Below are 288,358 nucleotides of genomic sequence, written 5' to 3' on the forward strand. Positions count from 1 at the left end.
ACCCATTGTGCACATATGAATCAATATCCAATGAAAACCCTTAACGCCATCAAGTTTGCAATTATTCTGGATTTTCTCAGGAAAGGAGCGGAGTCATCTCGATAAGTTCATACAGTTCTGCCAAAAATATAACACACAATTATCAGTTAAAACTTTCCAATTCTTTCCCAGGGTACACAAGATGATTCCAACATTTAATAAGGCTTCTTGTCTTGTTCAACAGCCAGAACAAATACTGTTACATTTGTTAACAAAACTATGGATTCTGACATTAATATATTCTCTAACACATCAGCAGACTAGGAAATGATTCAAGTCAAAGGAAACAGAATGATTTACACTTTTCCTCTACTGCTGCAGAAAGCCTCAATACATAGTTCAATGAAATTACTACATATAAATTCTATTCCACACCTCACAATTTAAAATCAAATATGCAAAGAAAATTATTTAATTGCAATCATTTTCTATGCATAATATTAGAAGCAGTTTAAAAGCTCAATTATTTTTCTGCACACACCTAATTTATGGTAATAAATTCATTTCAATAAAGTATGATTAATCCATGTTTGTTTAATACTCATAATATATACTTTTCATCTGTGTTGTTTCTCTAAAAATAATACTTTTAATATTTAATTAATGTCAGAAATTCATTAAAATGTAAATATTTAATGTTAACATTTCATGTTAAAGATCTCTGTTATGCTTTAAATGCAGACTTGTAAGTCACCATATGCTAATTTATATGCCACTGATGTATTAGTAAAATTTGATCTATATCAGAAGTCATAGGTGGTAGGTGACTGCTAGAGATATTAACTGTGCTAAGGCCTACATTTCATAGAAGGAACCGTGTTCTCAGAGTTCTGCTGTCCTCTGTGGGAAGTGTTTTTGAATGCTGGATGATCTTGGTATTTTGATGTGCTTTCCTTTCAGGAAAACCATCAGTTGTGGATTACTTATTTTTGCAGAGTTACAGATGTAGATAGCATTGACTCATGCTGGCATGTGCCAGTAGGAAAGTTCACTTGTTCTGGTGCGGGTGTGAAATGGCTGACGGTGCATTCTCTGTCTGTTCTGGTTACCCATCTGATTAGGTCTTGAATTACAGATGCAGGTGTGTGGAAGTCTAGCACAGAGGAAAACCTTTGCTGATGTTCTGATTGTGTTCATATGTGGAATACTGAATGGTAAGGGACCATGTTTTATGACCTTTTAGGAGTGCTTTCTTAATCACTTGTGTTGGTGATGAAGGCTGTGATGATGTGTACTGCAAGTAATTAGCACAAATTCTTAACACACTATTTAAACTGCCTATAGTGTAGTATCCTGTAGACGTTGTGGGGTATTGTGATTGTTATAGATAGATAGAAGTACTGGTTTACTTTCTATGATGACTGACTGGCTGGAGCATTGGTATTAGAATGTATTGTGGCTCATTCCAAGTAACATGTTGCATGGGAAATAGTGGTTTGTGTGGGGTGGTGTCTTATTTCTCTCTTCGGTGACATAGTGCTTTTTTTCTTACGTGGTCCTTTAGTGTGTGTTTTTCGTGCCCCGAAATTTGGGGGAACATGATTGCTTTTTTTTAATCCTGTGGTGTGTGCTTTATGTGCCCAGGAGGTTGGGGCTGGAGCACCAAGGGAGATTAATCCATTTTTTAATTGGATATCTGTTCAATGTTTCCTTAATAACTGCTTCTGTTGCATTCTGTGTAGTGTGTGCACTAATGTTGTCTTGTCCTTGACTCCCCAGCCAAGCCTAGGAAACAATTCTCGTTAAAGCAGAATTTTGGGCATGTGTTCATTTCTGTTTAGGGGTGAGGTTAGATGTGAGCCGCAATTTAGCCTGTGTAGTGTTCTGCTTTTAACTGTTCAGGTACATATGTGCACATCTGCTCGTATCATGTTGTCTTTTGTAGTTAAGTTATGACTAGATATGACTCCTTGGTGAGCCATTGCCCACACAGTATGATCTGGATGCGGGTGTGGTTTGGTTTTGTACTTTGAAAGGTGGGATTGAGGGCATATCATGGAGTGGTAATTGCTTTGATTTGTTTTTTAAACCTTTTGATGTACTTTCTACATATTCTGTCATCCAACTCACTGCATGAGTGGCACACACAAGCTTTTGGAATTGTATTTCTACTTGGCAAAGAATATAGGTGTAACTGCTGGACCTTATCTGACAGTTTTTCTTGTTTAATCAGATTCATGGATAAATTACAAAATCCAACTGAAGGCCACGTCTGAACTATTTAATCGTTAACTGAGAAGAAATAATGTCCTCATTACTTTACAGCTTTACTGAAGTAGTTCATGAGATAGTTTATGTGGAATATCAATGATTTGTTTTTTCTTGATTGTATTGGTGGTTAGATCATCTCACCGATTTAGCATTGTAAAGCAATTCTTTGCTGCATGGTTTGTTGCATCCATTGCAGTGCCGCGACCACGTGAAGTAGAACAGTTTAATTTAACATCATTTAATTGTCAGCTCTAAACTCATACGTAAGGCACCAAATCTGCTTTTTTTTACATCAGGCCATGAGCTATCGAAGACATACAATAAGAAGATACCAAAAGGAGGCTGGTGCTGCTATCCTTCATCTGAGAAATGCATCATTGACTTAATTAATGGACTTTTAAAGGTATCACTTTTGGTTTCTCTATTTTTATGCATTCTTGTCAAGTATTCCAATATGGTGTTTCAAGGCTGACTTTAACAGTTGTTTTATTGAGGACTGAGCTTGTGAGAGGAGCTCAACAATGCCTAATCTAAATCTTAATCTACTTCTTTTTCTTCTTGATGTTTGATGTGAAGTGGCCAACATCTATCTCTGGTTTTTTTATTCATTCTGTCTGCATTTTGACACGTAATAGTGGCGTAATTCTGCGTCCATTGTCCCACTGCATGTACTTCTTTTCACATACCTTAGGTGTTCCGTCCAATATTTTCTTTCAGGGCAGAGCTAGCTCTATAGGATTGCAAGATGTCACTATCCAGCTGTTGACTTCCAAAAATATAACAGATTCTAGAAGCCTTGACCAAATGCGTTCCCTCAATTAGAAACCAAAGTAAGCTCACATTATCAAATATGTTCTCTTGTACATTTGTTGTGATTGAAAATAGAAATTTATGCTAATAGACACTTCACTGGATTTCCCAAGTCTAGCTTTACATGTTGCTCTGTCCAGTTAGCTGCTTTATTGGCTACAAAAGTAACACTGTCACTGTTCCCTTTGTCTATCTTTTGAAAACAAGTTTACTTTGTTGCTGTGTAAATCAGTTTACATCCTTGAGGCGGGAGTTTGTCTTACATAGCATCACTACTCCTAGTCAGAGTACATCAGATACACCCTTTAAATTAACCTGTGTTCACTCTTTGGTAGCTTGGCATGGGAACAGCCAGGCTTAACTTAAGAGGCAATGTTTAAAGTATTTGTGCAACAACAACAAAAAGACTCCACACCTGTTTAGAAAAATAGAGGATATTTATCTGAGTAAAATAAGACCAAAACAACACAAATTAAGAGGGAAATACACCAGTTACACCACTTTATAAGTAGATGCAAGTACAGTGCTAAAACAATGCAGGAGCTCCCCTTAGGGAGTTTAGGCTTATACTTTATAGGCTAGTGCTAGGACAGCACTCAAGGTTCTGAGCTTCGGCACATTTTTTCCGATTGATCGGTGAGTACAAATCCAGCAGAAGAAGTCACACAGGGCAGGATGGGCTGCCACTCAGTGCATCGACAGACACTAGTGTACAGCTGGGAAATGCACAAGTGACAATGATAACAAGATGCACAAGTGCCGATGATAGAAAAATGCACAAGTGACGACAATGGAAAACTGCACCAGTGACGATGATAGCAAAATGCACAAGTGATGATGATAGCATAGTGCACCAGCAATGATGTTAGCAAAATGCCCAAGTGACGGTGATAGCAAAATGCACAAGTGATGATGAGGCCGCTGTCTGTGGCCAAGCAATCATAGCAGGCCTCACAAGTCCCAGTGCAATGGCACAGTACCTTTGCGATCAACTGCAGTCACACTGATCTTTGTCCTGCAGCAGTAGCACAGCATCCGTAGCCGCATGGCAGAAGGAAGCGGGGTTGCTATGGTAACGAGGGTGCAGCATCAGGGAGAGCTTCCTTCAATTCAGGGGCAACTTCTCATCAGCAAATATGGCGCTGGGGCACACACGCTGAATTTGGCAAAAAGAGGGAGCCCTCAACACATGCTGGGTTGGAAGGTACAAGGCCAGGGGTGCTCGTTCATGGCTCTTGGCCCAAATACACTACTGCTGAACTCGTAGGTAGCTGAGTCCCATAGCAGAGGCATTAGGTGCAACCTTTGATGGCCTTGAGATAGCAAAAACAGAGGTCAAGCCAACAAGCCCTTGGAAAATGCTTTGGAGAAGGTAGAGTTCAGATCTCCTTCAGCAGAGTCACAGAGCAGCAGGCATCAGGGCAACAAGCAGAAAAGTAGACTTCCAGAAAAGCAGTCCAGTTGAGTCATTCAAGCAGCGCAACAGTTCCTCTGACAGAGGTCCAGTTCAAGGGCCTGATTTGTTAGGGTCAGATTCCCAGTACCTATACCAAAAAGTGCCTTGGAGTGCAAAGGTTCCCCTTTTATCTCAGTTCTGGGTCCAGACTATTAATTGGGTTAATCAGCCTTTTATGTGGGCTCAGGCCACTACCCTTTGAATTGTAAGTGTGAGCCCTTCCCATCCTCCCTGCAAAGTGGTAGTGAAACTGCATCCACACACAATAGCAGGCCTGAGACATGTTTAAGTTCTACTGAAGTGGGTGGCACAATCAGTGCTGCAGTCCCACTAGTAGCATTCAATTTACAGGCCCTGGGCATAGAGTATACCACTTTACAAAGGACTTACAAGTAAATTAAATATGGTATTTGTGGATAAACCAATGTTACCATGTTTAGGGTGAATCACATGCACTTTAGCACTGGTTAGCAGTGGTAAAGTGCTCCGAGTCCTAAGGCCAACAAAAAGATACAGCGAAAAACAGGAGGTGAAAGGCAGAAAGTCTGGAGTAAGACCACCATAAGGATTCCAGGACTAACAGTAAATATAAACTATCATTTGGTGTATAGTTTTTCATTTTATGGTACAGTTTACAATCTGTTACAAGTGATCTAAAACATCCAAAATATGTGAACGATATGAGTAAAAGAAAGTGTCCCTGGAAGAGCGCCTACTTCCAGTTTAGCATATATTATTAATTTATGTTATGTACATGCCTAGAAACCATGTTTGTGGGGGTAATTGACCATGTTTGCTATTGTTTGTGGCCTGTGAAAATATACAGGCAAATTGCGACAGATTCTAGGTTTGTGGATGTTTATCACCATGAAAACATCATGCTGACTTGGCCTTACATGCAGACTCACAAGTAAGCTTTCTGCCTTTATCACCCCTGTTTTCTGAATTCATTTTCTTCGCATTAGTACTCTCTGCACTTTACCAGTGCGAACCAGCGCTAAAGTGCTTACACTCTCTCTCTAAAACAAGGTAAAGTTGGTCTCCACCTGCTTGACACATTTAATTTACATGTAAACCCTTAGCATATGGTACTACGTGGTACCCAGGACCTGCAAATGAAATACTACCAGTGGGCCTAAACCACTTTTTGTGCTATGCACCAAAGTAGCACTTTAAAAGTTGCCTCAGGTCTACCTCTACAAACTGTTGTGCAGCTATAATTTGACATTTCCACCTGGCAAAATAAAACTTTGTGTACTGTGCGTACATACCTGCTTTTAGTTATCCCCAAATGTGGGTTATAACAAGCATTATGTGTTCGGGGATCATATATTTTGTTGCATTTTATTTAAGGAACAATGTCAGGTAATGTATAGCAATAAATCAAATAAGTGTGTACATACAGGCTTTTTTGTCCGCTGACATATTCATTAAGTCTCAGTCTATCCTTCATTTGCTCGTATCAATGGTTTGCATTTGTGTACTTTCACAAAAAATGTAACTGCCATGTTATGTCGTGGGCACTAGGCACACATGCTGTGATAAAGAACGATACAGACACCCGGGTGTTGGTTACTTAACTGGCCGTGAGCACGTGCACTCCATCCCCTTCATTAGCAGGGTCACCTCACTATTGACGCATGTGTTGGATGGGTGTGGGGTGGGTATACCGTAGAACCCTCAAGGAGTGGCTGTGTAGCAAACACTAGACTGTGTCCCGCAGGACACTACATTCCTCCCAAACTTTATTGAAAAACAAAAAACCAAGTCCAACCTGCAAAAAACAAAATAACTAAAACACCAACATCAGTCTCTCGGCCTCGAGAGGCAGGCCGCCAGATGGCAGTGGACAGGTGCAGCTGGGAGCATCGGGTATCTCCGCACGAGTCCATGGTTTAACCAACTACTGCTGGGCACAAATACTGGTTGGACAGAGTCTGGACTCGGTGACAGCCAGTTGGTTGGCTCAATGTCAACTCACGCACTGTGCGTCAGTCCAGCGGGCACTCATGGTGAGGCTGTTGGTGTAAACAGTTCAAATGTGCCCCAACTTGGTGCATCAGGAGGATTGAAGTCCACTGCAAAGATACTGCATGAGACATCTTGACTTCATGAAGGCCAATTCCTTGAAGAATGGGAAAGACATCTGCAGTGAGATGATGCCCTCCTCTGAAGTCCTGGTGCTTCCTGGTACCCTGTCAGTGGAGCAGTTTCCAGACCACCTCTTGTTTATGGATTCCTCATGCGGGAATGTCCTTAAGGCCCTTTTGATGGGTCGCCACTGGACCGGCATAGACTGTGCTGGACTTCGTGTGGGCCATCTGCGGGCAGCTGCAAGCTCTCCGACATGTGCCACGGTCAAGGCATTCCTGCAACGGCAAGGGTGGATAATGCGTGGTCAGTGCGCTTGCCAATATGAACCAGATGCGAGTGAGCTCTCAGATAGTCTCTGGGTAAATGGTCTCACAAGTTGCCAGGAATGCCTTGTTGGTCTTTTGATATTTTGTGGAGTTACAATTCCAGTTTGATGTTTAGATGCTTCTTCGTTGGATAAAGTGATACACATGGCAATGATGGTGTTTGCCAGTAGGTGACCTGGACAACAGGTGTTGATGTTGCTGGAGTGAGGATGACTTGAAGGACTTCAGCATAGCTTGTGCAGTCCTTCTTTTCCTCATGTGCTGATGCTAGAAGTGATGCCATCTGCCGAATATACGATGGAACAATGAATGCTGCAACCACACATGCCTGCCCGCCCCTAAAACTGAAATTAGCCTGACCACCCACCCCGCCCCTAAAAACTAAAACTACCTCCACCGCTAAAAGTAACCCCAACCCTATCCCAGCCCCACTTACCTCACTGCCTCCTCTCCCGATCCCAACCCCCCCACCCCAACCCTAAAACTAAAACTGTCTGACCCCTACCCCTAAAACTACAGTGACCCCCCCACTCCCCATAAAACTTACACTACAACAACCCCCACGCCACCCCCAAAAACTGAAATTACCCTGACCACCCACCCAGCCCCTAAAAACTAAAACTACCCTACCCCGCCCCTAAAACTTAAACTACCCTGACCCCCCACCCCACCCCTAAAACTACAGCGACACCCCAAACCCCACAAACTGAAATTACCCTGACCCCACAACCTGGCCCCTAAAACTACTGTGACCCCCAGCCCGAAAAACTGAAATAACCCTGACCCCCCACCCTGCCCTTAAAAAACTAACACTACCCCGTCCTCTGAGCCCCCAGCCCCACCCCTAAAAACTAAAACTACCCCACCCCTAAAACTATCCCCCAACCCTGCCCCACTTACCTGACCGCATCCTCTCCCAATCCTGAGTCTGTTCTCCTCTGCCTTAACCATGCATATTCGTTGTTCAGGACATGCGTGGTTAAGGCAGAGAAAAAGGTTCCTGGACAATGCACCTCGTTGTTCAGGAGCCGTTGTTTAGGCTGTTTCCCCATCTGCCTCTAGCAGCCGGTGACAGATCGGTACTCCCATTGAGCTGTCTCCAGTGACATCACTGCACCCCAGTGGCTAGCTTGTCGGTAGGTGCACTCTCCAGTGTTGGGACTAGTCCTCCATCTCTCCACTCTGGGATCTTTTGGTCTTGTGCATCCGTGGTCGGCAGGGCTTCCAAAGTGACAGGTGTTGTCACAGAGGTTCTCCCTTCTCTTTGTGACATGGCATCGTGCCATGGTTACATATTGTTTGCTGTGGTGTGGCGTCCGGCCACATGGCTTTCCTTTGTGCAGACCTTCTAAAGGTCCAGTCCTGTGCAATGACTATGATTATTCTCTGTGTTTCGGTGGTGGCAGCTTGCCACTCGGGGTGTGTGCGACTCTTCTTGCCTGTTGTGAGTCACTGCCAACTCCATCTTGAGACAGTCTGGGGAAAGACACTCCTTGATCAGTCTCTGGCCCACTGCGGGCTGTGATGGCGAGTCACTTCCCTTTCCGCCTTTTCTTTGTTTGAGGGCACAGTGCTTGCACCCCAAAGTGGTGCTGTTGCGGCGCTAGTTATGCTGCGGTCCGTGCAGTGTTGGTCACTTCTTGTGACATTCCTGACAGGCCAGTGGTGGCCATCAAGTACTGCGGGTGGAGGGCAGATGCTATGGTCTCTTTCATACAATGGTGCACTGCTCATGCACCCTCTTTGCATTGTCTCTGTTCTGGCAATGAAGTGCTACAGTGTACTTGGATCAGCTGTTTTTCTTCCTTCTTTCTCTGACAGGGATTGTTGGGGGTTGGTGCCTCTCAGTGCTGTAACAGAAGATGGCAGGTATTCCCACTCTGCTTTGCAGTGGTTTATCTGGGATCCATGGGCATACTGTGGTCCTCAGCACTTGTATGCACTGGTGCATATGGCAGTTCTTTTCACTCTTGTGTTGTGCAGCACTGGTGAATATCTGTTGCCAGCACCTTATTTTTCTGATGCTGGCTTTACAGGACTCTAGTCAACTTTCTTAGCTGGGCAGCTTCTTGCTCTTTGGGACACACTGTGAGGGTTTTACAGTTTATCCCCTCCTTGTGGCGCTCTCTTGGCCTCTCCTACTTACTGACAGTCTGTTTTATTGGGGCCTCCTCTGAATCAGTTGCTCTTTTCTAGTGCTGGTCACAGAGTCACTGCTAGGTGGTGCTGCAGCACCTCTATTTTATTGGCTGCAGAAGTCTTCCCCGGTTTGCAGGCCATATAGAGCTTGAGATGCTGGTGCAGGCTTGAGAGGCAGTTGTAGTGCAGGTTATGTGCTGCAAGTCTGGCAGGGCTTCGTCTGTGCTGCAAGTGAGATCCCTTTCTTTGCCCCAGCGTCCTTTTCCCAGTAAGTGCAGAGGCTGGCGCTGAAGGGGTGGCAGTCAGAGCGGATGCAGCCAAAAGCCCAGCTGTATGAAAAAAGTGCAGAATGCTACCTGGAGGCACACAGCCTCTGTTGTGAGTGTTGATCGCCACGGGGTTACCGGTCAGCAGGTAGGGACATGCAAGACACACTCTCCTCTGTATGCTTTCTAATGGAGAGCGTGCACTTGCAGTCGCTCTGTTTTCTCAAGCACAATCTGTCTTACATGTGCGTCCTCGGTCTTCATTCTTGCTGACAGGGTGCTGCGCTCAACCATCTCTGCTGGCCAGGCTGTCTTCTTTGCTCTGGCGCTCCATGAACAGATGGACCAACTGCTGGCAGTTCTAAAACTGTCCTGCTATTGTGAGAGCGTAGAGTTCGTCAGCTGAGTTTGAGCTCATTTCAGCGCAGGCGGTGGTGAGAATGTAGAGGACGGGGGCACTCATTCTGGACGTGGACGCTGGCAGCTCCACGTTCCTCTCTCCATTGGGGCACGTCAGCCGGTGTAGTGATGGTGAGGTCTCTTTGTGGGAGGGCTCTCCTCCCTCATTTTCTTGCCGGGAGCAGATGGCAGCAGACGGGCAGTAGATGGGATTCTCCACAGGAAGGGGATCCTTCAGGTGTGGTGGGTCTCATTCTGTGTGTCAGCACAGTGTGCCTCAAACATTGAGGGCACCTCGGTGACTCTTGCAGCGCTCCACCTGTTCTCATGGCTCAATCCTCCGCCCGGTTTTAAACAGCTCACAAGCCACAGGCACTCCTCATGTGTGGCGGGTAGATGGCCACTGCTACCGCTCCACCCCCGCCTTGCTGAAGTCTGCAGTAGGCCACGAGGCCTGTTCCTCCTTGTTCCTTGCTTCCTGGTTTCTGAAGGCAGTGCCGGTCAGCGAGTTCACGCACAGCAGGCTGGCAGCTGCAGGAAGTTACCGATGGAAGGTGGTGTAGTCACTAGGTGACCTTCTTCACCCCCTGTTCTGCCCCTGTCACTATCATGCTGGCAGTAGCTGTAGGGTACCTTCCATTAGGGTACACTTCCTTCCCCACAAGGAACAGCGAAATGGCTGCTAGCACACGTGCGGGGTCGGACCCGCTAGTCGCCAATGCTATGTCATGGGCCCTGACACAGACACCGGGGTGTAGGTTACTTAGGGTACAGCCCTTAAGGAGTGGCTTTGTAGCAAACACTAGACTGTGTCCAGCAGGACACTACAGGCCATTTTTATATAAAATGTAACCTTGAATTATTTAATTGTGGTGCAGGTTGTTTTGATTCCCCAGTTGGGGGTTTCAGTGATTTTTATTTGAATTCGTAAAGGCATACTATTAGGGTACCACAAAACAATCCTACTGTCAGTAGTTACAGTCACAATTATATATTTTTTCCATTTATATTCTCATTACCCACTGTGTCGCTGTTAAAGGCATGTATGTGGTGAAACAAAGGTTATTTCGCCGGAATCGGAAGGAGACTCTTTTGGGGAAACATTTTAGACAGATAGGAAGGACTTTCGTGTAGGCTTCTGTTGAGATACTGCTCAGAGACTCAAATCCAGCCAAACGTAGTTTAATTAATTATCGCAGTGAATTAAATCAGTTCACTCAGTACAACCAACCAAAGCAGGACACAGGTTCTCCCAGCTTCCCCAACTGACAAGGAACTCACACCACAGTCAATCTCACCACATTCCAAGAGAACCTTGTGGTTGACAGTGTTCTCCAAGAACTAGCCAGGACTCTGTTAACATCTGCAAAGTGGTAAACACAACAGCTTCTTTTTCATTGTTATCTGTGCACGATTGTTTGTAATCAGTATGTTTACACATTAGGTATGCCTGGGAGTATCGGCGTGTTTTAGTTAGGGATGACGTTGCAGCCCCGTTGGATTATTTACTCAGTGCCTGAGGGAGGCATTCTTATGAGGTTGCCAGTGAATTACATTGCGTACCAATATGGATATGACCCGTTTTTTTAAATTAAAACATAAGGGTTTTAATATCGTTCTCGCATGTTCAATATTATAGCCAGTGCTTAATTTGTAGATAACAATGTGCCGGTGCCCAAAGCCCTCCTCTTAAACACGCGGCTGCTGCAATTAAATCTGAGAGCACTGAATACTGAGACAGCATAATCCTGAAGCCATCTCGGGCCTCTTCAATACATTTACAACCATTCCCTCCCCCTTCAGCTCACTCTAGCAGCTTTCTACTTTCTCCCTTTGTGACACTTTTTCGTTTTTCCCTTCCTCCGCCTTTCCCATATGTGTCTTTTGCTCGCAGCAAATGCTTGAGGCAGAAGAATAAGCTCCGGCCCTCAAAAATAAGTGCCGGTGCTCAGCATTGGAAACAACAAGCACAAATTAAGCACTGATTATATCACTTCCTTTTTTTCTGTCTCTGGCTCGCGGCATACGTTGGAGTCATTACAGCAATGCACAATAAGGAAAATGATGCATGCTGGGTGGTGTAGTCACTGTAGTTTAATACTAGGCAGTATCTTGCTCACAGGTGTTGTCTAAAACTAACGTTTTGAGTTTCAGAGTCACGTAGTACAGCATGTTTCTGTTGGATTATCACAAGGGTTGTGGCCACACTGAGGTTTTGCTCGCACTCGCTAGATAGCTGAACACTATTGTTTAGGACTTGACAGTCTCTAGAAGAGCATGTTCTAGCTGAACCATCACAAGAGGGGGTAATGGTCATGGGGAACGGTTGATTTTTATTGTGTGCACCACTAGTATGGTTTGCCTATTTGGTTGTGTTTATTGGCTTGTATGGAAGGTTGGAGAACCGTTTCCTGCTATGGAAGCATGGGAATCTCAGATATCGGCACCTTCAACTGTTAACTTGTTTTTATGCCTAGAATGTTTGTCTTCAAGTTTATTGCAGCAACATACTGTTAGTTAAGATTACATTTTATTTGTTCATTTCAGTTACCCCTGATAAAGGGGATGCTGCCCGAAATGCATAGAGTTTCTTCAAAAGGATGCTGACTGTTCATGTTTAGTTGCTTATTGCTGTTAAATTACATGTGCAGTAACATTTTGTACAGAATGTTCGATGTTAACCAGTGGAACGCTGGCAATGACTGTTTATAATGTAAAAATAAGTTATATTTAATGGCAGATAAACATTCTTAAACTGTTTAAAAAAACTGATTTGTAACATTTGTACTGTTAGCGCGCCTGGTCCTTAGTAATTAAACTTAGAAGGGGACGCGTATAGGTCGATTAACCTTTTGATTCGCATGGAGTATGCTAACTAGGCTAATAGCAGTCACACTAATGATTAATACGCAATTCAATAAACATTAGTCATCATCAACAATGAATCAGAACATAACACCACATTCATGACCCTCCAGTCATGAATAACCACAACTCAGTATGCGTTTTAGTAGTTTTATTACCTATCAAAATTAGCTCAAACTTTATTAAAGTCTACAAATCCGTATCAATTCATTAAAAGTCACCAAAAACACAGCCTAATCAAAACTTGCATCAGAGTACATTCTAAAGCAGTAGCATAAGTCAATAATCGAATCAGGAATGAATAATTTAACATAGGTAGCAGAGTTCAGCAAATGAGTTTGTCAACCATTTGTCTCTGTGTTTGTCAATGTCATAAGGTAGGAACCTCACTTAACCCAGATTAGCATCAGCATGTAGGGCGTCATGCAAAAACAGTTTAGAACATAAATTTGGAAAACATCTCGCTAAGGAAAAACTATTTAAACAACGCAGTTGGTACTAGAAAGGAAAGGCACAAAATTAATTCAGTCACATTGTCATATCTACCTATCCTCGGTATGGATCAGCAACAAGTCAGTCTTCGTCCTCAGGTCATCAGTCGAACAGCATCACATCAGGCTCTCAAATGCATGAGCCCAATGACAGAATCTCGAATCTTCTTCGATCTCGCAGTCTCTCCCCTAACATCTGCACCTCTCATCTGTCTCCATCCATTCTATAGTTTTCCCCCTTTGTCACGGCATTATATCAAAGTCACCCAGACTATCCCCCAAATCCTAATTGGTCAGTTAATCACCAGTTATGACTCTATCCAATAGTAATTTTATTCCAAATCTATGAATTTTAATATTGTACAGTTCTCATGTAGGTGATTGGTTCACTTTGCAATGTCCTCATCATTCGGCTCGTCAGGTATCGAAAATGTTGCATCTTCTTCTCCAGTCAGTGTCTCTATTGTTCGAGTCATGGGAAAGTTTGCTCTGAGCGCTTTACACAGTAGTTGATACATTCTATTTCTATTGTCTCCTGTCTGTCGGTTCATACAAAGGTTTCAGCTAAGCAAATTATATTAAACAATAAGCAGTTCACGGTTAGTCTGCTTTGTCAGCATCTTTTCATTGAACATTAATATTCAGCTTCTGCACGAGGCCTGGCAAAACTAGGCCACGACTTTGGCTAAGTTAAGCTCTACAATATAACGCAAAACATAAGTTATATCTCTCAATATGACATACTACTACGTTACTCTAATACATTTTCAATATTCCACACATGTTAGTCATTCTTTTAATATAATTTGTGAATCTTGGCGACCACTCTCCGAGGTCACAATTTCAATTGTGCACATTATTGTTCTACATTAACTATTTTTTACATTTTTCATTATTCAGAATACGTAATCATTCATTAATAATTTGTAATTAAGACATCTGTGTTAACAGTACATATGGGCTAGTAGCAGTGCACCTTGGTTCTAGTCTACCGTTTGGTTTTCTAGTAGTTTTATAACAATAAAACTTATGCCAGACCTAAACCATGTTATTAGTAGATATGTCATCCTCAAGGTAGGCCCTAAACACCCATAGGGCTCAGTGCATTTTACTTGAAAAGTAGGACATATGGGTTTAAGATTTACATGTCCTGGTAGTGAAAACACTCCTCAAACCATTTTTCACTACTATAAAGACTATGGGGGTTATTACAACTTTGGAGGAGGTGTTAATCCGTCCCAAAAGTGACGGTAAAGTGACGGATATGCCACCAGCCGTATTACGAGTTCCATAGGATATAATAGACTCGTAATACGGCTGGTGGTATATCCGTCACTTTACCGTCACTTTTGGGACAGATTAACACCTCCTCCAAAGTTGTAATAACCCCCTATATTTCCCATTGGATAACAGTGGGTAACCTCATTACACTTATTAAGTGCTACATGTGATTGGGAGCAGGTAGAAATGTCATCTGTTGACCCAAATCAAATGTATTTTAAAATTCTCTAAAAGTCAGATTTGAAATCACAAACCTGAAAATGACATTTTTAGAAAGTTGGCATTTTCCTTCTCTAACCATTTTTGTACCCCTTGCAGTGTCGTGTGGCACATAGCTTCGAATGGCTCTGCTGTTACGGTTTACGTATTCTTGCCAGACTATGAGAAAAAGGACACTTGGTATGAGCAGGATGGATCATACTGTTTGGATTGCTGGGAGCGGAGCTGTTCCCTCCCCCACTTCTATTTCAAAGGTTTTCCTCTAGCACACACACAAAGAAACCTGACACTAGTCTTTTGTCATCACAGACTTCTTGAAGCCTTGCTAAAGAAAGGAAAGAACTTTCCAGAACCAGATGTGTGGGTAGCCTAGAGGATTCCCCACTTCAAAGGTTGGCACCAGGTATATATACTGGACCTCTGCAAATCAAAAGGAAATAGAATCAGGATAATATCTCACCTGATCCGGGAATCTTTTATAGTTTCAAAAATAACTCTCACCCACTTGAATACTCTAGTAGCATGCTTCACCATCTTGTCCATACCCAAACCTCCTAGTGGGTCTGGGTAGGCTCAATCTTAATAGGGAGGAAGATTTAAACGTTTTTTGGGATCTATAGAAGGATATAAATTACATCAAGTATCCAAAAAAAAGAATCTCGGTTTATCTCATATTACATGGACACATGATCATGTAGAAGAAGACTGTTGTAGGACCGCTATAGCACCTAGGTTAGTCACCCTTATTTTACGATTAAGCCTGTGCCTTTTACAGTTGATATCCATTCCAGTACATTCCAGGATGACTTTGAAGTAATACCTCAGCCATTCACTCACTTTTTTTTGAGTGTTTTTGAAGTTTTCCGATTGTCTTGACTTTAATTGGCAGTGCCTTGCTGTTGTTATTTTTGATTTGCAATGGCTGCCCCATCTCAACCAAGAGGAGTGATGGAGCTCTCACCAGCCCAACTGTGTCGTGACCACATGATGCAATACTTTGGAGCATCACTATTGGGAAAACTTGAAGGACTGGTCATTGTCATTTCGACCAGTATTCTGCTGTGTGCAGCCTGTTTTCCATTGCTTCTGGTACTCTATTGAACAAGTACTGGAAGTGTGTCTTGTCTAGCAGCAAGTACTTTGGTTGGTCATAAATCTGATGGTGTTCTCGATGAGGGTTAATTGTCAGAGTTGTCCCATGAGATTGTTGTTGCTTCGTGATGCCTTCTAGGTACTAGCCTTAATGGCTCAGGTCACTTTGGCTCCTGGTGGTCCGACGTTCGGCACAGCATGGGTCTCTGTCTTCTTGGCCATGGTTATGACTGAGACTACGGATCATGTGTGCACCTTTACCCTTTTAAATTATGATTTTATTTCCTGCCAAAGTGGGATCTATCCTGAATTCCATCTCTACTACTATGTTTAATGACCTCATGTGGGATTCCGATTACTTTTAATCGGTAATCTTTTTTCTTTAAACGATGAACTGGTTTAATTCAGCCTTATGCCTTGGCTTGTTCTGCTTGTTGACATGGACTTACTTTTTCATTTTTGTTTTTAGATTTATAGTTTATACTGTTTTTATTTAGCTGAAAGTTTTAAAATATTCTTAAAGCTTTTATACATCTTATGCTAGTATTTTTAGGTATTAAACCCTGCACTCCTTTTCCAGCAAGGGAAGGAAGTCCTAGGACCCCTTTAGCACCTAGGTTGGTTACCTTTATTTTAGTATTAGTCCAATAGCCTGTGTATTTTACTGTTCACATGCATTTCATTCATTTTCATATTTTTTAACACAGTCTGCTTTTAGCTTGTTGTTTTTATATTTTAATCAGCTGCCTCTTTCCAGGAAGACAGAGTTGTTTATAGTGTACATTTTATCAGCCATTTGTACAACATGCACTCTGTTCCCTGCTCAAGGCTGTCATGTACGGTACATGATATCCCAACTTGCATTGGCAGTCCAGCAGCCCAGGAACCATTCCCTATTTTCTAGACACATCATGTTCTTAGAACCCTATATGGGTTATTATATAAACGACACATAGGTGTATAGGGGGCAGAGCACATTCCAGCCTAGGATGCACTCCATACCAGAGACAGCTTTGCTGATCCTGGCACTGCCTCTTCAGCTTCCCGAGAAGTTTGCCATCCAGACAACAGGCAGACCCCTGCTATCTCTTCTGGTAAGGGGTTGGGGTTACTCTTTTACATTTTAAACTGGGACAGGCAGAAGGCTTACTACCTCTATGCTCTCTGATCAAGATATAGGGTGTAGGCAGGAATCTCTAGGCTTTCTAGAATCATACAAAATGATAGGGTTATTTATCCCCTTTACACTGGTTGTAATGATGATTAATATACTATGGGGGTCATTCTGACCCTGGTGGTCCATGACCGCCAGGGCCGGGGACCGCGGAAGCACCGCCATCAGGCTGGCGGTGCTTCCATGGGCATTCTGTCAGAAACGGGAAACCGGCGGTGTCCCGCCGGTTTCCCGCTGCCCCAGGGAATCCTCCACGGCGGCACTGCTTGCAGTGCCGCCATGGGGATTCCGACCCCCTTACCGCCATCCTGTTCCTGGCGGTTTTCACCGCCAGGAACAGGATGGCGGTAACGGGTGTCGTGGGGCCCCTGGGGGCCCCTGCAGTGCCCATGCCAATGGTATGGGCACTGCAGGGGCCCCCTAACAGGGCCCCACATTGATTTTCAGTGTCTGCCAAGCAGACACTGAAAATCGCGACGGGTGCCACTGCACCCGTCGCACGCCTTCAACTCCGCCGGCTCCATTCGGAGCCGGCTTCCTCGTTGAAGGCGCTTTCCCGCTGGGCTGGCGGGCGGCCTTCTGGCGGTCGCCCGCCAGCCCAGCAGGAAAGCCAGAATGGCCGCCGCGGTCATTTGACCGTGGTGCGGTCATTCGGCGGCTCCCGCCAGGCGGGCGGTTACCGCCGCCGGCGGGAGTCAGAATGACCCCCTATGTTTCCTATTCCTTATTATTGTAGCTCATGCTTTTTATACTAGGATGCAATTTCTTCAATAAAGGCGTTGAAATCCTCTTTGCATCGTGTGCCCTGCCTTGGGATGTGTGAGTCACTGAGTACCTAAGCGAAAGGGGTTTGATCTGATTCTGCAACTTCCCTGAGGAGTCAGAGTGTCAGGTTTAGATTGACACAGATCACCTTCTCCTTTAAAGGGTTGGGTGAGGTACTGTGGGCTAACCAGGAGTTAGGCCGACAGTTTCCATAGTGGCGTGGAGTTGACTCAGTCTCACACCCTAAGCACACATTCTTATTACCATAATAGGAACCGCAAGACAAGACGTGATGTATTGCAATTTGTATGTTTTCCCAATATCCCTGGTTTTTCCTGACCCAGATTTAAGGCCTTTGTAGAGATGGCTAGGTGATATATTCTGCATTCTGTTATTGGTTCAAGACCGCACAGTGTTGACACTGCTGTTATTTTCTTAGGGGTAACCCAAGCTCGGGTATGCACTAGGTAATCACACAGGTTATGTCCCCTCTTACGGAAGGACCTAGGTTGGTCAAAATGAAGCTTTCCAGAATTAATGATGTGCCAGTTCCTTCTGATCATGAGTGGTCCTTTAAGACTTATGTTTTGTATTCTTTCATCATCACTGTGAGGGTGACAAACTGGTATTAAAATCTGAGTGACACTGTTACCATATCGATTGACCATGCTTTCAAATTTGTCTTTACAAGTTTTTAATAAAATGTCATTATGTTTGAATTCTCGTCGGTTGATAGGTCCCTATTTTAGGACCCGACTATATTCCTTGATGGTCATGTTGGAATTCCTTACCGCTTTACTATAACAATTTGACACTGTCACCATATTGATCAATTGCTCAAGCTTCGGATTTGTCCTAGGGTTCGTGTCTTATTTAATTTTTTTTTTTTTATAAAAGATCATTATGTTTAAATTCCTATTGGCCATCTTAACCTCTTTATGATCAAAGTTTTTAGAGCAGTTTCACTTTTCTGATCTTTTATGCCACCATTACACCTAACAATGTAGTTAGGCCCCTAGCAGGCTGCTTACGTTCATCGTACATACAAGGGTCAGAGACAATATACCGCACATACGTATGGGGGACAGTGCTTCTTGCCAATGCCACATATATAGAGGAGGAGTCTCCAGCAAACACACTGTACTGGTATTCAAGATCCCACCAGTATACATGGACCTCCGTTTGCAGGGATTGGAGGTCCTGTTAGGTACCATTGCAGGACAAAACCCTTAACGAAGTAAGGGTAAGACATTTGATTTTTGGGATAACTCCTCTCCAGACTTTTTTGCCAGTCTGTTTTATTTGCATTGCATGACTACAGGGTTTTCCTCCTCCAATATTCCCTGTGGGGCCTTTGAGAGCCCCCTGGGAGGTAAATCTTTCCCTCACTTTACCTTAAGTACCTTTCCATTTGCGTGTGATTCACTTAGGTTCTGCACAAGTTATATACATAATTTCATGATGTAATATCAGTCCTTTGTACATGATTAGCTAGTTCTTGGCCATATTAAGATTCACATGACCAAGAGCCTGATTAAGAGATTTGCGGTCTTAGGATCTCCAGTGCTGCAGTGGCGGTTGGACCGTCTCACTCCAGGTGGTCCGACCACCACATTATGACCCTGGTGGTCGGACTTCCAGGGGACCGCCATGCCTGCCAGGAACATGGGGCCAGATGTAGCAAAATTTTGCAAGTCGCAAATGGCCCGAATCGCTATTTGCGACCCCGCAAAATCGGAGATGGGATGCAAAAACCCCATTTCCGAATCGCAAATTGCGCCGCAAGCCATTACCGACTCGCAAAAATTGCGACCCCATTGTGCGACCCGCAAATAGGAAGTCGCAATTTCCGAGTCGCGAACCATATGAAATAGCGACTAGTCGCAAAAAGCCCATTTTGCACTTCCAATTTACCACTAATTCAGAGCAGGTGGTAACCAGAACCAAAGTTTAAAAGGAGACCCAGAAGGCACCTGAGTTACTCAAGATGGCGGAGATATATGTGATAGCAAGGAGGAGGAGAGCCAACGCCGCACAGCAGATGAGGAGGAGGAGCCAGAGACAGGAGAAGATATACAGAACCAGACAGACACTTTTCCAAAAAACTGAGGAGGAGATCTATAGATAAATACAGACTCAGCAGTGCAGCAATATTAGAATTAATAGATCTACTCAATCCGCAGCTTCAACGCCAGACTGTGCTTGGCAGCGCCATCCCCACACATGTGCAAGTGCTATGCTCACTGCACCTCTTGGCCTCGGGTAGCTATCAGGGGGTCATTGCTGTGGCAGGTGGGGTATCTCAAAGTGCACTCTCACGGTTCTTCAGAGCATTCCTAGATGCCATACTCACACACATGTCCAGATACATATACCTACCCAGGAATGAGGCAGAAATCAACAGCACCAAGTTGGAATTCTACAGGATTGCCAACTTCCCACATGTAATAGGGTGTGTAGACGGGACACATATACAAATATGCCCTCCTGCAAATCTGGAATATCTGTTCCGCAACCGAAAGTGTACCCACTCACTGAACATCCAGGTGGTATGTGACGCCCATTATGGTATAACTGACATGGTAGCCAAATTTCCAGGGAGTACACATGACTCTTACATTTTCAGGCACAGTGGGATACACCAACGCCTAGAACGTGGGGAGTTTGGAGACGGATATCTCCTAAGTATAGCTGAGAACACCTTGCAGACATACACACAGGTCAATGTGGAACCCATCCATGCCCAGCTAACATTGTACATTTTTGCCATACAGGTGACAGTGCATATGCACTATGACCATGGATACTTACCCCGTACTTAACACCCAGCAATGAGACAGAAAGGCGATACAACAGTGCACATAGGAGGACCCGAAATGTAATGGAGAGGACCTTTGGACTGTTGAAGGCAAAATTCCGATGCCTCCACAGAAGTGGAGGTGCCATCCAGTATGCCCCAATAACAGCATTCAAGATCGTTGGCGCATGCGCTATACTGCACTACATTGCCACCAGACGTGGGCTACATCTCGCCCCTGAAGACCCAGATTCGGAGGATGACGAGCAAGAGCTACCACATCGCCATCATGGGGATAGAAGCATTGCAAATCAAGGCAGACAGAGACGGGACCACATTGCAAACCAATACTTTGGAAGGTACGTGGTAACTGTCAGCAAACACACACGAATGTCACACACAAAGAGCCCAGGTGTGAAGTGGAACAAACAAGAACTTTAATGAAGTGAACCAAAAAACTATTGAAATGAACTATTGATCAGGGGCTGTAAAAGTCCACCTGCTATGAGGACACATTAACCTCATGTGCCTCCATTGTTTGTTAGTGCGTAGCTCACATCCTACGCCTGGGACGCCCAGCATGGCTGGTGCCTGGAGCGTCTGCAGATCCCTGCCGTGCACTTCCACTACGCAAGACCCTGGTGTTTGTGGCACATGCACTACTGATAGTAGAGCCCTCCTCACTGTCTTGCGGCATGTCTGCTGCGCCCCTAGCCACCTGTCGTGCCTCCATCAAGTCCACAGCATGGCTTATCCGTCCCAGGCCGCGAGCCACATCGCTGGCAAAGTGGCCCATGTCGACCTGTAGGCTGACTGTGCGGCGTGACAGCCCTGTGGTATTCACAGCCAGGCGGACGATGGAGGCAGCCATGCGGTCTAGTCGGTAGATTAGTTGGCGGTCACGGCGCCTTGCACTCTCTTTCTCTGTAACAAGTTCAGCCACTAGTTGCCTGATGGAGAGCGCGAAGGTCACCTACATTACTGCTCAGGTTTTGTAGCTCTGTGTGGACCTGTGCCAGCCCTGTTGTCTGATTCCTCTCCATTCGCCGCATGGCCCCTGAAATCAGTCTCATTTGCCTTGTCTGCAGGTGCTGACCTTCGATGAGTGCTGCCTCGGCGGCGGACATGGAGGAGTCCCCTACATCTCCCTGTGACACTGCAGGGACATGGACACGTCGCCTGCGACGCGGTGGAGCATCTGTGCCCTGTTGGCTGGCACTGTGGCTGGGACCGGGTGCTGGGTCTCTCTCCACTATGGCCACTGGTGCATCTGGAGGGGACTGTGGTCGGGTGGTGCAGGTCCCTGTGGTGGCTGCTCCTGGGTCCTGTGCTGCCTGGTGGCTGACCTCTGCACCCTGGATGGTGTGGCTGGTGGTGGTGTCTTGTGGGAGACCTGTGGGACATAGGGAACACACTGTCAGTATCTACCATCTGTTGTATGCTTCCTAATAAACTGTTGCCTATCAGATGCCTACTGGACTACATTGCCCATAATGCACCGTTCTGGTGGTTGCTACTCTGAAATGGAGCTATTTTGGTTGTGCATGCAGCTGTGTACTAGGTGGGTGGGGGTATGGCAGATATGGGTGTACATGCATGTTTCATGGTACTCACTGGTTGATGGTCCTGGCGCTGACGTGTCCAGCGCTCCTATTCCAGACACTGCCTCTGGCTCCAGGGTCTCTTGCACTCTTTCCTCCATGGGTGTGGGTGGTGGGACGGTAGATGGGCCTCCTCCAGTGCCCCTCATCTCCTGGAGGCGCTCTGCCACCCTCTCCTTGGTCCTGGAGCGCAGGTCATACCATCTTTTTTTAAGTTCATCTATGCTCCTGTGGCTCACCCCCATTAAATTCACCTTCTCCTGGATTTCCGTCCAAATCCTCCTTTTCTCCAGCTCAGGCACACTGAGGGCTGCTCTTCCAAAGAGTTGATCATGGTGCTGGCAGCATTCATCCGTCAGCACCTCCAGTTCCTTTCCAGAAAATGTGATCTTCCTCTTTCTGGCTGATTCCTCCATTGTTGCTGCTGTTCCTCCTGTTGGCTGTTCAGCAGTTGGAAATGGGTGTGGTCCTCCCTCCTCCCAGGTGTATTTGTAAACTTCCTGGCTGTGATGTCATTATCAAGAGCCAGGAAGTGTTTTCCAGAGTGTTCTGCTGCACCTGCATGCAATTTGCGGCACAGTCGCAATTTTCGACACCCACTCGCAATTTGCGTATTCGTTTTTAGCGAGGTCTTAAAAAGCAACCTCGCAAACAGCGGACTCGCAATCTGCGGTGCGACTTCATTTGCGAGCCGCAAAATGAAGTCGCTTTTTCTTTCGGGATACCTGTTTGCGAGTCAGAAATTGCGAGTCGCAAAGACTCGCAATTTTTTTCCTACCTACATCTGGCCCATGCTTACTTACTGGCTGAGTCCAGTTTCCGCCAGCTTTTACCATGGAGGGAATTCCGCCATGAAAAGGCTGGCGGAAACACAGAGCTGGGGGCCACAGAGGTGCCCACACTGCCCACAACCATGTTGTGCTGGTGTACTACGGTATCGGCCTCAGCTTCCTTAAGGGAATAGAGACCGATACCATAGCACTGTTGTCACCGGGCTGATTGGAGGCAACATCATAATACGATGTTCCCGCAGGCCAGCCCGGTGGAAACATCATAATATAGGGGGGGAAGGGGCGAGGGCAGGGTGAAGCAGTTGTGTTGATGGCTGCTTCATTGCCACGAGTTTGGTTCTCGGCTCGTCGGACCGCCCATTCGTAATGAGTCCCAAAGTCTTTCATGTGTCCACAACATTCATGAGTGGTGAAACAGTGTCCTGGTTTCTAGATCAATGAACCTAGAAACTACAAGTTTCTTTCTCTCGTGTTTTGTGATTAAATGTTTCATTTATTTTTTATTTTGTTTCTGGCAAATATACAGGGACTGGGCAAATTAAACCCAAAATGTATGTAACTTTGTGATATGCATGAGTGAATGCTGTATATGATTGATACCACAGTCTTCATATGTATTACAAAAACTGTGAGTGTATTAGTGATATTTGCGGGATAGTATTCCTATTTTTGTTTTATTTTTAAGGGCTCTGTAGCAGGGTCCTGAAGAAAACCAACAGACCTGATCTTGCGGACAAGTGACTTAAACATGTCAACCTTTTCTTGGAAGCAGGGGCCTTCCAACTCATATCCGTTAATCATCCCTCCTGTTTCTAATGTTACCCAAGCACCCACAAACTCAATAAAGAGTTTTTGTGGGATACTTAAGGTAATGCTTATCTTTCCACAGATCCCCAAAAATGTTTTTAGAAGAGCTTCCTTACTTGTGAGGTTGAGCCCACCCTGACTGCGTTTGTGAACTACCAGAGGATTAAGTACATGATAATTTAATTACTTTTGAGGCTCACCCTGACCAGGATTGTGGCATGAGTTGGGCTCCTATTCATTCCCCTCAATGAATAACCCAATTTCGTAGACACATCACTATACTTATTATATTTCTAAAAACGTGCAAAATAACTTTCTCCAACGAAACATGGTGTGCTCTTGACTTTTTGTTATCGATTTACATTTCTTCTAAGGGTGCATTTACATCAGTGAGGTGTGGGGCTATGCCTACTGTTATTGGTTGTCATTTCTTCTAGTAATCAAATAATGTTTTAGCATGACGCATTTGCGGTTGAAAGTAATGGCGCCCTTAGTCGTATTGTATGGGTTAATTAACCTTAACAAAAGCATTTAAAAAATATTTTACGTAATAAATAAACCAACATTCTGGCAGTCCTATCGATTTCTAAAGAGAACTGCCTGAGGGAATAATTACTAGGTGTCAGCAGATATACCTTCGCCTAATCTGAACTGGCATTTATTTTTCTATTTGAATACGACTAAAACTGTCGACTCTGTATGGTTTGTCAGTAAACTTAAGTTCAAAACCTACCTAGCTATCATAGGGATAATGTTCTAAATATTCTAGTCATTTTAATCAAAACAAAATGTCTTCTACCTATGTTTAGAAAGGAATGGTATGCAGATGTTAGTCACTTTGATTTTTAAAGAGAGATTTTCAAATTTAATAAATATTAATATTAATTTTCAATTAGGTTCGATGTCCCTTCAGCTGCTCCCGTGGGCATGGAATGCAATTTAGTCATGCACAAAAATCAGGCCGTGTTCCAGTGAGTAATGATGACCTCAGAACTTTATTTTTAGCTCGGAGTTTGCATGTGATTTTTTTTCGTCAAGCAATGGAATATGGAGCATGATAACAAGCTGCTCAGCGAGCAGTATTGGTTTATTTAGCGGACCATTTTATCCAGAAAGAAACCCCTGCCTCAAGTATCTGAATTGCATTTGTAAGAATTCACGACTTTAAGAGGCCAATAACTATGTTTTGAAAGAAATCAATATAGCTCACACATTCACTCATTGTCAAATAAAGAAAAAAAAGTTAATGACACAGCCAATAGGTGGTATATGAGCACAGAGGCACACAACACAAGGAAACATTTGCACACATAGACCAAGACACATTTTCACAGTCACCCACACACAAAGACAAAAAAGCATAGCTGGGTCAATGCATACATGCCTACAGTAAGCTGATGCATATGTCCCTTTGCAGCAAGGTCCATGGGTGACACGTGTGTCGGTAGAAAGCAGTGTGATGTGCATGAAGTGGCACAAAGTGAATTGCAACAGGGTAATGGAAGGTGATGAGCACCAGTGGAACTATAGTGATATGCCTTGGATCAGTGGGTGATATGCCTTGAATTAGTAATTGGTGATGTGCATCAGAGGATCATTGGATGTTGGACAACGGATGATCAGTGGTTATTGGGCAGCAGGTTACCACTGGGTAACGTATGGTTCATGGGCATCAGATTGCATGCGTTATAGTGCCAAAGGGCAATGTAAAGCAGAATGTGTCTAATTCAGCCAGTGCTCACTTTTTGGCCAACTGCATTATTCATGCTGGGTGGTAGATCTGACACCCTTAGATGGTACTCCCCCAAATTATTTTCCTTCATCCAGCCGTTTTGCTGAGTTTGTTTTGTTGGCTTTAGGTCTCTGTGCACTTTACCACTCTAAGAAGTGATAATGTGCTTTTGCTCTCTCCTTAAAACATGATATAAGTGGCTAACACCTGGTTGGCATCTTCAATTTACTTTGCCTAGTATTGGCATCTTTAACTTACCTAGCTTAGCATGTAGTACAGCGTGTACCCAGGGTCTGTAAATGTAATGCTTCTAATATCTCAGGCCTGCCATTGCAGTATGTCATGCAGTTTCAAAACTGCCAAGTCGACCTGGCTAAATGAACCTTTTGCCAGGCCCACACTTTTCATTTCAAAGCATATAAGGCATCCCAGGGTAGTCCCTAAACAGCCCACAGGACACGGTGCATTGAATTTAGAAATTAGGACATGTGCTTTCAAGTTTTACATGTCCTGGTAGTGAAAAACACCTAAGTGTATTTTTTTTACTGGGTCAAGACCTAGCTCTCCCTTTGGATAATATTAGGTTACCTTATTACATTAATAAGTGCTAACCTTTGATTAGGAACATTTAGGAATGCCAAGTTTGGACTCAAATTAATTGTAATTTAAAATCCTCTCTAACGGTAAAGTCAGTTTTTAAGTTACAATTCTGAAAATGCTACTTTTAGAAAGAATGTGAATAGCTGAGCAGCTGGCTTTTGTGTAATCCTCCTGGACAGTGAAACAAAGGGGGACTAAGTTTTGGCAGGATGGGCCATCCTGGAAGGATGGTATGAGCAGAGCTGCTCCCTGTCCCACTTAAATTACAAAGGACTGCCTCCAGCACTCTTACAAAGGAACCTGACACCAGTCTTTTGTCAACCCAGACTACTTTTAGCCTTGGCAGGGGAAAGAAAGGACTTTCTAGAACCAGATGTGGTGGTAGTTTAGGGAATTGCCCCCCCCCCTTACTTCAAAGGCTGGCACCATCTACAAATATTGAACCTCCTAAGCCATTCATCAGATAACTTCTGGTCCTGTGGAAAACAATGAAGTGGGACTGTTCTGCTGCCCTGCTGCTGGATGGACTTCCCTCCTGCCCCACTGCTAGAAGGACTGTCCTGCTGCCTGTGGAAGGAAGCTTGGACCTGCCATTTAAACCCAGGACTGTCAGAGTGCTAGCTGGCTGTCCTCTTGCCTGAGCTACAGGGACATAACAAGCTCCAGAAACCTGTCTTGAATCTGCTCAGCTGACCAGACCGAACTGAAGTTGCCTGTGCTCCGCTGTTGACCTCTAATGGAGTTAGTCCTGATCCCCAAGAAATACCTCCAGGTCCTGGACCCGTGAATGACATCAGAGTGTACTCCTTGTCCAGCTGAGAGTTCCCCTCAAAACAGATGCACCGCAAGGCAACTCAAAGCCTGTCCTAGGATCGCAGCAGCCCCTGATCGGTGGCTTCATCGGAACCAATGCAGCTTGACATAACTCGATGTAGCACTTTGCAGCTCCTGATGGACGACCTCATTGGAGCCGAAGCAACTTGACGCAATGTGACACAGGTTCTCACATCTCACCCCAAGTACAACCAAGTACTATGTCCAGTGGGCTTAACTCTGTCCTGTTCCTGGCTCGCACTCCATTACAGTCAGCCAGAAGTTGTGACACTGTTTCAGTTCAGCATGACCAGATAACCGCAGTTGGTGCTTTGCCCTTTTTGGAGATACTTTTACTTTTGACTTTTGAATTGCATGTCTCCAGTTCTGCTGATTAAATTTTTGTTAATCTGGCATCATCTTGTTTATTAAAATGTACTTTATTTTTCTTTTGTGCCAAGCTGCCACAGAGGTAAGGACAGGTTAACTGAGGTGTGTTTATTGTTCACCCTGACAAGGATTGTGGTTGTTGATTTAGAAGGGTTTTCACCTCCCCCTTCAATCAACAATGCAATTTCATACATTGGTGCTGTGATGCGATATAGTGCTTGTCTTTTTCAGTGCCACTCAGTAATTTTGTGTAAAACTAAACTCCCTTATAAACCCCAGATTTGACCTCTTTTTATATTCTCATTGATGTGCCCATTTGACTTTTCCAAATTCACTTTCATCCTGCCTTACTTTGTGAGCCTGTGACTCTGCTTGCACGCATAGAGTTTGAATTCAACAACCTGGGGGACTATACTGTGGCTCAGCTCAAAGGAGTGATAGAGTGTAAATTTTAGCTCTGACCCTCATGTCACTGAAGCCATTAGACTGTGACAAGTTTAAGTTCATAAACGTAAAAGAGAAACACTAAAGGCAGCTGCACTCACATACATTATAAATGCGCTATTTGCTTGTATTTCACAGTTCGAAATAGGTGCCTTTTTAAATACATCACATGCTAGAAGTTTAAAGTTGTTGTTAAAATGTAATGTGGACCCTAAACTAATAGCCAATATAGAAAATAATTTAGATTTCCTGTGTTTTATAAAAGATGAATGACTTTGAAAATATGTGCAAGTGAGAAAATGCAGTTCTGTTATATTTAATATAATGCTACAACAAAGCTTTTCCAATTTAAAATTAAATGTTTTACTTATACTGATAAAATATTATTAATGCTGACTTTATAAGTTTGCATATTATGTGTGTTTTATTAACAAGTATAAATCAATTGCATTTTATATTTTTCTATTGTTGGCATAACTGAGGCCTACAGAGCTTGCATTCAGCAGTCATGTTAAAGTATTTAATTGTTTTTTCACAACATGAAGCATACTTTTAAGAATTATTTTCCCATGAGAAGCAAAGCCCTATTTGTAAAAAGTCTATTGTTTAACTGTAGAAGAACTGTACCCCTTTAGCGTTGAGAGTTTTGTAATGAGGGAACATGAACTGAAATCACGTACATGTTACAAACGTTTGGAGTCGCATGGAAAAGGAGAGGCTCCCATGGCACACCTGGGAGAATGTCGAACTGTTGCAATTTGAAGTTCGGCAATAATTTATAAGTGGATGGACGCTTTTTAGGATAGCATGAGCTGACACTGATAACCAAGTAGAACATTTCATGTGGATTCATTTATCATTGGATGATCAAACTATGCTCAGATGCAGAGCAGCCAGAGAAGCAGAAGCAGTCTTGTCTTGATCTGAGACACACTCTTCTGATGCTTGCAGATGCCTTGCTGACCAGATGCTTTGCTGACTAAGATTCCCTGAATGTTGTATCCCTTGGAGAGGTATATTTCTATCTGCCATTTGCCCTTGCCAAATGAAATGTCTTTTTAGGTTAAAAACTCCATTATGCTGACGCTTCTTATTTTATTTTTCCTTTGAGTTAGTGTCCTGCTGCTCGAGTTATTCTTTTCCAAATTATTTGTGTCCCTTTTTGTATTTTGCTCGCATATGTCTCTCCCCACACATGTATTTTCTTAATTTGGTTAGTTGTAGAATTGACCTATGCCAAGCCAAAGATTATTGACTTGATGGATTTGAATTGAATGAATGATTATGAAATCTGAGCAGCGCTTGATTTCTGTGTCTCAGATATTTCTATTGACTTTCTGTATCATTCTGCTTGAATGCTTAATTTTACTGATGTTAGTACGCCTGAATTTATTTTGTTGCCTTGGGCACTCCTTGGTGATTATGTATCTCTATAACTTGGTTTGGCGCATAGTCGACGTGACTTTAAACTTGTGTTTGACCAAAGATCTGTCAACTTTGTTGTGCATTTGATTCCTGCGAAGGATGAAAAATGTGTCCATAGTCCATAGAGCAGAGTCATGGTTTCGTCCCATAAGCGGGTAAACCATATTTTTGTTTAGTGTTGGGGAGTTTGGAAAAATTCCATATCATTGCCCAATCCCAAATTTGCCTACCCCTTAACTCGTCCCAAGGTCCGTTCCAGAGATTGATGAAATTACAGCGTTGTGACTACAAGTGACATGTTGCATGAGTATAAATAGGGATTAGTACTTGTGATGCTTTTTGCTTGAAGACTGTGGTCAAGTGTAATGTTGTGAAGTGTTTTGTGGAGTTGTCGTACTTTAGGTGATTGTGGGGCTTTGTGCTAAAAAATGTCTTCAGTTGTTGTTGACGGGACCGTCAATGCCTAAGATCCCAGGATAATGCACAAGTGTAGAAGAAACTTGGGTAATGTGTGGCCTGCAGTGAGGTATGTGCCATGAGGCACCATTGGCAGTGCCAATAGTATTCCTGGAGTACACATCGAGGATCTACATCAACTGGAGTGAGAAATGCTGGCCAAGTTTTACTTGTTGCGTAATTGTGAAAGCCATTGTCAGAAGTGTAGCCTGTACAGCTTTCAGAGTATTTGAGTTCCTACCTGTAGTGTGCAGACCGGTTGTTGGTTTTTACTCGCAATATTTTGCACTAGGTGTGAGTGAGCAATTTTGTGAGAGACAATTGAGAAGTGATTGCAGCTGCTGAGAGAAGTGACTATGATGTCATTCTGTGCCGCGCTTTTATAGGTGGGTTAGTGTAAAGCTGCGCTGGTATTGGTGGAGAACAGTTTGCGAAAAGGGTTGTGGGATTAAATTTACTTCGTGATTTGATTGAAAATCCTTGTGGTTAATTGAATTTGAGCAAAAATGAATTTATTCAAAGCTTTAGAAAGTGCACTAAGAGGAGATGTGTTCATTCCAGTAAGGCAGGGTGAAAAGATAGCACCCAAAGGAACACCAGCTTATGAAGTGTCAGAAATGAGGAGTTTCAGCAGGCCTACGGCCTAAACAACGGTGTAACATAACTAAGAATGAGGGTTCATTAGTTTTTCCTTGTTATGGATCATTTAATTGGAGAATTTTAGAAAATTTGAGGAGAATAATGTGCGAATTAAAGATCCCTCATAGACCTGCACGATTGGAAACCCTTGCTATTTGGGAACTTGTTGCAAGACCGAAAGAAACAACAATATTTGAGACTGGAATGTGGAAAGCAGTTATGACATTAGCGGAAGCTAGATGGGATGCAGAAAAAAAGGTGAAGAGCAGAGATATTAGCTGGAGTACCAATTTTTCCAGCTATCACTGAAGAGGGTGATGGGAGTGCAAAACCTAAGATAAGAAGGAAACAGACCACCTAGGCAGATCAGACAGCAGAACATGAGGGAAAAAAACAGTCACATATGAAAGTGATTGAGAAGATGAGTTCCTAAATCAGCCTGTGATGAATCATTACCCACTGTATGATTCAGTTGAGGAAGCAGTACAGAACGTTGTCCCAAATGTGCCAACTGCTTCAGTTACACAGACCGTGAGTCAGACAGTTCCAGGTACACCTGCAAATTCATTGACACAAGTGCCCATGGCTTATCCACCAGTTCTGACTGTTAATATAGCACAGCCCATTACAAGTCCAGTTGAGAATCAGGTAATACCAGGTCCTAATGTGAATCAGACACATTCACCTGTGCAGAACTGTATTCAGAATCAGACTATGCTCATGTACACACCAGTGCAGACAATGTCAAATGTTACCCTGAATAAAACAGGACATTCTTACAGAACTGTTTGAACAGGTCAAAGTATCAGAATGATGATTCCACAGAGTCAGACAAATTTGATGGGTCCTCATGCACTAACAGTTCCAATGACTATGGGTGAAGTTGTTCTCTTGTAAGCTCCAGGTAACCACAGAAGTATTTCTTAGTCAATGAAAGTTTCAGCAGTTCCTGAAACACCAGCAGCATCTGCAGGGATATTACCGATTAGTATGCAGAGATCGGTATAGTCAAACAATTCGGAGATGGAGAGAATAGCTTCTTTTGTCCCAACTTTGACCCCTACACAAATTGCAAAACCTAACCAGATGTTAAAACAAGCAGGACTAGTTCTTGATGAAAAGTTTCCTCAGGGAACCCCACTTCCTTACAGGCCCACACTAGATCAGATTAAAAGTGCACATTGCAGTACCCCGCAAAATGTGCCCCGGAGAAATATCAGTTTGCAAGGTCTTTCAGTGCAACAGTTAACAATCTGAAATAGTGATGTTAGATCAGAAGAGACACCAGAGAGACAGAAAGGTGAATACACCCAGATTGAAATTAGAATTAAATGAATTGATTATGGGAATGCTTGAGATACAGCAATTGGAAACATACACAGAAGAATTGCAATTAATGTCTGAAGATGTTACCAAACGTGCAGGGCAGACTTATGAGACGTTAGCAGAATTGGCCGAGAAATATGAAGTCGATTTAAAAACATCTAAACCTTTGAAAAGAAGCTAAAGATTAGAGTTCGGTAACAAAACTATTCCTAATATGAGATCCCCTGGAATGAGTATGTACATTAAGAAATTAATGACATATTCAAACACAGGAAGCCTTAGATAAATGGGAAGGGAGATGGACAAAGAAAAGAGATTAGAAGAAAGCAAAGTGGAATTTGTCTCTGGCAGGAGCAAATCAGGCAGAAGACAATGTAAAAATGATGCCTATGAAAGAAATTCCAGGTGGAGGTTATGCACATGTACCTAGGAGTAGTAGTGATATACTGTCATTCACAAATGACTACCCGAGATTGAGAGAGAAACCAGTGGAGTGGTAAATGCAGACAGAGATTTGTGAAACTTTCAAAATGCCTGTGAGAAGATTTGAATACGCTGTTTGACACTGTGGTTCCAGTTGATTTATGGACTGAGTGCAAAAAATGTGTTGATTGGCCAGAGCGTGAACCTCCAAGAGATTCAGTAACAAGTGCGCAGTCTGAAGAGTTGATGAAAAAGTATTATAACGTAATTGAATTCTTCAAGAACAAAGTGTCCCCAAAAGATATTGACTGGTAGAAAATTGACAGGACAACACAGGAAACAAGAGTTGATTCATGCATAATATGAGAGATTGTTGCAAGCTTTCAAACAGCACAGTGGTACTGAAAACATTGAGCCGAAAGATATGGGTCATTTTGTGTTTCAATTTGTGCAGAGATTGAAGCCCAAGATTAGTGCAATGATTCAACAACATTTAATTTGTTGGCAGAACAAACCTATTGATGAGATCATGCAGTATGCAAGGTACTGTAGTGATGAAATTTAATTGAAGCAGGAGAAGTTGAGAGACAAGCTAATGGTGATGCAATTGAAAGCTGCTAATAGAGGAAGATGGAGCTCACTGATGATGGTGAATACAAGTGAAATGCAAAGAGTGCAACAGCAAGTTAGGAATGTGGTCCAGTCTGGCAATAGAGGACATGGTGTTATTGTAGAGCAGAGTGGAAATTAGGTCGGCGTTCAGTCATTAAAGAAAATAAGTCCATGTCATGATTGTGGAAATTATGGTCATTGAAGGAGGAAATGTCCCTATAATAATGTGAATAATTTGGTACAGATTACTAGAGTTGCCCAGACTCAAGGTGACAATCAGGTTCAAATTTAGAGTCCAAAGACCCTGAATTCCAAATGTACAAATGTCACCAGTACTGCAAATATAGGTTCCACAAGCCCCCGTGACAAAGCAGCAGGTGATTGTTCCTCAGCAAAACATGAATCAGATGGCAAAAGTTAACACAAATCAATTGGCAAATGGAAACGTGAATCAGATAGCGGCACAATTCCTAGGAACATTCCACAGTGATAGTTCTGATTATGAAGATTGGCTGTTAGCTGTATCTTTAGATGTAGATCAATGTGGTCCCTATGTAAATGCAAGTGTTATAGGACACAATTTGCCATTTTTGATTCACACTGGAACTATACGTTCCACTGTCAGAACAGCAGAAGTGTTAGACTTGCCCCTGTAAGGAAGAATAATTGAGGTTATAGAAGTAGCACATAAGCAATTGACAAATTTTGTGACTGAACATGTCCCAGTAAAAATAGGTTAATCTGTCGACAAACACCAATTTGTGTTTTGTGATTCAATGCCAGTAAATCTATTAGGGCGTGGCCTGTTGTGTTAGCTAAATTGTTCCATTAGCTCCACACCCAAAGGTAGCAAAATACAAACAAATGAGGAAGAGGCTTCCCCTTGTATAACAGTACCCACTTGTCACTCTGTATCCAGTGATGACATGTAATGATTTGCCGAAAGAACTGCAAGAAACAGTCATCCCTGAAGTTTGGGATTATTCAGGGCAGGATATTGATCTCATAAAAAGAGTTGAGCCAGTCAAAATAACAGTGAAGCCAAATGCAGTGTATGTGAGAATACCACCATACAACACGACACCCGAGATAGTTGCAGGAATAACCCCCTAGATTGAGAGTCTGATTGAGCAAGGTGTTCTGGTAGAAATTTTGGGAAGTCCTATTTTAGGATTGCGGAAGCCCAATGGAAAATACGGCCTAGTTCAGGATTGGCAAAAAGTGAAAGAGATTGTTGTTCCATCTTGTCCTATGGTACAGAATCCAGCAGTCATTTTATTTCAGACTCCTTGTGAAGTGTAGTGGTTCATGGTCATTGACTTGTGTCAGGCCTTCTTTTCCATTCCCCTCCATGAGGACAGACAGTTTGTTTTTGCATTTAGATTCAGTTGTGTTTTAACATGGTGGCATACTCCTCAGGGATATTTGGAATCACATCAATCTTTAATCATATATTTTTTTTTAAACTTAGAGTCCCTTTAAGTGCGCTACCATTCAGTCTTAGTGCAGTACATTGATGACCTGTTGAGGTGTCAAATACTCGAGAAGCATGCAAGAGATAACCTAGCTCTCTTGAAACGTTTAGGAGAAAATTAACAGAAAGTTTTCCCAGCAAAGGTACAGTATTGTAAAAAGGAAGTCTGATACATAGGTCACCATATAGAGAAAGGTGCAAGAAAGGTGTGCCAAAAGAGTATTTCAGCTGTCATGCAGATGAATCCCCCAGTTACCCAGAGGGGAGTCAGAATGTTGCTGGGAACGGTTGGCTACCTCTGCCTATTGATTCTGAATTTTTCCCTGTTAAAGAAGCCCTTACAGAGATTTACACACAAGGAGGTGTCTTATCCGGTACCATTCGATGACGAATGCGTGAAAGCCTTCACTGAGCTGAGAGGAAGCTTGTGCTGAGCCCCAGCTCTGGAAATGCCTGATTACAACAAATGTCTTTCTTTGTTTTGCTGTGAAAGGAATGGGTATGCTCTTTCAGTTTTGAAACACTTACATAGAAATGTCAACAAGCCTGTGACATATTTTTCAGGCACACTTGATCCCATAGCTACGGCGCTCCCTGGCTGCTTAAGAGCCATCACTGCATTAAATGTCAGTATTTAGCAGTGCAAAGGCATTGTAATGGGGCACACTCTGAACATTTTTATTCCCCATTTAGTGGAGATTTTGCTTACCCATACTAAGACCCAGTTTCTCACAAGTACTCATCCGACCCACTACAAGGAGGTGATCCTTGTTTTCCTAATGTAAGCCTAAAAAGATTAAGGGGGTCATTCTGACCTCGGCGGTAAAAGGCCCTTACCGCCGGTCAGAAGTCTGCCATTCTACCGCCGCGGTTAACCGCCACGGTCATTCTGACCACCAACTGTGAAACCGCCAAAAATCCGACATCCAAGGAAGGCCGCCACATCAGCGGGCCGCGGAAAACTGGAGATGACCAAACCTCCACCGTCACGCCAACACAAACACGCCCATGCCATTCTGACCCACGAATCCACGCGGCGGTCTTTCAACTGCGGTATTCCATTGGCGGTACACCCCGCCGCGCTCAAAATACACACCCAGCTCCAAAACACTGCCACATTGGACATTTTGAAATACGCACACCTGAGACACATACAAACAACACTCCCACACATCCAATCAACTATAAAACACACACCCACATCACCCACAAACCCCCACTAGTTGGAAATCGGAGCGAAGGCGAGAGCGAGAGAGATAGAGATAGAGAGAGCGAGCACAGCAATAGAAAACCCCAACACACACAGGAACCCAACTTCATCACCCACACCACATCTACGCACACATCACCACATATCACCACGCACATCACCACAAACACCACCCCACACCTCATCCACACCACCCCATGGCACCCCAAAGACACCCAAGGTTTTTGGACCAAGAACTCCGGGACATGGTGGAGGAAATCATGAGGGTTGAGCCCCAGCTCTTCGGCACACAGGTGCAGCACACCACCATAGCAAGGAAGGCTGAGCTATGGCAAAGGATCGTAGACAGGGTCAACGCTGTGGGACAGCATCCCAGAAATCGAGAGGATATCAGAAAGCGATGGAACGACCTACGGGGGAAGGTGCGCTCGATGATCTCCAGGCACAACATTGCTGTGCAGAAGACTGGCGGCGGACCCCCACCCACTCCACCCCAATTCACAGCATGGGAGCAAGAGGTGGTAAACATCCTGCATCCTGATGGCCTCGCTGGAGTACACGGAGGAATGGACTCTGGTAAGTCGAATCTCAACTACTTCACCCCCCCAACCACCAGCATGCCAACCCCCCCCTCACCCCCAATATCACCCCCTAGCACATAACCTCCCTGCCAATGTCTCACCAGCGCAACCCACCCTAAACAACACCAACCCCTGAATGCCAACACAAACCATAGACAGCCACCACCAAAGCATGACCATTGCACATACCCATACACCCCCCCCCCCAAACCCTCACAACACCTCCCACAAGGGAATGCCAGCACTGGGGGACAAGGGCACTCAAAATGCACGCCATGGCCCACACAGAAACAATAACCATACTCCTTTACCCCTGCAGGGCCCGAACGCCAACACACCGCCACGGAGGGTCCAGATTTGTCCATCCCACCCCCAGAACAGGCCTCCAGCGAGGACAGCAGCTCTGTCGACCTAGAACCTGACGACCAGCCCGGACCATCGGGGACCTCTGGACAGTCGGTTCCCCACACACAGACACAGGCGACAGCAGACCCAAACCCCTCTGGGAACACCAGCACAGCTCCCACCCAGCGGGCCCATGCCTCTGTCTCGCGGACGCGTCAATCAGCGGTGTGTCCGCCACTACAGGGCACCCAGGCTGACCCAACACCCCAACAACAACAGGGACCTGGGGGCAGTGGTAGTGGGCACACCGTCCAGGGGACAGTGGCGCGGGGAAACAGGGCAACTGGGAGGGCTGCTGTGCGACAGGGGGGGGAGGACAGGCCCAGGGAACCGACTCTCCAAGAGGCCCTCACCACCATCATGGGAGCATATCATCACTCCCAGGAGACGATGGCGACGGTACTGGCCAGGTTCACCGAGATCCAGGCACAGCAGGAGGAACGGTACATGGGGTTCAGCAATGAACTCCGGGACATCGCAACCGCTATGGGGACCATAGTCCAGGCCCTCAACCGGATAGAAACCACATTACGGGACCATGTGGCACCGCAAAGGGCCCCTGTCACTAGCCAGGAACAGCCTACCACCTCCGCCGGCGCTAGTGGTCAGGAGGCCCCCACAGAACAACGGGCCACCAGAACCCCACCTCCTGCTGAAGAACAACCACCCCGCAAGAGGAACCTGAGATCTCAAAGGAAGACAGAGTAGGATGCCAAGACCCCCGCCAGCCTAAGATCCCCCCGGATGTCATTCCACTGTCCCACAGTGTCACCCTGTCCAACTTTGAACTGCCCCTGCTCCATCCTTCCACAGCCATATGAACAATGCACCTGTGCGACCGAGAACTGGACTCTGCCATGGACATAACTCCACCCTCACCCATCACCGTTTTAATATCATGTACCAATATATAGCACTAAAAATAAATCACTCATTGCACATAAATCATTCTGGAGTCAGCCTGTATTAATTACAAATGTATAACACATTACTTATCAATAATGTTCTGTTATTTATGTGTGGACAACATACCGATGTCAATAAGCATTAGTCCATGGGCTAACCAAGCAGAAGTCACGCAGTGGGTCATACAGCACTGAAAAGGGAAGGGAAAAGTAAACTTCAGTTTAAAAGAACTGGGGGGAAATACACAAAGTAAAGATGCAGGGGGCATTCAGTAAATGTTAAATGGCGTGGGTGATTCCTACCTGTGTGCTACTGAAAATACTGTTGGATAACTCTGTCCCTGTTGTCTGGGTCGTCCTCTTCGTCTTCCTCCTCTTCACTCTCCGCAGGCTCCACAGCTGCTTCAACACCACCATCTGGACCATCCTCCTGCAGGAAGGGCACCTGACGTCGCAATGCCAGATTGTGAAGCATACAGCAGGCCACGATGATCTGGCACACCTTCTTTGGTGAGTACATCAGGGATCCCCCTGTCATATGTAGGCACCTAAACCTGGCCTTCAGGAGGCCAAAGGTTCTTTCTATGATCCTCCTAGTTCGCCCATGGGCCTCATTGTACCGTTCCTCTGCCCTGGTCCGGGGATTCCTCACTGGGGTCAATAGCCAAGGCAGGTTGGGGTAACCAGAGTCACCAATTAGCCACACACGGTGTCTCTGTAGCTGTTCCATCACATAAGGGATGCTGCTATTTCGCATCACATACGCGTCATGCACTGACCCAGGGAACATGGCATTCACATGGGAGATGTACTGGTCAGCAAAACAGACCACCTGAACGTTCATCGAATGGTAACTTTTTCTGTTTCTGTACACCTGCTCATCGTCTTTTGGGGGTACTAAAGCCACATGGGTCCCATCAATGGCACCAATTATGTTGGGGATATGTCCAAGGGCATAAAAATCACCCTTCACAGTGGCCAAATCAACCTCCTCAGGGAATACAATGTAGCGCCGCATGTGTTTCGTCAGGGCAGACAACACTCTAGACAAGATTTTTGAAACCATAGGCTGAGACATTCCAGATGACATGGCCACTGTTGTCTGGAATGAGCCACTTGCCAAAAAATGGAGGACTGACAGAACCTGCACTAGAGGGGGAATTCCTGTGGGTTGGCGGATGGGGGACATCAGGGCTGGCTCCAGCTGGGCACACAGTTCATGTATAGTGGCTCGGTCAAGTCGGTATCGTAGTATGATGTGGCGTTCTTCCATTGTCGACAGGTCCACCAGCGGTCGGTACACGCGAGGATTCATCCTTCTCCTCGCAAGTCCCAGCGGACGGTGCCTAGGAAGGACAACATGGAGCACAGAGTCAAGCAAGTCACAGGTACGTTCACCACTGCATGCATAGCACACGATTATCTATGTATTGAAAGGCGTGTATGTGTGGCAATGCAAGGCCTAGGCCTGTGTGACGCAGTACAAATAATGCCATGTGGGCCCTTGAAATGGCGGCTGCCTGACCTGTGAAGTGGGACAATGGGATGTGAGGTCAATGCACTGGCGTGGCACACCGTGGCGGTAGGCGGTCGAAGACCGCTATACGAAGCCGCATTGGCTAACATTGAGGCCTATGGGTTTCAGGAGCCAATGACGAGGTGCGCCGGCGGTCGCGGTACGCACCGCCGCGGTACGCACCGCCGCGGGCGTGACCGCCATTTTCTATCTGCTTAATCACTCGAGACCTGATCATCCACAGGAGAGGACCTATACTGCAAGTGCTGCTGTGACCTCGGTCTGGAAGTGACAATGGCTGCTGCGACTGGGGAAAGGGCCCCTGCCTTCACGTCTGAGGAGTTGGACAAACTTGTGGATGGGGTCCTCCCCCAGTATGCGTTACTCTACGGTCCTCCAGACCAACAGGTAAGTACACTGGGTGCACATTGAATGGGCTATGCCTGTGTGGAGTGGGGTGGATGCTAAGTTGGTGGGGTGGGGGGCGAATGAGGAGTGCAACGCACGACAGATGAGAGCATGTGCCATATGGCAAGGTTGGGGAGGGGGGGCCAATCGCATCTAACATGCAGAAATATGATGATTTTTCCTTCCCACCCTGTACATGTCAAATAGGTCAGCGCCCATCAGAAAGTGGACATTTGGCGTGCCATCGCCAAGGAAGTCCGGGCCCTGGGGTTCCACGTCAGACGGGACACCCACTGCCGCAAGAGGTGGCAGGACATCCGCCGCGGGACCAGGAAGACCCCTGAGTCACTGCTGGGGATGGCCTCCCAACCTAGGAGGGGTGCCAGTCGTACCCTGACCCCCCTGATGTCCCGGATCCTGGCGGTGGCCTACCCTGATTTGGATGGGCGCTTGAGGACATCACAGCAGACACAAGGGGGTGAGTATCAGCACATTCTGCAATCTCTCTGCACAGTGGAGGCGTCTGGGTGGGGGAGGAGGGTTGGGGGTGATATTAGGCCAGGGCGCTTTCTGTAGTGTAGTCCTCTCCTTTAGGCATGGCCCTGTGCTCCCGGCCCCCACCTCTGTAGGGTGACAAGTACAGCTATCGATGGTCCAGCATCACACATGTGCGCCTTTGTCGTCTCTAGACCTGTTGTCCTAGTCAGAAGTACTGAGTAGTGTACCCCGAATGCGCGGCTTAGTGCATGAGGCTCCTGTGTCTGTCCTCTCCGCCAACGGTGTTGACATTGCATGCACTCAACCTGGTCTTCGTTTTTCTCCCCCCACCCTTCTTCTTCGTCTTCTTGTGCATCTGTGCATTAGCATCATCAGGCGGAGGAGAATTGGCATCGGAGCACGAGGGAGCTGCAAGTCACAAGGCCCCGGTGGGACCAGGAACAGACACCGAGGGCACCAGTGATCCGGAGGGCGAGGGGAGCACCACAACGGGGACCGGTGGTGACACCAGCGACAGCGACACGTCCTCGGATGGGAGCTCCCTAGCGGTGGCGGCAACATCCGGGCCCCCCGCCTCTACAGGTACAGCCACCACCCAGCGCACCAGCCCCGCCCTCCCAGCAGCCCCTCAGCCTACGCTCCGTGCCCGCTCGCCCAGGAAGGCGGGCGTCTCCTTCGCCCCAGGCACCTCAGCCCCTGCCCCTGTTACCCCTGCTGCCCTCAGTGAGGAGGTCATTGACCTCCTGCGGACCATCATTGTTGGGCAGACTACCCTTTTGAATGCCATCCAGGGGGTAGAAAGGGAGGTGCATCGGAGCAGTGCCTACCTGGAGGGCATTCATTCGGGTCAGGCTGCCCATCAACGATCGTTCAATGCTCTGGCCTCAGCACTGACGGCAGCCATTGTCCCTGTCTCCAGCCTCCCTCTTCTGACTGCCTCCAGCCTGTCTCTGTCTCCTGTTCCTCAGCCTATCCCATCCACACCATCAGACCAGCCTGCACACACCTCAACACCCAAGGGCAGCTCATCCAGACACAAGCACCACAGAACCCACAAGCATTCACGCAAGCAACACCCAGATGCAGACATTCCAACAGTCACTACCACCTCTGTGTCCCCCTCCTCCTCGTCTCCCTCCTCCCTCCCTGTGACGTCTACACTCACACCTGCATGCACACCACCATCAGCCAGTGCTTCCATCACCAGCACACCCTCCAGTCCAGTCCGCACACGTGCAGTCACCACCCCCACTACCATTTACACGTCCCCTGTGTCCTCTCCCACTGTGTCTGTCACCCCCTCTTCCAAGACACACAAACGCAGGCAGACACCCACCCAACAGCCATCCACCTCACGACAGCCTCCAGCACATGCAGCTGCACCCAAAGACAGCACACCTGACTCTCCTACAACCACATCCTCTTCCTCCACTTCCATCACCACTTCTCCTACCTTTTACCTTGGTCCTAAGAAAGTTTTCCTTGCTAATCTTGACCTCTTTCCCTCCACTGACCCACCCCCTCCATCTGCAAAGAGTCCCAAGAGCACCTCAGCCACCACCAGCCCAGCTTCGAGTGTCACTGTGGTGCATGGGTTCTGGAGCCCACCCTTTGCCAGCAGTGACACTTCAATCAGCAGCAAGGGGACAGCCAGCCCCCCACCAGGCAAGAAGACCAGGAAGCTAAAGGGCCGCCGTGAGAGGACTGACACGGCTGCCCCCAAGGAGCAAAGTTCGCCCACTTCACCAGCCACAACATCTAGGGGAGGCAAGGGCCCGAGAGCCCCATCTAAGGAGCGAAAGGGCAGCAGGGCGGAAAAGTCAGCCAGCAGGAGCGCGGAGCAGGAGGGGCCCACAAGCCCCATCCCGGGTGTTAGAAAGGACACCAAAGGGCCCAGGACTCCGTCAACGAAGGGTCCAGCAACAGCACGGTCGGAGGGCGACTGAGCAGGGAGTCCAGGCCAGGTCTGGCTCCCTTGACCTACTGGACGAGCACCGCTGAACAGGGCCCCGCCGTGGAGAGGAGCACCGCTGAACAGGGCCCCGCCGTGGCGAGGAGCACCGCTGAACAGGGCCCCGCCGTGCAGAAGAGCACCGCTGAACAGGGCCCCGCCGTGGCGAGGAGCACCGCTGAACAGGGCCCCGCCGTGCAGAAGAGCACCGCTGAACAGGGCCCCGCTGTGGCGAGGAGCACCGCTGAACAGGGCCCCGCCGTGCAGAAGAGCACCGCTGAACAGGGCCCCGCCGTGGAGAGGAGCACCGCTGAACAGGGCCCCGCTGTGGCGAGGAGCACCGCTGAACAGGGCCCCGCCGTGGAGAGGAGCACCACTGAACAGGGCCCCGCCGTGCAGAAGAGCACCGCTGAACAGGGCCCCGCCGTGGCGAGGAGCACCGCTGAACAGGGCCCGCCGTGCAGAAGAGCACCGCTGAACAGGGTCCCGCCGTGGAGAGGAGCACCGCTGAACAGGGCCCCGCCGTGGCGAGGAGCACCGCTGAACAGGGCCCCGCCGTGGCGAGGAGTACCGCTGAACAGGGCCCCGCCGTCTCAAGCACCGCTCCGCTGGGCCCCGCCGTCTCAAGCACCGCTCCGCTGGGCCCCGCCGTTTTAAGCACCACTCCGCTGGGCCCCGCCGTCTCAAGCACCGCTCCGCTGGGCCCTTCATCTCAAGCACCGCTCCGCTGGGCCCCGCCGTCTCAAGCACCGCTCCGCTGGGCCCTTCATCTCAAGCACCGCTCCGCTGGGCCCCGCCGTCTCAAGCACCGCTCCGCTGGGCCCCGCCGTCTCAAGCACCGCTCCGCTGTGCCCCGCCGTCTCAAGCACCGCTCCGCTGGGCCCTTCATCTCAAGCACCACTCCGCTGGGCCCCGCCGTCTCAAGCACCGCTCCGCTGGGCCCAGCCGTCTCAAGCACCGCTCCGCTGGGCCCCGCCGTCTCAAGCACCGCTCCGCTGGGCCCTTCATCTCAAGCACCGCTCCGCTGGGCCCCGCCATCTCAGGCACCGCTCCGCTGGGCCCTTCATCTCAAGCACCGCTCCGCTGGGCCCCGCCGTCTCAAGCACCGCTCTGCTGGGCCCTGCCGTCTCAAGCACCGCTCCGCTGGGCCCCGCCGTCTCAAGCACCGCTCCGCTGGGCCCTTCATCTCAAGCACCGCTCCGCTGGGCCCCGCCGTCTCAAGCACCGCTCCGCTGGGCCCTTCATCTCAAGCATCGCTCCGCTGGGCCCCGCCGTCTCAAGCACCGCTCCGCTGGGCCCCGCCGTCTCAAGCACCGCTCCGCTGGGCCCCGCCGTCTCAAGCACCGCTCCGCTGGGCCCCGCCGTCTCATGCACCGCTCCGCTGGGCCCCGCCGTCTCAAGCACCGCTCCGCTGGGCCCTTCATCTCAAGCACCGTTCCGCTGGGCCCGCCGTCTCAAGCACCGCTCCGCTGGGCCCCGCCGTCTCAAGCACCGCTCCGCTGGGCCCTTCATCTCAAGCACCGCTCCGCTGGGCCCCGCCGTCTCAAGCACTGCTCCGCTGGGCCCCGCCGTCTCAAGCACCGCTCCGCTGGGCCCCGCCGTCTCATGCACCGCTCCGCTGGGCCCCGCCGTCTCAAGCACCACTGGCACAATGACAGTGCTGGATCTGTCTCGAGCTACTGTTCACGGTTCACTGTGCCCACCATGCCTCCTCCTTGACCGGTGGAGACTGTTATCCACCTGATGGACTGTGGCTTTGCAATCCCCAGGATGGTCGAGTGGCCAACCCACCCACTGTAGAGACTTGAGAGACTGTGGCTTTGCACTCCCCAGGATGGCCGAGTGGGCAACCCACCCACTGTAGAGACTTGAGAGACTGTGGCTTTGCACTCCCCAGGATGGCCGAGTGGCCAAGCCACCCACTGTAGAGACTTGAGAGACTGTGGCTTTGCACTCCCCAGGATGGCCGAGTGGGCATGGTGGCCCCTTCGTGGATCTGGCGTCGTGGAATCATGTGGCTGTGGTGCCCCCCCCTTCCCTTCCCCCTGAGGTGCCTGTGGTATTTTCATCAGATGCCCCTGCAGTGTTCTCTCCAAAGGACTCAGGTCTCCTGTGTGGGCTTTGCCCTTGTGTTGCTACACTTTGGACCACGGACACTTGGAATCTCGTTAGATGTGCAGGACTTATTGCCTCGGTTTATCGTATGCACTGGATATTGATTTTGGATTTTTGATTTGTTATTGCTATTTGACTGTGACTTATCAGTGGTTTTTCTTTCACATAAATTTCGAGTCACTATTTAATTATGTCCTTGTTTTTTTTACAGGGGTTTGGGTGGTTTCACTGTGACTTGTTGCTCTGCATTGGTGTGTACATGGTTTGGGGGGGTGTGTGTATCGCGTATGTGTGTGCACGTAACCTTTCTTCCTCCCCCCTCCCCTGTGTCATAGGTGCAGTACTCACCGTTGTCGTCTGCGCCGGCGTTCGTACTCGTGGTAGATGAGCAGGTAGACGAGAGCAGGTAGGATGTTTAATTCGGGTTCCATGCTGTCCTCCTTCCTCGTGGAGTGCGTAGAGGTGCGCGTTTTCCCGTTCGTAGTCTGTTTCCGCCGTGTTTTTATCGGCGGTGCTCCCGCCCCGGAAAAGGTGGCGGATTGGCCGGTCATGATAGTGTGGGCGGTACATTGTCTGCCGCCTGGCTGTTGGCGGTGACCGCTGCGCTGTTTGTCGGTCCCGCCGTGGCGGTCGGAGTGTTAATGTGGCGGGCTGTGTTGGCGGTTCCCGCCAGGGTCAGAATTCCATTTTTTGGACCGCCGGCCTGTTGGCGGGTTGGCCGCCGCTTTATCACCGACCGCCAGGGTTAGAATCACCCCCTAAATGTTTTGTATGTTGCAACTCTTTTGACTGATCCTGTTGAAAATGCAAGCAAAGGTGAGGATGAGGTTGAGCATGTCTTAATCTGACTGAACTATGCACCAAACCGTCTCCAATGTTCAAGATGTCCCCTTGGACGAAAATGATTATGTTCTTTTTGTTGATGGCACCTGATTGAGATCCTGAAGGTTCCCTGACAGTTGGGTTTGCAGTTTGCACAGACTCAGGTGTGACAGAAGCGTCTTGGCTTTAAGGTGTCTTTTCTGTCCAAGTTGCTGAATTGATTGCTCTTGGCAGAGCATGCTGTATTTCTGAACAGCTCAAAGTGACCATATTCACTGATAGCCAATATGGGTTTGGTGTTGTTCACGACTTTGGACAGTTGTGTTCCCAGCGGTGCTTCATGACCTCTTCTGGATCACCTATTTGAAACTGTGATAAAGTTTACCAATTGCTGAAAGCATTACATTTACCTGTGAAAATTGCAGTTGTAAAAGGTGCAGCTCACCAGAAGTCAAATGATTACATGTCATTGGGAAATACCTATGCTGACAGAGTAGTGAGGTATTGTGCCTTGCATTGCACTTCATTTAATGAAGAACTGAGTTATGGAAGTGGTGATGAGACAAGTCAAAATTACTTTGACAGCTATTGATATTTGGGAAGAAGTCAAAAGTTTGCAGGATGAAGTGACAGGAAAAGAAGCCGGGTTGGAGCAGGATGTGTCAAGAGGAATTAGGATCATGTTTAGGTTTCGAGTGATGGAAAAGCAGTATTGCCAAATACCTTATTGTACCTGATTGCAAGATATTGACATGGACAAGCTAACATTGGTAGAGATGCAATGATTAGAACATTCAGACAAACAAGGAACAATCCTAGATTCAGATCGGTTGCAGAAACAGTGTGTCACAGATAGGTTACATGTCAGCAGATGAATGTAGGGAAGCGCACAGTTGTTACAATGTGTCACAAAGGCAGATTAGGAAGACCTTTCAACCAAATGCAACTTGATTTAAATGCATTGGCATTGTGCAATGGGCTGAGATGTGTTGGTGGTGGTGTGTGTTTTCTTACATTGGGTCGAGGCTTACCCAACTGGAAGAATGATAGCCTCAAAGTTGCAAAACTGTTAATGAAGGAGTTGATACCGCAATTTTGTTTTCTGACTTCTCTGGAATCACACCTAGTGTTAGACTTGGCATCATTGGCTTGTTCTCCCCTAACATTTTGCCTATACTTCCCAGGTGCTTCTGTGTTTTGGACTCTGTTTTTGCTGTTTTTGGCTACTCTGGGCACTTTACCACTGCTGACCAGTGCTAAAGTGCAGGTGCCCCCTATGTGAACTTATATATGTAATTGGCTTTTCCATGATTGGCATATTTGATATACTAATAAGTCCCTAGTAAAGTGCATTAGAAATGCCCAGGGCCTGTAAATCAAATGCTACTGCAGCACCTGTTGTGCCACCCACACGAGCAGCCTTGTAGACATGGCTCAGACCTGCCACTAAGCTGCTAGTTCGACTTGGCAGGTGTACCCACTTACCAAGCCTAAACCTTCCCTTTTTATACATGGGAGTCTCCCCTTAGGTAGGGTCCAGGTAGCCCCATGGGCAGGGTGCAGTGTATGTTAAAGGTGGGACATGTACTGATGTGTTTTGCATGTCCTAAAAGTGAAATACTGCCAAATTCGGTTTTCACTGTACAAGGCCCATCTCTCTCATAGGTTAACATGGGGGCTGCCTTTAAATATTATTAAAGTGCAGATTCCCTTTGAGAGCAGATAGTAATGTGGAGTTTGGGGTTTCTGGACTCACAATTTAAAAATACATCTTTTAGTGAAGTTGGTTTTTAGATTGTTAGTTTGGAAATGCCACTTTTAGAAAGTAGGCATTTTCTTGCTTAAACCAATCTGTGACTCTGCTTCTTTGTGGATTCCCTGTCTGGGTCAGTTTGACAGTTGGACTGTTTGTGCATCTCCTCTGGACAGTGACACAAAGGGTGCTGGGATATAGCCTGCATATCCTGATGAGCCATCTGTGCTAGAGCGGAGAGAAGAGTGGTCACTCACACCTAAAAGGGCTGTGCCTGCCCTCACACAATGCAGTCTCCAACCCTCTGTTGTGTGACTGGGGCCTGGGCAAGGCAGGATCTCGTGAACAACAGAGACTTTTCTTTGAAGTTGGGCAATTTCAAAGGCAGAAAGGGATATTTGTATTGGACCCCAAACCCCAGACTTTAGATACTTCAAGGATTCAAGAGGAACCTCTGCATGAAGGAGAGCTGAAGAGCTGAAGAGAAGTGCTGCCCTGGCTTGAGACTGTGCTTTGTTGGGCTATCCTGCAGTTCTTGCTTTTACCTATGCAAGGGGAGAGAGACTTGAATTTGTTGTGCATTCCTGCTTGAGAGGTATCTTCAAGGGCTTGGAGTAGAGCTTGCCTCCTGTTGTGAAGCCTCAGGGACAGCAAAGGCTTCACCATCCAGTTCTGAGTCTGCATGCTGTGGACTCTAGCTTGCCAGAGGGTGCCATTCCAGTTCCTGGGCACCTAGAAGTGAATTCCTGGAGAAAACCTGTCTAACAACGCCGGATGTTGAGTGCTACTTTGCTAAGGACGCGCTGCATGGAAACCGCGACGCCGCCTGCCCCTAAGCCGTGGACCTCGCAGAAGCATGACGACCCCAATGACTTTGCAGGCTTTGCGTCCCTCAGCCGCTGACCCCACACGAATCCGCAGAGATCGGAGTGTCGTAAGTCCAACATCCGTGACACCTGACGCCATTGCAGTGCCTGTGGCCCTGTGATGTCATTGAGATTCTGTGAGGTCACCCTGCAGCATCGTGACTTCGCCAGACTTCGTATCTGCTGGAACCAAGGGGCCGACAATTCACAACTGACGCTGCCTCACCTCCATTGCTCTGCAGTAAGGACCCAACGGCGCTGCGTGACGCCTCTGCTCCTCTGCCACATAGCACTGGAACCGATGCCTCATCGGATCCAGCGACGCCTCGCTCCCCGACTTCGTGCTCTGGCCTGTTATCTACTTGGTTTACAAAGGTACTGCACCAGGGGGGTCGTACAACTCTGTAAACAGTGCCAGTGGCGTAGCATTGTAGGAAACGACTCCATCACGACACCGCTTAACATCAAATTGCAGCATTTGTGCTTCTAGACACTATTTTTGTGTTTTTAAATGCTAAATCATATTTTTAATGGTGTATTGTGTTTTTTTATTGTATTTGGTCTTGTTTATTTAGATAAAATATTTACTATATTTCTAAACCTGTGTTGTGTCATTTTGTAGTGGTTCACTGTATTACTGTGTGTGTTGGTACAAATACTTAGTACATTGTCTCTGAGTTAAGCCTGCCTGCTCGTGCCAAGCTACCAAGGGGATGAGCAGGGGTTAACTGAGTGTGATTTGTTCGTAACCCTGACTAGAGTGAGGGTCCTTGCAAGGACATGGGGCAAACTGACTGCCAACCAAAGACCGCATTTCTAACACTGAGGAACTCATTTTAACAGTGAGATCCTTAAATTATTATGTATGGCATTACAAGTTGAGGAAAGATTGCATTGCAGTTACAGACCAGAATCCTCAGGTCTGGTACAACAGATGAATGGAACACTGAAGTTTTGAATGCTGAAAGTCTTTGCATCCACAACACAGAAGTGGCCAGATGCATTGCCTCTGTGCAGCACACCCAACAGAGAGACAGGCTTGTTGTCTCACAAGATCATTATGGGACAAGCTATGAGATTGCCAGCAGTACCTGAGAATGCCCTTGTGAACATTATGAATTACTTGTTTCTGGAGTATTGCAAAGGCCTAGCTGATGTGGCTCATTCTTTGTCTTGCCACGTTGGATTAGCAACTGTGCCACCACAACAGGAACTTTTTCACGACCTGACTCCTGGCACTTGGGTACTAGTGAAGAAGCATGTAAGAAAGTCATGCTTGGAGAGGCATTGGAAAGGGCCGTATCAGAGTGTTCTTGTTACGACAGCTGTGAAGTATACTGGTCTTACGAGGTGGATTCATGTGAGCCACAAATGCAAAGTTCCAAGTCCTATTGATGAAACAGCAGCTGTTACCGAAGGGTCTGTTCTTTGAGAGAAGGGGTCCAGGTTAGCGAAGCTGGTGAGACTGAACAAGTGGCTAACATAGAGCATGCTTGGTCTAGTGAAAAGCTGAGTGCCTCAACAGCAGTTGAAGGTACAGAAGGGTTGAGACATAGTCAGGCGACTCCTGCTAGCTCAGAAAATGTTGAAATAACAATAATGCAAGAGAACATAGGCCCTCATTCTGACCTTGGCGGGCGGCGGAGGCAGCCCGCCAAAGTCCCGCCGTCAGGTTACCGTTCCGCGGTCGAAAGACCGCGGCGGTAATTCTGACTTTCCCGCTGGGCTGGCGGGCGGTCGCCTTCAGACCGCCAGCCAGCCCAGCGGGAAAGAGGCTTCCACGATGAAGCCGGCTCGGAATCGAGCCGGCGGAGTGGAAGCTGTGCGACGGGTGCAGTTGCACCCGTCGCGTATTTCACTGTCTGCGCAGCAGACAGTGAAATACATGTAGGGGCCCTCTTACGGGGGCCCCTGCAATGCCCATGCCAGTGGCATGGGCACTGCAGGGGCCCCCAGGGGCCCCGCGACCCCCCCTACCGCCATCCGGATCTCGGCGGTCCGACCGCCGGGATCTGGATGGCGGTAGGGGGGGTCGGAATCCCCGCGGCGGTGCAGCAAGCTGCGCCGCCGCGGAGGATTCAATGGGGCCGCGGTACACTGGCGGGACCCCGCCAGTGGTGCCGGTCCGACCGCGGCTTTACCGCCGCGGTCGGAATCCCCATTGGAGCACCGCCGGCCTGTCGGCGGTGCTCCCGCGGTCCTCCGCCCTGGCGGTCAAAGACCGCCAGGGTCAGAATGACCACCATAGTTTTTATTGGGTATCAACAGCCCGAGAAAAGTCCAGAGCCAATGTTAAAAGTGCCTGCTACTATTGCTGAATAACTGATGAATCAGAGCAAAGTGACAATGAAACAGAAGTCGTGGGGCAAGGAGGTCAAAGAGTAAAAGAGAGCCAAGTCACAGATTCTCTGCTCCCGAATCGACTTTTTTCACAATTGATGACTGGGAGAAGGAGTTTGTTGCTTTTTGTGTTAACTATTCAAGAGATTGCTTTGGAACTGAACTTTGAATCTCACTACCACTTGATGAAGAGACATTATTTTCTGGAAGTGTTAATCAGTGATTACCAGATGGTTTATTATTAGAGACATTTGAACTTTTAGTTGGAGCTTCTTGTAAATAAGAGAGACTCTTGATTAACTCTTGAATTTTATTTTTGTTTTGGAAAGACTGTTTTTGAATTTGCTTTGCTCAAAGAAAGGACTGAAAGAGACGGTGACATAATTGAAAGGCACTTTTGCATTTTTGATTTTTGTTTTGAATTTGATGTATATTGTGGTCTGAATCTAGACAAGCCATGCTTTCTGATCGAAGTAAGAAGAGTAAATGTAAGTAGGTGTGTGTAGGTTTAGCAGTATCATGTGTGATTTTGATCATTATGATGATTATTGGATTGAGTTTGCATGTTAAGGATGAGAGAAATACCTAGAGTCACAAATGCCCCGAATTTAGAAACTTCACCAACAATTCAAGGTTCCCTATATGAGGATGAGAATTTTTGAAACACAGATTGTCCTAAGGGAGATTTAACATCAAATGTATATTGCAAATTATTACATGAGTACATTGAAACCATGGAGGTGCAGAACTGCTATGCCTGTACGAAAATTACTTCATCAGTAGAGGAAGGAATAACATATCACAGCTTACCATTCTAATATGGAATTTCTTGTAGTCTGTTACTAATATAGCTCTATGATCAGGAGTATTATCAATAATTCTATTCAAACTATGATCTAGTGTTTTCTTTCATGCCTATCATAAAGCACCTTAGTAGTATTCCTAAAGCGAAAAACATTGACATTGTGGGAGATTCTTTGAACCTACTCTGACATTTGGAACAGCATATGCAAAATCTGACCTGCATACTTGGCTCTGTAGAAATGGAGTTCATTTGACAAGTTTATGACAAAAGGAGGGCAATGAAAGCCAAAATAGAAAAGGGAGTAGGTTTGCAAAATTGGGAAAAAGATGCAACACATTCAGGCCCTCATTACAACCCTGGAGCTCGGTGATAAAGTGGCGGTAATATCGCCGATAGGCTGGCAGGAAATATCGCCAAATTATGACCATGGTGGAAAGAGCTCAGATAGACAGCCACTTTACCACACCGACCGCCAGGGCAGAATCAACAGGCACCAGGCGGTAGCCGCCTACAGCCAGGCGGAAGCCAATGTTCCGCCCACTGTATTATGACAGCCCAATCCGCCACCTTTTCCGGGGTGGTACCAATGACATCAAAAGCTTGGCGGAAACACTGCATAGACGGGAAACGACTCACCATTGGAGACACAGGGAAGAACCACGCCGCTATGGAACCTGAACTGCAGATCTTCCCCATGATCTTCTACGTCCTGCTCCACCACGAAAACCAATGACGGTGAAGACGACCACGGTGAGTACAGCCGCCTAGCACACAGGGGAGGGGAGAGGAAAAAGAGAGTGACACGCAACACCCTCACCCCCACACCATACACACAAGCAGATGCAGTAGCATAACATATTTACATTAGGAATAATGCAAGGACAACACGAATAGATGAAAGTGAGTGTAATAATACAAATACAGTAGAACTACATACATCCAATCTAAAATTATATACATATGTACAAATCAAGGGACACTGTCCAGTCCACAATGTGCGTGGGCCACAGGGCCACATGACAAAGTTCAAGGCCCCACTTGGCTCCTGCAACAACAAGGAGAGAACACTGCAGGGGCATCAGTTCGAAAATAGATAGGCACCTCAGGGGGATGGGGAACGGGGGGGAACCTGAGCCGGCAGATGGAACAACGCCACTGCTCCTGGAGGGGGCAACATGCCCTGTGCTTGGTCCTGGGGAGTGCAAGGCCACAGTCTCTCAAGTGGGTGACTTGCCCACTGGCTCTGGAGGGGGCAACATGCCCTGTGCTTGGTCCTGGGGAGTGTAAGGCCACAGCCTTTCAAGTGGGTGACTTGCCCACATGCTCTGGAGGAGGCAACATGCCCTGTGCTTGGTCCTGGGGAGTGCAAGGGCACAGTCTTTCAAGTGTGTGACTTGTCCACATGCTTTGGAGGGCGCATCATGCCCTGTGCTTGGCCCTGGGGAGTGCAAGGCCACAGTCTCTCAAGTGGGAGACTTGTCCACTGGTTCTGGAGGGGGCATCATGCCCTGTGATCTTCATCCTGGGGAGGATGGGGTGAGTGGATGGCTTCTTCACTGCTTCTGGGGGGGCATTGTGCCCTGTGATCTTCATCCTGGGGAGGATGGGGTGAGTGGATGGCTTCTCCATTGGTTCTGGAGGGGGCATCGTGCCCTGTGATCTTCATCCTGGGGAGGATGGGGTGAGTGGATGGCTTCTTCACTGCTTCTGGGGGGGCATTGTGCCCTGTGATCTTCATCCTGGGGAGGATGGGGTGAGTGGATGGCTTCTCACTGGTTCTGAAGGGGGCATCGTGCTCTGTGATGCAGATCTTGAGGAGTGCAAGGTCACAGTCTCTCAGCTGGGTGTCATACCCACAGGAGTTGTAGGGGGCAGGCCGCACAGCTGCCCATGGATGCTGGACTACACACTGTCCGCCGGAGGTGATGACTGCTGTGGTGGTGCTGCTGATGCTGCCGCTGGTGGTGGGGGGAGGTTCCAGCCCATCCCCTGCAGCCTCGGACAGCTGCCCACTGGTGCTGCTGCTGCTGGTGGTGGTGCTGCTACTGCTGGTGGTGGTGGGGGGAAGCTCCTGCCCATCCCCTGCAGCCTCGGACAGTTGCCCGCTGCTGGTGGTGGTGGTGCTGATGGGGGTGTGGGGTGAAGCTCCTTCCCATCCCCTGTAGCCTTGGAGGGCTGCACCACCATGGTTAGTGGTGTGGGCTCTGACTGAGTCCATGCACCAGCCCCCTTGTCCTTTCTGCCTGCTGGTGCAGGCCCCTTCTCCTTCCTGCCAGCAGCTGGGGATGGCTCCTTGATGTTCAGGGCAGTAGCTGGGGATGGCCCCTTGCCTTCTCTGGAAGTAGCTAGGGATTGCTCCTTGCCCTTCCTGGCAGCAGCTGGGGATTGCTCCTTGCCCTTTCTGGCAGCAGCGAGGGGTGGCACCTTGACCTTCATGGTAGCACTTGGGGCAGGCACCCTTTCCGTGCGACTGCCTCTTGCCCAGGATCCTTTCCCACCACAAATTACCGTGGACACTACTGGGCCCATGGAGTGGGTGGCTGAGGTACTTGCCTGCGTTTTACCCACCCTGGCCAGACGTGAAGGACGGAGGGGAGAGGGGTAGGGAAGAGGTCCATGGCAGAGAGAAAAAGCTGCTCAGGGACATTGGGGTGGGAAGAGGGAGAAGGTTTGGGAGTGGAGGAAGAAGGAGTGGTTGTAGGAGGTGTCTGTCTGCTGTGTTTGGGTGCAGGTGCATGGGCTGGATGGTGTTGTGAGGTGGACGGCTGTTAGGTGTCTGAGTGCTTTCGTTTGTGTACTTTGGGAGGAGGGGCACAGACACAGTGGGAGAGGACCCCAGGGATGTGTGCATGGCTGTTGGGGTGGTGTCTGCCAGTGAGGTATGTGTTCTGACAGGTGTGCTGGTGATGGTGGTACTGGATGAGGATGTAGTGCATGCAGGCGTGAGTGTAGACAGAACTGGGAGGGAGGTGGAGGAGGAGGAGGAGGGGGACACAGTGGAAGCAGTGGATGTTGGTATGTCTGCATCCGGATGGTGTTTGTGTGAGTGCCTGGGGGATGATGTGTGGTGCTTGTGTTTGCCTGTGCCACTCTTGTGTGCTGTCTTGTGTGCATGCTGGTCTGCCTGTGTGCGTGGGATAGGTTGGGGTTGAGGGGAATGCGATTGGGAAGAGGAAGTTGGAGGGGGAGGAGGTCAGAGCCTGGATTGATCTCTGTTGGGCCACCAAGCCAGTGTCAATACCCTCCAGAAATGCATTGGTCTGTTGCATTTGGGCTGCCAGCCCCTGGATGGCATTCACAATAGTTGACTGCCTAACAGAGATGGATCTCAGGAGGTCAATAGCCTCCTCACACAGGGCAGCAGGGCTCACTGGGGTAGGGCCTGAGGTGCCTGGGGCGAACCCTCCTGTGTGAGCGGGCAAAGGCAAATCACTGAGGGGTGCTGGGAGGGCGGTGCTGGTACAGGGGGTGGTCGCTGTACCTGTAGCTGCCGTGGGTCCAGAGGTGTCCACCACAAGCAGGGAGATTCCATTGGAGGAGGTATCCATGTTCAAACTGTCCCCTCCAGTCTCTGCCGTGGTGCTCCCCTCACCCTCCGTCCCACTGGTGCCCTCACCGTCGGTGGACTCTGCCTCCTGGGTCCTGTGGGATGCAGCTCCCTTCGTCGCCGGTGCCTCTGCTCCTCCGCCAGATGATGCTAATGCACATAAGGACAAGATGACAAAACAAAAAGGGTAGCGACAAAGGATACACTTGGTCAATGGCTGCAGCAACACCACCGTTGGCTTACACACCACCCTCACGCACTGGGAACAGCCATATGTACTATGCAATGCACTACCAGTAACAATTCTAGTCACCAGGGCATGGGGAGGGACACATACCGCCAACTGCAGCATACCTGGAACCCACACAGCCCTGCCCAGTAGTGGATGCCTACTAGCTAGGTTGGAGGAATTTCACATCAGAACCCTGCCCAACTTGGGACCTATCTGCAATGGCAGGCCAGGACTAGGAGCACCCACTGTCACACATCCCTCACCAGGATACCACCCCGTAAGTAGTAATGATGGGTACTGTACTAACACCCTTGCGGCTGCTGAGATGTCCTCAAGCTCCCATCCAGCTCCGGGTAGGCCACCACCAGTATGTGGGCCAACAGGGGGGGTCAGGGTTTGACAGGCACCCCTTCCTCGTTGGGAGGCCATCCCCAGCTGGGGCTCCGCGGTCTTCCATGCCCAGCGTCTCAGGTCTTCCTACAGTTTCCGACAATGGGTGCTCCGCCTGCCGTAGACCCCCAGGGTCCGCACGTCTTTGGCGATGGCACGCCATATACCCTTATTTTGATGGGCGCTCACCTGCAAAGGAAATACTCACAGGGAAAGGTATTAGTCAAACCATCCTGGCTGTAACACTCATGGCCCACCATAGCCCATCCCATTCCCCTTTTGCACAGACATGGCCCTGCATACATGCTGCATGCTGCCCAGGGCCCATCCACCACCCCCCCACACAAGACCTTCACACACACCACTACATGCATTCATGCCCCATGCATCGTGCTCACAGTGTACTCACCTGTTGGTCTGGAGGCCCATACAGCAGTCCGTACTGGGGTAGGACCCCATCCACTAGTTGCTCCAACTCTGCCGAGGTGAAGGCAGGGGGCCCTTTCCCCAGTCACACAGGCCATGGTAGGTTCCAGACACAGGTCACAGCAACACATGCAGTGTAGGTCCTCTCCTGATGAGGTCAGGTAGCAAGTGAGTGAACAGATAGAAAATGGTAGTGATGTCCGCGGCAGTGCATACCGTCACCGCCGGTGTACATCACCATTGGCCACTGTAACCCACAGGGCCCAATATTATCCAATGAGGCTTTGCACGGCGGTTCACGACCGCCTCCCGCAATGGCGCACAACGCCAGCGGAATTACCTCACTTCCACCTGTCCCTCCATACAGGAGAGGCGGACGCCATTTCAGGGGGGTGGCAGGCCATAGATCATAACTGCGTCATATATCACAATTGTATATACAGGACATATACCACTTATACATTTAAAATACACATAATGCATTGAACTGTAGTGGCTTCAATTTACAGTTTATGACCGGCTCCTCATTCTTTTGCCCCATAGATTGCAACCGCTGCGGATGAATAGGAGATGAGACATACCCCGTAAACAGACCCCTGGTAGACTTGGCAGCAATGGAGGACAGGCACATTATCATCACCTACAGACTTGGCAGGGCCACAATCACAGAGCTGTGTGCCCAATTGGAGCCTGACCTGATATATGCTATCCATCACCACACTGGGATCCCCCCTCTTGTGCAAGTCCTATCTGTGCTCCATTTCTTGGCAGCTAGATCTTTCCAAGTGACAGTGGGCTTGCACAATTGAGGAATGTCACAGCCATTGTTCTCAATAGTGCTGACCGCCCTGATTAAACACATGTGCAGCTACATTGTTCTCCCCCATGTGGAGGATTTGTCCACGGTGAAGGCTGACTTTTATGCAATGAGACATATCCCCAACATCATTGGGGTGATTGATGGGATTCATATTTAATTTGTCCCACCCCGGCACAATGAACAAGTCTTCAGAAATCGAAAAAGGTTTCACTACTCGATGAATGTCCAGATGGTGTGCCTGGCGGACTAGCACATCTCCCACGTCAATGCTACGTATCCTGGGTCTGTGTATGATGCCTTTATCCTGAGGAATAGCAGCATCCGAAATGTGATGGGCCAACTACAGGCGCACAGGGTGTGGTTATTAGGTGAGCCCTGGTTCCCACCCAGTTGTTGTTGGTGTATGGGTATGGTGTGGGCCATAAGGGATAGTGTGTTGTCCCTCGATATTTGCAGGTGACTCTGGTTACCTAAACCTCTCATGTCTACTGACCCCTGTGAGGAATCCCAGGACAAGGGCTGAGGAACGTTACAATGAGGCACATGGGCGAACAAGAAGAATAATAGAAAGGACATTCGGCCTCCTGAAGGCCAGGTTTTGGTGCCTCTATCTAACTGGTGGATCCCTGTGCTACTCACCCAAGAAGGTCTGTCAGATAATCCTGGCATGCTGCATGTTGCATAACCTTGCCTTCAAATGCCATGTGCCTTTTTTGCAGGAGGAGGAGGCTGCAGACGGCCGTGTGGCAGCAGTGGACCCTGTGCACAGTGAAGATGAGGAGGCAGAGAATAAGGATGAGGACAACAGAATTGCAGTGATTAGACAATACTTCCAATGACACACAGGTAAGACAGTTTAACTTCACATTTCATTGTCATGTTTTTGTTTCACATTGTCACTGGCAGGCTGTTATTTCCCACTTCTATGCCCACTCACTATACCCTTTGGCAACTCTTTTTGCAGATGTTGGTGCCCCACTATGACTCCTGGTGTGTTCACTGCAACCAACTACAGGTCTTTCCTACGTACCCATTACTGTACAGTTGAAATGCAATGTTTAAACCTTGTTAAACGAATACATACTTAAATCATTTGACATACTCCATACTTGTATTTCTTCTAAGTGTGTTTATTGCAGCGCTATGAAGAGGAAAGGGAGAAGTGCAATGGGCTGGGGTGATGATGGAGGAAAGTCCAGGGTTTAGTTCCAGTCGATTTGTAGCACAGGTGCAATGTCCAAAAGGGCATAGGTAGGGGAGCAATGGCAGTTCAAGGTGGACAGGGTGACAGAGTGGGAGGCAAGGGTGACAATCAGGAGAGTATCATTTCCTGGCAGGGGTCTTGGCAATAGTCTCTGGCTTCTGCCTGGATCGCAGCGAACATTTGCGGGTGGTTCTTCTTCTGCATGGGGAGGGATGCTGGTGGCCTGTTGGTCCTGTGGTGTGGCCTCATGTCCACTAACGGCAGCGGAGGAGGAGGGCTGTTTAGTAGTCTGGCTAGTGGCAGGGGCCCATTGTTGTATGACTGCCTCCCTCATAATGTTGGCCATGTCTGCCAGCACCCCTGCTATGGAGACCAGGGTGGTGTTAGTGGCCTTCAAGATTGCCCTGATCCCCTGGTACTGTCCCTCCTGCAGCCGTCTGTTCTCCTGCACGTTGTTCAGGATCTGGCCCAGCATATCCGGGGACTGTTGGTATGCTCCCAGGATCTCAGTGAGTGTCTCCTGGAGAGTCGGTTCCCTGGGCAGTCCTCCCAGCTTCCCTGTTGTCCTGTGCCTCTGTCCCCTGAACCGTGTGCCCATTGCCACTGACCCCAGGTCCCTGATTGTCTTGGGTTTGAGGTGTGCCCTGGAGTCCCTGTAGAGGTGGACACACTGCTGATTGACGTGTCCTGGGGACAGAGGCATGGGTACACTGGGTGGGTGTTGTGGTTGTGTTTCCTGAGGGGGGAGGCTCTGTGTTGGTGTGTGACTGTGCCTGGGTAACCGACTGTCCGGAGGTCCCTGATGGGCCAGGTTGGTCATCCAGATCCAGGCGAGCAGAGTCGCTATCATCACTGTGGGCCTTTTCTGTGGGGATAATGGATAGTGCTGGCCCCTCCTCTACGGTGACATTGGCCGGGATACCTGTGGGGCTGTAAATTATGTGTTATTGTTTCTGTGTGTGAAATATTGTGCATTGGTGTGTTGCCCTCTATGGTTGTTATTGTCTTGGGAGCTTTACCTTGTGTGAGTTGTTATGTGGTGGGCTAGCTGATTGTCTCTTGTGTGCATGCTTTAGTGATAGGTGTCCATGCAGGGCTATGAGTGATGTCCATGCATTGGTATGGCATACAGGGCTTGGCATTGGGATGAGTGAGATGTGATGTTGGGGTGTGTGGGAGGTGGTGGAGTGATGGGAATGAGGGTTATGGTGGGGGTATGTGATGGCATGCAGGTGGGGGGTGATAATAGTATAGAGTTGACTTACCAGAGTCCAGTCCTCCTCCTACTCCTGCCATGCCCTCAGGATGCATGATTGCCAAGACTTGCTCCTCCCATGTTGTTAGTTGTGGGGGAGGAGGTGAGGGTCCACCGCCAGTCCTCTGTACTGCGAGTTGGTGTCTTGCAGCAATTGAACGCACCTTCCTGCGTAGGTCGTTCCACCTCTTCCTGATGTAATCCCTTGTTCTGGGGTGCTGTCCTACGGCATTGCCCCTGTCCATGATCCGTTGCTATAGCTCCATCTTCCTAGCAATGGATATCTGCTGCACCTGTGCTCCAAATAGCTAAGGCTCTACCCGGATGATTTCCTCCACGATGACCTTTTGCTCATCCTAAGAGAATCTGGGGTGTCGTTGTGGTGCCAGGGGTGTTGTGTGAGTAGTGTGGCTGAGGGTGTGTAGGGTGATGTGTTGGGGTGCGTGATGTAAGGTGCGTGGGTGGTGTATAGGTGATGGTGGTGTGTGTAGCTGGTCTTGTCTGCGGTCGTGGTGTCTATCTTGTGGCAATGGTTTGTAGTCGTAAAGGGTTGTGGGTAATGTGTGTGTGTTCTATAGTTGTGTGGGTGTGGTGTGTGTATGTGTGTCAGGTGTGTGTAGTTTGAATTGTCCAATGTGGTGCTGTTTTGTTTGTGTGTGTGTATTTTGAGCGCAGCGGTATGTACCGCCAATGGTTTACCGCCACTGAATGTCCGCTGTGGTGATTCATGGGTCATAATGTGGTGGACGTTATTCTGTTGGTGTAACTGTGTTGGTTTTGATACCGCCAGTTTATCACTGACCTTTGGTGTGGCAGATTTGTGTGTGTGTGGCTGAATAGTGATGGATTGGTGTGTGTGTGTCATAATATGGTGAACGGATATCCGCGGCGGTATGTTGGTAGCAGTCAGCATGGCAGTAAGTGGGATTTTCCACCAATGTCATAATGAGGGCCTCAGTGTCTGAAAATCAATGATTCTTAGCTTTAGATTGGCAACATGTAGGAAAATTATGTGTATATAGACCGAAGTCAAAGAATGTAGATGTGTTTTTGTGTTCTAAAGTACATGGACCTTTAATATTAAATGGACAGGATCCAGCGATACCAAGTGTTTATTTTATCTGTGGGTAAAAAGCCTATTAGAAGCTGCCGAAAGACTAGTATGGAACTTGTTATCTGGGAGTAGTTTTTCTGAAAATGTATAATGTTGACATCATGAATGAAACCGTTTGGGATGAGAAATCAAACTCCATACTTAAAAGGAGCAAGTGGCTCAGAGACAGTGGGAGATATATTCCATCAGTGGGTGTTATCTTGAATGATCTCAAGATTAGGAATTTGTCAACAAACATAGATTAGCTTTCTACTGACACTGCAGGAATAATGTTAATGATGGACATAGAGATGGTTGCTGTAAGATCAATGGTTTTGCAAAATCGTCTTGCTTTAGACATCTTACTTGCAAAGGAGGGCGGAGTCTGTAAGACATAACATGTGCAACATTGTTGTACATACATACCTGATAACAGTAAGGGGATAAGAAAGTATATTGCAAACATGACTGACTTGAAAAGAGACCTGAAATGTCTGAAAGCCACAGGTGCATGGGAAGCTATAGGAAATGGTTTGTCAGCCATTGGAAAATGGTTTGGAGACATGGGGAGGGGGATAGTAGGAACCATCTTGAGACCCCTGTTAATTGTGGCTTTGTGTATTAAAGGTATACTTAGATTTTACATACTGTACAAGATACTGAAAGAGAAAAGAGCAAAGAATAGACAGATGAAAGAGGATATTGAAATAGAGAAAATAAGAAGCATTTCTTATTGAAATCTCAAGAAAATGGAGAATTACAGCAGACATTGAAATTCGGAATTGTCTCATTGAAATGAGAATTTGGCCCTTTTGTGATGCCATATTTCGCCATCAAAGGAGGGACTGATAGGGCGTACATTTTAGCTCTGTCCCTCACATCACTGTTGTCATTAGACTGTGACAAGTTTAAGTTCATAAACATTAGTGAGAAAAACTAATGTAGACAGGTACACTGACAAACATTTTAAATGTGATATCTGCTTGTATTTCACAATTTGACACAGGCGCCTTTCTAATTAAATCATATTCTAGAAGGTTAAAGTTGATGTTAAAATGTAATTTAGACTCTAAACTAGTAGCCAGTATAGAAACACATTTAGATTTCTTGTGTTTTATGAAAGATTAATGACTCCACCATCAAATAATGGTGCAACATGAGATTAAATCATGATCGCTTGTTAATCAATGCACTTCGACAGTCATTGAAAGAAGATCCCAAGTCCACATACCGATAATACTTGTGTGCATCATTGGACCCAAAAAAACCAACAGATTTATGAAATTTGAATCAATGCACTCTATCTTTTGTCAAGCACTAAATAAAGCTGGAAAAATGCACTCAATTCTGACTAGAAAGCAAGCATTAACTGGTTACTTGCACACGTGGATGCTTCTGCAATATTACAACAGTCTAAAATCAACAGCATACCTTAACATGGCTTTTCGGTGCAATCAAAAAGAAACCTGCCACCTTACAGCATGGAAGTATACTGGTTCAATATTGTGCAGGCTTTGCAGCGCCTTCCCAGATGATATTGTTCATCTTGTCTGCAAAGTTCCCGCACGTGTCTCTCCCCACACATGTATTTCCTTAATTTGGTTAGCTGTAGGGTTGACCTGTGCCCAGCCAAAGATTATTGTCTTGATGAATTTGAATTGACTAAATGATAGTGGTCTCTTAGCATTGTGTGATTTCTGTGTCTCTAATATTTCTTTTGACTTTCTGTATCATTTTTCTTGAATGCTTAGTTTTACTGATGTTAGTATGCCTGAATTTATTTTGTTGCCTTGGACAATCCTGGGTGATTATGTATCTCTATAACTTGGTTTTGCGCATAGTCTACATGAATTGGAGCTTGTGTTTGTAATAAAAGTTTGAACTATATTCCTGATTGGAGTTTTCCTCCCGTGGCCATATTGGTCATGGTGTCTTGATTATTGGGGTGGAGTTGAAGAAATTATTGATGGTTCACCACACATCTTTCTGGTTCCGAAGGTCCGTCAACCTTGTGCATTTTATTCCTGCAAAGGATGAAAAATGTATCCCAGGAGTCTGCAGGAAGAGGGTGCTTCCAGTAATCAAGAGCTCCACCAAGCAGGAACTCTAGAAGGCCCTCAGGGTCTGGGAGGAGGCCCATCAGTTACAAACCATAGCTCAGGGTGAAATGTATATGGAGAAGCAGCAAATATTGGTGGAGGCAGACAGCTCCCTGATGATGGCCTAAGTGGAGAAAAGAGATCCTATTAGAGTGGGGTACCCTGCAAGATCGAGGGCAGGCAGCAGCATCTCCTCCCACAATCCTTCCCCTGCAGAGCTGGAGAAAGAGAGGTCAGGATCCAGCTGGCGAAACTCAAGATATAGGAGGAAGCTGCAAAAAGGGAAACTGACAAAGAGAAGACTGCGGCCCAGAGAGCCATGAAAGAAAGGAGGGCTGAGGCAGAGTTCCCTTTACCAGAGACGAAAGCTGAGGCTGGAATGGCCTTGGTTAAGGAGGAAGCTGAGGCTGAAAGAGTCTTAGCAGAAAGAAAACTGTTGATGGCCCATGGAGTTAGTATTAAGGAGCTGGACCCGAAGGTCCAGCAAAACACACTCCAGCAACATTGGTGGCAGCAAAACCGTAGTATCTAATGGGGACAAGAGATAAGCAGTGGGTCACCATTAATAGGCAGAAGGTGGAGGCTCTGGAAGATACAGCAGCCAGTAGAAAGATTTCCATGTGTCATATTGTGTCCTCTGAGTAGGTACTTCCCAATGTAATCCATCAGGGGGTTACTGCTGACAACCACAAGAGTCCCTGCCAGTAGGTCCTTTGGGGGACAGGTGTTAAGGTTCCTTGTAGCTAGCTGGGAGTCCAGCCATGCCTGTAGATTAACTGTTGAGGAAACATGTGGAGCACACCATCTTAAAGAAGGTGGAGCTCCTGTCACACTTGGAGATGCTAGGATTGATGCGACATGTCTGGTGATTACCTCATTCACTAGGATAGTCAGCCTAAGGTTCCTGAGCCTTGGGGTACCCATTTGTTGGTGGTCCCTCAGTGCCATAGGGCCCTCCTACGAGGACTGGCTCATGATGTATCCCTGGCAGGAAATCTGCGCAGGACCAAATCAAATCAAATCAAATCATTAACATTTATAAAGCGCGCTACTCACCCGTGCGGGTCTCAAGGCGCTAGGGTGAAGGGGGGGTTACTGCTGCTCGAAAAGCCAGGTTTTGAGGAGTCTCCAGAACGCGGAGTGGTCCTGGGTGGTCCTGAGGCTGGGGAGGGTGTTCCAGGTCTTGGCTGCCAGGAAGGAGAAGGACCTCCCACCCGCCGTGGAGCGGCGAATGCGAGGGACGGCAGCGAGCGCGAGGCCAGAGGAACGGAGGAGACGGGTGGGGGCGTAGAAGCTGAGGCGACGGTTGAGGTATTCCGGTCCCTTGTTGTGGAGGGCTTTGTGTGCGTGGGTGAGAAGTCGGAAGGTGATCCTTTTGCTGACTGGGAGCCAATGCAGGTGTCTCAGGTGTGCGGAGATGTGGCTGTTGCGGGGTACGTCGAGGATGAGGCGGACCGAGGCGTTTTGAATACGTTGCAGGCGTTTTTGGAGTTTAGCGGTGGTCCCAGCATAGAGGGTGTTGCCGTAGTCCAGGCGGCTTGTGACAAGGGCGTGGGTCACGGTTTTTCTAGTGTTGGCGGGGATCCAGCGGAAGATCTTGCGGAGCATGCGGAGGGTGAGGAAGCAGGCGGAGGACTCGGCATTGACTTGCTTGGTCATGGTGAGAAGAGGGTCCAATATGAAGCCGAGGTTGCGGGCGTGGTCTGAGGGGGGCGGTGCGGTGCCGAGGGCTGTGGGCCACCAGGAGTCGTCCCAAGCGGACGGGGTGTTGCCGAGGATGAGGACTTCTGTTTTGTCAGAGTTCAGCTTTAGGCGGCTGAGCCTCATCCAATCTGCGACGTCCTTCATGCCCTCTTGTAGGTTGGTCTTGGCGCTGGCGGGGTCCTTGGTGAGGGAGAGTATAAGTTGGGTGTCGTCGGCGTAGGAGGTGATGATGATGTCGTGCTTGCGTACGATGTCGGCGAGGGGGCTCATGTAGACATTGAAGAGTGTCGGGCTGAGCGATGAGCCTTGAGGTACACCGCAGATGATCTCGGTGGGGTCTGAGCGAAACGGTGGGAGGAAAACTCTTTGAGATCGGTTTGAGAGGAAGGAGGCAATCCAGTCCAGGGCCTGTCCTTGGATCCCGGTGGAGCGGAGGCGGGTTATTAGGGTGCGGTGACAGACGGTGTCGAAGGCAGCCGAGAGGTCGAGGAGGATGAGGGCGACTGTTTCAGCGTTGTCCATCAGGGTTCTGATGTCGTCTGTGACTGAGATGAGGGCGGTTTCAGTGCTGTGGTTGGTTCGGAATCCGGTTTGTGAAGGGTCGAGCAGGTTGTTGTCTTCCAGGAAGGTGGTAAGCTGTTTGTTGACGGTCTTCTCTATTACCTTGGCAGGGAAGGGGAGGAGCGAGATGGGGCGGAAGTTTTTCAGGTCGCTAGGGTCAGCCGTAGGTTTCTTTAGTAGGGCGTTGACTTCGGCGTGTTTCCAGCTTTCGGGGAAAGTAGCAGAAGAAAAAGAAGAGTTGATGATGGCCTGGAGGTGCGGGGCGATGATGTCGTCGGCTTTATTGAAGATGAAGTGAGGGCAGGGGTCCGATGGGGCGCCAGAGTGGATAGAGTTCATGGTGGTTTTGGTTTCTTCAGTGTTGATGTGGGTCCAGTCGTTGAGGGTGATGGCCGGGGGTGTGGGTTCGGTGATGCTTGGTTGGGTCTGGTGTCCGAAGCTGTCGTGGAGGTCGCTGATCTTGCGATGGAAGAAGGTGGCGAGGGAGTTGCACAAGTCTTGTGAGAGCGTGACGGCGTTGGCGTTGGCGTTGGGGTTGGAGAACTCTTTGACGATTCTGAAAAGTTCTCTGCTGTTGTGGCTGTTTTTGTCCAGTCTGTCGGTGAAAAAGTTCCTTTTGGCTGCGCGGATCAGGTGGTGGTGTTCGCGGGTTGCGTTTTTGAGAGCGGTCATGTTGTCGGCGGTGTGGTCCTTGCGCCAGGCCTTCTCGAGGGCGCGACAAGTTTTCTTCGATTCTTTGAGGGTGTCAGAGAACCAGAGAGGTTTTTTGGTGGTGGCCTGTTGATGCGTGCGTATGATGGGAGCAAGGTTGTCTGCGCAGTTGGAGATCCAGTTCGAGAGGCTGAGGGCTGCGTCGTTGGGGTCGGTGGTGAGGGTAGGTTGGTTGACGGCGAGTGCGGAGAAGAGTTGCTCTTCGAGGATTTTGTTCCACTGTCGACGAGGGATGGGTTGAGTGCGGAGGTGGTGGGTCTCACGTCGGAATGTGAAATGTACACAGCTGTGGTCGGTCCAGTGTAAAGCGGAGGTGTGGCTGAAGAAGACGTGTTTGCTGGCGGAGAAGATAGGGTCAAGCGTGTGTCCGGCGATGTGGGTGGCGGTGTTCACCAGTTGCTTGAGGCCGAGGTTGGCGAGGTTGTCGAGCAGGGCGGTGGTGTTGGGGTCGTTGTTTTGTTCCAGATGGAAGTTGAGGTCGCCTAGGAGGATGTAGTCCGGTGAGGCGAGTGCGTGCGGGGAGACGAAGTCGGCGATGGAGTCGCTGAAAGGGGCACGCGGTCCGGGGGGACGGTAGACGAGGGATCCTCTGAGGGTGGTCCTGGGGTCGGTGCGAATCTGGAAGTGCAGGTGTCAGCGGCGAGGGGGGTGTCTTCGGTGGAGGTGGTGACGCTGATGGAGTCTTTGAAGACGATGGCGATACCTCCTCCTACTTGGTTGGTGCGGACTTTTCTGGAAATCTTGTAGCCTTCGGGGATGGCAGTGGCGATGTCTGGGGCCGAAGAGGCGTTCATCCAGGTCTCCGTGATGAAGGCGACGTCCGGTGCTGTGGAGTCCAGGAGGTCCCAGAGTTCAACGGCGTGCTTGTGGACAGATCGAGCGTTGACCAGGATGCACTTGAGGTGGTTGATGGCGCGTGGGCTGGTGGTCGTGATAGTTGCGTGGTGGAAGATGCGTTTGCAGGAGTTGCAGGCGAAGGGTCCATGGGTGCGTTTGGGGTGAGCTTGGAAGCAGGTGTTGGAGCGCCCTGGGTTGAGGGCGTGGAGGGTGGTGGGGTCGTAGCGGAGCAGCAGGGTTTGGGAGAGCTGGGGACCAGGGGTCGTGGCGCTGGGCGCGGGCCAGGCACGGACGGGCACAGACGGGCTTGCCTCTGGCGTGCCTCTGGCGCGCCAGCGGCGCGGTCGCGCAGCAGCCGCCATAAGAGGGAGGAGGGGGGGCAGGGGTCAGCTGGGGCGAATGGGAGCTGGGGGGCGGGGCCGTGCAGGAGGTCGCGGCGGGAAAGCGGGAGGGAGGGGGGACAGGTAGAGTGAGAAGAGCTGTGGGAGGGGGGTTTAAGGGTGGAGGGGGGTGAGTGTTAGGAAGTTTAGGAGATTAGGGAGAGAGATAGGAGTAGGGTTGGGAAGATAGGGGAGGGGGGGTTGTAGAGGTGGGTGAGGGTGAGAGGTAGAGTGAGAGGATAGGAAGATAGGTAACAGAGGGGGTGGCGGGAAGGGGGGGAGAGATAGAGAAATAGGTGGAGAGATAGAGAAATAGGTAGATAGGAGGAGGTGGTGAGTGAGGGAGATAGATAGTGAGATAGAGAGATAGGTAGATAGGAGGAGTGAGGGAGGCAGATAGCGAACGGGGTAGATAGGGGTGATAGAGGGGGAGGCGAGTGAGGGAGGGAGATGAGACAGGAGCAGGAGGGCAGGCGCGGGAAGAACAGAAGACGGAGGACGAAGAAAGCAGAAGAACAGAAGACAGAAGAACAGAAGAACAGAAGAACAGAAGAACAGAAGATGAAGAACAGAAGACAGAAGACAGGGGACGAAGAAGCAGAAGACAGAAGATCACAGAAGAAGATACAGAAGACGAAGAACAGAAGGCGGAAGACCACAGAAGAAGATGAAGAAGAAGAGAGGCGACAGGAGAGGCTGAGAAGCACACAGATGAAGAGAGAAGACGGGGAAAAGAAGAGTACAGAAGAAGATTAGAGAAGAGTAGCAAGGAGGAAGAACAGAGAGGAAGAAAAGAAGCAGGAGAGAGGGTAACTAGCGCGGGGCAGGGCGAGGGGCTGGGAGGTGGCAGGTACTTACTGCGAGGTAGGTCTCAGGAACCTGGAGGAGCTGGAGGAGCTGCAGCGGCAGGGGGAGCTACCTACCCTTGGGTCAAGGGTCGCTACCACTGTCGCGCAGCGGCCGCCATAAGAGGGAGGGGTCAGCTGGGGGCGAATGGGAGCTGGGGGGCGGGGGCGTGCAGGAGGTCACGGCGGGAAAGCGGGAGGGAGGGGGGGACAGGTAGAGTGAGAAGAGCTGGGGGAGGGGGATTTAAGAGTGGAGGGGGGTGAGTGTTAGGAAGTTTAGGAGATTAGGGAGAGAGATAGGAGTAGGGTTGGGAAGATAGGGGAGGGGGGTTGTAGAGGTGGGTGAGGCTGAGAGGTAGAGTGAGAGGATAGGAAGATAGGTAACAGAGGGGGTGGCGGGAAGGGGGAGAGATAGAGAAATAGGTGGAGAGATAGAGAAATAGGTAGATAGGAGGAGGTGGTGAGTGAGGGAGATAGATAGTGAGATAGAGAGATAGGTAGATAGGAGGAGTGAGGGAGGCAGATAGCGAACGGGGTAGATAGGGGTGATAGAGAGGGGGAGGCGAGTGAGGGAGGGAGATGAGACAGGAGCAGGAGGGCAGGCACGGGAAGAACAGAAGACGGAGGACGAAGAAAGCAGAAGAACAGAAGACAGAAGAACAGAAGAACAGAAGATGAAGAACAGAAGACAGAAGACAGGGGACGAAGAAGCAGAAGACAGAAGATCACAGAAGAAGATACAGAAGACGAAGAACAGAAGGCGGAAGACCATAGAAGAAGATGAAGAAGAAGAGAGGCAACAGGAGAGGCTGAGAAGCACACAGATGAAGAGAGAAGACGGGGAAAAGAAGAGTACAGAAGAAGATTAGAGAAGAGGAGCGAGGAGGAAGAACAGAGAGGAAGAAAAGAAGCAGGAGCAGGAGAGAGGGTGAGTAGCGCGGGGCAGGGCGAGGGGCTGGGAGGTGGGGGGTACTTACTGCGAGGTAGGTCTCAGGAACCTGGAGGAGCTGGAGGAGCTGCAGCGGCAGGGGGAGCGACCTACCCTTGGACCAAGACCTTTTAAAGTCTGGCCACACACTTTTATTGGCCCCAGATGAGAATGACCTCAGATATGTTCTGTAAGTCCTGTACTACCTTCCAGACCAGTGGGAAGGCAAAGGAAAACCATAAATCTCCACTGGTTACCCTTCCTGTTGTTGGCACTCCCGTTGAAAGGGTAGGCATCAATATTGTGGGGACTCTGGATCCCAAGACAGCCTTGGACAACAGGTTCATCCTGGTCTTGGTGGACTTAGCACCTAATACATGGTAACCAATAGACTGAAAACAGTGACTGAGCCTGCTGTGTTCTCATGATACCATATCTGTGTCTCTATTACTACTGGTCAAGCTTGTCCCATTATCCTTAAATATTGTGGGCTGAGCAGAGCAGCAAATGCAGAACTTAACAAAAATGCAATTTTAACACTCTTCCTGGAGGATTCTGGAAACAATTGTACATTCTGATATTCTTTTTGCAATTGACAATCTTTTTATAGACATAAATGCTTTGCTTGGTGTGGAATATTTCGCACTGAATGAAAGCAGGTTTACAAAATATAAACTAAACTTATTGTAAACTTCTATCTCTCAAACTAAATTGCAGTATCAAAGGTTGACTATAGATTTACCACAGTCATCCATAATTATACATGTCATCGAGAAATATCAACATATTTGGACCTGGTGTGATAAAGTGCTCCAAGATAAAAGGATTGACAGGCTCAATCTATTGTAGCTACAACCAGCACACTTTTCATGTCATTGTAATGTCGTGCCAAGTTCAGTGATCTTAAAAAATGATATAGAACTATGGGTGGACGTAACTGGGGTAATTCTCTCTAGTGTAATTACTAGTATTTACCACAAAATTACTCATAATAGTGCATAATTGTGTAAGAAGCATAATCCAGCATTTAGAGCCAGAAGATGCATTTTGCTCTAAGGAAATGCCACTAAATACTACAGGATGGACATGAATAGCAGTAGCCAGCAGCAGCAGCTCCCTCTTAGTTTGTTGTCCTATGCTCCAAAAGTAGAATTTTTGCCCCAAATTACTCAAATTGGCATAATCACATAATTTCGGTAATTTCACATCACAAGAGTAATATGTAATTACTGAGATTACTCCCATTACTCCAGAATAATTAAGAGTTCTCCCTGGCCTTTACAGAACTATGCCTGATCCTTAAATAACTTTTTTTTTCTCCCAGTGGCACTTAAGTACATCACAGCCACTAGTGTGCTCTCTTCCACAGAAACAAATAAAAATGGGAATTGATACAATGTGTCTTAGAATGTGATAAATAACATCTGCTTTATATTACTAGAGCCCTCTACAGACTTAGGCCCTCATTATGAGTTTAGTGATAATTACCTCCAACCGCCGTGCAGTCTGCTGGCAAAAGACCGGCGTGGACGCAGGAAACTTACCACCGTAATACGACCACAAAGGCAAAATCCGCCAGAAAAGAGCGCAGTATCTGACCCCACCAGGCTGAACGATGGCGGGAAACAGGCTGCAGTGAATATGCCACCACCATGGCAAAAATAAACCGCACCCCCAAATACGATTCACAAATCAGGACAGCGGTTGTGCAACGGCAGTGCGCCATTGGCGGTACAAACCACTGCAGCAACGTAATGGACTCACCAACAACAACACCCCACATCGTTCATTTTGAAAACCCCACACCTGAGACACATACATACAATTCACACACACACACCACTAGAAAAAACACCCACCCACACCACCCACAATTCCTAGCTATGCCTACCTGCTGCCACACAGCTCCCGGCCAACTGGAAAGAAACACCACAAACTCAAGCCACATTTTTTCACACCCCACACGCCACATATAACTCACAAACACACAACCACGCATCCCACAACTGCAACTTCAAATATCACCACACCTGTCACCAACTCACTCACACACTCTACTACCCCAAACAACACCACCACATCACAAACACATCTCCTCACACTACCCACTATGGCACCCCCTATGAAACTCAGTTTCACTGACAGGGAGTTGCAGACCATGGGGGACGAAATAATCAGGGTGGAGCCACAGCTGTTCGGTGCACACGTCCAGAAGACATCCATTGCCAGGAAGATAGAGCTATGGTAGAGGATCGTCAAAAAGGTGAATGCAGTGTGAAGCCATCCATGCACAAGGGACGATATCAGGAAGAGGTGAAATGACGTGTGAGGGAAGGTCTGGTCCATGGCATCACAACACCATATTGCCATCCAGAGGACCAGTGGAGGTCCCCCAGCACCTCCCCCAGAATTGACCAAGTAGGAGGAGAAGGTCATGGCTATCTTGCATCCGGAGGTCCTCACTGGACTCACTGGAGGACTGGACTCTGGTAGTCAATGACACACCCCTCCCACCACTTGCACCTGAAATGCATGTTATCCCCTCCCCATGTACCGAACCGAAGACACCCTATCTTATATCCATCCCATCCCATCAACCAACCACACCAATCCCCTGCATTCCCACGCACCCCACTAGCACCTACCCAAAAATGTGCACACAACCACCAGTCCCTGTATTTAATGCTTGAAACATAACAAGTTCCACAATGCATCACCCACTCCACTAATTTCTATGCACTGCACCCATCCCAATGGGAGTCAGTTCATGCAGATGTATGAGGATGTAAGCACAAGAAACTGGTGGCAGATACTGAAAGGGATATGGCAAAGACAGGACAGAGGACAGAAACAGAAGGAAACACATGCCACTGCTAATGTGTGAAAGCAATGCACATGTGCAATGTCCACCATCGACAAATAACTGACTGTCAATGCCATATCTCCTGAAGCTGTTGAAGACTACTGCCACCCAGCTGACACACAGTCAAACACTCTGCAGGACAAACAATACATTTGATTTTTTTACTCCACATATACTACTGCTCATGGCAAGAGGTGCCAGGAAGTGCCAGTCCCCCAGCAGAAGAAGGCCCCAGTGATGACAGTCCAGCGGGATGGCTGGATCTGGGCGACCACCCTGGCCCATCGGAACATCTGGTCAGTCATCCTCCAGAAGCCCCACCCAGCCCACCAGACAGACCCCCACTACTCAGCCACCACCAACAGCTGTGGCTCAATGCCCCCAAACCAGTGTCCCAGGGTCAGGCCACTGTGTTCCCACCTGTACAGGGACTGAAGTCACCACCCGCCACCAGGCAAGACGATGAAGATCCTGGTGCCATTGGGAGTGGGCACACTGACAGAGTCACAGGCGCAGGGGCCCGGGCCAGTGGGAGGGCATCTGTGGGCCAAAGAGGGAGCCAAACCAGGGTAGCGACTGGCTAGGAGTCGATTTTCTAGATCCTGGCAGCATACCAGCACTCCCAGGACAGGATGGGCCAGATATTCTGTCCACTTTGCATGAGATTCAGAGGCTGCAGAGTGAACACCATCAGGAGGCCATGGTGAAATGGCAGGCCGACAATGCCGCCCTGGCCCCCATCAAAGGAATGCTGCAGGACATGACTGCAGTCCTGTGTGAGATCTCCACCCACATGCAGGCCCCTTCCGCAAGCCAGGAGACACCCCTGCCCACCACATTTGCTGCTGGTAGTGGAATGGTGGCCATGCCAGGGGATTCACAGGACACCAGCACCCCTTCCTCTGTTGCCCAAGAACCCCATCACAAACGTGGATGGCCAACCAGACATCTCTCAGAGACTTTAGCCATGACCAAACCCACCGCCAGGAAGTGATCCTCTCCTGAACTGTCTCCCTTGTGTGCCACCGACACACCTTGTTGACTATCCACTGTCTGTGCTCCATTTTCTGATGGCCCCATGGACTCTGAACCTGTGCTACCAACAACTGTGAACACCAAATTGACTATTTCGTCCACCAACTGTCCACTCCCTTGTATTTCCCCATCCCTTATTTTGATTCACTTAATAAACACAGTACTTGTATTTGTGCTTTAATCCTAATGCATGCATGTGATGAACAACTTTGTCAATGTAAAATGTTGAAACAGTACCAGAAATTGACTAGGCCGAAAGTTTGCAAGTATATAACATTCCAAATCTGTCAGATGGGTTTCTAACACTTGCGCCAGGAATGTCCTAATCCTCCTTGTACACGGCATGGCAAAGGGTATCCCACCATAAGAAGACCTGTCAGGAACAGATATGTAGCATACAATTAGGTACAGTTTGTTCAATGACACATGTACCTGCTTTGTGTCCAAAGTTGGACATCATTGCCAGAGTACTGTCACCTCTTGACTGACCAGTATTACCATTTGTCAGTTGCCCTACACATCAGTTATGAACTCAAATATGCAGCTTTGCAGATTAGTACAACTGTAGTACCATCTACTTCAGCTGAGGTGACCTCCACCCACATTGTGAGGGGCACTAGGTTGGTGTGCAAGTACTGAGGAGATATGGTGTCACAAGTACTGTCATCAAAACTGGCCCACACCCTCTATCCATGCAGCATGTCCAAACAGTCCATACATGTGAAGGCAGGAAACACATCCAGGAAAACAAAAAGTCTGTGTGTGAGCTACCTTTGGGAGTCATTAAACACACGAAGCATTAAGAGGTATGTGACAGTACACATATTGCACCACACACACACACACACTGCTGTGTCTCCAGCACTGATTGTACATTCTGTCAATTGTACACAAATCTAAGTAGACAATGTTGTGGGGGAAACAATAGGTAAAATGCACCTTCAACTCATTGGAAGTATAGCTGAATTAACTGAGTTCTGGAGTCCACATCATCCTCCCCTTCTTCATCGCTGTCCTCTGTCCCCTCAGCTGTCACCGGTGGATCAGGTCCTTCCTCCTCTTCCAGTATGGGTACATGTCTTCTTAGTGCCAAACTTTGCAGCATACAGCAGGCCACGATGATCTGGCAAACCTTGTTTGGAGAGTAGCACAGGAATCCGCCTGACAGGCTGGCAGGCAGTGAGGACATCCCTTAATATGTTACTAAACATTGGCTGTGACACACCTGCTGCCAAGGCCACTGCCGCCTGAAATGACTTACTGGCCAAAAGATATAGCACAGATAGTACCTGCACTGTAGGGGGAATAGCATAGGGATTACATAGAGCAGGCTGTAGATTTGGCTCCAATTGGGCACACACTTCACATATGCTCATCCGGTAAAGATGGTAGGTCGGTATGATGTGTTCCTCCATGGTAGCCAGGTCAACTTGGGGCCGATACACCGGTGCATTCCTCAGTCTCTGCATGGGTCAGTACCTAGGGAGGGCCAACACACATATGTCACCACATCAACACATTACGGATGATGTCTATGCTATGCAACCTACAAATGCAGCTAACTGATGCCACACATCACATATGGCATGTATAGCTGTGTCTGACAGATGTGCCTAACATGTAGAGGAAGATTTGACAGCATGGACGGCGCGTAGAGATTTCACTCTAATACATTTTACACTTCAAATGGTAGTCACCTGCCCCACATGCTGAGGACAGATGGAAGTGACATGACTCCACTGGCGTAAGTCGTCATGGCGTTACGCGGTCTGTACCGCCGTGCTATTCCTCATTGGTGTCTATGGGGAACAAGGGCCCATCATGATCACTGCTGGCGGTGACGGTGCGTACCGCTGCGGTCATCACGCCATTTTGATTTCCTTTTGCCACTTGACTCCTGCACTCACCACGACCACAACTCCACTATGTGTGCTGCTGTGTCCTGCATCTGGTCGCGAAGATGGCACATGCTACAGCGGAGAGGGCTCCAGCCTTCACCCAGGAGGAGCAGACCAGGCATGAGGACGGGGTCCTACCCCTGTATGCCAAGTTGTATGGGTGACCAGAGGAGCAGGTTAGTGGATTAACAGTGTCCTAGCAGCGAGTGATATTGCTTGGGTGCATGTGTGTGTGAATGTAGGATTACCAAGCGTATAGAAGTATTGGAGTAGGCCATCAATGTAACCTGTAGGAAGATGATAAAACTTATGGTGGACTACTGTCAGTACAATTGTATCCTATGCCAGAGTGTGTGTGGTAAGTCTACATTAATGTGTATTCTTATGTGTCTCCCATGCAGGTCACTGCCCATCAGAAGAAGGGGTTATGGTGGACCATCGCCAAGGACATGCGGACACTGGGGGTCTATAAGCCGGCAGAGCACCCACTGCAGGAAACGGTGGGAGGACCTGAGACGCTGGGCCTGGAAGACCGCGGAGGCCCAGCTGGAGACAGCCTCCCAATGCGGGAGGCGCACACGTCAGACCCTGACCCCCCTAATGGCCCCCACACTGGCGTGGCCAACCCAGCCTTGGATGGGCGCTTGAGGGCATCGCAGCAGCCACAAGGAGGTGAGTTTTCACACTGTCCTGCACGCCAACTGTATTGGGGGGATGGTAGGCAATGTGGAGAAAGGATGCTGTTACAATGACTCATAGGTGTCAGGGTATGCAGGTGTTCAGGTTCTTGACCGGGTTACCTTACCTTATTGTGTAGGGGTCATGTGTACCCAGGTAAGGTGGAAACTGGGTAGTACAGTCAGTCAGGTAGTGTTCCTGTTGTCTTGCAAAGTGACGTAGTAATACTCAAAACACCTCAGCATTAAATGGATACCTCAGTTGGAGCTGCAGGACATGTACAATAAATCTGTAGGGCACCACTGTCAGTGTAGCATACTCCAAAGAAGCAGGTGTAATTCCTATCAGTGGAACATTCCTGTAGTGCAAAGGCTATGGTAAGGTGAGGTCTGAGACTGAAGTGTGCTGCATGTGTGCCTACCTGCATCATAGTTGAGTTGCTCACAGCCTGCATCCCTTTCTTTGTCTCCCCCTCCCTCTCTGTTTTCTTGTGTCCTTGTGTGCATCAGCATCATCAGGTGAAGGAGCAGAGGCACCGGCGAGTGGGGATGCTGCAGCCCACAGGACCCAGGAGGCACAGACCACGACGCCAAGTGGGTTGGAGGGCAAATGGAGCACCATGAGGGAGCCTGCTACCACTGCAACATCAGACTCTGATTCCTCCTCCGATGGCAACTCTCTGGTGGTGGGGGACCCCCCTGGGACCACCCCAACGACATCTTCATCCACCACCCCCACCAGCATAGTGCTCCAAGTGGCTCCCCACCAAGTTGCCCATGCCGGCTCACCCAAGAGGGTGGGCGTCTCCTTTGCCACAGGCACCTCATCCCCTGTCCCAGTCAGCCCTGCTGCCCTCAATGAGGAGGCTATTGACTTCCTGAGAACCATCTCTGTGGGACAGACAACCATCAGCATCCTTAATGCAGCAAACCAATGCCTACCTGGAAGGCATTCACCGTGCCTTGCCTGGCCTCCAGAGATCGTTTCAGGCTTTGGCCTCCTCTTTGACGCTAGCCAGTGTCCCTAGTACCTCCCTCCCCCTCCAATCACTTGTGCATCATTCAGCACCCCTCTCCTCTCAGCCATCCCAAGCACACAAGACAAACACCATGCACACAGAACAATACACTCGCCACACAAGGCAGAACAAGTCACACCGCAGCCATGCACACACTCAACAGACAGATGCACACACGACAACAGCCATGTCCTCCACTGTCTCCCCCAGCCCGTCCTCCCTTACAGTGACCTCACCACACACACCTACAAGCACTGCATCCTCCCTCCCAGATCCTGTCCCACTGGCAGTCACCCAGACATGCACCCCAGACACTACACCTGCACTCACCACAACAACCATAACACCTGCAGCACACACCAGACATGCAGACACCACCACAACTTCCATTCACCCAGCCTGTTTGCCCTCTCCCACCCTTTTTCCCCCACCTCCTCCCAAAACACGTAAACGCACCCACTCAGGCACCCCACATTCATCCATCACGCACGAGCAGACTCAGCACCCACCTGCATCCGCATCTAGCCCACCTACACGTCGTACAACCACTCCTTCTACTTCCACTCCCACGCCTGTTTCCATGGCCCTTCCAAGTGCTTCTAAAAAACTTTTCCTTTCTAGCGTTGACCTGTTTGATCCTCCTAGCCCACCCCCTCTTGTCCCTGCATGGTCAGCCCGCCCCGTAAATCGTAGCGGTGTGCTGATCCGTAATACTGTGGGCGGTAAGGTTCTTTCCACCGCCCTGTAGATGGCATCCAGAGGCGGCGGGGGTCGGCTGGCACTGGCGGTACAGGAGGTGTACTGTGTGTGTACTGGCATGTTCACCGCTGCTGTCATATTACGGCGGTCTGCACTGCCAGCCTGTTGGCGGCCGGATCGCCACCGCTGGCGTAGCAGGCCTGTCTCCACCAAACTCGGAATGAGGGTCTTAATACTTTGTTAAATATTCTAATTGAGATGACTGGGTTTTCATTAGTTGATGTAGGATTCAAATGCACAATCCCTGTGAGATAGAACTCTGTATAACACCTATTTCACCGTAGTGCTTGATATTAACACAAATGCTGTCCAATTCAACAGTGTAAAACAATGACTTGCTGAAGGAAATATGGCATGCGGTGCTGAACCAGTCTTACGGGCCAGCCAGATTTTAGCCCTATTTATATTTCTTATGGGTTGCATAGGGAGAGTCCTCCTTAGAGCCAGAAGGTACCACACCTATGCTGTTACTATTTTGCCAATTCACTTACTGATGCCTGGATACCAGACTAAGGGACTGTACAGTAATAGTGGGTCAATCTTGGTGTGATAAAGTTGATTATGGGCTTAGAGTGCATCCATCAGGCATCATTACATCCGTGTTATTTGTTGGTCAGTATTCAGTAGCAATACTTTTGCATTGGCAGTCGAATCCTGTGCCAAGTATTCCCAGTATTTACATAAAATCACTTTTTTAAATGGTAAACTCTCTTCAAATTCACAATTCTCAAAAATGCACTTTTAGAAAGTTGACATTTTCTTGTTCCAACCATGTGACGGTGGCCTGTATCCTCATCGGAACTGATGCAGTACAATGCAGCCTCAATGCAACCCCGCTTTGCAGCATGCACAACTCATCAAAACTGCCACTGCACAACGCATCTTCAATTTGGGCCTCGCAGCTTCTCATTGGAACTGACACAGCAGGATGGTGCCTCAGAGTAAGCCCACATAACAGCCCTCACAGTTCAATGGAACCACCGCTGCACAACGCATCCTGAATGCCAACCTTGCATCGCTTCTCAGGACAGCTGCTGAGTGTCACAATGCTATACAACTAGGATTTAAGGTGCATTTCTCAGTGGGACTAATTTGGTCCCTGTAACCAGACTGCACTCCATCATGGTCGGCCTGAACTTGTAACTTTTTCCTGGGTCATTGCGACCAGATAACCACAGTTTGAGCTTTGCGCTTTTAAGAACTAATTTTACCTAAATTTGTGAAATTCCATATCTCCAGTTCTACTAATGAGATATTTGTCATTTTGGTGTCAATTCATTTATTTAATTTCACTTTTTTCCTAAATTGGTGCAGAAGTTCTCTTGTGCTCTGTTTTCACTTTATTACTTTTTGTGTGCTGCATAAATACTTTACCCATTGCCTCTAAGTTATGGTTGGCTGCTCTTGTGCCAAGCTACAAGACAGTTGAACACAGGTTAATTCAGGGTTTGCTTGAGTTTCACTCTTACGAGAATTGTGGCTGCTGCTTGAGTAGGGTTTCGCCCACTCAACCAGTTATTGAAGTATCTACATATTCATTTTTATCCAAGTATTTAGCAATATTACTAAGGTTTTTAGACATATTTCACACAGTATCCAGATCCAGATGGGAAACTCAAATCTAACAACCTTATCCAAACAAACATTCTGTCAATGAACTAGGTGAATGAACAATGCAGGGGCACCATGCCCAAATGATGAGCCTGGCTAACTTTGAGCCATCTCATTGTGCATTTTCGACATATACATCCTTATCTTGTTTGTGTTAACAGCCATTTTTCATTGATCTGAGGATTAATCTCCATCAGCAATATGTTAGAAAATACATTTTCTGTTGGGCAGAGTATAGCAGGTAGCCGATAATCCAAAGGTCTTGTTCTGTTACCTTTATGAAAGATGGATGCCAGCAATGCTCCCTTCTAGACATCAGAAGGCATCCCACCACTAGGAATAGATTTTAAGAGTTATACTAATACTGGACTCCACTTAAGGGTTCTCACTTCAGAATGTTACTGGTTGGACTATCAGGCCCAGAAATTTTAGACGTGTTGGCATTATTTTAATATACCCACCTCTGTCTCGACAGAGGCAGCTTCTAAATGTTCTGTGGGAATACCTTGTAAGTCCTAAGTAGCCCCCTCTGGCCTCCATACAGTTTTAAGATTTGCTTGATCTATGCATTATTACTTACATGACAGGATGATGCCTGATCTTTCTGAAATGAGGGAGTATTTCCTCTAGGAACAAAGGGCTTTTTTATCTATCAGTATAAGTACTTAATTTGTAAAAATAAAAATCATAATAATATGTCCCATGGCTCAAACTTTTTCTTAGGAGGGTGCCACCTGTAGTGACCTCTGCTACATCTGGGACTATTCGTTTCCACCACAACCTTCGTACTACCACAACTGCCAGAGTTAATATAGGGGTAGATTTACAAACATTTTGCGCAAAATGCACAAAATGTTTCTTTCTAAATCACTTTCCAGGGAAAAGCTTGTTTTGCACTGGAAAGTAGCCTAAAACGAGGTGTTAAAAGGAGAAATTGTTTTATTTATCCTTTCTATTCAGACTTTGCATGTGTGCTGCACTGTACAGTACACATACAAAGTAGGAAAAGCTTTAAATTAAGTCTAAGCATATTTTTTTGCACTGGAAGGGTACCCTTCCAGTACAAAACCTATGCTAGACTCACTTAGACACCCTTGCACTATGGCTCCCTTGGCAACAACATTCTGTGTTGGCACTAGGGAAAGGGGAACAAAGTGCCACATCTCTGTAGATAGTGTAATCCTGCTCTCCCTCTGTCACGCAAAGCAGTTCAGCATTTGTGGCTGCTGTGCTGTGTTGTGTGACAATTTTGTAAATCAGAGCCATTGTCTGCTTTTGGGGGAGGGCAGTTTCATTATTAGCTCACACTGTTGAATCTTGTGCCATTAGATACCATTTGAATGCATTTACATGTGTGTCTGCTTGTGTTTATGTGAGTGAGCAATAACATAAATGTCCTTATATAGCAAAACAGAGGTTAGAAATTGGGTTTCTGGTTAGCACAGGTATACACCCTGTTCAAGTAGGAATCACAATCCTAGGTCAAGGTAAGTCAGATATACCCCAAAAATTAACCTGTGCTCACCCTCTGATAGCTTGGCACAAAGCAGGCATGCTTAACGTAGAAGGCAATGTGTAAAGTATTTGTGGAACACTTAAAACAATAAATCTGTGAAAACATCACACACAAATAATCCATGCAAGGTTAGAAAACTGGAGCCTAATTTAATGAATAAAAACAAGACCAAAACGAGAAAAATACAATAAGTAAAACCTGATTTTTAAAGAATATCTGCAATTGTACTGCTTAAAAGCTTAAAGTGCCAATTGTGCCTATCTGGTCATGCTAATCCAGGGTAAATCCAAAGTACAGGCTGACTGCGATGGAGCTCGGGCAGGCTACAGGGACAAACCTTGTACCACAGAAACAATACCTTTTGTGGAGGGTTGCGTTGACGTCCACAATTTGATGTGAGGAGCAGAGGAGACCATGCAAAGGTGATACATAGGTTCCAATCTGCGCAGTCATGGATGTGTTGTTGTCAAGCTGCGCAGTCATTGATGCGCTGCTATTGAGGTGTGGCGTCGAACCCTTTATGATGAAGGTGATGCGTCGTCATCGAGCTGCACAGCAGATGATGCGAAAATGATGCATCGGGACTGAGGGCAATGCATCAGTTCCAAGCCTTGCAGTGGGAGCTGTGAGGTCTAAGTCCTCAGGAGCAGCAGTGATGCATCAACGTCAAGGAGAGATGCAGCAGTTACGATGGGTGCACTGATGGCTATGCGCAAATTTCACTTTGGTTCTGGGGATGTAGAGACCCAGGTCCAGTTCTTGTTGCTCCAAGGCACTGAGGGCAGCTGGGCAAGCACAGCAAAGCAGGAGTCCAGAAAAGTCCAACACAGTTCCAGCAGAGTGGCAGTCCCTTTCAGCAGCGCTGCAGTCCTTCTTCCTGGCAGAATATCCTCAGGTCCAGAATTGTACTGATTTGGTGGTGTTACCATGCACTTTAGCACTGGTCAGCAGTGCCCTGAATCCTAAAGTCAGCAAAACAGGAAGTCCTAAGTTATAAAAGTCAAGGGAAACCACACCAAGCATGCCAGGTCTAACAACAGACAATACATGTTTCAAGCTAATCTACTTCCTTTTTTTTATGTGTTGTATGATTTTGCATAAAAGGGCAAGAAAATAAGACATACAAAATCTTCTAGTATTTGGAAGATTTTAAAAGATGGAAGTGGTAGTGAAAGATTGAGACTAAACACCTAGTCCCTGGTTTCTGACTGTCCTAGACAGGAGACAGACACACACCTCAAAGTCACCACAGATTAAATGTATATTTGGAAACTCAGTAGATTCCACTACAGATCATACCATCAGGAAAGTTGACAGAGCCTGACCATAATCCTACTCGATCTGGTAGGAGATTATTTTTGTCAGAATATTGTCTGTATTATCACAAAAATATCACACCATTGGGGTTATTAATAGAAATCCTACACCCAACGGGGTGATAATCATGTGAACATAATTTAGGACATCATATTATGTCAGATGATATTTCCGTATGTGATATTCTGACATACAACCAATCTAACCCTTTTATCTTTGCTTTTTAAAAATGCAAGTCTATCTGGAAATATTTCTAGTGTTGCACTGATATGAGATGTCCATTCAAGAACCATTAGCTTGGTGAAACATAAAGGGCTCAATTAAAACAGGCACAGCCATTCTCAAAATGCAAGTGGACACTTAAAGCAGATCTTTGCCCTGATGTTTAGGCATTCAAGAGATTACTCCATGTCTCTCTTATTGACATTATGAACTGCTGTAAAGGGCTATTGTGAATCTGACACACACTGTAAGAAATTGAGTTATTAGTTGTGAAGAAAGTGAGCCCATCACCAATGTTAAGTCCTCAATTATCTTTTTACTGTGAACTAAGGACCCCATTATAGCACTTGACTTTCCCAGGGTAGCAAAGCAGAGTTGACAAGACGTCGAATCGCTTTTCGTTGAGTAGCACGCTACTCCGGAAACCAAGAGGAATTAGTGGTGGATTAGTATGGGGAAATAGGAGTACAGTATTAGTATTATTATGAGTTAATTTGAGCAAAGGATACATGAGTTTGTTAGTTGGCTTGACTAGAGTAATGGAGGGATAGAGGAGGGAAGAATCCAGAAGTGTTAATTGGGAGTTTATAGTAATAGCATGAGGCTTGGGATGAGTAAAGGAGAGATGGAGGAGGGAAGAGTCTGTGGAAAGGGTTAGGGAGATCATAGTAGCAGGAGGGGTTTTGGATGAGTCAAAGGTGAGATAAATGAGGGAGAATTTAGTAGAGTTGTTTGGGAGATCATGGTAGTAACCTGAAGTTTGGTGTGAAATAGATGTGGTAGAGGAGGGAAGAGCTTAGGCAGGGTTATTTTGGAGATTAAAGTAATTGAATGGGTTTGGTATGAGTCAGAGTGGGGATGGAGGATAGATTGATAGAGACATAGGGTGATGGTGAGACAGAGTAAATTTATATTATTTCTATTTATTTGTTATATATATATAAATATACATATATTTATACATACTTCTTCTTTTATTTATTATTTGTTTACTTTAATTATTTATAATTTGAATTGTATTTATAGATTTTATTTTATTTATTTGTATTTAATTTTTCTCTAGTACAGTAGGACTAGAGTAATAAATAGATATGTAAATACATAGTAATGGAATATATGTTCAAGAAATATAATAATATTAGAAGAAAAGTAATATTGTATAAACACAGACTTTCAAGATTTGTAATATTTGAAGTTAATTAATAAGTGCACATTTCTAACATTTATTGATCTTTCCTAAATTTTTGAACAGCGAAATGCTTATGATAATAAAACATTTGATCAGTGTGATATAAACAAGAGCAGGGACTCATAAGTATCTAATATAACAACTTATCTAGGAGCTATACGATGACCTATGAACATGTTAAGCATAGAATAATATACACATATCTGTGTATATATACACACACATATATACATACACACATGCACACACACACATACACGGTTAAATATTTAACCATGAGTAAATATTTTAACCGGGAGTAAATATTCATTTATTAAACAGGCTTAAAGCGTATGTGTATAATTTATTGTTATGACATAGTAACAATACATATTCCGTAAAGAACTATACATATCTAGAATATACACATGATCAAATGATGAATATTTATCAACACAGGCATATGCAATCCCTTCCTGTTTGAATATGGTGGTTATGAAGGATAGAGCCAACTCTTGAGTAGTCTTCTGAAGGCAAGATAGTTATCCGTGGATCTTATATTTGGGGTAATGAATTCCATAGTTTGGCTGCTTGAACGGAGAAGGATGTACCAACTTTTGTCTTTTTCTTTTATGGTGGTGTTCTAAGGCGGGGTGCCAATCTTGAGCAGAGGTTTCTTTGTTGAATATATTTAGTTATTTTGTTTCTTATAAAAAGCGGTCCTGTTCTATGTATTGCTTTGTGGTTGATACAAAGCAGCTTGAAGGTGGATCTTCTGTCAACGGGTAACTAGTGTAGTGCTCTCAAGGCAGGGGAGATGTGGGCTTGTGGCTTTACATGTAACAGTTGCCTGGCAGTGGAGTTCTGAATGTGTTGTAGTTTTTTCATAATATATAGACAATCCATGGTAGAGGCCATTGGCATAATCCAGTTTGAATAGTACAAGAGAGATAGTAGCCTGCACCTTGTGTGGAAATCCGAGGTGGAGGAAGATGCATCGCAGAGTCTTCAAGGTCATGAAGCTTGATCATGCTAATTTGTCGACTTGGGCATTCATTGTTAACTTGGAGTCCATGGTAATTCCAAGGTTTTTAACTTCCTTGGATACTTGAGGAGGTGGTCTGTGATCATCAGGCCAGGCGTACACTGAGCCATAATTTTTCCAGTCGCAACATGTGAGTATTTCCATTTTGTAAGCATTTAGACCCATATTTATACTTTTTTAGTGCCGCATGTGAGCTGCTTTTAGACACAAAAGCGGCGCAAACTTACAAAATACAATTATATTTTGTAAGTTTGCGCCACTTTTGCGTCAAAAAAGAGGCACAAATGCAGTACTAAAAAAGTATAAATATGGGCCTTAGTTTGAGATGGCTCCAACTCATCCACTGATCAACGGCTCGGATGCAACTGAAGATTTGTGAGTTTTCAATGTCTTTGAGGCATTCTAATTTAAGTAGTATTTGTGTATCATCTGCATAGTTGTAGCATGTGAGTTGAAAATCATTGATCAATTCCAGTAATGATCATGTAGATGTTGAAAAGCAAAGGTGAGATGAGTGATCCTTGGGGGACCATGGCTTTTGTGAGGTAGGGTTTAGATGAGAAGAGGGGAATAGATAATATTAGTTCTGTTTTAAAGGTAGGATGTAATCCTGTCAAGAGCAGTCCCTTCTATGCTGGCTTCGTGGAGTCTTTGAATTAGGATGTCATGGTCAAGAGTATCAAAGGCAGCCAAGAGGTCCAAGAGAAGTAGTGCAGCAACTCCATTGCAGTCAACTGTATTTTTAAGATCATCCCAGATTGCTATGAGTGCCGATTCAGTGCCTCTTCCTAGGCGGATTCCAGTTTGGTAGTCTGAAAGTATGGAATTGTCTTCAATGAATTGTGAAAATATGCACATTGGGTAGAAGCCAATATCGTTGGTGACACCCTTACATCATTTACATCATATAAAATGCCCAGTATGTCCTGAACCCTGTAATCCCAATAAGCCCCACTTTTATTTGATGCAGCAACTCAATATGAGCTGTCTATATATATATATATAAACAATTCAGACTTACCAGCTTTAATAGGGAGAAAGGAAAACCTCTCTGTGGTTCGGAGATCCAACCCTGAGAGAGGCAGAATTAGTTCTTTAAAAATATTCCTGGGGGGGATGCTGCATCACCTGCAGCCCCTCAAACACACCTAAAATGTCAGTGGTGGTATCTCTGGCCATTGCTGGGCCACCACAATAAAAAATAATGTACATATTAGCATATGGGAATTACCAGTCTTTCTTCCTATGTCTTTCTTTGGGTCTGTTCCTATGCCTTTCCTCTACCTGTTCCTATGCCTTTTAGAGGAGCGGGGTTGCCTGCTCTGTTTATCTTAACAGCGGCCTCATGCTGCAGGTTTTCTCTTTTCGTTTTGGGTGCCTCCATCCCATCCAGGGTACACAGATACAATCTGTCATGTTGGGGGCCGCAGAAACAAGGCCTCTGTGACCTCAGCTAGCTCCCTGCGTGCAGCTCCCGCGCTGCATGGGACTCAGCATCTTCCTTTCTGCTGACGTTGTGGTGGGAGCAACTCCTCTTCTGCTCCTTCTTATGGGTGAGAGATAGGCAGTGGTCCCATGGCCACAGAGGGTGTAAGCAGGGAGTTGAAAGGTTGTCGTGATCCACCATTCCCAGACGTGGGCACGAGGAGGGAATACAGGAATGTGTTTGAGGAGGGAGCCCCCCTGTTGGTGTCACAAACATCTGGTCATGTTAAGTATGACCAAAAATGTTCCAGCATGGTCCAGGGATGAGTAGTCCTGGGAAATCAATTGGTGAAATAAAGATGGGACACATGGAGGGAAAGAGAGAAAGGAAATGACAATTAGGCGGCTGAGTGTCCAAGAATCACAGCTCTAGAGCTCCAGCCATCCGTTGCCAATGCGAATCAGATTCAGAGGGTGACAACTGTGGTTTGTTAGGTGCACAGAATGCCATCCCACACCATGGACTCCAAGCTGGATATGTCAATGCAGTGCATCAAGGAATACCAAAATTGCTTTTATTGGGTCAGGGCTCACACAAGCTGAACACGTTGAAGAGAGAGTGAATTAGAGTTTTAGACTGCTGGGGGTGAGCATCGAAAGAAAAACATCCATTCACCTCTCACCCAGCAAAATAAATGGCCACGGAGGCAAGAGGCCATTGTCAGGAGTCATCCACTTCCCTCTTCTGCACTGTGACTGATATGCTGATAAGACACTAGCATATTGCACTCCGTATGGTGGTTCTCAGTTCCTGCTACCATGCCATTTGTAGGTAACATTAAATATTTAACCCTTCAACAGTCATCACAAAAGTCCTAATCTCCAAAAATATGTTCTTGTGCCAACCACCCTCAACTGATGGCTCAAATTAAGCAGTGATCCTACTGTTCATACTTTCGGTAAAAAGCATATTCTAATCAATTTATTTTGGTTGATAAAATTTCCAGAAATTGGAGTCACAATGCAATGGAACAATAAAAAAAATCTATTTCGTTTTTTAGATATTGAAGTATTGCAAAATAGAGTACTGCATAATTAATATAGCACTATCTAAAATCAAAATAGTAGAAATACCATATACAAAGATTTTATAACATGTTACATTCTTTGAGAGACAAAATAATTTTCTCTATTAAATTGCTCCACCCCTTTTCCGCTTCTCTTCAAAGAGATGAAAAAAAGGGGTGGAGCAATTTAATAGAGAAATAGAAACCGAAAAGGGAATATTTAACAAAGAAAGGAAAAAGATGAGAGACTAGATATCAACTGTGAAATATAAACTTTCCATGCAGTTGCTGATTATCTAAGACTTGAAATGACCAATTGTGGGTTTGCACTTTGAAACTTGTAGGTGTGTACCTGAGTCAGCAAATACATTACTTAGAAAAGAAGCAATGGATGGATGACTAAGACAGGACCACGTACATTTGAGACACCCCAATGCCATTTAATAGATGATAAACGCCTTAAGCAAAATTTGGAATTAGATTGCTGTAATCTTGCCTAAACATATTACATATTGGAGTTTTTGTGTGGTGGTGTTACATATAGCAATTATCTGTAAGGAAATTTCTTCTCAATAGGTGTCAGTTATCAGACAATGAGTCAGCATGTGTATCAAGTCTGCTTAGTTCTTACTACACCCGAGTTCAACGTAGACCTCTCTGAAATAACCAACAGGGTGTACAATGAGTTCTTGTGACTGTATAATAACTGTGCATGAAAAGATTAGTAGGTTTAACTTAACTTACAATATTACCAAAAGTTCTGAAACATTAACACAGATACACGTTTAAGTAAATTCTCTGTCCACTGATTGGCTATTTTTAGAACATTAGATAGTGTGTTGAATTAAAATAGCTCTTACCTAGATATGCTTATATTTCTGATCACTGCTAATACCACATTTCTGCTGTAATTCTGCAAAAGAAAAGATAAAACTAGTCACTGACAACAACAAAATGTTTTCTATGTTGTTGGCAAATCAGAACATTTCTCAGTAAGTTTTGCCAAAATAGGGGACTGTTCCATACTGGCGACTTAAGGCTGATCCTTGAGATTCTGTAAGTCTGGCTTAAACTTTTTTTCCAAACATGTATATGTATGAGGAAAATGTTCTACATGACCCCTTTGAAAAAACCTAGAATGGTAGAATTTCATGACAAGATTAAACTTGAAAAAATATAAATGTACTGCTCGCTATATCAGAATTCATGATGGTCCTACTCCCCAATTCCACCCTCAATACCATTTGAAGATGGCAAGATTGAGTTCCAATCAGCTTCAATTCATAATTTGAGTAGCTATGCTAGCCACTTTGAGTGCCATAAAATCTAACTGATTATCACTGCATTGATTTGAAGAAACAATGATGAATTATGCAGGTAATAGTTGGAAAGAAGTAAAGAAAAGATGGTAAGTTAGACATTTTAACAATGTTCATTTAACCCAGAACAGACAGTGGCAAACTATTCCAATTATTCCAATTTAAGTGGAGTCAACAAGTTTTATTGCAAAGCAGTTCGGTGTTGATAGATCAGTGAAGATATTTGTTAATTAATATATACACATGTAAACACAAAATGCATAAAAAACCTCTGTTAATGTTCCCTGATTTTGGCCTTGGGCCTTCCTCACTGGAATAGGTATAAGCACAGTTGGCTGGGTTCAGGATGTACATATCTTATGCTTGCTGCTGCTTATCTCTGAGGCTTTAACAATATTCTCTTCTGTCCGTTAGTATTGGAAGTCACTAAATATCTGTATCTCTTCCTCTCCTGCAGGGAATCACTCACTGATATTTTTAAAAGGTAATAAGGATTGAGCTGTACAGGCATGGATCAGCTGGTGGCTGCCTTCCAATTCAAGTCTTGTCCATGTTAGTCAGCATGGGCCATACTCACTTTATCCATTACCTATTTAAGTTCCATTCCATGTCTTTTAATTTGTTTATTATTTTAAAGAGAATATTTAATTTATATTTATTTGAGCAATTATTTTTTATAGTAATTAGCATTTTGTATAAATATTTTATTTGATAATAATATTTGGGTTCAAAGGTATTCTTTTATTTGATTTAACCATTTTTAAACATTCTAAGCATTTTACTCTCTTTTAGTTATAGTTCTTGTTAGACCTGACATTCTTGGTCTGATACCCCCCCCCAAACATTTTGCTTTCACTCACTGGTTATTTGCTGAATTCGCCTTTTTTAGAAGTAGGAATCTGTGCATATTACCACTGCTAACCAGTGCAAAAAGGCTTGTCCTCTCTCCTTCAAACATGGTAAAAAAGGCCTACATCTAATAGGCACATTTAAGTTAGTTTAAGTCCCTATTAAATGGTGTTACCTGTAACCAGGACCTGTGAATTAAATGCCACCAGTGGGCAGTTGCAGTTGCACTTGTTGTCCACCCACTAAAGTGGACCTGTAAAACATGCCTCAACCCTGGCACTGCAGCCTTCATGTGCAGATTTAAACTACTATTTCAACCTTGCAAAAAATCCTTTTTCAGGCCTAAATCTTCCTAGACCTTAAAGGCTTATAGGGCAGGGTGCATTGTAATTAAAATGTAGGACAATTGTACTTGGGTGTAACATGTCCTGGCAGTGAAAAACGTGTAAATTCATTTATAACTGTTGTAATGCCTATTTCTCCCTTTTACTAACACTGCGTTACCTTATTACATTTAATAAGTATTAACTTCAGAATGGGAACAGATAGCCATATGCTGCTTTCACTCAAATGAAGTGTAATTCAAAATTATCCTCTTTAATGCTGAAGTCGGATTTTAAGTTACAATTCTTGAAAATTACACTTTTAGAAAGTTGCCATTTTCATACCCAAACCAAATGTGCCTTTTTGTCAGTATCCTGGGTCACATGAATGTGAATGGCCCTGCTGCGTGGGTTTGTGTATTGCTTCCAGACATGGGAACAAAGAAGACCTAGGTGTGAGGTGAGTGGGTCGTCATGACAGGTTGGCTGGGAAAAAGCTGTCCCCTGCCCTGATTACACTCAATTCAAAGGGTTCTGCTCACAGCACACACAAAAGAACCGGACACCAGGCCTACCTTGCCTTTTGAAAACCTAAGCAGAGTGGAGTTTGGACCAGGGGAAGGGGAAGAACTGACTGGAACTAGTTTTGGTGGTAGGTCAGGGAATTCCCCCACACAAGGCTGGTCCAAAGGGGGGAGGGATGGAACTTTCAGACCTCCAATGAGAACACTCCTGTACCTGTGGATGATTCAGAAGGAAGACTGCCCTGCTGCCAAGAGGACACCTTTGCTGCTTGAAGGACTGCCTTGCTGTTCAAAGGAAGTTTTGACCTGCTAGGCTTGAGTCCAGGCTACCCAGAAAGAGGGTCAGTTGGCAGACCTTGTATGTGAGCTAAAGGGACACATCAAGCTTCCAGAGACATCCTTGTAACTGTCCAACTGACCAGTTGCAATTGGACCTGTCTGACCCCTGCTGCTGGTCTTTGCTGGAGTGAGTCCTGATTCCCAAGAGTTGGCCCCCAAGGTCCTGGACCCTTGGCCAACTTCAGTGGAAGCTCCTCCAGGTAGAAAAAGATGAAAATCCCGATGTTTGGTCTCCTCCTGACCACAATCGGGCCCATTAATGCCAAAACTCTGCTATCTATGAAGATCAGCAACACAAAGCTCCGGTGAGCTGTTCCTCACACCTGAGATGACTAGCAACAAAAGGCCTGCACTTCACGCTACAGCAATGATATCCCACGATGACTGCCAATGTGAAGCTCCAGCGATTACCAATGTATCTGACCTGCACTCCATTGTGGTCATCCTTAACTTGTGACTTTACCTCAGCCTAGTGAGACCAGATGACTGCCAGTTGCGCTTTGTGCTTTCAGCAGATATTTTCACAGAAAACTTTACTTTAAGTGAATATCTCTGGTTTTACCGATTGGATTTTTGTTGTTCCATTATCATTTTATTTATTAAAATGTACTTTATTCTTTTCATTTGTTTTGGAATTTTCCTTTTGTTGTTTAGTTTTCCTACTGTTCATGTGCTGCATAAATACTTTACACACTGCTTCTAAGTTTAGCCTGAATGCTTTGTGCCAAGTTACCATAGAGGTAAGCACGGATAATATGGTTCACCCTGACAAGAATTGTGCTTGTTGTCTGAGTGGGGTTTCCACTGACCTCAACCAATTACACTATTTCTTACAGTTTTTAATAGTTTTTACATACATATAATTTCTATCGGAATGGAAGTATTTTTTTTTAATATTAAGAAGTTTAGATTTGCACCCATAAGGCTTGGATTGAGGTGGTAGTATATCACCTCCTCTCAAAGTCCCATGCTTTCCCTAGTGTGGCGTAGAGTAAATTTACTATTCCCACTACAGTCTGTGTAACAGTAAGGAAAGCGCTGGACTTCAGAGGGGTTTAAATTGCTATTCCCACTCCAGTCTATGCAACAGTAGACAAAGCATTGAACTTCAGAGGGGTAACATTTACCATTCCCACTCCAGTTATTGCAACTGTATGGAAAGCCCTGGACTTTGGAAGGGTTTAAATTCATATTCCCACTCCAGTCTGTGCAACAATAGGGAAAGTGTTGACCTCGTAGGGGTAAAATTTACTATTCCCACTCCACTCTCAACAGCAGTAGGAAAAGTGTTGGGCTTCAGCGGGGTAATATTTACTATTCTCACACCAATCTAAACAACATTCGGTAAACCACTTCACTTCAAACACAATACATATTTGAATAACCATTTTAATTTAGAAAAAAATATAAAACTCTTACTATAAACATTATTGCTTAACATAAAATGTGTATATATTAAAGAAAATAACTAATAAAATGAATTAACCAATTTTTCAAATTAATAAACAATGTAATAATTTTTAATGTAAAAATAATGTTTGTTACTTAATTACCTTGCCCCTCTGTACCCCTACAAACCTAGGAACCTGTAAATAACACAAATGCGTATAACACAGTTTAGGTAATTGAAAAAAACCAAATAACTAATTAGCAATTATTATTTAATTATTTATTAATAAAAACTTAACTTCCAACCCATGAACCATACAACCCCAGCAGCCCACTTCTAAAATATTATTAATATATATATATAAATATTACATAATCGACAACATTATTAATTAATTATACATTTAAATAAACAATTATAATTATTATTTATTAAGTATGAGTTAATTAATTTCCTACCCAATACCTAAACCTAGCTGCTCTCCCCAAGAATTTTACGGAAATAAATGGTTATTTCATAATTTACATAATTAATAATCAATTTAACAGTTAATAATAAATTAATAAATCATCATTAACTACGTAATTGATGTGCCACGCCAAACCCCTACAAGACCAGCAACCCACACCAAAAACGTTACTAAAATAAATGATAATTTCATGTTTAACATAATTAATAATCAAATATATGATAGATTGATAATAAAGTATTAATTATTACCTAAACCCCTATAAACCCACAAAGTCAAACCTAAAGTTTAATTAAAAGAAGTGATTATTACATTATTTACATATTTAATAATCAAATAACGAATAATACATTAATTATTGTTAATTAATTGTTACCTAATTAACTTCCCACCCTATACCCCTACAAACCCATCAACCTTCCCTAAATTATAATGAATTAAAACAGTATTACATACTATACATAATGAATATCAATCACATAATTACAAATTATTAATTAATATTACCTAATTAACTTCCCTCCCTATCCCCCTACAAACCCAACGACCCAACAACACTATAAAATACTACTAACAAATAATTTAATCATTCCCAATCATTTTAAATTGCAATTAAGAACTGTATTTGAAAACATTAATAACAATTACACAAATTATAATAACACCTAACATTAATTTATAACTTAAAACACATTAAGATAATTAAAAAATGATATTCTTTGCAACTATATTATTTTAAACAACATTAACAATGATACTTTGGTTCACGATATTACTGAATTGAAAAAATTGCCATTCTTGTCAATTACATTTCAGCATCATGATATATAAATCAATATTTTGTCCAAATATCTTTGAGAGTTTTGATGCAGAGATTAATCACATAATTTTTATTAGAGATGGAAGGAGAGGAAAGGATTTCACCAACCCATTGTTTTTCAACTTAAAATAACAGCGGATTCAGTAAGATTTGTCTCCAGTAATAAGGCTATTTGACATTCCATGGAAACTAAATGTGACAAGATACACTGACACTTACTTGGGTTTTTCGGCCGCTTGACAACCAACACCACAGGCCATAAAGTGACTTTTGTAGACACTCAGATGTATGAGACTACTTTATGTTTTCAAACTTTGATGCTTTGTTAAAAGAAATCCTAAAAGGACACAGTTGAGGAAGAATTACATTATTACAACCTGAATAAAAGGTTAACTTTCAGTCATGCACAAAAGATTACCATCATGTATGTTGGCTAGTTTTTAGAAGTGGTCATCATTCTTTCTTTAAAAATAGTTGATGGTGATCTCTATGCTTGAGCTCAATCCTCTGCTGCATGTGTCCTGTCCTGCTGATTCTGTTATGGTGGTAGTTCGTCATCTGAGTCTCATTGTGGCTCAATGTTGATGTTGTGCATACTCTTCATCATGGCTACGTTGTGGAGAATGGCACATGTGGCTGTGGTTTTACAACTCTTATCTGGTCTGCATGGTAGTACTCCACCAGTTTTGTAGAGACATCTGGATCAAAACTTGAGTATTCCAAAGGTACATTCAATTATTGATTGCGTTGTCTTATGTGCCCTGTTGTATTGCCTTTCACTTCTGGTTCTTGGATACAAGTATGGTGTCAATATCCAAGGGTGTAAGGCATATGCAGTGTATCCTTAAATAGTATGACAAGAATAGACTATTAGGTAATTTTACAAGCACAGTGTTGAACACGGTATGAATTGAGATACAATTTTCTTACTAAATAAACAGCCATCACTAAAATCACCTGAGGTAGACAGTTATGTATTTCACTGTGGCAAACATCAAGAAATCATGTGTGCTGCCTAGGAATCTGGCTAGAAGGTTAGTTATGATGCATGTGGCCTCACATACTACCTGTGTATTGAGTGAAACTGTACTTTTTCTGTTTCTACAAATGAATTAATTTGCAGAGGGGGGACATATGACAATATGTGTGCCATCAGCACAACCAATTACATTGGGAAACTGTGCTACTAAAACATTATTTTGTTCGGTTGTAAATATTGGGGTGTATTTGGAAAATAAATATATTAGTTCACTTTGCTAACAATAATATTTAGAAACCAGCAGAAACCCTGTAAACAGCTCTTGTGTCACTCCACCTGCCACTATGACTCCAGAGTAACTGTCAGAAGCCAAAAGGTGTACCCAACACAATACCTGCACATGTTGTGGGATTGCATTGCTTCTGACTTTTGGGGTCTGTAGCTGAGGTTGTAATTCAGCAATTAAATCCAGAATTACCTCACTAATTATTCTGTACTTCTCACATATCTCCACCTTAGTCTGTTCAAACAGGTTGACGCTCACCCTAACTATCCTTTTCTGTCTCCTCCTCCTTCTCTGCCTACCAGCAAAAATCCTCATCCTCCTGGCCAAGACATACATAGCTGCCATTCTGAAAGGGCCAAATGCATTTTGGGTAATTGCAGTTCCTAAATGGCCATTTTGCGAGTATTTGCAATTAGGAAATCCTTTGTACATAGTGTTAGTGATTTGCTATTTGGAAATCCCAATTTGTCTTTTCCTATTTAGGAATTACCAAAAAACAATTTCTACATGATGAAAATCGCAAATTGCACCACAGGAAATGTCTTTCGTAACTACCAAAATGGCACTTTGCATTTCCTAATGGTGTGAAATGCGAATCACATTGTTAGGAAATGTGAAATGCCTTCGTGTATATGGGCAATAGTATTTGTTTTAGTTATTATTTTTGATTAATGAATTTAAATTTCAGCATTTTTAGTATTCAGTCTTTTTGATTATTTTTTATACGTAAGTTTGACCTTGTTTGAATAGTCAAAATATTAGGATAATATTAATAAATTAAAATGTTTAGTTGGTTAAAGGTTTATTATTATTATTTTTTAATTTAATTGGTTGGCTTAGAGTATGGTTCTTGCTAAGGAGTGTGAATGTGCTATGCCTTGACTGTTGGCAAAGAGTTCAACTTTGTTGTTTAAGACTTTAGGATTTAGGGCCCAGTTACAAGTTTGGCGGACGGGAAGACCCATCCGCCCAACTTCCAACGGGGAGGTTGCCGCCTTACTGGTGACCTCCCTGCCAGCCCTATTATGACTTTCCCTCTTGGCTGATGGGTAGAAACTTAGGTTTCTGCCCATCAGTCAAACAGGAAAGTGCCGGCAGCCGGGACCCCTGCACTGCCCATGCCATGGGTATGGGCAGTGCAGGAGCCCCTCTGTGGCCCCTTTCACCTGTTCTTTGCCAGCCTTTCCATAGCGGTGAAAACTGCCATGAAAAGGCTGGCCAAGAACTAGGTCATAATCAGCAAGGCACCCTAACTGATTACGACCTGCACCACTGTCAGCCCATCAGGAACATTGTTCCTGCCACAGACGATGGTAGTTTGGTGCTCCGAACGCCAATCTCTTAATTTGGTGGTCGGATCACCAAACCGGCAATGGACATGACTGCCACCACAAGTCTGGCGGTCTGTTGATGGCCAGACTCATAATGAGGCCCTTAGTTGGGTTAGTGATTGTTCCATTCCATGTTTTTGGGAGCTTTGTTTTTAATTAAATTTCTAAATATTGGTATAATGTAGAGTGGCTTTGTCCTAGAGTTCCTAGAAAGGAATTGTGCCAACCTTGCACTGTGTTGTTGGTTTGTGCCTGTTGTGCCATAGCACTGTTGTAAATGTTCCTTGTAAATGTTTCACCATGGTATATGATACTTGGATTGGCGTCTATGATCAGAACAGCATAATACACTAATCCAAGGGACTTCGAAGTAGTCCCTTAAGGGAGTTAGTTTTTGTTAATGTCTTAATCGTAAGGTGATTCTATAGGTTGCACTGTTTTGCTACTTCAGTTACAGAGATGCCTGCTATGGTAATATGTTTTTAATTGGAAGAACAAAGTAGGCATTTGTGGAGTATTACACAGCAAATACTGATTTTTGCAGGTGTCTCCAGATACTTTGATTAAAGTAATAGTAACACCATTGATTGGCTATTTGTGAATATATTTTGTAAATGGTAGAAATCATTGCCTGCTCAAAGTTGGCAAATATCTTTGAGGTCTGTTGGTTTTGGACTTTATTTCACTTAATAGTTCTTGGTCTGTTGCACTTAATTTATCTGGTAAAATTGCATAGCCTAAGGGGATGTTGGTGCTTTGGATTGTCTAACTTGGTATAAATGGTGAAGGACATGATTTGAGCGTGCTGCCCATCATCCGCTTGTTGCGCTTGTTAAGTCCCACTAGGTTATTGTCAGTGACATATATACTTATTCTTCACTCATTGTGTTATAAAAGGAAAGTATCATTGGTGTGTGTTAAGGTTACTTTTTTGGATTATTTAGAACTTCAGATATTTCTGAAGCTACAGGGGATTTCCTGGCCTGTGTATATTAGGGAACATTGAGGGGTATATTTTTTCAAATTGTGCTAATAGCCTCTTCTAAACTGGTAATAGCTTCCCTATGATCTTGCAGCACATTTCTTTCTTTCATTTCTGTTATATTGGAGGGATGATTATGCTCCTTAACATTTTCAACAATTTCATTTTTAGTAGTTGCCCTCAAGAGGGAGGCCTTAAAATAGTATTTTTACATATCCATTGCAATTTTCTCAGCTTGTATTTTTTGCTGTTGGTGTGCTGCATATTTTTAAATAATAATTTTCTGAGATCTTGTGTATATGGTTCGACATTTTATCTGTGGGTTATACAATATTACATTATTCCTAGAGTATTAATAACTTTATGTTAACTGGATAATTATTTCTGCATTTGTAAAAAGGTTTTCTACATTAATACCTACAAATTAGATGTTTTGTGATGTTTTGAAGCATAGCCTTAATTGTTTCTTGATTTTTGCCACTTGTTTTTCTATTGAACTTTAGGGAAAAACATGGTAATATCAGTTTTACATGGTGAATCGTTCATTTGTTTTTATTTTTTTTTATATTTCTTTGCTGTCAAACATGTAGTTAGTCAATTATTTGTTAATTGTTAATATTTTATATACTTTACTTACTTTTTATTTGTCATTGTGCTCTGCCTGATTTTCAAATATGTATCTAACTTGATTTTTACTGATGTTTTCTTTTCGGTTTGAGTACGCTTCATCTGTATTTAGGCAACATGAAAAATGAAAGCGATATCTAAGTAGTTAGTTAAATTATGTGTATGTAGTTTTTTTTAATTTTATTTAGCTAAGTTACATTTATTTAACTCACTTCCAAATAAGTTGTTTGCCTTCTCAGTAGTTGTCTTTTTCTTCTGGTGTCTTTCAGAAAACTGAGGCACTAGAGTTTTTTTGAAGTGCAGGGTCTTAGTGAAACAAATGTGGAAGATTTGTGTGATCTTTTAATGCTGTTTCCTAATTAAAAGTTAAAGTTTAATGTTACTGGTTGTTTTTTTTTTTTTTGCTTTTTGAATTTTTATTTACTTTATTTGGTGAATGCTAATTAGTGTTTGATTGGTTGTTATGTAACTTTAAAGTTATAAGTGTATTCATTTATATATTTTGCTATTTAACTATTTAATACATACATTTAATATTTGTTATATTTAGTTTTGGTGTTATTACATTTTAATGGTTCATATTTTATGTAGTCATTTTTATAGTAATTAACATAAATCTTTATCTCACTATGTATATACGTTTTGTATTCATATACATGGGTGTATATTTGTTTCATGTTTTGAGTGTTAATCTGTGATACTTTTATATACTTACAGTTCTTTAAGTGCTTAGTTATTTTTTAAAATGTTAGATTAACAATATTTTTAGATAGATATTTTAGGTATGTTTAGTATGTTTCAATGTAGTGACAATATTTAGTGATTTTTTTTATTTTTGTTTACAACATTAAGGTATTTTAGATATTTTTGATTACAACATTTCTGTAGTTAGTGTTGTTGATTTTGTTTTTTTAAGTCTAGAGGTGCAATATTAAGGTAATCAAATGTTTTGGGGAAATATTTATTGATTTTGATATTATTTCCCTCAATAATGTGCCATACATCGATTGTAAAAGGAAAATAATAGTGTGTGACCAAGTATCCATTCCTGATCTCCATCTGGACCACTGGTATACATATTGGCTGTTTCTCTACATTGTTGAAATGTTTTAAGATCTTAAAAGCAACAAAATAGCTGCCAGCCTGGTGCTCAACATGCCAGTTTTTTAAAAAGTTTACATGAATGTCCACATCACCTATCGCAATAATAGGGATTAGATCATATCTCCCACCCAAGAGTTAGCCCCCCAGATCAAGTAACACTTGGCTACGGTTTATAGCACAAACACTAAGCCTTACCAATTTAAGTGAGTTGTGTCAGGAACTAAGGGCCTCATTATGAGTGTGGCAGTCCAAGGAGGGCTACACTCGCGTTGATGGTCGGACTGTCGCAACTTTAGTGGTCTAACTGCCCAATCACAACCCTGGCAGGTGGACCCGCCATCTCCGCCGGGAACATGGTTTCCGACAGCATGACAGCGGTGAGCCTTGTAAACAGCGAGGGCAGTGCTGGACGCAGCGCCGCCTGGCTTATTACAACCCCTCTTTCTGCCAGCCTTTTAATGGCAGGGACCCCTCCCTGAAAAGGCTGTCAGAAAGCCAGTACAGAGGCCGAGGGGGGCATGCGCTGCCCATGGCATAGGCATTGCAGGGGCCCCCTGCCCCCTCAGAGTGAGCACTGTCTGCAGATTATGAGCATTCTGAAGGTGCTTGAGTGTTAGGTTATATGCCTCACCTCCTTTAAAGGAGCCAAGACCAATATCCTAACACTGTTCCTGCCGATCAGCCAAGCAGGAACACGAATTACAATGTTCCCGCTGGTCAGTCCGGTGGCACCATTGTAATACGGTTGGGGGGGACGTTACTATGGCGGTGGTGTCCTCCCCATGAGTTTGGTGATCCCATGGTGTGACCGCAAAACTCATAATGAAGCCCTAAAACTGAAACCAGAGTCATTTTGTAATTTACAGGATAGCTTCACAGCATTCTTTTTTTAGAACTTTTTTAATGAGGTTATTTACACAATATTTATTACATGGAAGTCGGCTTCAGCCAGCAGAAGAAAATCAACGTTAGTTTATAGTGGCTTTTGTCACCAGCTGGATAGCATCAATAAGTAATGAAAAAGAACATTTTAATAGGACAATCCATAGCATAGTAATACTAATTGTATAACGTTGCATAGGTAGTATCATAGTAAACTCAATACGAGCCTAACTCAAAGAAGTTCTGTAGCGTGTACATAAACCAGCCTCCCTATGGGTTGTAGGCGGGCTGAGGAGCCTTGCAGGGGTAATGGACTGTGTGAAGGAGAAGAAAATAACTGACACCTTCTTTGAAATGGGAAAAGGGTAAGGAGTAACTGGGAAGTGGTTCATGGGGAGTTTATCTAACTGGGGAGTACAGCAGCTCGAAAGGTGACAATTAGTAGTGCGGGATCTAATAGTCGGGGGCATGCGATATTATGAAAGTAGGATTATGTGGAGGGTTTCGGGGTAGCTGGGTTAGTGATCATGGTTATATGCCTTTGAAGTATGTGTTCATTGGCTTGGAGGGTACGTCAGGTGTGGATGATGTAGTCTGCAATGATCTGAAGTCTCTCAGAAGGAGGAGGAGAAGCAGGTTAGGAAGAAGATGGAGGGTCAGCATTAATGAGATCTTTGAGTTGCAAAAGCATTGTTTTCCAAGCTGCCGTGATGTGGAATTGACATAGTCATCTGGCCTCTTCCCAATGCAACATGGAGCTCTCTGCCTCCCTCCAATGCAGCAACATTCAGTGCCATTGGTGTGTGGTATGTTGTACTATCCAATGGAGGGTGATCAAACATTTGGCAGGGAGGACCCCATATTAGCAAAGCATGCTCAAACATTTTGATTCTTCCCCCTATGAAAGAGGCCAAGAGCCACCACCTCCCATGAAGCTAACGTGTTCAATTTGGTAATTGTCATTAGGGTGGTGAGTAGTGTTAGCCATTATGCGGTTATAGCAGGGCGTGCGGTTCAAATTGTCTGTCTCGGTTTGGCATCTAGGGCATAAGAAGTCGGCCGTTGGAAACATGCCAGTTCAGCAGGACGGCATGAGGTATGCTCTATGGAGCACCATTTACTGAATATTTTTAAGACGTGCCTTACAGGAGATTGTTTGGGGGGGATTCAAGAGCCCTAGACAATTCCTTGTCATACAGTGATCTCTCTAAGTACCCCTTCCAGAGTTGCCGGAGCTGTGACAATGGGGGGCCAGAGTGTTCTCTATGCCTTTATAAAGCCATGTTATTAAGTACCGTCCTTCCCCATCCCATATAACATGTGGACCACTGCATCATCTTCTAGTAGACCCCATAATGATCTCAAGGTGGCTGTAAGTTGACCATACAACAAAAATTGTCCAGGAGAGATTTCATAACCCTGTTGCAATTGGTCAAATCTGAGGAGTTGTGTAGTTTGGAAGAGGTCCCCTATTGTTTCAAAGGATTGTTTGTGCCAGGTCAATAAATGTGCATCTGTGAAGGGGCCTAATGACACAGGAAGGCCCTGAAGGGGGATCCTGGGAGAGTAGGAGGGACTGTGTTTTGTCAAGTGGGTGATTTGCTGGCTATCCCTAAGCTCAAATAGGTCACATTGTGCGCGATATAGGCAGATCTCCAGCTATCGAACCGCAGCGGCCTTCTAGGGTAAAATATGCCCGCCCAGTTGGATGTTCTTTTAGGGCATTTCCCAATTAACTGAAAAACACAGGACTTCTCCAGTTCGCCCAAAGGCAAGCAACCTGCACAAAAATGTGAAGTCTCTGAAATGGAGGTTAACCCCTGCGCATCATCTCAGACATAGAGAAGGGCATTGTCTGCATAAAGCAAGATCACGTGCGTGGTCTTGTCAAAGGGGATGTCTCACTGCAGCTCCTCCTGATGAAGTCAGTGAGCTAAGGGTTTCATTGCAATCATGAAGAGTATTGAGGAAAGGGGGCAAACCTGGCATGTGCCACGACTGATCAGATACGTGGCAGATATAAGGCACCCTATGCGTTCTCTGGAGGTGGGTCCTCCTGTGTATAAGAGTTTCATATATGCCAATAATTTTGAACCTCTCTCCATCAGCTGTAGGACCTCAAAGAGATAGTCCCAGGAGAGGGAATCAAAGGCTTCTTTCAAGTCTAAGATAAGGGCCACCACCTGGGGAAAAAGCAGCAATGCTTGGTTCATAATGTGGAAAAAATGTCTAAGGTTATTAGAAGTATTATGGCCTGGGACAAAGCCATTTTGGTCGAGGTGAACTAATGTGGGGTGTACCTGCTGGTAACAGTCTGCTAAAATCTTGTCTAATATTTTATAATCTGTGCCTAATATGGCTACCGGTCTGTATGATGTAAGCTGTGTGTGGTATCTATGTGGTTTCAGCAGGGAGACAATGAGAGATTCTTGGAGGGAGGGTGCCAGTAATGAGGGCCTCATTATAGAAAGCCACCAGTTGTGGGGCTAGGTGGGTAGAAAAATGATTGTAGAATTTCAGGGGAGACCATCTAGCCCACTGGTTTAGCTGTTGGCCAGGTCATGGATTGCCTTCTTGACTTCCTACGGTGTTATTATTTCTTCTAGGTCTTTGCTGGCAAGGGCTAAGATGGTAGGTAAGAGAGGAGAGTCAAGAAGCTTTGCATGGTGATCCTAGAAGGAGGGGCCGTCTAGAGATGTGCATAGTAATTATAAAAGGCCTGGAGAATTGTGATTTGTGTGCGCAGGGGGATCCACTATAGATAGGATTATTTCCGTGATTGGGGGGAGGCCTGTGTTTCCTGATGGACCAGTCATGCAAGCCACCATCTGGGTGTGCCTCCCATCGTGTGAAGCCTAGCTGTGTATGCTATATAGTTAAAACAACGTAAACGCTCCAGGAGAGTGGCATGATGAGCCCTGGCATCTATGAAAGCCTATTGTGTGGCATCTAGTAAGAGACTATTATCGAGTGACACAGCTTCGGCTTCCGCATCTTGAAGAGCACCAGTCAGTTTTCTGCAGACCCCAGTGACATGTTGAAGGCAAATTCCCCACGTGACCAATTTAAAGGCATCCCATTCAACTGCACTGGATCTGGCTGTGCCTTGATTAGTTTCAAAATAGTGTGAAATGAGAGTCAATTGTGTAGCACAAAAAGCCTGATCATCTGGCATATCTTTTGAGAGGCACCAGGTAGGGACCGGGGGATGTGGTCCATCCCATTCTATATCTAGTATGTGGGCAGCATGGTCCGACAAGACTTGACCTAAATATTTTGCATGTGTGAGGTGCAGGATCAGGTCAGGTGTTCATAGAAAGCGGTCTAGTTGATCATAGAAGTCGTGGGTGGCCATTACTGGGTGTATAAATGGTGATGAGGGCTATGAGATCTCCAATCGTCTAGAAGGGGCCACTGACCAATCTGGTGGTAGAAATGCTTGGAGTGTTGGTGAGCGGGGCTTGAGGTCGAAAAGGGTGGGAGCGTTCAAGAGAAATGTCCCCACCCAGGAACCAGAGAATTCCCGAGTACTCTTGAGAGAACAGCCCAAAACTGTGCTAGCTCTGAATTAGGGGCATAGATGCAGCCCAAGAGAACATGGACCCTGTCCAGTCAGCCCACCACGAGCACATATCTTCCCTCCCTATCTACTACAGTTTCCAGGACCTGGAATGGGATGCCTGGCCTAATCAAGATTAATACTCCTCAAGCATATGCTGAGTAGGGCCTGCCATACATTGTACCTCTCCAACACGTACTGAGCCTTTGTAGCTCTGTGTGTGAAATGTGTTGCCTGTAAAAAACTGATAAGTACTTGTTGCCTGTTGATGTAAGCATGTACAGAATACCTGTGTCTCAGCGTGTGCAGCCCTCTGACGTTTAACATCAAGAATCTGGTGGTCTGTCAGGAGAATGGCCTGAAAAGCTGAGGGGTAACGAAAGGGAGGGGTAAAGGGGGTACATGTATTCTGCCTCTGTGCTGCTGCACATGTGAAAGATCGCCATGGGATATTGGAGCTATGTGTAGGGAAGAGGTAAACAGCATGCCAAAAAAATATAACGAAAACCAGACCCTGTGGTGAAAAGCCGCACGTCCAAAGTAGATCAAAACATGTAAGGGGAAGGTTTTTGTGATGAACTGCTATTAGTAGGCAAAGATAGGATAAAAGTAGACATCTACTTAGCAATCAAAAACATGATCTATAAGGGGAAAAGGCAGTCAGTAGTCTGCTTTAAGCACCACAGTATTTGTAGGAGCGGTTGATTCATGGAAAGTGAGGAGGTTCAGAAATGTCCCAGCACACAACGTGGATGACCACTCAGTCTGTGTTTTATAGAAGGAAGTTAAAAGGGGGCGGTTCTGAGTGGAGTCAATTCGATCAGGGGAACATGACAATCATTCCAGGATATGGAGTTAGAGGACGTCTTTCCCAGACTGTGGGGTCACATTGGGGCTAGCCAGTAAGCTGGTGGTAACCAGACTCCTCTGAGGCTGTATCTCCATTGCTGGCAGCCTCGCTGGAGTATGTACGCGGAAAGTGCGAGGGTTGCCTGAGCACAAATGCCACCTCCAGGGCAGATTGTTGGTCCCTTCTCTGTTCTTGTGGGTAAGGAGACCCCAGGGCACCCTTGTCTTTGGACTTCCTGCAGCTTCTGTTTTGTTTGCCTCTGCCGGGATAGGCTGCTTGAGATTGGGGTGACAGTGAATGTTAATTTCCTTCACAGTGGGTTTCCACCTAGTCCCCACACTGCTTTGGGTTCCATGAGAAAGTGTGACTTATTGTCATGGACTATTATCAGCTGTGCACAGGGAATACTGGACGTTAAGGTCCCTGAGGCGGTGCCTTACAGCTAGTAAAGAGGAGCGTTGAGGTTGTGTCGGTAGAGTGTAGTTCTGGGAAAACTGACACCCAGCAGTTGTCAAAATTAAAAGGAGTTGCTTTTCTGGCCTCCTATAGGATTGCATTCTGGTCTTTATAGTGAAGGACCTTTGTGAATACTGGATGAGGGGTGAGCCCGGTGGAGGTCATCGAGCTGGAACTCCATGCACCATTTCTGTAGAGAAATGGGGTGAGTGATTGAGTCAGAGTACATGTTTTGATCCCCTCCTCTAGGAAGTTAATAATTGAATTAGTGCCCTCCGCACCTTTGGGTAGGCCGACGCTTGAATATTATTTCGTCTTGCCCTTCCTTCAGCATCTTCCGCTCTGTGTTCAAAGCGATGAACGCTGTCAACGAGGTCCTGGGTGATTCTTGATTGATTTGTCAACTGGGGTTGCATATCTTTGATGGGTTTTTTCTGTATCCTGTATGCAAGTTTACTTTGGTCATCACGTAGGAGGCCAAACTCCACTTGGATCTCCTTTATTCAGGAGTCAACGGATGTGTGGGATCTCTCAATATCCTGTAGTATGGCATCCAATTTAGCAGAGGAAGTTCCTGCTCGAGATGGCAAGGAGTTACTGTCGTCTTCATGGAGGAGTGAGTGCGACAATGGAAACGGTTGACAGAATTGATTTTTTGGGAGGGTTTTTGTCTGCTTATTTTGTCCTTTTGGTACTGCAAGGGAATCTCCTGATGTCTTAGATGAGGGCCGGTGTCCTGTGCCTTCCCCGGGTAACGGAGCTCTTGGATCAAATAAATGAGTCCTGACACTGAGAGCTTTGATCACATGAAGATGGAGGAGGCGTGGTGGGAATTCATGAGGCAGTCATTTGAATGATGCAAAAATGAGTCTACAATCCTTAGATCCTTAGACTGCTGGGGCTGCCGGGGTCCTGCGGCCAACTAACTATCTGTGAGAGTTTATGGGGTGTTGCAGCGGCATGCACTGCTAAAGGGCCAGGGACACTTGCCTTGTCACTGATGTGATCTGCAAGTTGCTCCGGAAAGTCCAGCAGTGATGTCCGTAAAAGAGAATCTAGACCCTGAGGGGGCTCACCGCATGATTGCTGCTCCCTGGGACGTGGCAACAGCCACTCATTTGGCTGAGTTAATGGCAGTAGTGTGACAAGGAGATGAGTCCATTTCCCAGCTGTCCCCTAGTAAAGTGAGGCAGCGGATGTCTCCTGTGAGCACCACCCAACTCCTCCACACCTGTAGTGGGGACTCTGTAGGGGGTGGCAGCCGGCCTGCTTTGGAGCTCTGCTTCCCAGGATGTTGTGGGCTGATCGGGAGCCTGGGTACAGCACCCCCAGGTAAATCACTCCAGCGCAGGTATGTTCAGCCATGGCAGAGTGCTCTCAGTCTTCCGCCCTCAATACTACAGACTGCTTTCTTGATGATTTCAGGCCCTGAGAGATGTTGTGCTGCAGGCAGTCTGGTTGCAGCAATGGCTCTGCTGTTGATGGGGGGTCCAGCCATACCTGTGTGGCCTCACAATATGCTGTGCCGGTTGGTCGGTGTGTAGTGGTTTGTCCCTTGTATGCCACATGCTGTCCGGAAGTTATTGTTGCAGGCTATTTTGTAGGAGCGAGAGTGCCGCAGGCCAAGCTGGAATTGAGGTGCGGTGTGGTGTGCCACTGTGAAGGTATTTCAGGGTGTGGGGGGTTCAGCTATGGCAGTGGGCTACCAGGTCATTGAGAGGATCTTCCTCTTTATTGTCCCTCGGGCTGCTCTCCTGCTGACATCGGGCCCCAAGAGTTACAGCATTGCTGGCAGCCTTGCAGCTTAGGCCGTGATGATAGTACCGATGTCGGTGGGAGAGAGGTCTTGTTATGTCCACCTGACCTCACGGTGAGCTGCTGTGGCAGGATGGCTGGTTGTATCCCATCTCCTCTATGCCTCTTTCCACATAGTAGGTGTTTGAGTAACCGATGTTGCAGTGGTGTGCAGGATAAGTGGTGATTGCTGTGCCTACCATGTGGAGCTTGGTTAGACCAAGTCCATCATCTTTGGCAGTCAAGCTAAGCCCCTGTCACAGCATTAATTACTGTAGATACCCATTCCTTATTTCCCTGCAAACTAAACAGGTCTATAATATAACCTTTCCACTTTTCACCTCAGAATATTGTGGAATCTCCATGTCCAGTTCTTGACAGACCTGTATGGTTTAAAGCCTTATCTCCTTCGGTGTCTGTCTCTACTGTCTACTACCCATTGTTTTGTTCTGCTGATTGAAGACAATTATGACTTGTTTGCCTATTTACCTTTGTTTGTCTACCTTCAAACCCTACACTATTCCTGGTCTCTTCCTGAGAGACTGTAAGTTCTTTAAAATAATGACCTACACTCTAGTACTTCCACATCAAACCAACAGAGTTGGACTTTTTCAAATCTTACCTAACTTATCCTAACTGAGGGAAATGCACCCATCATTAGATACCTAATATTTCTTCAGGGAGTAGGGCATCTCTCTGGGTAGAAAGGGGGTAGTTTTCATACATATTTGTCCCTATAAATGATTAATTAAAAAAATTCCAGGAGATAATTGTTTTCACTGAAGGACATTAGTTGCTCTGCCTGCCATTACATTTGGATATGCCCTCTTCCATCACTGGCACATTCCACTGCCATTGAGAGCATGGGCTGTTGGCTTAGGTGTAAGTACCAGCTTGCAGACTGCAGACTGCAAGTGGTCTTGTTTGTTAGTATATCATGTACTATGGGATGTAAAACTGTGCTTTGCACATTCAGTTTTATCTGAGTGTTGTGTCCTGTGCCACTACTTTAGTATAGCAACACAAATGGATGATGGACGGAGTGCTGAAACTGCTGGGTTTAATCCATTGTTCTTTTGCTCACCATGCCACCCCAGTTTGGACCCAGCCATATGCAAATCAGTCTTGACCCTGTTACCCATGGGAACAGTCCATCCCGAACTGCCAGGCCAAGTCCTCCCTGGACCAGAAACAAGCATCCTGGGTTCTATCTGTCAAGAAAGGGCAGACCCAAAGTAGAGTGAGTGCTTAGATGCCAATTTCGTGGGCGTGACTGATGAGGACTGGGAGTGAAACTGTGTCAAATGCTGCAGAGAGGTCCAGGAGGATGAGTGCTGCAGTGCCTTCTTCGTCCAGGATCATGCTCATGTTGTCTGAGATGGCGATGAGTGTTGTTTCGGTACTATGGTTGAGCCTGAAACCAGATTACATGGCATTGAGGAGCTGGTGGTTTATGAAGTGGATGGTGAGGCATTTGTTGATGATTTTCTTTAGGAACATGGCCCGGTAAGGTGGGAGAGATATTGGCCTGTAGCTGGTGAGTGTGGCTGTGTCTGCAGAGGGTTTCTTGAGCAGAGACATCACTCTGGTATATTTCCAGGTGCCAAGAAAGTTGGCTAAGTCAATGGCACTAAGGATGGCTGCAAGAACCTCACTGATAGATAGGAGTCCATTGAAGGTGTAGTGAAGGTATAGTGAAGAATGTTGTGTACTGTTGGTGTAAGAGTAGAGTGAGATGGGTGTGAGTGCATGAGTATATGCAGGCAGCAGATGGATACCCTTTGTCTTGGTGAGTGATGCAGCAGCAAAGTGACGAATAGCAACCAGAGTTGATAGTGAGAAGGGTCACTGTAAGGTGGCAGATGGTGTTAGTCGGACCAGGGTTCCTGGCGCTGGGCACAGACAAGGCGCTTATTGAAGCAGATGGACTTGCCTTCGGCTGTGCATGTCTGCTGCACATCTGTGCTGCAGCCACCATTAAGTAGGTTCTGGGAAGGGGTGAAGAACACGAGGCAGTGGCTGGGACTAAGGAGCATAGGAGGTGGGAAGCAGGAGAGTGGGAAATCAGGGAAGGGATCATGGGGAGAGGAAGGGTAGGAAAAGCACAACATGGGAAAAGACACAGAAATCGGGGCAGAAAACGCCCGCAGAAACAGAAAATTGAGTAAAGGCGCACAGCAAGGGAAAAAGGCACGGACAATGGAGTCAGAGACAGGAAACAGAGCAGAGGGCAACAAAGCGCAGAGCCAGAGAGTGTCACAAAAATTGGAGGCAGCTAAACTAAGTGAAAAGTAGAAAATGGGTACAGAAAGGAGCGGTCCAACAAGAAAGGGTAGAAAGAGAGAGGGAAAAGCAAGAAAGAATAAGTACCGGTAGGTCCTGGGGGGCTGTGTACCTGCTTATCTGGTAGATTGTGGTGTCTAAAGCTGCAGACAATGCATGACTAAGTGCAAGCCCATCCCTTCATTCACCCATCTCGAGGTTCAACGTGCCAAGTTGGCCACTTGATGGCAGAGTTCAGCCTGGGGTTTTAAAAATCTGCAGACATCTCCTCTCCCCAATACCATCTACTGGGCCTTAGTTTGGGCATACAGGAGGGACAGTAGGGGTGGTGGTCTCACACATCCACTGGTGACTGGGCACACTTCCCAGCTGCAGAAACTGGACAGCCTGTATTGTGGAGTGAGGTCTTGGAGGCTTGGAGGCTATTGGTGAGTTTGAGGCCTCAGCTGTGGAACGCCTACTGAGTTGGACATTCAGACAAGAAGCACTGCTGGGGGAGGGAGAGGGGAGCCTCAGTTGCTTCCGTGTTCCTGCTGCACACCAGGGGCTCTTGGACTCCTCACCCTGCTCTGGTGGGGTGGGGAGGTGTAGGCGGGAGAGGGGTGTCAGATCCAGTGGATTTGTCTGTGGGGCCAAGTTGGAACCTGCTGCATAGGCTATGTGCCTGGTGTGTCTCCCACTGCCAGGAACTGCACTCCTGTGTTCACCATCCATTTAAGTAGTTCAGCCGCATCATACCTTGACTGTATCCGAGGGAGTTCTGCCCTAGATAACAGATATCTGGTTCAAAATCCAGCACACCTGACTTAACAATATAAAATATTGAGAATGAGGCCCACTCTGAGCTGGCGACACTGTAATGGAGCCACAAGCTCCATGTAAGTATTGTATGGAATCAAGCTGTTGATTTAAATTAAATATGGTTGTGACAGAAATTGTGCTATTGTTGTCATTGCAGCACTGGCAATGAATTTACATGGCTAAGTGGCAGCTGCTGCAGGAATGGCCTGAGGGGCAGCGCGTGGAACTGGTAGGGGAGATAAAGAAAAAAAACACTCACCTACAGTTGCCGGATGCCTCCATGGTGCTCCTCTGGTGCCACCTCCTCCGTGCTTCTCTATTCCCCTTCCTACCCCATCCAGATGCTTCTCTCCTGCTACTTCGTTTACATGCAAGCCTAATAACAATTGATGGAAAGAGGTACGTAGAGACAACGAGGCTTGATCCCCTAACTGAACGCTTAGAATCTAGGAGGGAGCGGGCGCTCTTTAAAATGTTTGAAGATCACTGCCCTAGATACAGAAAATGTTTCCTTGATGGTTTAGAGCGACCTTGTCACACCTCGAAGACAACAACACTAGCTATATGGACCAACACCTTTGCAATCTAAAATTAAGCCTTGCAGTGGCTAAAAGGTTCCAGAAGCATAGTCCGACCCCCAAAATGTCTGAGTTCCAGATCTGTCTGAGTCAACCCATAAGGAAACACCTGAGCTGTTTGTGGAAATAATGCTGGCTGAGATGTTTGAGCAGAACAACTTCACATCGCTAGTGTCATGACCTGCGCCTGGCACTTCACCATGGCCTATTATCGCCAGCATTCTGAACTGTTGAGACAGGGGTACTGCATTTCAGCCTGCCAGAGAAAGACAGCCCTTGCAGTATCAGAGATCCATTGCTCCTATATACCCTGCCCTCAGTGCGACTGTACAACATGTTAGGCAAAGGTTTTTGGAAACAAGACTTTCGCACACAAAAGGCATAAGATATGCTCTGCAATACCTAATCAAACCATCTGTTGAATCTGGTGACCCTAACGCTGCGCTGCAAACCACAAATCAGCGCCCATGGATGGGATCCGAGATGAAATGAGAGACCAGAATGTGACAAGTGATGTAGAGGGAGGGCTCACGTTTGCAACACGGAGTGTGGATTCTGGAAAATAGGCCGTACTTAACATGATCTGGTCGGGGTCCGATTGGGAACAAAATTACGCACAGGCACAGAAAAAAAGTGGCCCGCATTTGTGTATAATGACCTTTCATGAAACGTTGCTTAGTATCAAGAGTAATTTTGGGAGAAATCTCTGAATCTGTTAGTCACCTATTGGTCCCTTACTCTGTGCCCCCTACCCAAAGATCTCGGAATGTCCTGTATTTTAACAGGCTACGAGTCAAAGAAGTATGTGCATCCTTACGCCAATGCGTCGTTCTTGAGTTCCAAAATCAGCAGCTCTGGCCATTAGGCCGCATCTGCCACCACTATCCTGTCTCCCTCTTCTCCATTTTTGCTTTCCAGCTTTGTCTTTATCTTGAACAATGTCTACTTTTCTGTCCACTGTCTTTCATCACGTCTTCTCCATAATCTCTTCCCCTTCCCTCCCTCCATCTGTCTGCATCTCTAGCATTCTTATCCTCTCACCACTACCTTTCCATTCTTCACTCCCTTGATTTCCTTTTTCTTTCCCTATATTTTTGTCATTCATCTCGACTCTGCTGTCTCACTTCTCCTTTTGTCTCTCTCAACATTACGCTCCTCGCTGAATCCATTTTGTTACTCTCCTGCCATGCCTATTTCCCCTTACCTCTGTTATTTTGTCCCAGAATGAACGTTTTTTTACTGTAAAGTTTTTTTTTATAGATTCTTTTGTGTTGTCACAAATAACTTTCTTTTTGACCATTTTGGTGTGTGCATTACTTTTATTTTGTTCAGTGTTGAACAGGAGTTTCCTACCAGTTTAACCAGTATCAAGGTGGCAGCAGGCAGCTGAGACTCGTCTGTCAGATGCTGGAGACAAACAGCGCCTCTTAGATGACCACCACTCGTGAGCTGTCTCCCTGTGCAGCCACCTTTCACCCCACCCTCGGGTAACATTAGTGATCTCTGTGATGCTCAAAAGAGCACAGCCACTCCCAGTGGCATCACTGTCGCGCTGAGAGACTCGAGAGGGGAAGAGACCTACCACATGCTGTACCTGCTGAGTTGTTCAGTTATCCTGCTCCACATGACAATGAGCCAGCCATTTTCTATACTTGGTGATAATGACCCTTAAACTTCAAAGCACCACAGCCGGCATGAGCACGAAGGAAAGACACAAAAGGAAAAATAAATTTGCTTGCACAGTCAAACGTATTGGCAAACGTGCAGTTATCCAGTAACAAAACTGCCCCAAGGAGGGACAAATGTAAAACATTCACCAATGATAACAAAGGATTTTTGAAAGGCAAACCCATGAACGAGTGATAGTGATGGGTGCGTGTGGTGGGATGGTTAAAAGCTCACAGATAGATTACAACAGGCCAGAGCACTTGCGCGCTCGACCTAAAAAATGGCCCACCAGCTGGTCTTTGCCCCAGGCCCCTTGGGCAATAGCCGATTGACCGCCCTGACAATCCAATGCTGGATCTGGCAATTATAGTGCTAGAAGTCATTAAATACTGTTACTGAATCCACATGCTGGGTAAAGAAAATTGCTTATACTTATTTTGATTTTGCTTTTTAATGTTGAGTCTGCTAGCATACGACTGCGCATGCGAATCACTTGCGAGACGCTGTAGTAGTTAGAAAAGGGCTTGGAGCACCGTCCATGTCAGGTCAGTGTCTTTCATTGGTTCGTGGGCTTACCTTTTAAAATCTGCTTGCTTTCATTAGTGGAAGGCATGCATACCTCGTGCCTTTTCCGTGGTTAGCCCTCCTCAAGCTCAGCGACCAAGAACTGAAAACATACGAGGCTCTCTGTTTTTGGTCTGGTTTATGGTCTACTTTTTCTCATTTTTCACAGCTGGATCTCGCTGGGCAGAAGTCGCGCACTTTGCATGACATGGACCCTGTTACATAATTAATTGCACTTTTGCCGGTTACGTAGATAATTGCACTTTTGCTAATAGGTTTCACTAGGAGTGAACTGTACCAGCGCGATCGTGCTCTTTTTTCTATTTAATGAGGCAAGAAAAGTCCGATTGGGAGTTTACAACTGCTAATAGCTCTAACTCGGAGAAATGCGAGACCCGTTGCATTACAAATGCTTGTTGAATTTAATTGTGGAACTGGGATGTAATCACTGGAAGTTGTCATCAATGTGGGTGAGACAATGAATGTTCGGGTCTTCAAAGTGGAATGGGGTGGGAGTACAGAGACTGGGGTGTAAAATATGCTACGCATTCTCTTTTAAATTTGTATTGGTACAAAAGCGCGCTGTTATACATCTGTACACTGATGTGGCTATAAAAACATTCATCGGTGGCATGGAGGCGACTTCTTGATTGATTTCAGCCGGTGGTTTACGTGCTCGGCACTTGATCTTTATTCTCAACACTGGCGCTAATGACCACATGGTGGTGCTGTCTATCAAATTTTGGGATGAGCAGACAGTGTTTAATAACTCAGTATACCTTGATAATGAATAATACCTGCCACCGATGCTGTTCTTTTAGTTTTGGGTGGCCCGTAGTAGACTGCATTGTCATAGTTGCAGAAGTGTTATGGTTATAAGTTATTTTGGTACTGTCATTGGCAGCGCTTGGGAGGAATGGGGGAGGGAGTCGGGTCGATGGGTGGTGCAAGCTGCAGGGACCTCCCAAGAAGGGCCCTGGCATTCATTTTTCACTTATTTATTTATTTTACAAGTTAAGCACTGATAGACCATCTCATAATGGTACTGAAAAGTAGAAAAGAATTGCACATAAGATCATCTTATGCCTTGGAAAATTAGAGGTTTAAATAACCCCCAAAAACAGATAAGTACAAATACAGACAGAGACAAAGTTGCATTACTGTTGATACAGGAGAGAACCTGAAAGATAACGACCCTACCTGATTCGCCAATAAGCAGAGGTATGACTGCTACCCTGATCACAGCTGGCTGTCCTTAAACAAAGATCGCTCGACTACAGCACCGACAGGTGCTCAGGGACCCTGGGCATAGACATGTTGTGGTAATTGGTTCTTAAAATGACCATCCTATAACCATTATTAATGTATATGGCCCGCACACAGGGACCCTTGACATTTCCCATTAAATTTCCAGGACATTCCGGTAACACGACCCAGAACATTGTTTAGGTGTATGAGAGGAAAGGGCATATTCCTGTTACACTGCAGGACCCCCGCATCCTTGCTTTCTTGGCCCATGGTTACACGAGTTGTAAAATAAACCCAAAATGCTGAAAACAACGCTCAAAGTAGACGCAGACCCCTCAAAATAGCTGAAATGAATAACCCTGCTTGGATTTCGTGACGCACTGGGCACAGAGATAGGTTTTCTGGATAGAAAGCTTGTGCCAGGCAATATGGTGAAGGAAACTACAGTAGTGGGTCTCAATTGGTACACAAAGACACTACTAAAAATAATATAATCCTGAGTATGAGAAATGCCCAAGGTGAACTTGTTATCTCCAACCATCATTCTATCTGTATTAGTTCTAATACACCTCTGCACTTCTGAAATACAATTTAACCCCTTCGCTGCCAGGCCTTTTCCCCCTCCTGTGCCGAGCCTTTTTTTGGCTATTTGGAGCAGTTCGCGCTTAGGCCCTCATAACTTTTTGTTCACATAAGCTACCCACGCCAAATTTGCGTCCTTTTTTTCCAACATCCTAGGGATTCTAGAGGTACCCAGATTTTGTGGGTTCCCCAGAAGGAGGCCAAGAAATTAGCCAAAATACAGTGAAATTTTCGTTTTTAAAAAAAAAATGGGAAAAAGGGTCTGCAGAAGAAGGCTTGTGTTTTTTTCCCTGAAAAGGGCATCAACAAAGGGTTTGCGGTGCTAAAATCACCAGCTTCCCAGATTTTAGGAACAGGCAGACTTGAATCAGAAAACCCAATTTTTCAACACAACTTTGGCATTTTACTGGGACATTCCCCATTTTTACGATTTTTTGTGCTTTCAGCCTCCTTCCAGTCAGTGACAGAAATGGGCATGAAACCAACGCTGGATCCCAGAAACCGCAACATTTCTGAAAAGTAGACAAAATTCTGAATTCAGCAAGGGGTAATTTGTGTAGATCCTACAAGGGTTTCCTACAGAAAATAACAACTGAAAAAGAAAAATATTGAAATTGAGGTGAAAAAAACATCAATTTGTCTCTACGTTTTACTCTGTAACTTTTTCCTGCAATGTCAGATTTTCGAAAGCAATATACCGTTACGTCTGCTGGACTCTTCTGGTTGCGGGGATATATAGGGCTTGTAGGTTCATCAAGAACTCTAGGTACCCAGAGCCAATAAATGACCTGCACCCTGCAGTGGGTTTTCATACTATACCGGGTATACAGCAATTCATTTGCTGAAATATAAAGAGTAAAAAATAGCTATCAAGAAAACCTTTGTATTTCCAAAATGGGCACAAGATAAGGTGTTGAGAAGCAGTGGTTATTTGCACATCTCTGAATTCCGGGGTGCCCATACTAGCATGTGAATTACAGGGCATTTCTCAAATAGATGTCTTTTTTACACACTGTCTTACATTTGGAAGGGAAAAATGTAGAGAAAGAAAAGGGGCAATAACACTTGTTTTGCTATTCTATGGTCCCCCACGTCTCCCGATAAAAATGATACCTCACTTGTGTGGGTAGACCTAGCGCCCGTGACAGGATATGCCCCAAAATACAACGTGGACACATCACAGAAAACAGAGCTGTTTTTTGCAAAGTGCCTACCTGTAGATTTTGGCCTCTAACTCAGCCGGCACCTAGGGAAACCTACCAAGATGGGGTGACATGTGGGGCTCTGACCAGGTTCTGTTACCCAGAATCCTTTGCAAACCTCAAATTTTGGCTACAAAAACGCATTTTCCTCACATTTCGGTGACAGAAAGTTCTGGAATCTGAGAGGAGCCACAAATTTCCTTCCACCCAGCGTTCCCCCAAGTCTCCTGATAAAAATGGTGCCTGCAACAGAAAAAAGCCGAAAACCTGGAGAGATTAAGGGGATAGAACAGCGAGTTGATAAGCACATATTTTTCTTTTATAAATCTTTAGGCTGACTCTGCTTCGGGGACCCACACAAGTGAGGTATCATTTTACTTGGGAGACTGAGGGGAATGCTGGGTGGTAGGAAATGTGTGCTGGAGCGATGATCCTACAAAGAAAAGTGAGGAAAATATACTTTTTAAAGCAAATTTTGAGGTTTGCAGAGGAGAATAGGTAACAAAAGGTTGGGGAATCCATGCAAGCCACACCTCCCTGGACTCCTTGGGTTGTCTAGTTTAAAAAAATGGCAGGGTTTGGTAGGTTTCCCTAGATGAAGGCCGCGCCCGGAGCCCCCCCAAACACAGGTAGTTTTGTCATAGATCATTTAGATATGTCCAAGTACTTATGTGATGTTCCAAACATTAAAATTGTGAAAAGAAACACACTTGGGTTATATTAAAAAGACCCCTCACCCACCAACCAAGTTGGTGGCATGCTTCATCATCGGGGTCCCACCTGAGACACGAGGCGTATCACGGGTGTGCTGCGACGCCTGATTACAGCGGATCAGGTTTTGTCTTTTTTACTACACCTACTGGTTGGTTTTGGTACGAGGGTGAGTGATGGTTCAGTAGATCAAATTTTATTAACAAGACATTTCACAAAAGTGAAATGCACTGTTAATAACTGAAAGGCCCAAAAACCAAACCAATGACTCACAGCTCGTGAGCTGTAAAGCCGCATCAAGGTACCAACCGCTTTACAGTCTATTCACACACCTTTCATACATGACATGCACAAGACCATTCATGCCGCCAGCCGCAGGCCTAGCACATTACAACACTTGCATCAACAGACAGCGCCATTCAAGGGCCCATCACTTTCATACGCCCATATGCCTGATACAGCAATCACACCGGCTGATGGGAGTGTGTGGACTGGCGTGTGGCTGGCACCGTCAACCAAGCGCCACTCCACGCATACCGCCAGCCAAGCGCCACCCCACACACACCGCCAGCCAGGCGCCACCCCACACACACTGCCACTCCACACACACCGCCAGCCAAGCGCCACTCCATGCACACTGCCAGCCAAGCACCACTCCATGCACACCGCCATCACTTTTTTTTGGATTTTAAACAATAAAGAAACCACTAATTATAAATAGGTACAAAACTACAAACTCAAAACATGAAACTGAACATATGAAAATATAAAACAGCAGTTTACGCTCACGGTATTTCTCAATAATTCTTCTGTGTGTGGTAGCTCCTGAAACAGCAACCCACACACAGCTCAGGCTTTGAAGGACAATCAGGGTAGTACATCCTAGTCTCCTTCCTGATAACTCTTCGAGCACAGACTCTATATCTCTTAGTAGGAAAGTATTTTTTGGCCGTGGGAGGAATGTGCTCAGCAAAGTGACGATCTTTCAATCCAGCCACATCCTCCACCACTGCTTCTCTAAGAACTCTTGCCTGTTCCAGCACAACAAGGCTTGCTATGACAGACTCCTGACATTTCACAAATGTCATCCTTGACTCTGGAGAACTATTCTTGAACACAACAAAAGAATTAAAAGTTGCCAAGTGGAACAGGTGAACTACTAATTTCTTATACCAACTGTAAGACTTCCGAGTATCAGTGTAAGGTTACAACCTCTGATGTACTCTATCAACACCACCCATGTGGTTATTGTAGTCTAAAATGCACACAGGTTTGCACACTTCAGCAACTTGATCACCAAACAGCCGTAGGTGAAGTACTCTCATCATGGATGGTAGTTATCATGTACACATCCCTCCTGTCTACACATTTTAGAGCTAGCAGCTCATTTTTCCGCAAGGCACTGCACTGTCCTGTCGTAGTTGCACTCTTGCTCTAGGCAAGACTGCTGGTTTGAGGATGACAGTACTTCTGTTTGTAGGTGACTATGCCTGTCCTACAACAAGTCACAACTCTAATCCCAACCCTTCTGCCTTTTTAGCAGCACCTCACCAAAACCCACACGGTCAAGGGTGATTTGTGGCAGCCTTTATGCATGGACTCAGAAGCATGACATCTCAGGGAATGTCGTGGTTGAACAGAAATTACCCCTTTCTCACAGATACATCATGTCTCAATCAAACACAGGCAATGACGAGGATGCAGTAAGGTTTCAATAGTTTTTGTTTAACAGGGCTGCAATGATTAGGATAATGAACAGTGCAAGGAACAGAATGGTAAAGTTATATGGGCTGCAATGATTAGGATAATGAACAGTGCAAGGAACAGAATGGTAAAGACAAGAGTCATTATTATAAAGACCCCCACCATCTTGCAATAATATAAAAAGATATGAGGGGTGTAATATGTCCTAATACCCTATCAAGATAGGCCTAACCTTCTACCTAAAGGAGACCTTGGTATGTTAAACCGACATCTGCCAATGCCAAATCCCGGGAAGGAGCCCCCAAACCTGGTTACCTTGGATGAGGTCTCTGGCTCAGACTTCGGAAGAACACGAAGTCCAGGTCAGCGTCAAGGCGACGTGCAGCATCGATAGCAGCCATGGTATCTGGTCGGAATCCCTCTGATTATCTGTCTCAAGTGTGATGTATTTATACAGATCTACTTGCACCCCTGACGTAGGTTGTTCCCAAACAATAGATAACGCCGCATGCTTGGGATGATAATTTCTAATGTGAGCACCTACAGTTTGTTTGTCTTTGATGCTTGCTTTGACGCCTTAGCGAGGTGACACTGATATCATAAGTCTAAACAATAAGGGCTTAAGTATGAACAAGGCAGCCATCTTAGAAGAATTAATTAAATAAATGGTCTAAGACAGAGCGAGTTAAGTAGGTTAAAAGTCAGTAGGTGACGGGGGCACGAGTCTGCAAGCCAAAGGCTAAGCTAACTCCTGTTATCCCAATAAAACGAACTAGGGTTCACTACACCCTCCCCATTGCCGTAACAGGCATGACGCCATTACCGGATGCCACCGAAGGTGAAGGAATCCAAAAAAGCTAAAAAAAAGCTGCTCTATCCTAAAAGCAATATACACCAAGTAAGGGGCAGTCCTGGTAACCCACCTGGATAGGGGACAAAGGTAAAGAAAAGAAAGCTAAATATCCAGCAGGGATAGATATATATTTAATTATCTAAGCAAAAAACTAAATTTTTTACTGAAAAATAATTTATTTTATTCCGAATAGATAAATTAAATCCAGAAGTCCAAATGTCGCCTGTACATAGCCATAACACATGTAAAACACAATACAAAAACCAAACAAGGGCACCGTAGTACATAAAAAGAAAGCTGCTAAACCATCTAGTGGTAAGCATTCATATTTCCAGGTAGTGACTGTTGTGGGAAGGACGTATCTTATATAGTGAAGACCATTGTTCACAAGGATAAAAGTTCAATCCATTCCCCAAGCTATTCAATCTTATTCAAAATTCCAAGAGCCACTCCTTCATTTGATGTAGTCGACACGTTTCGGCCTTATCACATACGGCCTCCTCCGGACAAAAAGCAACAGTGCCTAAACAATTATAATACACCAAAATTACCACACTGTATAAAATAACAAATAAACAGACCCTTAACGCCAGGAGTAGGTAAAGCCCGCTCCTGTTCACCAACACCTTTAATGTGCTTGATAATTCCTAAAAATAATATAGTGAAACCCTTATTATCTATACAAATATATACAAAAATATTCAAAATTATCTAAAAATATATATAAGGCAGAACCCTAAGGCAGGACCATATTAACAGAGTTACACCGCGGTCAGTGCAGGAAAACCGGCGGTCTCCCGCCGGTTTTCCGCTGCCCCTTGGAATCCTCCAAGGCGGCGCAGCTTGCTGCGCCGCCGAGGGGATTCCGACCCCCCCTACCGCCATCCAGTTCCCGGCGGTCCGCCCGCCGGGAACCGGATGGCGGTAGGGGGGGTCGCGGGGCCCCTGGGGGCCCCTGCAGTGCCCATGCCACTGGCATGGGCACTGCAGGGGCCCCCGTAAGAGGGCCCCTAAATGTATTTCACTGTCTGCTGCGCAGACAGTGAAATACGCGACGGGTGCAACTGCACCCGTCGCACAGCTTCCACTCCGCCGGCTCGATTCTGAGCCGGCTTCATCGTGGAAGCCTCTTTCCCGCTGGGCTGGCGGGCGGCCTGAAGGCGGCCGCCCGCCAGCCCAGCGGGAATGTCAGAATTACCGCCGCGGTCTTTCGACCGCGGAACGGTAACCTGACGACGGGACTTTGGCAGGCGGCCTCCGCCGCCCGCCAAGGTCAGGATGAGGGCCACAGTCTCTTACATGTGTGTCACTGGAAGTACTGCAGGATGATGTTTGTCCTGTTGTCAACATCTTCTTCCTCTGCCTCCTCTTCCTCACTGTCCACAGGCTCCACCGCTGCCACAACACCTTCACCAGAAAAGGCACCTGGTATCTCAAGGCCAGGTTGTGCAACATGCAACGATGATCTGGCACACCTTCTTCGGTGAGTAGTACAGGGAGCCACCTGTCAGATGGAGGCACCGGGATCTGGCTTTCAGGAGGCCGAATGTCCTCTCAATAATCCGCCTAGTTTGCCCATGTGCCTCATTGCAGCGTTCCTCTGCCCTTGTCCTGGGATTCCTCACTGGGGTCAATAGCCATGACAGGTTGGGGTAACCAGAGTCACCTGCAAATTTTGAGGGACAATTGTAAGACACACACTGACCCTTAGGGACAACCCCATACCCAGACACCTACTCATACTGTGTGGAGACCTTGGACTCACCTATTAGCCACACCCGGTGCCTCTGGAGTTGGCCCATCACATAAGGGATACTGCTATTGCGCTAGATATAGGTGTCATGCACAGAGCCAGGATACTTGGCATTCACATGGAAGATGTACTGGTCCGCCAAACACACCATTTGCACATTCATCAAATGGTAGCTTTTTTTATTTCTGTACACTTGTTCATTTCTCCGGGGGGGTAGGTTTCCCTAGGTTCCGCTGAGCTAGAGGCCAAAATCCACAGCTAGGCACTTTGCAAAAAACCCTCTGTTTTCTTTGGGAAAATGTGATGTGAACACGTTGTGTTTTGGGGCATTTCCTGTCACGGACACTAGGCCTACCCACGCAAGTGAGGTACCATTTTTATCGGGCGACTTGGGGGACCACTGGGTGGAAGGAAATTTGTGGTTCCTCTCAGAACTTTGTGTCACCGAAATGTGAGGAAATTTTTTTTTTTGGGCCAAATTGTGAGGTTTGCAAAGGATTCTGGGTACCAGAACCTGGTGAGAGCCCCACAAGTCACCCCATCTTGGATTCCCCTAGGTGTCTAGCTTAAAAAAATGCACAGGTTTGGTAGGTTTCCTTAGCTGCAGGCTGAGCTAGAGGCCAAAATCCACAGCTAGGCACTTTGCAAAATACAGCTCTGTTTTCTTTGGGAAAATGTGGTGTGCCCATGTTGTGTTTTGGGGCATTTCCTGTTGCGGGAACTAGGCCTTCCCACACAAGTGAGGTACCATTTTTATCAGAAGACTTGGGGGAACATTGGGTGGAAGAAAATTTGTGGCTCCTCTCAGATTCCAGAACTTTCTGTTACCGAAATGTGAGGAAAAAGTGTTTGTTTTGGCCAACGTTTGAGGTTTGCAGGGGATTCTGGGCAACAGAACCTGGTCAGAGCCTCACAAGTCACCCTATCTTGGATTCCCCTACGTGTCTAGTTTTGAAAAATGCAGAGGTTTGGTAGGTTTCCCTAGGTGCCGGCTGAGCTAGAGGCCAAAATTCACAGCTAGGCACATTGCAAAAAACAGCTTTGTTTGCTTTGGGGAAAATGTGATGTGTCCATGTTGTATTTTGGGGCATTTCCTGTTGTGGGCACTAGGCCTACCCACACAACTGAGGTATCATTTGTATCGGGAGACGTGGGGGAATGCTGGGTGGAAGAAAATGAGTGGCTTCTCTCAGATTCCAGAACTTTCTGTCACCGAAATATGAGGAAAAAGTGTTTTTTTGGTCAAAGTTTTAGGTTTGCATAGGATTCTGGGTAACAGAACCTGGTGAGATCCCCACTAGTCACCCCATCTTTGATTCCCCTAGGTGTCTAGTTTTAAAAAATGCACATGTTTGGTAGGTTTTCTTAGGTGCCGGCTGAGTTAAAAGCCAAAATCCACAGCTAGGCACTTTCCAAAAAACACGTCAGTTTTCAATGTAAAAATGTGATGTGGCCATGTTGCGTTTCCTGTCACTCGCATTAGGCCTACCCACGCAAGTGAGGTACCATTTTTATCGGGAGACTTGGGGGAACACAGAATAGCAGAACAAGTGTTACTGACCCTTGTCTTTCTCTACATTTGTTTTTTCCAAATGTAAGACTGTGTGTAAAAAAGACGTCTATTTGAGAAATGGCCTGTAATTCACATGCCAGTGTTGGCACCCCGGAATTCAGAGAGGTGCAAATAACCACTGCTTCTCAACACCTTATCTTGTGCCCATTTTGGAAATACAAAGGTTTTCTTGATACCTGTTTTTCACTCTTTATATATCAGCAAATGAATTGCTGTATACCCAGTATAGAATGAAAACCCATTGCAAGGTGCGGCTCATTTATTGGCTCTGGGTACCTAGGGTTCTTGATGAACCTACAAGACCTATAGATCCCCATATCCAGAAGAGTCCAACAGACATAATGGTATATTGCTTTAAAAAACATGGAGAAAAACTGATGTTTTTTTCACCTCAATTTCAAAACGTTTTTATTGCAACTGTTATTTCTGTAGGCAAACCTTGTAGAATCTACACAACTGACCCCTTGATGAATTCAGACTTTTTTCTACTTTTCAGAAACGTTTAGCTTTCCATGATCCAGCATTGGTTTTACACCCATTTCTGTCACTAACTGGAAGGAGCCTGAAAGCACAAAACATTGTAAAAATGGGGTATGCCCCATTAAAAACCCTTTGTTGATGCCATTTTCAGGGAAAAAACCACAAGCCTTCTTCAGCAGCCCTTTTCCCCAATTTTTTTGTAAAAAAAAAACGAAATTGTTGCTGTTTTTTGGCTAATTTCTTGGTCTCCTCCAGGGGAACCCACAAACTCTGGGTACCTTTAGAATCCCTAGGATGTTGGAAAAAAGGCTGCAAACTTGGCTTGGATAGCTTATGTGGACAAAAAGTTATGAATACCTAAGTGCGAACTACACCAAATAGCCAAAAAAGGGCTCAGCACTGGGGGGTCGGTTGGCCCAGCAGCTAAGGGGTTAAAGGAGAAAACGGTGAGGTAGCGTTTACACTTGTATCACAATCTCTCTGCATCAAATCTCCTCGTCCTATTTCCCCATAGCGGACTTCAAGCTTTTGCTACTTAGAGAAGGCCTACGTTTGTAGTGAAAACAGCCACCAGGAACGGCCCAAGATGTATTTTTAACACTTCTCCTGTCAGCGTTTGCCTGCGTCCTTACATGTACAATGTGTATGTGCCCCACAGCAAAAGAAATCTGTCACTTACCTCTGGAGTCAGCGCATATGTTCAATATGAACCCCATTGAGCACCTGCCACTACCATGCTTTTCAACAAGTGTGAGGCGTGTCGAAGCCATTTTTCTCCCAGATCACGGTTGCAGCCAAGTTCAAAAACAGCCGCCATCTTGCAGTAGTGTGATCATCCCCAAGAGGCCTAAACAGCCTTTGTGCCCCCAGCAGGGACAGCTCTCCCTCACTGCCTTTGTCAAACGTTTTTAATCATGAGGGTGAGCACTCAGGGCCGGCTTTAGCGCTAGTGGTGCCCTGTGCGACTGTCTTTTTTGGCGCACTGACCTCTTTCTCAGATTTACTCACTACTACCTGGCAAATGTGCCCCTCATCTCTCCATAGCCCCCCTTTCACATACATTCATTTGTTTTAATGCACTTGTAAAGGTTGGCTTTACTAATCTACTCAGCTATCTACATAAAATATAGTTCTGTTCTTTGTAGCAGGTATATTAACCCTCTATACTACTTTATGGCAAGCCAACACTGCTGCTAGACAAAACTCCCATCTCTCTCCCTAGCAGGAACATTAATCACAAGAGTTGTCTTGATATTTTATTTGCTTTCTGAAGGCTGGACGCACAGTTAACTTTTCAGCAGGTGCTTTTAAATCACGAGTTTCTAAGTTATTGCTAAACACAGTGCCCCCCTGAGGTCAGCACCCCCCAATCCAGGCCAGCACCTGGTGCGGCTGCACCGCCCTAAAGCTGGGCCTGTGAGCACTGGAAATTAAAGACAATTGTCACATGCCACACATGCCACACAACTCATTTTTAGAGTTTTTTTTCTGATGAGGAAGAAACTCTATATATGAGGGCCCAGGGAGGATTCATTTGAGATGTGTGTTATACACAGTAGGCTACACACACACACACATCAATCTTCTGCTCTTGTTCAGGTGTTGATTTCTCCGTTTATTTAGTAATGTTGCTGATGATAATAAAGTGAGCAGTTTGGTGAGAACCTGGCAGGTGCTCAATGGTGTTTGCTTATGTGAGGCACTTCCTTTTTCTATCTATATTCTTTCCAGGCAATTTTTGTTTCACATATAGTGTTCCTCAGGCACAGGACCTGTTTTTTTAATTTTAAACACACACTGGGGGTGTTCCTACATCAGCACTAAACTGTTTCAGTTTAATTAAGAATAGGTGGTCCCCATGGAGTTAGGAATAGTGGTGTGAGATATACCAAGGAGTTTTGTGTTGATCAAGTGTGTAAGTGGAGGGCGCCATTGAAGTATTTCCCTCTGTAGCTCCCCCTTTGTAGCTAGAGATTAAGTTCAATTGAACCAATAAATAAAATAAAAAAGGTATAATCTGTAGCAGCACTCTCTTAGTCCCATGTTTGCGGTGAATTCCAGATTGAAAACATCAGACCATTAGCCTCCTTGAGACGTTTGTGAATTGCATAAGAGCAATCTCCTCTAAAAATGTTTGCCATGTCAAATAAGTTAGAGATGGATCCGTAATTTGACAAAGTGTCTGTGTTTAAAATTTTTTTAAACAGTAATGATTTCACCCACAAATGAGTCAAGTATAGAGTCCAAAATAAATAACCAGATTTAAAAAATGTGCATAAGAAGAGCGAAATTGAAGGACAGTTGTTTTTAGACGCTGTGCTGGAACATGATCGATCCAGAGATATAGCAGGATGCTTAAGTGATTCTCTATTCTTTTTGATTTCCAATAATTTTGGTAGAAAAAGGGTAGGAGAGTGAGACTTGCACAGGGCAGTACACCCAGCCTCTATTTAATCAAAACATTGATCAGTTACCTTCTGAATAACATTATTTGTGTGGCACACAAAAATTTAAATCTGAACCCAGACCTCTTTATCCAATCATCAGCTAAGGAGTTTGACACTGCTGCAATTAGATCAGTAGATTTTTAAACAAAACAATAATTAAAGTTGATCCTTTCTGCTAACTGCCTTTTAGTAACTCTAAAGAATGTAGCGGTTCTTAATTAAGGCAGTGAAAAAGTGTTATAGATTGCTCTAATGTCCGTGACAAACCCTTGAAATAAAACATTTGCCAGGACACCATATGACTATGAACAAAATACTAAAAGAAAGACCTAAACAGTCACCTTCAGTTTTTACATCTGTAAACTCTGATTTATAATCAAACATTTTTGCTACTACAAAAATCAACAATTTTTGTTCAAGTATATGTTTTTAATCTATTTCAAATTAAAATGTTGTTTTTTAAAAACATTTTATACACCGTTATTTTATTGTGTTAAAAAGAAAACAAAAAATTGGAAAGGACTGTGTTAGAAATGGGTTCTCTCGTTGGCATAGGTATACACCTTTGTCCAAATAGGGATCACAATCCTAGTCAGTGTAAGTCACACACAATCCAAATTATCCTGAGCAGTGAGGCTTAACATAGAAGGCAATGTGTATAGTATTTATGCAATAAATCATGCATTAACACATTGAGAACACCACAAAAGGACACCACACAGGATTAAAAAAATATAGGATATTTATATGATTAAATTAAGGTCAAAACGATCAAGATTTGATAATCACAAGTTGAAATATCACTTTTGTAATGATAAGTAGAGTCTTTAGTTCTTAAAAGCAACAATTGTCTCTTGCAAGCACAAAGTACCTGGTTTGCATCAAAATTACACGTACGAAGACCGCAGAGGAGTAGATGCATGGAAAAAGTAGGTGTGCTTTCGATTTTCTGGGCACGCACAGAAGATGCATCGATTCTTTTCTCCACAGTAAGGGCTTTGCATCGATTTCTGGCGTGCAGGCTTGAATCCCCTTTGTGATGCAGGGTTTTTTGATGTCCAGGGATGATGTGTGGATATCCTGGGCGTGCGGGATGAAGTCACAGCGGTTGTGTCGATCCGGTGGGTGATGCGGTGGAATTTCTGCCGCACGGCTGCTGCTGCATTGATTCTTCTCGTGGGAAGTTGGGCTGCATCATTCTGGCTCGGCAATGCGTCAATCCGGTGGGCTGTGCTTCGAAGTTCCGGTCGCAACATTGGCACTGCATCGATCTCCACTCAGGGAGCCGGGCTGCCTCGTTCCGGTTCTGCAATGCTGTGATTTTCTCACCGCTGGACAGGCTGTGCGCTGTTTCCAGTAGGCTGTGCGTCGATTTTCACCGCACAAGGAGTTTCCTTACAGAGATGAAGTTTTTTTGGCCCTGAGACTTCAGGAACAGGGGGCAAGCTCAATCCATGTCCTTGGAGAGCACTTCTCAGTAGAGCCAGAGGCCAGCAAGGCAGCAGGGCAGCAGCAAGGCAGCAGCAAGGCAGCAGTCCCTTACAGCAAAGCAGTCCAGGTGAGTCCTCTGGGCAGCCAGAGTGTCTGTCTTAAGAAGCGTCTAAGTTGGTAGGGTCATGGTCCCAGTTTATATACCCAAAAGTTCCTTTGAAGTGGGCGAGACTTCAAAGAGTGATTTTGAAGTGCACAAGGTCCCCTTTCATTACAACCATGTCAGCAAGGGCCCCAGTAGGGAGTTTGGCAGTCCATTGTGTGAAGGCAGGCACTGTCCTTTGAAATGTAAGTGTCAGGCCTTCCACCCTTCCAGCCCAGGAAGACCCATTCAGTATGCAGATGTGATCAGGTGGGGCTGAGCATCCTGTGTTTGTGGTTGTTGGGGTGAAATGCACAAGGGAGCTGTCAACAAGCCCAGCCTAGATGTGGATTGGAGACAGGCTGTAAGGCACAGAAGAATTTTTAAGTGCAGAGAAATGCTCACTTTCTAAAAGTAGTATTTCTAAAATAGTAATATAAAATTCAACATCACCAGTCAGCAGGATTATGTGTTACCATTCTGGCAATACTAAACATGACCTGTCTACTCCTTTCTGATCAGAATCTACCACTCAAACAATATAGGATGGTAGCCCTAATGTTAGCCTATGAAAGGAGTAGGCCTCACAGCAGTGTAAAACAAACTTAGGAGTTTTCCACTACCAGGATATATAAAACTCACATGTATATGTCCTGCCGTTTACCTACACAGCACCCTGCCCTTTGTGTTACCTAGGGCCTACCTTAGGGGTGACTTATATGTAGAAAAAGGGGAGTTTAAGGCTTGACAAGTACTTTTAAAAGCCAAGTCGAAGTGGCAGTGAAACTGCACACAAAGGCCCTGCAATGGCAGGCTTGAGACATGTTAAGGGGCTACTTATGTGGGTGGCACAACCAGTGCTGCCGGCCCACTAGTAGCATTCAATCTAAAGGTCCTGGGCACCTGTAGTGCACTTTACTAGGGACTTACAAGTAGATCAAATATGCCAATTAGGTAAGACCCAATGTTACCATGTTTTAAGGGAGAGAGCATATGCACCTTAGAACTGGTTAGCAGTGGTAAAGAGCGCAGAGTCCTAAAACCAGCATAAACAGTGTAAAAAAAATTGAGGGGGGCAGGCAAAAAGTTGGGGGAGACCACCCTAAGGCTGTCAGGTCTAAGAGGCTGATTAAATTTGATTGTACGAAGAATGTTATTTCTTAATCATGGACCATTCACATTGAATGTTTTCCCAGCTTTCCTAACTGCTTTCATTTTAGAATTTTAAACTTGATTATATGTATCTACCACCTTCACACTTTTTTAAAATTTTGATGAGAGGGAGCAGAAGTGATTTTTTTGTAACTGCGGGCTTTAGCCAATTTGTTGAGTATTTCTTCACACGTTCCCAACTTCAAGAAGGTGGCACATTTTAAGCGATAGCAGGTGAAAACTATTTTATGATTATATACAATCTCATGCAAATAATACTCCAACAAAAAACATTTTTGCTGGAGTTTTTGAACTTAATAATTATGTCACCTTTGCAGCCAAATAATAATTTTACCTAGCCATATTTGTAAAATGTTTTGCCGGAGACTGCACTAAATAATTATGTCACATTTGTTTCAGAATATAAATTTTACCCAGCCACGTTTCCCATGTTCCCTTATAAATATTTTCAAAGGCCAACTCATTTATTGCATCTTTTCTTCTATTCACGAGACTACTATTTTGATCTTTAGGTGGAATTGTCACTGAAGATATAAAAAAAAATAAAGCTCTATTAAAACCCTTCTCATTAGAACTATTTCACAGAGGTAATGCTGCTATTCACAATGTTAATATTTTGCTGTCCTTTCTTTTTTGCCCCTCTGTTACAGGTGTCCTGTAAAGATCAGAAACTGAAAGTCAAAACCTTACAAGATCTGATGGACAGTTGTGTAATGTGCAGCGTGGTCAATGCTTTCCTACCAAAGACGTTTCCTCTGGAAGTGCTCCTCAATGACAGGTCAAGATTTTAAATGAAAATTGTGTACACCAAGCCCACTAACAGTTAATTATCTTCCTAGGACAAATGCCCCAAACTCACAAGGCCTAGTTATTGTGATTTTAGTTAAATGAACGGATTTAGGTGCATGATATGTGTCAGATTACCTACTAGTGGGAGGGGGATTCCATCTAAAATTCTGTTTAAAAAGGTGGCAAAAGGAGCCCTAGCTCGTATTGAATTATTTAGTTCAAAACACGACTAGTCGGAACACAAAGGCTTTTGCCCTAGGCTCAGTACCGCTCATCACATCTTTACTTTGTGGTACATTGCCTAAAACCATGTTATAATTGTAAACTTTATGTTTGTTTACGTTCGGGCAACACTCGGTACTGTTGATCTTGAATATTTATGGCTAAGGATGGCAAAAATGGGTATAAATACATTTTTATAAAATCTGATGAAATGTTCCCATGACAGAAATTGGGCTCAATTTTCACTGAAATTGTTGACTAACCATCTGAATGTTCTGCTTTTTGTTGATGATTTGATCTTATTGCATAGCACACTGCAATATCACCTGAATGAACTTCAATAGTATTGAAAAGAAAACGTATTTACAATCAATGTGATTTTCAGAAGGAAAAAGTATGTCTGTAGTGGCACTTGGTGAACATGAAGCTGGAGGTTGTCAATTTAGTACTAATGTCAGGAACTTTTTTGATAGATGTACTCGGAGATGGGTCATCGAAAGTGGTCAAAAATAGTGCAGTGATGTTTTGCGTCCTGCCTCAGATTTTGCTATGCAACATATCTACTAATAGGTTGCATCTCAAAACCCACAGTACTAAGTGGTTGTAGAATGACCTGCCTAGTGCATACCTATAAGGAGGGTTATTATGTGCAACCACCTGTCACTGGTTGCAAACACTATCCGATGATGATATTCCCAAACAGAAATCCTTTATTTAAAGCAGCCCGGGTTCATTGACGTAACCAGTGCTGGTGTGAAACCAAAGCTTTCAGTTTGAGAAAACTTTGGGAGGAGGGACAGGCAGTCTTCCCTTGGAGTACTGCCTACTCCCCTTAAGGTCACTGAACATGATTAACAAAAGAGAAGGTATCCCAGGGAGACACCATCATTATCGCAAATCAGTTATCAGAACCTTTGAGGTGTCGAATAACTGGTCACTGATTGGCGACCACAACTACTGGATACAAATCTTGGATACATTCCATACTGAATCACAATGAGGAGGGAATGCTACTTTCAGAATCTTTCCTAATAGTTATTTGGTATGGGTCGCTAAACCCATTCTGCCAGAAAGGTTTTTCTGACTTGCAAAATGGGTTTAATGCATAGTTAAACCCATTTTGCTTTCACAAACCCAGTGATTTTGAGAATCGAAGAGTTGATGATTGCAAATTGGATTTCTACATCTGCTCCTTTATTGTCAAGCAATTTCAATTGGACACCTCTCACTGAAAGGGTTTCAAATGAACCATTGGCCTCTCTCAATGGGTGTACCATTTTAACAGAATGTTTCCAGGTCACTCAGTCATTCCTGTAACAAATGTATAAAATAAAATAAAAACACAGAGCGTTCTTGAATGTCTACCTGTGCTATGGGATTTTGACCCTATTTTTCAAACTTTTGAAGGGAAATGAATAAAAAAATATTTATTACAAAGAAGGTGGCACTGTTTTGATAGATTACATGTTACGTGAATTGATTTTCCAGGTTTATAAACATGTTAATGATATTGAACATGCCATTACTAAGAACACATTGTTAGTTTCTTAGAATGTAAAACTGATTCAGTCATGTCTCCTATCTGTTGTTTGTAGATAATCCCGTGTTATATAATGTATTACTTCTGATTTGAATAGGTGTCCTTGAATATTGTCTAATGCATTTTGAGGTGAGGGGTCTCATAACAAGCAGCAGCTGCAATATGTGAAAGTGGTGGGACAAGATACATGCGCCACCTCATCCCAAAACAGTGAAAACACAAACATAACACACGCTTGCACAATAAAAAACACTTGCATTCATCATGTTAAAATTAAAAATAAAATACATGTTTTTACCAGGGCTGTGTCCTCTGCGTCCTTCACAATCTGTGTCTCTGACTGGATTGAGTGCAAGGGGAAACTTCCTTAAGCAATCCAGGTGCTGCTCACATGCTGTTAACCAGTGTGAGACCTGTGCCAGGATTGGATGAAGCGAGTTGGCTAGATGCCCTTTCAGGCCCTTTAGGCCTGTGTTTGGTCTCTACCCAGCTGTCCAAGGCAGCTGAGTGGAGAGCTTCAAAGTGCGCATGTCAGTCTGTCCGGCGCAAGACTGCTGGCCAAACTGACATGTCCATTTTGCAGTGTCTGGCCAGCACTGCCCTAGTCCTCCATTCAACAGAGGACATGCCCCTCATTTCTCCTGGCTCTGGGGCAGGCTGATGGCTGCGGTGTGCCTTGTGAAAAAAAATGGCAATTAAATCACTTTATTGCCATTTTATTGTTCACAATTAGCGCGGCTCACAGCAGACGGGGGGGGGGGGGTGCTCCGATACCCTCCAGGAGAAACTGCTGCTGCTCCGAACAGTCTTGAGATTTTAGGCAAACTATTCTACTTGCTATTGAAATTTCCTAGAAACCTTTTAACTATGCTGCTATGCAGAATGTATGAATTACTGCCCGATGACAGGGGTTTTAAATTTCTTTTAAATCTATTCATTTTAGATGTTGTGTTAAATATAAGCCATTTGTTAAGAGCTGTAAACAATAGGAACAAATTTGCTTCTGTAATATTTTACTTTTTAAGGTTTTATGTGTAAATATATTATGGGTATTAAGGGCCAGATGTAGCAAAGGTTTTTACCCATTCTGTGTCAATGGGAAAAAGTGTTCGTACATATGGCCCTAAGTGACACAATTAGCATATTATACTAAACAGAAGAATTCATTGGTCTTCCAGTTCCCTTAAAACCATATGAAAGAATGGCCTTATTGAGATGACCAAATGCCTGTAATTGAGACTGAGAGAAAATATTGGGGAAAGGAATTATCCTAGGAGCATGGCAACAGGTCTCAACAATACTGTTGTGGTAGGCTGCAAAAGATGCTTGCTTCCTGACCTAATTAGGAAGGAAAAGGGAGCTCATGAAACCTCTAGCTGGAGCACACATAGTCATTGCCCAACTATAGCATAATTTCTTCTCCTTGTTTGATCAACATAGTTTGTTGATGTTTGAAATATAGTGGCATTGCCAAAAGTAGTTACAGGATAGATAAACTACCATGGTTCAAACAACCTGATGAACAAATTGATTATCATCTTAAGAAAGCTTGGCAACATGAGGATTGTAGGAAAATAGGATCCAACCCTTTTGAACCACTGTATGTTTTACTTTGAGTGAGTCTAACACACCTAAACTCTAACAAAAAGGATGGCGAGTGCAAGTTGCCAGTGTCTGTCTCTTAAAATATGGTCTGCTGTTGGGGTAAGAGACTATGGCTGCATATGAACAGATGTACACACACATCTGCACACTTGTGTAGGCTGAGCAAGTGGAACTACCATTCAACTCCATTGGTGCTGGTCTGGTGTAGGCCTTACAGTGTAAGTCTGTAATGTAGCGAGAAGGGTATGTCTTATTGTGTTATACATTATGGGCACGATCTGTACCAAAATATAGTTTACGCCTAGAGACTAGTGTGAAGCACTGATCATATGGCAAAAATGAATACCGATTGAAAATTCATTGTCACTTTTGTCATATTCGTACTCCTTCTGGCACTTGAGATTTTGTCATATTTCTTTGACTCTGCTCCTAACTAGAGTCTAGGCTTTTGTTTCCCCTGTTTGGCTAAGTTAGTTGCTCTGCTTGCCAGCCTGAGGATCAAAGGTCTCCCAACACAGTCACACGATCACACAATGTGGTCATTTGGCAATGCTTGTACCTGTTCCTGAGAAAGGTAAGGGGGGGAAGGAGTCTGCATGTGATAGGTACTTTTTACACTACCCCACACCTGGACAGGCTCATCCTAAGGAGAAAGGCCAGATCTGTACAGCCTATAACAGGAGGGGCACCCGTTTGAATTTTTGAAGGAAGGGACGAGGCAGCTGTGAATGTTGATAATGTGGTTTCAGGCTCTCAGACAGGTATTTCAACAGACCACTTCAAACTGCTATTTTGAAATATACCAAGATGCTTTCCAGTAGGTTCGGGACAGGGGTGGAGTTACAATGTGTCATCCTAGAATTGGAATTGGACAGAGGTGCTTACCTTCGAGAAAATTCCACCTCTCTTCAAAATCTCTGCACAGTCATGAGAAGGGAGAGAGATAGATTCCAAAGGGCCCTGAACAAGACTAGACCTGTGTCTTGGGTGATGGAGCACCTGGGTCATATCGTAGCCTGACTGGGACTCTGTGGACTCTCCTCTCCAGGGCCAGTGGCACTGACCAGTTTAACCCCTCTGGGGACCCTGGAGAAGAGAGGTTTCTCTGGAACACCTGTGGACTGAGCCTGAAAAGGAGTGACTCCCGTCAGAGGGCTGCCCGTATCTTCTGCTATCACATGGGTGTCTTTCAAGTGGCCACACAGGCTATGGGACCTGAAGAGAGAGGAAGGGAGGATAGTCTGCCTTGAGGGCTATGGCTGGGCAACACTAGATGCTGGACAGAGGACAGGTCCTGAGCAAGCAGCCTAAGTACAGAAAATCAAGCTTCTACTGAAATACAAATGCTTAGGTGCCAGGTGATCCAAACTCATTCAGATTGGCCCATTCAGATGGACAAAGCACATAAAGAAGATTTGTCCCCTGGGGGGCGGCGTGAGAGAGGATGGAGACACATGGCCTCCTGTTCCTGAAGCTGTGTAAACTGCCTGAGGAAGATCAAGGTTCCAGGGAAAAAATGACAAAAAGTGTTCCACCTGATGCCACTCTTACCTTTCGGAATTGTCGCTGTTGTTCCCCAGTTCATCAGAGAGCAACACAAGACAAGCCTGACCTCTAAATAAAGAACCTAGGAGCCGTTACACTCCAGAATGTTTCACGGGGAAAGGAGAAACGTGAGTTCTGCCACGCTGAAGCACCAGGACAGATGGGTTCTGCCTTGCTCCCCTGTGCCTGTGTATGGAGAAGGGTGGACACACCCAGACTCAGCTTCACATCTGATGTCAGTGCGGAAGCAACAACAATATGCCAGCTGGTTCCTGTGTGGCTGCAAAACAGCTGAGTAGCTTGTAGGGAGTGGATACCTAAATAAACGTTTTCCACATGGGGTTCTGTGGTTCTTTCAGACATGACCGGGGCACCACCAACAGTTTTATTGAGACTATATGAGATGCCAGAAGAGCAACTGCCAGTCTATAGTGATTTTAATGGTATTGCACTTGTTTATTATCAAATGTTTTTATTAATTGGTAGCACCCTGACAAAACAAGTTGGCCTGCATTTTAATGAATACATCACATTATATTGTATCCAGCCTATTTAGGGGATACCATGGCCTTAGGGTATACGTCTTGCTCGGGGTGCCATAGATGTTTCCAGGTGTCATCATGAATATATTTGTACATTAATGCATAGTATTAAGTAGTGTGTGATTAAAAAAGTACTTTTCTTTTAAGTATGTAAAGGTAATTGACTGAACAATGATTTTTTGGGTGCTGTTTGCCGTATGCCTGCAGACCTTTGTACTAGCCTACACTGCTGGCCCTAAGTAAGCCTTGGACTGCTCTGCCTTGCTATTCTGGATGAGTCAAGTGCTAGAAGAAGATAATTGGTTCACAGTAGACTGAAAATGCAAACTTATTTCTTGAGAAGGACCCACATCCTTCCCAGCTAATGACCTCCTTTCATACAAGGATAACACGCTTTCCTAAAGAATTGATGAGGTTATGATGGCTGGTAATGTTTAAATAAGTAAAAAGTAGAGCATTTTCTGGTAAAAGTAATCAAAGTCTACTAATTGTGGAAAGAAAGCAGTTTGGCTTTACTGTTGATGGAAACTGACTTAATAAGAGATGAAATAAGAAAATTAAATAATTTTCTTTTTTTGGTGATAGTAATGGATGTGAAACTGAATTCAAATTACAGATAACTAATTCACATGGTGTTGAATAATAAGTCCACAATAAAAGCTTTCACAGATTTATTGGGAACAGCACCGTACACAACTGAAACCTTTGACATCTCAATCCGGCCTGCCCACAAGAGTTCCAAACAGAATCTACATAACCAACCAGCTGCGCATGCCCTAGTTAAAAGATAAAACATATAAATAAAAGGTACAGTACTAGAATGTAACACATCTTCCTCCTTAAGGGAAGAAAGAAAAATTAAATAAAATAAGGGAAAGACCAAACAACACACAAATGAAAAAACCCAAAACAAAACAATAGAAAAAGACTACACAAATAATGTAGACATTGCACCTGGAAACATAGAATCAAATATAACAGATAATTTGGAATATACACACTAATTAAGAGTAACCTTTGCATTTAGCCACTCTCCTAACGTTCCGCTCTTTCCCATCTTGAGTGACCACACTATTACGATTCACTTCGACCACCCGTGTAGGTTTACCAAATTTAAATTCTCCTTTTGCTAACAACCCAGGCTTCCGAATCCTGACCCAATCACCTACTGCAAAATCAGGTACTTTGACTTTCCATTTGGAATCATATGCATATTTAAACTTATCCTGTGTCTTTTTTAACCCTTGTCTCTAAATCTTGTCTGCTCACATCATTAACTCTTTCACCTTGTCTTTTCTTAACCCACCAGGGACACAATTTAGACACCGGTTCCCTTCCTTTAAACAACTTAAAACTGTAAACTTAACACTTGTATAGCACACTACTCACCCCTTAGGGTCTCAAGGCACTGCACACATACCGCTTAGGAACTCCTCCTGGCTTTTCCCTGTGAGGTGCCTACTCCTGGACAGCCCCCAGGGTAAAGCCAGGCATCCAAGTGCTGTTGTGGAGATTAAGCAAGCTATTGCCCAGAGTTACACCCATCAATTAGATTAGGCACCAAGGCGAGAATTATCTGGTCCAAGGGAATTGAGCCCAAGACCCACTGAGGTGGGAATTGAACCCTGGTCTCAAGCCACTTCTCTGCATCAGGGTCTGCTGCTCTAACCATTGTGCCACACTTCTCCACCTAAAAGGACTAGCTATAGTAGTAGTAGTATAGGGTGTTATGCGATACAACCATAACTTTTCCCTGAGTTTATCCTTCCATCCTGCTCCAAACTCCTAAGCCCACAATATGTCCTGTTTCAAAACACGGTTGAATCTCTCTACTTGACCATTACTTTGTGGTTCATATAAAGCAGTAGTAGCATGGCGGATGTTGGAAGTGTAAAAAAATTCTCCATCTCCACTGACTTCTACTGTACTCCATTGTCCGTAACTAGGACCACCGGATATCCTTCTCGGGCAGAAAGTTCTTTTAAAAACTCAATGACATTTGCAGTGTTAATTTTAGGTACAAACTTTACCTCAGGCCACTTGGAATGGAAATCTATCAAAACTATGGCAAATCTACAATCCTGTGATAAAAAATGGAAAGGGCCTGAAATATCCAAACCCAACTTTCGCCAAGGATTTTTCATCCACTCAACAGGTATTAAAGGTGCAGGTGTCACTTTCAACATCTTCTCACTATTAGAGCAGGTTTCACACTCTCTAACTACTCTGTCAACAACCCTATCCAGACCAGGCCACCAAAATTCTGTTCTTATTAATCTTTTCCTGAATGACATTCCTAAATGCTCTTCGTTTGCCACAGATAAAATGTGATCTCTCAGACCAACAGGAGGTATACACTTCCCATCTTTAAACAACATGCCCCCTTCAATATCCAAACTTTCAGAAATTTTCCAAAATGGAGACAATTCAACAGAAATTTCCCTATGTGGGGGCCATCCCTCTCTGAGATGCTGCATAACTGCTCCTAAAAGTCTATCCTTTTCCAAAGCCTCTTCCCAAATTTCCTCTGTGATGAAGATTAATTTACCAAGAACCAAGTCTGTGACATTCGCCATTATCTCAGTTTCCTCTAGACAATTTGACTCCTCAATCTTACCACACAGTAACAGTGATAGACAGTCTGCAGTGACTTTTTTCCCTGGAACATACTCCACAACAAACCTATACTCCTGCAACCTTGACATTAACCGTGCAATGCGAGCAGTGGCATTCCTACCTCCACCCAGTGACAAAATTCCAACCAAAGGTTTGTGATCAGTCCTTAACCTAAAATGAGATTCCCAAATTTAATTGTGAAAATGCTCAACTGCCCACGCACATGCCAGTAACTCTTTTTCTATAACTGCATAATGTCTTTCAGTGACATTCAGGGTTCGGGAAGCAAAAGCAACATTCTGTTCCTCTTTACCACTGCATTGCGATAGAACACTTTCAGGGCCAAACAGACTTGCATCTACAGTAACGATGCATGTCTTATTCACATGAAGAGGCTTCAATGTAGGTGCTTCCATCATTTCTTTCTTAATCTTCTCAAATGCACTCTGTTATCTTTCTGTCCAACAAAACTCTACGTTCTTCCTAGTAAGTTCTCTTAAGGTTCCATCTTAGTGGCAAAATCCTTGATAAATTTGCTTTAATATTCACAAAGACCACAAAATTCCCTATTGTCTGGTGCTGGTCCCTCCATGATAGCATCAACTAGAGATTGTTTTGGAATTTCACCTTCCTTGGAAAACGTATGACCCAAATACTCCACAGTGTTTTGAAACAATTTACAATTAGAAGCTTTAAGAGTCACAGCATTATTTTTTTAACACTTCACACAGAATTGACGATGTTTCTCATGTTCATGAACATCTCTTGAAAAGATAAAATGATAAAAATATCATCCTGAAAGCATTTGACAAATGTTTGCATACTTTCAAACCTATGAAACATAGTTCTTGGGAAGACAGATGCCGCGGAAGTTAGACCAAACGACATTCTTTTAAATCTAAACAAACTCTGCGGAGTGATGAATGCTGTCAAATCTCTGGAATTTTCAGTGAGTTCAATCTGATGATAGGCAGATCTTAAATCTAATGTGGAAACCACACTTGCAAACTGTACCAGTTCATTAATGTTTGGCAAAGGGTAAGAATCCACTACGATGTTAGCATTCAATGCCCTAAGATCAACACAGAGCCTCAAAGATTTGTCTGGTTTCTGTGCTAAGACAATGGGCGAAACCCAATCAGAAGATTCAATTTCTTCAACAATATCTCCCTTTAACATCTCATACAAGCTATTTTTAAGTTCATCTCACACATTAATAGGTACATTTCTAAGCTTCTGTTTAACAGGTACAGCACCTTGTTTAAGTTTAATGTAGTGAGCATACCCTTTAAGTTTTCCTAACTTGTCAGTGAAAACATCAGGAAATTTCAACATAATCCTCGTAGCATAATTTTGTTCACTCACCACAAGAACAGGATCCTCATAATGAGGACCTATACCCTTCTGTTATTCAGTTACTAAAACAGGGACTTTGCTGTGAGGATCTAGAATAACACCTAATTTCCATTGATCCTTCCATCCCAAAACACTAACACCTTTCCTTGCCACATAAAGTTTAATGGATGGTTCCCTCCCTTTAAAACTCACATCAACAGGTACAAAACCCATAAGATCTATACTTGGCCCATCAAAACTTTGAGCTACTACATCAGATTCTTGTAGATTACCCACAGAAAAAATATCTTGAAATTTATCCAAAACAATTCCACAGTATCGTCCATAGAGAACCTGAATCCGCTATGAGATTAAACTCGCTTCCCAAAACTTGAACTTCACATTTTGGAGGTCTATTAACCCTTCATTTCCTTCAACATATGTACCATGTGAAAGTACAATTCCTGTTTCCATCTGATCATTTTCTACCCCACACACACACATAACAGAAGACCCTTCCCCCACTCTAGGAGATTTCTCCTTATTAGAGATGAAACCTTTTGTTCTTTCCTCTTTACATACACAAGGAAAATGTCCCATTCTTCCACACTTATTACATTCTTTACTTAAAGCAGGACAATTCGCAAAAGATGCTACGTGATTATAACTTCCACATCTGTAGCAGCCTATCATCTTATTGCCCCGATTTTCAGCTCTGATATTTTTACGAGATGAAGTGTTCTTGACTACACAAACTTCACTTTCGTGATACTCATTCTTGGCCGTAGCATTAGTGTCTTGTATTTACTTCATCCACTTCTCTGACAGTTCTAAAGATTTAGCTGTCATTATGGCATCTTGTAAATTTGGATCACCCATAACCCCCAAACGTTCCTGTATTTATTTACTACTTACATTCACCACAATCTGGTCTCTAATCATTTCATCACGCTTAACTCCAAAATTACAATTAACAGATAATGCCCTCAAAGAAGTTAAAAAATCATCAAAAGATTCAGCTTCACCTTGTCCTCTAGTATATAATTTAAATCTATTCAAAGCTATACTAGTAGTAGGTTTGAATCTGTGTTCCATGCGTAATAGGGCCTTATCATAATCATTAATTTCTCCCCCATCTAGCACTTGTGGTAAAGTTCTAAAAATACCTTGACCCTCAGATCCCAAACAATGACGTAGTATGTTTTATTTTCTTTCTGAACCCATTCTGTCCCCATCAATTGCTCTCATACATGTGATGAATTCCTCTTTCCATCTAATCCAAGGAATGGGAGGATCACCTTTACATTGTAAGAATTTGCTGGGGGGTTCAAATTGCATAATGCTTGATAGTTTTGCTAAAACAAATAATACAATAATGATGCACAAATTGTCAGTAATATCAAGTATGTAGCAATGAATCTGCAAGCTAAAAGCATTCAGATTGGCATTCCAAATATGCACAAGAACATAAGGAAAAGTTGTGCATGTCAGCGTGTATACGTAGTGAAGCTGTGCGTATCAGCGTGTCAGAAAACCACTCTATATTGTATCAGCAAGTGCGATAACCTCACCAACAGCAGCAGTACGTAGTATAGATGGCAGCAGTACGTAGAGACGACGTCAACACGTTGACGTTACCAAGGAGACTAATGATGTATGGACTTGCACAAACACAGTTCAGTGTTACGAAGAGTTACTAAGGAAACCAGCAGAAAGAAGCGTTGCAAAGAACAACGTCTCCAATTAAGCCTTGCTGAGGTGGTGTAGATGAAGCATTGCCAAGAACAACATCCCCAACGAAGCATTGCTATGGTGGTGAGACATATAGGAACAACAAGGCAATCCAGAAATAAAAGTCAAAATGTGGGACGCTCGTAAAATGGTTCCCAGTAGTTCAGCTCAATAGATCCAAAAGCTAAAAGAAACAACTTGTTTAATACAGACTCACAAGCCGATTCGGACTCAAATGCTGAACGCGTTAGCCACATGTTCCCGAGAAGACAATACTGCACCCGTGCTGTTCGTAATGAATGTAGCAAGTAGGTCTTCTCCACTCATCGTCAAAAATGTTGAATAATAAGTTCACAATAAAAGCTTCCACAGATTTATTGTGAACAGTATGGGTCACAACTGAACCATTCGACATCTCAATTCAGTCTGCCCACAAGAGTGCCAAACAGAATCTACATATCCAACCGGCAGAGTATGCCCCAGTTAAAAGAAAATAAATATAAATAAAAGGTACAGTGCTAGAATATAACACATGGCATGCATAATTTTAACAATTATTTCCAGTACCTCAATCCAAAAGTTAGAAATAACACATTTTTGAAGAGCCAGTGTGTAATTATGCAATGCCAACATAGCAAATTTCCAGTTAAATATGCTTTGAATGAATTGCTTAGTGTTTACTGACAGTTGTATACAACATAAAGAGTAGTTTTCCAGAAAGCTACGGGGACTTAAGTCAAAATATAATGGGATGGTGGAGCTAGGCACAGCCCTACTTACACTTGAATAGACTGTGTCCTGCCTTCACACAAGGGGCTGCATACCCCCTGTAGTTAGTCTAGAGCCTATTTCAGAGAGGACCTGGCCTGGCAGATCCAGCTCGACTGTTCTTATTGAACTTGGTCAAGACTAATTTGCGTATGGCTGGATCCAAACTGAGGTGGCATGGTTGACAAAAGAACAATGAGTTGGAATGCTACCCTGAGTGATTTCTACTGGTTATACTTAGTGCAAGCAGTTGTCCTGTCAATTTTGTGTGTTTGCTATCTGCAGTTCATATATTAACTTGGAGAATCTCCAAGTTAAATGTATGAGCTTTGAACACTCCAACCTCATACATACAAGCAATCTGCTCGGCTCATGAAATAGCCCCTGGTTTAAGTTAGATGTGTAAATATGTGTTGGAAATGTGCTACAGAATCTTTGTGAATATCCACTGTGTTTAAATAGAGTGGACATTTCCCTCATTTTAATGAATTTGCATTACCACACCTCTCACACACCTAGTCTAATGTAAATTCAGTGTGGCATGAGACTGGGGTTATGAAAGAATTTTGTGAGGCTGCACAAGTTTACATGCATGTTTCATGGTTTGTGAATCACGCATAATGGATACATGCAAACATTGCAACTTTTTTCAGGCATGTCTCTCTGTCTCAGAAGACTCTTTTCCTTTTGCAGCCTCCTTAACAGGGCCTGCAATAAAAGCCCCTTATTTTGCCTAATGCTGTAAGCATACTGTAACATAATTCTCTATAACCCCTGAAGAAAATCTTTTAATTTTAAATTTTAAAACTATACGATGATCTAATGCTATAATGTGACTTCTGTTTTGAAGGTGGACTATAAATATGGCACTGAAAACACTTGAAGCTCTACTGCGTGTATCAACCTCATTTTCATCTGATGACCTTGTTAAGGTAGGTAATGCCAGGAATTGTCTTTAATAGGTCATATGCTTTTTAAACATGATTCCAGTACTTAATTTGTGAAAGAATGAGTTCTGGTGCCCAAGCTCTGTTCAGAAGCCAGTGGCCAGTGCAATCAAATGTCGATGCAGTCTTTATTCCACCTCGTGCCTCCTTATTCCATTACCAGACACTCCCTGTCCCTTTGTCCCACTCTGGCAGGTTCCTCATTTCTCCCTTCACAATGGGTTTTCTGTCTTTCTCTTTCTCCATCTCTCCTGCTCTGGGTAAAGGTCTGATGTGAAAAAAATTATTGCTGGCCCCCCCAAAAAATGAGCACTGGTTTTCCCCACAAGGAACCAGTGGCTCAACGTATGCACTACATGGTTCACTACTTCACTTTACAAACCAAAGGCAATATTAAAAACAGCTATATTGAGGTCTAAGTCAAATTCCCTTTGAATAAAAACAATTAATGTGTTGCTAGACTGTGCTGTGATCTGGCAATTGAGCAAGCATTTGCCAGAGAAGACAACCATGCTGGCCCTTTCTCTTTGCTTTCTGGACTTTTATTATTAACGTTTGACCATGGGCCTCTTCTCACTGAATACTTAATTTCCTGTCCGGTTGTGCGAAAAGGAGAAACTCTGCAAGACTTCTGCCTGTGAAGAGGACTGGGGACCAAGACCTGCCTATCTCCCAGCTGGGTGAGGGGGAATCACCCAGGGACTCCAAGACTACCTGCCCATGAAGCCTGGAACACCAGTGCCTGCCAACTTGCCAAGAGCAGTGTTAGACTTGGCCTCCTTGGCGTGGTCTCCCCTAACTATTTGCCTCTGCTTCCAGGTTGTTTCTGTGTGCTGGACTCTGTTTTTTGCTGCTTTGTTTGCTCTGGACAATTTACCACTACTGACCAGTGCTAAAGTGTAAGTGTTCCCTGTGTAAACTATATGTCTAATTGGCTTTCCATTATTGGCATATTTGATTTACCAGTAAGTCCCTTGTAAAGTGCACTAGGAGTGCCCTGGGCCTGTAAATCAAATGCTACTAGTGGGCCTGCAGCACTGGTTGTGCCACCCATATGAGTAGCCCTGTAAAACATGGCTCAGACCTGCCACTGCAATGTCTGTGTGTGCAATTATAAACTGCCAACTCGACCTGGCAAGTGTACCCACTTGCCAGGCCTAAACCTTCCCTTTTTCTACATGTAAGGCACCCATAAGGTAGACTCTGGGTAGCCCCATGGGCAGGGTGCAGTGTTTTTTAAAGGTGGGACATGTACTGATGTGTTTTACATGTCCTAAAAGTGAAATACTGCTGAATTCAGTTTACATGGGGGCTGACTTTAAAGATTATCAAAGTGTAGATTCCCTTTAGGAGCAGATAGAAATGTGGAGTTTAGGGTCTCTAAACTCACAATTTAAAAATACATCTTTTTAGTAAAGTTTGTTTTTAGATTGTCTGTTTGAAAATGCCACTTTTAGAAAGTAGGCATTTTCTTGCTTCAACCCTTCTGTGACTCTACTTGTTTGTATATTGCCTGTCTGGGTCAGACTGACAGTTGGGATGTTTTTGAACCTCCTCTAGACAGTGACACAAAGGGAGCTGGGGTGTAGCCTGCATATCCTCATGAGCCATCTGGGCTAGAGGGGAAGGGAGGAGTGGTCACTCACACCTGAATGGGCTGTGCCTGTCCTCACACAATGCAGTCTCCAACCCCCTGGTGTAAGTCTGGAGCCTGGCCTGGGCAAGGCAGAATCTTGCAAACAGAGTTTGCTGACTTCAAAGGCAGAATGGGGTATAAGTATTGGACCCAAAACCCCTGAAAAACAGATTACTTCTAGAACCAAGAGGAACCTCTGCAAGTAGAAGAGCTGGAGAGCAGCAGGAGGAGTGCTGCCCCTTTGCCTGTGAGTGTGCTTTATTGGGTTGGCCTGCAGTAGCTGCTTCTGCCTGAAAGAGGACAAAGACTGACTTTTGTGTGACTTCCCACTGGTGAAGAATCTCCAAGGGATTGAACTGAGCTTGCCTCCTGTTGTTGAAGTTTTAGGTACATCAAAGACTTCTCTCTGTCAGCACCTGGACTCTCTGCTGAGACTCCTGCCCTGCCAAGTGCAGCCCTAACCTGTCTCTGGGCCCTTGAAAGGTGAAGCTGGTGGAAAAGGACAGAAATCCACGCAAAGACTGCTGTGCAGGGAAATTCTCGTTGCACCATCTGCAACGCAGCTGATAAAAGACGCGCCGCCAGCCTTGTGGCTAAACTAGACGTACCACCTGCATTGCGGGTGGATGATCGCTGCATCGTAGCGGGAAAAACGATGCACAACACCCGCTAGCGGCTGCTGATCACGACGCAAGCCCCACTCAGCACGGTTTCCTGACACCGTGTGACCGGCTTTCAACACAATATCACTCGGCGTGAAAAATCAATGCAAAGCCTGCCCGGACCTGAAGTGCCCATCTGGGAATCACTGCATCGCTCTCTTGCGGGAGAGAAGAAATGACACACGCCGACCCGACTGGAGAGGGAACGACACAAGGTCTTGCTTGCGAGTGAGAAATCGACACATCGCTGGCCTCTTTCGATGCACGCTTGCCCGTGCGGCTTTATTTTTTTACGCTAACCAGGTACTTTGTGTAACAACAGCATTCTCACTGTTTTCTAAGGATTAAGACTCTTATGCTATCTAAAATTCATATCTTCACTTGTGTATGTTGGATTTTTGTCTTTTGGTCTTGTTTGATTTAAATAAATAGTACCTAATTTTCTAAACTGGCGTGGTGTCCACTTTGTAGTGTTTTCACTGTAATACTGTGTGTGTTGGTACAAATACTTAACCATTGCTTTTGAAGTTAAGCCTGCCTGCTCATGCCAAGCTGAGGGTGATTCTCCTTTACCCTGACTAGAGTGAGGGTCCTTGCTTGGGGTAACTTGACTGCTAACTAAAAAACCAATTTCTAACAACTAGTTTGCCTTGTGAGGAAGAGGAGAGTGCTGGAGAGAGCAGGGTCCAGTGAGGGATCCTCTCTATTGTTGTTGAGAAGAGGAGGCCAACATTGTCAATCAAACAGGCCCACATGCCGACTGGGGAACAGCAACCATTCCCTGTAGGGAGGCTCCCACTAGGCTTGGGATCATTGAGGACAACTGTCCCCTGCCCTTCCCACACTGCCAGTGAGGAGCTTACCAGAGACAGCCACTATAGTTTCAGCACCTATCAAGGGGGCGTGCTCGTAGACTCCGGTCGCTCTAATCCTGCTGGTGTGAGGAAGATTGAGCTATGGGACATGTGGCCTGCAGGAACTTGTCTGCTATATATCCCTTCAGCGCTGGAACACTTTTGAGTTCAGTAAAGAGTCCGAGTGGGACTCCTGAGACTCATACTACTATTGGGACTTAACATGAATGTTGCCTATAGTGAATGGGGAATAACCACTACTACTAGCAAGAGGGGCGTTGGACTCTGGGACTCGCCTATGAACCACTAGTCCCTGAGCTAAGAGCACTGTGTGTATTCTTAGTGAATGTCATATTTTACTATGTGTTCATATAAAAGTGCTCCCTTTCTCATAAAAGCAAGTATTTGACTGGACAGTCATTTATTGCTGCTGCTGGACGTATTTTGAGTTGTGAGTCTGTGTTCACATCCCTGGGCCTCCCTTAATGCATTTTCCAATGTTTCTCCAAGACGCTCACCATCTTTAGTTTCTAGAATGCCCCAGGTGTGTGAACCAGCTCATATTTCTAGGGAACCACTGTCACCAGTTCCAGGAGTAAATCTCTTGAGTGTGTTGAGTCTAGCAGAGACCTTGACCTTAAAGCTGGCACTTCAGAAAGCTAAGGCTGAGGAAAAGGAAAAATCCAAAGAGTTTGAGTAAAAAGCTAAGACTGGCTCACTGGGAACAAGAAGAGAGGAGGCGGAATAGACAAGAGGAATATTCCAGGGAATAGAAGTTAAGAGAAACAGAGAGAAAGAGAAGTTGGAGAGGGAATGGATAGCCCTGGAGAGCAAGAAACATCAGATGGCAGCAATGAAAACTCCATATGGGATAAGTGACTCTACATCAAGTTCAGGTTGTGGCAAAGAATTCTAGTGATTTTGTCCATCTGTATGTGGAAGATTAAAACAATTTAGATTGACTTGTGAGGTTTGAGGTTGCGTGTAAGGTGAGGTTGGATGAGGTGTCTAAGGCAGCTGACTTCATGGGGCACATGGTGTTGGAAGGGACAGCTGTCAGGAAATGGCTGAGGGAGAGCAGATGGTCTACGAGCTGTGATTAGATGTTTTGAGCTGAAGACACCTCAGTATCTTCAGAGATTGTGTGACTGCAAGACAGCAGATGGTGTTCCGTCTGAGAATTGGATTCATGGTGTATTGTGTGATTGGAATGAGTAAGTGAGAGGGATGGAGGCCACTGACATGTTGATGGTGACAGAGCAACTCAAGCAGGAGTGCACTATCCCACTTAGGCAATATCTAAGAAGGATCCAGAGAAGCTTGCAGTGTTGGGTTACAAGTGGTTAGCTAACAGGGTTCACAAAGGTCTAGAACAGCACCATTCTAAGCCAAAGGGGGAGAGGAACTCTTCAAAGTCTGGTTTCAAACTGGTGGATAAGGGCCAGGGTAATTCCCATGGGACTAGAGGAGGGCCCAAGAAAACTGGGAAATGTAATGGTGTGTGCAGGAAAGATCAGAGAGTGAGGACAGAGAAGTTCTTCTGAGTCCCAGGTGGCGACTTTCTACAATTGCCACCAGGTGAGATGCTTCAAGAGGGATTGTCAGGTAAAATATCCTGGCCCAGCAGCACCTGTGATAGCAAGTATGATACACCTGGGTGAATGGACCTGAGAAGGCCCATTTGCACTGAATCTATTAGCTATGGAGATCTGGGAGAGGGACCAAGATCATATGAAGCACATTCATTTTAATATGATTGGGTTTGTGCAGAACGTTAGTATCAGTGGGAGAAAAGTGCAGCCCTGAGGGATACAGGAATCGTCCATGCTATGGCTGAGAGGAAGTACCTTGCTATGGCAGAGGACATTGAGAGAGATGATGAGCCTCTTTTTGACTTGCTGCACAGTGATATGAGGGATGGCACAGTGGAAGGGATTCAGCTAGCCCCTGAGTTAATGCCTGAGCAGTAGAGGGACTGTAGAGAGGCATTGCAATGATTTGACAACCTCTTCTTGCTGACTCCAGAGTTGACACCTGTCTATGTTTAGGACATAGACATAGGAGAGTGCCAGTGAATGGCACAATGTACAGAATGTCTGACCAGGTTCAGGGATGGATTAAGGAGGAAGTTGCCAAAATGTCAAACCTGGGGGTCATTGGGAAATTTCATAGTCTGTTGCTTAGTCCTGGTGTGCTAGTACCAAAGCAAAGGTCTACTGACTTGCATTTCTGTGTCGACTACCGAGCCCAGTGGGGTAACCAAGACCAATGGCCATCCAATCCCAAGAGCGGATGAGCTGATGAATTGGTTAGGTGCTGAAAGATATTTAAGGACCTTGGATTTGAAAAGGGGGTACTGGTAGATTGCTTTGGCATCAGATGCCAAGGAGAAAATTGTATTCTCTATGCCAGAGGAGTTATATGTCAGAATGTTGGTTACTGGTTGAGGGGATTAAACCCTACTCAAGCAGCACCATAATCTTTGTCAAGGTGAGGCACAAGCAAACCCCAAACTAGCTTGTGCTCCATACTCTTGTAGCTTTGCACAGACCAGTCAGGCTAAACTGAAAGACAATATGTAAAGTATTTATGAAGCACTTCAAGCAGTAATAAAGTGAAAACACAACACAAGAAAAAGCCCACACCAATTTAGAAAAATTGAGTCAAATGTAATAAATAAAGCAAGACCAAAACAACAAAAGTCCAATTAGTAGATTCAGAGATATGCTAGTTTAAAGGTTTCAGTGAAAATAGCACCAAAAAGCACAAAGTGACACATGTTCAGTCTGACTGCAATGGAACACAGGTCGGCTACAGGGACTCAGTTAGGCCAGCTGAACAACAGTACCTTAAATTCAGGTTGCTGAGCATTATGAGGCCCTGTGTCGAGAATGCATCACTCAGACAAACTTCAGAGCAGCTGTGAAGCTGCGATGTGAGGTCCTGTGTTGTCTTCGAGGATCCTATCAGTGAGGGCTTGCAATAAGAAGTCTGGCATCGAGGATGCATCATGCATTTGAGGCAATGCTTCGGTTCTGCAGAGCTGCGAGTCTGCAGTGTGAGATCCTGCATCATTGTCAAGACTGCAGTCGATGATAAATTTGAGATGTGACTGCCTGTGTCAGGGAAGCTTTGCAGGGCAGCGGTTCTTATGCTGGCTGCAAGGTTGATGCAGAGTCCTTGTGCTCGGAGAATCCGTGCAGCAGAGGTGATGTGCCAGTCCTGCTCGGAGTTGTTCCGTGCAACAGAAGAGATGCCTCGGTATTGCTGGTTCCACAGATGGCACGACAGAACACCTTTAGGCCCACTTCAAAGGGTCCAGGATTGGGTTGCACCACATGGCAGGGTAGAACTCACAGAGGCAGACTCCAGGTGTTGGGGTCAAGGTTGTTTTTGAGAGGATTATTCATTACAATTCCAAAGACATCAAACATGGCCTGGCTACCTGTTCCCATTTGGAAATTACAGCTAATTAAATGTAATAAAGTAACTCCAATGTTATTCTGTGGGAGAGGTAATCCTTGCAGTAGTGAAAAATGAATTAAATAGTTTTTCACTACCAGGAGAAGTAAAAATTAAAAGTACATGCCAACCTTTTTAACTATACTGCATTCTTGTCAGAGTCACCAGATCCTCGGGGTCTGTGCACGCTCCCAACACTTCCACCACAAGACAGCTCCAAAACTCTGATTAGATTTGTCACAGAGTCTAAGAGAGTCCAAGTGGGGAAAAGGGGATTAGGAAGGGAACAACTGGGAAGGAGACCTGTAGGAAGCAAAAGGTTAAAACACACAACATCAAAATAACATCTCATGAAATCAGTACTATACTATGACTCTAAGCATCGTCATTCGGAAAACATGAACAACCTAAGAATAATCTTAAAATGACTAGACTTTTAGATGACTGAATACCTGTGGGGGAAAGGAAGAGAGGTTAGATAAAACTTTCAGATTCAAGTACTTTCTTTAGCATGAGAATCAGGAAACAATCTGAGTAATTTCTGAACCATCATATGAATCTTATTTTAAGAATACATATCAGGAACACACTGCATTACATCTAGAACTCTGGTCTTTTTGTGTCCTCTCAAAACATCGGAAAGTGAATTGTGCACATGGCAGGTTTTCCTATAAGTATTAAACACCATAGAAGGATTGTGCACCATGAATACACAGCGTAGATTCAAGGAATAAATCACGCAACATGTCAACTCGAATACTACCAAGTAAATGCCTTAGAATGGTAGCGCACAGTAAATAACATTAATTAAGCATGAGGAAAGAATCGCGCGTCTTGCCGATTCGAATACCACCATGTAACTGCCCAAAAATTGTAGCGCACAATGAATAACATGAATTAAACACGAGGAAGGAATCATGCGTCTTGCCAATTCGAATGCCGCCATGTAACTGCCAAGGAATGGTAGCGCACAATGAATATTAAGAATTAAAACACAAGAAAGGAATCGCGCGTCTTGCCGATTCGAATGCCACCATGTAACTGCCAAGGAATGGTAGCGCACAATGAATATCAAAGATTAAGGTGGTCATTCTGACCCTGGCGGTCTTTGACCGCCAGGGCGGAGGACCGCGGGAGCACCGCCGACAGGCCGGCGGTGCTCCAATGAGGATTCCGACCGCGGCGGTAAAGCCGCGGTCGGACCGGCACCACTGGCGGGGTCCCGCCAGTGTACCGCCGCCCCATTGAATCCTCCGCGGCGGCGCAGCTTGCTGCACCGCCGCGGGGATTCCGACCCCCCCTACCGCCATCCAGATCCCGGCGGTCGGACCGCCGGGATCCGGATGGCGGTAGGGGGGGTCGCGGGGCCCCTGGGGGCCCCTGCAGTGCCCATGCCACTGGCATGGGCATTGCAGGGGCCCCCGTAAGAGGGCCCCTACATGTATTTCACTGTCTGCTGTGCAGACAGTGAAACACGCGACGGGTGCAACTGCACCCGTCGCACAGCTTCCACTCCGCAGGCTCGATTCCGAGCCGGCTTCATCGTGGAAGCCTCTTTCCCGCTGGGCTGGCGGGCGGTCTGAAGGCGACCGCCCGCCAGCCCAGCGGGAAAGTCAGAATTACCGCCGCGGTCTTTCGACCGCGGAACGGTAATCTGACGGCGGGACTTTGGCGGGCGGCCTCCGCCGCCCGCCAAGGTCAGAATGAGGGCCTAAGTCACTAGGAAACAAATCGCTTGTCTTGCTGATTTGAACGCCACCATGAAACTGCCAAGGAATGGTAGCGTGCAATGAATATCATGAATTACGCACAAGGAAAGAATCGCGCACCATGAATATCATGAATTACGCACAAGGAAAGAATTGCGCATCCTGCCGATTCGAATGCCACCCTGAAACTGTCAAGGAAATGATAGCGCACAATGAATATCATGAATTACGCACAAGGAAAGAATTGCGCGTCTTGACGATTCGAATGCCAGCATGCAAATGCCATGAAAAGTCCAAAAGCTCATTCACACGTGCAAGAGCAAATTGTTCAGCATGAAGAAATAGGCCCAAGAATTTGAGCGTCCTCGATTACGGGGTCAGGGGCCCAGCCCAACCTCCGCCTTACCGCCCTGTATAAGGATCACCACTGTAGTATAAAGGGCAAAGGCCTGGAAAATCAAGGTAGGCCTCCGGAACAGGAGCTCAGGAAGTTGCTGCTGCTCTGCACCAGGACCTCTGAATAGTGAGCACGTGGAGCTGGGGTGGCTCCCTTTCATAGAGTCTTGGCCCAGCCCACAAGCACACCCAGGCATGCTGCAGGGAAAACTTCTAGAAGGCCCTGAAAAGGGACCAAACCCTGACTCACTCTGAAAGCCTGCAGCAATACATTGCAAATGAACAGTATTTATAAGCATCTTAAGATTGAGTCTTCAGGATTGAATTCTGCAATGCAAAAGGTTAAACAATAACATATCAGCACAATGCTTAAATTACATTATCTTGAGAGTGTTGGGTTTTTGCATTCTAGTCGCCCGTAGAGCGCGCACTGCCCTGGTGTTGACAATTCTGCCCTATGGGTTGACCAGAGACTAATCTAGGGGTGATTTTACTTATTTATATTAAAATGGAAGGTTTGGGCCTGGCAAAGCTTTTCTTTTGCCAGGTCTAAATGGCTGTTTAAAACTGCACACCAAGGCTGCAAGACCTGTGACATGTATAAAGTGCTACTTAAGTGGGTGGCACAATCAGTGCTGCAAGTCCACTAGTATCATTTAAGTTACAAGCACTGGGCACAGGTAGTATCACGATCCTAGGGACTTACAAGGAAACTAAATATGCCAATTGGGTATTAGCCACTTCTACCGTGTTTTAAGTAGAGAAGAGAGTACAGGCAATTAACACTGGTTAGCAGTGGTAAAGTGTGCAGAGTCCTAAGGCTAGCAAAAAGGAAGTAAAAAACAGGAGGATTAAAGGCAGAAAGTTATGGGAAACCACTCCAAGGATGCCAGATCAAATGCTATATCAGTTCAAGGCTTTGCCCTTTGGGTTGCAATTTGGTACGGCCACTTCTCAGCATCTGATGAATGATGTTCCTGCAGGGCTGGAAGACGTATGTGTGTTCTACCTGGATGACATTGCTGTGTTCAGTATTTCATGGCAGGACCACCAGAGACACCTAGAAAAGGTGTTGCCTGGCAAACAGGAGGCAAAACTGACCATCAAGGTGATCATGTGTCTGGTTGGCATAAGGTGGGTGCCTTTCCCCCACAGGATGCCAAGATTCAGTCTGTGATGGAGTGGGAAGTGCCTACAATCCAGACTGAGGTGACTTGTTAGGACTGACTCTGCATTGTGGCAAACTGTGGAACTATAGGTACCCCATCAACTGCTTTAAACTTTAAGACGCAGCCCAGGAAAGTGATAAGGACTGAGGAGTGTCCGAAAGGATTTGAGGAACTAAAGAAGACACTATGCTCTGCACCTGTACTGAAAGACAGACGGATGACTTTGATAAGGGAGTTCGAGAGGTATTAGCTCAACTGGGTGACAAAGTTAGAGAGTGTCCAGTTGCCTTAATTAGTAGGAGGTTACTGCCCATAGAAGAGGATCTGGCAGCTATTGAGAAGTAGTCCTTTGCCATAGTGTGGGCCTTACGGAAGTTCTGGCCTTACATGTTTGGCACTAAGGCCCTCATTCTGACCTTGGCGGGCGGCGGAGGCCGCCCGCCAAAGTCCCGCCGTCAGGTTACCGTTCCGCGGTCGAAAGACCGCGGCGGTAATTCTGACTTTCCCGCTGGGCTGGCGGGCGGTCTCCTTCAGACCGCCAGCCAGCCCAGCGGGAAAGAGGCTTCCACGATGAAGCCGGCTCGGAATCGAGCCGGCGGAGTGGAAGCTGTGCGACGGGTGCAGTTGCACCCGTCGCGTATTTCACTGTCTGCGCAGCAGACAGTGAAATACATGTAGGGGCCCTCTTACGGGGGCCCCTGCAATGCCCATGCCAGTGGCATGGGCACTGCAGGGGCCCCCAGGGGCCCCGCAACCCCCCCTACCGCCATCCGGATCTCGGCGGTCCGACCGCCGGGATCTGGATGGCGGTAGGGGGGGTCGGAATCCCCGCGGCGGTGCAGCAAGCTGCGCCGCCGCGGAGGATTCAATGGGGCGGCGGTACACTGGCGGGACCCCGCCAGTGGTGCCGGTCCGACCGCGGCTTTACCGCCGCGGTCGGAATCCCCATTGGAGCACCGCCGGCCTGTCGGCGGTGCTCCCGCGGTCCTCCGCCCTGGCGGTCAAAGACCGCCAGGGTCAGAATGACCACCTAAGTTTGGATTGCACATGAATCACAAGCCACTGAAATGGTAGATGCTATGAGGAGAGAGCCCCAAGTTGTGATGGTCTATTTTCTTTGCAAGGGTTTGACTTAGTAGTGGATCATAGAGCCGGATTGAGCTACTGGAATTCTGATGGACTTTTCCAGTGGTTTTACTGATCTGACCTCACCAGGTTATGAGGTGATTTAGGGTGGGAGGGGCATCTGATGGGATGTGTTAGAAATGGGGTCTTTGATTGGCAGTCAGGTTACCCCCTGTCCAAGCAAGGACCCTCACTCTAGTCAGGGTAAAAGAGAGTCACCCTCAACTAACCCCTGCTTACCCCCTTGGTAGCTTTACACGAGCAGTAGGCTTAACTTCAGAGTTCTAGGTGTAAAGTACTTGTACCAACACGTACAGTAACTTAATGAAATCACTACAAAATGACACAACACAGGTTTATAAAAATAGAGAATATTTATCTAAACAAAACAAGACCAAAATGACAAAAATCCACAATACACAAGTCAAGTTATCAATTAAAAAGCAAAAAAGAGACTTCATGTAGTTTTAAACACACACTAACACTGTTAGCGTGAAAATGTACCTTGGGTGCGTCAAAAATAACCCCGCATGGGGCAGTGTGCATCAAAAAGGGCTTGCGATGCGTTGATTTCACTCACAAGAGCTTGCATCGTTTCTCTTTCGTCGGGTCAGGCGTGTTGTTTCTTCTCTCCACAGGAGAGCGATGTGTTGATCTGGTCAGCACTCTCGAGTCCGGGCAGGCCTTGAGTTGTTTTTATTTTTACAAGCCCGGTGGTACTTGCGTCGGAAATCCAGCCGCACGATGATCAGAAAACCACGCAGTGCGGGTTGCGATCTCACCAGCCTCCGTCAGCGATGCTGTGCGTCGTTTCCCCAGCTCCGTGCACTGATTCTTCGGTCGCGTTGCAGGCGAGCGTTGATTTTCAGCTGCGAAGCCGACGGCACGTTGATTTTTCAGCTGCAGATCGGAGTCGCGTCGATCTTTTCCCCGCACGGCATCCTGTGCGTGGATTTCTTCCTCTTAGGCTTCCAGCATCTCCTTTCAAGGTCACAGGAACTGGATGGGCACCACAGGGCAGAGTAGGAGTCTCTCCAGAGACTCCAGGTGCTGGCAGAGAGAAGTCTTTGCTGTCCCTGAGACTTCAAACAACAGGAGGCAAGGTCTAAATCAAGCCCTTGGAGATCTTCACAAGATGGAAGGCACACAAAGTCCAGTCTTTGTCCTCTTACTCTGGCAGAAGCAGCAACTACAGGATACCTCCACAAAGCACAGGCAGGGCAGCTCTTCTTCCTCAGCTCTTCCCCATGCAGAGCTTCCTCTTGGTTTCCAGAAGTGTTCTAAAGTCTGTGGTTTTGGGTGCCCTTCTTATACCCAATTTCTCCTTTGAAGTAGGCTTACTTCAAAGCAAAGTCTCTCTTGAATGTGAAATCCTGCCTTGCCCAGGCCAGGCCCCAGACACTCACCGGGGGTTGGAGACTGCATTGTATGAGGGCAGGCACAGCCCTTTCAGGTGTGATTGACCACTCCTCCCCTCCGCCCTAGCACAGATGGCTCACCAGGAAATGCAGACTACACCCCATCTCCATTTGTGTCACTGTCTAGTGTGAGGTGAAACCAGCCCAACTGTCAAACTGACCCTGACAGGGAATCCACAAACAGGCAGAGTCACGGAATTGGTATAGGCAAGAAAATGTCCACTTTCTAAAAGTGGCATTTTCAAACACACAATCTTAAAATCAACTTTACTAAAAGATGTATTTTTAAATTGTGAGCTCAGAGACCCCAAACTCCACATGCCCATCCGCTCCCAAAGGGAATCCACACTTTAATCAGATTTAAAGGTAGCCCCCATGTTAACCTATGAGAGGGACAGGTCTTGCAACAGTAAAAAATGAATTTAGTAATATTTCACTGTTAGGACATATAAAACACATTACTATGGTGGTCATTACAACCCTGGCGGACGGTGTTAAAGCAGCGGTAAAACCGCCAACAGGCCGGCGGTAAAAAAATTGGAATTATGACCGTGCGGAAACCGCCAACAAAGACAGCCACTTTAACACTCCGACCGCCACGGCAGTACAGACAAACAGCGCGGCGGTCACCGGCAACAGACAGGCGGAGGACAATGTACCGCCCACAGTATCACAACCTACCAATCCGCCACCTTTTCCGGGGCGGATTCACCGCGGATAAAAACACGGCAGAAACAGCCATTTCAAAGGGAAAGCATTCACCTCTACACACTCCACGAGGAACGACGACACCATGGAGCCGGAACACCATATTCTGCCAGCGATAGTCTTCCTGCTCCTATACGAGGATCATCAACGCCGGCGGTGAAGACCACGGTGAGTACTGCACCTACGACATAGGGAAGGGGGGAGGCAAAAACACAGGGACACACACAACCAACATCCCAACCCCCACCCGACCCTCACCCACTACAACACACACACCAATGCATATCTATACATTACAGTAACACCCCCCAAACCCCCCGGAAGAATGCAAAGACAAAAGGAAATGAGTTGAACCATTGTAATATATCAAAATACAGTAAGCAAATATATACATATATATATATATACACATTAAACAAAATATACACCACGATTAGTAGTGCAGGTAATGCACCATTCATTGTCCGTGGACCACTGGGCCCAAAAATGCATGGGCGAGGCCCACACAAGATACCTGATCTAAACGGAGAGAACACTGCAGGGGCATCAGATAGAAATACAAAAGGCAGCCCAGGGGGAAGGGAAGGGGGGGAACCTCAGCCGGATGAGTGCACCACGCCAGATCCACGAGGGGGCTCCATGCCCATTGATGTATCCTGGGGAGTGCAAAGCCACAGTCTCTCAATTCTCTATAGTGGGTGGTTTGCCCACTGTTCAATCCTGGGGAGTGCAAAGCCACAGTCTCTCAAGTCTCTGCAGTGGGTGGGTTGCCCACTGTACCATCCTGGGGAGTGCAAAGCCACAGTCTCTCAAGTCTCTACAGTGGATGGTTTGCCCACTGTTCAATCCTGGGGAGTGCAAAGCCACAGTCTCTCAAGTCTCTGAGGGTGGGTGGGTTGCTCACTGTACCATCCTGGGGAGTGCAAAGCCACAGTCTCTCAAGTCTCTACAGTGGGTGGTTTGCCCACTGTTCAATCCTGGGGAGTGCAAAGCCACAGTCTCTTAAGTCTCTGCATTGGGTGGGTTGCCCAATGTACCATCCTGGGGAGTGCAAAGCCACAGTCTCTTAAGTCTCTACAGTGGGTGGTTTGCCCACTGTTCAATCCTGGGGAGTGCAAAGCCGCAGTCTCTCAAGTCTCTGCAGTGGGTGGGTTGTCCACTGTACCATCCTGGGGAGTGCAAAGCCACAGTCTCCCAAGTCTCTACAGTGGGTGGTTTGCCCACTGTTCAATCCTGGGGAGTGCAAAGCCACAGTCTTTCAAGTCTCTGCAGTGGGTGGGTTGCCCACTGTACAATCCTGGGGAGTGCAAAGCCACAGTCTCTCAAGTGGATAACAGTCTCCACTGGTTCTGGAGGGGGACTGGTGCCCAGAGTGCAGCACACACCCGGTGACGGTCCCAGTTGCGTCACTGCCCCTGCCGCAAATGGGCTAGCGGTACATTCCATGGCGGTCTTTGCCCTGTTCAGCGGTCCCTGGCCTGTTCAGCGGTGCTTGCGTTGCCAGTGTCAGACCTGTTCAGCAGTGCATTCCATGGCGGTCTTTGCCCTGTTCAGCGGTCCCTGGCCTGTTCAGCGGTGCTTGCTTTGCCAGTGTCAGACCTGTTCAGCGGTGCATTCCATGGCGGTATTTGCCCTGTTCAGCGGTCCCAGGCCTGTTCAGAGGGGCTTGCCAAGGAGGTCCTTCATTGCCCAGCAGGGCTGTGGCTGGCGGTCCTTCATGGGTCAGCTGGGCTGTGGATTGCGGGGCCCTCCTGGCCAGCTGTGCTGTGGCTGGTGGTGGCCTCCTGGCCAGTGACTCTGGGGCTGGCGGTGGCCTCCTGGGCAGTGACTCTGGGGCTGGTGGTGGCCTCCTGGGCAGTGACTCTGGGGCTGGCGGTGGCCTCCTGGGCAGTGACGATGGGGCTGGCCTCCTGGGCAGTGACTCTGGCAGTGGCCTCCTGGCCAGTGACGATGGGGCTGGCCTCCTGGGCAGTGACTCTGGCGATGGCCTCCTGGCCAGTGGCGATGGCGCTGGCCTCCTGGGCAGTGACTCTGGCGGTGGCCTCCTGGCCAGTGACGATGGGGCTGGCCTCCTGGGCAGTGACTCTGGCGGTGGCCTCCTGGCCAGTGACAATGGGGCTGGTGGTGGCCTCCTGGGCAGCGGGGATGATGGCAGTCCTCTCCGCCGTGCTGCTCCTCCCAGACTTTGGAGATTTCTTCTGCCCCTTCCCCACCTTGGGAGGAGTCCCAGCTGAGTCGACACTCCCCCTGGGGCCCTTGTGAGCGGCCTTGCTGGCTGGAGTCTTCCCCCTCTCCCGCCGGGCACTGTCCAACTTCTGGTGCTTCACAGGGGGGGGACTTGCTGTGCTGTGGCTCCGTGCAACACTGACTGTCCTGGTGGCCGGTGCACTCCACATACCTGTAACAACAGGCACCACTGGTCCCAGAGATTTTTTGGCTGAGGTGCTAGTACGGGACCTATGAGTTGGACGGGGGGGTGGTGGGAAATAGGTTAAGGGGGGCCAGGAAAAGTTTTTGGGAGACACTGGGACGAGTAGATGGAGGGGGTTTGGGAGTGGAGGAAGAGGTGATGGTTGTAGGAGGTGTAAGTTTTGTGGATTTGGGTGCAGGTGCATGGGCTGGAGGCTGTCGTGAGGTGGATGGCTGTTGGGTGGGTGTGTGCCTGCGTTTGTGTATCTTCGGAGGGGGCATCACAGACACACTGGGAGAGGACACAGGGGACGTGTAAATGGGAGTGGGGGTGGTGAGTGCACGTGAGCAGGGTGTGGTGGTGGGTGTGCTGGTGCCTGACGTAGTGGCTGTAGTGGTAGTGCATGCAGGTGTGAGTGTAGACGAGAATGGGAGGGAGGAGGGAGACGACGAGGAGGGGGACACAGTGGAGGCAGTGGATGTTGGTGTGTCTGTATGTGTGATGCTTGCGTGAGTGCCTGTGGGATGTGTGGTGCTTATGTTTGCCTGAGCTTCCCTTGTGTGTTGACGTGTGTGCATGCTGGTCTGTAGGTGTGCTTGGGATAGGCTGAGGTACAGGGGATTGGGTCGGGATGGAGGAAGTTGGAGGGGGGAGGCTAGACACAGGGACAATGGCTGCCATCAGTGCTGAGGCCAGAGTTTGCAGGGTTCGATGAAGGGCAGCCTGACCAGAATGAATGCCCTCCAGGAATGCAATTGTGTGTTGCAATTCCCTTTCTACACCCTGGATGGCATTCAAAATGGTAGACTGCCCAACAGTGAGGGACCTGAGGAGGTCAATGGCCTCCTCACTGAGGGCAGCAGAGGTGACAGGGGCAGGGGCTGAGGTGCCTGGGGCGAAGGTGATGCCCACCCTCCTGGGTGAGCGGGCACGGGGCGAAGGCTGAGGGGCTGCTGGGAGGGCGGTGCTGGTAGGGGGGTGGCGGCTGTACCTGTAGAAGTGGGGGGCACAGATTTTGCCACCACACAAGGGAGCTCCATCGGAGGACGAGACCATGTCGCTGGTTGCAGATCCTGTGACCGCCGTGGTGCTCCCCTCACCCTCCGTCCCACTGGTGTATTCTGAGTCCGTGGTGTGGGCCTCCATGGCCATGTGGGATGCAGCTCCCTCGTGCTCCGGTGCCTCTGTACCTCCGCCTGATGATGCTGATGCACACAAGAACAGGGAGACCACAAAAAGGGGGGGACAACAGAAGAAAGACAGGTTGAGTGCATGGCTTACCGCTACCGTTGGCGGACAATAAAGACACAGCAGCCCCCTGCACTACGTCGCGCTGTTGGGCTCTACAGATGCAATTCCTGGGATATGGCCTACATGGCTATGGTCGACATCTGCACACATAGATGACACAGGGGCATGAATACCTGTACTTGGCACTCTACAGAGGTTGGGTGCATTACGGAGGGGCCTAGTCTACGGAACTCGCCCTGGCCTAGGGAAACCCACAGCCCTCCTCCCCCACCCAGACACCTTCACTGCGCACAAAGTCCGCTGAATGATGTTGTACTCACCCCCTTGTGTCTGCTATGATGCCCTCAAGCGCCCATCCAACTCAGGGTAGGCCACCGCCAGGATCCGGAACATCAGGGGGTCATGGTTCGACGGACACCCCTCCCACGTTGGGAGGCCATCCCCAGCTGAGCCTCCGCCGTCTTCTTGCTCCAGCGGCGAATGTCCTCCCATCTTTTCCGGCAGTGGGTGCTCCGTCTGTGGTGGACCCCCAGGGTCCGGACGTCCTTGGCGATGGCACGCAAAATATCCTTCTTCTGGTGGGCGCTGACCTACATGACATGTACAGGGGAAGAAGAGAAGTCATTAACAACTGCACCGTCTAAGTGAGTGGCCCAAATCCCTACCCTTGCCATGTGGCACATGCATTCACAGTCCTTCATGCACGCAGAACTGTGCCCCCTTCATTCTTACAACCAGCCCTATCCACACAGGCATAGGCCATACAACATGCTCCCTGTGTACTTACCTGTTGGTCTGGAGGACCGTAGAGTAGCGTGTACTGGGGGAGGACCCCGTCCACGAGCTTCTCCAACTCCTCTGCAGTGAAGGCAGGGGCCCTTTCCCCAGACGCACGAACCATTGTCTCTTCCAGACCGAGGTCACAGCAGCACTTGCAGTGTAGGTCCTCTCCTGTCGAAGATCAGGTATCGAGTGATTGAACAGATAGAAAATGGCGGTCACATCCGCGGCGGTCACGTCCGCGGCGGTGCGTACCATCACCGGCGGCGTACATCGTCATTGGCTCCTGGGACCCATAGGGTCCAATGTTAACCAATGCAGCATTGCACCGCGGTCTTCGACCGCCTACCGCGACGGTGTACAACGCCAGCGCAGTTACCTCACATGCCATTGTCCCACTTTAGAGGTCAGGCAGCCGCCATTTCAGGGGCCCACATGCCCTAATTACCAACTGCGTCACACAGACCTAGTCTTGTCGCACAACACAAATACAGGCCACATTTTGTGTATGAATGGTGTTCTGTGTAGACTGTGGGTACATACCTCTGAGTTGTTTGACTCTGTGGTCACTGTTGTTATTCCTAGGCACCGTCTGCTGGGACATGTGAGGAGATGGCGGAATCCTCCGGTGTACCGACCGCTGGTGGACCTGTCGACAATGGAGGAAAGACATTTGATCATCACCTATAGGTTTGACCGTGCCACAATCCATGAACTGTGTGCCCAGTTGGAGCCTGACCCGATGTCAGCAATCCACCATCCCACAGGGATCCCCCTCAAGTGCAGGTGCTATCAGTGCTCCATTTCCTTACAAGTGGGTAATTTCAAACAACAGTGGCCATGGCATCAGGGATGCCCCAGCCTATGTTTTCCAACGTGTTGTCCAGAGTTTTGTCTGCCCTGCTGAAACACATGCGGAGCTACATTGTTTTCCCTCAGGTGGAGGATTTGCCTACAGTTAAAGGTGACTTCTATGCCTTTGGACATATCCCCAACATCATAGGTGCCATTGATGGGACCCATGTAGCTCTGGTCCCCCCCCACAGGAGTGAACAGGTGTACAGGAACCGGAAGAGTTATCATTCCATGAATGTACAGATGGTATGTTTGGCAGGCCAGTACATCTCCCAGGTAAATGCTATGTTCCCTGGTTCTGTGCATGACGCCTACATCCTGCGAAATAGCAGCATCCCTTATGTGATGGGTCAACTCCAGAGGCACCGGGTGTGGCTATTAGGGGACTCTGGTTACCCCAACCTGTCATGGATACTGACCCCAGTGAGGAATCCCAGGACCAGGGCAGAGGCATGCTACAATGAGGCCCATGGGCGGACTAGGAGGGTGATCGAATGCACCTTCGGCCTCCTGAAGGCCAGGTTCAGGTGCCTGCATATGACAGGTGGATCCCTATTCTACTCACCAAAGAAGGTGTGCCAGATTATCGTGGCCTGCTGTATGCTTCACAACTTGGCTTTGCTACGACAGGTGCCTTTTCTGCAGGAGGATGGTCCAGATGACGGTGTTGTGGCAGCTGTGGAGCCTGTGGACAGTGATGAGGAGGAAGCAGAGGAAGAAGACATTGACAACAGGGACTCAGTTATCCAGCAATATTTCCAGTGACACACAGGTGAGAACACATTCCTGCCTACTACAAGTACTTTAATACTTCTACCTCTATCCTGTCTGTCGATTTCAACCAGTATATGGTAACTGAGTTGTACATTTCCCTTACGGTTTCACAGGTGTGGTTTCCAACGTGTGTCATCTGCTTAAATTCCTCATGGACTTGAGATGTGTGACATAGGTATGTTGACATTACATTTTAAAACGCATTTTGTCACTGTCATTGCTAATACACATTTTCGAAATCACAGACTGACTCCAGGTTGTTTTGTGCTTCAAGGGTGTTTATTGAAGTGCTAAATATTGAGAGTTGTAACATGGTGAGGGGTGATGGTAGAGGAATGTCCATGGCAGAGTCCAGTCTATTAGTCTCACAGGTGCATTGCCCATATGGGCATAGGAAGTGGAGCTGGGGCAGTTTAAATATGGACAGGGTGACAAAGTGGGACAGTGGGATGACAATCAGGGTGGTCTCATTTCTTGGCGGGGGTCTTGGCATCGTGCTCTGTCTTGTTCCTGGATCTCAGGGACCACTTGCGGGGTGGTTCTCCGTCTGCAGGGGGTGGGGTGCTGGTGTGGTGGTCCTGTTGCTGTGCCTCCTGTCCACTAGCGCCGGCGGAGGTGGTGGGCAGTTCATCGTCCAGGCTAGTGTCAGGGGCCCCTTGTAGTGCCACAGTGTCCCTCCTGGAGTTGAGTATCTCCTTCAGCACCCCTACGATGGTGCCCAGGGCGGAGCTGATGGTTTTGAGTTCCTCCCTGAACTCCAAATACTGTTCCTCCTGCATGCGCTGGGTCTCCTGAAACTTGGCCAGTACCGTTGCCATCGTCTTCTGGGAGTGGTGGTATGCTCCCATGATGGAGGAGAGGGCCTCGTGGAGAGTGGGTTCCCTAGGCCTCTCCGCCCCCTGTCGCACAGCAGCCCTCCCAGTTCCGCTGTGTTCCTGGGTCTCCGTCCCCTGGACCGTGTGCCCACTACCACTGCCCCCAGGTCCCTGTTGTGGTTGGGGTGGTGGGTTGTCCTGGGTTCCCTGTAGTGGTGGACACACAGCTGATTGACGTGTCCTGGGGACGGAGGTATGGGCCCGCTGGGTGGGTGCTGTGCTGGTGTTACCAGAGGGTGGAAGCTCTGTGGTGGCCTGTGACTGGGTGTGGGGAACCGACTGTCCTGAGGCCCACGATGGTCCGGGCTGGTCATCTGGATCCAGTTGGACAGAGCTGCTGTCATCATTGTGGGCCTCTTCTGTGGGTGGGGTAGAGATGTCTGGACCCTCCTGTCTGGTGACGTTGGGTAGGGGTCCTGCAGGGGTGTAAAAGCATGATTACTGCATCTATGTGTGTCATGGTGTGCAATGGGTGGGTGAGTGTGTACCCCAGTGCTAGCATTCCTGTGTGGGGGCTTGTGTGATGATGGTTGAGAGGGGTGTTATGGGTATGTGCAGTGGGCATGCTTTAGTGATGGGTGTCCATGCTTTGTTGTGTCATGCAGGGCTTGGTGTTGGGATGTGTGGTTTGTGTTATTAGTACATTTGTGAGGAGTTGGAGTGATAGGGGAGGGGGCGAGGGTGGGGGTCTGTGATAGCATGCAGGTAGGGTGGGGGATATGATAGTTAAGATTTGACGTACCAGAGTCCATTCCTCCACCGACTCCTGCGAGGCCCTCAGGATGCAGAATCGTCAAGACCTGCTCCTCCAATGTTGTTAGTTGTGGGGGAGGAGGTGGGGGTCCGCCGCCAGTCCGCTGTACCGCGATGTGGTGTCTTGAGACCACGGAACGCACCTTCCCCCGTAGGTCGTTCCACCTCTTCCTGATGTGGTCCCGATTTCTTGGGTGCTGTCCCACTGCGTTGACCCTGTCGACTATTCTTCGCCATAGCTCCATCTTCCTTGCAATTGAGGTGTGCTGCACCGGTGCTCCAAATAGCTGTGGCTCTACCTGGACGATTTACTCCACCATGACCCTGAGCTCCTCCTCCGAGAACCTGGGGTGTCTTTGCCGTGCCATGGGGTGGTGTAGGTGATGTGTGGGGTGGTGGATGTGGTGATAAGTTTGGTGATATGTAGTGGTGTGTGGTGTTTTGTGCGTGGAAGTAGTGTGGGTGATGGTCTGGTGTGCCTGTGGATGCTAGGTAGTAGTTTGTAGTGTCTCTCTCTGGCCTTCTTTCTGTGTTTTTGTCGTAGGGGTTTGTGGGTGATGTGGGTGTGTGTTTTATATTGTATTGGGTGTGTGGGAGTGGTGTGTGAATGTGTATCAGGTGTGTGTATTTCGAATTGTCCAATGTGGTAGTTTTTTGTAAATGTGTGTGTATTTTGAGCGCGGCAATGGAATACCGCGGTTGAAAGACCGCCGCGTGGATTCGTGGGTCATGATAGTGTGGGCGTATTTCTGTTGGCGTGACGGTGGAGGTTTTTTTTCGCCAGTTTATCACCGACCTTTGGTGTGGCGGACTTGTGCGGGTGTCTGGATTTTGTCGGATTTTGAGATGTGGGTCGTAATAGCTGTGGCGGAATTCCGCGACCGTGGCGGTGTGTTGGCGATCTTCTGCACGGCGGTAAGCGTCTTTTACCGCCAATGTTGTAATGACCCCCTATGTGTCCTACCTTAACCATACACTGCAGCCTGCCGTTGGGGCTACCTAGGGCCTACCTTAGGGGTGTCTTACATGTAAGAAAAGGGGAAGGTTTAGGCCTGGCAAGTGGGTACATTTGCCAAGTCGAATTTATAGTTAGAACTGCACACACTGTAGTGTCAGGTCTGAGACATGATTACAGAGCTACTTATGTGGACGGCACAACCAGTGCTGCAGGCCCACTAGGAGCATTTGATTTACAGGCCCTGGGCACCTCTAGTGAACTGTACTAGGGACTTACTAATAAATCAAATATGCCAATCATGGATAAACCAATTACATACACATTTTGTAAAGGAGCACTTGCACTATAGCATTGGTTAGCAGTGGTAAAGTGCCCAGAGTAACAAAAACAGCAAAATCAGAGCCCAGCACACATTAACAACCTGGGAAACAGAGGCAAAAAGTTAAGGGAGACCACGCCAAGGATGAAAAGTCTAACAGGATGGAAAAGTAACTTGCATGGTGATGGACATGCGTCCTTGCCCTGAGTATCAATAGTGTCCCAACTGTAATGATGTCTGGATCTCTGCTGCTGATTGTTGTTGCCATGGGTGAACAACAATCATGCATATTTGCCATGACTTTGACTTGTCTCACGGATTGTGGTCTTTTTGGACTGGGAAGGGCACCCAAAGCCCTACCCACATTGTGATGAAAGACCTCTGCCTTTACCAGGAGGTAAGTAACATTAGTCCAGTGGTGACAGCATACCATGTAGTGATCGGTAGGAGTGAACAAACCTTTTTACCTGAGTCACTGGGGTGAGGCCTACAGGCTCACACATTTAAAGTGCTGCTGCTGGCCTTCATCTGTTTGGTGTGCAGTGCACTGTGCATGTGAGTTGCACATGTGCTGGATGTATGTGGGCCTGTGAATGGCACAATACAGTAATGGTGCAGTGAGTGTGTGATATATGCATGAGCTGGATGTATGTGTTTCTTTGAATGGTACAATACACAGAAGATGCTGAGTTCCATTTTGGTGGACCCAGGGCTAAATGGAGGAACACGAGGAGTGCCTTAACACAGAAACACCACAATCACAAGACTTTTTTTTTTTACAGAATCTATAATGAATTGATCTAAAAAAAATTCAAAGATTTAAAATTACCTGAAGGAAAACACAGACAACACCACAACAATAGGGACCGAACCACCACAGAAAGAGACAACAATAATCATCTATCAATGCATACCTTCAATACCCTGTCACATAAGTATTTTCTCAATTTTATCATGGCAGAAAGACCATTTGGATCACCACCAGATGCAGCACTGCCAAACAATCTTTAAAGATATCCTTTGCTCAACCTGTGCATGAGATATAGCCTGATGTCTACTCTACAAGCCACAGGGACAAGGTTCTACAAAAGACCTCTCCTCAAAAATAAAAACTTTAAAAACTTCGACCCATCTGATCCATCAATTTTCAAGCTTATATCAATTGGAATGGTCGTAGGTAACATTTTTGAGTGACCAGTGTTTACTCAACTCTCTAATGTTATCAGACATATGGCTTACTGTCAGGCCAACAGTCTGGTTTTAGACAAGGCAGAGGCACAAAGCCAGCCATTACATCCATCTGGGATGATATAAAACTCTAAGTGAACAAAAGCAGAAATTATCTGCTGCCTTTGACACTTTCTACCACCACACCCTACTGCAAAGACTTCAGAATATAAAAATCCATGTAAATGCTTCAAAATGGATAGTTTTTTAAATTTCACAGACAGACAAAGTGCTGTCTACTAATTCTCTTTCACTTCGCCTGCTCACACACACTTTAGCGATCCTCAGGGTTCCATATATCCCCTTCATTATTCAATATCTACCTAATCCTCATACCAAATCAAATTAATTATTACAACCTCACCTGCTACAGCTATGCAGATGACACCCAAGTAATTTTAAAAATGGATAGCTCCGAAGACCTCCACAATTCAAAACATTATGACAGCCTTCATGTCATAAGCACATGGATGATGAATGACCAAATAAAAAGCTCAACACTGTAAAAACTGAGATTATGATATGCAGACAATGGCAAAGCTACCAGCCTATCAGCATTTGGCCTAAGGGGCTTGAAAGCCCCCCCAAAACATCAAGAGAAGTTAGAAACCTAGGAGTAACTATGGATTCAGATTTATCCTTGATACCTCATGCTAACAATGTCACAAAGAATGCCTTCTACACAATTAAAACACTACATTGCATCTTCCCATACATTGTATGCCAACATAAACTGTAAGCCATCCTCATAATCTCCAAGCCTGACTATTCCAACAGTCTATACCTGGACGCATCTGCATTAATTATACACGATATCTAGAAGAGTGGAACTTTCCGTAGCCGTTGCCATTACAGTCCCTACTATACTTACAGAGACATATGTGATTTTGCCTCCGCTAATGCTTTTAAGCCTTTTTCAAACCTTGTTAAATTAACAACAATTTGCACCCCCATTTTTACACTCAGTGACATGCCCTTTTGGTAATTATGCATATTCTTGTGCGTGGGTGACCTACAGTCTTGAGAATATGCTGGCCATTGTTTACAATATCAACCACGGACTCTATAAACTTTTAGAATTAATTTAAATACATCATTGCACTTACTTTCTGAGATATGCCTGAAGCCCTACCAGCTAGTTTAAGTAGCTCAAGAACGCATTGTTTTACATACTCCTTCCTATGATTTCTATACAGGACAGAGGGTCACCAGACCCACATGGCAGGTTAAGTAGCGGTGCATATCCAAGCGTCAGCGGGTAAGCCCCCTCCAAGCACAATGTTACTACATTTTTTCTTGTTTTGTTACCAGTATTTACAAATTAGACACCAAGTCAATAAGTATCTGGTCGTAACACAGCAGGATAGTCTAGGCCATCGCTCATGATTGCATTAACCTATAATTCAGTAGAACTGTCCAAACGTAAGACTTGACGTGGATTTTTAATTACACTTTCACATATGTAATTTTTCCTTTCCTAGTTACTACAAGTAAGTCCTCCACTCCATGACCATTCATATGATCACTGGATGGTTTTGTATACTTCTTTACTTTATTTTGATACACTAGCACATGCACCTAAAAGCAGAAACCTTCATTGCTAGATCCTGAAGAAAGCTGCAACACCTTGATGGTGGGTCAGTAGGCTGAAACATGTCGACCTTCTATTGACACTAACAGCGGGCAGAGTTTCTCCCCTCAGTGCCCTGTTTTTAATCCTGGCCCAGGGGCGACTGAATAAAGGTAATAGTGCATCCTGTAGCTAGTTTTAACTCTCCCTTTCACTTTTTCGCTCTGCTTTTCACATCACCTAATTCTCATCATTTTGGTATTTAGAATACATATCTCTGTGACAAAAACATCCCTGAGCTCTTCCTTCTCAGAGAGGGGGTTGTAGCCCGTACCGTGACTAGGCATCACCGTAGAAGGAGATTCCCATTGATGAAGCATGCCTCCTTTAGTGGGTGAGGGAAAACATCCTTTTAAAGGTATATCACTTCGTAGTTAATTCTCCTTTGACAAAAGCAATCCTTATAGACCAAAGGGTTCTTTATTGTGATAGTTACATTAAAAGGGGGAGCCAACCCTTGCCGGTCTTTAAACCTCCTCAAACCCTCCCAGTGTGATAATGGACTTTTATACATCCAGTCACAACAGGTACCAAAAATATGACTGCATAGCCACTCAGATATGGCATGATAATAAAAATGCTCATCCTTACAGGTCTCTCCGCTACTCTCTCCCATGAACCATGCCAGCCCAGGACCACAACTGTACTCAAAATTTCAGATTGCACAATCCACTTCAGTAACCAGCTTAGCAGACTGTATCGTTTGAAATACTATTCAGTGACCTGCAGAGCTGTTCAAAGCTAACAGCACATTGAAAACCATAAAACTGCATGCCTATTTCTTAAATGTCATCATCCAACATACTGTTACTTGTGCCCATAACACAATAACCGCACCTCAGGGCTCATCATGCACGACATGGATGCACTTCCCATGTAGGACTAATCAAAAACAACATCCTTCCAACCACACACCCTACATAGTATAGCATGCTATTCATGTTAGCAAGCGCTTCAGTGTCCTGCATAGGGGTAGTAAGCACTATATAAACACTGCAAATGAATGTAATATACTATATCTTCTCTTTGGAATTGCCTGCCACGTGTGCCATTGCTACCAGTTGTTGAACAGAGATTCACAGCAAACTGTTATAACCTAACCACACTGTCTTTAATATGTTGGTAGGGGCAGCCCACTCCCAAATTAATACCTAATTTCTGACAGTGGTCTTCCATAAAAGATGAACCAAACTGAGGTAAATGTTTTAGAGTTCCAATTTTTAAAAGTTATTTGGAAGATATAATTTATATAAGGCTAGTAATGGTTCCCTAGCCCTCTCCATCCCTAACTGCTTTGACAAAAAGACACATTTCGGTCAATTATTACCCACTTTCCATTTATAAGCGGATGTACAGTCAACATACTGCTATTACTCTGAACAAAATGTCTTTTGCTAGTTGAAACGAACTACTTCTTGTTGCCTGCTTACACTCAGAAGTCCCATTATTGTAAAGGGCACCGACTACACTAGACCTCTGAGAAAACAGTGACATTTAGGAATCAATGGGGGAATATATTTGCTGTAGTTTTTCATGCTTGGGATCAGGAACACCTAATGCAACATTTCAAATGCTATAAATTGGTGGTGGATTTTATTACACCCAATAACATAAAGAATGACGTTGATTTTACTACAGATATAAATATGTTGCCAATAAGTATTAAACATTCGGGGGAGCCGTTCCCAATATATTTAATTATAAGCACTCTCAGTTTTCAGAACACTGAGGAATTTCAACGTTTTAAATAGTGACGTAAAGAGCGATACACTACTTAAAAAAACAGAATCCGTATCTATTTTAAAAAAGCTATTTGTAAAAATAAGCACAATCTGGGCACTTTTTGACTTTATACTAGATTATTGTGTATGAATATTAGATACTAATGGGGGAAACAATGTGAAATTTCAAATCTGTTACTATGTGTGCTTGTAATTTACATTTAATCATATATGCACGCACTTTTCAGTAGCCTTTTGTGTACAAAAGATAAAATATTAAAACAGGGGATGCAGGTTTCTTTTTATATAGGAGGATGCAGTTCTCGAGAGCTCCTTCCACTTGATCACTCATCTCTATTTTGAGATCTATCACTTAAAAAAAATCCTCCCATCATCTCTGTAGTGCATTTATGATGCATCTCCTACCCAATTCCATCTAGAAGGTCTGAATTCCTATTACCTGCACACAGCCTCTACCATCCTGCTTTGGAAACATTTTCTGTAGAACATGGAGCTTGACTCCCAACTAGGGCATTCACTCTTAAATACCTTTCTGTAGTAACACAGTCATTCACAAGTAAAGAATATCCTTGCTCATTATGAGGTGACCTGAGGTACTTGTACTGTCCTCTATTTCTGCAGTTGTCTACTTTTTGTGCTAAGTGCAAGCATCTTCGGGATAACTTTAACAACATCCATGGAAATTCTCCTGAGAAAATCCTTCTTTCTTCTAGTCTTTTCTATTGGAACTTACCTAGGACCAACCTAAATGTGTTGAGCATATTTATGAAACATGACATACGTTTCAAAATTTTAAAACTGATGTCTGCCCACGGCTACTTCTCTGGATTTCAATTAGCAGTGTTTGAAATGTCCCTTCTTTCCCTGAAATGTTACCAGCTTTTTCTGAGTTAAGCAGAAATAATGGAAACCATAGCGCCCAGTTGTGATTGTATCACATGCACAAGACTTCCAGATTTAGATAAATTAGCAAGTTACATTTTTCCAAGAAAAATATAGGTGCATGGTAACATATACTAAGTGTCACCTCTGAAATCAAAGTGAGCACTTTGGAAGCTCTGTGACTGAGCAGTGTTCTACTTAGACTAATAACATCTGCGTGACTAATCTGTAGGAGATCAAAGATCTATCTGTAAGCCCACTACATTCCTTTGTAGGGTGTAGGTGCAGACATGCATGTTCAGAAGACCTGCAGATAATCGTCAATCTATTCAAAAGGTATGTTTGATTTTACCCAACAAGGAAAGGGTTAGAAATGTTAGTGCGTCAGACCTTAATAAGTAAACTTACAAGGGGACGCGAATAGGTCGATGAACCTTTTGCATTTAAGAAGTTCTTACCATAGCTCCAGTACATAAATTAATAATCAATACACAATAATCAATAATCATTAGTAATCAATAAAATCAATATTCAATGGAGTCAGTAATTGTCACGCACCACGACCTTTCAGTCATGAATAACCACGTCTTTATTAAAAGTTTAGTATGTTTATTTCCCTATATTAACAATGCTAAGGTCATGTAGACTAATCTCAAAATCAAATGAAACACATACAGAAATAACACTGGTTGTACAAAGTGGCGGAAGAAACGCAATCTAATCAAAGCATGAACTACAACACATTCTAAAGGTACGGTGCAAATCATTGGCAGAGTCAGCTGCGTCAATGAGATTAAATACATGAAGTTAAGCAGAGAAATCCATCAAGTGTTAGTCTCTTTTGTCATAAGTCAGAATCCTAAACTAACACCAGATTAGTATCAGCAAAACAATTTAGTAACACAAATTTTGGAAAAACATCTAACTATGATAGAGTCAGACAAAAACAGTGCAGTTGGTACCTAGAAAGAACAAGCAAATATGCAGAATAATCACATTTTAATTTATACCTATCCTCAGTATGGGTCAGCAAGCAGAATCAGTCTTTGTCCTCAGGACATCAGTCGATCAGCAAGGCACCAGGCTCTCAGTCAGGGAAAATATGGGCAAAATCATTTAGCATTGAAGATAAGCATGTCTCTAGTAAAGACGCATAAGAAAATAATAACCTTTCGATCAGAAAATGGGGCAGAATGTCTGTCTTCCCTCAGAATGTCAGAATGAATGTTTCTCTCCTCACAGCGTTGTTATATTAAAGTCACCTAAACTATCCCCCAATTCCCTATTGGTCAGTTTATTGTATGTTCAAACTCTGTCCAATAAAACTACTATACCAAATCTATGAATTCTAATATTCCTCCATTCTCATATTGTTGATTGGTTCGTCTTGAAATGTCCTCATCATCCGGCTTGTCAGGTAACAATATTGTTGCAGCTTCCACTCTAGTCAGTATCTTCATTGTTCTTGTCCTGGGAAAGTCAGTCTCACACATATTAGACATAAAATGTTGCATTAGCAAAAACATAATCTCCTAGCGGTTGGTTCTCAGGAAAAGCTTCTGTTATGAGCACATTTAAACAATACAATAGACATTTCACAGTTTAATTCTTTTGGTAAGCATTTTTATTAAACGCTAAGAAATACAGCTCCTGCATGAGGCCTGGCAAAATAGGCCAAGACACTCGTTAAGTTAAGGCCTACAATTAATAAAGCTAAAGCATACTTCATAACCATCAATATGACATATTACTACATTAGTTTAATACATATTCAATATTTCATAAGTATTGATCATTGTTTAGTACACTTCGTTAACATTGGTGGCCATTCTTCGAGGTCACATTTTCAAATGCGTGCATTATTTTTCTATGTTATTTAATTTTTTACATAAATTGATTATTCAAAATACATAATCACTCATTACTAATATAATTCTTATTAAAACATCTGCGCAAGCAGAAACAAACACACACAAAGCTTACAAACACAACTCCAGGACCTGCGCACATGACAAAGAATTATGGGCCAGATATACAAAATGTAGGAATTGCAATTTCCAAACTGTGATTTTTTTTAAAACCAAATTGCAATTAGAAAATAGCAATCCCTAATCTAAGAAACCTTAGAACTTTTAATTAGCGATTCCTAGTGGGTCACAAATCAACCTACTTAATGAATATTGTGATGGGTCACAATTTGCAACCCATTAGGAATCATAGACATCACAGGGATGGTGGACTGCTGAGGTCACCAAACTACTATGTCTGTGATTGCTTTTAAATATAGCAATATTTTCTTAATGCAGCCATTTTTCCTAAAAAGAAAACAGGATGCATTTCAAAAGCAAAAAAATGAAATGTTTTAGTTTCATTTTTTTAAGAACAGGCAATTGTACCAATGCCTGTACTTAAAAATACAAATTTTTACATTCTCTAAGGAGAAGGGGTCCCATGGGGGACTGATACCCAATTCTTACTCATAAGTTACTGAAGGACAACTTTGCTTTTGTACATTTCAAAATGCTTTTTTGAGGTCACAAATAGCCTGATTCTGCAAATTGGGCTATTTGTGATCTCCCTAAGAGTTTTATACATGTGGCCCCTAATGGCAAAAGGGTGCTTGAGTATTCAGCTAAGCTTAAAAGCTAACGTACCTTGCCTTATTCAAGGTTTTGCGGTTACACAGCTCACATGAACATCAATTCAAAGGCCAGATTATTAGGTCAAATATCCGTGGGCAGTTTTGACTTTACGTTCTTTCTGGCTTAAGAAGAGAGGGATATATTTTTTAATAAACTGGGATAATTCTCTTGATGATTTGGGTAACTATGGGGTGCCTGGTATGCCCATACTATTAAATAAAAAAGGGGCAAAAAGGCTTAAATGTTCCTCAACAGGTATCTTGTATTCCTTTCTCTACACGCACTATGATCATTGCTGTCATGTGAACATTTCTTTGTGACACCGGGGGATAACTCATTGTGATGGGGGTTACTTAGGGCCATATGTATGACCTAGTTTGCATCAATCTTGCACCACGCACGTGGGTGCAGGAGCAACGCAAACCTTAAGTGAGATTTATGTAGCCACGATAGGCCACCTTGCGTGACCCTGCATGGCTTCTTAAATCTTGCGTAATGTAATGCAGTGCAAATCGCTGCATTGCATTACTCTGTGCCAGGGAGCCGTTTCCATGGATGTTCCATGGGTTTTCCCATGCAACATCCATGGATTTTGAGCAGTCCATATTTACAAGAACTTGTAAACCTGGGCATGCACCAAAAAGATATGCCTCCCAGGAGAGGGATAATGAGGAGAAATATGGGAATTTCTCCTCATTTTTCCTCTTTCTATGTGTGCTGCATTCTGGTGCAATGGTGCCTGCATTGGCACTTGGCTGCCAAAAGGAGCACAGCATGGTGACATGCTGCACTGTCCTGTGCCACAGAGCCTATAAAAATGGGCCTTTGTGTATGTGCCACCCAATTCTTTGTCTTCCTATTCAGCTGTCCCCAAAGAGTCTCATCGTTTCGACCCTGCATGTCTGTTTTTAGTCTATAAACCCATGGTTGGTCATATGTCAACAGCGCATTAGTCATGTCCTCATGCACTGGTTTAAGTTTCTCAATCATGTAACACTCAGTGTCATTCTCTGTGTGTTAATTTTCTAGGAAGTGTCTGGTTAGCCTTGTGTTGTTTCTTTTGCACCTAAGAGGGCTTCTATGTTCCCACAGTTTTACTCTTACTGTATGAGCTTTCATTCCTACGTATATAAGTGAACAGGAGTACTTGGGCATGTAGATGCCATTCTGTGAATTGCAGTTAGTTAGACTATATAAGCGTCACGGAGTCTGGAGCCCCAAGTCCATAGTATTACATCTCCATGTGGATTTGCACCCACTGCATGCTCCTCATGGCATATGCCACACAGGAGGTGACATGTTCCAGAAGGTGTTTCTTCTGTCCCCCGTTATCTGTTTTCTCGGTCAGTTATGTACTTTTTATCTCAATGTTAAGGACTCCGGAGTTCAGGATATTCCAGTGTTTGTTTTTCATGAGTTGTCAGAAGCGACTCCCAGTTTCTTGCCCGCTTCCCATCTTTTTTAATGATATTTTGGTGTTTCTCATTCAGTTTAGTGCTTAGATTTTTAGAATTTTTTATGTGTCAATATCAGTGCAGTTGCATGAATTGATTCACAGGAAGTTCCCCTCTTAGGGATCGTGGGTGAAAACTTTCATACCGTTGTTTCTGTCAGTTGGTTTATAGTACACCTAGATTTTTAAGGTCCCTCCCACCTTCTGGGTAAATTCTCAGGCCCAAAAAGGAAATCTCTTTAATGCTCATTGACGTTGTCAATTTCAAAACGTGAACCTAGCTCATTCAGCCAGTTGGTGAAAGTCTTATCCTCCTCTTGTGACCCTTCCCAAATTAGGAGGACGCCATCTATATACCTCTTCCATAAAGGGAGCCACTAACAGAATTAAAAGACACAGGACAAACTATGCCTCAAGGGGTAGTCATGACTGAATATCTCTGAGGTAATGTAGCCCCATGTGGACAAATAGTGACCAACGAACAGAGAATATATTTAGATGGTAATGAATTCAGACATGATTGGTCACTAATAGCCTGAAAGTGCACCCGCAATGCTACTACACTCTGTCACAGGCGGCTCATTTTCTCTTTGTGCATATACTGGTTGCTTTCAATTAAAGAAGGAAAGGGGACATGGCAGATTGGTTTGCTGAAGTAGGTACACCATCTCTGGTGGGGTGCAACACAGACTTAATGGTCAGATCCATACTTTCTGATCCATGAGTGTTAATAGGGATGCTTTGCAAACTATGCACATTTTTGTCCAACAGTGTTGTACGGTAGCCTGGGTTTTGTTAAGATCTTGTTTCGGCATGTAGTTCAGCTCTTTTACCAGTCTGTCATAATTGTGTCCATAGAGGCCACATTGGAATGGCAGTATGGTTGTTTTAGGGAGGTAAAAGTGTAGCAGGGGCTAAACTAATGAATAGCAAATGTTTATGAACAATCAAAGGCTATACATGCAAGGATGTTGATACCCCAAAGTGCCAGGGCAGTGGACAAAACATATTTTAACCTTTGATCCACAGTAACATCACAAGTTAACCACTAGGCCCTTTAGCTGTATAAATTTGCTCCTCGGGGCCATCAACAATAGTGGAAACTACACTAAATAAGCTTGTCTTTTAAATCAATATTACTTTCCCAGACTGCTGCTGGCACTATGACCTCGGAACCAGGGTTAGTCAGGGTAGTGCCTGGGGTACCAAATGACAAGCTAGGTGTAACAGTCTGCACCTACCTAGAGGGGAATGCCTGGGGGTTCCTCTTTCCCCATCCAAGGGGTGCCCAGGGGAAGCACACTAACTGTCACCACCTTATTCTGCCATTTCTTTTATATCATGGATGCAAAGACAATAGTTTCCCTCATTTTCAGCAGACCACGCAACCATGAAAATGAGGGCAAACCTCCTTGGGATCGCTTGGTGCACATTTAGCGGGAGCATGATCCACATTTGAGAAGAGGCCATGCAAGAGTCTGTGACCTCTTTCTGTACCATCAGTGGGTTTCAGGGCCATAAAAAGGGGATGTACACAGCTGTTGCAACCAGGGGTACTTTCTATGACATGGCACCAGGTGTTTTTATTGTGTGTCTGCTTTTGGCTTCTCCGGTCTTCTCTTTCCGCTTCTACTTTTCCTTAATTTCCTGTTGGCTCCTGTGGGAGGTGGTGCATGCTCTGAGAGCTGAACGTTAGCAGCAGGCAGCTATATAGATGGTCAGAGATTGGTATGGTAGAGGAAGCACATGGGGGTGTTAGCTCGTCTGACCTTATTTGGTTATTTATCATTAGTTCATATAGGGACGCGTTAGAGGTTCGGTGGACCTTTTGACTCTCTTAGAGTATTTCCCACCATAAACTCAGTTCCAATACAAATCAATATCAATACCAATCAATAACATCAATAATCTTGGGAGTCAATAATTCCCACGCACCATGACCCCTTGGCCATGAATAACCACACCTTTATGTAAAAAGTTCGAATGTTTATTTTCCAGTATGAACAATGCTAATATCACGTAACTTAGTCTCAAAATCAAATGATAAGCATACAGAAGCATTACTGGTTGACCGATTATTCTAAATAATCTCAATTTAATCAAAGCTTGGATCACTACACATTCTAAAGTTACAGAACAAATCAATAGCAAGAATAACTGCAATACAAATGACATACAGTTAGATTCAGCAAAGAAAAGACATCAACTGTTGTTAATATTTAGCAGGCATCAACGAGTGAGTATCCTAACTAACCTTCTGATTAGAATGGCATGTTTGGGCTTCATGCAAAACAATTTAGTCAAAACAAATTTGGGAAAACATCTTACTATGACTCTATCAAATCAGCGGTTGGTACCTAAGGACAAAAGCAAATAGATATAGCAATCAATAACATCATCTTATACCTTGCCTCAGTATGGTTCAACAAGCTGTGACTGTCTTCATCAATTGGACATCTATTCGGTCAGCATGGCATCGGAATTAGCATTAAAGTTCAATACAGAAAATGTCTGTTCATGCAGTTCGGAAAGAAAAATGGTTAAAAGCACGTCTCCTCTTGGGACCGTTAGGAAGAATGGAGGTAATGGCCCCTCTTCTCTCTCTGCAGTCTGGCTAAGTTAGATTCCCTAAAACTACTTATCACGTTGCGATTGGTCAAAGAATTGTAAGTTTATGTTCAGTCCAATAAAAGTAGAACCTCAAATCTATGAAATTACTAAACTGTTGTTCACATGTCGATGATTGGCTCCTCTTCTCCTGTTTCCTTCGTTGGGCTTGTCAGGTAACAAATTTGTATCAGCTTATACTCCACTCAGTGCATCCTTTGTTAACTCCTGGGAACGTTGCCTTTACACACACTAAGTTATACAAATTATCTTTAGCTAGTACAACATTTTCTAGCAAGCAGTCCTCATGGGAAAGAAATTCTGCAACTAACATTCAGTCAATGCAATGGAAAATTACAATTTTATTCACTAAGCAGCCATTCTGTGATTCGTCTAGGCAATGCAACTTGAGATGAGGCCGTACAACTAGACCCAAGACCTCGCTAAATTAAGGCCTATGATTAATAAAACAAATAAATAATCCATGACCATTAATATGACATACTACTACATTAATCAAAACATGAGCTCGACATTTTACATCAATAAGCTGTTAATAAGTACACTTTGTGATTATTGATGGTCACTCAAGTAGGCACATTTTCGAACGTGTGTATTATTTTTCTACATTAACTAATTTCTTTGCAGATTTAACATTCTGAATACATAAATATTCATTAGTAAACTGTCAGCGGCATTGTGGACCCACAAACAAGGGAGGACATGAGTGATGAAGAGGTGTCCAAGGAGCTCATCTTCCAACAGGGTTATGAGGACGCAGTACAGAGACAGAAAAGGGTGACCCAAAGCCTGTCACAAACTCTGTTGGAATGGCACTGCAGGAGAGCAGGATGCTAGCGGTGAGGCGGGAGGGGGCTGGTTATTTACAGCACTGGCTCTGAATGTGGCAGTATCTAGAAAATATAATACATTTCCATGATAGTTGCCACACTCATCACCAGGTCACCCCGCTGGCAATCAGATCCACTGCAGTGCCCGACCAGCTGAGTGCGGGACTCCACTTCCTTAAATGACACACAATTGTTTTCTGAGAAGGGCCCTCCAATCGCTAGTCCTCAATAACAATCCACAAAATGCTACGTATCCTAGATGAAACTATGTACTACACATGGCTTTGAAGAGGGGTCGTTCAGAATTTGACTGAGTCGTCTATAAAGCAATGGCCAAGTGATCTCACCGAAAGCAAATGAAATGTAGCAGGGCCTTGAGGAGATTATCCGCATCTCCTTGAAACCTCCACTAAATGTGTTTTGAACACACACATTCTTCTTCAGCATAGCAAAAGGTCTGTAAATTGCCTGAATTTCGAATCCTAAAACAAGTATTTAAAATGACAATTTCATCAAAACATCAAATGCTCTAATGTTTTTACATACTTATTTCACTACTTCTAGGTCAAAACGAACTATGTAAACTGTTTTAAAAAACACATTACTACTTGAAACCAAAATCACTATGGTCCAATTCACATTATCATGCCCTAACAGCAAAGCATTTTTCTTCTTTCTGGGATCACCAGTGCAGCAATTCAAAGTACTCCAGCGCCACCTATTGAAAAGTTCTATTAATTATTCTCCTACGTTCAAATAATATATCACCATATTCAATTATTATCATTCTGAAATTAACTGGGCAGTGATGTTGTAATTCCAGTGAAACAAATTGAGTCTTACACTCAAACCACGTAGCCAGAAGCAAATTGTTAGTTACTTATGCGGCATAATTCACACTGGAAATAACATCTTGCTTTTATGTAACACTTTCACACACTTACATTGCCTCAAAGCACTGTAAATATCATCTGTTGGGGTCTCCAGGTTTAATTATATTCAATAAACTTAGCTAAAAAAGTGGATGACTGAGTTGGCCTTGCCTTGATTGAAAATTGTGTCTGACATATTACATCAGATGCCTCTGTCGTTCGTACTCCAACTGAGACATTAGGCTACCCAACAAAATACAAATGAACAGAACTAGAATTGGTGTCAGAAAGGGTGTAAATGAAGGACTCATCAGAAAGGATGTGTCTGAATATTATTCATTACTTCCTCTTCTTGTATGGGTGGGCCTGATTAAGGGTAAAAAAAGGAAAAACCTAGTAGTAAGTGACAGGGATAAAAGAATAATGTAACCCCAGACATCCTGGGACCAGGGCAGGGAGGAAGGAAATTCCAGAACCATCTGCGAGGGAGAAGACTCTAGAGCTGGCACCAGGTATAATAAGACCCTCAGAACCACTCTTCAGTACACTCCTGGGCCTGTGGATATTACAGAAGGACTGTCCTGCTGCCAGAGGACGGCCCTGATTGAGGCATGCCCTCCTTTCTGAAAAGAAAGACTAGACCTGCTTCCTTCATCCCAGAGAGAGTGGCTCCGGTGGTCAGCCTGCTGACCTCTTGTTATGATCTACAGGCACACAAGCACCAGAGGATGCCTTGCTGACCTGCTTCACTAGACCTGCCTGGACCTGCAACTGGACCTGCCTGAACCCTGCTTGCTTTCGATGGAGTAAATTCCTGATCTCCAAGAGGTGCCTCCCCAGGTCCTGGACCCATGGCTAGCGTCAGTTGAGCTCCTCCTGTGAAGAAAAGGAGAAATCCTCGAGTTTTAGGCTCTTTACATCCGCTAACTGGCCCATTTACATTGAGATCTCCCTGCCGCAATGACTGGCAAATTAAAGCTTTGGTTGACCTGATTATTCATGCTACAGTGACTGCTGCGACGACTGGCAACATGAGTTCTGCACTTCATGCTGCAGCATCAACAGCAATGACTGTCTGTGATGCCTGACAGGATCTTTGTTCTACAGCGATATCATCCATGACGCTCAGCCTGCTCTTCGTAGTACAGTGATGACGACCCATGATGCTGTACCTGCTCTGTGTGGCCTTTTCCACTGCAAACTGGACACTTTGCACCAGACTTTGAGAAGACAGCTTTATCAGCAAGACTAACCTGGTTCCTGTATTCAGCCTGTGCATCATTGGGGTTGGCATGAACTTGTGTCTTTCCCCTGGTCTAGCATGGCCAGGTGACTGCAAGTGGCGCCTTGTGCTTAGAGGTGCTATACTTGCCTAAATCTTTGAAAATTAATATCACTGATTCTACTGATTGGAGTTTTGTTGTTTTGGTGTCAAATAATGTATTAAATTTTGCACTGTTTCCCTAAATTGGTGTGGAGTTGTTCTTGTGTTTTGTTTTCACTTTATTTCTGTTAGTGTGCTGTGATGTAGCACCCGCGGACGTCTTCTTCCCACCATGGGTTCCGAAACTGCAAGCACTCAGGTGAGACAACACCAACACCAATCTCTCACCCTCCGAGGTTGACTGAATCTTTGGATTTGGTGACAGAGGTAGTAGTCAGAATCACACAATCCCAAATCATTGACATAAAAACAATAAACAATATTAACACCATAAACAATTAATCTCCAAATCAGACTCCAAATCGAAAAAGGATTCAAAGCTTTATTACAATCCCAAAATCAATGTCACATGTATGGTGCGCAAGATTAAATTATAAACATACATGAAAACCATAGGCTGACCACAATGTCTGAAAAGATTCAATCTACTAAACATCAAGTTAGATACTCCAAAAAAATATTATAGATTAGCAACAATACAATATGAACATTGACAGATTTCAAAGCAGATGACGGTGACATATTAAATCATCAAAATACAGTTTTAACAATTAATTTCAGAACAGGGCCATTCCTAATACTAGCCAACATTGGGACTTGCATGTGTGGGAATGGGCTAAAACATGAGGCCAAAAACAAAATTAAAAGAGAACAAAAATAATTTGGAACACTTTCACTAGAAAATTATGCAGGTGTAAGCTAAAGAGGAAACAATAAACCACATTTATTTATACCTTTCCTCACGGGACAGCAAACAGTAGTAGTTTGTCAAAACAGAGCAGTCATCATCTTCCGGCGTCACTTGACAGCAGCATCAGGAGGTAGAAAAATATTTTATTAGTTAATGAAAAACATAAAAACGCATGTAAAAGATAAAATTACAAACATCAATTAACCTAAAATACATACAAACAGTAAAATATGATCAGGAAACGAAAGATGAAACAAGACCCTCATAATTAGGGCAAATGAAACCCAAATACGATTCTGGAACCTAAAAACCTAGTGTGTTAATGAAACAGACAAAATAATAAAACAACATCACTATGAGGACAATTAAGGCCTCAGCATCTTTTTTGGGCAATGCAACCTATTATCTAAAGGATGCATTCGAGGTATACGAAACCCCTCCATCACTGATAAATAATGTCTATGGGATGAATTCTGATGTTATAGGACTGGACAATTACCTTTTTTGCCTAAGGGGTGCTAGATGAGCTTGCTGGAGGCGCCATGGCAGTAAACATTTTCAGGAATTGAATTAATCTGGTGTTTAACTTTTCATTACTTGGGTCAAGAGCTGTTATGACAGCCGACCTACAGGACCGAACTCCCAGGATGTTAAATTCTTTTCTCAGTAGTTCCCTTCTCTGGCGTCCCAAAGCTGGGCAAATGGAAACCACATGGATTACGGTCTCCCTAGTCTGATGACATAATCTACAAGCCTGTGATTGCCATCCTGCCTCTCTTTTCCATTTCGGGAGGAAATCCAAAGTTGGTAGATCTCCCAACCTCATCCGTGAGAGGGTTTGCTTAGTTTTTCGTGATAATGTAGTGGATAGAATACAGGGTTCCTTATCCCGCGCATATGAATTTAGGACTAACCATCCACGAGATCAATTCGATCGATACGCCGATAATAAGCTGCCCCACAATTCACCCAGTTTAAGCCGGGCCATGCTTTTTTCCCCAGTAATCCTTAAAAATTTTGTCACCCCTCTCAAGATTGATTTCATGCCAGACTAGGTTTGCTAAAGTCCCCATGGGAGCTAAATGGAGTTTGTAGCAACCATTAACAAAAGCTGCCGGCCTTGCCAAGGATTGCTTTGTTAGTGAAAACTCTAGTCTGATTTGGGCCAGGGAGGCTGATCTAGGTAGCTGGAAAACTTGTTTATAGGATTTCCCTAATAGCTTATCCAGCATAACTACCTCCGCCCCCCTCATTAGTTCTTGTCCCATATGCAAGGATTGGAAGTAATTTGGTTTTAGGGGCCACCCAAGGATGGACTTTGCCAAGTTGCAGAAGGCCCGGTTTAAGGCTTATGCCTTCTCCCTTATTACTTCTTTGTGGGCTGCAAATGTGCCCTTAGAGTCAATCCTGACCCCTAGGTATGTGTATGCTACTACTTCCTCAATATGCTGGCCATTCAAAAAACACTTACGGCGTAAGGTAGGTTTACGGTTAAAGGGGATTATTTTAGATTTCCCATAGTTAATTTCTAAGTCATTAGCTAGCGCATATCCTCCTAAGTAGTTCAAGAGTTTCTGTAAGCGTACTCTGGAGTTACTGAGCAGCAGCAGGTCATCTGCATAGAGTAGGTTGGATGCTTGAGGACCCCCTAAACTTGGTGGATGGGCTGGCTGCTTATCCAGGGCTGGGGATAGATCTGATATATACAGATTGAAAAGAAGCGGCGCTAGTACACAGCCCTGTTTCAGACCGACAGTGGTTTTGATAGGCCTGGATAGGAAAGAGTCGCCTCCCAATTTGATTTTAACCCAATTATTAGAATAGAGCATAATAATAGCATTTAATAAATTTCCCAGCAGCCCCCACTGCTGTAGTTTTATCCATAGTTTATCTTAGGGGACACAGCCAAATGCAGCTTTAAAGTCTACGAAACACATGTAAAGGGATGTCCCTGTAGCCCTTGCTCTATTCATTACCAGACTTAATGCCATGAGATTTGTTAATGTGCCCTGTTTTTTTGTAAAGCCTCTTTGGTTAATAGGGAGTCTTCCTTTGTCCATGGCCCACTGTTCTAAATGCTGCAGAATTCCTATGGAGAAATATTTTAGGTTTGCATCTAAAAGGGCGATTAGACGATAGTTGGAGGGTAATAAAGCCTTCCCCCCCTTGTAGATGGGATGGATTATCGCACCGATCCAATTGTCTGTGGTGGAACCTGTTATTAAAATACGATTATACATTATAGCGAAAAAGGCTACCTATCTTGATGCACACTGTTTAAATAGGGCCTGTGGTAGGCCATTGGGGCCAGGAGCACAGTCCCGGCGAATGTTTTCTATTATCTTAGTTATTTTGAGAGGACTGAATGTGATGGGCTCCTGAGGCTCTCTATTATCCTCGATTGTCTACCATTGAGTTCTGCTGGTATCTGCTGGGGATGTTTCTTTAAAATGAGATTTCAAGTATACCACCCATGCCTCCTCTATGACATTTGCATTGTTAGCAGCTCTGGGGCCTTTCTAAATGTTATTAATCAGGCTCCAGAACCGACTGGAGTTTGCCAATGTCGATGCATAGTGTAGTTTTGCCCATAATGTCTCCTGTTTTGCTTGTCTAAAAAGCCAAATGTCACTCTTTAGTAGTTTCTTTTCTTGCTGTAGAGTTTTTAAAGTTAATTCATCAGTCGGATGTTTCTGTAATTGTCTCTGAAGCCTATTCACTCCCGATTTCCTCAGTCGTATTGCCCGTGGCATGAGTATGGTCTTTCTATGCCCCAGGTATGCTCCCCTTGCCGTGCCCCTCTCTGAAGATTGCTTGATGAAACTTTCTGTGAATGACTACCGTATAGCAACTACCCTTAGTGGTTCATTAGCCATATTTTCCAGTTTCCCAGCAGCTTCCTCTGCTTGCACTGTGATTGTGAAAGATCTCCATTTTAGTCGCTTTAAATTTTCGGAACAAAGTTCCCCCTTGAGGAGGTTTGTTTCTTCCTGGATGGGCACTTGGCTCCAGATCGTAATTATTTGTGGATTATGATTGCTTTCTGAATGATTTCGAACTCTAAAGTCTCTCACAAATTTGAATGGGGGGCATTTACCAGGGTATAATCTATATATGAAACAACCCTTTCTGTGGCTCTTGTCCAGGCTGAGGGTGTATCAGAAGGTAGCCGCCCATTTAGTGCAAAGAGGCCTGCTAACTCACTGCTCTTAATTAGCTTAGCACCAACTTTGTTTTGCTTTCTCCGGAGTGGTAGATTATGAATGGGCAGTGGAACCGCTAATTCTACATGGTCCTCACTTGGTATGTGAAATAGGTTAAATTAAAATCTCTGGAAACTAGCCAATGGGCAGAGTTGTATGCATTTTTTATAAGAAGCAAATGTTTTAGCAGGATGTTGGCTTCCAAATTTTTCTTTTTCGGATTGAGGTACACATTGACCAGGATCAGAGGGTCATGTATACTTTTTGCCCAATTATCTAAAAAATCCCACAGAAAGGACTGATCTCCCATCTGTCCTCCGGACGGTTTCGCCTCGAGCTTAGAGTTGATATAAATTGACACACCTCCTTTTGCTCTTCCAAACGTGTTGTGTTTAACTGCAGGTTTATTAAACTCCTTATAACCAATTAGAGGAAGATTCGTAAGTGCCCATGTTTCTTGCAGCATTATGATATAGAAGGAGCCCAGGAATTTGATGACCTCTGCATCTTCCAGCTTTGATTGAAGATCCCGTACATTCCATGAGCAGATACTTAATGATCCTTGCGTTAAAGATGTTTGCTGAGCTGTCATTCAGGCTTTTTGAGGTAGTCTAGGGGCTAAAACTGTTGGGAGCCAGGACCAATTGTCTTGTGGATGGCCATCTCTCGGGGTTGTCTAGCTGTTATCCTTCTCCCGTCCCCATCATCCCTTTTTCAATCTGTAAATCTAGTGGCGCTGCTGCACCTTGTCCTGATAGATCTTGGCCAGGTTCTCTTGCCTGTGGTTTCTCAGTTGATCCTCGTGGGACGGACCAGGTGGCTACTTTTTTCCTGTTCATCTAACTTCTCTGCACACGCGGGTGCAGGTATCTTTCTCCTAAGTAGAAGCATACCTCGATTCCCCAGTCTTTCAGGATACTTCTTTTTTCTATGATTTGCATTGGTAATTCCGGAGATGCAAATATCACCACAGTGGGTGCAGGTATCTTTCTCCTAAGTAGAAGCATACCTTGATTCCCCAGTCTTTCAGGATGCTTCTTTTTTCTATGATTTGCATTGGTAATTCCGGAGATGCAAATATCACCACAGTGGGGTCCGTGTACTGGCTGCCCGCGCTTGAATACATTTTGTGGCAGTAATGTCATCAGAACCCAGTGCTGCCAGGTCCAGCAGTGCTTTTATTAATCTGAGTATAGTGGAGCCGTTGAGCACATCTTGTGGGCCTCTGGATTTATACTCTGGAATCCATAACAGCTGCAAGCCTCGATCAGGCATGACCTGGTTTGAGGCGTCTGCCAAATTTGACTGCGTTATTGTGATCTCTGCCAAATCTGCCCTTGAATGATGATTCTATACTATTGCGTCTGCCCCCTCTACTTTGGTTTTCACTTCTGCCGTCCCAGCGGGGATGGGCCTAAAATTAACCTGGATGGGTGCATGGGGCCGCAATGTGATGGTTGCTTGTCGGTCCTGGGGGGGGTCAGTCCCTACCTAGCGGCTCTGGCCCTTCCAATGTTGGGCCATGGGGCGAAAGCCCCTCGGAATCTGGTGACCGAAGCTGCTCTGTTGGCGGGGGCTTGTTGTCCCCACATCCTCTTCCTGCACTACATGAGGTGGAGTTTCTGTGTCCACTCTGGGCGCCATCTGGGTGTTCTTTCTGCCCTTCCTTGCCTGCTTCCTCTCTCTCTTAGTCAATCGGTGGCCGGACTGCCTTTCCGGTTCCCTAGGCTCTGTCCTTTGGGGAGAATGGTCCAGAGCACCTCCTTGAGTAGGAACTATTTTCCTACTTGCGTTCCCATCTAAGTTACTTATCCTCATAACTGGAGGGTCTTGCGGGCTATTCTGGTTCTTCTCCAAAGATGTTGGAGGTTTAGGGGTTATAGGCAACCCCAATGGCAAGGAGGACTTCATGTCCATGCTCTCTTCTTTACTTGAGTGGCGAATCTCCTTCAAAATGTCTTTGAAGATTACTGGCAGTTGTCCCATACCATCTACTACCTACTTGCAAGAGCAAATGGTGAAGTCCTTAAGTTTTTTTTTTTTGTATTCTTGTTATTAGTGAATGTAATTCTTGTAGTTTGCCATCGATTCCTGCAACAAAATCTGCCAGGGTGTTTGACAGATCTCCCTGAATGTCAATTTTGAGAGACTGGAACTGTAGGGCTGTTACTGTTGTCTGCATCGAATTCAAGATTTCCGCCCATATGTCTACCGCGGGCGCCAAGGTGGCAGCGGGCTCATTAGAGTCACTCTTTGCGATGTCAGAAGGGCTTGGGTGATCTGAGTGGGTCACCATATATATCCCCAGCTTCTTCCAGTGTCCTTGATGCTGGATCCTCCTGAACTGCATTTTTCAGACTAATGACAGGGAAATTATAGTATTTAGGTCTAGAGCTCCTTGGGGGTGACTGTCGCCCCTCTCTCTCCACCCCCCACTGGGCATTGTCCACATCACCTGAGAGATTAGTTGGGCTACCCTGCCCAGAGAAGGCAGGATACTGTTTGGTTGAGCTTCCCCACCCCAGGTGATATAGTGCTGGTTCCTGGCCACTTCTGATGGTCAATGACCTTCCTGGTGTAGGAGAGCAATCTTTACCAGTTTTGGTGTCTTTCGAATCCATGGAGCTAGCCCTTGTAGCTCTGCCCTCCAGGATGCCAATGATAGGGGAAAGCGGTGGAGGTGGGAGATTGTTTTCTTTATCTTCCAGGCCCCTTCTCTGATTGAAGGTCTGATCCTGAGCCAATAAGGTGGGGGAGAATGTTTGGTACTTAGTAATCCTGCTTGTTGTCCCAAAATAGTCTGTTATTTTGCGGGGTTTAGCTGGTGCCAGGACTGGGGAGGCTATCCCCCCCCGGCCTAGAGGCTAATGACCTCACTGAATGGCTTAGCTGTAGCCTTTTCAATTGCTAAGTCCTGTATTGACTAGGGCTCCACAGGTGAAGTGGAGGGGTTCAGGGGACTCATGGAAGGGGCCCTAGGTGATCTTGCAGGACTCTGATGTCTAATCCTGCTCTCCTTTTTATTTGAATACCGGTGGGCAGTAGCTCCTCCTTTCTCTTTCTCTTGCTTGTGGGTGAAGTCTTGCCTCGTATTTTGCCTGATCTCATCTCTGCTGTCCGCAGGTAGGGCAGATGTAGGCAGTATGGCAATATAAGCAGTAAAGAATAACAGAACGTATCTCAGTCAGGTTGGCTTATTGTGGGACCGAGTTGCTAGATGGCTAGGCAGCTGATATAACTTAGCAGGTCCTAGCCTGGGCTTGGCTGGTTACTGGTTGTATACTTGTATACTTGTTTGCTTGCTTGCTGGCTTGCTCTATTAGGGTATGACCAACCGAGGAAGGGGATATGGGTGGGGATGAGCAGGGGTGAGCGGGACCCTCCAACCAACCTCACAAGCCGCACCCAACCTAGCCAGGCCGCTTCCACAGGGAGGCGGGGCACACACTCCGCAGTGGTGGCTAAACCCACTGCGCTCACTGCACACAATCTCACAGCCCCCTCACCGTACACTCCTGAGCTCCTGGGCCAAGTCCGGTTATTGTCTGTGTCTGTAGTCTCCTGTCCATGATCTGGGGTCCAGGGTCCACGGTCCAAAGTCCCTGTCTCCTTCCTTCCCATGGATCTCGGCTGCGCACTCTGCACCCTGCAGGCTAGGCTAACCATTAGCCAACGGGCAACAGGCAGCAGGCAGCAGGCAGGCAGGGTGGTGTGGGGGATGGAGGGAGCCACCATGCCCTCTGCCCTTTGCAGTACACACCGTCTCTCAGGTGTCTCTCACCACCCTCCCGGACTCTCGGGGGAACAGCTGAACAGCCGCGCAGGGTTGATGCAGGGTTGGCAGCGGGGTGCCACACAGGAGCAATCCGGCGGGTGGAGTGGCAGGCGGGCCACGCCAATGGGCAGGGCAGCCGCCCTGAGGTTAGCGGCCGGAGGGCAGCCGGTGAAAGTGACGTCGGCTCGGGGCACAGGGTGAGAGAAACTTGTGGCCGCGTCTCTCCACCCCCGGTTACCCGTGGCTCCCGGCCAGTAGCCAGCAGCAGCAGTATGGCTCCCGCTGCTCCTCCGCGCCTTCGCTAGCTCCTCCTTTCTGAAACCGGAAGCAGTCATAGAGCCCATTCAGAATTCGTTCAGTCCCAACAGCAGCATCAGGATGTTGCAGAACACGAGCTGCACACAGGACAAATCAACAGTTCAGAATTAGTTGGCCTTATCAGTACTGAACCGCATTTCAGAATAGGACAGTTAAGAATATGATGAGGAAACTCATCAGGAGACTCAGAGTAGAGATGTGAGGGCAGAGAACAGAATTCAAGACAAAAATGGACTGATTTCAAGAAGGTTCAGAAGGGAATTGACTTTCATTCCAAAGTTCTTCACTAACTAAAATAACCAAAATCCATTCGATTGGTCCTTCAGGTAGGCGCATACTGGACGTTAATTTCAGCATCCAATGGTAAGCGATGGCACCACCAAGTTTGCAACTTTGAGTAATCTTCTCAACAATAGTCTATTGTTTCTACTATGACTGTATGCAATTCCCAAAAAATATTACATTTTCTAATAATTTGCAATTTACAATTCCTTTCAAACAATCCACAATAAACTAAACTAGTATTCTTTCACATGAGCTTCATGAGTTTCCTGTGCAATTCAGCAGTTAGAACAAATATTGTTACATTTTCAAAATTTGAAACATGTAATCCTCTCCTGCATTTCAATAGAACATTCAACATTACACTAGCTGCCTAGGAAAATAATTCTGGTCAGAGGGGACAGAATAAATAAATACTTTTTTCCATTGCTGTTTGCAAAATGAACTTTCAGGCCTAGTCAAGTTAAGGAAGCCTAAATACATATTAATGGATTTAATACATCAATAAACCTATTGGTCACCTTAAATTCAAATCATAAATCCAAAGCAAATTATTTAATTTAATATATTATGCATGTTAAGTCAAAGCAATTGATAAACATATGTTTATTTTCTACACGTTATGAAATCCATTTAATTCAATATATTCATATTCAATTAATACTCACAACATATTTCATTTCTACTATTTCTACTTGATAATAATACTTTGCAGGTTAATGTTTATTAATAATTCACTCAAAAAACGACTGCATGTTAAACGTGTTGTCAAAATACGAATGGTAGGCGCAAATGTCCACCACCATTTTAACATGTACATTTTCATTTCTACATTATTTTCTCTGGTAGGCCTTTGAAACTACAGATTTATTAGGGCCATATGCTACTTCGATGCCACAAATTTATTAGTAAAACTGGATTTTTCTCGGCTGCATAAATACTGTAGCAAGGTGGCACTATTATGTGGTATGACTAGGGGTCTTATTATGTAATACCATCCCGTTACCCAGACATGGACCTCCGATTCACACCAGTAAACCTTAGCTCAGTCCTGGTAGAGTGGCAAAGAGCAGTCAGGCTACTTAGAGGAACATGTATTACACATTTCACAACACCAACGTGGATGATAAGTAATTGTCATGACTCGAAAAATTAAACACCAATTTAGAAAAATGAAGCAGATTATTTTTATTAATTTAGGCACCAAAATGAAGTCAATACATTGCAGATAACTGGAGTTATCAAATTCAAAGTATTAAATAAAGCAATACTTTGCAGAGCTGTCAAACTCTATCATTGCGGTCAATGGGAGAAAGACACAGTATGCATGTGGATCTACACTCTACCCTCGGAGAGTAGTGGCCTTTGGGGGTCTCAGGATCTGGATTCCACAGCTGGAACTTTGCTACCACATCTGGCAGCTCCAGGTGCAGAGGTAGCCTTGCAGCTGTCAGTTACGGGAGGGTCGTGTCAAAGATGCTTTACCACTCACTCGAAGTCACCTTCTTCAGGATGCAGGATTCCAGCAGTAGGGTCATTGCCAATCTCAGTCGCTATTGCTGGGAGTTTCTCTAAAGTCAGTAATGTCCAAGAAAGGGTTTGTTACTGGGCTGGTAACCAATTAGCCTTGGCAGTGGCAAAAGTAGTCTACAGGCACTTCATTAGGTGGAGGTCGACAGGAGTAGGGTAGCAGCTCGAAACTTGATGTGAGCCTCACTACAACTCCCGGGGTGCAGATCACTATTTTTCTTTGGGCTCACTCAGGAGAGGCCTAAAAGGTTGCACTTCTTGTGACGCAGCATGACGATTCTTCTGCAGGTTTCGGGGGACTGGTCCACCAGTCCAGGAGAGTTTGCTTCAATTTCTGGCATCCACTGGAGTCCCCCTTGCTGGGAGCAATAAGCTTTTATCATGGGTACACATCAAACACTCTGTTCCAGTATATGGTCTCCTCAGGGCACTTAAGTGTCCTGTCATTGTGCTGCAGAGGAGTCCAAAGTCCTGTGTCAGCGATGGTGTCTTCTCTGTGTCTCTTCTCAAATTCAAAGTCAGAACTGAGGTTCTGGTGCCAGGGGAGCCCCTTAAATTCTAGTTTAGAGGGTGTTAAGTGTGTGGGGGACAGTGGCCAATGGGCTACTGGTCCCTGCGGCTAGTCTGCCCCTGAGGTGATGACTTCCTGTGGGAGTACATCACTTTGTTACACAGAATCCTCGAATTCAGGGTTTGCTAACATGACAGACCCTTCCCCAGCTGTTCAAACCTCCTAGCCCACCATAGAAGTGTGATTAGCCTTCTGAGGGTGTACGCCTCCTCAATACCTAATTTTCCCATGTCGGCTGTTCAAGGCGGGAAGGGCATTGTCCTCTAGTGGAGGACAAGAGATCACATATCAAGGGCGGTGAAAGCCTTTGAGGCTCACTGCCTTGATTACTGTAAATACTAGCAATCCTGGGAGGGAGGAGGTTTGACCTCCATCCTGCCCAGATTATTTGTCTTTGTCCTGCAGATGTGTTAGCATCACCAGCAGGAGAGCAGACTCTTGTCTAGGTGGGAAATGGCTCAGGGGAGCCTGCCAAGGTAGGATAAAGCTGGCAACTCGGTCGACATCCTCTAAGGACGCCACCTGAGTCCATGCTAGATAAACCTGGGCATGAGAATAATGTTCAGCGTTAAAAAGCATGGTGTTTGACACCACACACAAGGATTTAATTTGGACGGGCCATCATGGAGCTGGACATCTGGGGTTTGCCCAGGTGCCAGCCCATGCTATCCTATGGACCCCTGGTCACTTGCGGTATCATTAAGTTTTAAATGCCATCATAGGGCCATATATGCTTGCACATATATGTCCACACTCGTACCACAGTGCACCCTGCATCTTGGGCTATAGAAGGTCTGCATTAGGGGTGACTGACCTGTGCTATGGGCAGTGAAGGGACTCTGCCTGCACCTGGTGTGTCAAGTCGAACTCAATCAGGCAAGCTGCTCGTGCAGGCTGACATGACATCTCTGCAGGCTTTGCTTTTACTTGGGTAAAGCAGGGTGGCACAATCAGTGCTGCAGCCTTGTTAACCCGTTTACCATTCATGCCCTGGGTACCACTGCTACCATTTACTAGTGCCTTACAGGGGTGGTAAAGTCCTTGCCAATTCGGATTACCAATCAGAGCACAATTTAAGGGAATGAACACTGGCACTGAGGTCTGTTTAGCAGGCTTCAGTGTACTTTCAAATCAAAAACAACAGCATCAAGCAGCAAAAAAGTGAGGGGTGGCCATCGAAAAACAACAAATACTCTACACATTGCCTCTAAATTAAAGCTGATTGATTTTATGCCAAGCTACTAGAGGGTTAGGCTCAGGTTAATTTAGTAACATCTGTGGTTCACTTTGACAAGGATTGTTGTTATTGCTTGGGTAAAGTTTCTCCCCCTCAACCAATAACCTAATTTCTCACATTGTTTTTTAAGAATGACATTTTCTTTAGGTTGTTGAAATCACTGTGGTCTCACCGGCCGAATAATTTGCTTTTTCAAATTTCCTATCATTTCTATATTACTACATCAATAATGAGCAAAGAATAATATTTCACTGATCAGTTTTACAGCTTCTTTCCCTTGATATTCTGTGATATTTGCTGCAATCGAATATTTATTAATTGATTGTACTTGACATTTCGCAAAATATGATTTTCTAAGCAGACACTCACAAATTACATTTATAGAATTCTACAAGTCCGTCCCCAGTGTATATATTTCTCTAATGATGCCTGGCTTATGGTCCCTGAGTAAGTGCCACAATTCAAAATGAATAAATTGCAGCTGCAGTTAGAAATACAAATATTCTTCCAAAGAACTATAATTATCCATCCTCTCTGGTTGAAAGCTGCAACCTATTTTTATCATATCTGAATTCTATTTTTAGGCTGAACCCCAGGCTCTATGTGCTTATGTATGCTTCATTTTCATGGCTGGCTACAAGTACAAGCAAAGCAGAACTGTTGCAGAATCCATGGTACGTGCTGACGTTTCTCCAACTATATTATATGTACATATTTGTAATGATGTGTTAATAATAAATATCTATGTTGTGATGAATTTACATTAAGAAATCTATGAGCAATCTTTACACTTTTATCGAAAATGTCCTAAAAGTTGCTGAACGGTGTCCATGAATGAAAGAACCCAGTAACTGAATTGCTTTATTACTATTCTCTACTCATACTTGTGCCTCCAGCATTTATGCTATAGTCTATGCCTTACGAAAGTGCATTTAACATGAACGAGGACGTTTATCACAGCTTATTACTTAATGAAATACTTGAAATTATAGCTGGGTAACCATCAACAAACGTGATGTATTTAATAGAAGTATTCTGAAGAGGGGTGCGTAAAAAAAGTATGTCACCTCGCAACTTTGCTTTTTTTTTTAAAGCTCACAAGCATGGCAAAATGTGTAGTTCACAAACCTGTATTTTTTAAGGCAGACTACTACAACCTCTCTTGCTCCACCCCTTCACTGTCTTTTCCTGTCCCTTGTGCTCTTCCTCTACGCTTTCCTATTTCAGGAGCATCAATCGCTCCTGCGATCCACCTCAATATTCCTGGCTCCTGCTGCCCAGCCAGACAGCACATGCATTTGGGAGAGTTGCAGGCTTGCAGGCAATCTGATTCAATGCTGCTGGAAGTTGTGTCTGTGCTTCAGGCTGTCCCATTAATGGGACATCCTGCAGCATGAAGTCATCATTGTCGGTGGGTACCAAATGTGAGTGAGTTATTGTTTGATTAATTCAAATCTTACATTATGGCAGTGTTAGAAATGGGGTTTTTGGTTGGCAGTCAGGTTACCCTCTGTCCAAGCAAGAACCCTCACTCTAGTCAGGGTAAGTGACACACAATCCAAATTATCCTGTACCCACCCTCTGGTAGCTTGGCACGAGCAGTCAGGCTTAACTTAGAAGGCAATGTGTAAAGTATTTGTGCAATAAATCATACAATAACACCATATAGCACCACAAAAATACACCACACAGTGTTTAGAAAAATATAGAATATTTATCTGGATATTTGTAGATCAACACTATAAAAGATGCAATAAGAATTTGTAGAAATATCACTGAAAAGTGATATAAAGTGTCTTAAGTCTTTAAAAAGCAAACAAAGTCTCTTTCAAGCACAAAGTACCTGGTTTGGAGTGGAAAATCTCCACAGAGGGCCGCAGAGGAGGAGATGCGTGGAAAAATGGTGTGTGCGTCGGTTTCGCCCCTTCACACACGGACTTGCGTCGTTATTTTTCACTCGGGGAAGATGTGCGTCGTTTTCCGGCACGCAGGCCGACTCATTCTATGGTTCGAGGGATTACCAGATGTCCCAGGGTCTGTGCGTGAATTCCTCGGCTTGTTATCCGGCTGCGTGGCGTTCCGGGAGGCTGTGCGTGGAATTTTCTTTCTCACAGCAGGCATTGCGTTGATTTCCTCTCTGGAAGCTGGGCGGCGTTGTCCATGCGAGGCCATGCGTCGAAGTTCCGGTCGCCCCATAGGCGTTGCGTCGGGCAGCGTTGGCATGCAGCGATTTTCTCACCGCGAAGCAAGCTGTGCGTCAAATTTTTCGGTGCACGAGGAGTCCAAATGAAAAAGAGAAGTCTTTTTGATCCTGAGACTTCAGGGAACAGGAGGCAAGCTCTATCCAAGCCCTTGAAGAGCACTTTGGCAGCCAGACAAGAGTTCAGCAAGGAAGCAGGCCAACAGCAAGGCAGCAGTCCTTTGTAGAAAGCAGACAGGTGAGTCCTTTAAGCAGCCAGGCAGTTCTTCTTGGCAGGATGCAGGTTCTGGTTCAGGTTTCTTCTCCAGCAAGTGTCTGAGGTGGTAGGGCAGATGCCCTGTTTTATACCCAAATTTGCCTTTGAAGTGGGGGAGACCTAATAATGCAATACACTGTTCCTAGAGGACAAGAAGAAACAGGGTGAGTACTAGGGGGTCCTATTTAGTAGGAGCAAGAGTCCTCACACACCCAGATGGGTGTCATGCTTCATCATCGGACGAGCTCCATCCATGGCTAAGAAGTGCACCAGGTCCCCTTTCAGTTCAATCCTGTCTGCCAGGGTCCCAATAGGGGGTGTGGCAGTCCTTTGGGTGAGGGCAGGCCCTCCACCCTCCCAGCCCAGGAAGACCCATTCCAAATGCAGATGTATGCAAGTGAGGCTGAGCACCCTGTGTTTGGGGTGTGTCTGAGTGAATGCACAAGGAGCTGTCAACTAAACCTAGCCAGACGTGGATTGTAAGGCACAGAAAGATTTACGTGCAAAGAAATGCTCACTTTCTAAAAGTGGCAGTTCTAGAATAGTAATACTAAATCCAACTTCACCAGTCAGCAGGATTTTGTATTACTATTCTGGCCATACTAAATATGACCTTCCTACTCCTTTCAGATCAGCAGCTACCACTTCAACAATGTATGAGGGCATCCCCAATGTTAGCCTATGAAGGGAGCAGGCCTCACAGGAGTGTAAAACGAATTTAGGAGTTTTACACTACCATGACATATAAACTACACAGGTACATGTCCTGCCTTTTACCCACACAGCACCCTGCTCTAGCGGTTACCTGGGGCACACATTAGGGGTGACTTATATGTAGAAAAAGGGGAGTTTTAGGCTTGGCAAGTACTTTTAAATGCCAAGTCGAAGTGGCAGTGAAACTGCACACACAGGCCTTGCAATGGTAGGCCTGAGGCAAGGGGAAGTGGCTACTTAAGTGGGTGGCACAACCAGTGCTGCAGGCCCACTAGTGGCATTTAACCTACAGGCCCTAGGCACATACAGTGCACATTACTAGGGACTTATAGGTAAATTAAATATTCCAATTGGGTATGATCCAATGTTACCATGTTTAAAGGGAGAGAGCATATGCACTTTAGCACTGGTTAGCAGTGGTAAAGTGCGCAGAGACTAGAAACCAGCAAAAATGAGGTCAGAAAAAGAGAAGGAGGAAGGCAAAAAGTCTGGGGATAACCCTGCAGAAGGGCCGTTTCCAACAGGCAGTTACTGTAACTGACATATTTTTAAGATTTAAAACACGTATAGTTTCAAGCATTAAATATACAGACACCTAAAAAACATTTGAGGGTTTATTCCTAATTTTCGGTAATGTGCTTGTCTAAAATTAAAAATTACTAAGGAGTTAAAATACATAAAAGCAGCCATACAAATGCAAGATATCTTATGACAGTGCCGAAGCTTAACTGTGCTAGTGAATGTGATGTTAATCATGACCATTTTCATACCTACAATTTAATCACTAGTAACATGGTTAAACCCGGATATTCTACTAAATTTCCAATTTTTTCACCACTAGCTTTAAGAACTTTGTAAAATTGCAGTTCAAGGAAGTGTCCAATTATTCAAAGCATGCAATTGCAGCTTACCTGCATGACTAAATTCCAGGCTGATTAAAAGGTATTTTTAGAAGTTCATTCCTCTCTTTTAATGGAACCAGACAGTCTACAGTGAGTCTTGTTTGTGTCCTGGACCCAAAGTGCCGCATAAACAAACCCAGGAAGGAGACCAAACCGGAGCCTGATTAAATCAATTTTTAAATGCTTAAACCAACCCGCCTCTTGATAGGACAATAGTTTGAGAATCTTATATTCATGCATTATCATCCTTTGCGAGAAAGGGTCTCTTTATCTTTTAGCAACAACATTTTTTTCATCAGGGCGTTAGTAATTTTTTTAACGACTGTCAGAGCGAAGACATTTCCCATAGCGGACGAACAGCCAGGTTATCAATCGCTGCTTCCAAATACTGCTGTGACGGGGCATTTGTATTCTTTGGAATTTCTTGCCAATTATCTTGGCATAGTTCATTCGAGTGGTTCAATTTTATTTGCTCCACAACTTGAAGTAAGCTCCTTTCCTTGCAACATTTTGATATACTCGGCCAAATTCTAGCCTTATCTGGGCTGGTGAGGCTTTGCGGGGGAGATGGAAAAGAGATCTAAATGTGCTTGAGAGAATCCCATTCCAACTTATCTCATCTCTACCATGCAGTGCCTCCCTTCTGTAGGTAATATTCACCAATAGTTTTACTGGTATTCATTTTAGCAATGGCAGATAGCTTTGACCACCTAATGTTCTCTGTAGTGTATGAAGTGCGAGGAGTAGTCTTACCCTTCCTTTGTAAATCATACCTATGCTGCTGGAAGGAGCCCTTATCATCAAATAGCAGTCCCAGATATCTAAAATTTTTGACCTGTTCTAGTTGTTGGCCTTGTAAATACCATTTGGGCTTTTTCTGAATCTTGTTGTTTACTTCCATGACCTTGGTTTTCCTCTCATTAATTACCATGCCATTAATTGCCGAGTAATAAGATAATTTATCGATGCGTTGCTGCAGGATTATTTTACTTTGACATTGCCAGAGTATAGAAGATTCAAAATATATTTGTCTCCTAGTTTAGGGGTCTGATCATTCACTTCGTCCAGCTCCTGTGACAAATCAGCCAAAAACATATATGGCACAAGAACGCATCCGTGTTTCTGGCCCTGGGAGGATTAAATTTTCCTGAAAAGGAAAGAACCATCACTAATTTTCACTTTTACCCAGGGATCTGAGTACAACAGCTGAATCGCTTTCAAAACACGATTGGGAATATCCATATAAACACATTTTTGCCAAAGAAGATGGCGCTGTACGCAGTCGAACGCCGAATTAAAGTCCACAGAGCACAAATAAATTGGACTCTTGTTTAACATATTTACCAATAGTTACTGAGAGCGCTAGTAAAAACCCCGTGCCGTTTCTGGGGTTTGTGCCAAGGCCATGGACATACCCCAACTGATTGAAAGGGATACTTTGTTTTTTCTGCAGCCCAAAGTGACTGATAGGGGAAGCCCTGCAAACAGTTTTTGTCTCAGAATCTTGTACCGTAATGAGCCGATCATTTTCAGGTCAGTACCAGTCTCCCTTCTTGAAGATGGGCATAATTATAGAACACTTCCATGAGTCTGGAATGACTTCAAGTTGGAGTGAATTATTGAAAACTACAGATAATTTTTCTGTCCAAAAAGCCGGGTTTGCCTTTAACAAAGCGTGTGGAAGTCCATTTGGGCCCGGCACACCCTCTTGTCTGCTTTCTTTAATAGCTTTGTGTTGGAAATGGCCCTTTTTGCAGGGTCATCCCCTGGCTTTTTGCCTCCTGCCTCCTATTTATTTTTACCTGTTGCTGTTGGCTTTTGAACTCTGAGCACTTTACCACTCCTAGCCAGTGCTAAAGTGCAAATGCTCTCTGTGCAAATTGTGTGTAATTGGTTTATCCGTGATTTGCATATTTGATTTACTAGTAAGTCCCTAGTAAGGTGCACTAGAGGTGCCAGGGCCTGTAAATCAAATGCTACTAGTGGGCCTGCAGCACTGGTTGTGCCACCCACATAAGTATCTCTGTAATCATGTCTCAAACCTGCCATTGCAGTGTCTGTATGTGCAGTTTTAACTGTAAATTTGACTTGGCAAGTGTACCCACTTGCCACACCTAAACTTTCCCTTTTCTTACATGCAAGGCACCCCTAAGGTAGGCCCTAGGTAGCCCCAAGGGCAGGGTGCAGTGTATGGTTAAGGTAGGACATATAGGGGGTCATTCTGACCCTGGCGGTCGGTGATAAAGCGGCGGCCAACCCGCCAACAGGCCGGCGGACAAAAAAATGCAATTCTGACCCTGGCGGGAACCGCCAACACGGCCCGCCGCATTAACACTCCGACCGCCACGGCGGAACAAACAAACAGCGCGGCGGTCACCGCCAACAGCCAGGCGGCAGACAATGTACCGCCCACCCTATCACGACCCACCAATCCGCCACCTTTTCCGGGGCGGGAGCCCCACCGATAAAAACACGGCGGAAACAGACATTTCCAATGGAAAACGCTCACCTCGAGACACTCCACGCGGAATCCGGATAGCATGGAACCCGAATTGAACATCATACCTGCTCTCGTCTACCTGCTCATCTACCACGAGTACGAACTCCGGCGCAGACGTCAACGGTGAGTACTGCACCTACGACACACGGGAGGGGGGAGGAAGAAAGGTTACGGGCATACACATATGCGACCCCCCCAATATGTACACACCAATGCAGAGCAGGAAGTCACAGTGACACCACACAAAGACCCTTTAAAAATACAATGACACAACCAAATTTGGAATAAATTTTCATGTACAAAAAAGCACCTGGAAATAATTGAGCAACCGTGAAAAATATTTACAAAAACCAAAAAGATATACACATCAGTGTATCACTGAAGTAACAAGTCCTGCACATCCTACGAATCTAACATGTCCGTGGGCCAAGGTTCTGCGAAACAAGGGCAAAGCCCACACACGAGACCTGAGTCCTTTGGAGAGAACACTGCAGGGGCATCTGATGTCAAAACTACAGGCACCTCAGGGGGAAGGGAAGCAGGGGGCCACCACAGCCACATGAGTCCACGACGCCAGATCCACGAGGAGCCACCATGCCCACTGTACCATCCTGGGGAGTGCAAAGCCACAGTCTCTCAAGTCTCTGCAGTGGGTGGGTTGCCCACTGGACCATCCTGGAGAGTGCAAAGCCACAGTCTCTCAATGTCTCTACAGTGGGTGGGTTGCCCACTGAACCATCCTGGGGAGTGCAAAGCCACAGTCTCTCAATGTCTCTACAGTGGGTGGGTTGCCCACTGTACCATCCTGGGGAGTGCAAAGCCACAGTCTCTCAATGTCTCTACAGTGGGTGGATTGCCCACTGGACCATCTTGGGGAGTGCAAAGCCACATTCTCTCAAGTCTCTACAGTGGGTGGATTGCCCACTGTGCCATCCTGGGGAGTGCAAAGCCACAGTCTCTCAGGTGGATTACAGAGTCCACTGGTCAAGGAGGAGGCATGGTGGGCACAGTGAACCATAAACAGTGCCTGAGACGGCGGGACCCAGCGCAGCGGTGCATGACATGGCTATGTCCAGCGGAGCGGTGCTTGAGAGGAAGGGCCCAGCGGAGCGGTGCTTGACAGGAAGGGCCCAGCGGAGCGGTGCTTGACAGGAAGGGCCCAGCGGAGCGGTGCTTGAGACGGCGGGGCCCTGTTCAGCAGTACCTGTCTTCACGGCGGGGCCCTGTTCAGCGGTGCTCTTCTGCACGGCGGGGCCCTGTTCAGCGGTACCTGTCTTCACGGCGGGGCCCTGTTCAGCGGTACCTGTCTTCACGGCGGGGCCCTGTTCAGCGGTACCTATCTTCACGGCGGGGCCCTGTTCAGCGGTACCTGTCTTCACGGCGGGGCCCTGTTCAGCGGTACCTGTCTTCACGGCGGGGCCCTGTTCAGCGGTACCTGTATTCACGGCGGGGCCCTGTTCAGCGGTGCTCTTCTGCACGGCGGGGCCCTGTTCAGCGGTACCTGTCTTCACGGCGGGGCCTTGTTCAGCGGTACCTGTCTTCACGGCGGGGCCCTGTTCAGCGGTACCTGTCTTCACGGCGGGGCCCTGTTCAGCGGTGCTCTTCTGCACGGCGGGGCCCTGTTCAGCGGTACCTGTCTTCACGGCGGGGCCCTGTTCAGCGGTACCTGTCTTCACGGAGGGGCCCTGTTCAGCGGTGCTCTTCTGCACGGCGGGGCCCTGTTCAGCGGTACCTGTCTTCACGGCGGGGCCCTGTTCAGCGGTACCTGTCTTCACGGCGGGGCCCTGTTCAGCGGTACCTGTGTTCACGGCGGGGCCCTGTTCAGCGGTGCTCTTCTGCACGGCGGGGCCCTGTTCAGCGGTACCTGTCTTAACGGCGGGGCCCTGTTCAGCGGTACCTGTCTTCACGGCGGGGCCCTGTTCAGCGGTACCTGTCTTCACGGCGGGGCCCTGTTCAGCGGTACCTGTCTTCACGGCGGGGCCCTGTTCAGCGGTGCTCTTCTGCACGGCGGGGCCCTGTTCAGCGGAACCTGTCTTCACGGCGGGGCCCTGTTCAGCGGTACCTGTCTTCACGGCGGGGCCCTGTTCAGCGGTGCTCTTCTGCACGGCGGGGCCCTGTTCAGCGGTACCTGTCTTCACGGCGGGGCCCTGTTCAGCGGTACCTGTCTTCACGGCGGGGCCCTGTTCAGCGGTACCTGTCTTCACGGCGGGGCCCTGTTCAGCGGTACCTGTCTTCACGGCGGGGCCCTGTTCAGCGGTGCTCTTCTGCACGGCGGGGCCCTGTTCAGCGGTACCTGTCTTCATGGCGGGGCCCTGTTCAGCGGTACCTGTCTTCACGGCGGGGCCCTGTTCAGTGGTACCTGTCTTCACGGCGGGGACCTGTTCAGCGGTGCTCTTCTGCACGGCGGGGCCCTGTTCAGCGGTACCTGTCTTCACGGCGGGGCCCTGTTCAGCGGTACCTGTCTTCACGGCGGGGCCCTGTTCAGCGGTGCTCTTCTGCACGGCGGGGCCCTGTTCAGCGGTACCTGTCTTCACGGCGGGGCCCTGTTCAGCGGTACCTGTCTTCACGGCGGGGCCCTGTTCAGCGGTACCTGTCTTCACGGCGGGGCCCTGTTCAGCGGTACCTGTCTTCATGGCGGGGCCCTGTTCAGCGGTGCTCTTGCAGTATGTCAAGGGAGTCATACCTGGCCTGGACACCCTGCTCACTCGCCCTCCGACCGTGCTGTGTCAGGCCCCTTCGGGGAGTGAGTCCTGGGCCCTTTGGTGTCGTCCCTTGCAGCCGGGATGGGGCTTGTGGGGCCCTCCTGCTCCGCGCTCCTGGTGGTTGTCCTCTCCGCCCTGCTGTCCTTCCGCTCCTTAGATGGGGTCTCGGGCCCTTGCCTCCCCTGGCTGCTGTGGCCGGTGAAGTGGCCGGAGTCACCTCCTTGGGGGCAGCCGTCTCTGTCCGCTCACGGCGGCCCTTCAATTTCCGGGTCCTTTTGCCTGGGGGGGGGCTGGCTGTCCCCTTGCTGCTCACCGAAGTGTTACTGCCGCCAAAGGGTGGACTCCACATGCCATGCACCACTTGCACTGTAGAAGTTGGGCTGGTGGTGGCTGAGGTGCCCTTGGGACTTTTCCCAGTTGGAGGGGGTGGGTCGGGGGAGGGAAAGAGGTCAAAACTGGAGAGGTAATTTTTCTTGGGACCAAGGTAAGGGGTAGGAGTAGTGGTGAGAGAAGTGGAGGAAGAGGATGTGGTTGTATGAGAGCCAGGTGTGCTGTCCTTGGGTGCAGGTGACTGGACGTAGGCTGTGGTGAGGTGGTTGGCTGTTGTTTGGGTGTCTGCCTGCGTTTATGTGTCTTGGAAGAGGGGGTGACAGACACAGAGGGAGAGGACACAGGGGACGTGTAAATGCCAGTGGGGGTGGTGACTGCAGATGTGGGGACTGTAGTGGAGGGTTTGCTGGTGGTGGAAGAACTGGCTGATGTTGGGGTGCATGCAGGTGTGAGTGTAGACGTCACAGGGAGGGAGGAGGGAGACGAGGAGGACGGGGACACAGAGGTGGTAGTGACTGTTGATATGTCTGCATCTGTGTGTTGCTTGGGTGAATGCTTGTGTTTTCTGTGGTGCTTATGTTTGGATGAGCTGGCCTTGGGTGTTGAGGTGTGTGCAGGCTGGTCTGATGGTGTGGATGGGATAGGTTGAGGTACAGGAGACAGAGAAAGGGTGGAGGCAGATAGAAGAGGGAGACTGGAGACAGGGACAATGGCTGCCGTCAGTGCTGAGGCCAGAGCAGTGAACGCTCGTTGATGGGCAGCCTGACCCGAATGAATGCCCTCCAGGTAGGCATTGCTCCGATGCACCTCCCTTTCCACCCCCTGGATGGCATTCAGAAGGGTAGTCTGCCCAACAATGACCGTCCTCACCAGGTCAATGAGCTCCGCACTGAGGGCAGCAGGGGTAACAGAGGCAGGGGCTGAGGTGCCTGGGGCGAAGGAGACGCGCGCCTTCCTGGCCGAGCGGCCACGGAGCGAAGACTGAGGGGCTGCTGGGAGGGCGGTGCTGGTGCGCTGGGTGGCGGCTGTACCTGTTGTTGCGGGGGGCACAGATGGTGCCGCCACCGCTAGGGAGCTCCCAAACGAGGACGTGTCCGTGTCGCTGGTGTCTCCACCGGCCCCCGTTGTGGTGCTCCCCTCGCCCTCCGGATCACTGGTGCCCTCGGTGTCTGTGCCCACCGGGGCCTGGTGACCTGCAGCTCCCTCCTGCTCCGACGCCAAATCTCCTCCGCCTGATGATGCTAAAACACAAGAAGACAAAGATTTAGGGTGGGGGGAGAAATGAAACAAAGTTGAGTGCATGCCTTAGCAATACCCTTTGCGGAGAGGACAGACACAGGTGCCTCGTGCACTAAGTCGCGAACTTGGGGTACACTACTCAGTACTTCTGACTAGGCAAACAGGTCTAGGGACAACACACGCGCACATGTGTGATGCTGGAGCATGGGTAGCTGCACTTGGCACCCTACAGAGGTGGGGGGCGGGGGCACAGGGCCATGCCTAAGGGAGCGGACTACACTACAGAGAGCGCCCTGGCCTAATGTCACCCACAGCCCTCCTCCCCCACCCAGACGCCTCCAATGCGCATACAGATAGGAGAATGTGCGGATACTCACCCCCTTGTGTCTGCTGTGCTGTCCTCAAGCGCCCATCCAAATTAGGGTAGGCCACCGCCAGGATCCGGGACATCAGGGGGGTCATGGTGCGACTGGCACCCCTCCTAGGTCGGGAGGCCATCCCCAGCAGTGTTTCTGCGGTCTTCCTCGTTCCGCGGCGGATGTCCTCCCACCTCTTGCGGCAGTGGGTGCCCCGTCTGTTGTAGACCCCCAAGTTCCGGACTTCCTTGGCAATGGCACGCCAAATAACGATTTTCTGGTGGGCGCTCACCTGTTTGACATGTATAGGGTGGGAAAGAGAAACCGTCACATATCTGCATGTTTGGAGTACATGCCCCCCCCTCCCCAACCTTGTCATGGTTCCCATTCTCTCATCTGTCGTGCGTTGCACTCCTCATTCCCTCCACACCCCACCAACTTACATCCCCCCCCCTCCACACAGGCATAACCCATTCAATGTGCACTGAGTGTACTCACCTGTTGGTCTGGAGGACCGTAGAGTAGCGCATACTGGGGGAGGACCCCGTCCACGAGCTTCTCCAACTCTTCTGAACTGAAGGCGGGGGCCCTTTCACCAGTAGCAGCAGCCATTGTCACTTCCAGACCGAGTTCACAGCAGCACTTGCAGTATAGGTCCTCTCCTGTGGATGATCAGGTCTCGAATGATTGAGAAGATAGAAAATGGCGGTCACGCCCGCGGCGGTGCGTACCGCGGCGGTGCGTCCCGCGACCGCCGGCGCACATCGTCATTGGCTCCTGAAACCCATAGGCTTCAATGTTAACCAATGCGTCTTCGCACAGCGGTCTTCGACCGCCTACCGCCACGGTGTGCCCCGCCAGCGCAGTGACCTCACATCCCATTGTCCCACTTCACAGGTCAGGCATCGGCCATTTCAAGGGCCCACATGGCTTAATTTCTAATGCGTCACACAGGCCTAGGCCTTGCAATGGCACACATACAAACATATCAAACCATACATTTACCTGTACTGTGCAAGCTGTGTTGTACGTACCTGTGAGTGGATTGACTCTGTACTCCATATTCTCCTTCCTAGGCACCGTCCGCTGGGACTAGCGATGAGAAGGAGGAATCCTTGCGTGTACCGGCCGCTGGTGGACCTGTCCACAATGGAAGAACGCAACATAATACTACGATACCGACTTGACCGAGCCTCCATCCATGAACTGTGTGCCCAGCTGGAGCCAGCCCTGATGTCCCCCATCCGCCAACCCACAGGAATTCCACCTCTAGTGCAGGTTCTGTCTGTCCTCCATTTCTTTGCAACTGGCTCATTCCAGACAACAGTGGCCATGTCATCTGGGATGTCTCAGCCTATGTTTTCCAAGATCTTATCCAGAGTGTTGTCTGCCCTGATGAAACTCATGCGGAGCTACATCATTTTCCCAGAGGAGGGTGATTTGCCTACAGTGAAAGCTGATTTCTATGCCCTTGGACACATCCCCAACATCATTGGTGCAATTGATGGGACCCATGTGGCTTTAGTCCCCCCAAATGACGATGAACAGGTGTACAGGAACAGGAAGAATTACCATTCAATGAATATCCAGGTGGTCTGTTTGGCTGACCAGTACATCTCCCATGTAAATGCCAAGTTCCCAGGGTCAGTGCATGACGCGTATGTTATGCGAAATAGCAGCATTCCCTATGTGATGAAACAGCTACAGAGACAGCGTGTGTGGCTAATAGGTGACTCTGGTTACCCCAACCTGCGGAGGCTATTGACCCCAGTGAGGAATCCCAGGACCAGGGCAGAGGAACGGTACAATGAGGCCCATGGGCGTACTAGGAGGGTGATTGAGCGAACCTTTGGGCTCCTGAAGGCCAGGTTTAGGTGCCTGCATATGACAGGTGGATCCCTAATGTACTCACCAAAGAAGGTGTGCCATATCATCGTGGCGTGCTGTATGCTCCACAACCTGGCTTTGCGACGCCAGGTGCCTTTCCTGCAGGAGGATGGTCCAGATGGTGGTGTTGTAGAAGCCGTGGAGCCTGTGGAGAGTGAAGAGGAGGAAGACTCTGAGGACGACACAGACAATAGGGACAGAGTGATACAACAGTATTTCCAGTAACACACAGGTAAGAATCACCCACGCCATTTCACAATTGCTTATAGCCTCCTGCATCTGTACTTTCTGTAGTTCCCCACAGATGTTTTTCATTAATTTTTGCCTTTCCCTTCCCTTCTCAGTGCTGTCTGACTCAGTACCTGACTTCTGCTTGGTTCGCCCATGAAATACAGCGTATTGACATTGGTATGTTGTCATGACTAATTGACAGAACAGAAATTGAACAGTAATATGTAATACATTTGTTAATAATACAGCATGACTCAAAACAGATTTGTGTGCAAAATGTGATTTATTTACAGTGCTAGATATCGGTACATGTGATTCTAAGGGTGATGGGTGGGGGTGGAGGAATATCCATGGCAGAGTCCAGTTCTCAGTCTCACAGGTGCATTGTCCTTTTGCCTGTGGAAGGATGGAGCATAGGCAGTTCATGGTTGGACAGGGTGGCAATGTGGGACAGTGGGAAGACTTGAGGGGGTATGTCCTGCTGGCGGGGGTCTTGACATCCTACTCTGTCTTTTTTTTTGGTCTCAGGCTCCTCTTACGGGGTGGTTGTTCTTCAGCAGGAGGTGGGGTTCTGGGGGGCTGTCGAGGTGTTGGGACCTCCTGTCCACTAGCGCCGGCGGAGGTGGTAGGCTGTTCCTGGTCCGGGCTAGTGACAGGGGCCCTGTGTGGTGCACCATGGTCCCGCAACGCGTCCTCTATCCTGTGGAGGGCCAGGACGATGGTCCTCATTGCGGTCCCGATGATTCTCAGCTCCTCCCTGAACCCCATGTAGCGTTCCTCCTGCTGTGCCTGGATCTCAGTGAACCTGGCCAGTACCGTCGCCATCGTTTCTTGGGAGTGGTGGTATGCCCCCATGAGGGTGGTGAGGGCCTCTTGGAGAGTGGGTTCCCTGGGCCTCTCCTCCCCCCCCTGTCGCACAGCAGCCCTCCGAGCTGCCCGGTTTCCCCCGGCCTCTGTCCCCTGGACGGTGTGCCCGCTACCACTGCCCCCAGGTCCCTGTTGTTGTTGGGGTGTTGGGTTAGCCTGGGTGCCCTGTAGTGGCAGACACACCGCTGATTGAGCTGTCCTAGAGACAGAGGCATGGGCCCGCTGGGTGGGAGCTGTGCTGGTGTTGGCAGAGGGGGTCGGGTCTGGTGTGGCCTGTGGCTGCCTGAGGGGAACCGACTGCCCAGAGGTCCCCGATGGTCCGGGCTGGTCATCAGGTTCACTGTCGACAGAGCTGCTATCCTCAGTGTGGGCCTGTTCCGGTGGTGGGATGGACACTTCTGGACCCTCCTGGCTGGTGTGTTGTCGTTCGGGTCCTGCATGGGGTAAGAGAGTTTGGTTATTGTTTCTGTGTGTGCAATAGCGTGCGTGTTATGGGTGCCCTTGTCCCCCAGTGCAGGCATTCCCTTGAGGGAGGTGTTGTGAGGGTAGTTAGTGGGGGGGGGGTTAGTGCAGTGGTCATGCTTAGGTGATGGGTGCCCATGATTTGTGTTGGCATGCAGGAGTTGGTGTTGGGATGGGTGGGTTGTGCTGGTGAGACATTGTCAGGGAGGATGTGTGCTGGGGGGTTGGGGGTGAGGGTGGGGGTGTGGGTTGGCATGCTGGTGGGGTGGGGGGGATATAGTAGTTGAGATTGGACTTACCAGAGTCCATTCCTCCGGCTACTCCTGCGAGGCCCTGAGGATGCAGGATGTTCAAGACCTCTTGCTCCCACGATGTGAATTCGGTAGGGGTGGGTGGGGGTCCGCCGCCAGTCTTCTGGACCGCGATGTTGTGCCTGGAGACCATCGATCGGACCTTCCCCCGTAGGTCGTTCCATCTTTTGCGGATGTCCTCCCTATTCCTGGGATGCTGTCCCACCGCGTTGACCCTGTCCACGATCCGCTGCCATAGCTCCGCCTTCCTAGCTATACTGGTGTGCTGCACCTGCGAGCCGAAGAGCTGGGGTTCCACTCTTAGGATTTCCTCCACCATGACCCGGAGTTCTTGGTCCGAAAAGCGTGGGTGCCTTTGGGGTGCCATGGGGTGGTGTGGGTGAGGTGTGGGGTGGTGTATGTGATGATAAGTATGTTGGTGAGTGGTGCTTTGTGCTACTATGTGGTGTGTGTGATGGTGTAGTGTGCCTCAGTGTGTCTTGCTATGGATTGTCTGCTGTGTCTCTCTCTCCTTCTCTCAGTAATTATGGTCGCAGGGGTTTGTGGGTGATGTGGGTGTGTGTTTTATAGTTGGTTGATTGTGTGGGAGTGGTGTGTGTATGTGTATCAGGTGTGTGTATTTCAAATTGTCCAATGTGGCTGTGTTTTGGTGCTGTGTGTGTATTCTGACCGCGGCGGTGTGTAGCGCCAATGGAATACCGCGTTTGAATGACCGCCGTGTGGATTCGTGGGTCGTAATGGCATGGGCGTATTTCTGTTGGCGTGACGGTGGAGGTTTGGTCATCTCCAGTTTCTCGCTGCCCGCTGATGTGGCGGGCTGCAGTGGAGGACGGATTTTTGGAGGTTTGGCCGTTGTGGGTCAGAATGACCGTGGCGGTTAACCGCGGCCGCGGCGGTGTTATGGCGGTTTTCTGACCGGCGGTAAGGGCCTTTTACCGCCGAGGTCAGAATGACCCCCATAGCAATGTGTTTTATATGTCCTGACAGTGAAATATTGCTAAATTTGTTTTTTACTGTTGCAAGGCCTGTCCCTCTCATAGGTTAACATGGGGGCTACCTTTAAATCTGATTAAAGTGTAGATACCCTTTGGGAGTGGATGGACATGTGGAGTTTCGGGTCACTGACTCTCACAATTTAAAAATACATCTTTTAGTAAAGTTGATTTTAAGATTGTGATTTGAAAATGCCACTTTTAGAAAGTGAGCATTTTCTTGCTTATACCATTTCTGTGACTCTGCCTGTTTGTGGATTCCCTGTCTGGGTCAGTTTGATAGTTGGGCTAGTTGCACCTCACACTAGGCAGTGACACAAAGGGAGCTGGGGTGTAGTCTGCATTTCCTGATGAGCCATCTGTGCTAGGAGGGAGGGGAGAGTGGTCACTTACACCTGAAAGGGCTGTGCCTGTCCTCACACGATGCCGTCCCCGACCCCCTGGTGAGTGTCTGGGGCCTGGCCTGGGAAAGGCAGGATTTCACATTCAAAAGAGACTTTACTTTGAAGTAGGCCCACTTCAAAGGAGAAATTGGGTATAAGAATGGCACCCAAAAACACAGACTTTAGATCACTTCTGGACATCAAGAGAAACCTCTGCCTGGAGAAGAGCGGAAGAGCTGAGGAGAAGTGCTGCCCTGCCTGTGACTGTGCTTTGTGGAGCTATCCTGCAGTTGCTGCTTCTGCCAGAGTAAGAGGGCAAAGACTGGACTTTGTGTGCCTTCCATCTTGCGAAGAAATCTCCAAGGGCTTTATTTAGAGCTTGCCTCCTGTTGTTTGAAGTCTCAGGGACAGAAAAGACTTCTCTCTGCCAGCACCTGGAGTCTCTGGAGAGACTCCTGCTCTGACAAGTGGTGCCCTATCCAGTCCCTGGGCCCTTGAAAGAAAAGCTGGTGGAAATCCAAGGAAATCGACTTCGGACGACTTCGTACCGACGCCGCTGCTAAATCTGGTGACGCAGCCTGCAACCGACTCCGTGATCTTCGCTGAAACGTGACGACCTTCGCAGGCCCGACATCGCTGCAGCCCAGCTTAAGTCCGCGACTCCATGGAAGTCGCTGCACCACGTTGCGACTAACGCCGCTCGAAGTGCGCGGATTCAAAGTTTTGCACAGACGCTGTGATCCCCGACTTCGCGCATCAGCTTGTTTTCACTCTTCACCAAAGGTACTGTACTTGGGGGACTACACGACTCCATGTCCGGCGCCGCTGGTGTCGGCTTGTTGGGAACGACTCCGTCACGATGCCGTGTTAACACCTCATTGAAGCATTTTGTGTTTCTAAGCACTATTTTTTAGTTTAATCTTTAAAAATTCACAACTTGACTTGTGTATGTCGGATTTTTGTCATTTTGGTCTTGTTTTTTTTACATAAATATTTCCTATTTCTCTAAACTGGTGGTGTGTCATTTTGTAGTGTTTTCATTAAGTTAGTCTGTGTGTTGGTACAAATACTTTACACCTCGCTCTCTGAAGTTAAGCCTACTGCTCTGCCAAGCTACCAAGGGGGTAAGCAGGGGTTAGCTGAGGGTGATTCTCTTTTACCCTGACTAGAGTGAGGGTCCTTGCTTGAATAGGGGGTAACCTGACTGTCAACCAAAGACCCCATTTCTAACACTTTGGATGTCGCATCCACATTTAAATTGAGCAAATGATCATCTGAAATTTGTCTGCTCAGTTAATATTTTCTCACTTACTGTTTGAATGAGAGTTTGTGTATCCACCAAAGGATGTTTGAAGTGTTTTGATAAAAGGCATCCCAGCCTGCTTCTGTTACAGTTGAAGTTGTGACAGCTGTTGGAGACATACTCAAGTTATTATCCATTCTCCAGAAATGTTTCTTTTTTCCAAGATGCAGTGCCTGCACCCAAATATTTTGTTTTGTTGCTTTTCTCTCATCCCAAACTATTTTCCAATAAGTTATGTCATGTTTATGAACTTCAGTTTACATTGAAGATCAAGGTTCCCTGGCTGCCTCCAAGCTATTCTCAAAATCCTATTATGGTTCTTCCTTAAAATATGCCATGATGCTGATGTTTTATTCTTATTTAATGCTTGCAAACAATGTCAGGGTTGACACATCCTGCTATTGACTACAGATGAGTAAGTGGTCAGTAGCTTTGTTGTCAAGAAAGCCCACTATGCTATAGGTTTGAGGGAGTCCTCTAAAAAACAGTTCTTCACAAGAATGGATGCAGTGGCCTCAATTGAGCCTCGCACGCTTGTTTACCAATTCAGCTTCCTAAGATTTGCTGTTACCACCTCCCCCAGCAGGGAGTTCACCCTTTGATGCAGAGTGCATTGGGCTTTGAACCCAATAATTTGTTGCCCATGGTTGCTTTTATTTGCTTTTTTTAATGTGAAAGGATGAGTTTTATTGAAATAAACCTAAAGTTACTACAGTAAAATTGATTATTGAATTTGAACCTGCTTGATAAGTCCATGCAGGAGGAGAGTCTTCTTTCATCCTGCCATTTGTAACTCAAAGACCCAGGGCTTCTAGATCTTTTACTAGTTCCACTATCCTTACATCTTTTGGAACCCCATCGTCCGGGCTAATAGGCTGATTAGAGATGGCCCATAGTGAGTCTTGTAGCAGGTTTTCATCACGAGAAAATGGGCAAAGTAAATTCATACTGAAGTCCACTGATAATATGATTCTGTAGGGCATTGCATCTTGCAATATCTCCAACAGCAGGTTCACTAGTTTGATGGACATTGATTTCCTAGCCCTTCTGTCTGGATGAATGGAGCTGTTAATTAAATATGAGAATGCTCCTGGTGTTTTCATGCCAATTTCTTAACTTTACCACCAGGATATTATTATCTTCAGTGGCCACCTACTCACTTTCTATCTTCAGACCTGTTGCTTCAAAAGTTGCTAGGCCCCTCGTATGCGCCCATAGTTCATTATTTTTTCAGCTGGACTGAAGTAGTCAACAAATCCCTCCAATACAAATGTTTTTTTTGCCCATGATTCCTGTAGAAGAACAAAGTCAAAGATCCTAATAAAGGTATTCAAATAGTTTTTACATATTTTGGTGTTCCGGACATTTATATTCCATGAGCATAGTCTCAAAATGTACTTTAGGTGGATTGAGGAGGGTGGCTGTAAAGGCTACAAATTAATTTGTTGGGATCGCCGGCCACCATGTAAAGCTGCCATTAACCAGCCTAAGTTAAGTTGGGTAGTGGTTTGTTTTCTTGACTGCGAGAGCGTGATAGGAAATAATGGTTCTGATTTATCCCAAGGCTTTTGAGAATTGAGTATACTTGCTTTTCATCATGTGAGTTTCTTGTCGGGGAAGGGTCCTTTTGTTGCACAACCAGGGCTGGGTAAGATGCTGGATGGATCATGCTAAATTTTATTCCCCAAATAAGAAAGCACTTTTATACTGATACACTTTCTTCGCTAATAGGTCAGAGGCCTAGGTCACCACAGTGGACTCTTGCGCATTGTCTTCCATTCGCAGCAAAACTTTGATAGATTCAACATCTCCTGTAGTGATCTTGTCAAGAGATGGAACTGCTCAAAGAAGCCTTAAGATGTTGCCACGATCAAGTATATTGTGCCTTCCCCTGGACTGATATTCTGTGATGAAAATCATTTGACTGCCCTCCTCTTGAAGACCTAGTGGCTAATATGTCAATCGCCTGATAGATGGTTTTGTCAAATGACCATGTCCATCTAGAGGGGTTGCTTCATCCGATAGGGCCTTATGAGCTCTGTTTTCCTGCTTTCCTTGTAGGGGAATAGAATGTGTTGTGGCTGCTACAGGTGAAGAGGCTTTTTGGCACTCTGTCCTGTTTGCCATAAGTTCTTGACGCTGCCCGTTTTGTCCCTTTGGCGCTCAGTTGGGATGGTTTGTTCCCCAGTGGAGCACGAGACCGCTGAAGTCGCTAATATTCCTGTCATTAGATCCTCCTCCATTACACAGGAGGAGCTTTTTCTGTACTTTCTCCATGATTTATTGCAAATAGGGGATAAATCTGTTTACCCTTTTCAGGTTCATTATCAACCTTATTACGGCCATGCCTGGCATCTTCATTGGTCTTCATTACAGTATCAACTAATTTGTTATTGCTTATACAAGGGATGGTTACTACACTATTTGTCCATTTATTTCTAGCCTTAAGTTGTTTTTCTTCTGTTTTTTAGTCATTTGTTTTTACCAAAGGTTGTGTAATGGATGACTGTGAGTTGTGGGGTACCCTCCCCACCAGTCTTGTATCCTCATTGGAAAGCTCACTGTCCACACAGGACTCTGTTGATTGACTATCAGACACTGATCCTAAGAATACCAATTCCATAGCATTACCAATTTTACTAGAATCCTGGACTATTTGTGTTGAAAAATGGGTATAGGTTATGTGGTCTGGGCTCTCCAGATTTGCTCTTAGATCATCTATTAAGGTGGTCAAAGCATCCAGAATTGTTGCAAGTTTATTAATCAATGGTGCTGCAAAAGTACAGTCAATGTAAAATACTGCTGCATTATTTTGCATTCCGATTATTAGATTTAGATCACCCAACATCTGATTGATCCCTGGCACAGATTGTGCCATTACAAAAAGTAGGTCCACTTGGACATCCATCTTTTTTGACTGATGGGACAAAGCCTCTAGTGTCAGTTATGATGTTCTGTAAAAAATGTCCCAAGCGGCTCCTCTCCGTGTTAATGAGGCTATTGGCGAATCTTGTCTTTGAGGGGAATCAGATTTATTTTTTCTTAAGTTGTTGCATTCTAAATTCAATCCTGCTTGATCCTACATATCTATTTTAGATTGTACAATTGAATTACTATTTCTATGTTTGACATTGTTGTTAGATGGACATGTGGTTCCCCTAAAGTGGAGATCTCTTTTTTTCAGGTGAGAATGCGTTATTTGACCACTGATATGAACTTGAAGGACTTGGACTCTGACTGCGTGGCGCTCTGGTTTTAGTATTACCTTGGATTTCAGATGTAGATTGAAGTGTTGTAGTGTTACTAAAATGTATCTGTTGCGATTGCCCATTGGCTATGTAATGTCATTGATTTTGCGGAACTTGCATCAATAGAACTTTAAGGGTGTCTTGTTTTTTAATAATTTTTATATTAGCCTTGATTGGCAGTGACACGACAGTAATTAGTAATGACCTTGACAAGCTTAGTGGTGAAAGAGAACTGGGAAGAGTTTTTGGTGACCAAGGTCACACTGTTAGTAGTTCTAAATTAGTTATTGCCCCCTCCAGTGCTGGTTTCCTAACCCCTCCAGGTTTACTGCTTGTACTTCTGAATCCTTTGTCTCCTTACCATGCTCCCTATTTTCAGTTTGGTCATAGAGGATGCTCTTATTATTTGTTGTTGATGAAATTGGTACTGGAAGGGAACATGTGTCCCCGGATATAGAAACCATGGCCCCAATTGGGTCTTTTAAAAAGTCAAATTTGTGTGGTATTTTTATTGACTTTTCAAACATTCGAAGCACTGGAGACGTTAACAACTGACTTTCTCCGTCAGATTTTACTTTGGAGTTTTTTAGTGCCGGCAGGGCTTGAAGTTTTTCTCTCTCCTTACAGGGGAAGTGGGATCTCTTTAATGACCTGATCACATGTTTCTCCTTCCCCTAACTCTTGTCAGGTATACTCTGTAGTTCCGGGTGTTTTACTTTTGTGATACACCGATGGCTTTGGTGAAATTTTGCACTTGTCACACTTGCCACCTTTAATTTTAGTAGATTTAATAGATTTAATTGATGATGTTGTAATGATGTTCCAATGTAACCCAACGATTGGGTCCGATAGTTATCAAATTCAATTGTGGCTCAATTTAGTAGTTGTTAGTAGTATTTTATAACAGGTCTGTTGAAAATCACTTGCTGGAGGGGCTAAAAGTGGGGGCAAGCACTCATGTGTGCATAGGCCACACTGGGCTAATGCTGACCACTTCTGCGCACAGAACAACGCCTGCAGTCTAGTGCTCCTTGCCACCGACCATCCCTCACTTCCTTGGACACCATTTGGCTATTTCCCAGCCCACTATTGGCCTCTTTCTTGCTGTTCACTGCTGGCTAGGGGGGTATAAACTACTCTTTACAAGCCTGTCGACCACCTGTAGCCACCTTATGTAGACCTCACCTTATGGTGATGTTAGGCCTTCCTTGCTGGCCTTCCCATAATTCTTGAAACACCGGTTGAAACACCACGCACTTCTGCGTCACTCCTGTGTAGCTCCTCTTAAGCTCCATCACTATAGCCAGTCCTTCAGCCCTATAACGAGGGCAGTCACGAGGGCAAGGAGTAAAGAGTGGAGGCCCCCCCCCATTTGGTGATCTGCGGGTAGCTGAGGCAGTGAGCAGCTAGCAACATTTGGCATAAGAAAAGGCAGCGCTGCCTTATCCAACTAGCTGTATCCCTGCTTCCTGGCTCTGCAGTTGTGTCAGCTCCTCAGGAGGGCACGAGCGCAACTACTTCCTAAATGTTAGTATATAGTAATTTGCATCACAACCCATGGGTGGTTGCTTGGGAACAGCTATGTACCATCCATAGAACACCACTTTGATGCAAAACTGTGGTGATTTGTGCTACTTTTAGCAAATCCCCTACGGAAATCGTGATTTGCATTAGAAAGTAAATCCCAACAGTTTTTGCAGGGTTGTCATCACTTTTATGACACAAACCTCATGTAAAGTGTTAGTAAATTTCCCTCTTGATGTCCTGCCACCCTTCCCAACTCAGATAGCAGTCATTACATATACATGTTCATGTGTCTTACCTGGTATAATGACAAGCCTCTGTGCTTCCTTCACGAGGTTCCCATATGCACCATGTCATTGGGGGTAGTCAAGATGCAGGCACCATGCTTGCCAGTAGATCTTATAGTTGATCTTAGGATCTTGAACTGGCACCTATTCTCTACTGGTAGCCAGAAGAGTTCTCCGAGGTAGGCAGTGATATGGGTTCAGCTAGGGAGATCCAGGACAGGTCTGGCTGTGGCATTCTGCACGGTCTGTAGCCGTTGGAGGAGGTGAGATGTGATCCCTCAGTAGAGAACATTTCCGTAGTCCAGTCGGCTGGAAATGAAGTCCTGGGCGATGGTGCACCTTGAGGTTTGGGGTAACCATGTGAATATCTTATGACACATGCAGAGGATGAAGAAGGAGGAAGAGGAGACAGAGTTGACCTGAATCATCATGATTAGGCTGTTGTCCAGAAAGACTCCTAGGTTTGTAGTGTGGTCAGTGGGGGTAGAAGTAGGTCTGAGTTCTGAGGGTCACCATGGTGCTCCCCATAGAGAGCTTTTGATTCTGAAGATAAGTACCTCTGTATTTTTGCTGATGAGTTTCAGGCAGCTGTCCTTCATCCAGTTGGCGACGTCTTTCATGCAGTTGTGGAAGTTAGTCTTGGTGTTGGTGGTTTCTTGGGAGAGAATGAGATGTGTGTTGTAGGCACCAAATTCCCTATTATTATCAGGACTGAGGATATTTTCTATTCGGTAGCACCTAAAAATTCCAGTTAATAATTATGGTCTTCTCGTCAAAGTCGTCTTTATGATTAATGGTTCAGTCTAAATCGCAAATTGGAACGAAGCCTGAACTATGGCTATCATTCGAGGGTATAATATCCTCCATTAGATTCTGTCAATGTTGTTAGTAGCGAGTCAGCCATACAATAATGGTGGCTGGGAAGTGGCTCACGGTATTTCTTTATATTCCTTTTACTGTGTCAGCTCGTGTAGCCTGGGGAAATCTGTTGAAGCCTCTAAGATTTCCCCTGGCTACACGAGCGGACCAGAAGAACATAATTATTAACTGGAATTTTTAGGTGCAACCGAATAGAAAATATCCCCAGTCCTGATGATCACCCACTATTGATTTATGTCTATACATGGGGTCGAAACTTCGACATGAAATTGAATGTGGATTGAAATTGTAAAAATTCTAAGTGACTTCAGGGCCTCCTGGGTTGACGGAGCCTTTGGAAGTCTACATTGCTCTTAACCACCTTCTGTATATATTGTAAATAACACTATTACTCCGCTTCACAATATTCACCTTCACTGTGTTTTAAGAATTAGGAGCACCTAGAATTATAAGTAACTTTATAAATCTTTAAAAATGTGCAATATATGTTATGATAAATGTTGGACCTGGCTTTTTGACAGGGTCATCCCCAAACTTTTTGCCTCCTTCCTCCTATTTTTGTTTGACCTGTTGTTGTTGGCTTTTGACCTCTGGACACTTTACCACTGCTAACCAGTGCTAAAGTGCATATGCTCTCTGTGTAATTTGTACTATTGATTGGTTTATCCATGATTGGCTATTTAATTTACTTGTAAGTCCCTAGTAGAGTGCACTATATGTGCCTAGGGCCTGTAGATTAAATGCTACTAGTGGATCTGCAGCACTGGTTGTGCCACCCACTTCAGTAGCCCCTTAACCTTGTCTCAGGCCTGCCATTGCAAGGCCTGTGTGTGCAGTTTCACTACCACTTCAAATTGGCAATTAAAAGTACTTGCCAAGCCTAGAACTCCCCTTTTTCTACATATAAGTCACCCCTAATGTGTTCCCTAGGTAACCCCTAGAGCAGGGTGCTGTGTGGGTAAAAGGCAGGACATGTACCTGTGTAGTTATATGTCCTGGTAGTGTAAAACTCCTAAAATCGTTTTTACACTACTGTGAGGCCTGCTCCCTTCATAGGCTAACATTGGGGCTGCCCTCATACATTGTTGAAGTGGCAGCTGCTGATCTGAAAGGAGCAGGAAGGTCATATTTAGTATGGCCGGAATGGTAATACAAAATCCTGCTGACTGGTGACGTCGGATTTAATATTACTATTCTGGAAATGCCACTTTTAGAAAGTGAGCATTTCTTTGCACTTAAATCTTTCTGTGCCCTTCAATCCACGTCTGGCTAGGTTTAGTTGACAGCTCCTTGTGCATTCACTCAGACACACCCCAAACACAGGGTACTCAGCCTCACTTGCATACATCTGCATTTTGAATGGGTCTTCCTGGGCTGGGAGGGTGGAGGGCCTGCCCTCACACAAAGGACTGCCACACCCCCTACTGGGACCCTGGCAGACAGGATGGAACTGAAAGGGGACCTGGTGCATTTCTTAGACACTCTTTGAAGTCACCCCCACTTCAAAGGCACAATTTAGTATGAAACAGGGCCTCTGCCCTACCTCATCAGACACTTGCTGGAGAAGAAACCTGAACCAGAAAATACATCTTCCCAAGAAGAACTGCCTGGCTGCTCAAAGGACTCACCTGTCTGCTTTTCTACAAAGGACTGCTGCCTTGCTGTTGGCCTGCTGCCTTGCTGAACTCTTGTCTGGCTGTAAAAGTGCTCTCCAAGGGCTTGGATAGAGCTTGCCTCCTGTTCCCTGAAGTCTCAGGACCAAAAAGACTTCTCTTTTTCATTTGGACTCTTCGTGCAGCGAAAATCTCCACACACAGCTTGTTCCGCGGTGACAAAAACGCCGCACACCGATGCTGATCGACGCAATGCCTTTGGGGCGACTGGAACTTCGACGCACGGCCTCGCATGGACAACGCCGCCCGACTTCCAGAGGGGAAATCGATGCGACGCCTGCTGTGAGAGCGAAACTTCGACGCACAGCCCCGCGGAATGACGCGCAGCTGGAAAACAAGCAGGAGAAGCCATGCACAGACCCCGGGACATCTGGTAATCCCCGCGACCCACAGAAAGAGACTGTCCGCGTGCCGGAAAACGACGCACAACTTCCCCGCCTGAAAATTAACGACGCAAGTCCGTGTGTGCTGGGGAGAAATCGACGCACACACCATTTTTCCACGTATCTCTTCTTCTGCGGCCCTTTGCGGAGATTTTCCACTCCAAACCAGGTACTTTGTGCTTGAAAGAGACTTTGTTTGCTTTTTAAAGACTTAAGACACTTTCTATCACTTTTTAGTGATATCTTTACAAATTCATATTGCATCTTTGATCGTTTTGACCTGCAAATACCCAGATAAATATTATATATTTTTCTAAACACTGTGTGGTGTATTTTTGTGGTGCTTTATTATGGTGTTGTATGATTTATTGCACAAATGCTTTACACATTGCCTTCTAAGTTAAACCTGACTGCTCGTGCCAAGCTACCAGAGGGTGGGCACAGGCTAATTTTGGATTGTGTGTGACTTACCCTGACTAGAGTGAGGGTTCTTGCTTGGACAGAGGGTAACCTGACTGCCAACCAAAAGCCCCATTTTTAACAATAAAGAAACAAAATACATATCAATGAATACAATAAAGATTGGATATGTTTAATTGCCAAATAGATATCTTACCGTGGAAGTCTAGGATTACTTTCCCCTTGCATTGACCATACAACATTAACTTTTCTCATTCAATTACGGCATGTTTTTCCTCAGTGGGTATGCAAGTTTTCGAAACACCTAAACTTTTCCCGCTAGTGTCAGTAGTAACACTACTTTTTACTTGTGGGTTAAAGCCTTGAAGTGTTGGCTCTTCACAACAAGCCTTTTTTCCCACACAAAGCTTTCCTAATTCACTGATGATCATGAACACTTTACCCTTAAGCAGCTGCCAAATGTGGTAAGTTTTATCTGCATAAACCTCAGGCAGCCCTAAGAACGATGTCTGCTTTGGACGAGTAGTGGGTGAAATTGGTGATAGGTTGCAGAACTATTATCAAAAGAACCAGGATACTTTTTACCAATGCAGGCATTTCGTTGCTTCTAGGAAGGGGAAAGCAATCTTTTAAAATAATATTATTTAGATCCTAAAAGCCTACACAGGGCCTGATTTCTTTTAATGGCTTTGTGGACTACCACTAAGGGAGACAACCATTTGAAAGACTCTATTGGCTCAAACATTTCTGCCTAATCCAACTTATAAGTTCTTTGAATGCTTTTTCTCTAAAATAAGTATACTAAGCGTTTGTGTACTTTCGATATCACACCCTCCTTGAGTACAGTCTTGTATACAAATTCATGTAGCGTGCCTATTTTCCCATTGACTACATCAGGATATTTGATTAACATGACCTTTCAAGTTGTTTCCCCTCCATCCTCTACCAACATTTGTTCCTTGCTGTTGGGATCTAACACTATGGCCCTCATTACAACCCTGGCGGTAAATCCCGCTTACCGCGTGCCGATGGCCGCCAACATTCTGTGACCGCGGCAGTATTCCGCTATGGGTATTATGACCCTCACTGAGAAATCCACCACTGTACAGACACCCACACAAGTGCACCACACCAAAGGTCAGTGATAATCGAGCGGTACAAAAACCCACACCGTCACGTCAACAGGAATACGCCCACAGTATCACGACCCACAAATCAATGCAGCGGTCTTTCAAGCACGGTAAACCATTGGCGGTATACACCGCCGCGCTCAAAATACACACACACTTACAAAACACAACCACATTGGACAAATCAAAATGCACACACCTGATACACATACACACACCACACCCTCACACTCAGGCCACTATAAAACACCCACCCACATTACCCACAACCCTTTCAACGAACAAATTAGAACAAGAAGAGAGAGAGAAGCAAAGAGCACACCTTCACCCAGAGGCACAGAACACCATCACTCATACACCATCCACGCACATAACATAATACATCACAACACAGCACCCCACACATCACCTCACACATATCACTCACACCACATCATGGCACCTCAAAGACACCCCAGGTTTTCTTAGGAGGAGTTAAGGGTCATGGTGGAGGAAATCATCCAGGTAGAGCCACAGCTATTCGGATCACAGGTCCAGCAGACATCCATTGCAAGGAAGATGGAGCTATGGCAGAGAATTGTCGACAGGGTCAACGCCGTGGGACATCATCCAAGAACCAGGGATGACATAAGGAAGAGGTGGAACAACCTACGGGGGAAGGTGCGTTCCTTGGTATCAAGATAGCAGCACAGAGGACTGGTGGTGGACCCCCACCTCCTCCCCCACAACTAACAACATGGGAGGAGCAAGTCTTGGCAATAATGCATCCTGAGGGCCTCGCAGGAGTAGCAGAAGGACTGGACTCTGGTAAGGCACATCTTTACTACTATATCCCCCCACCCTACCTGCATGCCCTCACTAACTCCTACCCCTACCTTCACCCCCATCACTCCACCACCTCACATATACCCCACTATCACAACACCACATATCCCAAAACTGAGCCCTGCATGCAACACCAATGCATGGAAACCCATCACAGACCTGCATGGTCACCCATCATCACAGCATGCACACTAGAGAGACTCCCCCACCCCACACAATAAGCAAACACACAAGGCCAAGGTGACAGGGAAAACATAATTACATTAGGGAAACACACCCATTGCACAAGATGACACACACAGATACAATAACAATGCATTTGCATCCCAACAGGACCCCTACCCAACATCACTGGACAGGAGGTGCCAGCTACATCCAGTCCCCCCACAGAAGAGGCCTGCAGTGATGACAGAAGCTCTGCACGCCTGGATCACGATGACCAGCCTGGCCCATCTGGGACCTCTGGACAGTCAGTTACCCTGCCACAGTCTCAAACCACCACAGAGCCTCCCCCTCAGGAAACATCACCACAGCACCCACCCCAGCAGGCCCATGCCACTGTCCCCAGAACAAGTCAATCAGCAGTGTGTCCACCACTATAGGGACCCGAGGCAACCCCATCAACCCAGGACGAGCAGGGACCTGGGGTCAGTGGCAGTGGGCACACGGTTCAGGGGACAGAGGCAAAGGACAACAGGGAAGGTGGGAGGACTGCTGTGCGACAGAGGGAGGACAGGCCCAGGGAACCCACTCTGCACGAGGAACCCTCCAACATCATGGGAGCATACCACCATTCCCAGGAGACCATGGATACGGTACTGGTCAAGTTTCAAGAGACCCAGCGGCTGCAGGAGGGACACTACATGGGGATCAGGGATGACCTCACCAAAATCTACACCATCCTGGTCACCATAGCCGGGATGAGACCATGAGGGAGGCAGTGGCTCAACAAAGGGCCCCTGACACTAGCCAAACTGAGGAACAGCCTTCCACCTCCGCCAGCGGTAGTGGACAGGAGGCCTCGCCACAGGGCCAACAGTCCACCAGCACCCCACCCCCTGCAGAAGGAGAACCACCCGCAAACGGTCCCTGCGATCCAGGCAGAAGACAGAGAACATTGCCAAGACCCCCGCCAGGAAATAGGACCCTCCGATTGTCACCCTTCTGTCCCACTCTTTTACCCTGTCCACCTAGAACTGCCATTGCTCCCCTCCTATGCCCCATTGGACAATGCACCTGTGATACCAAGAGCCTGGACAATCCCTTGCACATGCCCCCATACCCATTAGCACCTAAATAAACACCCTTTAATCAAATACCAATCTGGAGTCAGTCTGATGATTCACAAATGTATTACTACAAGATTAGCAAAAATTGCAAGGGATATGTTCATTTACTCATACCAATGTATGACAGTTGTAGGGCAGCAGTACACATAGCAGAAGGCAGAATGGGGTACACAGATCTGAAAAAAGGAAATCCAATGGGAACAGTCAGTGTCCATTGACAGAGTTGAAGAGGCTGCCATGTACAATGTCCTTAAGTTTAATGATATGTAAAGAGGAGTTACAGTGTCTTACCTGTGTGTCACTGGAAGTACTGCAGGATGATGTTTGTTCTGTTGTCAACATCTTCTTACTCTGCCTCCTCTTCCTCACTGTCCACAGGCTCCACCGCTGCCACAAGACCATCACCAGGCTCATCCTGCAGCAGAAAAGGCACCTGGCGTCTCAATGCCAGGTTGTTAAACATACAGCATGCCACGATGATCTGGCACACCTTCTTTGGTGAATAGTACATGGAGCCACCTGTCAGATGGAGGCACTGGAATCTGGCCTTCAGAAGGCCGAAGGTCCTCTCAATAATACGCTTAGTTCCCCCATGTGTCTCATTGTAACATTCCTCTGCCCTTGTCCTGGCATTCCTAACTGGGGTCAGTATCCATGAGAGGTTGGGGTAACCAGAGTCACCTGCAGATTTTGAGGGATACCTGTTAGACACACACTAACCCTTGGTGACTACCCCATACCCAGACTGTAAGAGGCTTGCCTGGCTTATAGTGGGTACCTTGTGGTACTTACACCTTGTGCCAGGTCCAGTTATCCCTTATTAGTAGATTAGCAGTGTTCTAGCAGCTTAGGTTGATAGAGGTAGCTATAGCAGAGCAGCTTAGGCTGAACTAGGAGACATGCAAAGCTCCTACTATACCACTTATATCATATAGCACTATATCATAAGAAACACAATACTCAGAGTTACTAAAAATAAAGGTACTTTATTTTAGTGACAATATGCCAAAAGTATCTCAGAGGATATACTCCCTTAGCAGGTAAGTAAAATACACAAAATATACACACAAACCAAAATCAGGTAAGTAAAACACTTAGAAAAGTAGTGCAAACACTGTAGAACACAATAGAATGCAATAGGAGAAAATAGGCCTGGGGCAACACAAACTATATACTCCAAAAGTGGAATACGAACCATGAATGGACCCCAGGCCTAGGGTAGTGTGTAGAGGGTCACTGGGAGTGTAATAAAACACTAAGGGTGTCCAAGATACCCCACCCCAAGACCCTGAAAAGTAGGAGTAAAGTTACCCTACTACCCAGAAAGACAGTAAAGTCAAGATATGGGATTCTGCAAGGACAACAACTGACTGCAAACCACTGAAGACAGATTCCTGGACCTGAGAATCTGCAAAGGAAGGGGTCCAAGTCCAAGTGTCACGCAAATGTCCAGGGGGGCAGGAGCCCACTAAACCCCGGGTGAAGGTGCAAAAGGGCTGCCTCTGGGTGGAAGAAGCCAAAGATTCTGCAACAACGGAAGGTGTCAGGAACTTCTTCTTTGGTCAGACGATGTCCAACGGCGTGCTGGCGGATGCAGAGTTGTTCCCACACAGAAAGACCGCAAACAAGCCCTGCTAGTTGCAAGAGTCGTGGTTGAGGATTTTGGGTGCTTCCAGGGCCCAGGAAGGACCAGGATATCGCCCCTTGGAAGAGGAGTCAGAGGGGGCACCCAGAAACAGAAAGAGCCCATGCAGAAGCAGGCAGCACCCGCAGAAGCACCTGAACAGGCGTTCAGAAAATCTGAGCACGGGGGTCATCTTAGCACAACAAAAGAGGGTCCCACAAAGTCGGAGCCCAACTCAGTGATTTGGGCAATGGAGGATGGAGTGCTGAGGACCTGGGCTGTGCTATGCATGAAGGAAATCTTGCAAAAGTGCACAGAAGCCCTAGCAGCTGCAGTTCACGCAGTACACAGGATTACTGTCTGGCGTGGGGCGACAAGGACTTACCTCCACCAAATTTAGACAGAAGGACCACTGGACTGTCGGGGTCACTTGGATCCAGCTCCTGTGTTCAAGGGACCACGATTGTCAAGATGAGAGGGGACCCAGAGGACCGGTGATGCAGAAGTTTGGGGCCTGTGTTGACAGGGGGAAGATTCCGTCGACCCACAGGAGATTTCTTCTTGGCTTCCAGTGCAGGGTGAAGGCAGACAGCCCTCAGAGCATGCACCACCAGGAAACAGTTGAGAAAGCTTGCAGGATTAGGCGCAACAATGTTGCTGGTAGTCTTCTTGCTACTTTGTTGCGGTTTTGCAGGTGTCCTGGAGCAGTCAGCGTCGATCCTTGGCAGAAGTCGAAGAGGGAAGTGCAGGGGAACTCTGGTGAGCTCTTGTATTCGTTATCTGAAGAGAAACCCACAGGAGAGACCCTAAATAGCCCTCAGAGGAGGTTTGGCTACCTAACCTGGTAAGAGCCTATCAGGAGGGGTTTCTGACGTCACCTGCTGGCACTGGCCACTCAGAGGCCTCCATTGTGCCCTCACAACTCTGCATTCAAGATGGCAGAGGTCTGGGACACACTGGAGGAGCTCTGGGCACCACCCCTGGGGTGGTGAGGGACAGGGGGGTGGTCACTCCCCTTTCCTTTGTCTAGTTTCATGCCAGAGCAGGGGCTGGGGGATCCCTGAACCGGTGTAGACTGGTTTATGCAAGGAGGGCACCATCTGTGCCCTTCAAAGCATTTCCAGAGGCCAGGAGAGGCTACTCCTCTCAGGCCCTTAACACCTATTTCCAAAGGGAGAGGGTGTAACACCCTCTCTCAGAGGAAATCCTTTGTTCTGCCTTCCTGGGACTGGTCTGCCCAGGCCCCAGGGGGGCAGAAACCTGTCTGAGGGTTGGCAGCAGCAGTAGCTGCAGAGAAAACCCCAGAGAGTTAGTTTGGCAGCACCCGGGGTCCATGCTGGAGCCCCGGGGATGCCTGAGATTGTCCCCTCAATACCAGAATGGTATTGGGGTGACAATTCCATGATCAGGTTACATGGCCATGTTCGGAGTTACCATTGTGAAGCTACACATAGGTATTTACCTATATGTAGTTCACGCGTGTAATGGTGTCCCTGCACTCACAAAGTCTGGGGAAATTGCCCTGAACAATGTGGGGGCACCTTGGCTAGTGCCAGGGTACCCTCACACTTAGTAACTTTGCACCTAACCTTCACTAAGTGAGGGTTAGACATATAGGTGACTTATAAGTTACTTAAGTGCAGTGTAAAATGGCTGTGAAATAACGTGGACGTTATTTCACTCAGGCTGCAGTGGCAGTCCTGTGTAAGAATTGTCTGAGCTCCCTATGGCTGGCAAAAGAAATGCTGCAGCCCATAGGGATCTCCTGGAAGCCCCAATACGCTGGGTACCTAGGTACCATATACTAGGGAATTATAAGGGTGTTCCAGTGTACCAATCAGAATTGGTAACATTAGTCACTAGCCTGCAGTGACAATTTTAAAAGCAGAGAGAGCATAAACACTGAGGTTCTGGTTAGCAGAGCCTCAGTGATACAGTTAGGCACCACACAGGGAACACATACAGGGCACACTTTATGAGCACTGGGGTCCTGGCTAGCAGGATCCCAGTGACACAGGCAAAAACAAACATACATATAAGTAAAAAATGGGGGTAACATGCCAGGCAAGATGGTACTTTCCTACACAGACACCTATACATAATGTGTGGTGACCTTGGGCTCACCTATTAGCCATACCCGGTGCCTCTGGAGTTGGCCCATCACAGAAGGGAGATGTACTGGTCCGCCAAACCCAACATTTGCACATTCATCGAATGGTAGCTTTTCCAATTTCTGTACACTTGTTCATTTCTGAGGGGGGGCAAATGCCACATGTGTACCATCAGTGACACCAATGATGTTGGTGGAAATGTCTCAGGGCATAGAAGTCAGCTTTCACTGTGGCCAAATCATCTGCCTGGGGGAACACGATGTAGCTGCGCATGTGTTTCAGCAGGGCAGACAACACCATGCTCAACACATTTGAGAACATTGGCTGAGACATCCCAGATGCCATGGCCACTGTAGTTTGGAAGGAGCCAGAAAATGGAGCACTGACAGGACCTGCACTAGAGGGGGGATTCCTGTGGGCTGGCTGATAGCTGACATCAGGTCTGGCTCCAATTGGGCACACAGTTCTTGGATTGTGGCATGATCAAGTCTGTATGTGATGATGATGTGTCTGTCTTCCATTGTGGACAGGTCTACCAGGGGTCTGTACACAGGAGGATGCCGTCATGTCATATGCTGCCTCAGCGGTTGTAGCCTATGGAGGAGAACGGTGAGCAGAAGGTAATTTACCACATAGATAGCACAACTGTGTCTGAACTAATGTTACAGAATCCGTGAGTGAAATCCTGAGTCCGTATATGTGCCAATATGTGCTGTGTGACAGTTAGGTGCCATGCCATGTGCTCCCCTGAAATGGCGGCTGCCTGACTTATGAGGAGGGACAAGGGGAAATGAGATAACTGCACTGGCATTGTGCAGCGTCGCCGTAGGCGGTCGAAGACCGCCGCGCAAGTCTGCATTGATTATCATTGGGCCCTATGGGTCCGAGGAGCCAATGGCGATGTACACCGGTGGTGACGGTACGCACCGCCGTGGACGTCACCGCCATTTTCTCTATCTTCACTCACTTGATACCTGACCTTCAACAGGAGAGGACCTACACTGCAAATACTGCTGTGACCTGAGTCTGGAATCTACAATGGCTAGAGTGTCTGGGGAAAGTGCCGCTACCTTCACTGTGGAGGAGTTGGAGAAACTGGCGGATGGGGTCCTCCCCCAGTACACGCTACTCTACGGTCCTCCAGAGAAACAGGTGAGTACACTGTGAGCATGATGTGTGGGCAATGCATGTTTGGAGTGGTGTGGATGTAAGTCACATGTTGTGGGTGGCCTGAGTGCCGCATGTGAGGTGGTCAGTGTATGTGCATCAGGGCATGGGTAGGAACTGGTGGGCAATGAGTATGACAGTCCGGACGGGTGAGTTATTAAAGTTGTTCACTCCGTTTACCCTCTAGGTCAGTGCCCACCAGAAGAAAGGTATTTGTCAGATTCCTTTAAATTAGAAAAAAGCCTTTTTTCAAATCTACTTTTTAATAGACTTTCTTCGTTATTGTATTTGGTTAATCAGTCTGCATGTACCTGTATGTGGATAACCTCAATCTTCATAAACCATGTGGGCTCATTCTTTAAATTTTTACTATCAGAGATCTTCTAAACAACCATTTTTATATTCAGAACTCCACTTCTACCCACCTCACTGTCACTAGGTGATTTTTCTTCAGAATTTTCCATGCACCCCACCCTTGCTCTACTTTTCCTTTTTCTGCAAACAGCAAAATATCTGTTTAAGACAAGGAAAGGTTTTACAATAAGCTATACGTCTGAAACTTTTGCATCAATAACGACTTATGCCATTGTTACCTGAAACCTTTGTAGTTTTCGATTCTTTACTTTTACTGCTCTTGTTTCTTAACGCTTACCTTAGCAATAACATCAATGTCAACATTTCCTGCTTCCTCCTTACCGCATTTGCACATAGCTCTGATTACTCCGCTTTCCTAACAATATTGACTGGATTTAAAGACATAGGGCCTGATTCAGACCCTGGCGGCCGGTGACCGCCAGGGTCACCGGCCACGGGAGCACCGCCGACAGACCGGCGGTGCTCCAAAGGGCATTCTGACCGCGGCGGTTCTGCCGCGGCCAGAAAGGGTAAACCGGCGGTCTCCCGCCGGTTTACCGCTGCCCTTGGAATCCCCCATGGCGGCGCAGCTTGCTGCGCCGCCATGGGGGATTCTGACACCCCCTACCGCCATCCTGTTCCTGGCGGTTCGCCCGCCAGGAACAGGATGGCGGTAGGGGGTGCCGCGGGGCCTCTGGGGGCCCCTGCCGTGCCCATGCCATTGGCATGGGCACGGCAGGGGCCCCCGTAAGAGGGCCCCACTGTGTATTTCAGTGTCTGCCTAGCAGACACTGAAATACGCGACGGGTGCAAACTGCACCCGTCGCACATGCCCACTCCGCCGGCTCCATTCGGAGCCGGCTTCCTCGTGGGGAGGGGTTTCCCGCTGGGCTGGCGGGCGGCCTTCTGGCGGTCGCCCGCCAGCCCAGCGGGAAAGCCAGAATGGCCTCCGCGGTCTTTCGACCGCGGAGCGGCCATATGGCGGTTCCCTCCAGGCGGGCGGCGACCGCCGCCCGCCGGGGTCAAAATGACCCCCATATTTGCAAAGGACTGGACAAGACCTGAGGCAAGGCTTCTTATTAAACAAATAAGGTCTAGTCTTTAGTCCAATGTTCACCACTGATGCAATACGTGCACAATGCCAACAGAATGTAGACAGGTTCCTTGACGAAATGAAAGTGCATCTGATAAGTGTAGAAATAAGTATATACTTCTACCAGATCCACTTGAAAAGCTCATTCATCGTTTTGCCCTTGAGATTACAAAGCAAAACATAATATTTTTCTGTAAAATTTTACCAGTCTTTTTTTACTCCCAGTACATGAGGTTCCGAAATCTGGTGCACTCTTTGTTAGATCAATTTAATGGGGTCACACTCAGCTGATGAAATCAGCTGACACAATCTTCTCTGCAGTTGCCACCTCATCGGGCTGACTCGACTTTTAAACACGTTGCAGTCCTTAAGTACGTCTACCACATTAGTTTACGTCACATACCTGTGTGCAGTGCTGGCTTTCATGCACTTTCTAGCCTCCTGGAAATGCAATGGGTTCTTCTGAAATAACATAAGGCAGAGTGTGACAGCAGCACTGGAGGGGGCATTCACAGTCAGATGCACCATGAGCTGAGTGAGCGTAATGGTAATTTCTAATGGCCACAGGGATATTCAAGGCTTCAACGAGTTACCAAATATAATTGATATTCTAACTAGTGATGGATGGAAATTGTACTTGGTGGTCATTTTGTGTACCTGAAGCTGTTTTTCTGTTTCAACAAAATCTGAAATGAAAGTTACTAAAGGGCCTAATAACATATAGTGTAGAATGTAGAAGAATGGCTTTGATGTGGTGGCCCTTTATCATTATTGTGTCTTCACCCTCCAAATTCAATATGTTGTGCGATCTTTGCCAAACTTGTGTAGTAACTCCTCATTCAAAATTTAATGGTTGATCTCTTTATTAGGGACTAAGGGCCTGATTTCGAACTCGGTGGATGGGTTACTTCATCACAACGGTGATTGATATCCCATCCGCCAAAAATTTAAATCTCATTATGTCCTATGAGATTTTGATTTAGACAGACGGGATATATGTCACCGTTGTGATAAAGTAACCAGTTCACTGAGTTTTAAATTAGGCCCTGAATGTCACCTTAAGCCATGGACTAAGAGCACAAAGCTGGAAGAAGGGAATTTAACTAACATTACTGAATACATGTTTTGAACCAACAGTGCAACATAACTAGAAGTGTCAACCCATGATTAGGCCAACTTAATTTCAGACCAAACATTAGAGGGATAAACTTAGCTCTGGGGAAGAGCTTGCTCCTTTGTGAACCCCAATAGCAACTATCAAATGAAGTGGTCTCTTCTTGTAGGTGATTACATCTCTTTGGCCACCTAATACCACGCAGAACGTTCCTCCCAGAATTACATCAGAGAATAAATACAATAGTGGTTAATCACAAGAAGTTTGTCTTTCTACCTCAAAACCATCTGTGGATCCCAAGCTAAGAATGAGGTGAAACAGGGCAAGAGGTTTAGAAAGAAAACCAGAGATAGAGTAAATTAGACCTCTGAGCTGTGACCCATGCTCCTTTGTACACTTGAAAACATCAATCAGAAAGAGTCCCCTCTCCTTCCTGAGGTTGCTTGAGCATAGCCATGCAGCATTTAATGCAATCTACGTAGAACAAAAATAAAAAATCTTACCTACTGACCTGCCCAAGCTTGTGAAATAATTCCATCCCAAACAGGAGACAGGAAAAACACATAAAGTAATATTGGAAGGTGGAATTTATGTATCATTCAATGTAATCGAATTATGCAAATTAAAATACAAAAAATAACTGAACCAATGTAAAATAACATTTTTTGTAGGCTTAGTGATACCTAGTGTGGCTACGTTTTGAATGTATACCACTATATCTTGCTAGCACACACATTCACTGTCATAGAAAGTGTTTCTATTTAAAGCATACTGATATTGAAACGACAGATGTGGGATCAGCCTCATTTTGCTTTTAGATATATGACGTGAACAAGTTGGAACTTTCAAGTGTGAGGAGAATCAGTAGATTTTGAGGTATTTGGAACCTGTGGGAAAGGAAACTTGTGGGAAACTTCTGATGCATCTGAGCGGAAAGCAGTGACAAGCCGCCATGAAGTCCACATCTATAGCGTTACCTGTCATTTACTGACAGATTTAACAGATTTAATTTAACCTGACCTGCTACCAGTTTATGAAGAAGTTGTTGATAACTAACTAACAGCCGCCTCGCACAGAAACATAATCTGGCCTAAAAATAGGCTTCATTACATTCATCGAAAAAAAAAACCACAGGAATAGCATATTCCCAAAACCTAATTGTTGGAAAGTAGGTTATTGGTAGTGGTAAGTATGAACCTACCACTGTCAATAAGGTCACTAACCACATATAGGTTCAGGGAAGGTCTCAGTAAATTAGCCTCTTGCTCAACCCTTGGTAGCTGTAACCGAGCAGACAGGACTAATTTAGGGGACAAGAGTGTAAAGCATTCAAAAACACCAATACAGTAAATATGTGAGACACAACACACAGTACAAATCCCACACCGATTTATAAAATATTTTATATTGCTATGAGTAAATAGACACCAAAACAACAAAAATCCAATGTAGGGAGATATACATTTTCAAAAATAAACACTTTCTATTGCGTAGAAATACAAAGCGCTAACTTTACCAAATGTCTTCCAAGTTCTCCAGATTTCAGGAGGTGTTTCCTGAAGTCCTCCTTGCAAGTACAAAGGGTCCAAAACACAAATCCAAGGGTGTGGAATCTCATGGAGAGTCCTTGGAAAGTTGGATCACAATTCCCACAAAGCACCTAGCAAAATCTTTAAAGGTCCACTGGATGCACTCCAGGCAGGGGACCTTTGCTGGAGATGATGCAGGATGAAGCTTTGTTAGCCTGTACCTGCAGGGAGTCCACTCCTGAGTCCTTCTTGAAGCAAGGCACTGTCCCCAGGACTGTATTACCAGATTGTGCAGCAGGCGCAGTTCATCCAGAAGTGCAGGCCAGGGGTGCAGATCCAGATTCCAGCAGAACAGTCCTTCTTCCTCTTGTAGTTTTAGGCAGCAGATCTGAAAGGCTATGCACCTATCACATATTTATTCCCAGCTCCTGGGCATCAGGAAGGGGGCCATTCCGACCAATAGAATGCAGACTGACACCCAGATGCACGACCAATTCCTCCAAAGTGGGGCACATTCCTATCTCAGAAAGCACCATTCTTCCAAAATCCATGATGGCTGAAATCTCAGCAGAGCAGTAAGAGCTGACTAAACCAAACCTCAGTGTGTCTCATTTCCATAGCTCTCCTCCTCCTAATATCTGTAAATTCCTTCCTTAAGCCTGGTATCTGGCTGAGGGGTCCAGAAAGTGGGGGTTAAGCATTCCATACTTTCCTGCTCTCCTTTGAGGCTGGATGTTGTATTGCCCCTCCCCCTGCTCTGGCATTCCTGTGTAGCCTCTACCCTGGACACCACTTACTACCTAATCAAAGCGGCTCTGCTAATCCTGTTAGCACTGACCAAACTGAGGGGACCTTCGGAATGCTGGATTTTGCCTTACAGAAAGAAAAGCCTTCTAACTTCTTTTCTGTACAAGTTGTGATAAATTCTCCAATGTCACATTGCTGGATTTATCAAAACAAATCTTTTAAGTCCTTGAATGACTTTTCTTTGCTTTTCCTGATTATATTAACAATAAAATACAATATTGCAATGATTACCTATGAAGCTCATTATCTACAATGGGGAGAAATGAAATGATCAGTTTTTCCCTCACCAAGGTTTATAAAACATATTTTATAAGGCCCCTGCTTATAGTTACATGACCCCCCTACCCCTGGTACACCCAGTGGAGACCCTGGGGGTACCTTATATATCAAAATAAGGTGGATCATCACATTTAAAGTTCCCATAGCACCAAAGTCAAATTGGGATATGTTCTGTTTTGCTTCAGACTGAGAGGGATAAAACTAAGGAATGCGAAGAATGCAGCATGCTTATTCTGAGTAATGAGTTTATTAAGGCACTTCCTGGGTTTCAAATCCAAATCTGCAAAAATAATAACGTAAGCACTTCATTTAAATGCTGCAACACACCTGCAGCTACTAAAATAATCTCAGCAATTGGATAATAATAGTTTAAAAAAATGCAATATATCAACAATGGATATATATCCAGTGACTACGTATATTTATGCATGCACACAGTAAAGTTAGATATCAAGAATTAAAAATGCATCACCATGGGGATCAAATCCAACATCATCCTTGTCCGCCAAGGATAAACTTCCCCAACGGGATTATTCTGAGCAATGCTTCCACTCTCAGGAATAAGTCCGACATTGCGACTCGGAAATTGCGAGTCAGTCCGACTCGCAATTTCTGAGTTGCAATCTCGGATGCAGAACGGTGTCTCAGACACCGTCTGCGACTCGCTATGCGGTCGTAAAGACCCACCTCATCAATATTCATGAGGTGGGTCGCATTTTGCGACCCCATAGCGAGTCCCTCCACTCACAGGGATGGTGGCCTGCTGAAGTCAGCAGACCTCCATGTCTGTGACTGCTTTTTAAATAAAGCTGTTTTTTTTTCTTCATTTTGCAGCCCGTTTTCCTTAAAGGAAAACGAGTTGCAAAATGAAAAAAAATACCGAAACCATTTAGTTTAGTTTTTTCAGAGCAGGCAGTGGTCCATAGGACCACTGCCTGCTCTGAAAAACTATTTTTGTCGACATTCACAAAGGGGAAAGGGTCCCATGCGGACCCCTTCCCTTTTGCAAATGAGTTACCACCAGTGTGACACTGGTGGTAACTGCGAGTTGCTTTGCGACCGCATTCGCGTTCACAAAGCAATTCTGAATTGCGATGCGAGCCGCAAATAGGAAGGGAACACCCCTTCCTATTTGCGAGTCGCATTCCCAAATTGCGAGTTGGTACCGACTCGCAATTTGGGAATAGCCATCGCGTTAGGCTGTTTGCATGGCGCAAACTACGATTTTCGCAGTTTGCACCATGCAAACGGCTACCTACATCTGGCCCTAAGTTCCTTCGATCCTCAGTGTCAAACTTCCCCACCTTATATACCTTAAACAAACTTAAGAGGAAGGTTCTAGAAACCCTCCTCCCTGTCGGGTAAATTGTGAAATTCAAGCGCTGCCCATGCTGGGTCAGTGTTGAAAAAAACATGCAAGAGACTGGCCAGATCCCAAGGTGTATTTCCAAGACGGAGCTATACCCTTCTCTCCCATAAACATTCTCATCCTTGTAGACTCTTATCAACGTTGCATCCCCCATTTGTTATGTTTCCTTCCCTGGTGAGAAAAGCGAAAACACGTTAACAGGCTGTGTGTGGAAAAATATCTGCGCCAACAATGTGACAGCATTTGTAGCTAAGCTAAGCACAAAATGGAGTCAGTGGTCAAGAAGGAGTCAGTGGTTAAATACAGATAGCATTACAGGACACCATTTCCATTTAAATGAGGTCTGAAAAATCAGGCTGCATTAAAAAATGGTAGAAAACCTCCAGCAGTGCTCACATGCAAAGGGCAGCAATTCTGCTGAGCCTCTACTTTCATGCCCTATTATGTACTGGGGTCTTATAGGTAGCTGGCACCCCTCACCATATTATTTACTAGGGACCTATAGGAGCTGTCATGCAACTGGTATGAATTTAACTTTTAAAGATGGGCTGCAAGGCAACCCTGCATTTAAAAGGACAGAAAGCACACACAGTGCAGCAGTGCACACATGCAAGTGCAGAAATTCTCCTGGGCATCTAATCACCATGCCCTATTATATACCAAGGGCTTATAGGCAGATTGTCCCTCCTTGCCCTGTTATATAATTATATACTAGGGACTTACAGAGTCTGTCAGGCCAATAGGAAGGGTACCCTAATACCTAGTGTACTACATGTGTGTGTTTTAAAATAGCACTGGCCTGTCTGGCTAACAGAGCCCAGGTCAGAGTCAGTTACCATCAGCACCGGTCAGCAACAAAAAATGGGCGGTGAACAGGGCAAACAATTTACTTTGCAACATGCCCCCCGCCCAAATGAAAGTTGATGGGTCTCTAACCTGCACCCAGGTAGCCCTCATCAGCTAAGTAAAAAAACCTGGACAGTCCATCTGTATTGGCATGTCCAACCCCAGGTCTGTGTTTCACTATAAAGTCCATCCCCTGTGGGGAAATGGACCACCTCAAAAGCTTGGGATTATTCCCCTCATCTGCATGAGCCACCTTGGAGGTCTGTGGTCAGTCTGAACATGAAAGTGAGTACCAAACAGATATGGTCTCAGCTTTTTTAGGGACCAGACCACAGCAAAGGCCTCCCTCTCAAAGGCACTCCCTTTGTATTCTCTGGGGAGAAGTCGCTTGCTAATGAAGGCAGCTGACTGATCAAGGCCCTCATCATTTACCTGTGCCAACACTACCCAATTGCTTGCTCAGAAGCATCAGTCAGCACCACAAACTCCTTTGTGTAATCAGGGGCCAGCAGCACTGGTGCTGAACACATGGGAGCCTTCAGAGTGTCAAAAGCCTTTTGACACTCTGGAGTCCAAATCACTTTCTTTGGCCTCCTCTTAGAAGTAAGTTCTGTCACGGAAGCCACAATGGCACCATAGTTCTGAAAGAGCTGTCCAATCTAAAATGATTTGGATCTTGGCCTGGAGATGTTGTACATGGCCTCCACATACCAGTTGCACCACAGAACTTTGCCCCATCTGGTGCTTGCTGGCCTTAATAATCAGCCCTGCTTGCTGCATGGCCTGAAGCACTTCCCTCAGGTGGTTTAAGTGATCCTCCCAGGTAGAACTATACCCAGATATATCATCCAGTTATGCTGCACTGAACTGCTCCAACCCAGACAGGACACTGTTCATCAACCTTTGGAAGGTGGCAGGGGCATTCTTTAAACCAAAGGGCATTATTTTGAACTGGTAATGGCCCTCTGGTGTGGAGAATGCTGACCTCTCATTTGCCCCTTCAGTGAGGGCAATCTGCCAGTATCCTGAGGTCAAATCAAATGTACTCAGCTAGCTAGAACTCTGTAATCTATCAATGAGCTCATCAGCTCTAGGCATAGGGTGAGCATTGGTCTTTGTGACTGCATTCAGTCCTCTGTAGTCAACACAGAACCTTAATTCATTCTTTCCCCCTGGGGATTAAGTTTGGGCACCAGCACCACTGGACGGGCCCATATCACAGGGCTAAATTACCCCCAACTCCAGCATCTTAACTACCTCAGCCCTAATGCTGTATTTGCCATGGTCACGCAACCTGTATAGTTTATTTTTGACAGGTGGCTGTCATCAGCATCAATGTGCTGAACACACCAATCAGTGACACCTGGGGTCAAAGAAAACAAACCAGCAAACTGCTTCAGCACCTGCTTACAGTCTCTGTGCTGTTGGTCTGTCAATTTGGGAGAGAGTACCACTCCTTCCACTGACCCTTCTTGCACATCATTGAAGAGGAGGTCTGGCACTGGCTCAGTTTCCTCCTCTTCTCCCTTATCTATGACCAATAACATGACCATGTCTGCCCTGTCATTGTATGGTTTCAATCTATTTACATGCAGGACACTATGAGGGTTCCTTGGTGTAGGAGGCTGGCCTGACTTATAGTTGGTACCTGATGGTACTTACACCTTTTGTCAGGTCCAGTTATCCCTTATTAGTAGAGTAGTAGTGTTCTAGCAGCTTAGGCCGATAGAGGTAGCTATAGCAGAGCAGCTTAGGCTGAACTAGGAGACATGCAAAGCTCCTACTATACCACTTATATCATATAGCACTATACCATCAGAATCACAATACTCAGAGTTACTAAAAATAAAGGTACTTTATTTTAGTGACAATGTGTCAGAAATATCTCAGAGGATATACTCCCTTAGGAGGTAAGTAAAATACACAAAATATACACACAAACCAAAATCAGGTAAGTAAACAGTTAGAAAAGTAGTGCAAACACTGTAGAATACAATAGGATGCAATAGACCTAGGGGCAACACAAACCATATACTAAGAAAGTGGAATGTGAACCACAAGGACCCCAGGCCTAGTGTAGTGTGTAGAGGGTCGCTGGGAGTGTTAGAAAACACTAAGGGTGTCCAAGATACCCCACCCCAAGACCCTGAAAATTAGGAGTAAAGTTACCCTACTTCCCCAGAAACACACTAAAGTTGTGATAGGAGATTCTGCAAAGACAACAACTGACTGCAAAGCACTGAAGACGGATTCCTGGACCTGACGACCTGTAAAGGAAGGGGACCAAGTCCAAGAGTCTCAAAAGTGTCCGGGGGGGCAGGAGCCCACTAAACCCCAGATGAAGGTGCAAAAGAGCTGCCTCCGGTGGAAGAAGCTGAAAAAATATTCTGCTACAACGGAAGATGTCAGGAACTTCTCCTTTGCACAGAAGGTGTCCCACGGCGTGCTGGAGGGTGCAGAGTTGTTTCCATGCAGAAAGACCGCACACAAGCCTTGCTAGCTGCAAAGGTCGTGGGTGAAGAAAATGGGTGCTTCCCAGGCCCAGGAAGGACCAGGAGGTCGCCCCTTGGAGGAGGAGACAGAGGGGGTGCTCAGCAGTACAGAGAACCCACGCAGAAGCAGGCAGCACCCGCAGAAGCACTTGAACAGGCGTTCAAGAAATCTGAGCACGGCGGTCATCTCAACACTACAAAGGAAGGTCTCACGAAGTTGGTGGTCAACTCAGCGAGTTGGGCAATGCAGGACGGAGTGCTGGGAACCTGGGCTGTGCTGTGCATGAAGGATTCCTTGCAAAAGTGCACAGAAGCCCTAGCAGCTGCAGATCACACAGTACACAGGATTACTATCTGACTTGGGGAGGCAAGGACTTACCTCCACCAAATTTGGACAGAAGGATCACTGGACTGTCGGGGTCTCTTGAATCCAGCTCTTGTGTTCAAGGGACCATGGTCGCCAAGATGAGAGGGGCCCAGAGGACCGGTGATGCAGAAGTTTGGTGCCTTTGTTAGCAGGGGGAAGATTCAGTCGACCCACAGGAGATTTCTTTTTGGCTTCCAGTGCAGGGTGAAGGCAGGCAGCCCTCAGAGCATGCACCACCAGGAAACAGTTGAGAAAGCTGGCAGGATTAGGCACTACGATGTTGCTGGTAGTCGTCTTGCTACTTTGTTGCAGTTTTGCAGGCGTCCTGGAGCAGTTAGCGGTCGATCCTTGGCAGAAGTCGAAGAGAGAGATGCAGAGGAACTCTGGTGAGGTCTTGCATTCGTTATCTGACGAGAAACCCACAGGAGAGACCCTGAATAGCACTCAGAGGAGGATTGGCCATCTAACCAGGTAAGCACCTATCAGGAGTGGTCTCTGACATCACCTGCTGAAACTGGCCACTCAGAGGCCTCCATTTAGCCCTCACACCTCTGCATTCAAGATGGCAGAGATCTGGGACACACTGGAGGAGCTCTGGGCACCACCCCTGGGGTGGTGATGGACAGGGGAGTGGTCACTCCCCTTTCCTTTGTCCAGTTTTGCACGAAGCAGGAGCTGGGGGATCCCTGAACTGATGTAGACTGGTTTATGGGAAAGCATTCCCAGAGGCCAGGAGAGGCTACTCCTCCCAGGCCCTCAACACCTATTTCCAAAGGGAGAGGGTGTAACACCCTCTCTCAGAGGAAATCCTTTGTTCTACCTTCCTGGGACTGGGCTGCCCAGACCCCAGGAGGGCAGAAGCCTGTCTGTGGGTTGGCAGCAGCGGTAGCTGCAGTGAAAACCCCAGAGAGCTAGTTTGGCAGTACCCGGGGTCCATGCTGGTGCACCGGGGATGCATGGGATTGGCACCCCAATACCAGATTTGGCATGAGGGGACAATTCCATGATCTTAGACATGTTACATGGCCATATTCGGAGTTACCATTGTGAAGCTACTTATAGGTATTGACCTATATGTGGTGCACACGTGTAATGGTGTCCCCACACTCACAAAGTCTGGGGAAATTGCCCTGAACTACGTGGGGGCACCTTAGCTAGTGCCAGGGTGCCCTCACACCTAGTAACTTTGCACCTAACCTTCACCAAGTGAGGGTTAGACATATAAGTGACTTATAAGTTACTTAAGTGCAGTGTAAAATGGCTGTGAAATAACGTGGATGTTATTTCACTCAGGCTGCAGTGGCAGTCCTGTGTAAGAATGGTCTGAGCTGCCTATGGGTGGCAAAAGAAATGCTGCAGCCCATAGGGATCTCCAGGAACCCCAATACCTGGGTACCAAAGTACCATATACTAGGGAATTATAAGGGTGTTCCAGTGTGCCAATCAGAATTGGTAAAAATTGTCACTAGCCTGCAGTGACAATTTTAAAGACAGAGAGAGCATAAGCACTGAGGTTCTGATTAGCAGAGCCTCAGTGACACAGTTAGGCACCACACAGGGAACACATACAGGCCATAAACTATGAGCACTGGGGTCCTGTCTAGCAGGATCCCAGTGAGACATATAGGACACACTGACAAATAGGGTTTCCACTATGAGCACTGGGGTCCTGGTTAGCAGGATCCCAGTGAGACAGTAAAAACACCCTGACATATACTCACAAACAGGCCAAAAGTGGGGGTAACAAGGCTAGAAAGAGGCTACCTTCCTACACTGGGGTGTTAAGGTCTACCAGATAGGTAACCTCACCCTTCTTTTAAGTCATTAGATAGGGCCCTGTTCACTTGTCATGGAGGGCCTAGGAACTACAGGCTCAAACACCCATACCTATTGTCCTGGAGTATACTCAGGCATTGCAGCCTTCTGATCATACCAGTGCTTCATGAGCTCTTGGCTGGTCTCCAGTTTCCCGCTCGTCTTGTCAAAGGGTCTGAAACCACCCCACTTTTATGGGACCGCCCTGTAGGCAAACAGTAGGCATGGGAGCAGAACATCCCATCTCCTTCTGAATTTGTCAGACAACCCATTGAGCATACCTTTCAGGGTCTCATTAAACCTTTCCATCAGACCATTGGTCTGGGGATTATATGGGTTGGTGAACTTGTAGGTAACACTACATTCATCCCACATCACCTTCAGATAGCTAGACAGGACGTTTGAGCCCCTATCTGAAACAATCTCTTTTGGAAAACCAACAATGGTGAACATACCATGCAGGGCCCTAGCCACCACAGGGGCAGCTATTGTTCTGAGAGGTATTCCCTCAGGATATCTTGTGGCATGATCCACTACCACCAAGATATACCTATTCCCTGAGGCAGTAGGTGGTTCTAAGGGCCCAACAATATCTACCCCCACCCTCTCAAAAGGGGTCCGAACCACTGAGTGGTATCAATGGAGCCTTGGGTGTGCCCCCTGTTTTGCCAATAGCCTGACAGGTGACACAGGAGCTACAAAACTCCTTAACCTTCTGAGACATCTGAGGCCAATAGAAATGGTTCACCAACCGGCTCCAAGTCTTGCTGTGCCCAAATTACCTGTCAAGGGGATATCATGGCTCAGTCAGGATGAACTCTTGTACTCCTGGGGCACCACTAACCCCCTGGTGGCCCCCTTCCTGAGGTTTCTGGCCTCAGTATAGAGCAGCCCATCTTCCCAGTAGATCCTGTGAAATCCACTGTCATCCCCTTCCACTTGCTTTAAGGCAATCTTCCTAAAGCCCTGAAGGGTGGGACAGTCTCTCTGTCCCTGGCAAAACTCCTCTCTGGAGGGACCACCGGCTCCTGTCAGTTCTTCCAAGTCTGAAAGATCTGGTAGGGATGGAGTCCCATCCTCACAGGTCAGATCCTCCCCATCAGGGTTAGATTCCACCTATTCCTCTGGAGTTCCCTGGGCTGGCTCACCAGACCCACATCCCTTGTCCATGGAGGCCTGGCCCTTTGTTCCAGGGTCCAAGTGTCCAACTTTTCCCTTCTGAGCAGTCAGTAACCTGGTCACAGCACATACCCACTGAAGGAGCTCCAATATTCTCATATGGAACCTTCTCTCCACTTCTGACCATTCAGATGCTTCAAGAACATTTCCTAGTAAACACTGTACTGGAAGGGTAGGTGGCACAGCTACGTTCTTAGGGCCTGTCATACCTCCCCACTACAAATCCACCTTAGCCATTGGATGGGGTTTGGTCCTGCTGTCTGCATAGGTCACCTGAGGAAACTCACCATGTAGCATCTGCTTTTAAGACACCAGTGTATCCATCATCATAGTACACTGACTCCTGTGTCTCTCAGAGTCTCAACCTCAGTACCATTGATTTTAGGCCTCTGCCTGTAATTCTCCATGTTTGGAGGTAAGATGGCCAGGGTTGCAAGACCTACCCCACCCAAGGATACTAAGGCTGCCTCTGCCCCTTCCCTATCTCTCTCTGGGGCACTATCTACCCCCACACTAGCAATTCCTGTGGACTGTCCAACAGTGGAGGGCTTCTTTGTGCAGACAGCATCTCCTCTCTTGTGCCCTGGCTGACCACAGTCATAGCACTTTTCCGCCTGTGAGGGAGCAAAGAACCTACCATTCTTTCCCGGATACCCCCTTCCCTTGAAGTTGGGTTGGCTCGGGCCCCCCTCCTTTCTCAGGTTTTGTGGGACTGTGGAGGACTCCTGTTTATGACCTTCTTTCCCCTGGAAAGGGACTTGTCCTTCTTTCTTCTGGTCACCCCCCTGGTGCTGATTGTAAACCCTGATTCTGGCCCACTCATCACCTGCTTTGACTAGTTCTTTAGGACTAGACAGCTTAGAGTCTACTAGATACTGGCATAACCGCTCCTGCACACAAGTCAAAATGTATTCCTTCAAAAACAAACTACAAAATCCCTCAAGTGTGCTCACTTGGTTACCAACAATTCAGCCATCTAGTGACCTCTTTGGGTGTCCAAAAAATCCACCCAAGACTGCGCACTTACTTTCTGGGTGTCTCTGAACTTCACCCTGTACTGCTCTAGGGTCAAACCAAATTTCTCAACTAATCATCTCCTCATGTGAGTGTAGGATTTAGCCTTCTCCCCCTGCAGGGTCACAGCCTATCCCTCCCAGGTACTGGAATCATTTCCCACAATGGTGAACCTCAATGCTTGGGACGGACCCCCCACATATCAAGGGCCCTTTCAAATACAGTCAGCTATTTGTCAATGTGGTCCCCCTCTATGTGCCTGGGTGCAATTCCCTTGGGAAGCTTGGAATCACATCCACCACCTCTGGGTACCTCAACATCTTCTTCATTGTCGATGCCACCATTTCTCTTTGCTTTTTTCTCCTCCCACTGCTCCTTAGCTAACTGTAGTTTCTTCCGCCCCAAAGCTATTAAAGCTAATTTGGCATCAAGCTGTCTCTCTGCCAGGGACAGAGGTGGTTTCTGAGTAGGGGCCCCTGCCCTCCTCACACCATCTGAAGTGACAGACTTAGTGCTGGAAGCAATGGAAGTTATATTCTCCTCATCCTCCTCTGTGATGAGGTCGGAGGGGGCCACCTCCCCGACCTTTTCCCTCTCTTGGTCTGACCTGGCCCAGCCCTTCAGGGAACTAACCAACGCTGCCTTCCTAATCTTGGTAGTAGCAGCTAGCCCTCTAGCCTTACTCAATACCCCAAGCTCAGCCACATTGAGTTTAGTCAGTTTAGCCAGGTCCAGTTCCATGGTATCCCTATTTTTGGGTCACAACAACTATCAATCAGACTTAGAACAAATTTAGAAAAATCAAAACAAAGGAATTAAAATTAGCTTAGTCCACATTTAAATCAAAACTTTTGATCTAAGGCAATTTAGTGGATTTTTACTGTTCTCAACTTAAACACTGTATGAGTGTAAAGAATTCAAAAACACCAATACAGTAAATAAGTGAGACACAACACACAATGAAAATCCGATGCCAATTTATAAAAATAGGTTAAATTTGTCTGAGTAAATAGTCACCAAAACCACAAAAATACGATGTAGGGAACCAGAGATAAGACTTTTCAGAGAATAAACAGTTTCTGGTGCTTAGAAACACAAAGCGCCAAGTCCTCCTTGCAGGTACAAAGGGTCCAAAGCACAAATCCAAGAAAAATTCCTGTATGGGCCTTGGAAAGTTGGACCACAATTCCAACAATGCACCTTCACAATTTCTTAAAAGTCCACTGAATGCACTCCAGGCTGGGGATCCTTGCTGGAGATTATGCAGGTGAAGCTCTGTCATCCTGTAGCTGCAGGGAGTCCATTCGTGAGTCCTTCTTGAACTAAGGCACCAGCCCAATGGCTGTAGTACAATATTGTGCAGCTGGCGCAGTTCACTGAGAAGTGCAGGCCAAGGGTGCAGATCCATATTTCAGCAGGGCAGTCCTTCCTCTTGTAGTTATAAGCAGCAGATCGGAGAGGCTATGCACTTCTCACATATTTACTCCCCACTCCTGGGCATCAGGAAGGGGGGCACCCCAACCAATAGAATACAGATTGACACCCAGATGCATGACCACTTCCTCCAAAGTGTGGCATATTCCTGTCCCAGAAAGCATCATTCTTCCAAACTCCATGGTGGCTGAAAGTTCAGCAGAGCAGTAAGAACTGACTAAACCAAACCCCAGTGTGGCTCATTTCCATAGCTTTCCTCCTCCTACCATCTGCAAATTCCTTTCTTAAGCCTGGTATCTGGCTGAGGTGTCCAGAAGGTGGGGGGTTAGGTGATCTAGCATTCGCTCCTGTCCTGCTCTCCTTTGAGGCTGTATGTTTTATTACCACTCCCCCTGCTCTGGTATTCTGGTGTAACCCCAGAGCTTCCCTTCACCAGATAGCCTTTACCCTGGACACCACTGATCACCTAATCAAGGCAGCTCTGCTAATCCTGTTAGCACTAACCATTCAGAGGGGACCTTCAAAGGCTGGCTGGATTTTGCTTTACAGAAAGAAAAACCTTCTGACTTGTTTTCTGTACAAGTTGTGATAAATTCACCAATTTGACATTGCTGGATTTATCAAAAAAATCTTTTAATTCCTTTAATTACTTTTTTGATGCTTTTCCTCACTACATTTACAATAAAATAAAATATTGCAATGACAGCCTATGAAGCCCATCATCTACAATGGGGGAAAATGGAATGATCACCTTTTCCCTCAGCAGGGTTTATAAAACATATTTTATAAGGTCCCTGTTTATAGTTACATGACCCCCCCCCCCAATCCCTGTGAAACCTAGAGAAGACCCTGGGGGTACCTCTAATGTGAAAAGACGATAGATAATCACATTTAAAGTCCCCACAGCACTAAAGTCGAATTTGGAAACCATTTCTCTCTAAATGCAGTCTGTAGAGTCAGGCCTCATTTAAAAATGACAGAAAACCTCTAGCAGTGTCCGCATACAAAGGGAAACAATTCTGCTGGGCCTTTACTTCCATGTCCTCTGATGTACTAGGGTCTTATAGGCAGTTAGCACCCCTTTGCCATATTATTTACTCCAGGACTCATAGGGGCTGTCATGGAAATGGTATGAATTTAACTTTTAAAGACAGGCTGCATGGCAGCCCTGCATTTAAAAGGACAGAAAGCACACAGTGGTGCACACATGCAACTTCAGAAATTCTGCTGGGCATCTAATCTCCATGCCCTATTATATACTAGAGGCTTATAGGCAGATTGAACCCCCTTGCCCTATTATATACTAGGGACTTACAGGATCTTACAGGATCTGTCAGGCCTATTGGAATCGCACCCTAATACCTAATGTACTCTACTACATGTGTGTATTTTAACATAGCACTGGTCTGTGTCTGGCTAACAGAGCCTAGGGCACAGTCAGAGTCAGTTACCATCAGCACCAGTGAGTAACAAAAAATGGGGGTGAACAGGGCAAAGAGATGACTTTGCAACACTAATTAAACTGTTTTTTAATAAAAGTAACACTATTGTGTGCAGGCCACTAGGTTAAAAAGGCTAGCAAGGTTAGACTGGCTTTACCGGTGTGGGCAGACAGCAGAAACACATAAAGGTTCAGTCTCTTAGAGGAGACAGAACTCAGGATGCAAAAAAAAAAAAAGGTTTTACTACCACTGTAGTGGCACCAATATGATTTCTGTATATTCATGCTGATTATGTTTTTCTAGGTTAATCATTTTTTTCAGTAATCTCATAGAGCTGGAAAATAGTTCATGGCAAACTCCTTTTAGGACTGGGGTTAACCAAGACATTTTGATATTACTAAAAGTATATGTTGTTAGACCTGGCATCCTTGGTGTGGTCTCCCCTCACTTTTTGCCTCTACTTCCCAGGTTGTTTCTGTGTGCAGGACTCTGTTTTTGCTGTGGTGTTACCCTGAGCACTTTAGCCCTGCCAACCAGTGCTAAAGTGCAAGTGCTCCCTATGTGAATTTGTATGTGTAATTGGCTTTTCCATGATTGGCATATTTGATTTACTAGTAAGTCCCTAGTAAAGTGCACTAGAGGTGCCCAGGGCCTGTAAATCAAACCCTACTAGTGGACCCTTACACAGTGCAGGCTCCAACCTCCTAGTGTGTGTCGGGGGCCTGGCCTGGGCAAGGCAGGATCTTGTGAACAAAAGAGATTTTCCTTTGCAGTTTTCTTATTTTAAAGGCAGAAAAGGGTATAAGTAGTGAACCCAACACCTCAGACTTTAGATTTCTTCAAGATTGTTTTCTGGAACCAAGAGGAACCTCTGCCATGGAGAAGAGCTGAGGAGGAGTGCTATCCCTGCCTGTGCTTTGGTGGGCTACCCTACAGTTGCTGCTTCTGCCTGTGAAAGGGGACAAAGACTGGACTTTGTGTCAAATTCCTGCTTGAGAAGAATCTCTAAGGGCTTGGACGGAGCTTGCCCCCTGTTCTGAAGTCTCAGGGACATCAAAAACTTCCTCTACCAGCACTGCTGAGACTCCTGCCTGCCAAGTGGTGCCTCATCTAGTCCCTGGGCCCTTGAACGGAGAAGCTTGTGGAAAACCAAAGAAAACAAAGTGAACCGACTTCGGACGACTCCGGACTAACGGCGCTGCTGAATCCTTGAGTGCGATGACCCCGCAGGCCTGACACCACCGCAGCCTCGCTAAAGTCCGTGACTCTGTGGAAGTCAAGGCACCATGGCATGACTGCTGGATACCAACTTCACCTGAAGTGCATCGATCCAACGCTTCACCCCGATGCAGCCTCACCTCCACCGCTCCGCAGCAAGGACCCAACGCCTCTTCGCAGCACCTCCGCTCCTTCGAAGCTGCCTCGGATCCAGTGACGCCCGATCCCCGACTCCGTGCACCGACTTGTTTCCTCATCTTCACAAGGTACTGTACCTGGGGGTGTGTGTGACTCCGTGACGAGCGCCATTGGCATCGGATTGTTGGGAACGACTCCGTCACAACGCTGCAATATCACCTAATCAAACCATTTGTGTTTCTAAGCACTATTTTTGTGTTTAATATTTAAAAATTCATATCATGACTTGTGTATGCTGGATTTTTGTCATTTTGGTCTTGTTATGTTTAGATAAATATTGGCTATTTTTCTAAACCTGTGTTGTGTCATTTTGTAGTGGTTCACTGTATTACTGTGTGTGTTGGTACACATACTTAACACATTGTCCATGAGTTAAGCCTGCCTACTTGTGCCAAGCTACCAAGGGGGTAAGCAGGGGTTAACTGAGTGTGATTCTCCTTTACCCTGACTAGAGTAGAGATCCTTGCTTGGACAGGGGACAACCCAATTGCCAACCAAATACCCCATTTCTAACATATGTTTTAATACACTTACTTAAAGGGGCTTTCAGTCGGTTCTCTTTATCCACTGATCTGTTGATGTGCCATTCACATGCTGTTTCCGCCCACTACAGCATACAACAAGGGACAATGGGGAGACAACTTCAGCCACAGGCTAACTTCACTTTGAGTCACTAAATTTTGCTTTTTCACACAGAGCACACCTGCACACAAGGTGGTTTCCTGTGCATGTTTTTCTTTTTATTATTACTGTAGTGTTGCCTTTGTGTTTAGAGCCTGGTGTGATAGCAAGACACTTTCTACCAGCTCTACATGCAAAGGCCATACCCCAGATTTATCAGTTAATATCTCCTGCTAATGCTGTCATAAGTTACTTTGGAGTGGCCTATCTTTATCTGACTGCTGCTGTTTCACAGCGTACAAGATTGTGCCCATTGGAAACTGTTCTTAATAGAGTTATCCTCTTTTTAGCGTGCATGCAAAGAAGTGTACACATAACTGCACTCCTGTATGTCATTCTGATATGTATTTTAATTGAGGACTAAAGTTATACTTGTATACCAATTTAGTCTGCATGCCATGTTTGTATGGCTTTCTAGTTTGCTTTCAATGCTCTTGTATGTCATGCCTAACTAAACATTTAACTATTATATCACTAAATTAAGTTGTGTATCTCATTCCAATATCAATCTATCTATCTGTTAGACCTGACAGGTCTAGTGAGATCATCCCCTATCTTTTTGCCTGCCTCCCTCTACTTTTCTGACACTGTTTTGCTGGTTTTAGCACTCTGCGCACTTTACCAGTGCTAACCAGTGCTAAAGTACATATGCTCTCTCCCTTAAACATGGTAACATTGGTTAATCCTCAATTGGCATATTTGTTTTACTTATAAGTCCCTAGTAAAGTGCACTACATGAGCCTAGGGCCTGTAAATTAAATGCTAGTAGTAGGCCTGGGCCCTGATTGTGCCACCCACCTAAGTAGCCCCTTAAGCATGTCTCAGGCCTGCGATTGCAAGGCCGGTGTGTGCAGTTTCACTGCCACTTCGACTTGGCATTTAAAGGTTCTTGCCAAGGCTTAAACTCCCCTTTTTCTACATATAAGTCACCCTTAAGATAGGCCCTAGGTAACCAATTGAGTAGGGCGCTATGTAGGTAGAAGGCAGAACATGTACCTATGTGCTTTATATGTCCTGATAGCAAAAAACTCCTAAATTCGTTTTCCACTACTGGTGAGGCCTGCACCTTTCATAGACTAGCATTAGGACTGTCCTCATATACTTTTTGAGTGGTAGATTCCGATCTGAAATGGGTAACTAGATCATATTTAGAGTGGTCAGAATGGTAATAGAAAATCCTGCTTATTAGTGATGGTGGATTTTATATTGCTATTTTAGAAATGCCACTTTTAGAAAGCAAGCATTTCTCTGCACTTAAAAAACATCTGTGCCTTACAACCTGTCCACAAACAACGTCTGGGCTGGGCTGGTTGACAGCTCCCTTGTGCATTTCACCAATACAACCTCAAACACAGGACACTCAGTCACACCTGCACTCATCTGCATATTGAATGGGTCTTTCTGGGCTGGAAGGGTGGAGGGCCTGACACTTACATTTCAAAGGCTAGTGGCCTGCCCTCACACAATGGACTGCCAAACCCTGGCAGACAGGACTGCACTGAAAGGTGAACTTGTGCACTTCAAAACAACTCTTTGAAGTCTCCCCCACTTCAAAGGCATTTTTGGGTATATAAACTGAGTTCCTGACTCCACCAACTCAGACGCTTCTGGATCTACACCTACACTCTGTTAGAGAAACTGCCTGGCTGCCCAAAGGAGAAGGACTGCTGCCCTGCTGTTTCCCTGCTGCCCTGCTGGCCTCTGACTTTGTTGGAAGGACTCTGCCTTCCCCCAACAGTGCTCTCCAAGGGCTTGGATTGAGCTTGCCTCCTGTTTTGAAGTCTCAAGGCCAATAAAGACTTCGCTACCTGGCTTTTTGCTAGTTTTCGGAACCAGTGACCCTACCGGGTCACAAAGAATCGACGCATCACGGATGACTCTGCATCATCTCCCTCGGCTTCCGGATGGAACCGGTACCTCACCTCCACCTGCCTCACAGTGCGGAACTGACGTCTCATTTCCTCGGATGCTGCAAGGGACTGACGCCGCACCGACTCCAGCGACCGCTCTTTCTGACTCCGTGCAACGTTCTTTTTCTTCGTTTTCCAAAGGTACTGTATACCTGGGAGTCCGCGTGACTCCGTGACCGGCATCGGAGGTGTTGAATTGTTGGGAACGACTCCGTCATGATGCCGTGATAGCCCCAGTTGGAGCTATTGTGTTTCTAGGCGCTTTAGTTGGATTTAATCTTTAAAAATTCATAACTCTGCTTGTGTACATTGTATATTCATCGGTTTGACCTTATTTTATTCAGATAATTATTATCTATTTTTCTAAACCTGTGTGGTCTATTTTTGCAGTATTTTCACTGTGTTACTGTATGATTCATTGCACAAACACTTAACACATGGCTTTCTAAATTAAGCCTGACTGCTCAGTGCCAAGCTATCAGAGGGTGGGCCCAGGATCATTTGGATTGTGTGTGACTTACCCTGACTAGGATTGTGGTCCTTATTTGGACAAGGGTGTATACCTCTGCCAACTAGAGACCCCATTTCTAACACTATTTATCTATCGACCTATCTATCTATCTATCTATCTAACCAAGCCTCTCTAGTTATTATATTATATTATGTTTTGGCACTCTCTCTGTATCGTTCATAAAGATTTATAAAAACATTACAAAAAAAGCATTAGCAAAGGCAAGAAGCTGGTAGCCAGCACTGGAATGATTTACTTTTTTAGGTCTGGTGTTAACTAAGATCTTTGATCTTAATAAAAGTATTTGTGTTTATATAGTTACTAATAGGGCTTTCAACCAGAATTTATCTTTTAGTCTGTTTTCTCAATCACATTTTGCTTCCATCCACTCCAGCTGTCATTACAGACAATAGGTCAGCCCACATCAACCATTCGCAGACTTCACTGTAAGTTGTGGCATGCTGCCCTTTCACAGGGAGCACATTCAAACACAAAGTAGCTTCCTTCAGTGCCAGTGACTACTAAGGTATTGCGTGATTTTTGCTTAGGAGATATAAAATATTTTTTCATTTAGCCAATTTCTTCTTAGATTGCGATGACCTGCAGCTCCCCAACATTAATGATTTGCAAAAGCCGTGATCAAACAAACAAGAAATGCTACAGAAGACCTATTGGCTTTGTCAATGCTTGATTGTCATGTGTCTGTGGCCGTTGACGTGCTGTTTTTTAATGCTGCCTGCAGTTCTGTCCTGGAACGTATTATTGGGTGTCCTTTTGAATTCACGTGATAATAAACACATACACATGTGAGAGGTGCGGGCGCCTACCAGCAGAGCCTCGAGTGCACCTGCTTTTGCATGTAAGAGCCACGCAGGGCAGAGAAACCTACTGCTGTACCCCTCCACACAAACTCAAAGGCATCACTATTGCACCCTTTGGGCATATGTTTGTGTTTTAAACAGTGGAACATAAAACCTAGCATTACACGCGACAACACAGGGGATACTGACACTCAGGACCCAGGAGCCATACTCATTTTTACATATAGGGGCAGGGAGTGCAGTCATTCTTAAAACAAGGCTGTCCACAAGTGCATAATGTTCTAATTCTGAGACAGAAGAGAGCTAGCAGAAGTCAAGTGGGAACGTTTTAGTTGTATTGCCCATGATTGACTTCACCTGGTGACTGGGTAGTTATACGTTTGGAATGACTTACCAGTGTCAGACTTTCATTTGTGCATATGTTGCTTTTGCACTGATCAATTAATTCAAATATAACTTTGCACTTTGTCGGTCTGTGCAATTGCCACTACAAAAGTGCCCGATCACCAGTATAACACTGCTGAGTCACTAAGGGAATGCGTGTAATCTGCTTCATGATGCCTTCCATCAGTTTTAACATTGACAAAAGACAACATACTTGAAAAAAATTCTTATCTTATTATCATGTTGACAATTTGTTGTTATTTCAATAGAAAAAGCTGCACCTTGAGATTGAGGAAATAACGTTTCGTCTCAAAACGTTTTCATCTGAAAAGCTGGATACTAACCAATTTGCTGAAAAAAATAGCTTGCAACAAAGACTGATGGAAGTTGTAAACGGTAAGAATGCAAATACATGGCAAGCTGTCATAAAGCGTGAGTTCCGCAGTTTCCGTAGAAACGCCTCATGTCTGACAGTTTGCAGGCAACGTGAGCAAACATTAACTCAAAGCAGCGCCGGCTAGACATTCACGCGCTTGCAGCCACCCCTCTCTCTGCCGGCGAGACGTATATGCAGCCCCGCCTGCTCTGACTGGATGTGAGAATGACCTTGGCAATAGCCTGCTCTTCAGCAGTAGCTGACTAGAAGATCCTGAATTATTCAGCACATGCAGTTCAAATGGCACTGGAGCAATAATACCCTCTGCCACAGCATGCTTTCTTGGAAGATACGCCTAAAGTTGCCATTACAGTGGAATGCTCCATTTCCTTAGGCTGAGATTTTCGGGGGAGGGGAAATAGGGCAAATACTAGCTTGTACTTTTCCTGCAAGATGAAATAGAGGCAAAAGTCCAGTACTGAGTTGAAACAATGTCCTAATATGGGAGCTAGCATGAAGCGAGTAAGAAACTCGATAACCTTTTTGTTCAGATTTTTTTTTTTTAAGTTTAGGATGGCCTCCAATATAAATACATGAATTTTCCTTCTAGAGTTGTCGTGGTTTAAGAAATCCTATGACGTCGAATTCTGTGAAAAATGGGCCAAGCACGGAAGGAACGTCCAGAAGCATACAAAGAAAATCTTACTGCAGAAAGTGCAAGCACGCTTTGAATTGGTGGTTGTTCCAAGGTAAAAACATCAGAATCTGAATCCAAAGCCTTTTCTTGCATGGATATGTGGTACATACCAGACACTGGACTGTCAGTTCAAAACACCTTTTCTTATGTTTATGGACAGCTTTCTTGTCGTTTAGAAGGCCAAAATTCACAGGAACATTGTTTTTTTGACTAGCACAAATGGGTTATACCTGTGTTGCCTTGTCTCTAGTACTCCCATGTAAAATATGCATAGTGCGCTTGTTAGCACGTCTGACCTTGCTAAGTAAACTTACAAGGGGACACAAATAGGTCGATAACCATTTGACTCGTAGTTAAGATGTTCTTACCATAGCTCCAGTACAAAGTCAATAATCAATTCACAATATCAATAATCATCAACTATCAATAACAGTAATAATCAATGGAGTCAGTAATTGTCACGCACCATGACCATTCAGTCATGAATAACCACACAGTTAGTAAAAGTTAGATATTTATTTCCCTATATTAACAATGCTAAGGTCATGTAGATTAATCTCAAAATCAAATTAAACACATATAGAAACAATACTGTCTGTCCAAAGCGGCGGAAGACACGTAATCTAATCAAAGCTTGAACTACAACACATTCTAGAGTTTTGTTGCAATTTAATAACAAAGTCAACTGTGTCAAAGTAACTACGTACATTCAAATTCAGCAAAGAAATTCATCAAGCATTATTCCCCATTAGCACAATTTCATTAGTGAGGATCCTTAACTAGCACCAAATTAGCATCAGCATGTTGGGCTTCATGCAAAACAATTTAGTAACACAATTTTGGAAAAACATCTAACTATGACGCTATCAAAACAATGCAGTTGGTACCTAGAAAGAAAAAGCAAATGTGCATAATAATCAACAGTCTACTTCATTATACGTATCCTCAGTGTGGATCAGCAAGCAGAGTCAGTCTTCGTCCTCAGAACATCAGTCGATCAGCAAGGCATCAGGATTCAGCATCAAAGTTCAGAAAATGCAAAGTCTTTAAGCATTAAAATTAAGCACGTCTCTTGTCAAGACGCATAAGGAAATATTGACCTTTCGGCCAGCAAGAAAATGGGCAATGGGCTTAATGGCAAATTGCAAGGGCAGAATGCTGGGTTCTTCTCAGTGCATTGTCGTTAAATCAAAACTACTAAAACTACTTCCCAAATCCCTAGTGATCAGTTAATCGTATGTTCACACCTTGTCCAATAAAACTAAAATCCCAAATCTATGAATTCTAATATTACTCTGTTCACCTGTCGTTGATTGGTTGTCAGGCAAAGTCCTCATCATCCGGCTTGTCAGGTAACAATATTGTTGCAGCTTCCACTCCAGTCAGTATCTCCATTGTTCTTCTCCTGAGAAAGTCAGTCTCACACGCATTACACACAAAATGTTACATTAACGAGAACAGCATCTTCTAGCAGTCGGTTCTCATGAGAAACAATTCTCAGCTGCGAGCACATAGTGCAAAATGGAAAATCACAGTTTAACTCTCTAGGACAGCCATTTATTAAACGTTAAGAAATACAGCTTTGACATCAGGCCTGGCCAACTAGGCCAAGGTATTCGCTAAGTTAAGGCCTACAATTAATAAAGCTAGAGCATAATTCAAAACCCTTAATATGACATACTGCTACATTAGTCAAACATATATTCAACATTTCATAATATCAATTCATTAGTAAGTACACTTTGTGATCATTTGCGGCCACTCTTCTTAATCACATTTACAAATGTGTGCATTATTTTTCTCTGCGTTATTATTTTTCTACGCAAACCCTTTATTCGGAATACATGAACACTCGTTAATAATTTTTATCAGTACACCTGCGCTAGCACATGCCCTTCATTTCTAGTAGACAATTAAGAGCTACAAAATTGTTCTTAGGAGCCCGACAAAAGGTTTGCTAATTGGCAAAGTTGACGAACACTATGGCTTCCTAGTCTTTCTTGAGATCCCCTCATACCTGTTTCTTCCACCCCTTTTTTCTGTTTGTCTTAATTTTGCAAGTTATTTTTCATCCCTACCTGTGTACCTATCTTTCTCTTCTTACTTTCCCCATTTCCTGTCTTTTTCTCTCTACCTTAGGGTTAAAGCATGATATGAAAAATAAGACTGTGTATCCAACACCTAGAGGGTCATTCTGAGTCTGGCGGTCTGGAGACCGCCAGACTGGGGGTGGCCATCTGACCGCCGCAGTAGTGGCGGTCTGATCCACTACATTCTGACTGCGGCTACAACACCGAGGTCAAACCACTGATACCGCCAGGCTGCAGTCAGCCTTCAGCCTGGTGGTCCCGGCGGTTGTAATCTGCCGTGGCAGAGCTGCTTGCAATGGATTACGAGTCACATTCCGTGACCCTTTCCATGGCGGTTTACACTGCCATGGAAAAGCTGGTGCCCTGCACTGCCCATGCATTTTGCATGGGCAGTGCACGGGCCCCCATGCACAGCCCTATCGTCCATTTCACTGCCCCAATTACGGGCAGTGAAATGCGTGATGGGTGCTGTTGCACCAACTCCATCGCCACATTGGCGCCGGCGTCAATGTTAAGGCCTTCTTCACCGCAGGGCCGGCGGGCGGAAAATCTGTTTCTGCCCGCAGGCTCTGCAGTGAAGTCGTAATAGGGCTGGCAGTGTCCTGACGGCATCAGCGGTCAGATGGCGGGTTGAGCCACTGCCGCCTGCCAAACTCAGAATGACCCCCTGAGTACTGGAGCACTCCACCAGCAACCAGTGGCACAAATTAAACACAGGAGATAAATTGTTTAAATCAACATGGCCATACTATCTCTCCTTAATGTAAAGATAAATATGCACAGGAACTTTTTCAAAAAGCAAAGTTAATGAACTGACTACCTATTTGGCTAGTTGACTATCTTGTGAGTTGTGATAGCATATAAACTATATTTAGATCGTGAAGGTGACAGTTCTTTTAATTTTCAAAAACGAGAGGGTAGGGTGCATTGAAGAATAATATTACTTTTATCAAATTCGGTCACTGTAAAATGTGTTCTGGATTTTGTAAAAGATATACAGGGCTGCATGTCCTTTGTGATAATGAGGTAGTGCATAATGCAAACACCTTACATCAATTTATACTAAAAGCAGATTAGTGTAGACGGTAATGTGTTAAACTAATATTTGTGTATGGTTGTTATGTTGCATGTTGTTGTGGCGGTGTATTGTTTTTATGCTGTTGTGTTTTTGTGCTGCATTATTGCATTGTGAAATTGTTGTCTGTTAGACCTTATGGTATCCTAGTGACCAATGTAATGGTGGTGACAGAATGCTATGTCAATGGGGTTCTGGAATAGGAACGCGGACGGGGGGAGGACAGCAGCTGAGAGTGGGAATCTGTTGTGGAAGCATGTCTATGCCTTACAAATTGGTGTGGTGTATCTTACAAATTGGTGACGAGAGGGGTCAGTTGAACCCTCTAAGCAGTGTGGAGTGGAGTGTCTCGAAGGAGAGCAGGCCAGTGACTTGCCATAGCTGTAGCATGAAGTTGCCAACTACTTGTCGTGGTAATTTGCAGCCGGCATTAGGATCCTGTGCGGCAGATGTAGTGAGTATGAGTGCTTGCGCTATTTACAGGAGGCTATTCGTACGAGTGCCCACACTCCGAAGCTGCCCCATTAGTGATGTCATTGCACTAATGTTTCCGTACGGAAGGACGTATGTGCATACAGAGACACAATTGCAAATTTGGACTGCTACACAATGATCTCATTAGAGATCAACTAGTGATGCATTCAAATAATGAGGGGATTCAGGAAAAATGGTGAGTGTGTGGTGATTTCCCTTTGAACAAGATAATAGCTACCATTAAGAAAGCAGAAATGTCTAAAAGATGTGCTAAGGCAGCCATGAAGAGCAACAATGAGGGTGATGTGGCAGGAAACAATTCTTATTGTAGAGAAGCAGGAAATAAAAAGTTGGATAGAAGTAACAGTAAGGAATGGAAAGGAACAACAAAAAATAATATGGAAACAGACGATAAACGTTCTAAATGTTTTAGATGTGGAAATAAAAGGCACATAGCTAGGGATAAGTGTTGTCCAGCAATAAAATCAGAATGTGCATACTGAGGTATCATAGGCCATTTTGCCAAATCATGTAGGAAAAAAGTATTTAAGGGTAACAAAAGAACAGTAACATGCGTAAATGAGAATGAGAGCGTAGTAGAGGAGGAAAATGAAATCTCAAGTGATGAAGGGGTTTTATGTATTGAAGATTATGTTTCCCTGGAGAAGCGGTTTTAGGCGTAAGAGTCAACCATAAGACAAAACCTGTATGTGACATAACCATAGGGGGTGTTAAAATACAAATTGTTCAAGGTTCGGGTTCACTATACACCATCATGCAATGCACTGTTTGGGAAGATACGTTTGAAAATGTTTGTGGTATAAACTTAAAACCAACAGATGTATATCCAGTTGCATTTACTAGGGAGGAAATTCCTATGGTTGGATGCATTGAGACAACATTTTAATTTAAAGACAGAATGGCACAAGTAAAGTTATATGTGGTGGAAATAGGATCATCTGTACTGGGGTGGATTGATCAAGATGCCCTGGGGATTACATTAAACCCAAATAGAAAAGATCAGGTGAGAGTAGAAGAGGGCAAGATGGCGGCCGCATGAGATGGCCGGTCGTTGCTCCCCTTGCTAGATTCCAAACTCTCAGCCCTGAATCCCCAATGTTCATGCTAAAAACTTTCTAAAATCCCCCCTGCTATAATCTGCAGTCACCCACTCACCTGTGTAATGCTCTTTGAGTTCGGAGCGGGCAACAGTTTAATCTGGAAGCGGCAGCTGCTATGCCACGGCTTATTCCCATCTACATTGTGGTTTCAGTCTGTCAGCGTGCCCGGCGGCGCTGCTGCTACAGTGTATCACTGCTCATCTCAGGCAGCGTGCTGGGTGGATGCCGCTGAAGGGGGCAAGGAGGGTGCCTCCTGTGTCAATGAGTAAACAGATGAGGTTGGGCAAGGTCCGCTGCTCCGGGTGGCGGGACCGAAGCTAAAACTCCAAGAAATGGCACACGTGGGAAAGCGGCTCCTGAGAAGGCGAGGGGGAAGTCCTTGGCAAACGTACAGCCTGTGCCTGCACCGCTCGCAAAGTTTTTAAAGAAAAAACATCATAGGGAGCCTGAAATGTCTAACTCACCTAATGCGGAGCGACAGGGGGTGGCGGAAGACCTTGAAATGCTGGAACCAAGTGCACGTGTTACAGAGAATGGAGGTCAAGGCCTGGACTGTGAGTCGCAGAGGGTGACCCCACTAAAGGGGAGAGACTGCCTTAACCCCCACCCTTGTACTTCTCTGCAACAGGCTCCACAAACATTTTACAAGACGGGTGCGTGGCGCTGGAGATGCGCAAGGGTATCACCTTTAAGAGAGCCCTGAACCAACCCTGGGACGGGATTCGAGACAAGGTTCAAGCAATGGTTCAAGCAACGGCAGCAGGCAATCAACAGAATGGCAACCAATGTGTCATAAGGGGGCAATCGATCTCCAAGGCAATTCTGGACAAAGATTTAGGGGATAAATTATTTTCCTGGTGGGACCAATCAAGCTGGACAAGCCACGAAGATTCTGATCTGGATGCAGGAAAAAAGGAGGTTTGGAAAACCTCCTGCTCAGAAGTGGGTTCGGAGATGTCTATTCCTGGTGAAGGTGATAGTTCTGAATGGTGTCAGTTGCCAGGTCAATTCAAAAGCGGTAGGACTGCTACTGTCTGGAAAAAGAAGAAAAGGAGAAGCCCTCACATAGGCTCACCTAGCTGCCTACAAACATCTATGGCACCCAAAGATCTGTACTGGAACTACTCTGCTACCCTACCCCCCCATGATGGCTCCAGTACTCTCCCTCGTCCTGAAATACTGATAGGTTTAATCTCCCTGGAACTATGCTGGACCAACGCAGATTTACTGTGAATCTGTTTAAGGAAACCTTTCTGGACCTGGCTCAGTGGGATTTGGAGAGAGAATTCCAGAGTGCTCACCGATTCCCCTTCAAAATAAGAACCAAATCAGATGCAGGTGGTGTAAAGCCCAGGGCAGTATCGATCTGCCTCAATAATTTTCAGGTAAGACAAGCTCTGTATGATCTTGCCCATCCAGACCGTAAATGTACCGCCAGGGGATTTGATTTTTTTGTTAGACATGACTTTGCCAAGCAACCATGGAGAGAAGATGGAGACACCACTAACTAATCCTGCCCTTATAGAATAAAGGGGCCCAGGTGTTCTTGATGAACCCGGCCAAATTGAAGGTGGTTGTTAATGACAGGGCTCACTATTTTCTCTCTGAATTGAAGGCCAAGGACTTTCTGGACTCGCTCCGATAATAGGCAGCTGTGATGAACGATGGGGGGACTTCTGGGTTTAGTCTTCTCTTTCACATGCATGTAGATAATGGAAGACTATGCTTTTTTTTCCTCTGGGGGCTATGGGGTCTGTAGGCTGCATTATATGGTTTTGTTATCTATAAGATGTAGGATATGGGGTCTTGGTGAGGGAGGGGAGCACAAACACATCGTGGAATGTGACTGTTTAGTCCTGTGCCCTCTATGAGGTGGTGGGGGATGCTAGCACTGGGGGAGTTGGGGAGGAGCTGTTGAAGGGAGAGGGTACAGGGTACGGAGAGAGCCTGGGCTAGGAAGGGAGACACAGGGGGGAAGGTTGGCCTAAGACAGGGCAATGTCAAAAGGCAAATTTGGGTGTGTGGGCAAGACATGTCAATCCTGATCTTAGGAGGAATGTCTAGCAAAAGCCAATGGGCAGTTCCGCATTTTACGTTATGTTGTTAAGTATGTTTTCTATGGCATATGAATATATCAATTACAGGTGACACAGCAGGGTGTAGCTATGCAGAATCCCCCTCTATATATGAAATGTTGCTGGGCTCAGAGGCTAAGGGTTGGATTGCAAGATACATAGAACCAAGTTATTTTAAAAGAACACGATTTAAGATTTAAGGTTTTACGTGGAGCATCTATGGTATGGGCGCAGCTAAAAAGGCGGATTTTGATTGGAAGGTTTAATTTCTATACTCCAATCTCTGCGCCGATATTTCCTTCTTTAGTTTCTCAAGGCCCTATTTTGGATATTTGGAGACAGCATGGGATAATTAGGGTCAGGGATTTATATTCTAACACCCTGCCTAAATCCTTCATGGAACTACAGATGCAGTATGATCTCCCCCGTGAAGCATTTTTTCAAGTTTTTGCAAATACAGGATTTCTTCCATTGTCACAAAAAGAAACTCCCGCTATGGATAAAATCCAGATTATAGAAGCTATTGGGCGTAGGGATAGGATAGGAACACTTTATAATTTATTAATAGACACGCAGCATGATGATCTTGCTCTCCAGAATGAAAAGTGGGGTATGCGTTTTGGTCAGGAAGGGGCATGGTTGGAAGAATCACTAGAGATGGCAGATAAGATTTTTTCCATGGCTAGTTTAAAGATCCAACACTATAAGACTCTATTCAACCTATTACACTCCGGCCAAGGTCTCTAAATGGGGTAGTTCCGATGGGAAATGTACCCATTGTGGGGGGGGGGGACAGAACTGAAATCCTGCACATGTTGTTTGCTTGCCCTAAACTGAAGCCATTGTTTCTGGTGGAGGAACAGCTTCTCAGCGTAGTTATAAAGGGGCGGGTCTGTCTTTCACCCGCTTTAGTGCTACAAGGGGTAATGGACTCTGCGAAGAATAGGGAAGCAAAAAAGGAACAGTATTTCCTATTTATGCCCATGGTGGTACTCCGATTATGTATTGCCTCTGAATAGTTAAAAGTGGAGCCCCCGACTCTGGAAAATTGGAGCGCGAGACTGTTAGATACACATGGCATGGAGGCAAACCTATACAGGCTCAAGGGTAACAGGAAGCGGTGCCGGAGGGACAGAATCTGGTCAGCTTTGACTAGGTGGTCGGAAGATCTCATTGTATAAAACAGGGGGGTTAGATCCTAGCACTGTTTGCTTATGTTGATCTCATCCTAGGGATATGGGGCAACCTTGGCCTTCCTTACCTCCTGCTTGATGATAGTTGTGACACTGACTTCATTCTTCCATGCTGTTGTTGTAAATGATGAACAAGTGCTTAAATATGTAGGACAGCTTTTGCACAGAAATTAAAAAAAAAAAATAAGATCAGGCATTATTGTTTAGTGAACAAACAAAACCTGAAGGAGAAGAAATTAAAATGTAATTTCCCACAGTTTTTTCAGGTGATGGCAATGAGTACACAACATTGTATTAAAAGATGGAGTTATACCCATATGTCTTAAAGCGAGGAACATTCATATGAGCATCAGAGAAAGCAACATGGCAGAACTAGATGAATTAGAGAGGAAGGGGATCATAACACCTGTAAAAAGTGCAGAATGGTTAGCCCCTTTTTTAGTAGCTAGGAAAAGCGGATGGCAGGTTGCATTTATACATTGACTTAAGAGATTTAAATAAGAATATTGTGATTGATAAATTTCCTCTTCTAAAGATAGATAAATGTCTTGCACAATCCAGAGAGATGAAATGGCTTTCCACCATTGATTTGAACTCAGCCTACCATCAAGGGCAATTGCATCCTGAGAGTAGAAACCTAACTGCAGTTGACACTCCTTTTGGATGTTACAGATTTATTCTTATGCCATTTGGCTTTGCATCTGTGGTTTCCAATGCCTGATGCATAAAATAGTTAGAGGGATTAAAGGAGTGACATATTACATTTTGGTAATGGGCAAAGACAAATTAGAACATGTGTTAAGGTTAAAATCTGTACTAGAGAAATCGTCAGAGAAAGACTTAACAGCAGTGTTAAGAAAATGCAAATTTGCAGTAAACACAGTAACATATTTGGGCCACGAGGTAGGGAGTAACAGTATATCACCAAAGAAGGAAATAATTTAGGCAATCAGTAATACTCCTGCACCGATCTCCAGTATGAAATTAGGTAGTTCCTGGGCCTGGCATTTTATTCTAAATTTGTACAAAATTTTGCAATGAAAACACATGGTTTAAGGCAGCTGTTGAAGGTGCAACAAGAATCCATGATGAATTACAGAGAGACTTTTTAAACAATTAAACAACAAGAATTGAGTACTGCCCTCCCCCTGCAAGGTTTTAATACTGAGGCAGATAGCATAATAACAACAGATAATAGTGGGGAGGGGCTCGGAGCTGTTTTAACACAAGTAATAGATACTAGAGAGGAGTAAACCGTGGTTTGTCACTGTTGGGCCTGGCCTCCTTGGTGTGGTTTCCCTGTCTTTTTTTCTCTGCTTCCTTTACTTTTGACTGTGTGTTGGACTTCGTTTTTGCTGGTATTTGGTACTCTGGGCACTTTATCACTGAAGACGATTGCTAAAGTGCTCCCTGTATAAATTGTGATTATGAGTGGTTATCCCTGATTGGCATATTTGATTTACTAGTAAGTCCCCAAGAAAGTGCACTAGAGGTACCTAGGGCCTGTAAATCAAATGCTACTAGTGGGCATGCAGCACTGATTGTGCCACCCACATGAGTAGCCCTTTAAACATGTCTCAGACCTGCCACTGAGGTGTCTGTCTGTGCAGTTTAGCACTTTCAATTCAAAATGGCAAGTGTACCCACTTGCCAGGCCCACACCTTCCCTTCTACTAGATGTAAGTCACCCCTAAGGTAGTCCCTAGGTTGCCCATGGGCAGGATGCAGTGTATTTAAAAGGTAGGACATGTACTGTGTTTTACATGTCCTGATAGTGAAATACTGCCAAATGTTGTCTTCACTATTACAAGGCCTAACTCTCCCATAGGTTAACATAAGAATTGCCTTTATATATCATAATATAAAGTGCAGTTTTCCATTGGGAGCAGACAAAAATGAGAAGTTTGTGGTCTCTGAACTCACAATTTAAAAAATACATCTTTTGGTAGGGTTGGTTTTTAGATTGTCTGTTTGAAAATTACACATTTAGAACGTTTTCCTGCTTAACCATTCTGTGCCTATTCCTTCCTGTGGAATCCACGTCTGGGTCAGACTGACAGTTGGGCTGTTTGTGAATTCCTCTAGACAATGACACAAAGGGAGCTGAGGTGTATCCTGCATATCTTGATGAGTCTTCCTGGGATAGAGGGGGAAGGGGGAGCTGACACCTGCACCTGAACTTGAAAGGGCTGTGCCTGTCCTCACACAATGCAGTCTCCAACCACCTGGAGTTTGTCTGGGGCCAGGCCTGGGAAAGGCAAGATTTTGTAACCAACAGAGACTTACCTTTGATGTTCGTCTACTTCAAAGGCATACATGATTATAAGCAGTGGACCCAAAACCCCAGATTGAGAGAACACTTCTGGAACCTGTGCCAAGGCAAAGAGCTGAAGAGTTGTGAGGAAGAGTACTGCCCCTTTGCTGTGTGTGCTTTGCTGGATTGGCCTCCAGTTGCTGGGTTGGCTTACAGTTGCTGCTTCTGCTTTAGAGAGGACAAAGACTGAACTTTGCTGTGTATCCTGCTTGTGAAGATTCTCCAAGGGCTTGGACTGAGCTTGTCTCCTGTTCAGAAGTCTCAGGGACATCAAAGCCTTCATCTGCCAGCACCTGGGCTCTCTTGCTGAGACCCCCTGACTTGCCAAGTGGTGCCACTTCTAGTCCCTGGGCCTCTGGAAGGAGAAGCTGGCAGAACTAGAAAGAAAGTCCCCGCATCGGAGCCGAGCAGCAGAAAAATCGACAGCGGATCTTCCATGCATCTTCCCTGGGCATCAAAATGTTTAACATCACTGCACCGACCCAAGGCTACTTGTCTGGAAACCGGCACATCGCTTATCCGATGGAGAAAGAACTGACGCATGGCCTCACTTGCGAATAAGGTATCAACGCATCACATGCTTTTCCGATGCACACTCGCCCGTGCGGCTTCATTTTTCACGCATACTAGCTACTTTGTGCTAAACAATGCATCCATTGATTTCTATTGATTAAGACTCTCTTACTTTAAAAATTCATATCTCTGCTTGTGTATGTTGGATTTTTGTTGTTTTGGTCTTGTTTGATTTCGATAAATATTGGTTATTTTTCTAAACTGGTGTGGAGTCTTTTTGTGGTGTTTTCAGTGTGCTACTGTGTGTGTTGGTGCAAATACTTTACACATTGCCTCTGAGATAAGCCTGACTGTTTGTGCCAAGCTATCAAGGGGGTGAGCAGGGGTTATCTGATCTGTATCTCTCCCTTACCCTGACTAGAGTGAGGGCTCCTACTTGGACAGGGTGTAAACTGAATGCCAACTAGAGACCCCATTTCTAACATTGATGATCAACGGTAAGGATAGGACTAGTATTCGTACTTGAAATACAGTGATTGGTATACACTACTGTTTTATTGCAGACCATTACTCAACCACATACTGTTCTTTTTGTCCTTTTTTGAATCTCTCTGCCTTTTTGGACATTGCACCTTTATTGAACCTTGTCCACAAACATGTCCCTGTCTGGGGAGCCATCAGCAGTTGTTGCAAAAGTGGTGTTTGAGCTGGAGAAATTGGAGTATTACACAGTGGCCCAGCTCTAGCAATTTTGTAAGGAGTTCCAATGCCCAATAAAAATGAGCTGCAAAAGGTGCTGAGGATTAGGTTGGCAGCACTCGATGCTGAGGGGCACACCGCAGACGAGAATATGGCTGTGGATGAGGAGGTGCATAGCATGCATTGTGATTTGGTGGATAACCTAGATCTTCCTGGAGGGAGGGCCTCCAGGGCAGACAGCAGTATTTCTTTAAAGGGTCTGACCACAGAGGAACTGAAGGACAGAGAAGCAGAGAGAAAGCATCATTTGGAACTTGAGAGGCTTAAGCTGGAATTGGCCAAACTGGACAGAGAGGCAAAGGCAAAGAAAATGGCAATGGCTATGGAGGAGAGAATAATGTTGTTAGCTCATGAGCTGTGCTTAAAGGGGCTAGATCTGAAGGCAGGTCCAGCACAGATGGTGGCAGCTGTACCCCAGTGTAACCTGAGAAGAGAGTGCACATTCACAAAGATCTTTTAAAGTATTATAAGAGGGAGGATGACATACACTTGTGGTTTAAGGGGTAGGAGTCAGCTCTTCACATGGACCTGGTTACTGAGGTACACTGGAGGGTGGGTCTGTGGAAGCACTTTGAGGTAGAAGGGAGAAATACCTTGACAGCCCTGGGGGATCCTCAGGGGCTAATCTACTGTACCATGAATGATGCCCTACTCACTAGATATGGTCTCACTCCACAGCAGTACAAGGACAAATTCAGGTCTTCAAAGAAAGGGGATTCTCAAACTTAGTTTGAATGTGTTGATTGTTTTTGAAGGGCATTGAATGGATGGGTGAAGGGCAGCAAGGTAACCGCTAATGAGGGGCTGATGAATTTGTTAGTGTGGGAGCACTTGTATAGTCTTTGTTTTCCAGGTGGACTGGTGGGAGAGCACCAGGGTCCAAAAGAGGTATGGGGGAGACTCCACCAAGGGTGGGCAGGGTCCCATCAGTGGAAGTGTGTGGGGGGGGGTAAAGGTAAACAGAGGGAGTTCTCAACAGGGCCCAACCTAGTTCCCAGGGTAAGGATTTCCATCCCGCAGGTGAGAAGAAGCCATGGATCTCTACAGGGAAGTTATAGAGAGGGGTCCCCATAAGTGCTATGCATGTGATCAGGAGGGTCACACGAGGGGGATCTCAAGTGTCCCAGGCAGACACCGGCACCCACTGGTGCACAGTCACAGGGTTTGGCCAGTGTAGCGCTTAGGGAGGAGTTGGTTACAGGAGAAGGGTGGGAGCCAGCTGAGATGACCCTTGTCTCACTAGGGGACAGTGAGATGGTCCAGAGGACCCTCGTGCCTGAGAACTCCAAGAAGTACAGGCAGTAGGTGTCAATCAATGGGCAGAGGCTGGAGGCACTGAGGGACACTGGAGTCAGTGTGACTGCAGTCAGGTGTCACCTACAGTCTGGAGAGCAAGTGGTTTCCAATGTGCTTCACCATGTACTTGCTGCACACCACTCAGAGTTCCTGTGTCAGGTGGCACAGGTTCCCTTTGCATGGGGGGGTTCTAGGGTTCCTTGAGAGTAGCTGTGAGTTCAACCAATGCCTGCTGATTGTCTGCTAGGTGGGACGTCGGTCACACTTGGAGCTGTTGGGTCTGCCTGGGTGGGAATGCATGACCATCTGGTCTATGACACCCCATCAGGGTGATCAGTAGGCCCTGGAGCCTGAAAGAGTGGCCCAGGTGCCCGCCTGTCTGGAAGAGGAGGGGCAAGGAGATTGGGAAACTGCCCAAGCAGTCCTCCCAGTCCGGGAGGAGGCTGAATGTGAGGGGGACATCCCAGAGCCTCCAGAGGAGCACATGGCTGAACATGAGGAGGTGCCCGAGCTGACCCATTGGCAGCAGGAAGGGGGTTCTACCAGGGAGGAGTTCTACGAGACGCAGAAGTCATGCCCTTCACTTGAAGGTCTGCAGCGCAGACTGCAGACCAGGCATCTGGCAAGTAATCTGCATCACATTGGATGTACAGGGAGGATGGCCTCCTGCACAGTTAGCCTAAGGTTCCTGCGGCCGGGGCAGCCTGTGTGCTGGTGTTACCCAAGTGCTTCAGAAAATGCCTACTGGGGCTGGCTCATGATGTGCCTTTGGCAGGATATTTGGGGCAAGACAAAAATTTTGAGAGGATTGTCACCCAATTTTACTTGTCCCAAATGATCAGGCACTTTGACACCTAGTGTAGGTCTTGACAGACTTGCCAGGCAAGTGGAAAGAGTGGGAAGAGATGCAAACAACCAATCTATCAATACATGCTAAGTGCGACTCAGCACCCATGGGGGCTCAAGGCGCTGTGGTAGGCATGCTGATAATTCGAAGAGCTAGGTCTTGAGATCCTTCTTGCATTGCTTCAGTGATGTGGCCTGTCTGAGGTTGAGAGGAAGTGTATTCCATGTCTGGGCTGTCAGGTAGGAGAAGGATGTTCCTCCAGCTGTCCTTTGCTTGATTCTGGGGATGGCGGCGAGGGCAAGATGCAAGGATCATGGTTACCTGGCGGGGATGTAGAAGGTTAGACGGTGGTTGAGGTAGTTTGGTCTGATGTTGTGGGGTGCCTTATAGGTGTGAGTCAGGTGTGAGTTGAAGGTGATGCGTTTGTCGACTGGGAACCAGTGGAGGTCTCTGAGGTGGGCGGAGATGTGGCTGTGACGGTGGATGTCTAGGATGAGTCTGGCTGCTGCGTTCTGGATTCTCTACAGTCTTGCTTGTAGCTTCTTTGTAATGCCGGCGTAGAGTGCGTTGCCATGGTCCAATTTTCTACTGACCAGGGCGTGGGTGACTATCCTTCTAGTCTCAGTGGGAATCCACTTGAAGATCTTTCAAAGGAGCTGCAAGGTGTGGAAGCAGGCAGAAGAGACAACGTTGACTTGATGGGTTATGGAGAGCATTGAGTCAAGGATGATGCCTAGGTTGCATGCGTGGTCCGTGGGGGAATTTCCTAGGGTTGCTGGCCACCAGGAATCGTCCCAGGTAGAGGAGGTGGCGCCAAGTATGAGGATCTCTGTCTTGTCAGAGTTGCGCTTGAGCTAACCGGCTTCCATCCAGATGGCGGCTGCTTTCATACAGTTGTGGAAATTTCTCTTGGGTGTTGATGGGTCGTCAGTCAGGGAAAGGATCAGCTGGGTGTCAACAGCATAGGAGACGATGTTTAGTCCATGCTGTTTGACAATCTTGGTGACTGTGGCCATGTAGATATTGAAGAGGGGCGGGCTTAGTGAGGATCCCTGGGGTACTCCGCAGCATGTTTCTTTGGGCGCCGAAGTGTACGATGGGAGTCTGAAACTCTGGATTTTTCTAGTCAGGAAGGATCGAATCCATTCCAGTGCTCTGGCATGGATGCCGGCACGTGGAGTCGGGTGGAGTGGGAGACTGTGTTGAATGTGGCAGACAGGTAGAGAAGGATGAGGGTGGCCATGTCTCTGTGGGAGAGTATGGCACGGATGTCATCTGTGGCTGCGAGGAGGGCTGTCTCAGTGCTGTATTTGCTACTGAAGCCAGACTGTGAGGGATCCAGAGTGTAGTGTGATTCCTGAAACTCTGTCAGTTGCATGTTGATGGTCTTTTCTGTTACCTTGGCTGGGAAGAGGAGCAGCAAGATGGGTCTTTAGTTTTTCATCTCCCTTGGGTCGGCGGAGGGTTTCTTCATTAGAGGGTTTGATTTCTGCGTGTTTCCAGTTGAATGGGAAGGTGGAGGTTTTGATGGCCCAGTTAATAGTCCAGCAGAGCTCTGTTGTGATGATGGCGCTGGCCAGGTTGAAGATTTGATTTGGGCACGGGTCAGAGGATGCCGCCGAATGGATATAATTCATAGGTTTCCGGATGTTTTCTGTGGAGATACAGGTCTAGAGGATCAGGGTCTGTGAGGTGGGGTCTTTGGTGATGCTGGTCGGTGGTGGGGGCAGGTTTTGGTTCTTGAATCCTTCGTAAATGTCCTGGATTTTCCAATGAAAAAAGGTGCTGAGGTTGTTGTAGTGGTCTTCGGGGGGGGTGTCTGAGGTTCGTGAATTCCTTGACTATGGTGAATAGCTAGTTTGCTGTTGTGTGCGTTGATGCTGATACATTCTTGAATGGCAGCTTTCTTGGAGGCTCTGATGCGCTGGTGGTGCATGGTGACTGCATCTTTGTAGGCTGTGTGATCTGTGGTTGCTTTCCATTTTTGTTCCAGTCGTCTGCAGTTGCATTTGGATTCTTGGAGTTCTGTCGTGAACCAGTTAGGTTTTCTCCAGTGCTGGTTTCCGGCAGGTTTTCTGAGAGGGGCTATGGTGCTGGTGCATTCTGTAATCCATCCATGCAGGTTGCATGCTGAGTCATCCGCGTTTGTGGCGTCCGGTGGGGGGGGAGTGGCTGAGGGCATCGGTGAGCTGGGTTTCGGTGACTTTGCTCCAATTTCTGCCTGGGGAGCGAGGGGCATGGTGGTGTGCGGTACTCTTCGTTAAGGTGAAGTGGATGCATCGGTGGCCGGTCCACTGTTGTTCGGAGGTGTTGCAACATAGTGATGTTGTTTCCAGCCAAGAAGACTGGGTCGAATGTATGGCCTGCTGATTGGGTGGGAAGGTTGACAAGTTGCTTAAGGCCGAGGGTGGCGAGGTTGTCCAGGAGGGATGAGGTGTTAGGGTTGTTGAGGTTTCCAAGGTAGAAGTGGAGGTTGCCAAGTAGGATGTCAGTGGAGGCGAGTGTGTGTGGGGCAATGAGGTTGGTGAAGGTTTCGTTGAACTGGGGCTGTGGTCAAAAAGAAGGGGAGGGTCCGGTCAGCTGGGAGGCAGGAGGCCAGGAAAGCGATTTGCAGGAAAGGGGGCGGGCTGCAGAAGCAGCAGCGGCAGGGACAGAGTGTGGGGGAAGAAAAAGGCGCAAAAAGGGAAAAGAGGAGAAAAAAGGAGCAAAAAGTGGAAAAACATGAGAAAAGGAGACAGGAAAAAAAGATGACAGAAAGCAAAGAGACACACACAGACAGGTACAGATGGCCACTAGGCCACCAGGGATGACAAGTACTCCCAGATCCACAGGAGAAATAAAATAATAAATCTGTTTCACTATGCAATTTTATTTATCCATACTATGACCCTGTTTTTTCAAGCATTTTTAAATCTTGTACTCATTTATGTAAGAATCATCCAGTGAATCATGTAAATATGTAAAGACACTGTTAAAAACCAATTCACTTGAACCTTTAAATAGTTCTATTTACCATTCCTTGTTGTCAGCGCCGCTTTTGAGCGGGTGGGAATTGACATTGTGGGGGCCTCTAAACCCCAAGACAGCCATGGGCAACAGGTTCATCCTGGTCTTGGTGGATCATGCCACCCAGTACCTCGAGGCCATCCCTCTGAGATCAGTGACAATCCCTGTGGTGGGCTATGCATTGATGGAGATTTTTACCCGCATGGGGTTCCCCAAGGAGTTGGTATCTGACTGGGATACCAGCTTCATAGCTACCTATACAAAGTCTCTCTGGAAGGAAAGTGGGGTATCCCTCAAGTTCATCACTCCTTACCACCCCAAGGAAATGGGTTGGTTGAAAGGTTCAACTGCACCCTGAAAGCCATGATTATGGGTCTGTCAGAACCCATGAGGCATAAGTGGGATGTCATCTTGCAATGCCTTCTCTGTGCATCCAGGGAGGCAACGCAGAAGGGATTTGGTTTTAGCCTCTTTGAGCTGCTGTATGGGCACCCTGTGAGAGGACCTCTGAGTCTGGTGAAAGAGGGCTAGGAGAAAGCTCCCAGTAGCCACCCCCAGAGTGTATTTAGCTATGTACTGGCCTTTAGCAACCAGACTGCCCTCTTCAGGAAACTTACTCAGGAGTACCTATAAGGCAGCCAGGAGGACATGAAAGGTGGTGAAACTAGAATGCCAGTCTGGTTGAGTTTCAGCCTGGCCAGAAAGTGTGGGTCATGGCCCCAGTGGAGCTTTGTACCCTCCAGGACAAGTTGATTGGGCCTTTTGAGGTGGTAGAGGTCAAAAGTAATGCCACCTATCTGGTGAAGTTGAAGACTCCCAGGAACCCTTTGAGGATCCTATATGTGACCTCAAACCACATTTTGAGAGGTCTGAACTGACCATGTTCTTGGCAACAAATGACAGGATGGAGGAGGAGAGTGAACCTCCTGTCTGCCCACGACAAAGGTGGGTCTGAGGAGGGTGTGAACCTCTTCCCCACACTGACCCTGGAACAGCAGAGGGACTGTCACCAGTTGCCAGGGCAGTTTGCCCCTCTGTTTTCCTTGACCCCAAGGGTTACTCATTTGTGTACACATGATGTGGACACTGGGGACAGCCCACCTGTGAAGCATAAGAGCTACAGGGTGGCTGACAAGGTTAGAGCCAGTATCAGGGGTGAGGTTTCCAAGATGCTAGCATTAGGAGTTATTTATTTATTTTATTTATTTAATGCATTTTTATATAGCGCGGACTTTACCCGAAGGTGTCAGAGCGCTTCACAATAGGCAAAGTAAAGATACAAGAGGAGAAGAATTACAAGTGAGCCTGTTACAAAAACAAACGTTACATAACATGAGGCAATAGTGATAATTGTGCAAGTATCAAGAGCAAAAAAAATACACGAGGTAGCAAACGATACGTTACGAAAGGAAAAAGTGACGTGTGCAGGTTACAAGAGCAAATAAAGTACGAGTAGAGGTAAAAAAACTGCAATAAATGGTAGACACTCAAAACACTAAAACAATAGTTACGTTACATGAGGCAGTGGTGGCCGTTGTGCATGTATCAAAAGCAAACAAGATATAAGAGGTAGCAAGTGATACGTTGTAAAGGGAAAGGTGCCGTGTGCATTTTACAAACGAGTACATAATACAGGTGGAGGTATAGTACTGCATTAAATGGCAGAAACTCAAAACACAAAAACACCCTGGGAAGGCACTTCTATAGGCATGGAGAACAGAATTTCCTATAATGGAAGGACTTTCTTCAGAAAACAGAGGGCTTGAATTAAATTTGGAAGTGTCTTTGAAGGAGGAGAGCTTTGAGGTCAGTTTTGAAGGCCTGGGAAGAGGTGGTGGTCCGAAGCTGAGGTGGAAGTGAGTTCCAGATTCTTACCGCGTTGCCTGAAAAGGATTGGGCCATCGATCTTTCCTTCTTGAAAATGGGAGGTTCAAGCAATAACTTTTCTGCATTACGTGATGGTCTGGAGCCCCCAGAGAGTTTCAGTTTATTCACCAGGTAGCGAGGGGAGGAGGAGTGCAAGGCTTTGTGGGTGATACATGCAGTTTTGTAGATAGATCTTGCCTCTATGGGAAGCCAACGGAGGGTGGATAAAATGGGTGTGATGTGGTCGCTTCTTTTGGCCCATATATGAAACGAGCTGCTGAATGGAGAATAGACTTCAGGGGGGAAAGGTGGGATTTGGGAAGGCCAGTAAGAAGAGAGTTGCAGTAGTCCAATCTGGAGAGAACCAGCGATTGGACCAGGGTTTTAAGGTCGTGTTCCGGGAAGAAGCGACAAATCCCCCAAAGAAGGCGCAGTTGGTGTCGAGCAGACTTTGAAATGGAGTCGATGTGGGAGAGTAGATTGAGTTTTTTGTCGAGTATGACACCAAGGGATTTTGCGCTCTCGACAATGATGGGCTTATTGTTCATTAGATTGATCTGATCCATCCATGATTGCACTGGGGGATGAGAAAGTGAGGAGGAGAGGAGGAGGAATTCTGTTTTGGAGGGATTCAGGATCAGTTGATGAGTTGACATCCAGTTTTGAATGGAGTCGAGAGTAGAGCTAAGGAAGGAGAGATCGTGAGTGGAAGCCACCTTAAGGTAGATCTGAGTGTCATCCGCATATAGATGATAGTGGATAGGAGTGATAGAGTTCTCTAGCAATCCTTGGTTCAGCCCAGTGTTCTTGGTTCCAAAGGCTGCTGCCCCCATTGCTACTCCTGAACTTAGTTTCTACATGGACTAACATGGACTCAACACCATCACTAAGACTGGCAAACACTCCATCCCCAGAGCGGATCTGGTCATAGATTGGCTAGGAGCTGCCAAATTCGTTAGCCCGCTTTACTTAATGTCTGGGTACTGGCATATTGCCTTGATCAATGGGGACAAAGAGAGGTCGACATTTTCAAAACCACAGGGGCACTACCAGTTCAGTGTCCTGCCCTATGAATTAAAAATGACCCTGCCACCTTTCAGAGGTTGGTCAACCAGGTTTTGCCTAGGCTGGTGGATTTCATGACAGCCCACCTGGATAACATTGCAGTGTTCAGCTCCAGCTGGGAGGATCACCTGCATCACCTCTGCAAAGTATTGGAGGCCCTGCAGAAGGCTAGTAAGTGCCAAATGGGGCAGGGATCTGTGATTTACCTGGGATACCAGGTGCGGAGTGGCAGGTGGCCCCCCTACATCTCAAAATTGATGCCATTCTGGCGTGGGAAGCCCATAAGACCCAGACAGAGGTGAGAGCCTTCTTAGGTATCACTGGTTACTACAGGAGGTTTGTCAAGAGGTATGACTCCATTGTTGCCCTCTTGACCAAGCTGACTTCCAGGAGGCAGCCCAAGAAAGTGATCTGGACTGAGGCGTGTCCGACTGCTTTTGATGCCCTGAAGGCAGCCATGTGCACGGCACCCGTGCTGAAGGCACCCGACTTCTCCAAGTAATTAGTTGTGTAGACTGATGCTTCAGAGCATGGTGTGGGGGTAGTTTTAGCTCAGCTAAACGAAGAGGGCCTAGACCAGCCTGTAGCCTTCATTTGTAGAAGGTTACTCTCCAGGGAACAGAAGTGGAGCACAATTGAAAGATAAGCTTTTGCTCTGGTCTGGGCATTGAAGAAGCTAAAACCCTACTTGTTTGGGACTCACGTCCGGGGTCAGATAGACCACAGACCCCTCAGATGGTTAATGCAGATGAGGGGCGAGAACCCAAAACTGTTGAGGTGGTCAATCTCCCTACAGGGAATGGACTTTATGGTGGAAAACCACCCTGGCACAGAACACGCTAATGCTGATGTTTGTTTAGATTCTTAAGCTTTAGTGATGAGAACTCCCATGAAGCTGGGTATTTCGCCCCACTTTCAGCTGGGGGGGGTACATGTTATACCTGGTATCCTTGGCGTGGTTTCCCATTGTCTTTTTGTCTCTGTTTTCTTTATTTCTTACTGTGTGCTGGACAGTTTCTGCTGGTTTTTGTGACTCTGGGCACTTTACCACTTCTGACCAGTGCTAAAGTGCAGATGTTCCCTGTATAAGTTGTGATTATGATATCCCTGATTGGCCTATTTGAATTAATAGTAAAGCCCTAGTAAAGTGCACTAGAGGTACCCAGGACCTGTAAATCAAATGCAACTAGTGGGCCTGCAGCACTGATTGTGCCACCCGCATGAGTAGCCTTGTGAACATGGCTCAGACCTGCCTCCTCAGTGTCAGTGTGCGCAGTTGTAAGCTGCCAGCTTGACTTGACAATTGTACCCACTTACCATGCCCAAACCTTCCCTTTTTATACATGTAAGGCACCCCTAAGGTAGGCCCTGGATAGCCCCATGAGCAGGGTACAGTGTATTTAAAAGGTAGGACATGTATGTGTGTATTTTACATGTCCTGATAGTAAAATACGGCCACATTCATTTTTCACTATTGCAAGGGCCCATAGGTTAACATGGGGACTGCCTTTAAATATCTTTTAATTTCAGTTTCCCATTGAGAGGAGATAGAGCTGTCAAGTTTGAGGTCTCTGAACTCATAATTTAAAAATAAATATTTTGGTAGAGTTGGTTTTTAGATTGCCTGTCTGAAAATGACACTTTTAGAAACTGGGAATTTTCTTGCTTAACAATTCTGTGGCTCCGCCTGCTTGTGGAATCCACTTATGGGTCAGACTGACAGTTGGGCTGTTTGTGAATTCCCCTTAGCCAGTGACACAGAGAGAGCTGAGGTGTGTCCTGCATATCCTTATGGGTCTTCCTGGGTGAGAGTGGGAGGAAGGAACTGACACCTGCACCTGAAAGGGCTGTGCCTGTCCACACACAATGCAGTTTCCAACCCCCTGGAGTGGGTCTGGGGCTAGGCCTAGGCAAGGCAGGATCCTGTGAATAATAGGGACTTTCCTTTGAGGTTTGCCTACTTCAAAGGCAGAAATGAGTGTAAGTAGTGGACCCAGAACCTGAGATTGAGAGAACACTTCTGGATCAAGAGGGACCTCTGCTAAGGAGAAGAGCTGTGAGGAGGACTACTGCCCCTTTGCTGTGTGTACTTTGCTGGGTTGGCCTGCAGTTGCTGCTGCTGCCTTAGAGAAGACAAAGTCTGGATTTTGCTGTGTATCCTGCTTGTGAAGATTCTCCAAGGACTGGGACTGAGCTTGCCTCCTGCTAGGAAGTTTCATGGACATCAAAGACTCTTTCTGCCAGCACCTGGACCCTCGTGCTGAGACTCCCTGACTTGCCAAGTGGTGCCACATCCAATCCCTGGGCCCCTGGAAGGCGAAGCTGGCAGAACCAGAAAGAAAATCCATGCTCTGGAGCCATGCAGCAGAAAAATCGATGCAGCGCCTGCACCGCGGCCTAGAAATCGACGCAGGACCAGTGAAATTGACACATTGCCAGCTCAGCGCGGATTTTTCGCTGTCGTGCATCCAGATTTTCCATGCATTGTCCCTAGGCATCAAAATCTTCAACAATACTGAGCGGACCTAAAGGTGCTGTTCTGGAAACCGACGCATTTCTTACCTGGCAGAGAAAGAACCAACCCACAGCCTCACTTGCGAGTAAAGAATCGACAAACTGCTTGCATTTCTGATGCATGTTCGCCAGTATGGCTTTATTTTTTGTGCATACCAGGTACTTTGTGCTAAAACAATGCATCCATTGATATCTATCGATTAAGACTCTTTTTACTTTAAAAATTCACATTTCTGCTTGTGTATGTTGGATTTCTGTCGCTTTGGTCTTGTTTAATTTAATTAAATATTGGCTATTTGTTAAAACTGGCGTGGAGTCATTATGTGGTGCTTTCACTGTGTTACTGTGTGTGTTGGTGTAAATACTTTTCACATTGCCTCTGAGATAAGCCTGACTGCTTATGCCAAGCTGCCAAGGGGATGAGCAGGAGTTATCTGAACTGTGCCTCTTCCTTTCTCTGACTAGCGTGAGGGTCCCTACTTGGACAGGGAGTAAACTGACTGCCAGCTAGAGACCCCTTTTCTAACAGTCACCCTCAGAGGGAAAGTTTTCAGTCATGGAGAAGGAAATGTTAGCTGTGGTTTGGGCCATGGAAAAATTTAGGCAGCATGTTTGGGGATCACGCTTTTACTTACGTACTGACCATAAACCTTTCGTAAAGATCCTAACTTCTGATGGCATAAGCAAGGCCACACCAAGAATTGATAGAATTACCTTAACGTTATTCGATTTTGTGTATGATGTGTGTTATCTGCCAGGCAAGGAAAATAAAGTAGCTGACTATCTAAGTTGTTCACCTTTACGTATAAAAGGAGAGCTCAAAGAGTATTGGAAGATTTCAGCATAGCAGTAATGAACGATAATTGTGATGCTATAATGAAAGAGGAAAGGGAGACTGAGTACAGTAAGGATGCAACTTTAAATAAAGTGAAACACTTCTTTACCAATGGTTGGATAAGCAGGAATTTACAAGAAGAATACATAAACCTGTGGGAAGTCAAGGATGAGCTATCCCTTGTTGAAAAGGGTTACATCTTTAGGGGAGATAGACTAATACCTCCAAAGGAACTGAGGCACAGGGTTTTGAATATAAATCATGAAGGACATCTAGGTATTGTGAAATTAAAGAGGAGAGTAAAATCATTGTATGGTGGCCAGGAATAGATCGGGATACAGAGAAGTTTGTGAAGAATTTTCCATTGTGTTCCAACTTATAAAAAAACAGTCAGTATTGACACCACCACTGGGGAATAGAAAGTACCCAGAACACCCATGGAAAGATTTAAGCATTGATTCATTGGGCCCAGTATTGAACGATTTAGGTGAAACCAAACATATTGTTGTGGTTATAGACAATTATTCTAAATGGACAGAAGTAGAGGTAGTAGATAAGACTGATGCTAAAGTTATAACGTCCTTTCTAGAAAAAATATTTTAAATGAAGAAATACCTAAAACCATCTTAAGTGATAATGGCCCATGGTATAATGGAAAAAAAAACACCACTAGTTTACCATCTGGCTGGAAATGGAGTAGTAGAATGCTTTAGCAGAGTGGCAATGGGTAGCATTCAGGCACTGATAAGTGCTGGCAAGGGCTGGATGAAGTAATTGTTCATTAATATTTGGTCATTTAGAATTACACCAACAGGGACAGGATACAGCCCATTCAGTATTTTGAGAGGAAGAGAACCATTTACTAATGAGAATCTAACTTGGAAGAACATGAACATTTGTAGAAACCGGTCTCCAGCAGTGTTGAAAAACAACTTAAAGAAAATGCAAAATATGCATAAGGAGTGTTACAAAAAAACACATGGAGTAAAATAAGTTTATTTGGAGCCTGAGGATTGGGTAATAGAAAAACAAAGCAAGAAGGAAAAGAAAAGGGATAGCAGATTTTCAGGACCATTGCAAGTTGTAGAGGTATATTCAAGATCGGCTAGGTTAAGTGATACAAAATATGACATTTCAGCAGGATGGCAAGGTCTAATAAAATTCTCAATTGGCAAAATAATAAGGAAGCAGTGGACCCACCATCTTTAGATTGGATGTGGGAGGAAGTGACAAACATGAATGGACAAACCACAGATACTGCTTTAGGAGGGAGAAGTGGAAACAATAGTAAAGGAATCCAGGATTCCAGAACAGAATCAGTAAATTATAATAAGGGTCCAAGTACAACTCACAGAGGTAGACAAGTTGTACTCCCAAATAAATGTGAGAATTTCACGATGTAATTGTAGGTTAAGTTATCTTACACATATGTTGGAGCAAGGAGCACTAATTCAAGTGTAAATATTCCATTAGGTAAATGAGGCATATGGAGGTATTAAAGTAAAATGTTACCTTGTTAGTAGTGCATATCTAAGTTGGTTATTTAAGCACAATTCATGCTTATGTAGCCTTTATTCAACATTTCAGTTGTATTCTGTCATGTAATACAATATTAGATGTATGTTATGTAATTATTTAGTCATGTATTTTATTAAAATTGTAAAGAAGCGAGATGTGGCATCATAGTGACCAAGGTAATAGTGGTGACAGAATGCTATGTCTGTGGGGTTCTGGAATGGAAGTGAGGACACGGGGAGAACGGCAGTTGAGAGTGGGAATCGGTTGAGGAAGCATGTCTATGGCTTGCTCTCAATAAAAGGAATTAACTTATAAATCGGTGCGGCGTACTTAAGAGACCTGGCCTTCTGCAGGGTTATTCTGGATTTTTGCCTTCCTTTGTTGAACCAATTTTTATTGCCTTTTAAGACTCTGTGCAATTCTTCCCCGCTAGTCAGTGGTAAAGTGCTTTCGCTCTACCTTGAATACATAGTAAAGTTGGCCTACACCTGATTGGTACATTCAATTTACTTGTAAGTCCCTAGTATATGGTAAGGGAAACATCCTGAACAACGAGGTCTAAACTACTACTTGCCTGAACCACTGCTGCTAAACAACTAAAAAGTCTCTACAACGAAGTACTGAAGAACCACTGTCTAAACAACGATTTTGCCTGAATAGCGATTGCCTGATCAACAAATTTTAAGGTGAGTTTTTCTTTTTTTAATGTTTTATTAGTTGTTTAAAATGTATGTATATATATATATAAGTTGTTTAGAATTTATAAATATGTTTAGAATATATATATATAAAAATTCTAAACAACTAATAAGCCATTAAAAAAAAAAGTACCTTAAAATTTGGTGTTCAGGCAATCGTTATTCGGGCTAAATCGTTATTTAGACAGTAGTTGTTCAGTACTTCATTGTACAGACTTTATAGTTGTTTAGCATGAGTGGTTTAGGCTATTGTTGTTTAGGACCTAGATGTTCCGTCACATATTCATATGGTACTGCATGTACCTAGGGCGTGTAAATTTAATGCTACTGGTGGGCTGCAGCACTCACTCTACCACCCACGATGGTAGCCTTTTAAAACATGTCTCAGGTCTGGCACTGCAGACTGCAGTGCAGTTTCAAACCATTTCTACCTGGCAGAATAAACCTTTTGCCAGGCCTAAATTTTTCTTAGTACGTATAAGTCTCCCCTAAGGTAACCCACAAAAAGGCTCGTGGGGGTAGTGTGTGGTATTTAAGAAGTCGGACACGTATTTTTAAGTTGTACATCTCTAGAAAGGGAAAAACTCATAGAGTTGTTTTTCACTGCTGTAAGGCTATCTCTCCCACAGACTAACGCTGGGTTGCCTTAACTTAATACACTTAATATGTGCTAACATCAGTTCAAGACCAGATAGAGAAATTCTGTTTCCACTTAAATGAATTGTAATTTAAAATTCTTGTTAATGGTAAAGTCAAATTTTAATTCACTATTCTGAAACTGCCACTTTTAGAATGTTGGCACTTTTATGCCTAAACCAAATGTGCCCTTCTGCCTGTTTCAGGGGGTCACAAGACTGTTAATGCCTCTCCTGCGGTGTTTTGTGTATTGCTTCCAGACAGAGAACAAAAAGTCCAAGATGCAGACAGTGTCTTCTTGACAGGATGGGTTGGGAGGAGTTGTGTCCTGCCCTCATTACACTTCATAGGACCCTACCTGCAACACACACAAATTAACCTGATACCAGGTCTGCCCTTGTCTTTATCACCCTAGACAGTTTGGAGACAGTATCAGGGAAAGGAGAAGGAGAAACACCAACCACAACCGGTTTTAGGTCATGGACTTCCCCATATGAAGGCAGGCCCAAGGTATAAAAGTAGCTCCTTCAGAACCTCTTATAAGAACACTCTTGGACTTGTGTGTCAGGCCTTTCACCTCCATGGTTCGGACTCCTGAGAGTTATCCATGCTCCCCTTTGCCTGGAGCGTATGGGACCAATAGCATCTCCCCTAGAGACCATCTCTGATTAAATGGGCGTTCGTGGAGCCCAGTCTGCAAGGGACTCTGACATAGAAACACTTGCCCAAAAGAAACTGAGCCTGAAGTCCTGAAAGATCAACAGATCTTGGAAGACAAAGGGGATATGCTGGGTGTGAGTCTTATTTAAGCCATGCCGTTCTTCCAGAATCTGCTTGTGAATCTGGTACTCACCCAAGCAGCACCTCTTTACTGTTGCTCCATCGCATCAGGGTCATTTTCTGTGGCTGCAAGTCTTCCTTTTCAAGTCCCTGTAAGAAAAACATGGAACAAGCCAAGAACAACCTAAGGCAGTATCACACTAGTGCTTGCAGTGCTGAAAGCAAATTACCACTTACCTTGAGTACATAAGACCTTAAACCCTACAAGTAAAAGGGAAAATACATTAGAACTGGGAATTACCAAACTATTGTGTCCACAACAATTTGGATAGTAATAATTCTGTTTATTTTGTTATATTGGCATATTGTATTTGTGAAAATTCTAAGAATGTGAGAGTAGCATGTTTTAGGGTAACAGGATGTGCTCTCATGGTTTACAGGCAAGTTAAGAGACTCCCTAACAACAATCATATGTTAATGCACAATAACTCATGATCGTTATGCATGTAATGTATTATGTTTTATTGAGAACTGAATCACTCACACTTAAGGGGCACATCTAGAAATCAACCAGATGAATTGTCACATTTAGGTTTATGACATAATCAAAGACAAAACTCTGGAATGTACACCATGCTTGTTTACCTGTTGCACAAGACTTAGAAATAGTAATTGAGAACATGTGAACTATTATTTTTTCTTTTCTCAAAACTCCAGAACCATATCCCGCAAATCATGAGAGAGAGAGGGAGAGAGAGAGAGAGAGCACTATCAGTGGTAAAGGGGACACATAAATGTATTTTTAGATTCCACTAGGTGATAAAAAAGGCACAGGGAGAAAGGGGGAACAAGTAGTAAGATTGCTCTTCTCCTTACAGGAAGAGCAAAGTAGAACACCAGAAGCATAAGAAGGTTGGGAAACTCGTAATAGAAGGAGACCACCATGGGCCTTATTACAGAGTACAGCGTACTCTACGTGTTTGCACTGGGCGCACCTTTCAAATGGTGCACCCTGAATAAACAAGGATGGTGTGCCGTATTATACTGAATGCACTGCCACCCCAGGGCGGCCACAAACTTGGGCTGCCTTCGGGCCAGCACATTTAAGAGTACTACAGAGCAGCTGCTTAAAAGCTGCTCCATGCTTCTCTCTTCAGACAACACCCCGTCTACACTTTTAAGAGGGATTCGAGATCCCCGGTAGCCGGGTGCAGTGAGTGACTGCACCCGTCTGCAAGGGGATGTGTGAGGGGTCCATGAGACACCTTTGAGTGGCACACTTTCAGTGCATCTTCTAAAGGCATGTTTGCTTCTGCACCCACGTCAGCACAGCGCGAACACAGAGGCAAAGTGATTCCCTCATTTGCATGGGGCAACGTCCCCAGGCATATGAGGGAACGCCCTGTGATGATAGCGCTGGTGCTGTATGTGTGCCTGCGCTATCTGTATTAAAGAAAGGGCTGCACAAGTGTCTGTGGCCCCTTCTGTAATACTAAAGTGCCCCGGGTGCGCAAAGTGGGCACAAATGTTTCTATAACATGCCCAAGTTTTGCCGCTCTCCACCTCCTTTTCTCTCTTGTCATCCCATTCCCCTTTCACCCTTTGGACCTCAGTTCTGGCTGTGGTCTTTCACAATGAAGGCTTGGAGACAGAGAAGTTGAGGGCCAACGTTTTGGACACACGTCTCGCCTCTGCAGGAAGACAGGTTAGTGAGTCATGCTAGAGCTCGACACTGTGAAAGATTCAGAAGGACTGTTTGATGTACAGGGATGCAACAAACTTCCTGCAGTTGCCCAGCTTAACAGAACCAACTAGACCTGCTGAGTCCAGCTGCTGGCCTCTGTGAGTGAGTGCTGATCCCCAGGAGCTGCTCCCCCAGGTCTGTACCAACAGAAATCATCTGCAGCAACTGCTATCGGAGGCCTGTACTTCGCTCTGACAGCGACAGCCCATGATGGCCGCTAATGTGAAGCTATAACAATGACTGCCTGTTCGCGCTACAGCAGTGACTGTTAATAATGCCCAACCTGCTTGTTGTGCAGACAACAACCTACGCAAAGCTCACAGCAACACACAACCAGCAACTTTTCGCACATACCTGAGAAGGTTAGTCTTCAGCCAGATTAAGAGGTCCCTGTATATGACCTGCACTCTTTCATGATTGGCCTGAACTTGTGACTTTCCTATAGTCCAGCGCAACCACATAACCTAGAATGATTCTTTTTGCACTTTGGTGATATTTTCACCTGAAATTTAAAAAACATATCTCTGGTTCTACTGATTAGATTTTTGTCATTTTGGTGTCATTGTTTTAATAACAATTTACTCTGTTTTTTTAAGTTTGTTTGGGATTTTATTTGTTGTGTGTTTTTATTTTATTATTGTACTGAAAACAATTTCCAAATCACTTCTAAGTTAAGCCTGGCTGCCTTTGGGCCTAAGTAAAAGAGTTTTAAGCACAGGTTTATTTAGTGACTTTTGTGGTTCAGCCTGACGAGAAATATGTTTAGTATTACTGGGTCTTCCACCCCTCTCAACTAATAACACAGTTTCTTACACAATCCACTAACATACCGAATTTTACAGATTAAAGTTAGTTATTATTCTGACAGTTGATCTGCTGCCTTAATGTGCTCAAAACAAAGAATGCGAATGGTCAGTATTCGTGATAAGAGGACTGTGTCATTTGTTTGGCATAGGGAAGACCTGAATATTGAGATGCTGATGCTAATGTACATAGGTTACACTTGACTCAATCCACACATTGCTAACGCAAAGGAACGACATTGCCTCCGCACTCTGTAAAGGCAAAACCCAACCACTAGGCAAGCCTTCCACACCCCAGCGTTATGAAATGGAAAACCAATGCATTGTTACCGATATCGACTTTACAGGGGAACAGAGAACTGGCTATTGTACCAACAAAATAACGTAATTTAGCACGTATTCTTAAGAAAATCAGCTTCACAGAAGCCATATGCACACTTAGATTCAGTGAGTGGCCTTGACGTGATGCAGTTTTGAAATAGCCGGGGGTGGAGATCAAATCAAATCAAATCATTAACATTTATAAAGCGCACTACTCACCTGTGCGGATCTCAAGGCGCTAGGGGAAAGGGGGGGTTACTTCTGCTCGAAAAGCCAGGTTTTTAGGAGTCTCCGGAATGCGGAGTGGTCCTGGGTGGTCCTGAGGCTAGTGGGGAGGGAGTTCCAGGTCTTGGCTGCCAGGAAGGAGAAGGACCTCCCACCCGCCGTGGAGCGGCGGATGCGAGGGACGGCAGCGAGCGCGAGGCCAGAGGAACGGAGGAGACGGGTGGGGGCGTAGAAGCTGAGGCGACGGTTGAGGTATTCCGGTCCCTTGTTGTGGAGGGCTTTGTGTACTTGGGTGAGAAGTCGGAAGGTGATCCTTTTGCTGACTGGGAGCCAATGCAGGTGTCTCAGGTGTGCGGAGATGTGGCTGTTGCGGGGTACGTCGAGGATGAGGCGGGCCGAGGCGTTTTGAATACGTTGCAGGCGTTTTGGGAGTTTGGCGGTGGTCCCAGCGTAGAGGGTGTTGCCGTAGTCCAGGCGGCTCGTGACGAGGGCGTGGGTCACGGTTTTTCTAGTGTCGGCGGGGATCCAGCGGAAGATCTTGCGGAGCATGCGGAGGGTGAGGAAGCAGGCGGAGGACACGGCGTTGACTTGCTTGGTCATGGTGAGAAGAGGGTCCAAGATGAAGCTGAGGTTGCGGGCGTGGTCTGCGGGGGTCAGTGCGGTGCCGAGGGCCGTGGGCCACCAGGAGTCGTCCCAAGCGGATGGGGTGTTGCCGAGGATGAGGACTTCCGATCAGGTTACTTGAAAGGTTCAGAAATAAGCTGTTGACAATAAAACCCAGAGACATTCTGTAAAGATTGGAATATTGATAACCTTAAAGGTAAATCTTCAGACACGTGTCTGGGCTGAAAATATACTCTTTTTACAAAACACAACATAAGACTTAATTTTGGAAAGCCAGGGACCTGAGGGAGATATTCGGGGCTGTACCTTCAAAGTTACATAGATGGTCCAGAAAGCAGACATTTAAGCCAGGAGTGGGCACATGCATGGTCATAGCAACTTTGTTATTACCACTGCTGAGATTCAAAATGTATGTATACTAAATAGTTCTCTCATAGCTGTTACACCTAATATCATTATTAATTGACAGTTCTCATCATTGAAGTGTGTAGTGGATGTGGATGGTGAAAGCATTAGTAAGGAAACTATAACAGGAATCTTAAACATTCGTGTATTTACTTATTGGTCAACAAGTGGGAAGGGTGGCATGGGTCCCAATGTTTGTACACCAGAGAGTGGAAATGCCAATAACGCTTCTCCTGTGACTTTGGGCTCTGCTTTAATTAAATACTTACATAATTCCTTATGGCCTGTTTATGCCTAATTCTGAAAGCCGCTAAAATGGCTCTAAACTGTCACTCAGAAAAACGCAACCTGTATAAATTGCGTCCACTTCAGCTTCAGAAGAACCACGACTCACCACCACCCACAACAGGCTCCCCGCAGGAGCTGGAACAAGATCACCACCGACCAGCTCTCCACATCACTGAGCCAGAACCCTCCCGCCAGCTCAGCGGACCCCAACCAAGCAGCCAACAACCTCACACAGTGGATCACCAACTGCGCTGACAACCTCGCACCTCTGAAAACCCATCCCACCAGGCCCAACAGCAAGAAAGCCTCCTGGTTCAACAACGACCTCAAGAACTCCAAGAAGAACTGCCGCACCCTCGAGAAAGCCTGGCGAAAAAACCCGACCACAGACAACATGACCGCCCTCAAGCACGCCTCCCGCAAACACCACCAGCTGATCCACACCACCAGGAAGTCAGCATTCAAAGAACGACTAGACAACAACGCACACAACAGCAAGAAACTCTTCAGCATCATCAAAGAGCTCTCCAATCCCAGCGCCGGAAACAACGACATCACTCCCTCACAAGACCTCTGCGACTCACTCGCCTCGTTCTTTCACCGCAAGATCGCCGACATACACAACAGCTTCGGCGCACAGACCACGCACACAACCACCAAACCGACGCCCCCCAACACCACCCTCCGCGCCTGGACCCCGGTCAGCACCAAAGACACAATCCAGATGATGAACACCATCCATTCCGGTTCTCCAACCGACCCATGCCCCCACCACGTCTTCAACAAAGCCGACTCAGTCATCGCACCCCATCTCCGGGACATCATCAACTGCTCCTTCAACACCGCCACCTTCCCGGAGAGCTGGAAACATGCCGAACTCAGCGCCCTCCTGAAGAAACCATCAGCAGACCCCACCGACCTCAAGAACTACCGCCCCATCTCGCTCCTCCCGTTTCCTGCCAAAGTCATCGAGAAGACCGTCAACAGACAGCTAGCCGACTTCCACCAGACTAACGGATCCCTCGACCAATCGCAGTCCGGCTTCTGAGCCAACCACAGCACCGAGACCGCCCTCATCGCAGCCACCAACGACATCCGAGCCCTGCTCGACAACGGGGAGACAGCGGCCCTCATCCTCCTGGACCTCTCCGCAGCGTTCGACACTGTCTGCCACCGCACCCTAGTGCAGCGCCTCAGCAACATCGGAATCCAAGAGAAGGCACTAGAGTGGATCATCTCGTTCCTCGCCGGAAGAACCCAGAGAGTCCGCCTCCCCACGTTCAGATCCGAGGCCACCGAAGTCAGCTGCGGCGTACCACAAGGATCATCACTCAGCCCACCCTCTTCAATGTCTACATGAGCCCCCTCGCAGCCATCGCACGCCAACACAACCTCAACATCATCTCCTACGCCGACGACACCCAGCTGATCCTCTCCCTCACCAACGACCCAGCCACCGCCAGAACCAACCTGCACGAAGGGATGAAAGACGTAGCCGAGTGGATGATGAACAGCCGCCTGAAACTGAACTCAGACAAGACGGAAGTCCTCATCCTTGGATCATCACCCTCTGCCTGGGACGACTCCTGGTGGCCCCCTGCCCTGGGCAGCGCACTCAAACCAACGGACCACGCACGCAACCTGGGCTTCATCCTGGACTCCTCCCTCTCGATGACCAGACAAGTCAACGCCGTCTCATCATCATGCTTCAACATCCTACGCATGCTCCGAAAGATCTTCCGATGGATCCCCACCGAAACCAGGAAGACGGTCACCCAGGCACTCGTCACCAGCCGACTGGACTACGGTAACGCCCTCTACACCGGAACCACGGACAAACTACAGAAAAGACTCCAACGCATCCAGAACGCCTCCGCACGCCTCATCCTTGACATCCCCCGTCACAGCCACATCTCCGGACACCTGAGAGACTTGCACTGGCTCCCAGTCAGCAAGAGAATCATGTTCCGTCTCCTCACCCACGCACACAAGGCCCTCCACGACCTGGGCCCCAGGTACCTCAACAACCGCCTGACCTTCTACACTCCCACCTGCCAGCTCCGATCGACCAGCCACGCCCTCGCCGCCGTGCCACGCATTAGAAAAGCCACCATGGGAGGAAGATCCTTTTCCTACCTGGCAGCCAAGACTTGGAACTCCCTCCCCATCCACCTCCGCCTGACCCAAGACCACCTCTCCTTCAGGAAGCAACTCAAAACCTGGCTGTTCGAGCAGTAGCGGTCCCCCCTCCCCCAGCGCGCTACACAAATTTCTTGATTGATTGATTGATAAGCACCTATTATGTTTCAACTTTTGTGGTTTTCATCAACACTCAAATGGGAACCCAAGCCACATGCTATTCCCAATACAGTACTAAGTTAGCGAGACAGGACTAGGTACAACTATTCCCCTGTATTGAATAAGCTCAGTACCTGTCCTAATATCTTACAAATGCTGGTGGACAAGGTTAAGGAAGAGGCTACAGTGTTATGAATGACCACGACGTGAGGCAGTTGGTATTCCACCTTCCTCCAGTTATGTGCAAACCTTCCACATAAAAACAAAGAAAAGACTAATGAAATAAACCAGAAGATTAGAGCATCACATCTTGTTTGTGTACAAACTCATAATTCTCAACCAAATGGTAGAGAACGTATCCTATGTTTTCAGCCACAGATAGCATAAGGAAACCATAGATCTGATTCTCAAGTGAACTATCCTATGGAATTGTATTGTGTGTTGGGGAAATGATTGTGCCGATCAGTTGCCAGCCTCCTAATATGGGAATAGTATCAGCCATGGGTACACTTAATGGTCGTCAAGATGCTTAATCACTGGCCAATGTTCAACCCCCAAACAATATTTCCTACTAACATACATAGAAAGACGTAGAGGAGGCACATAATGATGATAGATTAGAGGGTCTGAATAATACAACAGTTCCTAAAGAACAGGTTGAAGTAGTTTGATGTCACATAATAGGAACTGGACGGTGGGCCTTTTGCCCTAAAGAAGTATTTTAACAAAGGTTAGGTAATATCTAGGGGAGGGTGTAACTGTGCAATGTGCTGTAGCATAATTACTCAAAATTATGTGAGATTAGGCAGAATAATAGGGCGAGCATAATCCTACTTTTGGCTCTATTTTTCAGTGCAAAATACACCTTTGAGTCCAAAATGGACCTGCGAGTGCATTTTTCACTAAGACAATAGTGCTAAATGCAACAGAACACGAACAGCAGCACTTCCGAGTTGTGCCGGTTATATCCCAGACGGCCGTGTGTCCTAACTATCAATGCAGGAACACGGCTGCGGGTAGGTCCTGTGCCGAGGAGCTCTGATGACGAAGTAAGTTGTTTTTAGAGCTCGTATGACTGTTAGCAGCGCGCATAACCCCCTTGCGGTACCGCTATATGCTATGCGCCCGTCTCTATACTTATTGAGATGTTTCATGTACGTCTGCATTTCCTCATGTTGTCGCATGCCATATTTTGATTTCATTTGATTTGGACATGAGTTTAATGGTCCCATCTCTTTCTGACTCGAACCCCTAGCTATTGGCTAGGTTGTTTCTTTAGTGTATATTGTTATTGGGCATACGAGCAGCTATGTGATACTTGATTCCTGCTTTCCCTGCTATTGGGGTTATATTTTGATGAAATAATTGCTGAATCTTCCTCATTGTACCTATTTTGTGCCATATCTTTCTAGTGTTATTGCTCTCCTCTGGGCGCGTGTTTTACTATGATACCCGATCCTTTCGATGGGACGGTAAGCATATGCCTTTCGGTGCCATACATCACCACTAAGCATGATACCACTGCGTGTACACAGCGTGCCACTCATTGTTAGTGTGTGCATTGATTGTATCATAATACATGTGACATAATCTACATGTTTTTCTGTTTACTCAACAGGTTGACCCTTACATTAGACTAGCTTGACGTGCAGCCTTATTGTAAGTGACTGGAGTTTAATATGACTGTCAGTTTGGACAAATTGTACCCCGTAATTATTTTTCAGGAGAAATATTGAGATAGATTTGTTGGTCCTGATGAAGTGTCGGTGGATCCCTATGGACCGTTCAGACACGAAACATGTTGACCCTTTGCCTTAGGGTTTAGGTTAATTCCTCAACCCTTATTTCCAGGTATAGCGTGAGAGTGGTTTGAGCATTATCTCATCCCTCACTCTCCCCTTTGTTTTTATTAATTTGGCCATCACCCTTTTTTGTCCATTAAAATTTGATGTTCTATCAGGGTTTTGAGCCAATTTTAACCTTTTCTGTTTACCATTTCTTCTCTCTCCTCGCTTAAGTGGTGCCTGGAATTGGGGCACCAACTACTTGACCTTCTTTTTCGGCACAGTGTTACTGAGAAAAGATCTCCGGCAAAGAGCCCCTGTTCAGGGGTGCCCGTCAGACATTGCAGCGCCGGTCTGACGAGGAGCTTGCCCGATGATGAAGCATGACATCCAATGGGATGTGTGAGGGCACTAGCTTCTAACCTAAGGGTTTCCCTGTGTCTTTCTTTCCCTTTCCCCTTCTAGGAACAGTGTATTCTTGTTTTGTGTTAGTAGGTTTGGGAGAACATACACTGGACCTTCAACCTCCCTGTCCCTCATTTTTTGCTCATCTATTAGTACAGCAGCTGTGCTGTGGGACTTTATTGTATTCAGACCTCATCCCTGAGATGGAAAATTTCCAGGGTTTAAGCTTCGATGATGATGTCGTCTCTGCTATTTTGCAGATGCCCTCCATCCTAGGTGGTGATAGATCAGGCCCCTCCGGGAGCTTGAAGGAGGACTGGGATAAACTGTCCTCCCTGAAAAGAGAACTTTTTTAAACTGTCATGCACGGCACCATAAGGACAGAATATCTGAGAGCAAATATCACTCCTAACGGCCTTTTAGTCTCTAATGTTCCCAGAATTTTTCTCCAAGATCTGGCATTTAGGAAAGATTGGGCCCAGATCGCATGGAAGTGTACGATAGACTGGCTAGTCTTGATTATAAACACATCCAAGCGTGTAGCGGATTCGATCACTGTCCAAATCAAGATGGTTGAAAATACCTTGAAGACAACATTAACAATAACTGCATTTAAGAGTCGCTTAGCGGAAATAAATGCTGAACTTAACGAGACAAAGGAATTTTTGACCCAACAGAAAATTACTAAGTTACAGAAAAACATCAGTAAATTCAGTAAGGAAAAGGTGTACCCGTACATTAGGGAGGATTTTGAAGGTGACACTCAGTCCCATTCATCAGACGAATCAACATCCTCTTACAGAAAGCCGCAGAAATACAGCAGCGGGTCGTCATCTGACGGCTGGAGCTCTGATGAGCACATGCCTCCAACTTACTTCATCTTTCCACAAATGGTTGGGAATCAGCCTATGGGCTGGCAACCCCCGTATCCCTTTTTCCAACCTCGCCCCATGTCACCCTACATGACCCCTTTTTTAGGCCGGGGCAGAGGAAGAGGCAGAAGGAAAGGAAGAGGCAGAGGCAGACACGTACGGTGGGCTCAGGAGGAACCTCAGATGGTAACTCGCAGTCAGGGCAAGAATCAACCACAGAAAATCTAGTAGTGAATTTATCCACCAGACCCCTGTCTCCCGATGAATCGAAGACCCTCCATAAGGGCTTGGGGTTTGTACCTACACCAAATGAAGATTTATTTAGACTACATTGTGAACTGGCTACATTCTTTAGGAAAATACGGCTATTTTTCCATTTCAAAGACAATCAGCATGTCCACCAGGAATACGACTCAGGTTTGAGAAAACCTTCGACCTTTGTTCCCCCTTCCTCAACTCTACCATGCGAAGTCCTGGCCTTTGAAAAGGCCGTCTTGTCTGACCTCAAACTTTTACAAACCAAACGTCCTTTTATCAACATCTCTTCTAAGCAGAGGGACGCGTTACACTCTCTGGCCACTGATGACTCTATTGTGATTAAACCTGCGGATAAAGGTGGAGCTATTGTCATTATGGATTCCACTGACTACAGACAGGAGTGTATACGCCTCCTTGGTGATGCGGCTTACTATGTACCGATCACCACAGATCCCTCGGAACGGCTACAGACCCAGATACGTGGTTTGATAGAAGAGGCCTGCACCAACATGTGGATCTCTCAGAAAGAAGACGATTTTCTAGAGACCACTCATCCACGGATCCCATACTTCTATTGCCTCCCGAAAATACACAAGGGACGGCTGCCTCCTCCAGGACGTCCCATAGTTTTGTGTATGGGCTCTATTTTGGAAGCTCTATCCACTTTTTGTGACCATTTCCTTCAACCCTTGGTCAGAAATTCGACTACATATCTAAAAGATACCAAGGATATTTTGAACCTGATTGAAGCTATTAACTCAACCATTGAAGTCCATGCTTTGATTACGCTGGATGTTGAAGCTTTATACACCAATATACCTCAGGCGGCGACAATACATGTGGCTGAGAAGGCCTTGTTTGAGAATGCAATGGACTTGTCGACCCCAGTACATTTTATGATGCAACTGGCGACCATTGCCTTGACTGAAAATGTTTTTCAATTAAAGGATTGCTTGTTCCATCAGATAAGGGGGACGATGGGGAGCACATTTGCACCTAGTCTGGCGTGTCTTTATATGTTCAATTTTGAAAAACATTATATTCTTCCCCCCACCAACCCTTTTCACACTAATATCAAACTATGGCGACGCTATATTGATGATATTTTGATAGTCTGGCATGGTTCTACAATAGAGGCCGAAGCTTTTACGAACTGGATCAATCATTTAGATCCATTCCTTAAGTTTACCGCCACAGTCTCTTCTACACAGATCCATTTCTTGGACCTGAGGATCACCATTGACCAGGGTAAACTCAAGACTTGCACCTATCACAAATCTACAGACAGAAATAGTCTGTTACAGTTTGATAGTCATCACCCTAGAGCACTTCGGGAAAATCTACCTTATGGACAATTTTTACGACTACGCCGCAACTGTAATAACATCCGACTGTTTGAGCGAGAAGCAGATGGTCTTGCTCAAAAACTGCGAGGGAGACACTATCCTCTTCAGGTCGTCAACACTGCTCGCAAGAGAGCTAGGAACAATAACAGGGATGCAGTCTTGTCACCCTCCCCTAGGACACCTCATAATCGATTGACTTGTGTGTCCACCATTACCCCTCTGTCTGATAACATCAAGAAATTGATCAATAAGAGATGGTTGATCTTAGAAAGTGGGGGCACACCCATCCCAAAACCTTTGTTCACTTTCAAAAGGACAAGCAACATCAGAGACATCGTGGTCCATACACGCCCCCGCACATGTACAGGACAAGTGAAACAGACTACCCTGTGGGGCTTACCGTCCATGACATGTCATTATCCCTGCGGACCGTGTAATGTCTGCCCTGTGACCAGACGGCTAGATATCCTGGATTTAGAACCATGGGGGACTTGGCGTCTTACTAAACACACTAACTGCAATACACGTAATTGTATTAATATGATTACATGCCCTTGTGGCTTGCGTTATATTGGCATGACAACCAGATTGGTCAAATTAAGGATTAATGAACACCGTAGTAATATCAGGTGCGGTCGAATCACCACTAAATTGAGTGCTCATTTTTTGGAACTCCAACATAGCCCTGACGACATGTGGTGGGTAGTCATTTACTCCCAAGGGCATACTAGGAGCAACCCCAGCTCTCCCTTTGAATCCGAACAATGCTGGATATTTAAACTGGGGACCCATATCCACGGGCTCAATGATGACATTCCTTGGCTTCAGTTTATCCATTGATCTCTGCCGTATGTGGGATTTGCAAGTTTGCCACTACCCTGACCTAGGGCTCATACCTCAGAGTGGACTATCTTCCCTCCTTGGTTGTCCCACTCACACCCCTGTAGTGGCTGTTGTACATTATGCACCCCTATGTCTTCTATTGACGGACTACTCGAGGCATTTCCCCGACTTGACTATTGGGACTAGCAGGGATGAGTACCTTTTGTGAACTCAATTTGCCCATTATTCATGACCATATATCCCGGCCACCTTTGAACCAAACTTGATTTTTTTTTCTACAGATAATAATTTTCTTTTTCTACTCTCCTTAACTTTTCAGAGGTGGTGTATATATTTTTAGAACATCCGTCACTCTCAGGATGCTCTGTGTGAGGTCATTGATTTTAGCTTCCTTTTAGTCCTTTTTTACTATCCATAACGGGACCCTGTTCTCACGAGTCCGTCTTCTCTTTCCACTTTTTGACGGCCCACGTGATCGGGAGCCCGCAGACTTTCGGGTTGTGCCGGTTATATCCCGGACGCCCGTGTGTCCTAACTATCAATGCAGGAACACGGCCGCAGGTAGGTCCTGTGCTGAAGAGCTCCGACGACAAAGTAAGTTGTTTTTAGAGCTCGCATGACTGTTAGCAGCGCGCATAGCCCCCTTGTGGTACCTCTATATGCTATGCGCCCGTCTCTATACTTATTGAGATGTTTCATGTACGTCTGCATTTCCTCATGTTGTCGCATGCCATATTTTGATTTCATTTGTTTTGGACATGAGTTTAATGATCACATTTCTTTCTGACTCGAACCCCTAGCTATTAGCTAGGTTGTTTCTTTAGTGTATATTGTTATTGGGCATACGAGCAGCTATATGATACTTGATTCCTGCTTTCCCTGCTATTGGGGTTATATTTTGATGAAATAATTGCTGAATCTTCCTCATTGTACCTATTTTGTGCCATATCTTTCTAGTGTTATTGCTCTCCTCTGGGCATGTATTTTACTATGATACCCGATCCTTTCGATGGGACGGTAAGCATATGTCTTTCGGTGCCATACATCACCACTAAGCATGATTCCACTGCGTGTACACAGCGTGCCACTCATTGTTAGTGTGGGCATTGATTGTATCATAATACATGTGACATAATCTACATGTTTTTCTGTTTACTCAACAGGTTGACCCTTACATTAGACTAGCTTGACGTGCAGCCTTATTGTAAGTGACTGGAATTTAATATGACTGTCAGTTTGGACAAATTGTACCCCGTAATTTTTTTTCAGGAGAAATATTGAGATAGATTTGTTGGTCCTGATGAAGTGTCGGTGGATCCCTTTTCGACCATTCAGACACGAAACATGTTGACCCTTTATTAGGGTTTAGGTTAATTCCTCAACCCTTATTTCCAGGCATAGCATGAGAGTGGTTTGAGCATTATCTCATCCCTCACTCTTCCCTTTATTTTTATTAATTTGGCCATCACCCTTTCTTGTCCATTAAAATTTGATGTTCTACCAGGGTTTTGAGCCAATTTTAACCTTTTCTGTTTACCATTTCTTCTCTCTCCTCGCTTAAGTGGTGCCTGGAATTGGGGCACCAACCACTTGACCTTCTTTCTTGGCACAGTGTTACTGAGAAAAGATCTCCGGCAAAGATCCCCCGTTCAGGGGTGCCCGTCAGACATTGCAGCGCCGGTCTGATGAGGAGCTTGCCCGATGATGAAGCATGACATCCGATGGGATGTGTGAGGGCACTAGCTTCTAACCTAAGGGTTGCCCTGTGTCTTTCTTTCACTTTCCCCTTCTAGGAACAGTGTATTCTGGTTTTGTGATAGTAGGTTTGGGAGAACATACACTGGACCCTTAACCTCCCTGCCCCTCATTTTTTGCTCATCTATTAGTACAGCAGCTGTGCTGTGGGACTTTATTGTATTCAGACCTCATCCCTGAGATGGAAAATTTCCAGGGTTTAAGCTTCGATGATCATGTCGTCTCTGCTATTTTGCAGAAGCCCTCCATCCTAGGTGGTGATGGATCAGGCCCCTCCGGGAGCTTGAAGGAGGACTGGGATAAACTGTCCTCCCTGAAAAGAGAACTTTTTAAAACTGTCATGCACGGCACCATAATGACAGAATATCTGAGAGCAAATATCGCTCCTAACGGCCTTTTAGTTTCTAATATTCCCAGAATTTTTCTCCAAGATCTGGCATTTAGGAAAGATTGGGCCCAGATCGCGTGGAAGTGTACGAGAGACTGGCTAGTCTTGATTATAAACACATCCAAGCGTGTAGCAGATTCGATCACTGTCCAAATCAAGATGGTTGAAAATACCTTGAAGTCAACATTAACAATAACTGCATTTAAGAGTTGCTTAGCGGAAATAAATGCTGAACTTAACGAGACGAAGGAATTTTTGACCCAACAGAAAATTACTAAGTTACAGAAAAACATCAGTAAATTCAGTAAGGAAAAGGTGTACCCGTACATTAGGGAGGATTTTGAAGGTGACACTCAGTCCCATTCATCAGACGAATCAACATCCTCTTACAGAAAGCCGCAGAAATACAGCAGCGGGTCGTCATCTGACGGCTGGAGCTCTGATGAGCACATGCCTCCAACTTACTACAACTTTCCACAAATGGTTGGGAATCAGCCAATGGGCTGGCAACCCCCGTATCCCTTTTTTTCCAACCTCGCCCCATGTTACCCTACATGACCCCTTTTTTAGGCCGCGGCCGGGGCAGAGGAAGAGGCAGAAGGAAAGTAAGAGGCAGAGACAGACACGTACGGTGGGCTCAGGAGGAACCTCAGATGGTAACTCGCAGTCAGGGCAAGAATCAACCACAGAAAATCTAGTAGTGAATTTATCCACCAGACCCCTGTCTCCCGATGAATTGAAGGCCCTCAATAAGGGCTTGGGGTTTGTATCTACACCAAATGAAGATTTCTTTAGACTACATTGTGAACTGGCTAGATTCTTTAGGAAAATACAGCTATTTTTCCATTTCAAAGACAATCAGAGTGTCCACCAGGAAGACGACTCAGGTTTGAGAAAACCTTCAACCTTTGTTCCCCCTTCCTCAACTCTACCATGCGAAGTCCTGGCCTTTGAAAAGGCCGTCTTGTCTGACCTCAAACTTTTACAAACCAAACGTCCTTTTATCAACATCTCTTCTAAGGAGAGGGACGCGCTACACTCTCTGGCCACTGATGACTCTATTGTGATTAAACCTGCGGATAAAGGTGGAGCAATTGTCATTATGGACTCCACTGACTACAGACAGGAGTGTATACTCCTCCTTCGTGATGCGACTTACTATGTACCGATCACCACAGATCCCTCGGAACAGCTACAGACCCAGATACGTGGTTTGATAGAAGAGGCCCGCACCAACATGTGAATCTCTCAGAAAGAAACCGATTTTCTTGAGACCACTTATCCACGGATCCCATACTTCTATTGCCTCACGAAAATACACAAGGGACGGCTGCCTCCTCCAGGACATCCCATAGTTTCGGGTATACGCTCTATTTTGGAACCTATATCCATTTTTTGTGACCATTTCCTTTAACCCTTGGTCAGAAATTCGACTACATATCTAAAAGATACCAAGGATATTTTGAACTTGATTGAGGCTATTAACTCAACCATTGAAGTCCATGCTTTGATTACGCTGGATTTTGAAGCTTTATACACCAATATACCTCAGGCGGCGACACTACAAGTAGCTGAGGAGGTCTTGTTTGAGAATGCAATGGACTTGTCGACCCCAGTACATTTTAT

At 45.9% G+C, this 288,358-nt stretch overlaps 1 long non-coding RNA gene across 1 annotated transcript; it reads left to right on the top strand.

The window, feature by feature from the left end:
- The first annotated feature begins 2,543 nt into the window (after positions 1-2,543).
- Positions 2,544-138,488, top strand: LOC138288528 (uncharacterized). The gene is made up of 3 exons (XR_011202439.1): positions 2,544-2,653; positions 125,513-125,640; positions 138,406-138,488. It is a non-coding gene; the product is annotated as an uncharacterized lncRNA (long non-coding RNA).
- The last annotated feature ends 149,870 nt before the right edge of the window (positions 138,489-288,358 follow it).

This window comes from Pleurodeles waltl, chromosome 4_1, assembly GCF_031143425.1.
Source record: "Pleurodeles waltl isolate 20211129_DDA chromosome 4_1, aPleWal1.hap1.20221129, whole genome shotgun sequence".
Classification (NCBI taxonomy): domain Eukaryota; kingdom Metazoa; phylum Chordata; class Amphibia; order Caudata; family Salamandridae; genus Pleurodeles; species Pleurodeles waltl.